Consider the following 230,433-nt stretch of genomic DNA (forward strand, 5'->3'; position numbering starts at 1 on the left):
CATAAAACCATAAAATAACAAAACACAAGGCTGAATTCTCCCCCAGACACTGAGACAAAGACATTAGGGGAGGCCCCCATGAGAATTATCCATTTTGATTCGGGGCCGGGGGGGGCTGCGTGTGTGTCAGTGTCTACGTCAGGAGGGACGGAGGGAAAGTTAACAGTAAGAGAGTCGCACAGTAAAGGGAGCTGAATAGTAAAAAGGGAGTTTAATAGAGGAGGAGGGATATGAGAAAGCAGTAAAGACAGAGGAGGAATGAAGTGAAAGGTAGCAAGAGATCTGGGGATGTTCCCACAGAGTCACATATTTTATTTAACATGTGGAGGGATTTTTAGCCAAATTATGGCCTGTTTGAAAGTTTTCCACTGATTTCATTGTGATGTTGGCCCTGACTGATCAAATACTATCAATATCAACCCCAGTGCGGCACAACAAAGAGGAATTTAAATGAAGGAAGACAGCATTCACAACATTCTAATGTAAAATAGGAATAACAGTGGACTGAGTCAAACCACCCATGGGCTGCAATGGGTCTAATATTATTAGGTGTGGAGGAGAGTGGGAGGGGGGAGAGCCCCTCTCTTAAGGTGGTCCCAGTACTGCCCGACCATGCCTGTGCAGTTGCAGGCCCTGTTAAGGCGCGCAGTTGTGCACTCAAGAGTTACTGTAACACCGGCAGGATGTTGGGACAATGGAGGGTCAAACAATGAAAGTGTGGGATCAGCCACATTGTCAGTGTAGTCTTCTTTACAGCAGTAAGGCCTGCCAGCAGTGTTCTGCATTGTTTTTAAAGTGAGGCATGAAGACGTGTCGTCATTGAGCAGACAACAGCAGGTATTGGGTACTATTGTGGATCCTAGTAACTCTTGACATTGTAATAAAAACTGTGATCTACAATGTGTAAAATTTGCATCACCGATTTCACAGGTTTTGCTCCGATTAGTGGGATGTGCAGCAAGTACCGGAGTTGCACCATTAATGAAGACACAGGCCTGGGTCTGGCATTCACCATCGCCCATGAATCTGGACACAAGTAAGGGTTTCCATCCCCCTCAGGCTCATAATGGCACACAAAAACGGATGTGTGTTCATTAAACATGCAGTAAGATTTTAAGAAGGGACAAAATAATGTGTTTTGTAAAATGTTTTCTATTTGTATGTGCAAACATTTGCAGCCTGATCCTAAATGTCCATCAGTAATGAAAAGTTAGGACTTTTGACAAACACATTCATGTGGTGCAGCCTGTTTTCTCCTGCTTGAGCCAATAATATGACAATGGAGTTTAAGGTTCCTCTATTGGTTTTTAAAGCACTAAATGCCCCAAAATACCTGAGCTAATATTTGAGCTCTTCCGGCTCCTTTCCACTCCCTGATCTCTCAGACCCTTTGATCAGTTACTACTAGTTGTTCCTTGGTCGAGGTTAAGTGGTGAAGGGGATAGTGCGTTTACTGTAGCCGCCCCATGGAACAGCCTACCGTTTACAATGAAGTGCTCCCCTTCTGTCAACATAGTTCTTCTTCTACTTTTGAGTGTCCTTAAGTTGTTAGGGTTAGGGTTACCTAACCCTAACCCTATCCACATCCCAGCATTTATTTTATTGTACGCTTGTCTAGTTCCTTATTTTATTATTTTCTTGTATTCCACATTGACTTGATTCCACATTTTGGTCAACTTTTTAAATGTGCTTTTTAAATAAAGTTGACTTAAATTGAATATGAAGCGTCATCACCATAACTGGACCATATTAAATATTTTTCTTTTCCTTCCTCAGTTTTGGAATGGTCCACGATGGTGAGGGTAACGTTTGTAAGAAGTCGGAGGGCAACATCATGTCCCCCACGTTAGCCGGCCACAACGGCATCTTCTCCTGGTCCGCCTGCAGCCGCCAGTACCTCAGCCGCTTCCTCAAGTAAGCAGCCTCTCTTTTATTTACCATGACCACTGTGCTTTTGTTGTGGTGAACAGCGCAAACAGAGTTGGTTTAAGGAGCATTTGTTGTTAATGCTGACATTTATGGGCAACCCTCCTTTAAAGAGTCTTATTAAGTGTTCAGAAAATAAGGGGCTGCATCACATCCATATGGCCCATTGACGAGGTGGGAGTAAATACTCATGCCAGCGTTTGTTATGTGCTCAGGCAACCAAAACAGAACGTGTTGTATCAGTTTGTAAAAGAGAATTGTTTAAATAAGAGGGTTCCCATTTTCTAACGCATTGTGTTTATTTCATTCAACATGTGTTACTGATAGATGAACATGTCAACAGCAAATACATCAGCTTCAAATGGCTGCGCTGTCCAAAGAGAAAGTGAAAAAACTGCACTCATGTTAAAATGATTACTGTGAAACTTTAATTCGTGAAAGCAAAGGCAAACAGGCAGGCAAGTGTGTGAGGCTGAAATATACAGCTAACATGGCAACAAAGCTGAATGATATGTGGTGCCACTTTTTTTGCCTGTAAGTGTTGTTTTACACAATCTGAGGGAAAGTGTGTGAGTGAGAAAGTTGTGTGTCTGTGTTCATGCAATGCACATTTTTCATGCATGCAGCCTGCTCACCCAAGTGAAAAAACAAGCATCATGGACGTAGCGTCTATGTGTCTGTGTCTGTGTCCGTGCATGTGTGTGTGTGTGTGTGTGTGTACTTGAAACTGGATAGCCCAGAGCCAGTGCCCTCCACTAAATTTACCAGTGTGTTAACTGAACTGTCAGATCTCCCCGCTCAGAGTGCTGGAGACAGACAGTGTATTTCCTCGCTGAGTTATTAGAGCTGGAGTGACCTCACCCTTGTTAGACCTGTCAGCCTTATATTAAACTCCCATCACCCCCCCGAGGCCACGCGGAGGGGGATCTCTGCACCGCTGAACCAACCGAGGGTCCTTCTTCCTGCAGAATCACTGAATGATAAAAAAAAAAATACTGTGTGTTTTTCTAATTGCAATCATCAGAATGTTATCACAGTGGAATATTTTTGGCTTAATGTGTCTCATTGAGTTAACTGAGACTCTAAATGTCCCGATCGTCATCTGCTTTGGATGGAAGAGCTTTGTCAGCCAACAGAGCTCTACATCACCGCTCTCTCTCCTCGATCAGCCATGACTGAGAGCTCTGTGCCAACACTGTACAGTCAGAAGCTTTATCGCAGCTCTTCGTCATGCATAACATGGATGGACAACTTTCACGGCAGGGGAAGCAGAATCTCCTTTAAAAGCCACTTGGAGTTGTTTTTGTTTGGGGAACGCTATTAAAAAGTCAGTGAGACATGAAAGTCACAAGATTTCTCTTGCGGCCACATTTTTTTTCCCCACAGTCTAATATAACACTTAAAGACACAGTTTGATCTAATGATCACTTTGAAGCCAACATCTCAGTTTCTCTTGTAAAACTTTTGTCTTCATGTTGAGTTAAATTTATCAGCTGCTGGCTTCACCTGCATGTTTACTTTGGTTTTGAGAATGTTATAGATCGTTCTGCCTGGCTCTTTTTTCCTAAAATGTTGAGTTAGTCCTTTTAAATTCCATTTTGGCAGTGGCGGATCTTGGATTTTTCTAAATCAGGGGCCATAAAGGGGCCACAATTTACTCAGAGGGGCCAATTATAGTATATGTCCAACATCCATGCACAATTCCTGAATAAGTGAGGCCCGCTGCTCACTAGAGGATAATCTGAACGTTTAAACCCGATTTGCACTTCCCGACAATCGCGGGGTGGTTTCCGATCGGAGCCGACTATCTGCCCAAATAATCCTGAAGTGTGAGGGGTTTACAAAATAATCTTAATGCTACCCACTGAGTCGGAGCCTCCCGATCTCGATCTATATCAGGAAATAAAAATTCTTGTCCTTGGCATTTGTCAGTGAGATTTATGAGACTTTCTCACTTGACCACATCAAATGATTTGACTGTTTTTGTGTTTGACATGTCAACAAACCATTTTATTAAGAAAAGAACTAGTTTTTATTTTATATCAGGAAGAGATGACTCAGCAGAGCTGCAGGGAATCCTAGAAAACAACGGGTACTTCACAGACTCCTTATTTTTATCTGCAGCTGATGATAATCATGGGTTGTTCAGTGCTTCCAGCTCACATCAGTGCCATCGGCGAATAACCAAAAACCTGCTCTAAAGGGAATCTGTCCTGAAATCCTGCAAATGAGCTCCACTGACCTTGTAATTTAATGTGTGACAGAGCCTCACACAGGTGCCTGCTGATGCTGACGTATTTTTCAGATACTTTATTAAGTGAATAACGCAGGACATCAGAATATTGCACTTGCAGAACAGCCATTGTTCTCTGTAGACACATAGGTCCCATAAAGCAATGAAAGATCACATACACATACACACACTCAGACGCACACATTTATTCTGCTAAAGCGATCAGGACCACTCACTAGCACGTTGAACCATTCCAACATATTTTGCCTTTTCATGCTCTTTCCAGCATATTTTTGTATTATATTCCCTGGGCCTGCTGTGTTTAAGCTGTAAAACATCTCTGTATAGTAACCACTGATATCAGTTAACATTGGAAACCCCCCGCTGGTGTTCGGATATGAGTGATATGGGCAAGGATTTTTTTTTTATGTCTGTCATAATTGAGTGTCTGATGCATTAAAGCCATTACTCTCCGGGTTTGAGTTTGGCAACTTGTTATGTCTCCATGGCAACACTTTACGGTACTCTCCAAAGTGAGGAACAATGGAAAATAATGGACTGATGCTCGCTGTTGAGGAATTTCTTGCGTGTGCAGCAGGGAGACTTACATATGAGCTACGTCACGTTAATGAAGCGTGGCACTGACTCACACATCTGACTGTTGCATGCATGTTATATATCACAGAAGTTGTTTTAATATTAATGATTAATGTTACCCCTATTTATTTTTTATTTCCTCTCTCCTTCCCTGACCTTTTTACCTAAACTCCCCTCGTTCTATTGCTTTACTCATTCCCACTTTTGCTCACTCCCTCATCTTTCCTCGCCTTTTGTCCTGTCTTTTCTTTTTCTTTATCGTGTTCTCCTCTCCTCCAGTTCTGCCCAGGCCCTGTGCCTATCAGATGAGCCCAGAGCAGTCAAGGAGTATCCGTACCCCGAGAAGCTGCCTGGCGAGCTGTACGACGCAGACACGCAGTGCAAATGGCAGTTTGGGGAGAAGGCCAAACTCTGCACCCTCGATTTTAAGAAGGTAAAATTGATTTTGGATCAGTCTTTCAAATGTAAATATCCCGTGCCAGGGTTTTCTCACTACCCCCATTGGCAGCTGCTTAATCAGCGCTAAAGAAACATCTGGGGGCAGTTGTTTCCTGGGAAAAAGAGAGAAAGAAATCGAGAAAGGGATGCGGAGAATGAGGTAGAGGAAAAAAAGAAGAATTAGAAGAAGATTAGGGTTAAATACATATTTGATCTCTCACATCCACACCCACACCCACACACACACAACAACAACACAAACTAAACTGTGAGAGTTGCAATGCTGCCCATGGAATACTCACTGGGATGGATAACTATATATACACTGGAGCGTTGCCAATGGGAATCTCTTCTTGTTCCTCTCCCATTGTCTCATTACTGCTGATGTTGTTTGAGATGCTCTGTGTGAGTCCTCACAGGATTTGGATTGCTTCATTGTTTTAAGACATTTAAAAGGGTTTTAAATTACTGATGATGTTGCATTTGGATTAGAAATCGTCTTGGGTCCAAACATGGCAGCCTACCTAAACTTCATCAGAACCAAAGAGGCAACCGTTGAGAAAAGACTCCAAACTAAATTGGCCAACATCTTTGCCTCGAAGCGGATAGAAAGCTGCTCCCGTACATGGACTGATGTCCGGGTATTTCCCTGAAGTTTTCTTGAGGGGGCTGAATGTGAGAACGCAAATGTCCGAGTCCGTTGCTATGGATATTTTCCCGTTCTTTTCTTGCCAGCCCCCTTGTGTCCGGTTCAAAATAGGAGATCAACTTATTGTAATGTGCACAAACTCATAAATTGAAGCAATTACAGTGATCAAATAGAAAGTAGCGTAGCGGTCAACAAAAAATACTGCGGGCCCATTCACCTTCTCCTCCAACCAACCTCAAAAAGGTCAACAGGTGCTCATATAACCCCCACCCATATCCTTTGTGACCCACTTTCTGCCGAATCAATATAATGACAAATAAACATAATTAACAAATAATCTAAATAATACCCCAAAATATAACCAATACACCTTGTATCATTACCAAAAATGTATATTCAACTTAAACTCATTCAAGGCTCCTACATCCGAGTGAACCCATGGGAGAATACAGCAGCAGCATTTCCAGAAACTTCACAGTGAGGAAGTAGGCGTGACGACACCTTCCCAGGCGCCGACCCTCACCTGAATCACCAGAAACGTTCCTGATGTTGTCATCGGGGAACGACAAACTCCGGTCCAATTTGTCGTGTCTGAAAACAACTTAAAACTGTGAGACTATAGCATGTGTGCACTTACTGTAAGACATAAGTTACTAGACACATTTCCATTTTTTAAAGTTGCTATTTAGGTTTTTTTTTTTTCTTTAAACAGCATGATGGAATATGATAACATTGTTGTAAAACATGTCAGCTTATTTTGAGAACAAGGGTTGGAAATGTCACAGAGACTTGCTGGATTTGAATCCATGATATTGACAGATGGTATCCTCCTTTACTCCTCTGAACACTGAAACATCCTTGCATTATTTCAGCCATATGACATCGGAGAATCGCTCCCTCGTGGTTTTGGTTTTGTTCTCACGTCTCATGTCTGTCGATGCACCTGGTAGCAGCAAGGTGCACAGGACCCAAAAATCCCCAAGCAGCCCTCACGATCACTGTCCTTCCAGACACTTGTTACTCATAACAAAAACCCCACTCAAGTATCAGCCTCAGTGGTGCAATTCATCATGTAATGAAATCATATTTCTTGGAGCTTTTTGGCAGGCATTGTCGAGATAAGGTACCAGTGGAGCAGCCAAGCGATTCTCTCCACAGCGTTTGTGGTTTGGTAGAGCTCGGTTACCCTGGCGAAAAGCAAAATAATAACTACGGGTGTTTTTTCCCCCTCTTTCTCATTTCCCTCCTCTCCTCACCTCACCCTTTCTCTCTTTATCTTCCCTCGTTTGCTTTGCAATTTTTCAACTGCTGAAAAAGTTCCTGAGCTACCAAAACAGCTGGACAAATACAGGCCTTGGGATGAATTCCATGGTGGCTCTTGGCAGCGATGAGCTGAGGCCGAGGTGCCTGTCAGCATCCACACTGAGTTGTCACAATCTGATATAGTCATTCAGATGGTAATAGAAGCGATGGTAACATGCAGCGGGCCATGTTTCTCAGGAAATGCATTCAGGGAAACCACCCGGTGTCCCCTGCAGAATCTTTTGGACGACTGCTGAGAAACACAGTCATGACTTTGTGATTTATCTGTGAGGCAGATGGGCCTTGTTATTGAATGGGGCTATCTCCTTCTCTTAATGTCTCTGTCATATATATGTGTTCAAATGAACTGGAAGGTAAAAACAATGCACACAAACATTTCATTGTCTCCATCATTTTGCAACTGAAACAATGGATGTGCATGATTTACTATCACTGATTCATTGCGTTGCCTGTGAAATAATTCCTTGCAACAGTTGGACAACATTTCATGTATTTTCCTCCCTTTTTCCCCCTTAAATGTTGTTATCCTAGCTACCGAAGCATAAATATTTTGGAGATTCAAGGTTCCTGGACACTGATAGCTTGCCAGACAGTCATTATTCAGACAATCGGTGGTCTTCCACTTTGTATCAACATGTCTTCATGGCTCCCAAGAGGCAAAACAACAATGCAGTCATAATTTATTGTTCTTACCAGCGCTAGTTTGTTTACAGTTTATGTTTATGTTGTGAGGAGGATACTGATCATCCCTCTTCTAAAATAATCAGTGTCTCATGCAACTTCACATTTTGTCTTTGTCTCATGTTGTTCCAGGATATCTGCAAGGCTCTGTGGTGTCACCGTGTCGGGAGGAAGTGTGAGACCAAGTTCATGCCAGCTGCCGAAGGTTCTGCCTGCGGCCCCGATATGGTGACTTGACATGTTCTTTTTTTATTGTGTTTAGGTGTGTGAGTCTGTCTGTGTGTGTTTAATCTTAATGAGGCCAATCTTGATTTCTGATGTCCTGGTTAAGGTTAAGATATGAATAGTGGTTAGGTTAGGATCATGGTTAAACATGAATTGGTCATGGTGAAAGTCAGGGAGGTTTTATTTATGCTCTCCACAGAAAAGGCACGGTCCTATTGAGGATAGCTGTGCAAACCTGTGTGTGTGTGTCTATCAACACTTTTATGAACTCGTTGGGTCCTTTCTGAGCCTCTCAGGACCAGTGGTCCAAATGGGGACCAAAGCTAGGTCCTAATGAGGCAAAACAAAGTTTTCAGGCCAAGGTGTGACCTGGTTAGTGAAAGGTTAGTTAAAGGTTAGTTAAAGGTTCGGGATGGATAAGAAATTGTTATGGTAAAGGTACCTCAGCCATTGTTGCCTTTAAAAAGTCAAATCTATTTTAATGCTTGGTCTTATTTTAATTGTTGGTGTTTTTATTTATGATATATTATTAGGTGTTCTTGGGTGGCTAGAGAGTGAAGTAAAATGTGTTATTATAAGTATCATTATTATATGCCTTGTGAGCACTGCTACTGTACAGACTGGACATTACGGTAATGAATGGAAATTGGGCTTGGACTAACCTCAGTGAAAGTAAAAACGTGTCGAAATGGAAGCAAAACAACAGTTGCTCTTGTTGAGCCAGAACTTAGGATTCGGAGACCCGAGAAGCCTGTTACATTAGCAAAGGGGAAAAAAGCTGTTTCTGCTTAATTAATGAGTAAACAGCCTTTAATGCCAATGCAATATAGCAGTAAGAACTCCTATTTCAAGCAGCTCCTTTAAGGTTTGCCAGTGGTTTAGGTTTTGCCGTCCGCAATGATTGGAAGTCAGTGCAATGTTCTAACAAGTATAGCTGCACGAAGTTGTATGTGTTTGTGTGGTTATGGAGGGAAGGGGGTGATAAACATGAAGGCTTTGTCATCGCAACAGTGGAATCAAATGACTGGCGTGAGAAGCTTTATACTTTAATTAGACTTTTATCCATCGCTTATGAGCCAATTCAAGTGGTCATGCCAATAAAGTTTCTAGCAGGGGGATGCAGCTATCAACTTCTAACTGCAGGATGAAATTAAACAGTTTTTAAGTTTACCATCTATTCAGGAGTTTGAGCGACCCTTTAATCATAACATCCCTAAAAACTTGTTCCATTTTTGTTAAAGGAGCCAAAATGATTCTTGGAGTTAATACGCCTTTGAGAAAATCTTTTCTTGGTTTGTCAAATGAGGACAACATGTGTTGTTTTTTCATTTTTTTTCATTTAACTGCTGCCAAAACATTGCTCCATGGCAAGGTCTAAACAAATAAATCCGCAAATAAAAGGGGACCAAACAAGAGTCTCTAACAAAGTTTTCTTTGTCAGTATTGGTGAGAAAATTCCCTCCAACAGCGACACTGCTCAAAACAAGAACATCCAACACGACTGTTTTCCAGTTCCCTATAATAATGAGGCTAATAATATTAATAATGAAAGTTTCACCCTTTTTTTTTTGTCGGCTGTGCCTATCGTCCACTAATTGAAAGGACGGTGGTTTGATCCCCAGTTTGCCCTTGGGCAAGACACTAAGCAGCAAATTTCCCCTGGTGACTGTGCTGTCAGTGTGTGAATGGGACATATGAATGGTTTGTATGTGTGTGTGTGTGTGTGTGTGTGTGGGTGGGTGGCTGTACTTTATAGTGCTTCAAGTGGTCGTTAAGACTAGAAAAGTGCAATCCAGTAACCATCCATTTATAACATAAAAAGTAGGAATTTAATATTTTTATTTTAATATTTTATTATTTATTACTATATAAGAGGGGTTATAGCTTGTCAAGAGATGTCTCACACACAGACACACACATACACACAGACACATACAAGCAATACCTCTAAGGGCTTTACTCTGAGTGAGTAAATGGCGCAAGGCGTGGTGATATTTTATAAGGTTACCAGGCTAAGTGGATGGAGATATTATTATTAAAGTATTATTTATTGAGTCTTTTAGTGCTATAAAGTACTGATACTTCCACTCGGCTCATTTCAAGACAAAAGGCCTCGAACTGTGGGAAGCTGCATGTCTTTTAGTGGCGTCGATTTACACACCAATGTCATTCTCTCCCAGCACAGACCAATAAAAGCATCGTTAAGCTAAGTGAAAAGTTTGACTTTATTACGTTTTAGCTTTGAGTTCATTTAAGTGCGGCATCAATAAATTCCTTCCTCTCGATCGAGGTATCGTGGTCGTCCTCCGTTATTCTATCTCGGGGAGCAGCTGCAACTGGTTTGTTGCTGACATGGCGAAAATATGCCATCGGGGCTGGGGCCAAAAAGCAATCTGTGCTCTTTATTTATTCTTTGTGTTTTTTTCTTCTTTCTCCTCCTTCTTTCAAGATGATTCTCCCCCCAGGCTCGCTCTCTCTCTTACCCTCTCTCCCCTGACAGCCCCTCATCGGCATTTGCTTCTCAATATATTGAACTTGATGGTTTAATCCCGCCCTCTCTCTCCACGGGACAATTAACTCAACACAAACAATGACAGGCTCACTTAGGAATCTGTGGCACTCAGCCGCGAGGGGAAAACTGAGGGGAAATCAGCTGTTCTAGTTCAGTCGAGGAGCGCGAGATGAGCTGGAGGTGTGTGTGTGTGTGTGTGTGTGTGTGTGTGTGTGTGTGTGTGTGTGTGTGTGTGTGTGTGTGTGCGTGCGCGCGCGCGCGTGCGTGCTTGTGAGCAGCTCATGAACACACAGTGAGATCAAGAACAGCTGAACATATGCCCACTATCAATTCTCATTCACGGCTGAGTTGTGTGTGCACTCACTGTGTTTGTTTGTTTGTTTGTTTGACATACACACAGTGTGTGCACACACACTGTGTGTATGTGTGTGTTTTCACTATGTATGTGTGCACGTGTGTGTGTGTGCGTTCTTAGTGTGTATGCTTGTGTGTGGCAAATTCAGTATATTGTGACTGATGTCATCTTGACACGTACAAATCCAGTTCAGTGCTGTGCCAGGAAACAGCTTGTGACATAATGTTGCTTTAAGAGACTTTAGATTCTGCGAAGCCTTCTCCCGTTACATTAACAGATCTGGAGCGAAGCACGGCTCATTTTGCAACACGTGATTGGCTGGTTGGTTAATGACTCTCTTTTTAAATACATACAGTGAATAACTCAGTAGTAAGAGCAGCCCCATCGATTCATGCAGCGCTCTGCAGACAATCCTTTCTCACATAACTTTCCGCACATACTGTAGTTTGATATTCCTCACGCTGCCTTGCCTGGTTACCTCATAGATCACATTTGGCAGCTTTTGTGAGTGGAAAGCCGTTCCGTCTGGGTGGCCCCCCTGCATATTCCCCAAAAAGTCTGCGGCAACCAGATTGGGAGGGAAATTCTCCTTGTCAAATTGGAAGAACACGGGAAAAATATCAGAAAATGCCGTCAAAATCTGCCTGACCTGATACACTTCTTACAGAAAGTACGTAGAAACCACATATAAATACTAATAAACAAGACAGAACGAGGCAGATACCCCACCCTCGTCATTGATTTGCACTGGAAAGAAGAGAAATTATCTCACTCCCTTGGCAGATATTTATTGTTTTGCTTCAGAACTCAAATTGTTTAAAAGGATGTTTTTCAGCAGTGAAGAAACTCTGCTGCGTTGATTTGTGCGTTGCTGGCAACACGTGTTTCGACCTGTTTCATGTTTTTGTAAATGTTTTCACTTGGACTGATTTTAACGAGTTGATAAATGGAGGCATAAGGCCACATGAAATGCAAATTTGACAGCACAAAACAGATCTAGATGTATTATTTTAGGGCGAATATCCTTGACACGTTTTTTTTTCCACATTCGCATTTCAGTTGTGTTTGGCACAAGCTCTGTTAATTCTAGCCGATGACAGCTCAAGGTAGAGACGGTCCAAAAAGCAGCACAACTGGCGTTTCACTGAGGGACTATGAGTATGTAACCAGCACGACTGTGACCTCCCTGACAGCAGTTAAACCTGAACGCTGCGTCTTATAGGCCTCTGCTGGGGTTTGACAAACGGTCATCGTAAAGAAGATAAAGGGCAGGGCCTGCTGAAATATAGTCTGTGTGTTATAGAGACTTTTAAACACTTTGCCTCCTTTCTTCTGCCTCCTTCTCTCCCGCTCATAATTCCTCTCTCTCCCTCTTTCCGCAGTGGTGCCGCAGGGGCCAGTGTGTCAAACAGGGTGACGAGGGCCCGAGGCCTCAGCATGGGCAGTGGTCGGAGTGGTCTTCCTGGTCGGCCTGCTCGCGAAGCTGCGAGAGCGGGGTCACCTATCGAGAGAGGCAGTGCAATAACCCAAGGTAGAGAAATAAAAAAAAACTAAAAATACAGTACCTAGGAGGAATGACGCTCAGAGCGGGGATACCTCCACCAAGGCCCAACAGTCCCCTTAAATTCAATCAGGCTGCACCAAATAACACACACTCATAGATATTAGTCCCTAAAATGTACCGGATTTGTTTCATCAAGATCCATGAATTATTCCCTGGGAAATCAGTGGAAATGTTGAAAAATGCTTGCAGTGTTAAAGAAGGTCATAAAACGTTTCTGGATCCGCCCCCTGATATGGCCTCTGAACCAACATTTAATGACCACTTCCCTGACACATATCACATCCTTCCACCAAGTCACATGGTGATATGTCCAGTAGTTTGTAGGTAATCTTGCATTAAAACAGGCTCAGGTGAAAAAAACAACCAAGTAACAAACAAGTACAGCAGTGCGTGTTAGCAAAGATGAGAACTGCACATGAATGTAGATGCCGCCAACTAATGTGCAGTTTGACATTTTGGGAAACTCTGCTTCCATAAGATGACTCACTCCATTGTTAAAAAATGATCAGTACAGTATGTCCAGGGTTTCAACCACATTCACTTTCAGTGGTGGCCGGCCGCTTCAGGATCCGGGCAGAAGCACCTTGTACCGACCATTTTAAGGCCTAGGCCTAAACTGAATGAATATCAAATCAAATGCAAACTGATAAAACACATATAACTTTATACAAAGAGGGATTGTGGTTTGTGATTGATTGACTCATGGCCAAGAGTGCATTACTACATGTTATTAGAAGATCCATCACACGGGTCTGTCACCTCATCACTTATCAACTCACTTAGTCCCATACTCATCAGTCACTCCGGATTATTTGCGCTGCCAGTGTCAGTCAGGGGTTCTTATATCCCAAATGCCGGGGCCCTCCTCTTCATCATGCCATGCCAAGATCCTGACAAGTGTTGGGCTAAATTAAACAGAGAGAGCAAGAGATGAGGGAGGAAGGATGGTGGTGGAGGGGAGAGGAAGACAAAGGACAAGCAAGGGGAGAGAGGGGCAGGGGAGAGGGGGGGGGGGGGGGGGGATAAAGGGGTAGAAGAGATGACAGAGAAGGGATTAAAAAAGAGGGAGATGAAATGTGGAGATGTAAAGGGGCAGAATCGGAGAGAGGGAGAGATAAGTGACAATGTGATTGGAGGGCTTATAGACGGTGTAATTGTCCCGTTGGAAGGCATTTTATGGAACATAGCCTGGGGTTGTACACCTGTGATTGGATGAGCCTTTAAAGACACACACACACTCACACTCACACACACCCAGCCACATACAGAGGGAAGGATAGTCACACAATGAAATTCAGTGTTATTACCTGCACCAAGGAGGTTTTCATTGGCAGTTGTTTGTTTGTTTGTTCATTTGTTTTTTTTGTTTGTTAGCATGATTAGCCAAAAGCCACAGGACAGATTACCACAAAACTTAGTGGAAGGATTTGATATGGGTCATGGACGAACCCATCAAATTTTGGTGTGAATCTGGATCAGGGGGATGATCCAGGTGACTCTCTTAAACATTGTGAAATAGGTTGTATCTCAACTTTTTTGTCGATTTCTCAGAGAATAATTCATGGATCTCGATTTAAAGAAAAATTACAGGACGGACATCTGTGAGACTGTCTCACAGTCTGAGACTCCAAATGAAAATCCATATCCCAGTGAATTTAATGGTTTCTGGTTTCATAAGGGAATTATTGGGCCTTGGCAGAGGTATTTGCTCTGTATTTTGGATTATAACACAGTTTAATTTGCTGTCTCTGTTGATCACAAACCCATGGCAATAAATAGTTACATTATAAAGAAAAGGATTCAAAGGAAAACCTACATTTTCATGACACATATGTCATGCTTATTCCTCTCCGCAGGCCTGCGTATGGAGGAAAGTTCTGTGAGGGCTCGTCCAGGTCGTACAAACTGTGTAACACTGAGGACTGTCCCCCCAACGCCATTGGCTACAGAGCGCAACAGTGTGCCGAGTACAACAGCAAACAGTTCCGAGGGTGGTACTACACATGGAGACCATACACCAGAGTGGACGGTGAGACAAGCACCAAATTCATTTTCAAAATTAATTAGGGAAAAAAATGAAGTGGAGTTTTTCCAGTTCGTGATGTCACGCCACTAAACATTTTTGCTTGTTCCCTCTGGCCTCCTGTGGTTGTTTTCTTGTCTTCCAGATCAAGATGTGTGCAAGCTCTACTGCTTCGCTGAGGGTTATGATTTCTTCTTTGCCTTGGCCAGTAAAGTTAAGGATGGGACCCTCTGCTCACAGGACAGCACAAACGTCTGTATTGATGGACTGTGTGAGGTAATTCTTCACGAGCAGCCGAGCAGCGAGACAGTGACACGGTTGTGTGGAAGCACGAGAGAGAAAGCACGCAGAGTCCGTGCTGGGTGTTTTTTTTGTGAAGATGATATCATGTGTGAGATCTCTGAAATTGCGCTATAAATTTTTGGGGAGAATGGCTTTAGCAACCGAGGACATCAATAGACACCCTTGTTGTGCAGTTTCTCGACGACTTCAAACGCAGTGAAACACAAAAGCTGACCTTTCATTGCAAGAGGGATAAACGATGTTGGCAATTCGACTGTTGTGATTTATTACACTGTATGATGTTAAGTTGCATTTTAATAAGCAGTGATGTTTTCTTCTCCATCAGAGGGTTGGCTGTGACCGTGTGTTGGGCTCCACAGCTGTGCCTGATGCTTGTGGGGTCTGTAAAGGAGACAACTCCACCTGTAAGATCTATAAAGGACAGTACACCAAGCAGCACTACACTAACCGTAAGTCATGGTACTTAAACTGAGAGGTTCATTGGATTCGTTGATGTGGTTTGAGATATTTTACAAAGTGCTGTGCTCATTTCCTCGCTTTTATGATTTTATAGCAAATACACAAGACTATTTTGCAGAAACCCCCCGATGGGTCACGCCAAGAATATTTTGAGGATTACTTTTGCATTCCCTCACGATATGTTTTGCATTATCTCGCAATACTTTTGCGTTATCCCTCCATTCTTTTGTTCTTCATACCAATCAACCAAGCCCGACCCGAACCCCAGCCCAAGCACGATGTAGCTAATGTCGGCTGTACTAAGTTTGTGTTACTCCATCCCTGACACACATGGTTATTACTTGTATTCCCAGGTTACAGACAAATGCAGTTTAAAAAATCTGCCTAGTCAACGTGAATGACCTGAACGCAAATATAATTTCAAATTTTTCGTCCAAAGCCCGCCTCCTTCCCAACAGGCCCTGTTTGGGTATCCACACTCTTATATGTAGCCCATTTCGTTTCAACCCCGCAGCATTGATCAGCTTACTGAATTTGACTTTGAACATGAAGTATGCTGATATAGTACTACTGATGAACGGAAAACCATTGCTCGATAAGACAAAACATAAAACGAGGGAATGCAAACGTAATCCTCCAAAACATTCTCGCCGTGACCCTTTGTGAGCCCTGTGTTATTTAGTGTAGTTTAGTGTCATCTTTTTTCAGTGTCTGGTGCCAAACTTAATATTTTGTCCTTTGTCAGAGTACTATGGGGTGGTAACCATCCCAGCAGGGGCTCGTAGTATCCGTGTGGTGGAGCTGAATACGTCCAGCTCATACCTGGCTGTCAGGGACACCCAGAGACGCTACTTCCTGAACGGACACTGGACGGTGGACTGGCCGGGCCGACATCCCATTGCTGGAGCTATTTTTGAATACAAGAGACCCTATAACAGACCCGAGAGCCTCTTTTCAACTGGCCCCACCAATGAAACACTGATCATAGAGGTAAGGGGTCAGTCAACGCGTACGTAAATTAATACTTTGACCAATGTTATATTACTTATTTATGTGTTTGTGCCAATTGGTTGTTTTTAATGTACTGTAAGACCTTTCATCCTTGACCCTTGACCCTGTGACTTTCTTATTTCTTTACTTGGTCACTTTTAATATTTGTATCTTTTAATACGAATAATAGTATTCGTTACACTTAAATGAAAAAAAAAATAAAAGTCATACATTTGCAAAACTAAAGTCAAATGAATGTGGAGGATCTTGCTAAATGAAAGCTTAATAATAAAATACATCATAATTTGGCTAATCGGCAACACATTATTATAAGTATCAGGACTTTGAGGAGAGTCTATTAGATCATCATGAATCATGATTTTGACCACAGAGGGGAGTCAGACTCTTTGTAATCATGGGTTCTCCTTGCTGCTTCATAAAAAATAAAAAAAAGTTCATTCTCATCATCTTCTTCTCTGTAGGTATTGTTGCAGGGCTGGAACCCAGGTGTACGCTGGGAATACACTCTGAAGAAAGCTGATGAGAAAAAGAATCACATCAAACACAATTACACATGGGCCATCATACGCTCCCAGTGCTCAGCGACTTGTGCTGGAGGTATGTACAAACATTTCACAGCCTTATCATATTACACTTGTGCTGGAAATGAAATCAAAATGTCTTTTTCTAAACTTCAGTGACAGATGGATTCAAAGTTAAGTTTAGTACTTTTCATCCGGCCTGTCATGTCTGATTTAGTGCAGTGACATGTTACTTTTTATTGCTTTTTTGTGCCTAGATTTTAAAGTGTCTTGCTTTGATGAAAAAATGGCAGATCACCTATTTTCAATCTGGGCCAACCCCCGCAGATTAAGAGGACAGTTTGTAGATCAATGGACCCTCTCATCTATAATAAGGCTTTTTAGCTGCAGGTTAAATGAAGAGAGAAGCATTCCCATCATTAGTGAGGGGACATTAGCAGCTCGTCTTTCGGACTGGTGGGACCTCTTCTACTGGAGACCTGCTATTACATGCACACACACACACACATCCGTTAAAGCAAGCAAGTACACGCATGCATGGCCAGTGTCCTTTGTCCCACCAGAGGCCTAGTATTAAACAAGCACACACACATAGACACACACACACACGTGCAGAGACTGGCATTGTGATTTGAGGGCAGAGGTTAGGAGATGAAGGTGTATATGTGTGCCTGTGTATGTTTTAGAGCGTGTGTGTGTGTGTGTGTGTGTGCGTGCACTTGCTTGGCTTCATGAGTGTGAACAAAGCCCCCAGTGTAAAGTTCCTGTTGATTGACCCTCCAGGTTAAAGTTCCCCACCCTGGTCTACGGCGGTCCACCCTAACCACCTCCACCTCTTTGTGTCCTGATTGTAGGCCTTGATGGGTCGGGGGTCACTTGCTCTATTAAAGAGTGTGACTGACTTAACTGACCTGCATTGGTTGGGATGTGCAGCTTGACTGTGCCTCAGGCCAAAATACCAACCAGGATATCTGTGAACCTGGGATTCAAGTTTCACATGAATCAAAAAACACTGTCAGATCAGAGTTTGTGCCAGAATTCACAAACATACTAGTGGGAGCATAGAATCATCGTTGCTTGCCTCTGAGAAAGTAAATGATAATGTCTTTGATTAAGAAAGTTAAATTAAATCAAATAAGTGTTTTTCACGGCTTAAAGGGACAGACATTTTTGGACATCACATGAACAGTGGGAAGTGTCAGGAGCCGATCTGGGATTTTTTGATAGTAGGGGGCAAGTCAAGTATATATCCATCACGGTAAATTGTCTGTATTCATATAGTATTTATAGAGAATTTATATTCCTCATGTAGTGAGGTCACTCCTTGGTTTTCATTGTTTCTGCAGCTTTGAGCAAAGACGTGTCATTGAATCCATTCTGCAACTTGTTCCTTGTTAAAGCACTACATGAAATTCAAACAAGTTTGGAAAATAATAACTCTTATTTTATTACATTTTCAACTGGCTCACACAGAAGAGATAATACATAAGTCAATTACTGACAAACTGTTTTGTGAAGCTGCTGCTTCCAAGCTCAAGAATAACCCTTCAAACTCAGTATATAACGCAATAATCTATACTGCTCTTGATAACTATTAAAGCCATTGCAGTACATATGGCCCTGTAACCTTGTTTTTATGTTATTTTATAATTGCAGAGTATTAGCCAGGAATAGACTGTAACTCAAAATGAACATTAATTTCTCCTTTTATGACAATGTGCCTTAAATTATTGATGTATAACTTTTACAGGCCAGATGAACACCAGGTCAGCGTGTTACAGAGACCTGAGAGTGCAGGTGAACACGTCCTACTGCAATCCCAGATCAAGACCAGCTACTGGATTGATGCCCTGCAACACCCAACCATGTCCTGCCAGGTCAGACCCCACATCACTGTTGTGCATGCTTGTAATAGCAGTTGTAATGGTTGGTGCTGGGAATGCTCTTGAACTCTGTGTTACTGTAGTCATTTAGTTTGCGAATTACATCATCAGGATATCTGCACTCTGTTTTAACGGACTCTCAATCTGGACATCATTAAAAACTGTTTGAATCGTGCACACTTTTTTCCTCATAATTTCTAATGGATGGAAAAAGACTAAATATTTGGTCCTTCTAGACTTTTAGACTTTGGGGTATGTCAGTTATTCAGTTGATCAATTAACTACTCGGAGGGATAAAGTCTACTGTAAGCTATGTAAGTAGCCAAAAACATTGTTGGCTGTAGTTGCTCACTATTTCGTACGTACATGTTCATGTTGGGAGGAGGCAAATGATCAGGTTTAGGGCCGTCAGCCAAACGAGTTGATGTAGTTACTCAAGCTCATCAATGCCAGTGAAGAACTCGTCTCAACTTTGTCTTCATATCCTTCTCACAGTCTCTTTTCTTACCCTTTCGGGTGTAATTTATTTTTGTCTCCCTGCCTTCTGTCCCTTCCACCTTCCGCTGCTTTCACTCCTTCCTGACTGCCATGTGTTACTGGTCTACACAAACACCTACACGTCTGTGGAGAAGAGCTGTTTATTGGTTGAGTCAACTGTTCCAAGCTTCCCACACTATCTCCTCATTATAAAGTGAATGAAGGGTGTCAGGCAGTGCCGGTTTAACTACGTTCTCCACCCTTTCCCAGCCCCAGTAATGCACCTGTTCTACCATGAGGACATTTTCCTTTTAATGAAAAATACATTTTGGCCAAAACTTGCGTGTGAGACACAGGAAAGACAGGGGAAGTTCCACAGGATAGTCTGTTAATGTCTTCATCCAGTCCAGAGTGATACCTCACTTAACGTCAGGAACCGTTAGCTTCTGTGTTTGTTCAACATAGCAGGCCAGGGCTTGTAAATCTTTTCATATGTAGCATCACTGAGGGACCCAAGCTCATAACAAACTCCACTTCCCTGGCTAAATCAAGACCCACCACGGTCTTTGTAGTTCTAAGTGTATGCGTGTATGTGCATACTCTGCTGTATACAAAATGTACGGCAAGCTTATTTGGTGGGACATGTTGGTTCGTTTCCAAACTCAGGAAATCTCAGATAATATTGTCCCACGATGGTGCGCCAGAAACGAGCTCAAGATTTATTTGCATTTGGTAACAAAAGAAGGAAACATTATCGTAGGCTTGAGGTTCATTCTCAGGTTGCTGTGACCAAGAGGGCTTTTCTCGATGTTGTGTAAGGCCACTCCTGTCACTTTGAGTAGCACTGACACATTTTCTGTGATATATGACGACACCAGACGAAGGAAGAGTGGGAGCAAGACCCGCTAATGAATCTGTGGTTTCAGGGTGGGGTTCTGTGGGATCTTGGCTCAGCTCATTTGGTTCGGTCACTGTCTATACCCCTGACACGCAGGGCCAGGGCAGAGGATCAAAGATCAGTCAACACAGTCCAATGCTGCGGACATCATAGGGAGTGGTGAGCCGCACTGACTGTCAGGCTATGTATGAAGAAACGTACAAAAAAACACACACACACATATACACAGGGGAAATGTCCCTCCCCTGTCTCTGCTGCTCTGGACATTGTCACGAAGGGTAAAATTCTGGCCAGACAACAAATCAGTGAAACTTGATAAGATTTTATGAAAGCCAGATATACATAGAGCACGGAACGATATTTACACAACAGTTCAAAAGACATGAATTGTTGATTAACCATTTTTGGGTGAGTAAGTTTATTACATTGGCCATAGAATGTCTATATACCTGTCAAATCAGTGCAGTGATCAATGGAGACGCTGTGCTTCATTCATACAACAGCTGCTGGATGAAGTTTTACCTCCCCTGAGTGCATTTTCTCTAAGTGCGGTTGGAGCAATCATTTCTAAGAAAGCATGCAAACAGGATCTCTTGGGCCGACATAACTCTTGCAAGAGAAGGAGGTCACCAGTGCAATAACCTCAAGGGTGCATGCCTCTCTCCTGGTCACCAATTCTAATCAGAGAAGCTAAGTTTCATGTTGTGAAATGGCTTCCTGCAATTTGCTGTAGTCCAAAGTTCCTGTGGAATGCATTGATGGGGACAAACTAACCCCGGTCCCCCTTCAGTTACTTTTGCAACACCTGTCCAGCTTTGTGTTCTGGCACAGCCCATATACACAGTTTACAATTATAAATTTGCCAGATTTCTCAGTCAAAAATCGTAATCATTTCTGAACAGGGGAATATTGATTTCAGACAGAAGTAGACGAGAGCGAGCTTCCTGTTTCTAGCAACTGACTGCTACTGGGAGATTTTATCAGATGTAGCTAGCTAGCTACTTGAGCTAATCCTATAGGTTACAAATAAAACTGGTATTACCCCAATGAGTCCTTATGTCTGGCATTGGAGACAACACTTTCTTACGTTCTTGCAACAACGCCATGCTCACAGCTTCATAGTGTAAATCCAAAGCTTGACACGACTGTTGTGCCTAGAAATAGTTGTTAAGCTACGAGTGGACAATCAATGGGTTGGACGTTAGGCAAACAAGTCACTTATTCTACACTTAGTTTGGAATAGTAAAATAAATCACTCCACTGATCATTTTTTATCACATCCTCTCTGCTTTTGTACTTTATTGGCTGCTACTGTCAGCCAAGCAGAGAACAGTGCTGGGCATCCGTACAGCAGTCCTTATTGTTGACATTTTCATAGGGATGATTGACCGCAACTACAAACCAAATGGAGACAATCTTAGTGGCATTGTAACATGTAAAAATGATGATGATGATGACCATGATGTATATCTCTCACAGAAAAACAAGAGAATTCATCTCGAGGCCTTTGACAGCTGCTGTTGAGGCGTCGGTTCCTCTGTGCCTCTACTCACAGTTTTCCCATGAACGCTCTTAGTAATGGTCTGAAATATCAGCCAAATTCTCGCTAATAAAGTGGACATCGCTGACAAGTTGGTTTTTGAGCAGAGAAGAAGTTTGCTGAGACACTGACCTCATCTTGGTCAGTGTTGCATGTGTTGAATGTGACTGTGTCCCCTGTGTGTAAAGCTTTTTTACTATGTTGTGGCCGAGCCAAGCCACTTAAAATGCTTTATGAACTCTTGTTATTTGCTATTAGAAGGGCCACGGCAGACACAGGCACAATACGACCCTTTTGTATCTTCGGGCCGAAAATTGTTGGACACTTTCTACAGAATGAAAATATTTTTAAACACCTGGGTTTTAAAACAATGTGCAGTTATTTTTAATGTGTAGAAATAAAAGATATAGAGCGGAACAGGGGAATAAAACAGACAGACTAATAGAAAGCAAAGAAATGTGATCTGTGGTTTGCTGAGGTATGACAAATATGAGATTTGAGAATATGACTTTTTGTCTGTGCATATATGTATCTGTATATGTAATGTAACGTGCACAGAATACACACAGTCATGATGTATGATGCTTGTGTTGCTGGCATCATGTTGCCAAGTGCAGACACATGCACACACACACACACAAAGACGACAGGGGACGAGGTGGTGTCTTGTTACTCCATAACTCACTCCCACCTAACAAATTGAGTGTCCCTACTGCACCTCACCCTGAGATCAGTGCAGTCAAAACTCCAAAACCGCAACAATCTAATGATGCAGACATTAAAGTCACATTCAAACCTCTCACTCCATCGCTCTTTTTCTCAGTGCTTATGAAGTCATCCCTCTACTAATATTCCATTGCATTCCATTTGTGGTTTCCCAACACCTGCTGCACACAAAAAAACAAAACTTTCTCTGGGATACGGTATCTACAGGGCACCAATATTATGTAATCAGCACTGAAATCATGGAATCCCAGTAACATTACCGTTTATCTCGTGTTTTATAGAAACCAACAGCTGCTCAAGAGGGGATTTTTCCCCGAGAAGTGTCAGTGCATGAATATTTCCCACTTGCTCCATTTGTTTTTGTCTCCATTTTGGAACAGGTATCCTAGGAAAATTCTGCACGGTGACCACAGAGCTGTCTCATATTCACCGACATGAAATGGTGATGGTGTTGACACAAACCATATATATATAAAAAGGTTGCCTGAAAAGGGGGCCGCGTCCTCCAGGGCTTTGTTAGCCCAGACCTTTTGAATAATAATGACATGATTGTGGTTCGTTGTGTCATCCTGTGCAGTCATTTATCATTTATTATGTTGTCATTTCTGCTTTGTTTTCACTGTCACTTTGAGGAGAAGCTGGTACTGTGAGCCCAGCGCTCCGTTGCCAGCATTACAAATGATTTCCACCCATGCTAATAAGTTCTGAGGCTTTTTGGATAAAGGAGTCCACAAGCTACTGCTGCGCTCCACCTACATTATTCACTGTATGGGCTTGTATTAGGGTAATTACTGTTTCTTATGATTTTACACAGACATTTTAGTTGCTTCTTAATGTAGAATTAAAGCAAAGTAAAGAAAGCATTTTAAATAATAGGAAGCTTCATTTCTTACAGGAAATGAAAAAAGGACTTTACAATAATACGATTACCTAAAGTAAACTAGTGCAGTGTCCATTCTAAACCTGCCTGTTTGGAATGGGCTGTTTTCTTGGCCTGTGGTGATGCTGGTTGCAGCTTCCTTTCTGAAACTGTAAAAGTGGCCTACAGTAATTGAGCCACAGCAAGTAAAGACCAGCTGCTAGAATCAGTCCACAGAACCCTGAAGCTGCACCACCGCTGCTGCACAAACAGCTGTTCACCTGTTTATTCAAAGTTAAGTTAAGCTTGACTCAGTACAAAGAACCCCATCCTGGAGAATCAGTTGTTGTTGCCATTGTCGTGAACGTGCCATTTAGGAAGTGCTGTTGTTTTGATCAGCCACTGCTGCTACAGAGCACTGATTGTCTATTTATTCAAAGTTTATTTATATTAAACGTATCACATGTCAGAATCGTACCAAATCTGAAACGGCACTTCCCTGAGCCATTAGCACTTGCTGATAAGATGGTTCTTGAGATATGCGAGCTACCGACAGACAGACAGAGATTTCTGTAATTATTATTTTTAGATATATATTTTGTACTCACTCAGCAGAAACCAATGAGAAGGAAATGTTCTTGATTAGAAAGCAACTTGGCTGTTTTGTGGCCGTTTTCCCCAGTGTTCCCGTTGGATAAATATGTAATCAATCTACTCATCGGGGGGGTCATGACAATTTTTCAGCTTCCAATGGGCTCATGACAGAAACCTCTTGGTTACAGTACATTAAGTGTAATCATTGCGACTCCCTGCAAGAATTTAGTACAGCACTGGTAGAAATTCATATCAAAAACGTCATATAGAGCTATAATAACTCCTTTAACATACACTTAAAATGTCAGATTTGCATCGAAACAAGACTCGTTGAATGGTCTCAACAATGTCTGTCAAGTATTCCTTCAAAGAAATCAGATAACACATGTTCATATGATTGCTATAGAATGTGAACCATAGTGTATTATGTTTCTTTGCCACGCTTACAGTGGAAAATTAAATTATGGTCCTATAAATGTATCCCGGAGAAAGGAATGTATACATTTCAGGAGGCAGGACTGTATATCAAGGTGGAAATCGGGGGAAATTGTTGCTCACAGTGTTTGTCTACTTATGCCAACAAGCCAAACAAGTCAAGCTTTATCTCGACATTTACACTATGTGATCACACTGTCATTATCTGGTAGCCAGAGACAGTGAGTGTTTCATTTACATGGAGTTCAGTCAACACTTAACTGCTTACTCATCTCTCGGGATGCAGCAGATGCTTCAGTGTCAACGCACACACACACTTTGAAACACACCAGCGTTTCTGTCTCCGTCTCACACGCTCAGGCATAGGTGAAGCCTTTGAGGTCAGTTGTGAGACGCCTGTGTCTTTGCACACGCACGCACACACACACACACACACACACACACACACACACACACACACACACACACACACACACACACACACACACACACAAACAGAGCACAGAGAAACAGCATGGCTTTAGGTTGCCAGACCTCCACTACAGTGTCCATTACCATGGCTGGCTTCAGGCTCAGCTGTAAACATAACCCTAATGGCCTTTGATGTGACGTCTTTTTTTTCCTTCCTGTGACCTGTCCAGCCCTGTCCCGCCACACACACACACACACACACACACACACACACACACACACACACACACACACACACACACACACACACACACACACACACACACACACACACTCTTTTACCATCAAGCAGCTAGCCAAGGATAGCTGTCATTCAATCTAAGCTGCTCTCTGGTTGCAGGGCTTCCAATCTCTCAGCAGGGATTTATTAGGCTGTGGCTTTATGACAAACACACACACACTCTCTTGGCTGCGTGTCTGTCTGTCTGTCTGACTGTCTGCATCTTTTAAAAGTCATTTATAAATATGTTCAAATGTTCACAGTCTCCTTCTTTCATGTACACAAACCCTCCTCCCTGCTCTCCCATGGTTATCTTAGATGCCGACTGACTCTCCTCTCTGATATTTCTCCCTGCTTTGCTTTCTCTTCTCTCTGATGTCTTCTCTCTCACACTCCGCCATTACGAAGTTCTACACGTTGCTCTTATCAGCAGTTACTCACTAATGGATTTGTGTGTTTACACTGAGTTGAGGAAGGAGTGATAATAGTGGCTGTAAAGTAATCCCGCTATTGTTTACACTCATCTCCTGGGCCTTCCTCCTTCATTATCTACAGCTGGTGCTGCTTAAGTGTGTCTGTGTGCACGTGCTTGTGTGTGTCTGCGTGTGTGTGTGTATTCTAGGACTCCCCAATGTTGTGGGGACCTAAAACTGTTTGTACAGGTATATTATGGGGACATAGCTCATTCAATTTTAAGGTGAAGATAAGTTTTAAGGTTAAGTAAAGTTAAGGTTAAGTTTAGACTAAAGTTAGGTTAAGGTGAGGCAAGTAGTGGCAGTGGGAAAGGTTAGTGAAAGGTCTCCAGGAAATAAATGCTTTGTCTTTTGTCAATGTTATGTCCTCTGAAGTGATAGTGAGCTCCTCTAAAGACAGTTAGAGGAGCCTTTCATCAACTATCTTCTCTCTGAACGGACTCAAGAGCCATCAACCTTACTAACTGCCTAAATGATCAGACTACAAGTTGAAACACACAGCAGAGTTCTCATGTTGCAGCAGAAAAGTTATATGGTAACAAGCCTAGATAATCTTTTTTCCGATTGGTTACAATCTTAAGCTCAAGGCTGCATTTTCATGCTTAGTCTGATTGCAGTTATTTGCAGGAATGAATCAAATTTCATATTAAAGGTTCATCGCATAACTGTTCTGTTTCTTGATTTAAAACAACCAGAGCTTGTCTCGGTTGCAACTTTGTAAACTGCAGATCCTATTTTGGCTGAGCTAGAGTGAAACATATTGTATTACATGTGCATAGTATACATGTGTTTACTCTTTTCATCAAGCATCCGGCCGGGTTTTTTCAAAGCGCAACGCTTTCTTACAATGTGCATAAACTGTGAGCTGAGACCAAACATGTGCTGCACCGACCAAAACATGCACCGTAGCCTAGACTGTCTGTCTGTGGTCATCAGTGCATCTTCTGCAGGTCAAACTATTCTGAGGCCCTGCAGTTATTTCATTTTGCTGCGTCTGCACCCACCGACTTGGACTGAACTGGCGTTACATCATGGAAAAAGGTTTCCGATGCCCACTCGCATTTGGAGCATGATATCATTCGGTCTCGCTGAGTGGATGCACACCAATATAAGCAGAGAAACACCCTCACACACGTGAAAGTGCAAACACACACGGCCATAAACATCGGTCAGAGGTTATTTAATGCCCCTGGTGAGCCATCCAGACAGTGTCGTTTAGATCCCAGGGGCTCTCTGACCCTCTGTCCACAGGATATCTGATCCCGTGTGCTTCTGTCCAAAGGGTCTGATGCTTACTCATCCACCAACAACACTTTCTGACTGCAGCCAAGGCACTGATCACACGCTGGTCTATACTTTGATGTGGCGTTAATCAGTCTGTTATGCCAATGACCATTTCGGTGAGGTCATTAAAGCGATAAATCCGTGGTACAAGTTAATGCGTTTCAGTATTAATTAAAGCTCTATCGTGTCACCTCTATCGTTTACCATGTTACAAACTTTAGCCCAGTGTAGGTCAGATGACTATATTAGAATTTCGGTGCGAAAACTGATATGTGGTGTAACACGGCCAGAATAACATCTCATAAATGATGCTAGTATGATATCACACTGCAAGTCGGTAAATGTTCTGGCATAATCAACCAATGATATCAGCTAACGAAAATAGGCTTTTATGTAACGATATAGAAATCCCTTTGAATTTAGGTGCTGAAATATTTTGGGGTGAAATACAAATATATAAGGTAAGGCTGGAGATATGGCCCAAAATTATATCAAATGTTTCTACCAGTCTGTAATTTATCTCGAGCCCAAATATAAGAGATATTGATTTGACTCTGGAGATACATTATGCTCATGTGCAGGATCATTATTTTAATTTGAGTTATTATTTGAAAAGGTTTACATGCTTTGATGTTCAGAAAACGCATCACTTTCCTCAAACTGTCAATCGCTGCATCTCCTCTTTTCAGCCTCTGTCTGAAACGCTTTGTTGTAGCTCCTGTCTCTTTAAGGCCCTCCTCCAAATAAAGCCCAGTCTGCTCTGATTGGCCAGCTGGCCCACTCTGTTGTGATTGGTAAACCGCTTCCACGTCTGGCAAATGTCAGCCTTCTTACTTTACCTGGCTTTGATTGGGGACGTGACCGACTAGCAGCTAGGTGTGCTTCTATCTTCTGGATTTCTCAAGAGGAGTTTGAGGAGCTTCAGGAGCAGTGTTTTCTGTGAGGAAGAGGGGTTCTCATTTCCACAGGCTTTGGGCTTTTTAACTTTGCAGAAGTTTTACATCCACAAAAAAACTATATAACACACAAAAAAGCATCATATGTCTCGTTTTAAGCCAACAATATAAGAGTAAGTGTCCATATATGTCTTAGCTAGAAATTGCTTTACTGTATGATACATACAAAGGGATGATGTCTGTGAGGGTTTTGCTCGTGTTTCTGTGCAGAATAAATGTAATGTAAACAAATTAGATAAGTCACATGTTGATTATTAGGTTAAAATTTTAAAGCAAGGAACTCTTTTCATCTCGACATCCCTCTAATCTTCCCTTCGTGATGCGACAGTGTAAATCTTCCTCCTGACAAACCATAAGCCATAGATGAAACCAGATGGAGCTTCTCCATCCATATTTATTTAGATTCAATTGGCTCGTATACAGATATAGTCTTCTTGTCCTCCTTATACAACATTCCAAGCAAGTGATGCACCGCATTACTGCAAATAAAGTTTAGACTGTTCATGTATACAACTTGTGTGCTGACAGCAACGTGTTGGGGACTGGGTGGATACACTGGGGCGGAGTTGAGGGAGAGGATGACAGTGAGCGTGATGAAGGATTGATGTTGGGCTGCCGGCACCTTGAGTTTGGGGTCGCTTGGCAAAGATGCCTTGAAGCTTTGAGAAAGAGAGAAGGGAAAAGAGATTCTGGGATTAAGCGGTTTAAGACATAAAGTCCGCCGGCTGCAGTGTTGAAACAAAATGCACTAAAAATAACGTAAACTCTAACACTTGTTAGGATCAGAGGATTAAGATGCATTAGAAGGAAAGACGCTTAGTATACATCTTGAACCATGTTTTTGTAGTTGCCAACACATTAAAGGGATAGTCCACCGAACAATTTTAATGCACTCATTACCTACACACCACTAGGCCGATGGAGGGGAAGGTGACGTGTTTGAGTCCACAAAACACTTAAGGTTTCTCAGGGGTAAACCAGCAGCCAAATCCAATACAATTGAATTAACTGGTGACTCCTTCTTCAAACAGATTTGACTCAAAACGGCATCATTTGCACCGTGTTTTAGGCCTAAAGGCTGGTTAATAACCTACAAAACATGTTTTGTCTTAATTCTCATAATGTGACTTTTTCTCTGATTAAATTACGACTTATTCTCATAATATTATGACTTTATACTCATTAAATTAAGACTTTGGTATTGTTATACTATGGAAATGGGTTTAAAACTGCGCAGTAGGATTTAGATTATAGTTTGGTGTTCCGGGTCTTGTGACTCCATCTGTCAGCCATGAACAATCGTCTAAAGCCTGCAACACACTGTGTCTGATATATGAAGACTGATGTTTAGAATATTACTTCTAATAAACATAATAAGCTATTGTTAGATAAACTCTATGGTCTGGGATTTATATTATTGAAACATCTGACAGAATTCCCTGCAGAGAATACAGAAGAGCCAACACAGGGAGTCCTCTGCAGCTGTCATCACTATACACTTATCATGTCAATGGTAAATTCCCGCAGGCCTGCCTGAATAAGTGTTTGAGGAGCCGTGCACTTTGACTCAGCAGCCTTGTGTTGTGTCGTCCCAGCTGGTCTGTAGGAGATTGGGGGGTGTGCAGCCGGAGCTGTAGTGGAGGAGAGCAGATTCGGCAGGTCCAGTGCATCCAGAGGACCAGCCAGGCCGAAACAGCCGCCCTGGCTGACTCTGAGTGCGCCCAGCCCTCCCCCGCTAGGAGGCAAGCCTGCAACGCGCATAGCTGTCCGCCAGTTTGGACCACGGGGCCATGGTCACAGGTAAGCATGTGTGAAAGTGATCAGCCACATATCACACTGACGTATGACAGACATACCGCTGTAGTAGCACAAAACGTTTATCCGCAGGATGATTAAAAAAAAAACAGTCCAAAGCTTCAAACTAGCTCTATACAATGTGTTGCTAAGTGAGCCGTCGCCTTAATGGCTTCACCATATTTTACGACGGTGATCTCACTGAAACCTCTCATGTTTTGTTCTCAGCCCAAATTCCTGTGCATTATGTCTAGTGACTCGTTTCGCTGTTAAACTCCCATTTTACCCCAGAAGGTCCCTAACTACCTGCCACAAACGGTGTCCAGTGTGCTTCCTCTGTGGTAATTTGCGGCACAGTGCAGAGCGCAGTGCGTCACAGCCCCCTGTTTCTTGGATGATGTGAAACACGCTCAAGATTTTTGATTTAGGCTGCGCCATTAGATGTGTGCACAGGATCAGAATGGATATTGGGGGACTTGTTGGCCCGTGTCAAAGGAATTACTAAGGAAGTAAGGCACAATAAGTCACTGTGTGGAGAATGTGAGTATATGGGCGAGTGTGCACGGTTGGCTTGTTCACATCATTGGCCTGAGACATGTCTTTCTATGCTTAAGTCATTTAGTAGCCCCATTATGTCAAATCTTGTATTATTTTGACAAATCCTTTCTTGTAGTCGAGTGGAAGTGGAAAGGCTACTTCTGAAAAGATGGCTGCGCTTCAAATATAGTTCAAAATGGATCCCATTTCATCAGTGTTCATTGTCATTATTGTGTTTTTAGTGCTGAATATTAAAACTTTCTCCAGCATGGGGCCAAATCAAGTGACAACCCACCGGTATGAACGGTCGTTTTGAAGCCTTGAGTTTTGGCGCCATCTCGTCCAAAACTAACCATATTTTGATGGGGGGTGCTGACCGAGAGCTCAAGGACACTGCACGCCCACCATTACCAATTGGACGGTATACCAGCTGTCAATCACATGGTATCCATACCCTGATGCATACAATGCTTTATTCTCTATTTTACTCTAAATGGGAACATAATTTAGAAAATGAACATTATGCTGTATTGAAGAAGACTTGAAATCCGTGATTGAGATGAGGTGAGTTGAGAGAATACAGGTTTCAGGCACTTTCTGGACCCGGAGTCTAAATCAATTTTCATTTAGGCCGTTTTCAGACATAAACTCTGGAGAATGTCCACACAATTAGGTCTGGACTTTCCCCGCAGTTTGTCTTTCACATATGAACAGCCTAACTGCAGATTCTCCACTCAGACGCGCTCACAACAACACAGAACTCTCCGGAGCGGTCAAGTGAGGGGTGGCGCAGCAGGCAGAGGCAGGACGTAACGTATTCATTCTGCTGTGGTTCTGCCGTGTTCTCACATCGGCTCCTCCAGACTCTCTGTAGATTTTATTCCAGGGGACTGGCCAGAGAAACTCGAACATTTCCGTTCTCTAATACAGCCTCTACGGAGAATGTCAGGAGATTATCCTGATTTCAGTGCATGTCTGAAAGCAGCTTTGAGCCAAATGTGTGAATGTTATTAAATGGGTCAGTGGAGATTTAATTTGTCTATTGAACTTCCCTTCTGCCTCAGTCAAATTGTTCCTTTTGATTTCTTAATTTTTTGGGAATTAATAATTGTAAATAATATTGTCATGCACAGTCAGGGCAGTAAAGGCTTAAATAATCAGTATCATCTTTACCGTGGTTCTCTTTATTCTGCAGTGTTCTCGTAAGTGTGGCAATGGCCTGAGGAAGAGGACAGTGCTGTGCACGAGCACCAACCCAGGAGTCCAGACACACACACTGCCAGACAGTGTGTGCGCAGGCCTGCCAAAACCTGCCGGTCAAGAATCCTGCTTCATTAAACGCTGCCAGAAACAACGAAAGGTCCAGTGGTTTGTCTCCACATGGCAAGAGGTAATTCCCTACAGCAGTTGTAAAGACGGGTGAAAAAATATGGAATTAAAATGAATAAAGCAGCAGTTATGGAGTATGACATTTTTTGGATATAAGTTCTCTTTCTCAATTCTTTCTTTATTCTCTTTTCAGTGTTCAGTAACGTGTGGTCGTGGCTATCAGACACGCTTCATCAAATGTGCAGAGAAGGTCTGTATCCAAATCTATTAGTTATATTGTAGGTTTTCAGTTTTGCACTTTACTTTTTCTTTTAATACATAAATGCAGTGCTATCATTTTTAATGCAAAGAATGGCTTTCCTGTGGGTGTCATGTTATACATACATATATATATATATATATATATATATATATATATATCTTGATGCTTACGTGAATATTTTTTGTTTCCATGATAAAGGACACTGCAGGAAAATACAGAGAGCTCGCTGCCAAGAAGTGTCACCACGTCCCCAAGCCAACAGTCGAGCTCCAGAAGGCCTGCATCCTGTCTGACTGCCCCGTCCGCACGACACCTCCAGTCCACAGGTGGAACACGCATCATCGCACCCATCCACCTCAACCTCCGCCGCGACCAGACTGGCACTCATCTCCATGGACACAGGTAAGTTACTTTGGAGTGGGATGAGCGGGGGAAAAAACATATCAATTAGAGTTTTGAGCCTGGAACATCGCCGACCAGCTACAAGATAGAAATTAGCCATAAAACATTTGATTCAGAGCAAAATAAATGTTGGAAAATGGGGAAAAAGTTACAATACTGTGCACATTATTATTTTAAGAGTGAAGGAACTACGCATTCCATAAAGCATTGCTAATGATCCCTTTCCAACAACTTCCAGTGCACTTCCTCTTGAATTTAACCTTGTTATTAATATAGTTTTGCAATATACTGCAGTTTGTATCTTGTATGTATGTATAAAGCGTTTCATATCGTGCATAGTGTAGTAACCTAGTGTAATAACGCTCAACGATCCACTCGATACCGATATGATTTTCGCAGTTTTGGTAAACATTTCCATGTATTAATATTATTAATATCCAATATTATGGCTGATAATCAAAATCTCTATTCAGTCCTGGGGTCTCTTGAAAGGCGCTATATAAATTCAAGCTATTATTTTATTATTATTCAGAAAATGAATGATTTTTACATCAGGAGCCAAAGTTGAACTTTATAGAGGAGGCATTTAATGTTTATCATCAAATTCACCTACATGATTTGTGTCTTTGTTTACTGCAGTGCACAGTGACGTGTGGAGGGGGGGTGCAGGCCCGGACAGTCCAGTGCCTGGCTCAGGGGAAGCCCTCCTCTGGCTGTGCACTCCATCTCAAACCCTCCATGTCTCAGGCCTGCAACACCAACTTCTGCCCTCAACCTGAGAAGAAAGGTACTGAAGCTCTTGCATGATGTATTTTTGATGCTCGAAGACAAACTGAAATTGTTCTTCTTGGAATTTATAGCATGAAAACACTTCCACAAGCATTTTTCTCTTTTTTTTTCTCACAGACCTTGCGTGCAGGGATTACTTCAGCTGGTGTTACCTGGTGCCCCAGCATGGAGTCTGCAACCACAAGTTCTATGGCAAGCAGTGCTGCCAGTCCTGTTCAAATTCAAACCTATAATCACATGAACTGAGTCTGTCTGTGTCCGCCACAGATAGGTAGTTAGACAAAAGACTATATTTGATGTCCATGCTTGAAAAGACCGTTTTTTAGTTTTTTCTTTTGCTTTAAGCGTGTGGCGAGCACTGAAAAACAAAATGACATTTCAATGGAAGTGCAAGAGAGTTGCAGTGCCCTCTCCTCTCCCTGCGATGCCGGCCATCTGGATAGAAGAACTTGATGCTGACAGCACTACACAGGAATGTGATCAGGACAGTACAAATAAAGGAGAGAATTATGAGGAGGAACTCGCAAAATGGGAATCTTGATTAAAGTGAATAGGACTGACATGTCCAAAAGAAACTGAAAACCTGACAAATCCCAGCTTTGTTTATATATACCGTATGTAATAGAACAGATCTGTACCCAGGACACCCAACAACTCCCAGGCAACCGAGGTCCAGTGATGGCAGACCAACAGAGAAAAGTGGTGGACGCCGTTTCAAGCGCTGCCACGCGACAACACGTGATACGCCCTGGAGCGCACTGCGATTCTTGACAATTTGGAAATCTAGGATCTGATAATGAAAAGGGATGTTTCAAAGAAACGAGTAAGAAAACATAGTTTTACTGTAAGGCTTGATAAAAAACAGGCTGGGAACAGTCAGAGGGGGCTTCCTTAATAACTGGACAATAGCAGAATGCTCTTTGTTGGCGTATAAAAGAAAAAAAGTAAATGTATGATACATGAGAGAAGTATTCTGCGATGGGTCTTGGTTGTGTGAACTGGCTTTCGTACTCAGTGGTGCTACAACGTTGTCTTTTGTCACCAAATCAATGTGAAATCCTCAAGAAGAACAACTGAGCTGTGTGACCCATGTACAGTGTTGTTTGTTTTATTTATTGGCTTTACGATACAGCGTTGCTGGAAGACTGTATTAATAAGCAGTATAAATACGTCCTTTTATTACTCTACCCTATTACCCTTATATTTTGTATTATGTTTCATAGGATTTCATGCTGACAAACTGCACCTTTTTTTTTACACAAAACATTAATTTTATTTTTTGAAGAAAAACATCTGTGATGTCAAAATCTCAATCATCAACGTCACCATTATTATGATTATTGATCACTAACAATAGCTGGTTATTGGAAATCTTTATCAATAACAAAAAAGTAGCTGTTTGAAAAGGCACGGCTCCTTTTTTTTACATTACACTGTTCAACATTACTCGAAGCAGTCGTGTGTCACATGCATTGACATGGCACAAAAATAATGCATTACAGATTGATTATGGACAAAAGCACTGACAGATGATGGCTAATACTTTTTCAATGTGAGTTTTTACAATGTAAATGGGACAATAAAGAAATGTGTATCATGTCAGCCTCTCAGCTGTAGCATGCAGTCGTCAGTCTGGTTGAATTTCTTGTCTTTTTTTCTGTTCTTTTATTTTCAAATAAAGATGAAAATAAATAAAACAAATACGCGAAACATACAAAATATACAAATAAAAAACATTAAAGGAAACAAAATCCTTACCCACCCCATCCTCTGGATCCAGGCCACTGACCCCTTCACAGCATCACCGCGAAATGTCCTCGAGATTCATTCAAAGTGAATGCCAAGCCTCTAAAGCGGATTCCTTCAGTCCATGGACTCAAGCAGTCGACGGCCCCAAGTGCGCAACGCACAAGACACGAAAAGAGAGGGGAGTCTGGAGGCTTTCAGCACATGGCAACCATTTTTTTCTCTGCTGTAAACCCAACTATTAGAGCACATTTCTTAGCTGTGGCCCAAATTGGATAGGTCAGAACTTTCAGGGTCAGCAGTTATTTTTTATTGAGAAAGGACACGATCACACATACGTGAAGCAAACATCACAGGTCAAAGTTCACCAGAGCTGAAAAATGTTTGAATCGCCTCCTTGAGACTGTAAGTGAACATAAGTATAGAAATATTTGAGTATGTGTGACTTGGCCCTTAAGCTTCTGAGGCTTCAGATATGCTTTGTATAAAAGAATGTAATGCATTTGCTGGTGGTCTGGGTTTTTATACACTAACCATAATTTAACCCAAACTTCGTCCCAATCAAACACTGGTCTCACATCTGGGAAATCTGTCCTCCACAGAGTGTCTAATGCCAGTGGTCTGTGAGAGTGGTTGTGTGGTTGCCTGGTGTATCTGGATGAAGTTGATGAGCATGGCTCATTAAAAACCAAAGTTTCAGACTCAGACAAATTATAGGCTCTCAGGCCAAAGGACAAAAGTGTCTAGTCGAATCATAATGTGCTGAAACTTAAAAGACAAAACTTAAAAGAGGAGGAAGAAAAAATCTGGCTATTGAAACTACTTTCTGGAGCCGAATGCTAAGATCTAATATTCAGTGTGCAAGCACCTAAGCAAGCGCCCTGGCTATAGAAGTAATGCCAATGTGGTATTATCCATTTCAACACCTATGACATACTGTGTCTGGGCTTAGCTCTGAGTCATTTCTCGACAAGGCGAGGAGACACTGATGCCCCAAAACAAAATCACCATTGTCATAATCCCTGGGGCACAGGCCTCAGGCTCTTGGAAGGAGAGGGAGCGAGGGAGGAGAGAGGAGAGAGCAGAGGAAGAAAAGGGAGAAGGCACATGTGTGTTTGGTGCTGTCATAGAAAAATGCTGTGAGAAATACAGCGGGTGAGCCAGAGGGAGAGGTGGGTACAGGGAGAAAAGGGGGTTTTCCTCCATGTCAACGAGCTCTCTGTAGTTGATTCAAAGCTGGTCAGCTGTGAGCACCGCATCACTGGGGGAATGTAGGCCAGGAGAGCAGTGGGTGTTTGTCTGCACCACGTTCAGAGATCTGAAATCCTGTTTTACCACACAATGCCAGTTTGCTGACACACATCCACACACAGACACACACACACGTACTGCATCAGATTACTCTAACCCCGCCACGTTTCTATGGAATGCACAATCAGCCACTTTGCACCCCGGTCAAGTTAAAACTCAATCTAGAGAAGAGAAGAGCACACATAGGAATACACACATTATCAAACAATTCCCAATTTATTCTGCAGAACAGTTATGTTAATGAGGAATGAATAATGTTACTATGCAAAATGATAATAATTATTAACCACTTACACACCTACAAAAGCCACAACACGAATGCACAAGTGACATTACAACATCAAAACCCACAACGTGACAACACAACCACATTGGATCCTGTTGTGGCTTTTGGAGTTGTGTTGTCACTTTTGTGTTTTCAGTTAATACGCGTGTGCGACATCCCGGCCACCGTACACATATGTTACAACATGTCTGGAGTTTGCCTTTCCTCCTACAGTCCGAACGGTTCACACAGCTTTGTGTCGCTGCAGGTGTGACTCTAAATGTGTTTACCCGTCAGTTTTAACCCCGTAACAACCAGAGACCAGTTTGCATATGAGACTCGCTCATCAAAAACAAACATGCACTGCGTCGGCTGCCAATTTATTTCCACCTCACTCCGTATTATTTGTTACGGACACTTCACAAGAGGAAATGGAATAAGAGAGGATGAATGAATTATTGTTTATACAAAGATAAAGATCCGAGATTTGGCTTCCTGCAGATAAGAGAGGTGATCAAGACCAATCCTGCAACATGCAGAGCGGTACCTACCCCATGTCAGGTAACAGAGGAGATTAACTGTCAGGGGGAGACAGGAAGAGAGGAGGGCACGGTCAACACTCCCCTTTCCACTCTATAGAAACTGTGCTATCTCTGACTGCATCTGTTTGGAGAGAGTGGGCTCTTTAGCCTCGAGGCTGCGCTCCGAAGGTTCATCTGAAGTTACAGGGTTATTACCTTTCCATCAAGGATAAACCTGCAGCGTATGTCCCAGCACCTTTTGTTGCTTCCTCTCTGCTATTGGACGACCTGCTGCCACAGTAATTATGCCGACCATTGTGGAGCACGACAAACTGGGACAGCCGCTCCAAACCAGGGAAACAACAACCTCTCACACAGGAACACAATACTGAGGGTTTGCATGGCTCAGTGTAAAATGCTGACAGACAGCGTGGATGTTCAACAGTGGTGGAGATGAGACATTGAACTACACACTGTTGTCTCAAAGTTCATGTGTTTTTTGTAGAAACTCAAATTCTGTTTCTGGACCTTGGCCTCCCAAATGATAAACCAAGCCATTCAGTGGCATAGCAAAGCTTAGTGTGTGTGTGAGTGTGAGCTCATGTCTATCTATATTTATGAGGGCCGATTTTGGTTCAATACCATCATTGTGAGGACTTTTTTAATGTTTTGAGGATATTTTAGCTCGTCCTCGTTAAGATTTAGGGTTAGGGTTAGAATTAGGTTAAGGTTAAGATTAGGGTAAGGGGCTAGGGAATCCATTATGTCAATTAGTGTCCTCCCAACTATGGAGAGATGTGTGTGTGTGTGTGTGTGTGTGTGTGTGTGTGTGTGTGTGTGTGTGTGTGTGTGTGTGTGTGTGTGTGTGAGAGAGTGTGACAGAGAAAGAGAGAAACAGAGAAACAGAGATCTAGAGACTGGATAAGAACACAGTTATCTGAACAACAGCACCCTCTGTTGGATACATATGAAAATGAAAACTCACAAAGTACACACAGACTAAAACAGTACAACCGTGGACTACTTTATAATAATAATAATAATAATAATACCACTAAACCAGGTTACAAAGTTTACAAAATACATGGTAATAAAAATAAGACTAAACTAAAATAAATAGGAAAACGTGAAGAAAATATTAAAAGCAAACCTGTTCAAAAGAGCTGGTCGGTTGAAAGTGGATGAGTTGTTGGTGACATCTTAAAGATTCAAAAGTGAGTTCCCTGACCGGGAATCGAACCCGGGCCGCGGCGGTGAGAGCGCCGAATCCTAACCACTAGACCACCAGGGACTGTTAGTTTTAGTCAGAAGTCAAATCGAGAAAATAAGTGATGATTGTACCGGTTTTAACCCGGTTTGTACAAGTTAACTTGAAGATGCATGGATATGTCCTTTCACCAGAGATTATCCTGAGCTCAACCAGTTCCCTCTGATGGGAAAACACAAAGTTTCGAACTACATTGTCAGCCATTCAGAATACACCCTGTCTAAACCAGAGGGTTACACTGCCCCCTTTCGGCCGGTGAACGCTGGTAACGCCCCCCCCTAAACCAAAATGAATCGCCTGAAGTAAAAGGGAGGAATGACATAAAATATCATCGTTTGGTCAAAAATTAAATTAAAATATACAATTTAACACGTGTTATGCTGACAAACAATCGAGTGCATACTGTAATTTCAACGTGGTTACGATTCAATGGGAAATGTGCAAGTCTTTCTTCACCGGCATTTCACGAAGCCGCCCCTGTGGGGTCCTCGCGCGGGTCCTTCGTCAACGTGGGTGACGCGAAAATGTGAAGTTGTTTTGAAGCTGTGTGGATTTAGCGGTATGGGGCCATGGTCGTTCTATTGAAGACGAAAGAGAAAAGGAACTGAGAATAACAGAGGAACGTGTGTTACCATGATGCCCGGGGACAGTCTGTCTAAAACGGTGGCCATAGCTGCGGACGCGAAGTTGGGAAACTGTCAGAACTGCTCAGTTCTGCATCAGGTCAGATCATCCTTCTATCAAACATGTAGCAGGTCACTGTGTTATCCCCGAGGGCAGAATACAAACAGCTTCCTGTGGGTTGGACGTGATTTATATGTGTGTGTCGGCTGCAGTGAACGTGTCGGTAATGACGAGCGTCCCTGTTTGTTTTTGTTTTGTCCCATCACATGTTACAGAGCCTGACCGAGTATGTGTCCTCCTTCCTGGCACTGAAACAGAAGATAACTGTCTCAGAGTGAGTATCTCTAAAGACACTAAGTTGTATCTTATTTTGATGATAAGTTGGACACCAGGGTTAGTTTGACGTATAAATATATTTTGTTAATATTCAGCGATAAAGGCTATTTGACAGAGTCTGGGTCATGTATTTGTTATCTATGGAAGAGTACCCTACTATTACACTAAAATCTTAGTTAAGTGACTCAACCGGATGACCAGAGCTTTAACTTTAGAACATTGTGATTTCAATTTTGAGTAAAGATTGTGGTTTCAAACTCTTTATGGGCAGAGAATGACAAACACTTGTTAAACAATTAAACAATGTACAGATCCGAGGTAGATCAATAATGTGTCGCACCTTCTCACTGTGCTTACACAATGCTTCAGCATTATATTATACATAAAATGAACCTGTTTTATTGCTATTCATACTTATTCATTTAGTGTTATTGCCCAGCCCTAAGGTATCGACATTTGTTGTGGTTGTCTGTTGACAGATTCAAAAGTCAGAAAGATATGATGAAGTTTCTTCATTTATATGAACTGATCAGTGTTTGTGTTTTCATGGTAAATGATTGAGAGGAAATGTTTAACAAAGTAAATAGAGTTTTTAGAGAAAGAGCCCCCATAGTACTAAGCTATTTATTATCTCAACATCGCCCCTTTATTGGCCTGAGCATCAGTGCAAATTTAAAGTATTACGCTGCAATGTAAAAACCTGGAATCATCCAACAGTATGAGCACACACATAATGTACATGCGATGACATAACTGCATTATGAAGCTGCACACACTATGTTCTATTATGTTGCATTCAACTGGACTAACACGTTCACGTTGTGAACATGTTTTATGCAGTGACTCTATCAGACTCCAACAACAGCTGGAGGAGCTGCAGATCAGATTGGTTACACTGGAGAAAAAGACTGTTGATTATGAATCTATGCAAGCTGAGCTGGAAGAAAAGAAGGTATGTCATTTCTCTGTAAAGATCCCACTAAAGGAATGGCAAGAATATGTCTGCTCTTTATATTAGTACTGCCACACAAATTCTGTCCATCACTGAATAAATAGAATTTCATTTTTTCCCCATCAATCTAATATTCACACTGTTGATTTTTATAGCGTGCTCTTATGGCCTATGGACAGATTTCTGAAGAGATGGGAAAACTGAAGCAGGAAAACAGCAAAACAGTAGCAGAGTAAGAGACGGTGCCAGTCAGTACCATAACAGTGCAGATCATGCTTATGCCTTTCTTGTAAAATGATTACTATTATATTTTGTATCCTTCAGGAACAAGAAGCTTGAAGAGCAGCTAAAGGAAGAGAAAGGTACTTTGCAGTCACATCCTGTCACTTAACTCCAGCAAAGCATTGTTACTGTTTGTAAATTAACTTTTTGTTTTATAATTTCTTTAATATCAAATGTGCTGATTTGTCCTCCAAACTTGTAGAACTGACAGAAGCACAGTCACTTGAGAATGCACAGCTGAAGAGGGGAAAGGCCGAAGTAGAAAATGATCTATTAAAAACACAGGTAAGCATTAATAATTTGACCAGGTCCATTTATATGACTTTAATATAATCTCATTACCGTCCCCGAATACTAGACTGAAATATAATCTCTGCATCTTTTATCTTTTCCCCTCGTCAGACGTCTTTGAAGAAATCTCAGGCGCGAGCAGATCAAGTTGAAAATCTGACAGAGGAGAATATCAAGATAACAAGCATGTGAGAGCTCAGTCTTATAATATATGTGTGGTTTCTTAAATTTGAATGAGATATAAATTATTTTCAGGTCATTCTCTCCTTCACGCTTCTTTTAAATATTAAGTGAAATATTCGTAATTATGAACAGATTATGAAAAATATTTCAGTGTGATTTTTTTCTTTTTTCCATCAACAGAAAGGATAACCTTGAAAATAACGTTAAACTGCTTGAAGGTTGGTATAAAAAAATGATTGTCACACAACTCAAATCATATTGTTTTCATAAGAATGTCTTGAATTGAACTGCAGTGACAAAAAGACAATGCTTGTTTGGTGGTTTGGCTTTTCATATATTTATACATGTATTTGTTCTTATTTCAGACTCAGTTTGCAAACAGAATCATCAAATATCCCAACTCACCAAAAAGAAGATCCTGCTGGAGACAAATATTGATGATCTCCAGGTGCAGTGATGAACAAATTATTGGAAACAATGTTTTTAAGGATATTGAACTGACCATTTCTTTATGTATCTCAATTAAATTGTAGGCGAGACTGTTGAAACTGGAAAGAGAAAGGAGTAAAGGTAAAAAAAATATACTAATACAATTTCCATGTTTCTTTATCATAAAGGAATCAAGGATACATAATCTATTTCATTTGATTAACATCATAATTATTTCTCAACAGACTATAGGAGCACATCAACACAAGCAAATCCCCCAGAGGAGCATAAAGTTGACAAAGGTGTGCTTTTGGCTTTACTTATTATTTATGACATTAGTTGATGAGCTAACCACTTGCAGTGAGCCCGAAGGCAGATTGTCATCATTTTCACTTTTGCGTTGTGTGAATGTTTGTGTGTGTTTTCCAGAAAAAGTCCTGATGCTGCTCGAAAATTTGTGGGCATGTGTGGAACCTCAACAGCAGCACTCACAAAATCAGTTGCACTTAACTGGTGACACATCATTAAGTAAGTGGCTCTGGTGTAGTTTTTAATTGGCAACAGTGACTTCTGAGTTTTTTTCATTTCACCCAAAGAATGCTTTCAATCCTCTATTTTTTTATTGTAATTTCAGAGTCATGCTTCAACTCCATGCAGGTTGGACCCTCGACTCCACAACGCAGGGTGAACTCTCATCCGAGTTTCATGTCTCAGTCCACCTCTGACAACAACGTGGGATCTCACTGTCACACAATGCAGACAAAACCCTCCTACACACAGTTAAAAGCTTCTCCTCAGGCACAGAAAACCATCCAGCACCAAGTGTCTCCTCAGCGCTCGAGTGGCAAGAAGCAAAGAGACTCTCCCAAAAAGAGCAAGCGATTGTCCAAGGGAAACAAAACTGAGGAGTCTTCTTCGGACAAAGGCAGCTCCAGAGTTTCTGTTGAGGAGATCATGGAGATGTTAAAACCGATGCCTAGCTGCCTATCACCAATATTAGACATGGTGAGGATTTGGTTCATATTTCATGCGAATGTTTTGTTGTTGATTCAGTCAATGTTTTGCCTTCCCTGTAAAAATCCATAAATTAATTTGTATCTACACTATTATACATGGCAATGACTCTTTGAATCACAATAACTGAATCAATCATTATAATAAAACGAAAAGTCAGAAGATATAATCCAAACTAAAATAGCACTTAGCAGAGCACATACCTCCACCAAGGCCAACAAATTAATCCGCATCCGCACAAAAATCGATTAAGTTGTTAACAGCAGCGCAATCTTGCTAAACAAACAGGCATGGGTGGAAACATAATCTCCATGGCGGAGGTAAATAACTTTCCAAAATGTCTACTTGTATCAGCTAATGGTTCCAATCACTTTTTTTATTTTTTAAGAATTAACAACTTAAGTGGTTGCACATTATGTCAAACAAGCTGAAATTGAATTATGGTCCATTGAGAGACATAAGCCCATGAAAACCTGCTCAGTTGCTTTCGTGAACAATCCTTTAATTTACAATCCTAAAAAGTACATATTTTAATCATTTTAGTTGAGCACGGGTCTTGTTAACTTTGCCATCCACATGCAATAGTGGACATGAGTCACGAAATTACATCCTTGTCTTGTTTTCTTTCAGGATAAAGAGATGGAGTCTATGGAGACGGATGACGGAGAAAAGGGAAACCATCCCAGACCCTCTGATGACTCTGCCGCTCTACAACAAGAGGCGTCCATACTCACAACATCAGTGTCCAGCCACTGTCCAAACCTTTGTGCACCACCAGAGGAAGAGGCCGTGGACTTGCCAGTTGTCACAGAACCTGAAGTGGAACACATTTCGGATGAAAGTGACTGCAAAGACTTGGGGCAGAATGAGTTGAACAGTGTCACTGAAATGGAGGATAAAAGCAGTGCAGACGGTGAAGAAATGGATCTTCAGAAAGACGAGCAGACTGAGCAGGAAGCAGCCACTGTGCCGACGCAGTCAACGTTGTCACCTTCTTTTTCTGCCACACCAGACGATACAGTACTGGTTGAGGTTGTCTCGTCAGCAAGTGAAAATCAACAACCATCCTGCAGCAGAAATCCCTGTCACAACTTTACCACTGACCTCAGCGAAACTGAAACTGCTCCAGAAAAGGCAAAGGAGGATCAGTCAGAGACTATTACAATAATGGATGTAGATGTAGACCTTAGTGATGGTACCGGAGCCAAAACTGTCGCTGCTGAAGCTGAAGAGTCACCCAGAGGAACAGATAACACTGTAGTTCCCGGAGATTTGCAGCAGGGTGCTTCCTCAACATTTACCGACTTCGTGAAAGACTCCGAGGTTTCAAACACAGAAAATCTCTTAGATGTTGAGAAAAGTCACGAAGACTCTTGTCTTTTGACACAGAGCCGTCAGGAGGCCTCTGGGGTAAAGCCCCAGGAGATCCAATCTTCCCCTGGCAAACACACAAGCGTGCCAGAAGATGATAACATTTGTACGTCAGGCAGCAGTAACAGCTTCAGTAGTGTCTCAAATGAAATAGTTAAAGAGGGGCTTGAAAACAATGGACCCATTAAACATATTGAGGTAGAAAATAATAATGACGAACAAAAAATCGAAAGAGTTGATACAATTCTTCATTCTTCCCCAGAGTCACACGGCAGCACTAGATGTCAATCACCTCAAGTATGTTCACGGTTAAAGATGGAAGATGCAGACGAGGTTCAAACTGGCCAGAATTCTGACCAAGTAAATGTTGAAACTCCAGAAGAGAACCTTGAAATAGAGACATTGAACAAAGAAATAACGTCTGATCATGAATCTTCCCTTTCTGTTTCCCAAGAGACGTTGAGTGTTGACTGTGAGTCTTTAAAAGAAAACACACATTCTCTGTGCAGGCAGTTGAGTCCCACGTGTCTGATACCCACTGTAAAACTGAAGGTTTTGCAAACTCACTCAAACATAGAAAAGTTGACTGTGGATGATGAGCACGTTTCAACAAACAACACAGCTGTTCCTGATCCGGAGGAGAAAGGTGTGATTGAAACTGCTGCCGTCAAAGACGTCTCTCGGGACAGAATCGTCACACGGAGCACCGCCTCATTAATTCAGAGAGCGGCTGCCACGAATAGGCAGAACAATGGTTTGGAGCAACAAAGTGACCCGGCAGCAGCTTCATCTACATCTACAGATCAACCACAGCAAGGCTTGGGTGAAGTTCGCTCTGAGATGGGCCCCCCACTTCCTCCTCTCCTAACCCCTCTGAGCACACCCACAAAAGCAGGTAAATCAATCAGTCCGCGGCAGGCTATTGGGAAACTCTCATTTCCCTCACCCATGGATAGGCTGGCTTCTCCTATCACCCCTGTTCTGAGCCACAGGACACCCAACAGTCGCCATCTAAGGTCTTCAACCTCAAACAGTCCCCTCCCTTCAAATGAAGTCCCCTCATCGCCGCTTCAGTTCGGCTCTGCCACGCCCAAACACGCCGTGCCGGTTCCGGGTCGCCTGCCGATAAAAGCCATGAATTCCTCGCCTTCCTCCTCCAGTCCGTCTCAGGAAAACTCCATTAGATTTCTCGACACCATGTATCTAGAGATGTCGCCCCGCGCCAGAACTCTGAGCATCCTCAGAGGGAACGTTAATCTCAGCATTTGTTCATCGGAGAACGGGACGTTACCCAAGACATCTGAAAATCAGATGTCCGGCTTTAAGACCATCAACTCCACCTCGACGGCCTTCACCAAGGCTGAGATGAGAGGGGAAAAAAGACAGGCCACCAGTTTGCTTGAGCCCAAAAACAGCAAATGGTGCAGGCTTGATAGCCACTCTCCCACCACCAGCCGTATGCAGGTGCCTTCTTGCTCATCAAACAGTGGAGAAGAGAGCGCCTCACCCCAGAGGTTGAAGCTTGAACAGCTCAAAAATCCATCTCAGTCGACGGACAGTGGAGAACCTGCAGAGCAAAATCTGGCTGATGTTTTAAAGAAAATTGAAAAGCAGTGTTTTGATGTATTGCCTGTGATCCAGAGCCATATCCACGTTGGTAACCTCCCCAAAAAACCTGTCTTGAGGGATGAAGAGAAGGAGGTCATCTCTGAGATTTGCCACAGCAGCTTGGTTAGTGTGCTGGTTTATTGAGCTCATGTATGAACTCTGTATACGTAAAGACAAATACGTGCTATCAGCTTTCACAGGTGAGAAGAAGTCAGTCGGCTTTCATGTAAAATAAACGTGCATATGTTTTTCTGCTTTCTTTTCAGCTCAAGGCGGATGATGTGATTTCAGCCATCCTGCACAAACTGAAAACTGAGAAGAAGGACCTCAGCACAAACTACATGCAGGCTCTCTGTAGAGTCTACACAGGCATCTGTAGGCAGAAGAGAGACTGGGAGAAGGCTCACATCCTGGCGTACAGCATTCTCACAGAAGGTTAGCAATCACACTGTTTTTAACACAACTTTTTTTCACCTTACCAGCTGTTTACAAAGTCTTTTCCACCTAAAGGTATAAGATTATGGACTTGGTTGAGTTTTTTTCTTTTTATATCTTCCTCACTGCAGATTTCCCAGATTCTGCCAAGCTGATTTTGTTTATGGTGACGACGTGGCCCAGTCTTCTCTCACACAGCAGCTGTTTGTGCCGGGCCATACACACTGTCACCAAACTGAAAGCACCACAAGAGATTCTCGGCTCACTTTCAGCATTCCTCGGCTGGGAAAAGGTATTTGAAATTTGAGATACTTTGAAGCACTTCCAACCTGTGTGACCATAGTTTGTAGTTAGTGGACCCTCAGACACCTAATCTCCCTGTTTCTCTGCAGAATCCTCCCTGTGAAATCGACCAGCTGATCTCCAGAGTGCTGTCTGATATCCGTTCAGGGTCAGATGTGTCTTTCACCAAACACAGTCGGTACGGGTGGGACCTGGGGACTCAGGCGTGGGAACATGTCTTCACACTGCACCTTCTGTGTACTCACAAGAAGTGGAAGTGGACCTATGGAAATTTATTAGGGTAAGTTTTATTTCTCTGATGTTAAGCTACAGATCTTAATGATATAATCTATGTCAAAATTGTCTTCCATAGCAAATATATAATAATGCAATTTTTCTAAATAAGCAACCCAAGTACCCGAGCTAATCTGTTCATTTTGTTTTGACAGTAAAGAGTTGTGGCCTTTAATGAACACATGGGTGACGCAGCCCAGAGATCAACAAGCACCTGTTTCTGATCTAACTGTCGCCACTGTGCTCCGACTCATAGGTTGGTTATTTTATTTTATTTACTTGGGTATACAGCATTATCTGAATTGATGAGTAATTTGATGATCACTGGTGAATTTAATTGTCTTTTTGAATATTTAAATAGGATGCCTCTGTCAGCTGGGAATGAAAGAGAGGTGTGTGTCCTCTGTGGTAACTGTCGCCAATGTCATCAACACGTTTGGTCGACATGGACAGAACGAAGGTACGGCAAACGAGAAATGTTGGTGACTGTGTTTACTACAAAGAAAACACAGCCTCTGTTGTGTGCTGAGAGTACTTTTAGTTTTTTAAACAGGCCATATTCAGACCTGGCACCATCCTGAGAGATCTGATCACAAGATGATAGTCTTACTTCCTTGCTCTGTATGCAAACACACGTACGTCAAAATGCTGTTGTCTGAACCAGTCTGACAGTACGTGTGTGTGCATGCATGCGTGCGTTAGCTGAAGCAGAGTCAGGAGGGGCTGAGTGAATCAATGTGTGGACACTGAGAAGAGTACAAATTGGCTTGAATCATTCAAACTGTAGTGGGTCAGAGGACGTCAGCTGAGTAGTTTGTCCTTCGTATGTGGCCCAGGACACATTTGTGTTCACACAGCAAAAATGATGTTGTCGCGTGTGTCCCAAACCACCTCAGAATATGGTCTGATTGATCGGATCTCAGGACGCATCAAGGGTGCATTCATACCTGTACTTAAAGCTGACCACTTGTGATGGGATCACTCTGGGTGAATGTTAATAGCAGTTCTGAGTGGAGTCATGATGTTTCTTTTTCACATGTCATCATACAGATACTTGCCTGACTGCCCTCATCCATGTTAAAGTGCACTTGCATGTTGGTATCTCTCAGAATGTATAATGTTTCATTCATCCTGTTGTGAAGAAGCGGCCGACCAGTAGATGAACCATTGCAATCCTATGTCTTCTATCTGCAGGTGTGCCTTGGGAGGTCCAGCTAGCAGCCGTGTACTGCATGTACGAACTGTCGCCCTGCAACCCAAAACAAGCCCTGGACGCTCTCGCAGAGTGGAGAGGAGAGACGACTCAGAACGCCCCCCCTGCTGTCACTAGCTACATTAACCAGTTGGCCTCCATCTGCAGACAGTCAAGAGCTGAGAGAGACACGTGTTAGAGAAAGTAATGTGGACATGCATTCATTTTAAAGACAGGAGAATGAAGACGCCACCATACTTCCATCTATTAATTTTAACTCACTGACTGGCTGCCTCTGATAGAGGTGTTTGGATCGATGAACAGTCACAAATGGGTTTTGTGCCATCTTATATTCAAAGACTTCTTAAACATATTCTGTTTTTGTCTTTTATGTACACTTCTGCACGTGTAGAGTAACTGCTCCAATTTTGTAGTAAATGTTTCCTCCATTTTTAATGACACACATAGAATTTGGTTTTCTATTCTTTTAGCTGTCCACACTCTGTTTCATATGAATTCCTCCCTGTCTATTATACTCAGGTAATGCTCTGAAAATATTGTAAAATGTGTACATTTGTATTCTGACTCAACTGGGTGCTACTGTAAATGTTTCTTCGTTAATTTTTGTGTAAATATAAGGTGCTTTGTACTAATGAAAATATGAAATGTTTTGTACAGTTGAAAGATTCAGAGGTTATTTAAGTTTTTTTTTTCAAATTAAAATTTCCATTTATTGAGACAAAACAATTATTTTTCTGCACTCTCTCTTCACCTGCTTCTGTCGAATCTGCATCTATCAGCTTATCGAGAAATATAGATTTATATAGTTTCACTGCTGGAAATAAAACCAACTGCTGTTAAATTGACTTTTAGACACATAGGAATTTTAAAAGAAATGTGATAAGTGATCCAGCCAAATGACTAATCTCTTCACTGTCAATGAGTCAAACCACCATTTATTGGGCTTCAAAATAAAAGCCAAAACTACTGTGGACTGTAAAGTTTGAAAAATTAAAAAGCATTGACAAAACGTACAAAATTAGGAAATGATCAAATAACCTTATTTAAATTTCCCCTTTGAAACAAATACAACTTGTTTTACAAGTTGAAAATTAAATATTGGGGGCAAACAATTGTAAATAGTTAAAAATGGCAAACGATAAGAAATCATTTGAAGATCACAGCATTAGATAAAAAATACAGAAATAAAATGTATTACAAAATAGTAAAACCAAGATAGAATAACACTGGAAGAAATTAATAAAAATAGATGCTAATATCAGAATTAGGAGAAAGCATACAAAAAAAATGTGTCAAAGGGAGATTTAAAAGAGGATATGGAATAATAACATAATTACTTAAATTTGTTTTATAATACTTCTGCAGATACATAATTATCAGCTGTTTTGTCTTTGGTTAGGGTTTTTTTGGTGATATTTTAGAAAATATAAAGGTGTTCAATGCTTCACTTCCGGTCTGTTCGCCCTGCGCACCTGTGACTTGACGCAGCTCGCGCTCCTGAGGGGTGTGTCCCAGCAGATTTAAATCCCCCGCACATGCGCACTGGCTGATCCGTGCTGCTGCCTGCGCCATATTGGCTGACTTACATGGGGAGTGGAGTTGGACAAGCTGCCCTAAATAAAAAAAAACCTACAACCGGTCTCCGGACATGAAGCACCTCCAGGGTAACAAGTAAAGCAACGCGGCGGTAGGACTCGTCTCGTTTCTCGGGTGCTCAGCGCTTAATTTGCCGAACAGCTCGCATTTCAAACCCCGCGAAGAGGTTCTCCGGCCAACTCGAGTCTGATGGATCCCAGGACCGCTTGGATCCAGCCGGAGCAGAAGGGACCTGCCAACTCCCTGTGGATGCACATTTGGGAAACCTCTCAGGGATTTGGAGGCAACTCCGACCTCGACAACCACCTCCACCACCAGCGGAACTTCGCGGCGCAGAATTCAAACTCCGCGGACTCGAACGGCGAGTATTGCAAAAATGTAGCCCCGCTACCGCCGGTGGTTGTGCTCGGGAAACTGCCGAAGCGAGGCGGCGGCGACGGCAGCAGCAGGGGAAGCGTCCGGAGGAAGGGCTCGCTGTCGCCGTCCTCCTCCTCGCTGGACTCGGAGGCCGAGAGCTCGTCGCCCTCCGGCTCCTCTCTGCGGATCGACAATTTGAACGTGGCGGAGGAGGCCAGCCGGTTCCTGCACTACGGCGAGCACGAGTTGAACGAGAACAATCTCCGGCGGCAGTGTCCCCCTCCGCCTTTTCACACCGCTCAGCAGCAGCAGCAGCACCACTGTCGCAGCATGCAACAGCCGGGCGGCCACACCCCCACCGGCATGAAGAATCAGCATGGGAACAAGCACCACCACCACCAGGCGCATCCATCCGGCCGCAGGAGGCACCTGAACCGGGCCAACACTTTCCACGGCATCAACCCGCTGCTGTGCTACGGACAATATGTGGACTCGTCCTGCAGCCTGTGGAAAACCAGGCGCTACAGCCCGGGCGTTAATGGGTAAGGACATGAGGTTGATTCCTTCCAGTCACGGACAGGTTCACAACGTGAGGTGTCGGGACCTCATTGGTACTTGACAGGATTCCACCGGGTCACCAACCACAATGAGAAGTGGGGAATAAACGCACAGATATGCCTTTTTTTATAAATGTGCACATAAAAAGTTGTGGTCCCTCCAACAAAACTGTGGATTTATTTGACCTAATTTATTCCCTTGGACTTGAAGTTTAGTATTTTATAAAGTACCTCAGGTCAAGTATTTGATGCATAAACAAATTTTGACATGTCCCCCCCCCCCTTCTAGTTTTGTGTAGGCCCCATCCTTGTATTTGCTACCTGAATTCCCAATTGCATCCAACAGATTGACATCCATACTTGCACCGTGCTCACCCCTTTTATCAATCCATGATCCCACATGTCCCGTGTTTCCTCCTTGCAGTCTGCATGAAGAGATCATGGACTTCTTCAACTTCATGTCTCCACGACCAGAGGAGGAGGCCATGAGGAGAGATGTCGTGAACAGGATAGAAAATGTCATCAAGGACTTGTGGCCCACAGCGCGGGTGAGTAACGGGAGGCTTCATCATGTGCCTGTGCAGAGGTTTGGCGAGGGTACCACATGCCCTGTATGGGGGGCTGTACTACTCCACTCTGCCCAACATATGTGTTACACCAAAATTAGCTGGTATATGCAGTAAATTCACTAAAGTACATTTTTCTGCCTTTCTGTTTTTTTTAACCCCCCCAGCGAGTTGGGTTCGACATCAGGAACGTGTTGGAAACTGAGAATCTCAACTTGCTGTCTTGCAAATATTGCATCTTGTACAGTCCCCCAAAAATAGCTGTTGCACGTTGTTCCCAAGATAAAAAAAACAAACAATAGTTACACAAAAGTTCATGGGTATTTATGCGCACTGGAAGGTTAGGCCAGAAGAGGTGCAGCGTCATCGTCTAGACATTAAAATAAAGAAGAAATTGGCCCGTTCACCCAGGTGTCATGTCTCCATTACTGTGGCTCTGAGCCACAGCCAAAATAAACCTGCATTTACTGCAGAGTCATTTGATGCGGGAGTGAATGGCGACTGTATCCATTCCCATTGTAAACAATATAGCCAGATGTTAATGTTAATGCATATTAGTGGGTCTTTTGACCACTGGAAAAGGGGCTATACTCTGTGGAAGACTCTCGGCTGTCCGTCTTTAGATGAAGCGTACCACCATGCTTATTTCTTGAGACCATACCATTCTGCACCTCTTATCCCAGTTCATAACTATTTTAACAACATGTGCCTTATAATCATGCATCAAGTACTGACTTCAAACCCTCCTCTGTCAAATCTGGACATGGCTGAAGTTAATGTTTGTAGCTTCAGATGAACTTGACTTCATAACTTCTTAGTGCAAAAGATTCAGATTTTTTTTTTAAAGCAGATAAAGGTTTGCGAATATGATTATAGAGGAATGATTCAGAAAAGTGTGATTCCAGATTTAGACTCTTAAATTAGCAGTACTGTTTCAGGTCATCTTTGTATGTTATAAGGTCAGAGAGGTGATGATTCAGCTCTGGTGACGTGAGGCCAAGGTAAGTGGTGGTGCTATAATGGACAGCTTTATGTTGCTATATCTATATATCTATTTATCTATCTGTTTAATGATACGTTTGCTCAGATTTATAGACATGTGGCAGACAGAATGTGAATTACCACCTCTCTGACACACCGTCTCAACCATAGACTGTCCATAAATGTCCTCTATTGGATTGTTTCAGTCTAATAACGAATAAAGATGCATAAATTATGAACCCATTTGTCAGTTTTATCAATCTTCTCACAATATTAGAAGTGATTTGAATACAACAATTGTGTATTAAATACATTTTATACAGGTATGAGAAATCCATACTATTGCCCTCCTTATTTTTGGCAAATGTAACATCCCACCTGAGATGACACCAACTCACTCAGTGTATAGGGCCTTAAAGTTGTCTGGAATATCAAACCAAATAATTACAAACAGCTGTTTTCAGGATGCATGGCGACAAGTTAATGCATCATAATTCTCATTCTGATCTCATCCATCTTGTTTGTAAGAGACGTGGGCATGGTGAGGAACTGACTCTGGAGGGTTAGCCTTTGGCCTAGCCTTTAGCCTAGCACGTAGCCTGGCTCGCTTCCCCTGCTTCGGTTTCCTCTCCGTCTGCCTAAAGATTGTCTTTTCCAGCCTGACTGCTGTAAATCGTTGCTCTGACCTCACGGGTAATCTGTCCCAGTGTTTCCCCTACCATTATATCAGGGGGGCGCACCCCCCCGCCCCCCCTGGAAGGTCAAGTTAATTATTATTATTTTTTTTTTTTTAATATAGCGCCAGATCTCAACATAAGTCATTTAAGGTTACCTTTCCTATAAAACAGGTCTATAGCTTGCTCTTTTATTAAACAAACTAAATGGCCTTATGTTATTTATCTTATTTACACGACGGCATGTCATTTGTCTCTACATGGTCGCACGTTTAGATTTCTCCTCTGCTCTCTGTATCGCGCACGGCGGAGTTCCATCCCGATGCGCACACACAGACACGTGCGCGCACACACAGGTGAGCACACTCCCACCAGCGGACAGAGAGCATCCATTGGAAAACATGTCGCATCAACCACCTGAAAAGCAGATAAAAATATCCGCGTTTTTTAAATGCTCCCAGGGTGGGAAGATGGGTTAGGGGACTGCTGTCATTAAAAGAAACGCATGAACATCATGGTTCCTTTAAGTTCCCCCCAAAGCTGTAAACCTAGGGGAAACACTGCGTCCTGACCACAGACATTGAGAATAGTTTATAGAAAAAGAAAAATTTCTCCCTGATTGTCTCATTTGCTGTTGTAGGTCATGAAGAGGTGGCAATATTAAAATAGGACATAACCAGTTAAAAAGTCCTTGTTGGGGCTTTAAAGGGATAGTTCACCCAGAAAAGTAAATGCACTCTTTATCTTCTCACCCCTATGCCAATGGAGGGGTGGGTGAAGTGTTTGAGTCCACAAAACACTTTTGGAGATTCAGGGGTAAACTTTGTTAATGGTGAGTCCTCCTTCAGACCTAATAAAACAACAGAAAAACCCTAATATGCCTCCATACTGCTCGTGTGGTGTCATCCAAGTGTTCTGAGGCCCCAACATTCATATTGGACTTGAAACGATGTCATTTACATCGTGTTTTAAGAGCAAATATCCACTGATGTGTTCTGACGAGGTGCATTCAAGGACTGTTGGAAATGCTAATGTACGCTAGCTTAGCCACTTGTGGTGGACTTTTAGGCTAAAAACGTGGTGGAAATGACTTTGAATCGAGTCCAATTTGAATGACGGGGCTTGCGGATACTTAGATGACTCCACACGAGCAGTATGGAGGCATATTATGGTTTTTCTGTTTTATTACGTCTGAAGATAGGTCACTGTCTTCAACTGTTTACCCCTGAAACTCAAAGTGTTTTGTGGACTCAAGCACTTGTTGTGTTCTGTACTGGTAGCCAAGATGGATACCGTTTGTCTTTTTCCGGAAATAGGTCATTTGATAAGAGCCCGACAAATCGGCAAAGGCTTGACGATCGAAAACATTTTAACCCAGCATGACTCACACATTTTAAATTAAGCTCCTTTTTTATTGGTTTTTTTTCATTTGCTTGCATCATTATGCAACATTGGCCTTCAATACATTGTTTTATTTCTCATATCGACTTTGTTTATTGCTTTTGTTAAATACTTTACAGAGCTGTTATGCGCTCAGTAAATCAATGTTATTATGTCCTGCAGCCAGTGTGTCTGGAGGTTTACTGCACTCGCATATATTGTTTTGGCCACGCCATAGGCAGTCAACAGCACTGCTGTACTCTACACGTCCAAACACAGTTGGCCGGATATGATCATTATTCATGTCACTTGCGTTCCCAAAGTAACATTAGGGAATTATTTTCCATTTTAGGTTGCCAGCAGAATGTTAGTGTACTTTATAATAAATAGCATTTTTTAAACATGTTACCATTATAAACATTTTTGAAATAATTCTGGCGACGGAAGTCCCCCTGGGCCTCAATGTGGATACGATTTATTTTCTTTCCTCTAAAGGCCATTTAGTATCACTCTTCTAAACTGTAGCAGTACAAATACTAGACGTTTTTGCAGTGGGCTCTGATCCCGACCATAACCTAACGATTAACAGGAGAGTGCCCACACGCCATGTTCTGCAGAGAACAGTGTCATATTTTGACCTAATTTTTAACTTTTCAACAACTCATTCACACTTCTCCAAACTGTGATCGACATTGGCAGAGTACATTTTCTGTTAATATTTTCCCCATGTAGTACCTCCTGTAGCCGTCTGCAGCATTTAATCTGTAGTTTATTATTTTTGACAACCATTTATGAAGTTTGTAAAGCCCTTTTAGCCGAACATACTGAAGCTGCTGGCAAGAAAGCTTGACCTGCATTTGACGTGCAGTACATTAATCACAAGTGACTTCTGTTTTTAAACAAATATCAATTTAATGATGTAAATGCACTTTTGTTTATAACAGACTTGGTTAGCACAAGAGCTTCACCCAACCAACTTCAACCACCCTAATTACTGCATATATTCTTCTCCTGACAATACAGTACAACACATTTTAATTAATCCCATGGGTGATTTGGTTTAGGGCAAGTTAATAAAGACAAAAACAAGATACAGTCATGCACAAATATAAAGCAATTACACAAAAACACAAGAGTTGTTGAGTTGTGTTGGGCTATGAGTGTAAGAGTGAAATACTGTTTCTTTTAAAACAGACCTGTTTTACTCAGCGAACCCTCTCACCAGGCAGAAGCTGCAATGACATTTCATCAATTCAGAGCAGTGAATCAAACTGTTAAATGGTTACATAAAATGTGTCACATCTTAAACCAGACATGTGTTGATTTCTCTTGTATCCTGCAGGTGGAGATTTTTGGCAGCTTCAGCACAGGGCTTTATCTTCCCACAAGGTAACAGGGTTGTTTTTTGTTTTTTTCCCCTGCATGGTTTGACCTAACATGGTCTTATTTTAAAATGTCAACATGCTAGTTTTAAGAAAGTGGAAGAGCTATATTTGTTGTGGGTGTTTACTTTAGTCAGAGCTTCAGTAACTATCAGTGATCTGTGAAGCCGCTTTAGAAATAGTCAGTCAAGCAGTAATTACAGTAATTTTAGAGCAGTGGAATGAGAAAGAAAACAGCTGTTTAGCCCATAGGTGGTTTCAGCTTCACACTAGTGTATTCACTTATTACTCACACATTAATTGGAGCCAAGTCCCATGATCACTATGTTAATGTTATGAATTAGGACTGTCTTTAAAACTACTACGAGAAGAACTGCTTTCCCTCCTTTTTTTATATCGATTCATCAAGTGTATTTTTCATAAATGGTTGAGAAGAAGTTATGCTTTAAAAGATGATCTAGAACACTTTGTTCAATTAAAGAGAAAGAAATGCTGCTTCAGTCCAGTTATATTCACCAATCTTCTCTTTTTATCCTGTTGTTCTTCTAAAGTCTTAATCTGTCAAATTGTCACTTTGAGCTTGCACAACCTCTCCATCTCAGTGTAAAAAAATATGCATATTTCAAGAAGTCTACATTTGTTTTTCTTAGATAGAGCAGGGCTTAATGTTGTGTTTTTGGTGACCTGCACATCACCATGCACTTTGAATACTTGGGGAAAATATATTTTATTTTGAGTGTCAAGTACTTTGCGCTTTTGTTCTCAGTGACATTGACCTGGTGGTGTTTGGAAAGTGGGATCATCCTCCGCTGCAGGAACTGGAACAAGCTCTGAAGAAACACAATGTGTCTGGCCCATATCCCATCAAGGTCCTTGACAAAGCTACAGTAAGTCACTATCTCACTTAAAATGCAATGTCATTGTAGTTTTAGTTGGGGCCTGTTTAAAGTTAGCTAAATATTAACTGTGGCTAAACACCTTTGTCAATCATTTCAACCATAGACTGTTTATAAAGATGGACAACATGACTACTCTCCAAACGTGAAGGCAGAGCATCTCAATTGCCACCTGTTGGCTGACTGCAGTATAGGTCATGTTAATGGATGGGACAGAAATCCATTTTTCTTAAAGATGGTGTCTGTCACTTTAGGTCGTTGTTGCACTATTTATCCACGAAATTTAGCCTCATATCTGAATGGTGGGGGCAAGAGGAGACACTTTGTCCATCTTTATCTACAGTCTATGATTTTATCACAAATCATGAGATTTCTGTTGACATATCTACCTGTGAATTGATCACAACCTGACTGTCTGTCCCCAGGTGCCAATCATCAAGCTCACTGACCACGAGACAGAAGTGAAAGTGGACATCAGCTTCAATGTAGAAACTGCTGTGAAAGCAGCACAGTTCATTAAAAGCTACCTGAAGGTAATTATTTTAATGCTCGACCATTTCCACACAAATACTGCCGCTGTCTTTTGGTCTGTATCTCATGTATGTGTCTGCTGTGTTTTGTAGAAGTACACTGTTCTGCCACCGCTGATCTTCGTCTTGAAGCAGTTCCTACTGCAGAGGGATCTGAATGAAGTCTTCACTGGAGGCATCAGCTCGTACAGCCTTATCCTAATGGCCATCAGCTTCCTGCAGGTACATTTGCTCAGTTTGCATGCTTAACATAAGAGTCAGCTTGGTAGTGTGAAAGCACATTAAAATGTAATTATTTTCAGTCTATTCAAAACACTACCAATTGTGTAATCACCCTCGTTCAAGTTCATAGATATTCTTAATTTCCCAAATTCATAATTTCAAAGTGTTATTGTTAGTGCAATTTAACGTAAAACTCAAATTGTGTAAACTATTTTGTAAAGTAATAAACAAAATATTGCTTGATATTAGTTATATATATTTCCTTCTGTGTTGTGCGTCAAGAAACCATTTCAAACTGGTTGGATGTTGTGCGGGTAATGATTTCTCCTTGTCCTGTTGATCAGTTACATCCTAGGATCGACACGCGTCGTGCCAACATCAACCTGGGCATCCTGCTTATCGAGTTCTTTGAGCTGTACGGCCGCGATTTCAACTACATCAAAACCGGCATCAGGGTGAAGACAGGAGGGGCCTACCTGTCCAAGGAAGAAATGCTGAAAGCCATGGGCAACGGAAACCGGCCGTCCATGCTCTGCATAGAAGATCCAATACAGCCAGGTCAGACTGGGGTCTGAAAGGATGAATAAATCCACAGTGATCTGATAAATTCATTGGTTCATATACAGAAGGAGGAGGGGGGAATTACAGATGAAGCTAAAATGGCAAATAGCTCATGGGAAAACAATAAGAAGCAAATGTCTCCCTTAACTTTTAAACAGTTAAGTTGTGGTTTTAAAGTGTAAAGTGAGTTTCCCTTTTTGTCCATTTTTATTTGCGTGTAAAAAAACTGATTGGCAATCCTGAAAATTAAATTAATATAAAAAAAGTTTTACATATGAGACTTGCAATGTTCCCTGGACTCAAGTTGGTCCAAAATTTCCCTCCAAGTAACATTAACAGTTAATGGTTAACAAGTATTTAAACCTAGTTTATAGGTAGGTTAGTGTTGAGTTTTGTTGATTTAGTTTGAATCCTTCTCACAACAGCATTGGAGTTTTATTATTTAATTTTACTACTTTTATATTTTATTCTTCACAGGAAACGACGTTGGCAGGAGTTCCTATGGCGTCCTTCAGGTGAAGCAGGTGTTTGACTTTGCCTACATGGTGCTGAGTCATGGAGTTTCTCCTCTCGCTCGTGCTTACCCCAACAAAGAGTATGACAGGTTGGATTATTTAATTTTTAATTCATAGTTCTTGTTTTTGCACTAGTTGTGTTTATCCTGACTGCATTGAGGACTTTACCTCTCTGTGTTGCAGCACTTTAGGACGCATTATCAAAGTCAGCCCAGAGGTGTTGGTCTACAGGGACTGGACGATCAAGAAGTGGGGAGCTAAGCAGTACGCCAAGTTGGAAAACCATGGTAACCCTGCAACAAACTTGGGTTTACGTCTACTTTCTTTAACATTTGGACGAGACTCAAATAAATATGCATTGTTATGATCTCGTGACAAACGATTCAACCTTTGTCTCACCAGTAGCATTCTATTCGATCCTAGATATAGAGACCTGTGAGCAGGACCTTGCCAGGCTGATGCTAGTTTCTGTGGAGGATCAGAGGGACAGTTCCTCCCCCCTCAGTGCTGACTCCCCCTCACCCTCTCCAGTCTTCCTCCCCAGCCCTCAGCACCATTCGTCTTCATCCTCTGCATGCTCGCTCTCCTCCTCCTCCGGAAGTGACATAGTAAGGCCGAAGGATATTTTGACCATTCAAACATTTACTAAATCAGAGGTTTATGATTAGTGGGGACATAGTCTGGAACCACTACCTTGTGTTTTCCTGCAATTACTAACATCGTCAGAATAACATGATGCAACTATGATTCCCCCAGCCACAACTGGTCTGTTGTTCAACTTGGTTTTTTTTTTTTTGTCTTGTGCAGTTTTGTTCATATGTGACTCTTTCCAGGAATCTGACTCACCTCCATGCAGCAATGCTGCTATCCATCTACACCCTCTCACCCTGCCCTCACTCCATCCAGTAATCCAGATGACCACTGACCTGAGGGCCACACACCCAGCAGGCTTTATCCACGCCACGCCCCAGGTTGGTTTATTATTTATTTATTTATTTATTTCACTGCGCAGGTAGAGCACAACCGAATTATGGGTTTGCCAGTATTATCGAGTGACATTGGTCTCTCAGAATCATATTGGTGAGTATCGGCCAGAACATAATGTCTTTATTGGCATAAAATTTCAGGGACTTTTATTTTGACGTTAAGTGTTGCAAACTCTGCTTGAGTGAAGAAATCACCACCTCACTTATGGATTTATTAGTAAATCAGCACAATGACCAACATTAACCACAATGTTCTTCTGAACAGACATGTTACAAACGCATGCAAAAAAGTTATATTTGTATTTTGAAATGTAAAACACTAAACTTCTCAGCAGTTTCTAATATCGGTATCGGCCTCCAAAAATCAATGTCAGTCTGGATCAACTCACAGGTGAACAAGCAATATGAACAATACTGCTTGGGGTTTCAGCTTAAAATAATCAGTTAGATGATGTGTTTGTGTGTAATGCCGACATGCTAATCTATAATTTCCCTTTTGCTTTTCAATAATAGAAAAGGTTATTCGTAGCTAAATTTACAATACACATTATTACGGTTCTTATTTTTCTCCAGGTCCAGATGTCCCTCCCTGAAAGTCTAACCATCCCTACCCTCTCCGATTGCCAGTTCTACCATGAGAATCTGCCTTCGATCAGCGTTGTGCACCGACACGCGTCACAAGCTGCACAGGTCTCCCAGCACGTCAACTCCACAAGCCCTCTCCCCAGCCCCCTCCACCAGCTCCACCACCCTCAGGTCGGAGGGCAGCAGAGCCATACTTACACCTTGAGATCCAATTCCCAAGGCTCCATCGAGCCGCACAAATTCAGCTTCAAGCACAACCAAGGTGGAAGCCTGCGGAGCCAAAACCACTCTCAAGCCAACTTCAGCCCCCAGCAGCGGTTTGTTCCCCAGGGTCACAACACGACACCGTGCTTCAGGAACCAGCAGCAGTACAACAGAAACACCTGGCGGCGCAGGAAGAGGGAAGATCTCCCTGCTCTCAACCAAAGTAGATGAAAGACTTGGAAGGTGCAGGATGTGACATCGCTCTCATTAGGCCTTTCTCAGCCCATCATGAATCTTTGAGTTGAGAAGCCATGAATGATTCAAGAGGCCTATTTTGATGTTGTCAGTGGCTCTCAAAAATGCACCAACCTCATGCTGGAATTCCCAAGTTAAAGCGAGTTTTACCCATGGTGTTAAACGACCGATCTCTGCTCACACTGAGTGATGCTACAGGGCTCTTTCAGGTGAAGGCTGACTGTAAAACTCTTACCTGTGGTCATTTTGTCACTTTGGTCTGATGGTAGTCAGAGCCCTTCCTCTAAATTTGATGCACACCAGCACAGATGTTTTGAACAAGGAATTACTGTTTCCCCAGACAGTCTCCATGCAACCTGAACATCTCTGAGCATCTCGTGCCATAGTACTGAACTGGTTCGTCAAACCCGATCTCTCTCTGTCTCTCTCTCTCTCTCTGTCTCTGTCTCTGTCTCTGTCTCTCTCTCTCTCTCTCTGTCTCTGTCTCTCTCTGTCTCTCTCTCTCTCTCTCTCTCTCTCTCTCTCTCGAAGATTTTGCTCCTATTCGATGGATGATTCGGGCTCATTTCGTCTCCTGAATGGAACTCCCTATTAGCACGCTCTCGATTCAGAGCTCTTACGGCTTTGACTATCATCTGTGAATTGTACTCTGGACTGAAGTGAAGCACTACCTTTCTACCTATGCAGCGCAACGCTGACTTGATGTTTTTCGGTGTGACGGCACAAAACCGGACCTTGTCTCAAGTGCTTAAACTGTGATGACTTGTTTGAATGTACTAAGTGTTTCTTTTTTGTGTGTGTTGGTCATAATCTTATGTTCTTGTCACAAAGGGATTTTTTTGTTCACGTTGGCACTATGATGTTTTTGTACTGTAAACATTGCCACCTTATTTTAAGTTTATTTGCATTAATATGCAATAATGACTTTTTTATTTAATTTATTTCACATTTTAGTTTTATTTTAGGGGTTCTCCCCCACTATACATTTGCTTATTTTGATTCTAGACTACATCGATCTGTGCAATAGATGGAATTAAGGGCCTTGAAGGAATGTGTGTGTGTGTGTGTGTGTGTGTGTGTGCGCGTGTGTGTGTGTGTGTGTGTGTACAGCTTTCTAGCAGAAGGGGGAGCTGTGGTATAACAACATGAGAAATGTGCCAAAAATCCCATGATGCCAACATTTTATTCATGTTTAATTTACGATTGCATTATTATCACTTGAACTTTAGACAACTGCCTGTCCAAATGTTTTCCCACCACCATTTCTCATTTTAAACATCACTTTTCATTGTGGGTGCATTTCCTCTTGAATAGACTGTAGACTGTGCTGAGGAAATACACCTTCAGCAGTGTTCACTCATGCCATTTTTAAAAAATTTAGTTTTCAAGAACAGTTGGTGCTACTTATTACCAGCAAAATGCTTGTTTTCTGCCTTATATCTCCTTTGATTCTGCCTTCGTAAAAATGACCAAATTTGCCCTTTCCCCCCATGGCTGTAGTCGCAGCTTTCTATCCTCGCCTCTACATGCACTGTCAGGGTTTATTTGGCTTTACTTTTTACATGCAGCTTCTAGGTGTATGCTCCAGGAGCAGACTCTGCAGTCAGTGATTGCTAGCATTAGCATCATGTCACATCTTGTCTTTTTTTAAATTCCAAACCGGTTGTGTATAAGGTCCTTACATGTCGGGGGTTTCTTCTCCGTATTTAAAGTCTATCTCTAAAAACAAGGTTTCAAAGCTACTTAATTTACACAGCAATCCGTACAAGGACTTGAGCTCGGGATGTCACAGCTTCACCGTTAACCGGAGTTTTGGTAGAGCCATTAACAAAAGCCAAACTTTGAAGTCACGTGGTACAAAAGTCTGAATATTAGTATTGTAACACCCTGGGAACCAAACTTATGGATTCGACATGATACTGCAAGCACTATGCCCTTAGTATTTCAGTGTGGCTTTTCAACAAGCCGTCTTAAAGGGTAAATCGATGGGTCGTTTAATCTCTTTTGCCACAAACCAAATCCCCAGCTCATCTGTGTAACTAAGAATCTGTAATTGACTGACATATATAGATGTATACCTTGTTTTTTTTATGTAAGTTTTTCTATTTTTTTAATAAACATTTTAAAACTCCATTTCCAGTTTAGTGTTTGTTTTGTCGAAACATATTTAACGTGTAGGGACATTGTATTACTGTTTCACCATCTGCATCAGGTTTATACAGTGCTACATGTGGTTAAAGACAAATGAACAGTGCTACTGTTAACAAATCTATATGCTTATATTGATTGTGGTTTCCTGTTGGCTGTCTCTCGCCACCTTGTTGACCGCTGACTCACCCTAAAGCCAAACACTGGGTCCTTGAATAGCCGCATGTTGGTGACCTGCATTTTTCTCAGCAGCTCAAAGTCAGTCATGTTCAATATACAGATGCACACTGAGCACGTTCGCTCATCTGGTGTGTTGTGATTCCTCCTGCTTTCTCATGGGGGCAGTGTTGGATCGTTTTTACTTAACTGCATCTAATCCGTTACCTTTCATACTGACAGCAGGGTGCAGGCAAGTGGAACCTGACAGAGGAGAAAACTTAAAGAAAATCTCTCCTCTGAGGGTTTAAGCACTGTCATTTTATTCCCCTATTTAAACCGAAGGAAAAAGGCCGTCCTCCTTGCTGAGACCCCTTTTAGCCTCTCCTGACTCAAACGAGCTGACTAAGGCGAAAGGAAACGATCCTGCCTCCGTGTCCCTTCCACTTCTGGCTCTGATTTCATTGATGATTAAATAGCAGTGATACTTTGGCACAGGGTTTATTTCATAATATTGTTAAAAGCTGGCTGTGTTCCTGAGGGATGTTTTAACCAGATTAGACGAGCTGGGCAGCATTGATCCTGTATTGAAAATGTGCAGACACACACCCTCGTCTCCATGATTTCAGAGGACATTACATTGATTTCCTGGAGAATTATTCTTACCTTAACCTTAGTTACTACCTGCCTAACTCTAACCTTAATCTAAACCCAACCTTAACTTGACCTCAAAACATGTCTTCACCTTAAAATGTTATGATTTACAATATGAGGACTTGCTTTTGGTCCCCATAAGGAAGACAAGTCCCCATAATGTGACTGGAAACTGATTTAGGTCCCCACAACACGAGTTATAATGGCACCACACACGCAATCAAAACACGCTAGGACCCAATTTATATTGTAATGTCTTCCTCCATGTGAATCAATATAATAGAATGTAAATATGTCATATGCAGGCATACACAGGAAGTTATTTGAACAAAATACCTTCCAAATCCTGCTCAAATAAAAAAAAAAAAAATCAAAGGAAGAGGTCAGTAGTTTTACCTTCAGGCTGTTTGAGGGTGTCAGGCACAATGTGAAGGGCATCGATACGTGGATGTAATAAGTGTTTGCAAACAACATTGTTCTAAAGACAGTCAGGGAATATCAGTACAAAGGAGATGTCCGTAGACTTCATTGTTGTATTCAGACTGACAGAAGATTGTAAATAAATGTCATTTCACAGGGTCCCTCCAGGTTTCCAATTTAGACAATGACAAGGGTGAATAAATCCCCCCCCAGTAATTGAATATTCAGGTCTAAATCTTATATATTTTAAAGTATAATATCAATAATATAATATTGAGTACGAACTCCACTCTTGGTGATGATCAGCAAATAGCAGACAGTGAATGTCAGTCTCGTTTATGTGCCCATGATCTACATGCCCACAGACACTTCCTGTACTGTTGGATGAGAGGAAAGCACGGACAGTTTGGCGCCTTATGATCTCTCACAATTCATCCAATTTAAAACTGTTTGATTTACTTTCTTTTTTTGACTCACAGCGCAGAACTTTATGAAATCAGTAAGTGGTGTGCAGTAAAGCTAATGAAGGATATTACCTTTCTATGGCAAAGCCATGAACTTATCAAATAGTATCTTACACTGGAGGAACTTAGTGCTGACATGAGAGAGGGCTCTAACTGGGAAGTAAAATAAAAATAATGATGCATGATATATACGATAGCCCGGCCAGAGCATCTGATGTCTGACTGCTGCTGGAGGGCTGTGCCACAACTAAAGGGCTGTATTGATCATAAGTCATAAAGGATGACGTCATGTCAGGCCTGGTGTCAATAGACGGCAGATAAAGGTCAAATCCAAAGTCTATTTATGTGAATATCTCAAGAGCAGATCTCATTTTATAAGATGATACCATAGATGGATGACGCATCTCCATTTCTTCCCACTCTGTAAAAATGATCGATCCATTAAATTAACTTAAATCTGTGCTTTATCACGACTTATCGTGACAACCTTTTGATATTAAACACAAGTTTTCAAAGTTAAACTGACAGTTATCCATTGTATTGACTAATTTGGTTCAGGTTATCAATGAGTTGAAAAGAAGGAATGAGAGGGGTGGTGGATAGCAAGTTGCCATCAGTTTTGAGTAAGAAGAGCAGTTGTTATAAAACTATATCCACACAGGATTAGTACATAGTATTATAAAGTACTTAAAGCTAAAATACTGACACTGTCGTTAAACAACAGCGGACTATTTCCAGAGGCGGAGGGACGTACCTGATCACAGAAACAGTTTGAGGCAGAGTCAGTGCAAATACACACTGGAGTATGCACTGTCCAGAGATGAAGCCAAATCATCCCGGATGTGAGAGCTGTCATGTTGCACAGTAGCAACTGTGGATTGGAGCCGAGGAATCGAGGTCCCACCATTACACGTGCTCGACCAATCATAAGTCAGTCTCAGCTGTCAATCATGACATTTCACCCTGTTTTTATAGCATATTATAGCTAATTAAAACCAAACCTACTTGACATGAAGCATAATACTCAAGCATCGGGCGTCGAGTCACTTGGCGGCGCCATTACCTCTTTGAAAAACGGTTCGTCACCAAAGCCCAATGAATCCTGGGATAGAATGAGGTGGTAAGGATCCACCCGTTGGAGCCTTAGCTTCTCTGGGACGAGAGGACAAATTTGTTCGCGGCGTTTGAAGAAGCCTTTGTTATGAGACAGTTAAGTCGCGCAGCTGTGACGCAATCGTCTTTTGAAATTGAGACTGTAAGGGACCAAGCAGTGAGGCAATGAAGAAATGCAAAAATGACCTACCCCAACAACCACGGCAACTCAAAGACAAAGAAACAATATTATTAATATAACAAACAATTCCCTGTGTAACCTTACAGTGTTAAAATGTGCGCACTTCATCTAAACAATGTAAGGTTAAAAGCAAATAAACAGATTCCATAGAAACAAACTGCGATGGTTATTGTTTGGGTGTGAAATGAACCTGTGTGTAGCCAACTAAAGAGGTGAGAGAGTGTGAATTTGAAGCATGCTTTTGGCTTCCCTTTTTGGGCGCAGTCATGTCCTCCATCTTTATATACAGTCTATGTATGATGCGGTATCTTTTTATGTCTTTTAAGATTAGGCTGATAATGTTGGCCCTTTAAAACCCTCAGAATCCAAAAAGTAGCTGATGCCTTTTTTTTCAACTTTCACTTTATGGATTTGTCACGAGTGGTCTCTGTTTCCTCTCACTGTCACCATCAAGCCACTCAAGCTGGATTTATTTGGAAAAACTTCCCTGGCAGGCCTTTCCTCTGTGTTTTCTGACAATTACTCATCACGTCCGCCCTCCTCTCCGGCTCTGCCTGCGTGTCTTCCTCAGATACCACGTGAGATCTGATCAAAGCCTCGGCCTGAACTACTGACAACTCCTGTTTGTTGTGCTCTCAGCGTATATGGAAGCCGCATTTTGACAATTATGCTATTTAAAGCACCGAGCCACCTAGAGACAGATGATGAGGGGGTAATGACAGAAGAGAATCTGTGATGTAAGAGAAATGAAAGTAAAATAAAGGAAAGAAATGAAAGTGATTTTAGTCTCTGACACTTTCACACATTGCACAAACATGTTCATTATTTTATAACATCTCCACTTACGTAAGTGAGAAAATCACATCTCTCCACAATTCTCTGATACAGGTATACCAACAGTGGTAACTTCTACCTAATGAATACATCTGCAACCTCCGGCACTCTTTGATGCTTCATACGACCCGTCACACTAATGGTGTATGATAAATGTCACATATCACACACCCCCTTATTTTGTATGATGAAAGAGCTTGTGATGGTAGAGGCAATAATCAAACTGAAATATCAGTCATTACGTCTGATTGATTTCACATCCTATCTATCGATGACACCTACAGGGGGCGACTCTCCAGAGTCACATTAAGAAGAAGCATTCGGCATTTCCTAATAACAAGGTTACATTTTAATCAAGTGTTTTAATGGTGCAATTTGTGACATGTACAGGAATCATTATGTTGATTTTGTTCCACTTTAACACACTTTTACATCTGACTTTCTGTGACACGTTATCCGAGTATTATCAGTGTGGCCTGCACGTTTGACTAATGTTAGTATAGTGCAGACCATTGAAAAATAACTTCTTTAATAAATCATCCATCCTAGTTTCCTTTTTTCATTCATAAACTTATAATTTGTGAGTTACTCCTATTTTTAATTTACCTCTGCACAGCATTCTTATTCATGCATTGTACATTCCAAAGTATCTACAATGGTAGGTATAGTATAAACATTAATAGAAAAATGAACCATTGTATTTTTGACATTCACATTCTGTGGTATGATATATATACCATGGTAAACATGGTGTATTTGTATGGTATATTTCACATACCATGGTATTTTTGTCAATACTAAAGCAGCCATTCGACCACAGGAACATGGTAACCTTTACGAACTCCTTGCATTTCCACTGCAAACACCAGGGTTCTGGGTAAATCGTTTTACCCCCCAAAGGTTCCTGGTCGTGGGGTAGTACTTTATGAAAGTACCACAACCTTTGGGGTGGGGCTTGCAGTGTTAAGATTACCTGATTGGTTGAGTACTCCAACATTTTATTTCAGCCATAACCTTTTGAAAACTTGTCGACATTATGGAGCCACAGACAACAGACGGGCCGATAACTGAGTCCAGGTCCTCCTGAGTATTTTTTTCTTGAAGTGGATATTCGGGGGGAATTAGAAAGGGCATAACGATAAAGTTTATAGAAAGATCCGGCCACTTCTTTGTTGAAAGCCATTGAGGAGGCGACCAACCAGGCGCTAAAAAGTAAATCAATTATGTATTGTAAAATATATTGCATTTAATTTAGTGACCATGAGGCAAAACATAATGTTTTTCACGTGTATGTCAAATGAAGCTGCTGTCGGACACACCGCGACAAAAAAGTTAAGAATCGTGGTGTATTTTGATGCATGCTTGGTTCACTCTAGGTGCCACTGTACCATATACATGTTATACATATTAATGTGTCGTAGAGTGTATCACGGTACTGGCAAAAATACCATGGTACTCATACCATAGTAGTACCATAATACTCCAACCATGGTGAAAGTTCTAACAGGATTTTAGCTAAGACAGGGTTGCTATCAAAATGTGTCTAAAATCACATTAAATACAAACCTACGTTAACTCACGTTTCCTTCAAGTTAACATTATTCTCAAGCTTATCCCCCGTATTTTTTCACTCTGAATTCAAAGTATATCACTCTGTTAGTCAAAGACCACAGCATCTCTTGACCCAGCTTTCTTCACTTACATCGATTTCATGCTCATTCACAGATTGTTCACTTCAGATATCCTGTCCTCTCTGATTCAAAGAGGCCTAATGGACTCTGGCATTGTGTGTTCTGCTACCCTGCTAAAATAGCTCCATTCAGCCCCTCCCCAGGGTAAAGACCACTAATGACCCGTAGACACCAATATTCAGGTGTTTTTTTCCATGAATAATGGGCCCTCGTTTTGTGTGCAGCAGCTTTGACAAACAGACTTAACAGCAGAGTGGAACGGACCCTACTTATATGTGTTTTTAGCTCTTTACTTGCAGTTTTTGATATTTCTGCCAGTCGCTTGGTGGAAGGCATGTCTAGATTTTTTCATGTTTAAGTATCACTGAGACATGGCCAATAAGTGGATGAGGCTGCTCTTTTTAAAGATTTATTTTATTCACAAATTCCAATTCAATGCTTCATTCAAATATAAGATGTAATTTCGCTGGTGCAGATCCGGTAGATCTGGTCGATCTGTATTTGTAAATTAATACAAGAGTGTATCTATATTCCGTCAGCCTGGGAAGGGTAATATCATGGACATTAATTACATGTTCACGCTGGCATGATTGAATCTGCGAGCGTGACAGTCATGACTGTCGCTTGTTGGCCCCATGTAATAAAATGTCATGGTCACGCAGAGGGCAGCGGAACAAGCTATAAGAACTGTATGACTCTTTATTAATGCTGTGGCTGACACGTTAGCCAACACCTGTGTATCCAGACGTCCATTAGACATGGAGCAACATTAGCATGTATTCAGAGTTGTGTGTGAAGCCAATGTCCCGCTATTAGGTTGCTAAATGCTTCCAATGTTCACAGGCTTGTCTCAGAATTTCTGTGGTTTATTGCTGCACAGGTAGCACATATTGGGGTTGATCCAAAATAGTTTCTGGCTGTATGACAAAACTAAACATTCAATTTCTTTATAGGCTGGATGATGGAAAAAATCTGCAAAGCATCACAGGATGTAAACTCGGATTAGTAGATGGGTAGTCATTCATTTTGACGGACTGATATTCAGTGACCCCGACAATGTGTTGTGTCATTTAGCCATTTGTTAGCAACCCCTTTTTTACTTAAAAGCTTAAAAAGTCTAACTATGATAAGTGTAATTTATAATGTATAATAAACCTGTCTTGATTCTGCTCTTGTCTGGAGCTTGTGTTTTGTTGTGGACTTTTGATGGACTCTTGTGCTTTTGGAAATACATCTTTGCGCTTTGTTCATTATTTCCTGTTTTATTTTGACACTTCTTTCCTTGTGCGTCTCTTTCTTCACTTCCTGTTTTTGTCTAGTTTCCCTCCCTTGTTGATTACCTTCATTGGTTTCTCCTGAATTGCGTTGCTGCATTTTCTCCTTTCCTTTCATAAAGGATGGTCCGGTGTTTCCTACGCTTAAGGAGATAAGTTAGGAAGCATTGAAGCTCCTTTCCTTAGCATTTAGAGAATTCAAACAGCTCTTAAAAATGGCAGCCAGTGAAGTACTTCCGGGTCCTTTCACTTAGTTAAAAAGGTTCCTCAGCGAAAAACTGAGTTTCCTAACTGTCACCAGTTCCAAGTGTAACAAAACCATGAAGACGTCTTGAGCTTGTATTGACCACAGACTTGACCTAATCCAAAACCAATTCAAATAACATAAACTTTAAGATAAGACAGCCAGTAGTGCAAATATGTGAACTTATTTCTAGGTTTCAGGCTTTGTTGCAGCAGCACTCTCTTAGGAGCCTATTTCTCACTTCTCCCTTTCTGCTTCCAGCCTGTTCCTGTTTTCAAAATCCTCTTCATTAGAGCTGTTTTCAGACATGCACTTAAATCAGGACATTCTCCAGAGGGGCTGTATTTGTGAAGGAGCTTCTCTGACTAGCCCCCTGGTAAAGATCTGCAGAATCTCAAAATGAGCCGAACACAGCAGGAGATTATTTGCAGGATTGATTGTGAGCGAGAGGTGTTGATGATGTTTCTCACATGCGAATGATGTAAAAATCAATAACCCCAAAATAATTAAAATATCTCTGTATGAAAAAGTGGTGGCACACACGTAGGAGACGCCGGCAAAGATTTCAAGAGAGCCTTTGCTGATAAGGGCTGTTATGGCCACACAAATATCAGTAAACAAACAAAGGCTCAGATGTGGCCATAACATATAAAAAGGACATCACAAACAAATGGTGAAGGCACCTAAATATTAATTTATTTATAGACAAAAACCATAAAGGCAGTAGGTCATTGAAACCAAAAAGAGGTGGAGATCCCGGCCAAAATGAACAAAAGATGAGGAAGACGATGGGCCAGCAACACAGTTGATCGTCATACCCAGCGCTTCCCCCGGATCTATGTCAAATTATGAATCTAATCTAGACCAAAACAAAAAACAGAAAACTGGACTATCGGAGACCTCCGACTCAAACTAAAGTGGCAAACTAAAACAAGAAAGACCCGACAAGTGTATCGGGGGGGAAAAACCTCAGCAAAACAGGGAAGGGGATCCTTCCCAAGCTGCAGGCTGCTGCTGTGACGGTGAGAGAGCAAGAAGAGAGAGAGACTCTGCTCCTCCAGCCTCTTATCTCCTCTCTAATTGTAGATGAGCTTCAGGTTCTGCAGCAACTGAGGAGGAGGAGACAGGAGGAGAAAAAACAGAGAGCCAGAGGGGTAAAAGAGATGGGGGGGGGGCACCAACACACAGCTACACGTAACAGGGCCGACGCCGGGGATGATGTTCTCTCAGCTGCGGAATCAATACATAACTTCCTGCCTCTGCCTGTTGCTCCCCCTCCCCCCACCTGAACACTCCAGGGGTTCCTGTCTTGTTCAAATGTGAAAGGTAAATTCCAGGGAAAGTCCGGACCCAATTCTAAGGACATCCTCCGAGTTTATGTCTGGAAACGGCTTTGGGAAAAAGCAACTGTAACATGTGTAAGTGCTGAAAATTGCAAATTTTAACAAAGAATGGGAGCATGTAATCATACAGTCACCACTTGTTTTTTGTGGTGTTTTCTTTGAGGGGAATTAGACATTTTATTGATTGCTTCCTGTTTGTAGGGGTGCTCCCACTCTTGTATGTATCCATGTGTGTGATTTTGCTTATATTCTTTTGCTCAAAAAAATCTATTTCCGTTTGAATTAAACCTGCGACATAAATAAAGCTTTCACAAGCCAGAAGTGAGAAAAACAGGTCATGCAATCACTAGAACGTGCCTGCAGAAATCATACAAGTATGAGGATTCACGAACCCATGAAACTGAGCAGGCTTTTTTCAAATTAGCGTATGCTAATATTGGCCGGCATCTGTCGAGTGACAGTTTACACTGACCACAAATGGGAGACGCTGTTCCAGAGTGAAGTGAAAACGCTCAGTATTCGTGATTAAAGCAACCGAGCTGTCAGAAGAGCTAAGGACATTTGGCATCAATCAGGTCGTGCAGTGACAAGCTGCCTGGAAGAGGAACTACAGAGAGGTGTCAAGGTTTGTGCAGGAACAAGCTGCTGGTCACGCAAAGCTGATTTACAGTGACACTGCGCATAGTCACTCTGGACAGTCATGCATGAAAGTCAGCAGAATGAACATTTTAGATACAAAAGTGAAGATTAAAAGGTAATAAGAGAATCAGAATGGTATTTATTGCAAAGTAGGTTGTGCTTTTGGTACATGACCGACATATTAGGTAGGAAAATAGGGGGAAGATTAAGCAAATTAAGAACTGCAGTGGAAATTCAGGAAACCTAAAGTACAAGAGGAATAAGTAATAAATAAAAATAAATATATATAAGAACAAAAGTTTAAATAAATATTTAAATAAATGTACTGTATCAAAATATGTGTATTATTTATGCAGAAGGTATGCAAGTGGTAATGGTGCACATTAATAAATACATACATGTTAGCAAGAAAATACATTAAAATCGTACTTTAATTTTATTGTGTCTATGTACTTGCACTATTAAAGCTACTTTTACCATGATATTAACAATGGATCAAATCCCCAGGAACTCTCAACTTCATAGATCATCTCAACTCGACGGTACATTAAAGTATTTAGCATTTCCATTTTTCTTTCCTTTTGATTCCACCACACATTTACAGCAGCATCTGCAAAAAAAACTTGTAAAGTTAGCAACAAGCAATGAACCTAATAGAGCATTTAGCAGCCAAAGAGTCAAACATTCTTATATATATGTAGCTAAAGGGGTGGATTTAAATTTGACAGGTGGCCACAAACGTCAATGTTGTTGAAAGCTTATGTTGGTTCCATCAAATGGCTTAAAAATGAATCAAAGCAGGTTTAAAGCGTGTCACTTCTTAATGGGGTTTGCTTTACCATTGTTGAGCAGAGGAAAGGGGGGAAATATACTGCATATACCGTGTTTACCATTTTAGCAGTATGTATTAAAACTTTAATGGGCCCTCATGGGCCTATAAATCAACGCTGTACACATCAGCAGTAATGTAGACCCAGATTTGTTTATTGCTTACTTATTTATAGCCTGGACCCCATCAAAACACAAGGTCTTTGATGAGATTAAAAGCACCACAGTGTGAAATAGAAGCAGTGGAGAGACGATATCTCAGTTTGATAACTGGGTTGAATATAGCCTGTGGTGTTGGGACAATGGTCATGAGTGGCAGGTAAATTGACTGTTGGATTATTAATTTTCCCTGGCGAAGATCAAGATCGTCCTCCAGTGCCACTGTGTGTGTGTGTGTGTGTGTGTGTGTGTGTGTGTGTGTGTGTGTGTGTGTGTGTGTGTGTGTGTGTGTGTGTGTGTGTGCGTGCGTGTGCGTGTGTGTGTGTGTTCGTGTACGTGTGTATGCGCACAACTTTTATTTGCTTAATAAATTATTAGATACGATAAATATATGGAAATGCCCTTCAGATTTCTGACTGTGGATGATAAGAGGGGACAGCTTTTGATATCAAGAGGATAGAAGAGGGGAAAATCATTGGTGCTTTCCACATCTGTTGTCATAGAGCTTCCCATTTAACCAATATCATGGTACAATATCTGAATGTGTCACGAAGAACAAGGTAACAACAAATTTGTATTAACTATAACTGTTGCAATTTTGCGGCTGTAAACGAGCTAGACACATATTGGTTAACTTGAATGTGCTACAAATTTGCTTGTTTGGTGCTATGAACAGTTTGTCAAAATACTGGATCTTAAATACAAATTACACAGCTCAAACAGAATAAAACAATAGACTAACAAACTTCTCTCGTGGTGTATTCTGGTATTAGTTTGGGAACACATGACTCTAAACTTGTTTCTCCCCCTCGCACCTTGTTTAACGCTGTCTGACTGGAGGTGTTTTCTGAACGCTCCCTCAGATCACAGCCTGACTGTCATGTCTGTCGAAGTAACCCAAGCAGCTGTGACCCTGAAGTGATGACAAGGCTTTAATTATAGGCTCTGTTCATTAGCACATCCTGCTTCTTCATTTGCTAGGGTGTGTGTGTGTGCGTGTGCATGTCACACTCGTTTTTATCGCTGTAAGCAGCTTGGCAAGGGCAAGGGCAAGGGGACCAGTTGCAGTCACTGTTGCTGACACACACAAACAGAAGTAGACGTTTCTCTCCTGCGCTGTCACTGCACTGACACAAAAACATAACTTTTTATACATCTGTCAATTGTGCACAGGAGCATAGCTTTATTGGTTTATTGTAGCACTTGTAAAGAAGTTTGAGTTTGGCAAGAGAGTGAAAATTCACAAAGTCCGGACTCCAAACGAATCCAGGTGAAATTGCAGTTTCCAGAATCCAGAGTTCTGCGTGGCAGGAGCTGATGTCAGGCAGATGATGTTAACAGGCAAAAACACGCCGTGATTAATAATCATACGGACGGGCAACTGAGCAGAACTTCAAACGAGTTGGTCAAAGCATTTCTAACACACAGGAGAGTGATGATCTGGCGGATTATACACTGCAGTAGTGGTGTTAGATAGGTGATAGAGCTCGGTGCGTGCATGAATTGTGCCATAAACCTAACAACCTTTCATGTTGCTCTTCTGACAACCTGTGAAATATTTCTATGTGGAAAAGATAAAAACCTTCGAAATGCTAATGCCATACATGTTGCAAATTGCTATGTCAAAATCCTATGTGATATTACACACATATTTCAGTTTGTTTGCAATAGATGCTACATAATATCTCGCATAGACTTGTGTAATTTTGATTAATTATCTATATCCTGTTCTGGAAATTAACATTGGCCTTCACAACATGCTACTCATTGTCTAATATCTTCACTGAACATCACTTGAAAGTAAAAGACTTCTTCCTGCGTCTGAGCGTGGACCATCAGAGTGATGTTTGCTTTTGTTTAATAGAGCTTGTCTGAGCCGTGTCCTCCTACATGAGGGCGATAACACATGCGAGCCCTGTACAACCGAACTGAGCTGAGTTCACCAGCTAATTTATATCATTGTAGTTTATTCGCTATGTAGAGGACATCTGGACAATGAGGCTCAGAGGCTTAGCAAGCTTCCCGTACCAAGTGGGTGCTCTTTTGTTGGTGTGATTCTGGTTAATACTCGGTTTTGGAGGTCATTCCGTCTGGCTCTGAAATGCAGGGACAGACGCTTCATAAAGACCTCTTTTCAAAGGTGTTTTTCTGCAGCACTCTTATTGATAAACTGAGCCCCAACTGTCCGTCAGCAAGTGAAAACAAAGAGCGGGTTCGCTGCAGGTCACATCTGTCGAACTTAGTTCAAGGTGGAAAAATGCCGTCACAATAGAACAATCTCTTCTATTATTTATTGTCTTTTTCTGTTCATTATGCAGCACAATGCAGCATTCATGTCATTGTCACAATTCTGTGAAATGGGAGAAATATGAATGCATCTGTGTGGCAGGCAATTTATTTCCTTGTCTCAGTCTTGGCATATAGTCCCAGCATGTGGTGGATAAACTAAGATTTTATATTCACATTGTGAAATGTTCGTTTTAATGGTTAAATGTTTGACTTTTTCCTCGAATTAATGTCGTTTTTATTTCTGTTCTGGCCTGCCCATCACCCAGAAGCAGAGCATAGTGACTGTGACTGTAAAAAAAACATTCCAAACATGATGCTGCTTCTTGATACTGATATCAATGATAATAATACAATATCAATCAATCAATCAATATAGGTTGTTCATCAGAGGAGCAACAGGAGCAAAAGGAGGTACTTTATCTGCTGCCAAGCCATAAACTACTTCTCCAATCCTCCATCAAGACATCCGGACAGGCACATAGGATTAGAGGCTCATAGTTGTGGACACTTGTTTGTTTGTTTGATTTTCTGTGTGTGTGTTACTTGCACTATTCCACCAGGAGCCATGTTCTCCTACAGGCCGTGAGGGAGCCTCACTACCGGCACGTTGTTGTACTGGAGACGGGATCACACTCAAAACACGAGACTGGAAACACACTGCATCATCTGAGTCATCTGTCCAGCTGCTGTCACAAGTGAGCTGCAGTGGCACCAGTGGAGACGAGACACAGTCTGCACATATTTATGCCGAAGCCAGCCTCGTATAATCTCTACGCCAATGTTAATAATTGTCATCCCAAACATGACTGAACAAACATGACAGAGCACAAAAAGAAAGCTCCAGAAATCTGTCAGAGTTGATCCGCAGTGTGTCGCAGAATTCCTGCCACAGGAGGACCAAAGCTACAGCTGGCACTGAAACAACTGATTCATCACTAAGCTGCCAAAGAAACCACGTCTTCAAGCCCACATTTACTCAGTGGTCCACGCAGGGAGTAGAATTCATCTGCATTTGTTCATGTTTATTAGAAAAATGCCTCATTATAGGGAGATATGCCTAATTTTACCAATATAAATGGATGTTGATGTGTGTGGGCTACATCATGAACAGATGCGGACAGTAATAGCCTAGTTCATGCACTGACAATTTGTAATTCAATTTAGAAAAGAGCCAATATATATATATATATTGCTTTATATTCATTGTTGTCTTTTTCTATTAGTGATTTCTTTGGTGCGCATTAGTCTCTTAATCTGAATATGTTTTAAACAATTTTTAATACAATTTAACCATCTAATGTTTTGTCAATTACCTGTAAAGCACTTTGAATTGTTTTTGATTAGTTTGAAAGGTTTGATTGATGATTGATTGATAAATACAAGGACTTCGGGTGAATTTAATCCGTGGCCTGTCCATGAAGTATAATTCATCTGCATTTATTACTTTCATTGATTCATTTGAAGTTGAAAAATAAAAAAGACAAATAGACAATATATAGTGAAACACTATATTATACAGGCTCTTTCTGCCTTATAACTCAGTGTTTTTGCCCTAACGACTTTTACTGGCCTTTCTTTAAAATGTGATTTCTATACTGACAGCACTCTTGCGATAGTTTGCTTATTATCCACCATACAGCACATTCTGTTATAGCCCTTCACTTGTGCTCAGTGGTTTTACAGACCTCAAAAAGAAAACGTATAACATTTAGTTTCTTCCCCCTTTTTGATGCACATGTTTCTTGCCTTACTCGACGGTCATGTAACAACAGCATCAATACTATAAATAAACGTTGCCAAGGAAACTGGCATATCAAGGGTTGAGAGGTATATGTACATTGATAAGAAGCTCCGAGACATGCCATTAGAGAAAAGGATCCAGTCTTTTTAACAAACATCAGGGCAGAAAAGGTACTCAAAGAAACCCAGAAAAGAAAGTACACTAATGATAAGTAGTTACTATATGTAATACATACAGTAGGTGACCTCAAAATGTTGTCACTCTTGCTATACTGCCCATGTATGCACACACATATACTGTGCATGCAGAGTACATAAAATGGGAAGTATACCATCATGACTGAGGGATTCTCATGGACACACACACACACACACACAAACATGCTTGTACACACACAATGCCATTTGGTTTGGGGTCATTGCTTTGCCATTGCTGCAGGAATTTTTGGAAGACACACACCCACACACACACACACACCCACACACACAAAAGCTCACACACTGTCCTGAGCCTATGCACCCAAAAGTAGAAACAAGTAAAAGTATGAAATCACTCAGTGGAAATAACATGCTGCAGATGGATGGATGCAAATTAGGACCTTTAACAGTCACCCATTAAAAAAAGGTCATTATAGAAAAGTTGGGAACAAATGCACTGACACTTTCAGTTTTTTTGACATTACCTTAGCCTATCTTCTCACAGCTGGACTACTGCAATGCACTATTTACATGTGTCAGTCATTCCTCAGTGTCATGGCGTCAGCTAGTACAGACACATTTTAACCAACACCAAGCATATAAGGCCATGTCTCTCCTATTCTCACCTCCCTTTATTTGCTGCAAGTTTATTTTAGAGTTGATTTTAAGATTCTTCAAATGTTCTCGTTCTTTCTCTTTTCAAGCTCAGCATGGTCTGGCCCCCAGTTATATCACAGAGTTACTGACTAGCTATGCTCCGACCCGCAATCTTCCAACCAACACATGTTAGTAGTTTCTAAGTTAAACCTGGTAACTAAGGGTGACTAGGCTTTTTCCATCAGGGCCCAGAGGCTGATCCTGCACAGTGCAGAGGTTTACCTGTTTTTAAATAACTGCTTAAAAGGACTTTTAATGCCAGATTTGAACTGGTTTTAATGGATGTTTTCTTTAATGTTATGTTTTTTTATTTCATAATTTCATGTGTTTTGTGAAGCACTTTGTAACCTTGTTTAGATGAGTTCTATAGAAAATGATTTGATGTGTATTTTTGCAGTAACAAACTTATGTTCTCTGTTAAGGAGGGTTGCGCTGTGATCACCTCCATTTATCTCAAATGACCCAGATGATCAATCAATCACTGACTTCAGCGTACTGAGCCCAGTTTCTTATGGTGTTTGATGCTCATGTGTCTGGACACAGGTAGACATACTGTGCATTTCCAGTAGTAAGCACGCTAACTTGATAATATCAGAAAAATGCATTGAAATACTAATGTAGTATATATTAATGAAATTTCTCACGTCCATTAGAAAGTGGCATTAGGGGGGATCATATCTAATGAAACACCACCCCTGGAGTTGCTCCCTCTGCGATTCATTTTCATGCAGCGAAGGTGGATGCACCTGCGTCTCCCAGCAGCCTGTGACCAAAGGCGGGTTACATAAGTGAAAATTAGAAAAGGGAAAAGGACAGGAAGAGTGTTGAAAGTGAGAGGGGGAGTGAAAGAAAGAGGTGAGAGGAGGGACGTCATTTGAAAGAGCACGGGTGCTAGACGTAAAGAACAGTTAGATTCAGTGGGAGGAGGGAGAAGTGTAGCTGGAAAAGTCATATGACTAAAATCCAGCTGTTCTCATTCTGTCAGGACACACACACACACACACACACACACACACACACACACACACACACACACACACACACACACACACACACACACACACACACACACACACACACACACACACACACACACACACACACACACACACACACACACACACACACACACGCAATGAAGCATGTACTTCCGGCTGTCACATCACCCTCTCTAATTCATCGCATGACAAGACAATCAAGCACATACATTCATATTCGCATGCTCTATACTCATGTCTTTTACATTTTTATTTGGTATTTAATTATAAAGGTCAATGCTGAGGTTTGATTTGCCGCAGAGTGTCATAATTTAAGTTCTGGGGTGACTGAAATGGAGGAAAATGGAGCCAATGATTAGTTGTTGGGGATCATTTAGGGAGTAAATGGTGGATCAGGGTCGAGGCAGAATATATCACACTCTCTGAAGTGTGATTGAAGATCCTCGCTCCTCCCAACTCTGATGTCACGGAGAAGATGTGGATATAAATAAAGTCATTTTCCCAGAAGAGGAGTGTGAAAATTATGGCAGCTAGAAAAAAAAAGACGTATTTCTTCTTCCGACTCTGAATATAAATACTTACCGTGGTAAACGAGATATAATTGAGGTTTCGCATGCACATTGGAGGTCTGTTCTCTTCTGTTCTGTTCTCTTCTCTTCTCTTCTCTTCTCTTCTCTTCTCTTCTCTTCTCTTCTCGAAACTTTCACTGACAAGAAGAAACTAGACTGCTAATTGATTTGATTCTGATTTGTCGGTTAAAAAGGCAATGAATCCCATGTAGGTTTATGACTCCGGTGCACGTACAAGTGCAACCGGCACCTACTCTAAATAAACCTCGGGCAGTTTTTCACTCTCCCATCGACCTGAATCCAAAGAACTACTCATTAACCGACACCTTTCTGATTAAACATGGAGAATTTAAATAATTGGAGAAACCCATTGTACCCTCTAACTTTTGTCATCCAGTATTTGCATATCAAGAATATTAGATAACAATACAGGAATCAATTTTACCCAGAGGCAAGATTAAAAAAGCAAGTGCAGCCAGTTCTTTAAAGAACCCACTGACAGGCTAAGACACTTCATTGAGTATGCACAGATAATGAAGGGTTAAAATTGTATACTGTGGTGACTGAAATAATCCAAGTCTATCTTAAGATCTAGGTTATGACCATAGACTGTATATATAGATGGACGTAGGGTCCGTGACGTCACCCGTTGGTTTCTGAAGAGTGAAAATGAGGCTAGTAGTAGGCGTTCACCCGGCGCCATCTTGCCGGTGCTGACTCCTCCTAGTTCCGGGCTAACCAATAAATGGGCAAAGAGGAGGAGCGCAAGTGAAGACTGACAGCTGAGCCACGCCCGCAGAGCTCAACGTTACCTGGTTAGCTCAGGCTAAGGAGCTAGGCTACATGCTATCCGCGGCTGCTAACCGGCTAGCGCTGCGGTGTTGTTGCTTCAGGATGGTCGCGATCTTTACAACGAACTCACTAGAGGTAAGTAACCTTGAAACTACACAACAACAAAACCTATTGCTTTATCTATTATCATAATCATATGCTTACATGCCTCAAGTGGTTTTTAATATGTAATTGTTATAAAAGTTACCGTTTATTTAACACGTGTAATGAACAGATTGAAGCAAATTAACTACACTACTACAGAGTCGTGTGTTTGGTTGTGACTTGATTTTAATTTTAATAAGTTAATAAGTTAATATCAATACGCTACATGTGTAAGTTGCATGTGATAGTAACTATGTTTCACAAATGTTCTGATACATGCTGGTTTAACCACCATTACTATTGCCACCTTGTTTATTTAGCCTGTTATGGAATTTACAGTGAATTAGAAAGTTTAGATAAGATTATAATCTCCACACACCACTGTTGGTTAAAGAAGGAGTCAATGGGAATTGACTCCTTCTTGGAGCCAGCCTCAAGTGGCCACCCAGTGAACTGCAGCTTTTTGCACTTCCGTATTGGCCTCATCGCTCAGCCCGGGATGTTGCCCCATGGGATGAAGACGTAAAAGCCAAGTTATTACGTGATGTACAGCCTCTGTATATTTTGATGCAGAATAATAAGCAGAAAAACTAAGTAAACATACCTTAGTTAAGTAGATACATAGTCTGTCAATGTCTTTCAAAATAATATAATTAAATCTAATAAAAGGATAGTGCTGCGGAGAATGTGTGTTTTCCAGCTAAAATACAAAGGAATAAAATATAAATAGATATTTAGTTTTTTTTAGATATAAATGTTTGATAGATCTGATAAAATGATCATGTCTTTAAAATAATAAAATAAGTTTTCTAAATGGTTCCGATGGGGCAGAGGTCAGCCTGTCAGTGCTTTGTGTTTGGGGACATGCGCCCCCTGTTGGTGGCTTCTGGAGAGACCGTCCACTGACCAGAGGAGGGAGGTGAGCTGTTCTACACATTTACTTCCAGAGCAGAAACACTCAGAGCTCAGGTTTTGCTGCATTCGAAATAAAAGCAGGATCTAACAGGCTTCATTTCACAGCAGACACTTTGACTCTTCTCAGGAGGAAGGACACACCCAGGTGAGTCTGAATCATTTACACCTGAGCTTCTCCTGCTGTCACGTGTGACAAAATGGCCCCTCTGAAAATCCACCACAAAGCTAACGTTAGCTTGTTAGCTTAAACTGCGTCCTCATGTTTGCTGAGTTTGGACTTTATTTGCACAGAAGAAGAAGAAGAAGATGACAGTCTCACACGTGGTCCATCATGGCGTCACTGTTCATGCAGGTAAGATGGTTTACTGTTGATCTCAAAGAAGGAAGTGGTGACTGTGTGTTGTTTGTTGTTATGTCAGAGGAAGGGTACAACGTTACATCTTGTGCAGTGCAGACAACTGTCATGGCTGACAAAGTAAGCTGTCCTCATCATAGCTATTATTAAGTGTTGTCTCCTGTGAATGTTGAAGAAGTATTAACAATAATAATATTTCAACTCAAAGTAGAAAGTTCTGCACAACAAGTAAAAGAAATGGTTAAAATACAAAAAGAAGTACATGAATAAGGATATAATGGAGGTGAAAAAGCACAAGTAACTATGTCCGCTGAAAAAAATAACATATTTATCGGAGATTTAAAAGGGTTTGAGATTCAAATCTTGAGGCTTGGAGAACTTAGGAAAGTGAACAGACAGAAAGAAAGGAATCATTTGCTAAGTAATGAGTTTGGTTCCTTTTTTTTTTTTTTTTATATACCATAATTTAATCCTATAACATCCAACAACATTTTTTTTTATACATGTAGGACCACGTCCAGAAAATGTATTAGCTGAAAGGTGATTACTCCTCTTGGTTTGCACTTAAACTACTTTATATTCAGTCTAAAATATAAGTGCTGAAATCAGTTTTCAGTCAAAAAGCCTGCACTGTCATGAGCTTTAAAAACAAAGAGACCAAATAAGACTGCGAAAAGCTTTTGTAACTTTCATTATAATGTGTCTCAAAATCAACTTTGACGACAACAGCCATGTCTGAGGAATGAGGGGCAGCAGGTAATTATAATTAAAGTAATGTATTACACATGACAATAAGCCCTTTACCATGAAGACACAGATGCTAAACCGTGATGCAGTTGAACCTGATAAGTCATCATGATTGGACCAAAATAGTTGAGACACATGAGATTGGGGAGGTTTTGTGTTCTGTTTTAAAATATCTTTGCACAAGCATAATTATGAGTTTACCATGGAAACAACCAGAATAATTATTTGATGGTGCAAAAGTTCTTTTATTCTAAAGTTTGACTTTGAGCCAGCATCAATACTAAGACCCTGAAAACATGCAGCTAAATTGACGTCAGACGTCATTTCATTGTTCACATGCACCTGAGCCTTTCCCACTGTCGCGTTTCAAAGTGGCTTTTGTGAAAAAAGTGTTTTATTTACATTGTAATTACTGGAGCTCTATGAAAGTTTTAAAGTGATGCCTAATTTTGTTTTGTGGCAAATTTCCTCATGAAATATATTTCGTGTTGGAAGGTGTCTGATTTTAATTTTTGATATTTTTGTTTTATTTTTCATCAGCTGTACTTCAAAAGTTGCCAACAACATTTAAGCTTTTGTAACTTTCATTATAATGTGTCTCAAAATCAACTTTGATTTAAAATGTGATTTCCTTTATACAAATATGAGTCTAATATATGTAAACTCTTAATAGGGAGGACCATTAAACAGTATGGCATTCACACCTGTATGTAGAGCTGTCTAGTTGTGATGAGGTCGCTCAAGACTCATGTTAATATAGTTTAACTCATGTTAAAAAAGTGAGTTAAATTGGACAATTTAACTCACTTTTTTACTCCTCTGACAAAGACAATAATTGTATTGGTTGTTACGATTTTGTATTCAGTTATCTACTTATATGGAATATTTATTTTTCACATTATAGTGCTTTATTCACATCCTTTATGTATTAATTTTTGATATTTATAATTTTCTTGTTATCTCTCATGTATTGTGCTTTGTACTGGTTTGTACAACTTCACAAAGCATCAATCTACAGCCAGGTCCATCACTTTTTTGGGTCCCCTGGAAACATTTCCGTTGTCCTTGTCACAATTTGCAGCACGTGTCTGTATTTACATGTGTTGTGACTTTTTGCAGTTCAAGTGTCATCAAATTGATGAAGTTGTTTTCTTAAATTTTGCACGTGGTTTTTCTATCTACGTGTTTGTACCTGACATAATGTGTACAATTTGTCGGCTAATAATGTTTTGATAAAATGTAAGAAAAAGGCCTGAGATACGTCTAGGGCGATTAATTCAAGTCGGGAACTTTCCAATCATCCTCCCTATCCCTCCTGTCCACAAACAACTGGCCTGGGAGGTTTTCTTGGTAAATGAAATGTCCCTCCGTGGTGCTTGGTAATGAGATAAGAAGTGCATCACGTGTTGTTGCTGAAGGAGTTCGTTGAATGCGAGAGTCCCCTGCAGAGAAAACAGATAAATTATTCTGACAGTGAAGAAAACGACTGCTAAAGACAGAAATGCAGTGTAGGCCAGACCAAAGAGCATTTTAAAGGATGGCGCAAATATGAGGGTTCAAAAACATCTGATGTATATTTTTTTCTAAAGCAAAAATGCATAGTATAACGATTTTGAGGTATTGCTTTGCAGGGTATTATGCAGTTATAAAATCAATTTATTTTCTTACCATAAGGAACCACTATGTATGCTGCTGTATGAGAAATGGTGTCTTCAACACCAGGAACAATACAACTAGAGGGGAGGGGCAAGACGAATTTCTCAGCTTCCATTGTCATTTATTTTCTCAACATGTTTATCATCTCCACCAAGGTTGTTGTGTTTTCTTTGGTGTTTCTCAGCAAGAAGGGTGATTCAGAAACTACTGAACTGATTTGCTTCAAATTTTATTTTGAGGAGGGGTGGTACTTGACCCAAGAAAGAACCCATTTAATTTTGTATGTGGATGTGGATCCAGGATTTGTTCTTTTTTTCACTTTAATTTGGTGAGATGGGGCACTAGTGTTGGTGGAACTTTAAGTGACCTTATGGTTTCAAGTACTCATCAACCAGTCTACTGATCCATCTTGTAATGCAGGTTCTAGCTGTTTAGACGTGTGTGTGTGTGTGTGTGGTCGGACATTATAGTTGGTTAGTGTAACAGCTTTAAAGTTGAAACTGAGAGAATCAGACAAGTTTCCCATGCACATCGTTCGCTTCAACTATATTTCTTGGCTGTGTGACAGATTTTCTCTTGTCATGAATTTGCCTCCCTCATGGCAGCAAAAGACCCCGCACCATGCAGCCCTCAGAAATTCCTGCAGCTTAAACTGAGCCAAACACTTTCAGTGTGGATTAAAAAATAACTCGCTAGCGCATCAACATTAGGGCTACAAGCAACCCATGACGCAAACACGACAACAGCCATGTCTGAGGAATGAGGGGCAGCAGGTAATTATAATTAAAGTAATGTATTACACATGACAATAAGCCCTTTACCATGAAGACACAGATGCTAAACCGTGATGCAGTTGAACCTGATAACTCATCATGATTGGACCAAAATAGTTGAAACACACGAGATTTGGGAGGTTTTGTGTTCTGTTTTAGAATTGTATTATTTATTGTTCTTTATTGGCTGCTATAAGCACCAGTATTGATGTATCAGCTGATTCAATTTGCCTATTGATAAACTAGTAATCTCTGTGTGTGTGTGTGTGTGTGTGTGTGTGTGTGTGTGTGTGTGTGTGTGTGTGTGTGTGTGTGTGTGTGTGTGTGTGTGTGTGTGTGTGTGTGTGTGTGTGTGTGTGTGTGTGTGTGTGTGTGTGTGTGTGTGTGTGTGTGTGTGTGTGTGTGTGAGGTGAACATAACAGACTCCGCATGGGGAGAGGGAGTCGGCTTTGTCTTGACCTCAATTTAACCCTGAATAGGTCAATATCTGTCAGTTCTTTCACTGTCTCTTGTGTGCAAATGTGTGTTGCATTCATCTTGCCTCCTTTTTACGTCACAGTCGATTTTAGATGCTGCTCTTGTCGCCTTAGCACAAAAGTGAACAAACATCATTACATCTTGTTTTTGGTCATAATTGTAAAACCTCACAGAAATGCAAATTGCATTTCATTCTGTGTGCTAATGGGTCCAATCTGTGTGCCGTGACAAATGTATCATATTGGAAAAAATATCTTTGCACAAGCATAATTATGAGTTTACCATGGAAACAACCAGAAGAATTATTTGATGGTGCAAAGGTTCTTTTATTCTAAAGTTTGACTTTGAGCCAGCATCAATACTAAGACCCTGAAAACATGCAGCTAAATTGACGTCAGACGTCATTTCATTGTTCACATGCACCTGAGCCTTTCCCACTGTCGCATTTCAAAGTGGCTTTTGTGAAAAAAGTGTTTTATTTACATTGTAATTACTGGAGCTCTATGAAAGTTTTAAAGTGATGCATAATTTTGTTTTGTGGCAAATTTCCTCATGAAATATATTTCGCGTTGGAAGGTGTCTGATTTAAATTTGATATTTTTGTTTTATTTTTCATCAGCTGTACTTCAAAAGTTGCCAACAACATTTCATTTCAATGTTTTTTTTAATGAGAAATTTTTAATTTCAAATAATAGTTTTGGTACAATCAGAAAAGCTTTATAATTTCACTGTGGGTCTCTGAATTTTACTCATTTCCTGCATGTCCTGTAAGTGTTATTCATTACTCACAGAGAAAAGCATGACTGAGACAACTCTCAACTAAATGTTTGCATTTTTTATATATATATTACTCTCTGTCCTGCACCTACAACACATATCCACATCAAACCCCGTGAACTATATTTAGGCACAGGAGAGAAGATGTGTAAAAGAAGAGGAGGGTGTAGGGTGGTGGAGTAAAGGAGTTGGAAGTAGGTCGAGATGGAGATGGAATGGAATGAGCTCCCCAATAGGGAGGATGAGAGGTGGGGGGAGGATGGGGAAAATTGAAAGGCATGTGGGAAAAGGAACTGGAGTTGGAAATGGTATAAGGATGAGGTAAGAGATACATTAGTTGAGGTTCAGGAAATGGAGGCAGATGCTGAAGGGTGGGGACAGAATAGAGGGTGTGAAGGATCAAGAGAGGGAAATGAGGATTGTAAATCATGAGCAGAGGGAAGATATTGGTGAAAGATCGTGGTGAAATCAGTGAGAAAAAAATAAGACGTGAAGGCAGCAGGGAAAGATTAGAGGAAGGAGGTGAAGGAAAGGGTAATGATGTACATGGAGTGATCACGATGAGAAAAGTGAAAACAACATGGTGCAGGAAAAAGGTAGATACTATTTTAACAGCCCACCAGTGGTTGTTACATTAAAACCATCACCACCACTCCCATTATCTCTGTGCTATTTGAAAAGAATCAATATCTTTTTTGCGTTCATTGCTGTGTTATGTTTTACCTTATACTCTGACTGTAATTTCGTAAAATCGACTAAATGAATTCTAATTAAATCAGATTAGATGAAGCTGTAATGGTCCACGTGGGGAAATTGGGTCTTTTGTTGGAGCAAAGGAAATAGATAAGATGATGCAGACTGTGAAAGATAACAATAATTACAAAAGGATGCACTGAGATTAAAAATGGTTTGATTGAATAAATGTTTGTGTTAAGGATTTTTGTTCCTGATCTGAGGTGAAAATATTTCTCCACTCATATAAAAGGTTTAAGTTTTCCACATTCTGTCAGTGGCGGTAGGGGGTGGGAGTCGTGCCGATGTGGGTTGATTATAGAGATCACGTGTGTAGTATGCTTTCATGCACACTCCCGTGAAGGGTGCACAGAGAGGGCAGGTGCGATGCTGAGGTCTGCTCGCCTGCTGTGAGAGAGCGAGCGAGAGAGAGAGAGATCCACAGCTCTACAGCAAAGCAATAGCACAAATCACCAAGTGAGATCTTTTTTTCTTGGGGGGATATGATTGTCCACACTTTTATAATATGAACCCTCATGGTCAGATCAGCAGTTGACCAATCACAGGTCGGCCAAGAGCTGAAACAGATGTGTGTGTATTTTTTATTTGAACTTATTTTCGTTGACCCCTAAATTAATATTATGAACCTGTAAATTGTACTTGAATTTAATGTTTTCTTAATGAAGAAAATATGTGACAAAAATATGAAATGTATAATTCAAAAAGTTGTGGCATATTCAAGTACACGGGGCAGCCAGGTGGCGTCAAGTAGAGTGTGGCAACGTGCCTGGCAGAGTTCAGACAAACACGTTGAGTTGATATTCGGGTTGGGTCGGTCAATCTAGCTGGGCAGAGTTTTTACACTCCATAAGTCTGTAATCGTAGAAAACAAGCAATAATCATATGTAAATGAACTGCTTCGGGCTCTGGTCGGGTTGAGACTCAAAACAGAATACCTGATCATTACTGATGAATAATTCCCCTTTTTTGTCTGCACCTTCAACCTGTGAGAGCTGTTTGTACAAATCTTAAACCTGTGCAACTTGTGATGGAGTGCGCTATTTCGGTTCTGAGATTGAGCTGTAAATTTAAGGTCCAGCCGCTCAAACTGTTTGTCCTTAACCTGCCAGTCCCAGTTTCTCAGTTTGAATAATTATATGGCATCAATATCACATTATGCATACAGCATAAATGTCACAGTACTAATTTCTCCACTCTTATTTTCTTCTCGCTCGCTGACTTCTCCCTCCTGCTGCACCTTCTTTTTCTTCCTCCCCTCCCCCTTATCCCCCCCCCCCCCCCTCCCCTTTCCCTTCACTTCCCTCCCACTTTTCTCTCTCACTCTAAAGAGCACTCAGTCTCTGCACTTCTCTTCATTTCCCGCTCCAACATGTTGGCAGGAGGAGAAAGAGGAGGATGCTGCACTCTACCCTTGGTGCGTTTTTGCCACCTCTCCGGCCAGTGCACGCTTCCTCTGACTCAGCCTCAGCTCTCAGTTGTCTCCGCCTGAAGGAATTAGGAGAGGAGGTGGAGAAGGAACCGAAGGATACTTCGGACATCAGGAGCTCTTATAGCAGGGTCCCCAACAGGAACAACAGCAGCAGGAGAGCTGAGCAGAGCAACTGCTCCTCACCAGTGTTGGAAACTAGTAATAGCTCAGCAGTGACCACCTCGGCTGGTTTCCCTCCCTCCTCCTCGGCTCCAAGATCCATGTGGCAAGAAGCAATAAGGAGGAAGCGGTATCTCCTGGACCGGGGAGGGCAGTCTGGTGAAGGGGATAGAGGGGGAGGTCAGGAGAAGAGGAACAGGTCCCCCGACTGGCTGTACGAGTCCTACTATTGTATGAGCCAGCAGCATCCCCTGATTGTGTTCCTGCTGCTCATAGTGATGGGAGCCTGCCTGGCTCTGCTGACTGTGTTCTTTGCTTCAGGACTGGTAAGCTGCTCACACACAACATGCACACACAGTCACATTATTCAAATCAAAAAAGTATAAATAAACAGCCAGGACCATACAAACACATGGATGTTGTTATACTGCAACAAGATATACTTATCCCTCTGTGAATAAAATTAATTTCAAATCAAAGCTCTGCAAACAGTGTTGACAGGTACATTTAGGCACGTGGGTGTGCACACACTGGAGACTGACATATTCTATAACCAAGGAAAATATTGTTTGACTGAAAATCTTGGTTCACTCTACCTGGTATCCTTCTAAACCTGAATAAATTATATATAAACACCAAAGCTTCTACTTGAAGTTGAAATTATTTTTACCTACTCATTCGACCAAACACATTGAAATATGCCAAGTCTGATATGTTCACTGCCAAAGCCCCAAGGCTTTAACACAAAGCTGACGCAGCATCCTCTCACAGTCAAGGTAGCTTGCAGGTTTTAAATGTCTCATGCTGGTTGTTGAACTGGAATATGTAAATTGTCGTTTGCAAAGTTTACACAACTTTTCAGTCTTTAATTTTAACAAAATGCAGCCACACCTTCGATCTCATAGATGTGGTGTCAATTAACTTAGAGCTGAATCCCAGTAGTTCAGTAAACGTTAGTAAGTTACACATGTTGCCAAAAATAATGGATTAATCCTGGAAGGCAATTGATTGTTGTGCATTTGTCCTTATGAATAACACCAGTTACTGTTTGGTTGGAAAAGAGCATATGGACCAACGAAATAACCAGTTGACTGGGAGATTACAGCCCTGTCTATAAGCATGAACATACATAGTCAAACTGGCTTACACAGAAATGTGCGTATGTACACACACACACACGTACAGAAACCACTGGCTTGTCATATACAAAAGGTGGGCTCCCCTCTGACTCACACATGCAAACGTGCGTGTGCTATACCTATACACATGCATACTCTCACAGCATGTGGTCCTCATGGCAGCACTAATGTGAAGAGAAGGGTGAGATAAAAGTGAGGGGGGGTGTAAGGGGCTTAGTTATTGTCTGAGCTCATGGTTGACTGAACTAGTATCTGTCTCCCTCTGTCACTATTTTGACAGGATTATCTTTGCTCTAAAAAGCTGAAAAATTCAATGCAGTCAAGTCAAGGCACGCTGTAACATACAAAGACATAAAAAAATGTATAAATAATTTGTAATATGGAAATGGATTTTAACTATTAAGAACCTGCCTGATTATATGTTACTATACAAAGAGTTTTAACAACATTATGTTCTAATATAACCTTCTATAGCTTAATTACATTTTTGCATTAGGAGAGTGCCTCTCCCTGTCTAGGCTGAGTCTGCCATTAAGAAGGGATTAGTCTAAAACACACTGAAAGAGACAGAGAGCACTGACGGACACGCTGCATCTTTCAGAGCCCGTCTTAACCCAAACAATCATTGTGGACACTATAAATTGCAGCTAAAACTGAATTAAAAGAGAATTAAGAGTTATGTTGCACGGTTAAGTTGTTGCTCTACAACATAAAAAAGCCTTTTTAAATGTTCCAGTTCTGAAGAAAATATTTCCCTTTAGACACAAAATATAATTTTGCCCTTTTGACTTCCTCAGACTTCCTATGAACACACATTTCAATAAATGTCTTTTCTTGTTAGCCCACTGCTCATTTTCTCTGTCCTAAATCCTCTTTCGCTCTATCGCTGTGCTGTATAGCCATGACTCTTGCAGTTCCCTTTTTTTTTTTCTCTCCATCATCCTCTTTCTCTCCGTTCTCGTGCATGTGTCATCTCTCACCTCCTCATATCTTTCTCTCTTTTATTTGTATCCTATCATCCCTTCATTCTGCTCGCTGGCTGACCTAAATCCTGTGCTGTTTTGGAGCTCTGCTCTGGGCGAGACAAACTCTCTGTGGCTCTCTGCAGTCACACACATCCTCTCCTGTCCCAGTGCATTGACTGTGTATGAGAGAGAGACAGAGGGGAGGTGAGGGGCTAAAGGAGAGAGAGAGAGGGTGGGGGTGATGCAAAGAGAAGCACTGTGAGAGTCTGGCAGAAAAATGGATTGATGGCGAGGACACTTCTAAAAAAATAAAAAAAACGATGGAATGAATAAAATTATGTTTCAGTGATTAGTACCTGCAATGAATATAGAAACAACAAATTGTTATGATTTCTTAAAAAAAAAATCCCTTCTTTTGGATCATGCTGTGTAATAAACACTAAATATTTGGATTTTTTAAAGATCAAAAATAAATAAGGAGCGCACACATGTAAAATATGGAGACTGTGTCACTGTGCAGTAAGTTTCTATTTAATTAAAAAGACTAAATAACCAATAACAATATTACACAAGACTATTGAGGTTGTTTTTCACATTTTGGTTGGTTGTGTTTTAGAAAGATTTCCTGGCCCTCACAAACAAATGTGGCTGTGAGGATGTGACACATCTGCCTACATGTCCACACGCTTGACCCTTTTTTCATCCCCTTTCACACCACTAGAAATGCGTTGATGGAATGAAGCCTGGCAAAGGCAGGCTGCTGAAACAACTCATTTCACTGGGCTGTCCTCCTACCTTGAAGAAACTCCTGAAATTTTTATCAGAACTTTCAGATCTAAGTGTTCCAGAAAGGCAGCAGCTGCAGCAGCAAATCCATTATGAATGAACTCAACTTTGCTATACTGGTTAACACTGGGGGCTTTTTAGGGTTTTTCCTCTTTCCAGTTCAGTTTAAAGTTTTTTGTTTTTAATAGCTCAGTTGTGTATTGAGTGCTCTGCTGTACATTCAACCCTTATAGACATAATTTTAGCTTTTCATTTAACTGTTTGGAACACTCTAGTTTTACTCATTGTGGTGCACAATCATTGGTTATGGCCTGAGCCTGAGCTAGACTCACGAGGGACATGCAAAAGAGACATATTATGTTAAATGTGCCTCCACAGAGCCATGGAAATTAATATATTAAAATGTAGTACAAAAGAGGATTTTGTGGCATTCCAAAAGTGATGTAGGTCATCTGAGTCTAAGGTATTTATCTATTACATATATCGTTTTTTTTAATTAATTTGAATTTGTGTAAATTTGTATCCTACCTTTTTTAAATGTGAGTCTTTGTCTTATCTCCATCATAATAACTCCATCGGGATGATCAGTGACATTCAGTCATGTAGGAGCTGGGCTGTACTCTTTAGGCTCAGGGAATATTGCACAGAAACAGAGTGGGTGGTATTTTTCCTTTTGATTACATGTAAAGCTATGCACTGCACTGCATACTCATGTTTAAAATGAATATATACTGTATGCTGATATGCTTCAGCAATCAACAACAACTATATGTTACAAGACCGAGGAAAGTCTGTGAGTACCAGAACCTGAAAGATGTTCATGATGGCTTTTACCTTTTCACCCCCTTGATGTAACATTTTACACTCTGAATTTTTAACCAGCCCTTCATTCTGAGTCTCGTCACTGTATCTAGTGTCTCCAACAAGTTAAAGCTACTGGAGGACGCATAGAGATAAGAGACATTTGTTTAATTTCCTCTCAGATAACATCCAGCAAAAGAGGGTTAATTTAGTTGTAGACACCGTGTGTTTTATAATATCAGAGCAGCGACTGTTCTGTATTTACTGCTTCTCTGGATTAATCATGTCTGCCTTGGTTGTTTGTATTGAGAGGGAGCTAGAGATGAGTCTTTTTATTACACAGTGTGGCTGTTTCATGCCCCCCTGAGTGTTACTCTATTCTTTTACTTACATCTCTTAGGAAAACCCTCTAATTATTCCTGTTTTCCCCGATAAATTGTACATTTCCTCTTTCTTATATCCTCCATATATCTCACAGTTTCTCTCTCATTTTATTATCTCTTTTCAGAGCGTTGAGGACCATGTGGCCTTTGTAATCACTGTGCCCACAGCTCTGGCCATCTTCCTGGCTGTGTTTGTTCTTGTCTGCATTGAGTCCATCTTCAAGAAACTTCTACGGATTTTCTCCCTGGTCATTTGGGCCTGCTTGGTTGCCATGGGCTACCTTTTTATGTTTTCTGGTGGGATCATCTGTCCGTGGGATCAGGTAAGATATATGTATTCTGTGGTGAGTTTTCTTTGTTGTAGACGAGCATGTGGTGCATTCTGTGTTTTTTATTTGAAGTTTTATTGGGTTGTTTGATATGAGATGGCACTTTAAGGTGAAGCCATTACAACATATTTGAAATGGCAACTTCAAAAGACAGATTGAAGAAAAAGAAACGTGGGTCAAGTGCAAACTCTCACGAAGGGATGTGATAGCAGTTTATTCACTTTCATTCTTGCTTTATTTTAAAGTCAGCTGAGTTCTCCTGTGGTGAATGGCAACATTTGTCTAATTTTTGTTCGCTTTAAAAGTGCATATTTTGTAAACGTTAACCCGATTGTTGCATCAGTGGATGACCATGATTTATTATCTGTCGTGATTTCTGACCTACATTCTAGAACATGCTGTCTATTAAGATTTGTATTGGTCACGCACATGCTTGAGTGCCACTTGACTTTGTTTTCATGCTTCTGCTCAGTCAGTGTTGATAAATAAGTTATTACAAATCTCTAGAAATTTTGGCAAACTACATTTTTATACGATCAAAACTGGAACTGAAGTCTGTCCATTTATTACAAAAAATCATGCTCTTCAAATTTGTTTTAATATATTACTTATAATAATTCAAATTCATTATAAATATACAGTATATATTCAATTTCATTAGTTTTTATTTTCCTCACTTCACCCGGAATTTTATCAAATGTGTTAATTAAAGCACAATATTTTAAAGATTAACCCGTGGTTGGTCATACAAAAAGATGTTTAATAATTAAATTGTTTAATGTCATGAAAGGATGAGCAAAGATTTAAATGATACCAGGGAAATGAACACCATCCATTGTTGTAGACAATTAAAGACAAAAACACAACAAAGAGAAAATTTGAGATTAGGTTATTTGCAGGATTGAGTTCTTCCAGTGTGTTACTGTTGAACTGCTACAATATTTTTGCATCATTTTGTAAGTAATCCAAACTCCCTCCCAGCGCTGTTTATATGCTTACAGTACCACGGCTGTTTATTTTCTTCACTTTGTCACTATTGTTATTTGTTATGTTGCATACTGCTTTTTATATTGCTTCCTTTTTATACTTCGACAGGAATACAGCAAAAGGTTGACTGAGCAGGGGGAAAACTGTGTAAAAAGCTGTATGTCAGTCAAGAATGTTGTAACGCCAGTGAGCCACCCCAAAACCTGCATATTATTTTGTCATACTTGCTGCTGGAACTGCTGAAATGCAGGCACAAACTTTGACTTGATGGCGGATACATAGATTAAGTGCAAGACTGCGTGTTTGGTTATATAGTCACAAAGAGATCGTACATCATTGTCATATCAAAGACAAAAGGCAGTCAGCTGGTAGATGGCGAGACTGGCAGATGTGTTGTGTAAAGGTGCTGTAAATCAACTTGTGTAAATCAATACATTATTTTTATCCATGCACTTTTCAAGTGCCTTGGGGCATGAGTGCAGGCTTGCTGACAGCTCCACGTGGTCCTCTAAGCACCACGCTTTAGCATATGAGTCAGACATGAGACCATTTTGCACATATAGTTCGTGCAAATTATTTTTGAGTGAGTGATCGGCTTTATTATTAGAGCATGAATAAAACTTTACATTTCGCTGTATATTTTAAGTGATAGATGGTCATGCAGTGTACGTATGCATGTAAATTAGCAACATTACACTTGCAGTTTAATGTGAAGTGATAGACAAACAGCAGTTTCTTCATTGCTACAGTCACATGCATCCTGTCACAGGGCTCATTGCAAATAGCACAGCACATTAAGTCATCATCATATAAAAGCTGTACTCATTCAACAGTACTTTGCAAATGTCTAGTGTGGGCTCATCTATCACAAAGGGATGGCTAAAGATGCAGTGATTCATACATTACTGTGTTTATTCCTTTCCTCTGCTTACGATTATGCCATTATTGCTACCTGCCATATTATAGATAAGGATATAAAATATTACATTTGCGTCACTTCAGGATACAGTATATTTACTTTCATCTCATATACCACTGCTGAGAACAGTGAGTCTACTTCAGGTATGAGTGAAATGAATGTGAGTTACTTCTCTTTGCACATGTAGTATAAAAACCTTTGAATAACCTACAGTATGTGTGGTACTGGCATTCTATTAGCCTGAATATACATATTTAGACCTTTTATTGTTACACAGTAATGACAAATTATCTTTTGTTCGTTCCTGCTCCATAGACCCATCTAACAGAGCTGGCCTCCTGTTGTAACTGAATTATATTTGAACTAAAAAACACAATTCTCAATCTTCTGTTAACAAACTTAAGTCTAAATAGGCTGATCTTTATGTACTAATGATAGTAGGAATAATCTTTAATTGAAGCTTTATGTAAATGCTTACATTTTCTTCATACGATTTAGAGAATTTATAGAGTTAAAGAGTAACAAGTTTATCGTTTGTATATAAGTGCAGGACAAGGTTTTTGATCTATACATATTCATTTATTAATAATAGTGTTTTTTATCTGTAGCCACTCTGGTGTTACTGTGCCGTTGCTATGTGGATGTCTGCTCCAAAAGAGATACAAAGGGAGAAAAGATAAAAAAAATCGGAGTAAATTAAATTCACTCTGAGCCCAGGTTAGGAGGAAACCATGAGAAGACGAGAATGAAACGGTAATATAGAGGGAAAGCACAAAGTCCTCCTACCACCTCACCTGTCATGTATCGCTTGAAGCTCACTAAGGATCATGACTTTGGTCCTGTGTCTTTTCATACATTGTTGCTGAAAAGACAGTGATAGTCAATCTTATACGTCTTTTACAACAGAATTAGTGGGTATATGTAGGTTAAATCCGCCTCAAAAGGCATTTGAGACCTTTCCCATTATAAGTCGCAGAGTTTTCATTTCAACTTTTTCCCTGGTGCGTCATGTTCGATGTCACAAAAGTAAAACTACCGAGGCGCTCTCTCTTACCTCACTGTCTCGCCAAATTAGTGCATTCACCCGTTTTCCATCACTGCCGATTTGAGCCAGAGCCCATTAAAACCAGTGTCTACTGCAAAAGTCATTTGATGCGGGAATGTCGCTGATTCAATCCATTCCCATTGCAGACAAAAGCCAGATGTTACCTGGTTTTGGAACAGTGGAAAAGAGGCTTTGTGAAGAAAGAAATGATTCTGTTTCAAGATGATACACAGTGAATTGTTCATGGGTTTTGTTGTAGTATAAAATGTTTATGAAAAGAGCTACCCATCATTTTTCTGGTCTTCTGTATCATTGTTTTTTTAAGCTATTTGTTCAAAATCTGTACTCACACGCACATGTTCACACTTGACTGGTCAAAGGGAGTTCAAAATGGAGGAAACTTGATATCAAGGTTGTTGTACCATCACATTTCCTTTCGCTCTGCTTCTGTCAGAGAATAAATTGTTCCACAAGAGATGTGACATGGTTTGCTGTTAGTCATGTGACAGAAGAAAACTTTACTACATGTTATTGACGGACAGATCTGGTCCACTAAGGACAAAAAGTAATCAAAAAGCCCTGAGCTGCCCATCAAGGGCTCTTCAAGCGAACCTTTTCTTCCAGACTTCCTGCAGTGGCTGTGAAGGGTTTATGTGTTACACGAAGAGCATATGGGAATATGTGGCAAAAGTGCACAAGAGGAAATGTAATGAGATTCTTAGAACTTGTTGAAAGCCTCATCTTTCATTTATAGCAGCAGTGGATGTTGCAGGATGTGATTATCATTTTTCCTACAGACGAAAATGTAGCTCCTATTTCAGTAGATGAGAAAATGTGCTGTGTTGATTATCACAGCTTTTAACAAAACCTTGACTTCTTGTTCTGCACAAGTAAAGCCAGCAGACAGTCATTAGAAAAGGGCACATCAAATATTTATTGACCTACTCGACATTGTAGACAAGTTTAATAATTTGATCACAGAAGAACAATTTCGCAACCACTGCACAAGTGTGTTTTCCAGCACCATGCATATTTTTCTGTTGACCACCATGTCAGCTCATGGAATTGAACGAGTCAGTGTTGCTTGAAAACCTCGTTCAGTATTTGTGCAGTGATCATTCACGATGTGGTTTGATTCATTTTATTTTCTGATTCACCGTTTTTTATACATCCAAGAGTTTATATTCATAGATTGATTGCATTAGTTTGTCTTTTAATTAGAGCTTTTAATTGTTTGCCAATATGCGCTGATATGAAAACTCTAAATTCTAAATTAGTTATTTTATAGTTATTTAAAACAAAGTTTATGGTTGAGCTGTAAAATATCCTGCCTCAATTACATTTCTTGGCCACAAGGGTTCATGTCATCTTACAAATCATTGTCAATTAAATAGGGGGGCAGCTGTGGCTGAGGGGTAGAGTGGTCGTTCCACATCTGCATGCCAGTGTCCTTGGGCAAGATACTGAACCCCTAAATGGCCCCTCATATATGTTGAATGCACTAATTGTCAGTCGCTTTGGATAAAAGCGTCTGCCAAATGACATGTAATGTAATGTAATGTAATGTAATAATATATGTTCTGTCTGTGCTGTCCTGTCAGCTTTGAGTTTCTGGCATTGCTGTCCCCATATTAAATGAACCATAATAATATCCTCTGACTGTCCTGAAAATAGCACATAGAATGCACTGTAATTAGTATCATGGTTGTCATGTGTTGTTAAAGGGTGAATTCTTAAAGGTCAAATTGACCAATGTTCTTGTCTAAAGCTAAAATCAAAGTGACGGCTCACAGTGATAACTAATCGTTAATGGAAACCTAAAATGACAACAACAACACATGTTGTTTATTAATATTTTATCAGCTGATTTTTATTTGTGTAAGAGCAGCAGACCAAATAATTTGTGGGTTAAAGAGGAAGGTGAGTGAGGTCAGTGATGTGCAGCCTCTGCTTTAATGAGTTCTGCTTTCATCTCACCCTTTCCTCTCTCCTGTAACAACATTACCATGGACCACTCATGACATGCTGTGCATTCTTTATAGCTCTTACTAGGACACCTTTCATGTTGCTCATCACCATTGCATTACTACATAGGGTAAAACAGTGCCTGAAAAGGACAGTGGACAAACCGTGCGACCGCACGACCTACTTAGTCAAACTCAAATCCTCCTGCAGCATAATTTCTCAGTACTGGAAATACTATCTCTCCCCCTCCTTTATTCTTTTCATGTCAGGACATATTAGTTTCCACAAAGCCCTTGCACGCTAACAAGCTAACTGGACTTCTTCACTGCTGGAAAAGACATAACTTTCTGAGCTTTTCCCAACAGCTTCAGTCCAGATGGCACCTCAAATTCATATATTTCAATTACGTTTCTGCTGCGATTCGGATGAAACTAGTTCAATTCCTTATTGTGTTGCATTTCTTTTTATAACTCCAGTGGTGTGAAGCAGCTTCCCCACATAGGAGACAGAGTCAGCTGTCAGAATAACTATATATTGTGTTGACATTTTCAACGAGACGGTGAGAGAACAAGAGCTGGTTACAATACAAACTGCTGTGTCAGTACAGTCAGGTAAAAAGAAAAAGCACAGAGGCTCCAAATGTTTCCCTCAGCGCTGTTGTGCTCAACAGCCCTGCTCCTCAAGTTATTTTGTATACAGTACACTTCCATTTTCAAACCCGGAATCAATTGGATGCTTATCCTCTCCCCACAATGCCCCTCTCTCTTTGCTGACGATGGGGAGAAGGGCTTATCTGTGTGGCCCAGTCTCTTCCCCTCACTGAGAGCTGTCTCATCTCATCCCCTCCCTTCTTTCTGTCTCTCCTGATCACCCACCGTCTCTGTCAAACACACACACACACACACACACACTCCTTTGTGGGTACACTGCCAGCTTCGTTAGCTTTTAAAGCAGAGGTGGGGGAGAAGGCTTCCCTGTCTGAAATGGTAAAGAAGAGGGCAGATGGTAAAAGTAGGTGGGGAACCACTGTCAGGCATAAAAGATGGGTAAAGGAAGTCTGAGGATGGAGAGGGGGAGCAGAGGAGGAATAATTTACTTAAATTGAGTTTTGACACACGGAAGATGGGAAAACGTGGATACATATACATAAAACATTAAAATGTATTGCAGGAGGACTGAAACAAACCAAGCACTTTCTTTGATTATTATTTTATCTTTTGCATTAAGTTCTTTGTCTTTGCCATGAATCAGAAAATCTATCTTCTTACTTAAATTTAAGTAGCTTTAAATGAAAAGAGCTTGTGTTTTTTGTTGTTGTTGTTAAACAGCAGATTGACACATAAATGCTCAGATGGACACGGACACGGACACACACTCTTTACTGTAAATCCAGCCTGTAAACTAATCTCTGCCACAGACTGTGGACTAAAGGTCTGATGTAATCTGACACTCCATCACTCTAATTTGTTTTGTAAACCCTCCTTAGTGTCATTATCAAGGAATTGACTCATGGGCCGAAGCAGAGTTGACGGCACCATGCTGGAGCACAAAAAGCCTTGTCCACTTAATTGTCAGAGAGAGGGTCCTCATGCGCTCGCGTCATCCACAATGAAGACCGACCCTTACTGTTTTATTACTGCATCATGTATCACGCATGCAGCATCACTCAGCAGGTGTCTTTCCCCCAGCAGCCTCTCCATTACAGTTGATATAGTTTCATGATTGAGTTAGCAACATTGGATTTCAGACCATTAATTCAGGAACAAAAGACTCTCTGGATTCTAAGTAAATTATGTTGCCTTGCTCAATGATATTTGGCAGCAATTAGCAGCTCTCTCTTGTAGAAAGAAGGTTAATACTTTCTTTTTCCTCTTTTGATATGGTGAATGCATAAAAATCCACAGAGGAGAAAGATTGTTAATGTTCATGGTGCTTGTACGTTCACAGTCATTGGATTATTTACCAGATTCTCTTAATTAAAGTCGTGAAACTTAACACTTTAGTGTTTTAGAGCCAGGAGCACTAATTGTTATACTGCAGAAACACCAGCCTATGCAGTCATTAAAGGGATAAACCGAATAATAAATAAATTCACTCATTATCTACTCACCACTATGCCCATTGAGGGCTGGGTGAAGTGTTTGAGTCCACAAAATCCTTTAAGTTCTACTTCGATCAAGAATCAGGAATACAAAAAAATACTCATCTCAATTTATTTCTAGACTAGTCACACCAGTTTATTGATCTCATCTCTGCTAGCGACAATACAGATCTTTTACTGTAGTTTTTTTTAGTTCAGTTATTTGCACCAAGCTATAAAAAGATGTCTCTCCACCCGCCCTTTTGCGATTTGTTATATTTTGTGTATAAAATTGCTGCTGTCTATTTTTTCCTATTCCTGCAACCTCTCCTCACTTGACTGCCTCAAAAACACTGCTGTGCCTTATGTTTGCGTTTGGATCCTATCGCTTGCCAGCATTACTGAACCATGACATGGTAAGAAAAATGTAAGACTGGGGCCAATTAAATCTCAGTCAGACAGTGGTACAGAGTTGTGTTATTGCACCTGTCATTCTGAAGAGACCACACAAAGAAGCAAGAGTGCAAATGAAGCAAAACCTTATTACCAAGTCTAAAACCAATAAAATCATCATTTTACAATAATACAAGACAAACCCATCAATCCATTGCGTTTGAGAAGTGAGAAAACAAGAGACAACTAAACTATCAAAATAATTGTAATACATTTTCTTCTAAATGATGGATTAATCAACTAAAAGCACTCTAGTTCTATTCTTCTTTTAAGCTTGTCAACAGTTAGTGGGCTGGTTTTGCTTGTAAATCTAGATATGTAGCTATAAGGAGAGGGTTAGAGTCAAGAAAGCCACCCACTTATAGGATCACTCACTAAACTATTATATATCTCACTTCACAAGGATTTTATATTTTGACCGTTCATGCAGGTAGCTGCAAACGTCTTAAGAGAACAGGGACATTTTTGTGCAGTTCAAACTGCCACACTTGTTTGATTTAGGAAAAATGCTCCCTTTCCTCTTTATACTCAAAATATTAGGGTTAGGGTTAACAGCTTCAATAGAGGGGGAAATGAAAATGTCAGTCTGCAGATTGGGAACAAATTAAACCACTTGAAGCCTCTGTGTCTTAGGGTTATTTATATGCAGCATTTCTCAAAGAAGATTAGTGAAACGTTTGTCATGAGTGTTTCGCTGGCATCAAGTTGTTCATATGTGTAAGTTTGCATGGAAGGAACTTGATTATATAACTTCCCTTCCCACAATGTAATTAGTGTACCTTTCTTTTAAACCCCTGTTTGGTGGTCTGATGCTGACCATGTTGTAACTGTTATTCAGAAGGATTACGCAAAAACTAGACTGATTACCACGGAACTTGGAAGATGTGGTTGGGTCAGGAAAGAACCCATTAAATATTGGAGCGGACCCATTTTTCCCCCCAATTTCTTTAACTTTGCCAGATACAGCGTTTTACAGAGAATACTTCATTGATCTTGATGACAAAAATCTGGCATCTTTTGTGGACTGATATTTATGAGTGTGTACAATTTGGCACGAATAAAAATCCAGGTCCAGTGAATTTAAATGTGGTTTTATAAGGGGACTGTTGGGCCTTGGTGAAGGAATGTGCTCTCTGAGTGCCCTTCCAGGTTTTTTTCTGTGTTGATGTTGCACACATTATTACTTGGCATCTAACACATTTAGCATCAGTCATGGTCTCCACTGTATAAAGGTCTCTGTCTCCCCACTTCCATATTGACTAAGCTCTGTTGTCCCTGAAATATAGCTGTTAGATCACTGATACTTGGAAACCAGAGCGTAACTTTCCTGACTGCTACATAGATATATTTTTATTTTAGGAGGCATGCAGAGAAAGTGTGCACAGTACACCTGGATAATGCTTATTTGTATATCATGCAGTTAAATTTCCAGTCTGTGTAGATATGTTTTAGCAATAATTTGCAGCCTTGCTGGCTTGAATATTAATCAGGATTTGAATAAAAAAAAAAAAAGAAGCCTTCTCACAAGAAATGGCAAAGAAAAAAACAAGGACACCTCCGGGAGTTGCTGCTCGTCTGCTCTCTACAGTATAATTCTCTTTATGTTGCATGAAATTAAATAGAATCATAAATATTTTGTTCCTGCGCAACTGCTTCAAACATGGAGAGCTACAATAAGAAGTTGCTGAATAGATGGTGATTCCCCAAGGTCTTATTTTGACTTTGCCTCCTGCTCTGTAAAGCCTTGTAATAACAGCAGCAATTACTACTACTCACTACTGCTGCTCATCTTGGGATAAAAATTCCTCACATAATTTTCTGCAATTAATAAATGATTGTAAATACCTTTCATCTGTAGTGACAGATGCTGATTGTTGTGATGACATGACAAATATTTTAAAGATTCCGGACACAGTATTACTGAAGTGTCGGCTTTTCAGAAATGTATTTGTGTTACTTTATTTCAGCTCTTTATTTAGGAGGCATTGGAACAAAGACATTTTACTAAATATTTACGACCCACAGCAGATTGAGCCCTATGAACCTTTTAAGGCAGAGTACTTTACTCACCTGAGTGAGTAAATATTGTAATTTAATTTTTTAAGAGTAATATTTTTATTTTCAGATTTGTGTTGTGCAAATTTCAATAGCTTCTGAGTGAAATCCTGTTTATAATGTATATATTCTGTTCATTCTTTTTATAGGTTTATTTTTCAGGGACAGTGCATATTGATGACAAAACTGTATAAATATTCATGAGTTAGCCAAGAGGCTAATTTCCATCTGTATTCCCTGGCTAGGTTTGAAGATAGCAGTCTAAAATCCAATAAGAATGTTTGAAATGGTTATCCTGATGTAGACTAGTAAAAACTAAATCTAGTACAATTTTAAATAATTGCAATTTTTTTTCCTTCTGTATGATGGTGTTTATTTTTTTACATGTTCACTGTTTAGTAATTTGAGAAAATTAGAAGCCTACAACCAATAGATAATCATCCATCAGGCTACTTAGTATTATATTTTCTACTTTTACCTGTATTGAAGCAGCAGGAGGTCTGTCACTGCAGAGGACACAAGACCCATTTGAGTAGAATTTTTATTCAATGAGTAAATCATCATCAGTCATGTCTTCAAGGTAACCAACCGTCCTTTGATATTTTGCTACTCTTTGCATTCACTTGCACAGATGGCTGTTAAGAAAGTAGCTGTGCATCTTAGTGACCTCAGCTTAAACAGAGGATCTACTGTTGCTCCCTGTCTTGCTTTCCTTTCCTCCCCATATTACTGCCCCCCTGCACACAAACTCCCGCTTTTCCACTGGCCGTGCAAAGAAACCGCAAAGGATAACTGGCACCTGGCTGCAGCCTGTGAGAACACTGGCCTCATTCTGCACATGCACAACAGCAGATGAGCTGCTTTAACCCTGCAGCAGAAGGCATATTAAGTGTTTGTGTGTGCTCCTGTACTTACATCTTAGTGAGAACCATAGTAAGCATAGAGATTTTTGGAAACCGAGGACATTTTGGCAGGTCCTCACTTCTTAAAAGGGCTGTTTGGGGGTTAAGACTTGGTTTTAGGTTTAGAATTAGGTTAGGGTTAGGTTTAGGGTTAGGCATTTAGTTTGGATGGTTAGGGCTTGGGAATGCATTGTGCCAATGAGTGTCCTCACTTAGATAGATAGATGTGTGTGTGTGTGTGTGTGTGTGTGTGTGTGTGTGTGTGTGTGTGTGTGTGTGTGTGTGTGTGTGTGTGTGTGTGTGTGTGTGTGTGTGTGTGTGTGTGTGTGTGTGTGTGTGTGTGTGTGTGTGTGGAGCAAAAACGGAAGCACTCCACATGCTGCATCAGAGGTGTCAGGTTTGAAGTGTGAGAGTTGTCCCTATTTCTGCTTCCAGTAATCGAGGGAGCTTGGGTAAACTGAAGATGCTAAGAATGTTGTAATGTGTTGACTGTTTATTGTATTAATATTATGCCTATTGCCACAAATGTATCTCCTTCCCTTATTTGTTCCTCCCGTTACCGAGTCTCTTTACATGAAACTCATTCCCAGAGCAGGCCAGATTTTTTTACCACTTTATTTTTTCATGCCAGCAATGTTGCTCATTTCAAAAAGCAGTGTTTAGACATCTTGGGTAATGCTGCTTCTTTCCTCACAGGTCTGTCAGCACAGATATTTTATTTGCATCTGTATTTTCTCTTTCATTTATATCTCTCCCTTTTTTCTATATCATCCTCTCCACAGGTGTCGTTCTTCCTGTTCATTGTGTTCGTGGTTTACACTATGCTGCCGTTCTCCATGCGGGACGCCATCATCGCCAGTGTCCTGACCTCCGCCTCTCACACCATTGTGTTGAGTGTCTGCCTGTCCACTACAGCTGATCACATGGAACCGGTGGTGTGGCAGGTAAGGTCAAACAGTAGCAGAGAGAACAAACGCCGCATAAGATAAATCCGCAGAACATATGCACACATCTTGAATTATCCATAGTGCAGTGCCCGTTCTAAACCTGCCTGTGTGAATGAGCTTTTTGCTTGGCCTATGTCAATGCCCCGGAGTCTACCTCAGAATTGTTCCTTGTCATTATGTGAGTCCTTCCTAAAGAGGTCTACAACATACTGTCACTTTGTATTGTTTGTGGGCTGGACGTTGTGTGGAGAGCTTTTTATAAACAGCCTATTGTGCAGCGTGAAGTTAGAAAACTTTGCATTCATCCTACCTGGTTTATCTGCAGTGAAGATTTTATAGTCAAGGTTTTTGATAAAATGAAACTTAATTAGCTTCCTTACTGTGCACGTGTGTGGTTTATATATAAGTTTGAGTGTTTAACTTAACTGGTGTTGTAGTTAATACAGTGTGTGTCAGGTATTTCAGAGGTCTGTTACGCAATTGACATCATTTTCAGTCCCAAGTTAACAACTTTTCTAAATAAAAGCTCTCTAATTCAGCTCGATATAACGTATTGCTGCAATAAAACAAATGTGCTTTTACTTTGATGCAAATTTGCTAAAGAGGAAGTGGTTCCATGAATGTTGCCATGATAGACATCAGCAATCTGTGAATGTCTGTCAGTCCAATATGGTAACATAAAAGTAATAAAATTGTCAAAATGATCTGGTTTTGATCCAGTTGCCGACTACTGCTGCAGTTTATCCGAGGACATGTACAAGAAGACATGTTCAACTCGGTCCACAAACTGAAGGCACACTGCCCCTTCCCCCCCACTGACTGCCAAATATTGTAATGTATTGCATGTCCAAATTGTACCAATTTTGAGATTGCAACCTCCATGGGCCATGTGTAGTTAGTGATTTAAGTAGTGAGAATAAAATCTCAGCAAATATTCAAGGACTCAGTTTAAAACCTATCATTCAACGTTTTGGAAATTGCACTTACTTATCTTAAAGAGTTGAAAGAGAAGAGAGAAAATGCTGACTGACCTGGCATCAAGACAAGAAAAGGGTAAAGTTGAGTTTGAAACGGAAAACCGTTTCAAACTCAACTTCCGTATCCTTACCTCAAGTGAAGTTTAACCCCAGTTTTAGTTCAATCTGTTTTAATACCTAGATTTAATCTCATTCGACTTGTTTTACGTTCCATTGTCTCCCAGACATGTATCTATATATTTTCCATCCTGCTTCCATTTTAACCACGCAGTATAGTCTTTTTAGCAAACAAACAAATGTGACCTTTAAACCAAAACTAATTTAGCATAGCAGTTGAGCGATAGATATTCTAATGTGTTTTTCTTTTTAAATATTTTATTAAAAGGTCACCCACTTTCCAGTGGTTTTGCTGTTTCAAGCACAAAATGTCCAGGCAGTTGGCATAAACAGGGAAAGGCAAAGAAAGAACAATATCGGGAAACCAATTATCTGGGTAATGTAGACTTTAATTAATTTGGGCTCATTCATACACCTATACACCCAAGGCTAATTGTGGGCTTATTTTAACTAATGTATGAAGGAAACAAAATTAATTTAACAAGCATGTCACAAAAGCCATGCCTCACTGATAATCCTATTTCAAAGACCAGAATGCAATTTACTATTTCAGAGCCAAAAGGGCATTGCTAGCATAGAAAAAGACATAATAATCATAGTAATGATTATTTTACCAGGTCTTCATCTTGGTGACTTCCTGCCAGGGAATTGCTTTTCCCTACCTATGTCATGCTGTTTGTCAGCTGTTTTCCTCAAATGCTGTCTGACTGGTTTGTGGCTGCACAACGAAAATGTATTTTTTATATATATATCCATCCCAGTTGTTGAAGACTGTGTTTAAAACTTCTCTGAGCATCACAATGACAATAACCCTTAAACTATTATCAAAGGACACTATATTCGTTGAATTAGGATATACTGTTCATTACAAGAAAATATTTCCTTCACATTCTTCATGGTCTTACGAAATATGCGGAATGAAAAATATAATGTATATGCTATGTGCAACTAGAGCTGCGTCTTCGTCCTCATCCCGTGGCTGTATTTTTATCCATTTCTGCAAACATTCTTCATTGCTTCAGTGAACGCTGCTGTGATGGCCTCTTCTTCGCTTTTCCACTTGTTTCTTCCACGTAACTTTTTCTTTCTCCTTTTGTGTAACTGTAGCGTGTTCTTGTTGGCATCTGGGCCGCCTTGGGCTGTGTGCTACATGGTCACTATCTGTCAGCTCCTCTTGTGCATCAGGTCAGTTTGCCTGACAGTACAATTCTAATGGCAAATCTGCCAGAAAGGCGTGTCTTTTAGGAGGATCTCCCCTGTAAATATAGTTTTTTAGTTTTATAGTTTTTTTTTTTTGTAAAACAATTTTTTTGGAATTCCTATGTGAATACTGTAAAAGAAAAGATGTAAAACATTTGTTTTTCACAATTATTTGGGCTCAATATACTGTGTTGCTATAATAGTAAAAGGTGGTCTTCAATTATTTTAGCTTACTTATTGTATATTGATTTATATGTAACCTCGTTTATACTTCAAATAAATGCTTCTGTTATATACATTACTGTGCAAACGTTTTGGGTACTTAAAATTATCACACACAATATAGGAGACATCTGATCAGTCACACATTTATTCTGCAGCATTACAACAACCTTAATTGTCCAGCCAAATTCATAGAGAACAGCATAAGATGTTGTGCAACAGATGTTGTGGTCCCCACCTACCCTGAGCATCATGGAGTCCACATAAGATTGTTTGCCAAGATGTTCAGAATAACCTTCTAGCCAGGAACACTGTGTGCAAGGAGAACTGGTTCTGTTTTTAAAGGTGGTCACACCAAATATAGATTTATTTATTTTTTTAGTTTATTATCTGTATTTAAATTATAGAGGAAAGCAGAGACTAATCAAAATGAACATTGATGACCAGCTGGAAGAGACAAACATGTTTGGGAAATAGGAAGGTATCTTCTATCGATTTATATTGCAAAGGGTCTAAAATATTAACGTGTTTGTCCTTGCTTTCCTATATCCAGTCTTCTAAAATAACACACTGCTTATATTATTTGCATTTGTTAGACCTACACTCTTAAGCATGCTAGATATAAACAGTCCATGTGCTTTCTGTTATTCTGTTTTGTGGCTGTTTTTTTTATTTTTGAGGGATGACAGACGAAAGTATTCCTCATATTTTTTACAAACAGGCCGTGTTGTGTTACAAACGCATTTTGTGGGAAGAGACAGATTGTTGATCACTTAGCAGTCAAGATGGCATGCTGGCACCACATGTGAAATGGACCAAGGAACAAAATGACTACTAGTAAACAAAAACTAAGCCAGGTCTGAGCTCTCTGTTTCATTTGTTATGACAGCAATAGTTGATGTTTTCAAGTGATGACGGTAGACCCTACTTCTATAAAGGATTTCTATAATTATGAAGTGATTTAAGATCTTTTGTCTTTTTATTTTGGTGCCTGTCACTGATGGTGCCGTATAACTCTCATTGTATTCCGAAATCACATGGAAGTACATTTTCTGTGCCATGGAAACAGCACCATTTCCAGTGGCTTCTTCTTCTTTCAGGTCAATATTGATCCTATACCCTGATGCTTACTCACTTCACTCCTCGTAGACGTGGGTTGCTGGTTTAGCGTTTGTCATCAGGAGCTCGGGAGATCAGATACAAAAGTATGCAAAGGTTTTTGGTTCATCTCGGTAGAACTGTCTCTACAGGGCTTGGAATCAGAACTTTTCCAGTCCCCGATGATCAAGTACTTTAAAGTCAGGATCTTTGGTAGCTTTTTCCAGAATTTTCAACCATATTATGCTACAGCCTTCTTCAGCAAATGATTTCTCAGTTGTATTATGTGATCTAAGCACAGTCCTGATAACGTGCTTGATTTCGGGGAGTGAGTCCTGTATTTTACTTTGGAAGCTCAATTTCCTTGATAAGGCCATGGGTTACAATTTAAAGCTCTGGACAAAACTTACTATTCAACCTTGTGTGTGAAAAGCACCTACAATGCATTTGTAAAAACAAACCTAGTAACCTGTCCATGTCGAACTAAAAGCTCTTTTTAACCTTTTCAGTTTTTATTTCACATACTCTTGAGATCTCTACAGTTCAGTAATCCTTGTCTAGTTTAGTGTTGTGGTTTGAAACAATGAAATCATAGATCCAACGTAGATTGAACATTTCTATTAACACGTCTTAATGTATTGGCGTAATAAGGTGGAAAGTAATATACTGTAAGAGCACTTCAGACAAATTCAGTGATATTAACAGTTTCATTCAGCTTATGCCATGTTGTCCTATAAATTCACCCAACATCATATGAATAATGATTAATGTTCAAGATATCCATTGTAGCTTCAACAATTTCACACACACACACACACACACACACACACACACACACACACACACACACACACACACACACACACACACACACACACACACACACACACACACACACACACACACACACACACACACACGTCAACACAAAATAAGTAATGTCTACAGCTCTGAAAGCTTTATCTTTGTCAGGGTCTGAGACATACGACACTGTGATACTATGGTCAATTATCCTGACTCACCACTAATGAACACAATTCACCACTTATCATTTTATGTTGCCAGATTTGATCTTGAATTTCCACTCTGTTATTGACCAGATTAGATCGGAAGCCACTGTGTGTTGACATGAAACTGGAGATAGTGATAATTTACTTGAAAAGAGCAACAAGGCATATCATATCGTGATGTGTTGTTTATCATGTGTGTTATGTGTTGTTACACTTGAACAGTAGCTTCAAGCAATTCACAGTGAAATATAAATTTCTCTGCGGATTTTGTTTTGCTGTTTTTATTAAACTAGAAATACATTTAATATCAGTGTTTTAATTAGATTAATGTGGACAATGTTGCAAAAGAATGTCAAAATTGGATTTTTGTACAATATGATTTTTGCATCATTGTGATAATGTACATTAATTATCAGTTATTCAATTCTCCAAAGTTTTTATCAAGGTATTTCTATTATTAACTGCTTCTCATAATATGTCCCTGTATTACCAAATGACCTGTACTGTCAGACAGTATTTTATCCCCAGTATTTCATAGCCCTGCTGCGTGCGTTTCTGTCTGCCTGTGCCTTTTTGCTCTTTTCTGTGCAAATGTGTGTATCAGATCGAGAAAGGGAAACCAATTCATTTTCCTCCGCCCGTGTTTCACTGGCCAAATGCCAATGTCAGCCCAGTCTTTTGTGTGGGGACAAGCGGAGGCTTAAGCCCTTCTTTTTCGATAAGAGCAGGGAGGTTGGGTGACAGGGAGGCTGAAGTGTCAGAGGGTAACTACTGAACAGCAGCTATAAAAACCTCACCAGCTTTCTTTGTAGAATTTACCAAGGTGACTGTGTAGCACTCAAACATGCTGTTCAATCAGATGGCAAATTGGCTAACACGCTTTTTGACTTAATTACTGTGTCTGACTTCTTTAGCCTTGTTGAATAATTACCTCTGGCTGGACACTGAATAGATACTTTTCCTAATGCTGTAATTTGTTCAGAGTACAAAAGTAAATTGCTTTGACTTGTAGCAATGTCACTTTGAATTAATATGCAAAAGGATATGCAGTCGATTTATAGTATAGATACATCTAAGGAAACTAAGAAAGTGACTGTGGGCCTATATATGCTATCAATATTCTTAGCAGGAAAATAAGTTTCCCAAAATGTCAGACTATTCCTTCACAAGCCCATTGTGCATGCTCACAGGCACTCACACACTCCAACAAATAGTAACATTGTCTATGTATGCACTTACCCAGTACCTAGTGCAAGACATGCAAGACGTATGCACCAAACTGAACAAGAAGGGATGAGGGTGGGAGGGGAAAGAGGATGTGGGTATGGATAAAGAAGATGGATTAAAAGGATGCGGTACAAGGGTGAATGGATAAAGGGAAGGGAAAGGCTGGGTCAAAGAATCTGAGACAAACACAGCTTGATGGTGTAACCGGGTATATGTGGGCTTAACAGGTGATCAGAGGTGTAGCATCTAAGTTAAGTAGGTTAACTTCATTAGTTAAAATATTGTGTACATTTGTCTGACCTTCCTGAGATTTGTGATTTTCAGCCATTAAATGTCCTCACTCCTGGTCCCTCATGTGCATTAACTGTTCAGTGGGTATTAAGTTAGAAAGAATCATGCTGATATCTCCACTTTGTCAAGTCCATTAAACTTGACAGTGCTGTCTCTTTGGAATCTTAATGAACCAACTGATTTATTGAAGAGGTGAAACCCTCCGTTAGGTCCAGATTTATGTGCATATAAAATTAAGAAAATTCTATCTTTTCCTGCATAGAGTTTCAAACAGTGATGCATGGCTGCATAATTATTTTTGCTACTTTGCTAAAACCTTTGCGAAAAGAATATAATTATCTGGCAATTCACTATAATATATATATAGTCTTTTAGTATTTCTACACAGTTCTTCTTTAGAGCATTAAAATACTCTGAAGATCCCTTATTTCGAAGTCAATCACAATTTAATGAATGTGCGTGTAAAAACTTGGAGTTCTTTTCCTGATTTTATCCAAACCGACATTAAACTAAGTGCTGTATTAGTTGCCCACAGTGTTCTTACCTCACAACCTCCCCTCTCAGACTGAAAATAGCCTTAATTGGTGTTCTTTGTTATTAATTGTTGAGTGCCAATTCATCAATAATTCACCATGGCACTAGCTCTCTTATTTCAGCTTTAGCTGATAGTACGTCACATTAACTCTCAGAAGTAGCAGCTGTTGCATATTACATGTATTCCCTTTTTAAGGGGAAGTAGGGCTTAACATTAAAATAGAGCTTGGAGCAATTAGACCTTATGTTATATTGTATCTCACCCAGGATTTGGGTTTCTTAGATTTCCATGTCACGTTTCTCTTGAGGATGGTATAGTTTGTTTTCCCTCTGATTTAGATAAACCAAGGATTCACTCGCACGGCTGAAACCACTTAGGACGCCATCTCACCTGAACCAGCTGTTATCTGCAATTGTGTATCAGTGAGCGATACGGACTGATTCACACAGCTGACCTTTCAGATTGTCTGATAGCTGTCAGTGTCTTGTCAAACAGACGTCAGCTAATGTGGCAGCATACAGGTTTAACTAAATGTTACCTAATACGTGAAGTCAACTATTAACAAGTATTTTGTCTCTGTGCGGCCTGCAGATGATACAAGGTATTATTTCATGACCTACTTTATGAGGGGTTCGTCAGAACATTTTAAAATAGATTTGTTATATTTAGGGTTTTCTTAAAAGTGGCCTAAAATATCGCGTACAATATGAGCTAATGAAAACCCTTTCATAAAGCAGCCAACAAAGGCCCCATCTGGATGTGCTTGCTTTCAGTCATTCAGTACTTGTCTGAACGCGGTGCTTTGACCACTATTCTCTAGCACATAGTGTAGACTTTAGACTTTCTATTAAAAACAAAATGGTCACGAGGCAAAAAAAACACAACCAAAAACACACCCAATCCCAGATTGTCTTTTTTTTATCCTTTGTGTAACCGTCAAATAATCTGTTCCAAGTTCGAGCCACACTCATGCACATGGCTTCTGCCCTCATGTTTGCTTTTCAAAAATAAAAAGTTAATAATACCTTCATATGATATAAATTTGGAACAGAATGTGTATCTGAACCACACTCTATGTAAAGATAGAAGAGAATACAATAGAACTTTGACGTCCACCAAAGTGGAAAATTGTCTTCGGCTCAACAATAAACAAGCAACAACATGAATAAAGACAATCATAAAAACAAGCAACAATGTAAAACAATATAAAAACAACAATCTGCATCAAGTACAACAGGAACATACACAGGGTTATGGACAACATTACAGCCCCCAAAAGTGAAGCCAAATCCTCTTGATTGCCCCCTGGTGGCTCGCCATAGTGTAGGCCATAAACCAAGCCTCTTCCATGTTAGTAGATGGGACATGGAGCAAAGTAGTAAAGTAAAAAAAAAGGGTACATGTTAGAAAGACGTTTTTTGTATTATTAGGTAGTACTCATCACAGTTATGTTTGTTCAAGTGTTGTTTTTTTCCGGTAAGTTTAGTTTTGAGCTATTTAAGGCTATTAAAAACGGCATTAAACATCATGATTGACAGCTTAGACTGACTTACAATTGGTCAGGGGTGTGTTATTGGCAGGACCTTGATACTGTGGCTCCACAACATGATCCCAACTGTGCAGCAAACGGACAACATGTTGACAATGTCACTGTATGGTCGCAAAAACATTTACAACCATATGTGATTATCATCTATGTGCAGCTCTGGCTTGCCATTCTACAATAGATGGACTGAATGGCTTTACAGTGTTGAAAGAAAGAACCACTAATTAAATCAATGTACAATTGCTCTTGTAGTTCTATCAGTCTACTGACAGTTGACTGATTAGAAATGCACAAACCACATACATTTTTTCAGCTAAAATGACATGGACAGTATGATTTAGAGAAAGTGAGCGTATTGGATTTCAGAAATAAAATGATTGCTCTTTGTGCAGAAGGTCACAGGCTGATTACCCCTGTTATAGAAAGTAAATCTTTTGGGCACATTAACGTCAGAAAAGAGTGAGCAATTTGCCCATGATCAGTCTGACAGTGAGGTCACCATTATGCTAAAAGGAAAGACAGGGACTGTAAGTGAAAGGGAAATTGGTGAGAATCAGACACGGCAGGCAAACGAGCGAACGGGAGTATGACTACAAGACGGAGAGGGAGAAAAAATATATAATTATAAAAAAAGCGATGGGAGAGAATCATTAAATTGTCAATTTGCTTTAAATTTCAATAATATTGAGCTCAGTACCATAAGTCCTCCTGGGTCTTAATACATTCACCTGTCTTTACTGGGCAATTCCTCTAATGGACATTCCTGTATATTGATTAATACGTGAAGCGAGAGTGAAAATAAACCACTGTTTTGAATTGAAAATAAACCCAATAGACTGAACTTCTCACAGATTGCAATTTTCACTCTGTGGGTATATTGAAGACGTTTGGTTGCAGTAAACACTTATCCTCAAGCATCGTATTCAACACAGCACTTGTTGTATTCTCTGCTGTTGTTGCAGGATATTGTCTCTGTGTAGCACAATGAGTCAGGAAACGTTCGGCTAATCACTCGTAAAATCACTTGTTATTACGATAAGGATAATCACTTTAGATTTATTGTGGTATTGTTATTGATCTATATCATCAGTGATCCTTGTGTGGGCATCATTAACAGCAGCAGCATCTTATAAGCCGTGCCATGGTCAAATGGAGCCTGTAGTGGGGTGTGGTGCTGGCTGTTATCACACTAATTAGAGAACAGACAGGCCTCCCTTTGTGCAGTGAACCTGAGCTCATTAGAGATGAGGATGTAGACGAGAGGTCTGGGCACATAATTAGCCACTGTGTTTATTTGTTACTTAGTGTTTGTTGCCTTTCTTTTTTTTTGCTCCATCAACAGGGTAGAGGTAAATCTGATCAAGCCGCAGTAAAGCTGGTGCAGGGAATACACAATGCCATTTTTAGGTAATAAACACCTGAGTGGGGGCAGTAGAAGGGTCACACAGATCTAATTCCCTTTACTTACCATTCTACTGTATATCTTTATCAGTCATCAGCGTTTCCTTTGAAATAACTGACTCACAAGACAATTAAATGAAAGCTGTTTTGTTTATGAATTCCACATTGTCCTAAAATACTGTGTGTGATGCAGGGTGTCGAAATCGCTGCAAGATCTCATTTGCCAAGGTCTCGTACCCTTGAGAAAAAGCCGTTCACTCATTTCTCACTTTAGAGGTTTTTTTTAGCTTTGGACTCGAGCCCAAAAAAAATTAAAGCAATAAAGTGATGGAGCATGTTGGTGTAGTATGTATTGTTATTACATCCAAGGCAATGTGTACAAGCTAAGGGGGGAATAATTGGTACATTTTTAAAGCCAAGGAAAAAAATTCAGAGTAGGAAAGATTTTGCACCAAAATATAAGTAATATAAGATAATACAATTTAAAAAAAAAAAAAAAAATTAAGGAAATAATATTTTCTCAGTGTTGCAAAGTGATTGGTCAGCTGGACAAATCTTTTGTTATTTATCAACCGTTTGATATATCAGAAATGTCATGCCCCTTCCCCAGAGACAAATGCAGATTGGGGTTAAGTTATTTGGAGACTCTTAATTGTCGGTGGGTGTGGTCTATGTATGTTGGCCCTTTTTAATACGCTGGCGAACTGTTTAGGCTGTACTCGCCTCTCACCCAATATATGGCTCCAGTCCCCCCCGTGACCCTCAAAGGATAAAGCGGTATAGATAATGAATGACTAGCCGGTAGGGGGTCATGTTACATGCTACTTGGTGATGTAGACGCTTTATGGGGGGAAAGCTAGCAGTGTTTTCTATGGGAGAGAACTTCTTTTGGTCTTCGTGATTTCTTTTTACAGACAATATATATATATATATATATATATGACACTTAAGAAATGGAACAACCCAAAGAGCATAATGGGCTCGTATATGTTAGTGCAATTTGCCTCTGGTGAGATAAAGCCTACAGCTTTGAAATCTTTTGTTATATGTGTGTTGAAGATGGTCTGAATTGCTTTACATATATATTTTTACAATAATTTTTTGACCTTACACTGAACATTACCATTATTACTGTGTGCTTTCATAGGGGAAGTGAATATCAGACTACATTTTTCCTTCAAAATTCTTTCCACGAAACACCCTGATATCTTGCTATTCATTGTCTGTCCTTGATTTTTTGAGTAAGCTTTCAGATTGTTGAGATCATAGTACAGGTGGGAGATAACCCTCTTTAAATGTCTGATTTTAAATGTATTTTAAGAATATTTTGAGAAAGGGTTGACTGGTTTCTGTGGTATTTTTCAAAGTTTTTTGGTTGGGAAAAACACATTATTTCATATATAAGTACAATGCCAAACAAGGATAATATACTTTTGGTGAGATAAGCGGTTTTGCAGGAAAACACTCAGGGCAAAGAGGGAAAGACGGTTTGCAGGATGGAGCCAAAGAAGGCTGACGTGTGAGCGAGGGGAGCAGACTGATGGAGCCAGGGGGTTAAGTGAAGCTTGAGGCCAGTGGAGATGAGCTGGTAATGGAGAGGTGCGTCGCACGGCGAGCGTGGCAAGCAGAGAGTTGAGCAGACAAACAGGCAAACATGAGGTGATCCTGAAGCTGAAGGAAATAAAGGTTACTCAGAGAAAGTTACAAATCTCCATTTGAATTGCCTGTAGATGTAACCAGTGATATCCTTGTGTTGTACTTCCTAATGCACACAAGTTCTGACTTCAATCACAGACAATATTTGAGTGTTTTCTTGTAAATTTACCACCTACATTCAGAGAATATTGATTTTTGTGGAAGTTCATCACTAAAATGTTGCAATATTAGCCCCACTCCCCACAGCTCCCTAATTTATTTTAGTTTGCCAATAATGGCCATAATAGGCTATTGTGCTTTTTCCATGTTTGAACGCAGTATAATCGTTTTCTACTTTGTTGTTGTATATGATTCTTAATATATAATACATCTTATTATCAGGTGCGTGCGTGCGTGTGTGTGAGTGAGAGAGGTGTGATTGTTGACATGGCAAAATTTTTGTTACTGAAGGAGGTGTTTATATGTTTGTCTGTCTGCGATAACATCAAACTGTGTAAGATGCAGACATGAAACTTTACAGCTGTGTAGTTGAGATCAAAATGAAGACTGAGTTTGAAGAGGGAGTACTCATGTAATCATGTAGTAATGACTACTGAGTAGTTATGTGATAATGTAGTAAAGATAGTATTGTGTACTCATGGGTCTGAACATCGTGTTTACTGGTGTCACCTCTGGTTCATGTCGTCGCAAGATGGTCTCTAGAACTGTGTTTGACTCATGTTTATAAAACCTTATACATGATAATAAATAAAAATAAACGGAACTTTTTGTGATGCTGAAGTGTGCGGGATCATCTTTTCTTTTCTATAATGGTTGGATGTGCAAATATGTCTCTAATTTAATTATTTTACAGGTATTTCTGCATGTATGGTTTTATTAAGCAGGTCGGAAAATATAAGACAATAGCTATATGTTTATGACCAGGCCCTTGATCAGTACAGTAGGTGCAGTTTACAAAAATGTACAATACAATAGAAAATACATAAGCACATAGTAATGTTGAATGCCTCTCCCTATTCAGCTTTGATTCTGCTCATTCTTGAAAATGCCAGTTTTACCCCCCATTAATATATTTGTTGTCAGGTATTTATCTAACACTATTTTTGTCTGTCCTGCAGATTTTGGCCAATATCATAATTTTCTTGTGTGGAAACATGGCAGGGGCGTACCACAAGCATCTGATGGAGTTGGCACTAAAACAGACTTATCAGGACACCTGCAACTGCATCAAGTCCCCAATAAAACTGGAGTTTGAGAAGAGACAACAGGTAAAGGGTTGGGGGGTTAGGGTGTGAGATTATGTGTCAGATGTAGGCGGTGATAGTGCTTTGATTACAGGGAGGATTATAGTAATGAGCATGAATGAGGAATGGATCATGTAACAGGGATAATGATGTATGATGTATTAGGTGACAAATTAACATGAAAACTCCTTGGGTCATAACACCATATCAAACTCTGAGCAAAATAACTGATGTTGATCCAAAGTTTTGTTTCTCTTTTTGTGGGGGTATATTTTTCATTACCATTTTAATGCTGCCCTTGAGTGAAACTGCTGACGTCTTTTTATTTATTTATTTTTTTTACCAAATTCATCTTCACTGAAACTTTGCATCTAAAAATGATTTGTGTCATCAGTATGTGTGTCACAGCATTAATGGTGCTAAACATTAATGGTGTTAAACATTCAGTTTCTCAGCTCGTTGTGCCTAAAGGATTTTATCTAAAATCTCTCAGCTCTGCATATAACTGTTGGTGCCTGATTCCTGTGCTTTAAGAAAAGAGTCCCTAGAGAATTGGTGTCGGGAGTTGTGCTTTACAGAACGTGGTAATTGTTAATGAGCTCAGTTAGTGTGCTGATAATGTCAATTCCTGGAGCCCTCTGCATGTCTTTCTGCAGTAATGTGTAGTGTTTAAGTTTGTCCTGTGCAGCATTATAATGTTTATTGGTTATCAAATCAGTTCTATGCATTTACATTGGATTAATCCATAAAAAAGCACCAGGCAGCATTTGTTAAATATATTGGTGGGAACATACATTTTGTCAAATACTGGAGATAAGACTTTGACAAAAACATAAAAGGGACGGGTCTCATTATTACATGACTAGAGGAGGCAAGTTGTATTCTCTTTTCCCTACTATACACACTTGAGGAGTAGAATGTAACATATTATGTAGTTTCTGTTGCACTGAATCTACTTGTTCTTTCACATCGGTTGGATTCCTTTTCATTCTCCATCCATATCCCTACAGTCGACCACCACCAAACATCTCCTCCTCCAAAAAGAAGCAATTTCCTCAAAGTCTGTGTTTCTTTCTTTGGAACAGAGAGTTTCTTGCAAAAGTCCCAATAATGTGGAGCTGATGAGCCTTAATTTGTGAAACCTAAACAGAAGTTTAACTTAAAAAGATGCTTTTAAAATTTCACACCAGGGACAGGCTGATCCTCCTGTCTAAAATGAAATAGTCATGTAAACTTTCAACTTTTTTCTCATTGTATCATGACTTCATCCTTGTGAAATTGCTATTCTCGTAAAAGTGACTGCTGCTGCACCACTAGTCTTGGTAATAGCCTAGGCGTGGAGTGGAGCTGGTTATCCCTATGTTGAATCCAGCTTGTTCTGTTACAGCTGCCGTGAGTGAAGCTGAAAATGCCTTGGGTTTTCCAGTAGCCCCGGAGTGCTGCTATTGTTTTCGACAGATGGCTGGAACAGGGCAGAGCCACATTTCTCCCGAGCGCTCCGTGCACTCATACTGCATGCTGCTTGCTTTTATCCAGAGTGCCCTGCAGTACACTGAGTGCATACATTTTCAGTACTAGCTGTTCTGAGGGACTCTATGCAAATTCATCATAAACCGAAAGTCGAGGCAGAGTTTGTTAGCAGCCACCGTGGACCTCTCCTCCGCGTACGAACGAACCCTCTGATCAATGATGCAGAAAACAAGTCAAGTTGGAGGTGACATTTGCTTAATTAAGTGTATTCTCCAATCTTGAACCTCTCCTTACCCAAAGAGAAGTTTTAATTGCTAATTACTGCGCTGGTTGTCTTCGAGTAAAACCAACAGTAACCACAGAGAAATGGTTAAGCTACCACTTAGTAAAAAAGTAAGGGCTGAGTCTGACTTCTGGTCACAGCAAAAAAATAATGAACAGTCCAAAAAGAAATTTAATTGATCATTAGTTTGAGTAACAGGAAGGAAGCTGACACAATGTGGTGCTTGACTAACTTCACTAAGGAGTGGATGTATTCATGGAGACTGGTGACATAATAGTAACAGCTTTTCATCTGCCCGCTGTCCTCAAAAGTTATACTTCAGAATTTTATTTGGACAAAATTTAATTAAATATCAGTTAGTTAAACTTTTTCAGTTGCCAGTCTTTGATCATTATATGCTGATTACATATCATAAATGTCCAAATGTTGGAACTGAAAGCTTGTTTTGTTAATTAAGTCAAAGATTTGTTCTTGATTTGCATTTTCAGTACTTCTAATCCTATTTAATTCTGGTCATGCCACTGGCAGAGCGTAGAAATTAGTCCCTGAGAAAGTAGAAGCTAAAGCAAATGAGCAGATAACTAACTGTTGGGGATCTGTGGTTGCTAACCAGAAATGACATGTGGTCCTATGTGAATTTTTTTATACATAATAATTGATTGAAATATTCTGAACATCCCTCTTCTGCTACTGCTTTTCCTTTTGTGTCGTTGCCATTAGGAGCGTCTCCTGTTGTCACTGCTGCCAGCTCACATTGCCCGTGTGATGAAAGCTGAGATCATCCAGAGACTGAAGGGACCAAACTTTGGCCAGATGGAGAACACAAACAATTTTCACAACCTTTATGTGCAGAGGCACACAAACGTCAGGCATGTGTTATTTATTTGAATTTATGTGACCAAGCAGTACTGTCATGTTCAGATTTACATATGAGCAGCGCTAATGTCTTACAGTTATGGAAGTATGATATTTCCGTATATTAATCAAAATATATTTTTCCACTTCTAGTATACTCTATGCTGATATAGTTGGTTTCACGCGGCTGGCCAGTGACTGTTCACCTGGAGAGCTGGTGCACATGCTGAATGAGTTGTTTGGCAAATTTGATCAAATTGCAAAGGTAAACATCAGATTATCAAACCCTGTCACTTATCAACACATGCTAATTTTGTCTATTTTACTAAACAATTACTAATATCTTATGTCGTACTTGTTGTTTTATCTGCTTTTGGTGATGTCTCACTGGCATCACTTTTTGTTGCTTCCCGATGGATTTGTGTTATTTCTGTAAGCACCTGGTCAAACATGGATGATTGAACTTTACCCTGAGTCATTTGAAGTGCGGATTATGATATAGTTTGTAGCACGAACATCTTAACAAAAAGAACAAGTGGTGAACATGATTCATCAGGTTTTAATATGAGCCTCTCCAACTCAAGGAGCAACAGCTTGTTGAGTCATACAATATAGACATTTTTTACTCGCAAAAATAGCTATTAGATGATAACACACTATAGCTAAAGTACAAGCCTGTTGAATGTAAATAATCTGAGGAGGGATTTGTCCCTCAAAGGTTTATTTTCTGTGTTTAAATTGAAAATCTGCCTCTGCTGTCTGTCAGCTGGACCTTTATCTGAACCTGTGTTCCACCTTTGTAAATACCAGGAGAATGAATGTATGCGGATCAAAATCCTTGGCGACTGTTACTACTGTGTGTCCGGGCTGCCAGAGTCTTTACCAAACCATGCGAAGAACTGTGTGAAAATGGGTCTGGACATGTGCGAGGCCATCAAGTAAGTGCCACTTACATAAGAGTGCAGCTAAAGCAGGACAGCCGTGTTTTTGAAATGCTTGCTTCTCTGTTACTCAACCACGTGTCGGGGCTAGAATATCCCTCAAGTTTACAGTAGTAATGTTACACCTTTGACACAAATAATGGGGCCTATTCATCATTTTGCAATCACATGAAAACTAAAATTCGCTGCCTCGAATGGGACTAGAAATTCACCTTATGCTGATTGTGTGTCTGTTAACTCAGCTACACTCTAAAGACTCAAGAGTCTCAGGTGTTTTTGACTGCTGGTAATTCAAAGATTGCTCAGATATGCTTTAATACCCAGTCCTCTTTGAGCTGCATGTATTGAAACATCCCTACATGTACTTTCATGATTGCTAATTTAGCTGCATGTGTTGCGTTGGTAAATGGGAGATCCTATCTTTAAGCTTCAGTTAGACACAAATATTGCGGATAGAAAGACTTGAGGCTCAATAATGCTTATGTCTTTACGTATGAAAAGAGTCACATCCATTTCAAACGATGTGTCACTGCCCACATATTTAAATTTGTCCTTTACATTGGTGCAGTTGTTAAGCCGTACATCCACTAGAGGACAGTGTAGAGTTGAGTTTGTGGCAACAAAAATGGCGACACTGGAGGCGGTTGTGATAATGTGCCTTTTAAGAGAGTCCTTGTCCCTGTTCCCAGGTGAAGTAACATCATATCATGTAGTTTCTTACCAACTGGCAAAGCCTCTCCTCAAAATGTTCTGCCATTGTTGAAATCTTTCGCTTAAACTATCAGCTACACTGCCCCCAATGATTTCCGATGGTACTGCTAGAGTTTGTCTGTTTCGTCCCTGTCCGAAAGCTTTCAGAAAACGTGCACAAATACGAACAAAATTAGAAGTAAGGACAGAAGGCTCCATCTGTTCCTGTATATCTAACGTTGAGCATGAATTAGCTATTAGAGTGACTGTTGAAAATGCCACTGCACTTTTAAACTGGCTGACCTGGTTTTTTCCAACTGTTTCAGTTCTTTGCATAAACCATAAAGGTCATAGGGGGAAATTATTTCTTAGTGATTATTTTTATATTACTCCATATTAATAAGTCTATTTTTGGTGTATGACAGGAAAGTGAGAGATGCCACAGGGGTTGACATCAACATGCGTGTTGGTGTGCACTCAGGGAATGTCCTGTGTGGTGTGATTGGACTTCAGAAGTGGCAGTATGATGTTTGGTCACATGATGTCACATTGGCCAATCACATGGAGGCAGGAGGTGTACCAGGGTGAGTAAGCATTATTTTTGGTAAACTGTCCCTCAATTCTGAAGGATATAAAGAGAGCCACATTTAATTGTCCTAAAAAATGATTAGTTGATTGTTCTTTCGGTTTGTTCCAGACGAGTCCACATCACTTCAGTGACACTGGAGCACCTAAATGGTTCCTATAAGGTGGAAGATGGGGATGGACAGGAAAGGGACCCCTACCTAAAGGAACATGGAGTCATCACTTATTTAGTCATAAACCCAAAGGTTCCAAAGCACATTGAACAAAATAAACATTGGACATTGAATAAAATGCAATAAAATAATACATGTTTCCATGTTTGTCCAGGTGGAGCGCCGGAGCCCAGAGCACCATCACCGTCCCAGACACACTGTGTACGGAGCAAAGATGAGGGCCTCAGTCAGGATGACCCGCTACCTGGAGTCGTGGGGAGCAGCCAAGCCCTTTGCCAACATGCACCACAGAGACAGCATGACTAATGAGAACGGGAAGATCAACACTGCTGTGTGTCATTTTTTTTCTACCCACACAGTACATTGATATCTAAGTGATGAAGAAGTTTAGCTGTCGTTTTTAACCGTTCTCTCTTCTTTTGCTCTATGTCTAGGATGTGCCGATGGGGCAGTATCAATTCCAGAGGAGATCAGAAAGGCAAGCTGCTCATTTTACAGCTCCAGCACAATTATCTTAGGCAGGATCATCCTCACTACTTAACAGTGCAGTCTGATGACAAGATGTTTAATGAGAGTAGACTTCTGCAAGAGGCTTTGAAGTGTGTGACTAATATTGCGTGCACTTAAAAGACAATCTGTGTCTTTTTCTTGTCGCCCCTAACAGGACAAAGTCTCAGAAGAAAAGATTTGAGGAGGAATTTAACGAGAGGATGATAAGGACCTTTGATGGGATAAATTCACAAAAGTAAGGGTGTAGTATATTAGAAAGTTTGGGAAATTATTCTCATACTGATTTGATATGCTGTCTACTAAACTTAGAACAGATGAAACATGGCAACATTAAAGCAACAGTGTACACAAAAGTCTGTGCTTTTTAAATTAAACAACGCATCAACATACAACGCCTGCAGACACAAAAAATGAACTAAGTTCACGGTTCCAAAAATTAACTAGTTCACGTTCATTTGTTCCATTTTTCATTGGGATGATTTATGTGACAAACTTACGATCATGTGTTGAATTATTAATCGATGGTGTTGGATCATGTCTTCGTGTTGCTCCGCTCATTTTAAAACTGAGTCCTGACTGTGAGCGTCTCGTGTTGTACTGAGAACAAAATGTTGAGTCATTTTTCATGATGTTTAAATGCAGCCTCATAAACTCTGGAGCGAATCAAACAAACACTAAGTTACTTCATGTACTGATCAGGTCCTGATAACTAGTGATGAGTGTTTATTAGTTCAAGTGAGAGCAGGTCAGAATGGAGGAGGAAACAGAAACTCCAGCTCTGTACAAACCAACTGCAGCTTCTGCTCTGATCACTGAGCAGCTGTGACCAGAGAAACTCTGTGTTTCACTGTTTCCACTGTTGAACGTGAGCTACGTTCATTCTCGCTAGTGTGAACATCACTCACGTTCACGTTAATCATATGAAAACTGATTCCTTCACTTCATCGTTAACAAACGCTTTCATGCACAACACCGTACAGGGAGCCACTGCAGAGGGGCTGAAGAGCTTCATGCGGCTCCAGAGCCGCGGGTTGCCGAATCCTGGCCTAGAGCTATATTTCAAAAGCTTCAGCTTGAATCTTAAACCTGTTCATGGTGGATTTAGAAGTCTGCTTTGGATCTTTTTTTTTTTTGTCAAAACACAACTTGTGGTCTAACAATCTATCACCACACAGGTTTTTACATCTTTAAATCTTCAGATCGAGAATTTCTATACTGAAAGATTGCGCACTGTAACTGTCAAACTTCTAAAGATCAGGAAGCATTTACTGATGGTGCGACCATAAGCTTTATGGGTGAGACCAATTGTGAATTCACCTGAGACGATCACAGTGTTGGTTTGTTGTCTCCTGCAGAATAATCCAGCTCTTAAAACCGAGTTTATATCTTTTTCATTAGTTTGCTCACATGCCCAAAGCTCCAATTTGATAGGATTCTATTGATGAGGTTTCTTCCACTTAAACAAATAAAAACTCCCATCACCTCCTTGTGAAAACTAATGACAGAGCTTTATATTTTGTTATGGCAGGTTACACTGAACATACACTAATTCCCTTTTTCTGTTTTGTGATTAGATTTTTAATGTGGTGCAGAAAATTCATTCAGTGACAAACATTAAACGAATGGCTTAATATAATTTGATGTGTTGTATCATTACAACACAACAAATGTGTTGTAATGCATACATGAAAGCAAACAGAGATACAAATCTGTTTCATTTGTTTTCCTTTAGGCCTTTAAAATGTCCCATAGATTTAAAGCTTATAAGGTTAATGCAGATCTGAGTGTATTACAAGTAGAAGTGTGCAAAACGTAACCTTTGTCCGAGCTACTATTATGGTTTTAATTAAAAATTTTCTTAAGAAATATAATGTAACACTGAATTAATATCATTTGAAATGTCTGTTCTCTCTTGGGGTTGTAATAAATTATTCAATTTAAAGATCTGCACAATATTTAATATTAATATTGAAATGTTGCATAAAACTGTACTTTATCATTATAAAGTTATATGTTTTAATTTATACGTTCTATATGTTTCCAGACAGTGGCTAAAGTCTGAGGACATCCAAAGAATATCGTTATTCTTTCACAACAAAACCTTGGAGAAGGAGGTAAGAGGCAGTTGAACTACATGATTATAATTCTTGTCTTGTTATATACGTATAAATGCGTATTGGTGTAGTGTTTCTAAAAGCGAATTACAGAACATGCTGTTAATGTTTGTTCTTTTTCCTACACTTGTGGTACCTTTAACCTTCTTTTTAATCTTGCAGTACAGAGCAACAACCTTGCCTGCCTTTAAATACTACGTCACCTGCGCCTGCTTGATCTTTTTCTGCATTTTCATTGTGCAGATTCTCGTCCTTCCAAAGTATGTGTGCTTTATTTCAAACTATCGAAGGCAAAACATTGTTGTTGACATAATGTTTTCATTTCTGTTGATAACATTTATTTAAAAACTTTTGAGGACATAAATGTTTGAGTCAACTAAACTCTGTCAACTTTTTTTTTAGAACACCTATCTTGGGAATATCCTTTGGAATGGCTTTTCTTGTCCTTTCCTTAATCATCTTCATTTGTTTCATCGGGCACTTTATGGTGAGTAAATCCATTTTCTACATCACTGCTTTAACTCGTGCCCCTCTATGTTAAAACGTGTTTGATCACATGAGTGGTCCAAGTGCCCCTGTGGTCATCTTAACGGCCCATTAAGTCCCTCTTACTCTAACACAAGTGCCTGGTGTGGTCCTGTGGTAAAAACTAATCTTGACCTTGTGCATTAAAAATCACCACACCAACCCCCCCCAACCCCCTTTGACAGCCTATGTACTCAATTGCTTTGTGATGCATTTATTTAAGACACAATTGTGCATGGTTACGCTCCCTGCGCACTGGATACTTTGCACAGTGCGCCGTGGCCCACGAGGATAGGGCCCGGTGTTTTTATTGATTATTGATTACAAACATTTGGAACACAGTGTGACTGTGTGTGTCAAACTAACCTTTTTTTTCCTAAATGTCACCAGAGGGGCTCCGTAGATTTGAGTCATGTGTCATGTATCTACTTTATGTGGTTCCTTCAGTCAACATGGAGTCCATAGACCTTACTTTATAAAAAAGATGCATTTTTTTCATCTTAAGATCATCTTTGTAACATGTCTATGGCTATTTTATTCAACATGTGAAATATTCACTGTGACTTAAATCAGAATATTTTTCCATAAAGAAAATTAAATGAGGACTACATAACTTGAAAATCAATAATATGGTCCATGGAGGATTTGAACATTAAAGGCTAAAGAGATTAATATTTAAAATCATATATATTATGCAACTCAGTAAGTTCATCTTTATCAGCTGAAGAACACCAGAAGGTTTTTCCTATGCATGCACATAGTTTTTCCATTGTTAGTCACACTATAGGTATTGAGCTACTGAGCATTTCATGCAGAAACATTGTCACCTTATTGGAGGGAGGGTTGGAGAAAGCTGAAACAAGATTTTTTGATTCACTGACTTGAGTATTCTGCTGATTCTGTGAATGAATCTTGACGTCTTGGATCAACCCTGTCAGACTCTTACTCTGTATTTCATCTTTTGTTTTTATTCATACCTTCTATTATTTGAAGTACAGGTCGAGAGGTGAAAAACATTTGCAAATACCTTTTTTTTTTCACAACAACATTGCCTCCCACTAGCTTTTATTTCCAGTAATCCTGCTCATACATACCAGTCCTTCATCCACAGCTCATTGTATTGTATTGTAATGTACATCCCAGGGCAACTCAAATGTCACATCCACTCGGCGTCAGTGATGCTCAGATACTGCTCTGAGATGATCAAGCAAATTATTTGGACTCTCACTGTCGTGTTGTAATGAAACACATTCAGCAAAACGCAGCACAACAAATAGGAGAAGAAAATAACATTAACTATGGATAAAAACTCAGCAATAAACCTTATACAAGCATTTCAAAATGATAATAATATTGTATGTGGCCCTTCAGTTAATATGACAAGATTGATTACACAGTGTTTACTGCTCTTAAAGGTCCAGTGTGTAGGCTTCAGGTAGATCTATTGGTAGAAATATAATGTAGTATTCAGAATGATGTTGTCATTAGTTTATAAAAACCTAAAGTTTGTCTCTACAGTAGCCCAAAGCAGACAAACCAAACACGTTACCTGAAGGCCAATCCTAGGTTCTCCCACAGGCGTGGAAGGGGTGGATGGTGAGGCGAGGGGTTATTTGGTTGTTTATAATTAATTTCACTGTTAGATGCCACTAAATCCGACACACTGAATCTTAGGGTTCGTGATCGTGAGGTTAGGGGGAACGACAGTAAGTAGCCCCTTGAGGTTTTAGGCCTCTGCTCCAGCGATAGCGAGTGGCCGGGGGCATGATGCTTTCGGGTTGTCCGTCCATCCGTCGCATTCCTGTGAACGCAATATCTCATGAATGCCCTGAGGGAATTACCTCATAATTTGGTACAAATATTCACTTGGACTCAATGATTAACTGATTAGATTTTGTTGGTCAAAGGTCAAAAAGATCAAGGTCACATGACCATGTATGTTTTAAACTCAATATATCAGGAACTTCCAAAGGGAATTTCCTTACATGTGTCACTAGCATTCACTTAGACTCAAGGATGACCTGAATAGGATTTCGTGGTCAAAGGTCACTGTGACCACACAAAGCACAACATTTTTTGCCTCGTGAATGCGATATCTCCAGAACGCTTCGATTTGGTATAAACATTCACTTGAGCTTTGGTTTCATTTGATGGTCAAAGGTCAAATGTCAAGGTCCAGTGGCCTCACAAAGCATGTTAAAGATCTTCTTGAAATTTATATCAAACCTTCACTTTGACTCAAATATGAACTGATTAGATTTTGGTGCCTGGAGGTCAAAGGTCAAAGTCACAATGACCTCACGTGCCTGTGAATGTAAAATATTAGGACTGCCCACATCTGGCAAAATTCACTTGGAGTCACTGATTAACTTTCAGTGGTCAAAGGTCACAGTGGCTTTAAAAAACAGTTTTTAGCCTCTTGAGTGTGATATCTGACTGCTTGAGGGAATAACTTCAACTTTCGATCAGTTGTCACTTGTACACAAAGATAAATAGAGTTTGCTTCAGTGGTCAAAGGTCACAGTGACCTTATATGAATCTGGGGGGAAAAAACTGCAGTGGTTGGCGGAGGCATACAACCACAGTGCGGTAATTCTTGGTCTTTGCTGCTATGATTAAGTTATCGTTACAGGAAGGGTTATTTGGTGGCTGTATGTACTGATTGCACTGATCATTATGTACATGGTGGAAACACTTGTACTTGTCATTTGACATTGCTTTCATTGCATGTAGTTTCAAATAGATTGTATTGTGCACCGTCAAGTTGATAGGACCCTCTCTCCATAATTGTATGCCTCTTGAACTCGTCGATGAGCACTTGTGATGCAATGTACTTACTTAACTTAATGCATTTGCTATTATTTAAATTGGCCTTACTGAGCACAGACAATTTGTTGTTTTGTACATGTCTGTTCATACACACACACACACATATATATATATAATTTATTCTGATGAGTCCAAATTAGCTTTTGTGCCTCTCTGCTTCTTCTCTTTGTGTAGAAACATGTTTACAGCCTTCAGTATCTCAGCATCCTCTTGTGTACCTGGACTCATACGTTCTTGTATTGTTGTGTTGTTGTGTTGTTGTGTGTACGTGTCCCTGCAGCACTGCAGTAAAAGTGCCTCTACTTCTTGGACGTGGCTGCTGCGGTCATCAGTCATTATTGCCAACAAGCCATGGCCCCGCATCACTCTCACCATGACAACCACGGCTCTAATACTCATAATGGCAGTCTTCAACATGGTAAGCCTTTATGTGTAGATGCTGCCGTCGGGGAGCGATAACACCAATTAGGCATTCACTAGAAATGAAGTATCACAACCCTTCACAAAACACTCCATTATTTGTTACTGCCGTGTAATCAAAAGGTATTTGAATACAACATGTTGCTGTAGATAGCCAGTAAAAAAACAGATTTTACATAGATTTCTTTTAAATGTTGTATTATTCAAAGATTTGCATTAATATAAAAAATATCTCTATGTCTGTATGTTTTGGATATATAATATGATGTACTGCCACAATAGTAAATATATCTCGCTCACCGTCAAGGGCTGTGGATTAATTTAGTATTTAAATGATATTATACTTTTCATTCCTTCTTCAAACACCCTGGATTTCTAACCACACAATGAACTACAGAAAATGTTTTACCTCTCAATGTTCTGTTTTGTTAAGCTATTTGTTTTTCAAAAAATCTAAAATGAAAATTGTATCCCCGCATAACTATGCCAGACTTTCCTGTGATGATAAGGGGACACTGGACGCTGTTAGGGATAGAGGTTTATTTCTATAGAGAGGCAGAAATAAAAAGGCTTGAATAAGGGTGGGATAGTAGCTTGAGGCTTGTGGGGGCGGTGCACGGTGTCAGGACCCTGGTTTAGACCTTCACACAAATCGATTCCAGAGATTAAAATCGTGTTTTTTCACCTGACGTGGGTCAGTCGCTCCGGGCGGATGGACGAAATTAACTTGGCATTGCTCAGCGCGGCAGCCAATCCTCATCTTATCCTGCAGGTTCACTTTAAAGGACATCATTGAATGGTTGTCACTTACTGGCCTCTTAGCTAACAAGATTCTATCTTCCTCCTGCAAGTAAAGTGTAGACCAGTTTGTCTTTTCACAAGCTGATGTGCAAGGCAAGCGGACAGAGGAATTGCATGTGAATCGCATTTGCATTTCAATGGTTTGATCTTTTTTCCTGTGGTGGATTTAAAAAGACATTTTGAAAATGAATTTTTATCACTGACCCAAAAAAAAAAAAAACCCTGACATTGTGTTTTTGTGTTTTTTGTTCTAGTTCTTTTTGGAAGACAGTGTGTTGGCTGAAGTTCCTGTTTACAATTCATCCAATGAAACGCTGTTTTACCCAAACGGACAATTGACCGACAAAAACAATTTCTACCTTCCTGTAAGTGAAAGTAAATGTTATTATGATAACAACTCTATAAATACATTTTTTCTTCTATAAAGCTTGAACTAATCAACCTGTTTGTGTCTTCTTCGCTTGTGTAGTATTTAATTTACAGCTGCATCCTGGGCCTCATCTCCTGCTCAGTATTCCTGAGGATAAACTATGAGCTGAAGATGATAATTATGCTGACGGCTGTCGTTGTTTACAACATCATCATTCTGCAAACACACGCGTCCCTGCTGGATGAGTATAGCAGATTCCTGTACAGGACTGAGAGTCTGGACAGGTAGGTGCACAGTGACTCACAGATATGGTTCAGCGGTGTGTGAGAGAGGCATGAGGAGTTGACATGGGTGAAGAGTGATGATGTGGCATGAGAAAAGAAAAGGAAGTGATGTTGAGTTGTTGCTTAGTTGTTGTTGATACCGTGGGATGTAATTTGACTTAAGTGATCAATTTCAAAGTCAAAGAGTTGTGTTCCCTGTTTTTCTCATTCATCATTCATCTATTCTTTGAAAGGCAACAAAAAAGAACTGAAAAAGAATAGGGGGTTTTGGGGTCAAAAACAAAATTTGATTCTGTCTTTGCTATTCTTTATTTAACTGTTTTCTGCAAGGATTACAAAGGAACTCTATAGTACGAGCATTTAAAGGCATGTATGATGGAATTTTCATCTTTATTAATAGGACAGTAAGCGTGAAATGGGGACAGAGAATGTTGGAAGACATGCAGCAAAGGGCTGGGTGGGATCTGAACCTTCGGCCACTGCGGGAGGACTCAAGCCTCCGAATGAGAGGCACCTGGGCAACTATGTAAAGGAAAACTTTGTGCAAAATAATATATGCACTGTTTTGTAGTGGCTCTAAAGCCCAGAATAGAAAACGAAGAAAATTCACTAAACTCATTATCAAAGAGCCGTGTACAGAACAGTGTCAGATCAGACTTGGTATTGGGACTGAGACCAAAAAAGACTTGATCATGATTTTCCTTCACACCTGCATTTAGCAACATCTCGCAAATAGAAAATATAAACAGTTTACATGTGAATCATTAAGTCAGTTTTGGTGTAATCCACCCAGAGTGCATGTAGCCTGCATTATTTCAACCTATCCCTAAACATAGCTACACCCATTTAGTATATCAGAAAAAGTATTGCTTATTAGAAGTCGTGCCAACTCATTAAATCAGTATTGATTCTTTCTCACCATCTGAGAAAAAACGAAATAACGCCTAAATAAACTTAAAAGTTAACAGTTGATTAATACTCTGGATGGTTTTGGGAGAAAGCGGAGCATGTCCGGCCTCTCAGAGCAAAACTTCACAGAACTAAATGATCTTGTCTCATCTCCTCACTGTTGTTTGCTCCTCACATACTTTCCCTGTCCGCTCACTTTCACCAACACATTCAATTTGTTGCAATGACAACAAATTGTGACAACATTTAGTAACACCTGATTACACTGATTAAACCAAAGAAGCAAACCATTCGTGATCGGAGCAACACAACTGGTCTGACCTCTCAGCAGTGAGGTCTGATCACATCACATTAACTCGGGTGGGCTCCCTGCAGCTTTGGTGGAAGAGTGGCGAGCGTTTGTGTTATGTAAGGTCAGTGAAAATGTAAATGTCACGTCAGAGTCTGTACTGAGTGATGATGAGGTTTGTGTGGCTGAGACAATTGAGTCAAATGTGAGTAAGTTGCAGTCTGTCAGGTCATATAGTCTCAAGGATCTCTCCACCTTTAAGTGTGGGAGTTACAGCCAAGTTTAGATGTAACATTCTGGCTGTTTGTAGGAATGTCTCTGTCGTCTGAATATGGTGTAGCATTGCAAGTTGTTATTTAGAATGTGGGGGGGCGTCATATTATTGAAAATGTATTAAAAAATATAATGAGGAACATTCATTTTATAAGACAGTTTTTCAGTTATAGGGCAAATGTATTAAACCAAGTGTGTGAATTCAACATCTTGGTCAAACTGTAGGAAACAAACCAATAAAGTCAGAATAACAAACAATCTGCAGCATCAGTCTTAACAGATAAACAACTGAAATACAAATTATGAGGATATTATTATTATTATTATTATTATTAATGGAGCGACACCTGATTAAGTCGGAGCCTAGACGCCAAACACTAACCTGTTCTTCTGTTGCAATAAACATTTGAATGTGAGTTGTCTGACTGGATTAAATATATTTAATTTCACCTTTTATAGACATCGAAAGACATGATACAATATATGATAAATAAACACTTAATTCAATTTAAATTCATTAAAATCAGATTAGGAGACACAAACACTTATCAATAAAACATTTGTGACTCAAAAATAGTTTAACGTCAAACCGAGGCTAAAATCAAGTTAAGAGACAAAGACAACAGTTCGTAATAAGTGAATACTAAAGCGACTAAAAGAAAAACCTATTTCGATTAGTGAGAAATAGTAAAGAAGTCATGTTTAGTATATTCACCAACTGAGTTTTGATTATCACACTATAAAAATACTCCTCACATGCCACAGTCGTTTCCCCTCTTAAGAGCATTCACTTCATTTTATATTCCACACTTGATTCCTGGAGCCTTCTGTGTTGCCATCAGCTCGGGGAATTAGCTGCTTAATAAGGATGAACTGCATAATGAGGTAATTAAACCCATTTTCTTTGAGGCCTTTTAAGGGAGATTTCCTGAACCATGGATGTGTCACAAACACCACGTGGAGACGAGCGAGGCCACATACTGAGCAGAGCTGTAATTGAAATGGGTCTTTGTAGCCAATGTGGTTGTTTTATTCCGTCAGCTGATTTGACAGCAAAACTCAATGAAGAGATATACTTGCTTGTACGTGTACACAAACTTGGAAAGTGCCTGTTCTGATTCAGATACAAAGTTAGTTTACATTAGATAGTGTCCACTTTAATTCATTTTAGCATCAACTAGTGTGATGTATGCTCCTAACCTCCTAAATTATGAAATGCACTGAGATGTGTCTGTATATGACTGAACTCACTGATAGGATCAGTACAACAGATCAGCTGCCTTCAAAAAGAGACCTGAAGAGGCCATTTTTAAAGTGAGCATTATTATACAGTAAATGAATAAAGTAGACTTAACCTTCTTGTCCTCAATCTGAGCAGCCAGGAGAGATGAGTGATGACATCATCTACAGACAAATCCTGGAGCGGCGCCACTGACGGCAAATAATGAAACAAGTCCTTGGACATTATGACAGCGCTTGTTGTGGTTTTACTGAAAAACAAGGACGTTTTCTGATTCATACAGTCGCTGGAAGCTGCTCTCGGAAATAAAAGGTTTTTCGGAGTTAAACACCTGAAAACATGGTGTCCTCAGCATCAGTCGACAATGCTCATCATCAATCATCTGTTCAAGGCTAAACTGTGTGGTTTCCAGCACAGGAGCACAGTTTCCTGTCTTTCTATTGATTGAGTTCCATGTTCAAAGCAGCTGAAATTATTTAATATAAACTCGAAAATTGGAAAATTTAAAAGCTTTGGTTATTTCAGGATTTAAAAATAATATGATAAAATAAGAGCTGTCAGTTTAAAGAGTTTTCATTAGAGAGACAAACAGATTGCGCTTCCTGTCTGTCTCCAATCCCCCCCCCCAGAACCTCGTGTCTGTCTTCAGTGTGACGAGAATTGGTTTGACGATTGACCAGGGAAAGGGTTGAACATGCAGGCTGTTTTCTCTCTGGTCCGCTCAGCTCTGCCCCAGATAAGAGTGAAAGTCCATTAATATGTAAAATGTGCTCGCAGAAAAGAGTCTCATCACATATTCACAACTTGAAGTGTAGATGATTGGACTCCACTGCTTTTAAATATAAAAACTTTTCCTTGTAAATTTAAACGATACAATCTGTGCATTTAAAAAACATTTTAATAATACATTAGGGTTTGGGCTTTGAGTGTGTGCAGCATGTGCGGTATCCAAATCAGTATGTGAATATAATATGACGCTTTTAATGGTCTCTTCCGTGCATGTTCAATACAAACACACAACAGCCGTAACTTGCTCAGCTATAACTCTGCCCTGGATACTGAAATGATGTTGGACAGACGAGAGTTTAGTGAATTTAAAGAGCTGGATCTTTACATATCATGAAGAAATGTTTGTAGTGGAGCTGAAGCAGGGATTCTCGACCGCTGGCGTGTAGCATGTCCACAAGCTCTTGTCACAGCAAAGCAGAAGCGACAGCCAAACAAGTGACAGCCTGGAATCGAATGGTCTGCTGACCAATCACGTGACACGACACAGACTATTGATTGCAATCTGGATTTTTAATTAAATGATCGCATCTCTTACTTTTTCACCCACTTTTATCCTTTTTTTTGTTTCGTCTTCTCTCTCTTTTTCCGCTCACAAACCGCATTACTTCCTCTTTTTTTCTGCCCTTCAAGACCAGGCGTTCTCAAAGACCTGAAGAAGATGGGCTCTATCTCCCTCTTTATCTTCTTCATCACTCTGCTCGTACTTGCCAGACAGGTAAGTCCACACTATAATAGTTTGAATGACATTATCGTCTTGTCTTCTGCCGCACACTCTCACATCACAGCTCAGCCTTGCTCTTAGTTCCAACATCACCTTTGCAGTCTGGTTTCATTGAACACATTCAGTTTTATTACACACTGTACTTTCTTCTTGATTCATCTTTTTTCATGATTACCTCTCAGTTTGCAATGGCTATTTTCCCCTGTGCTATGGCCTGTGTTGTATCTTTGTATTCTTTGCTGTGGCTCACCAGGAGTTTAAAATCTGAGGCCTAGAGGGAAAAACTCTGACGCCACTGACTGACATGTGCATTCTCACAAACAGCATCTCCGGATAATTTCAGGAGAATGTCTGGAGTTCAGTGCATGTCTGAAAGCAGCTTTATTTAACCCATGCATGAAACATTTGAGTTTAATGTTGTGTTTGCCACAGCAGAAGCAAATCAACTGTGGATTACACCCAGGTCAGGTTCCAGGTTGCATTAAATTTAAATGCAGATGTGTGCTTATATATATATATATATATATATATATATATATATGTGTATTCCTCTATTATCTATTTGGTGAAAAATAGAAGCTCCCATTTATCTCGTAGATGAATAACACCTTTGCACAGCTGATAGGACAGTAAATGTTTTTGGCTGCTGTGTCGCACTGGAAGAGAATCATCATGAGGCCAGTTTGTTTGGCTTCCCTTCAGCCTCTCAGGGCCAGATTTACAACAGCAAGGCCACTGTTACTCAGGAGGCCGCTGATATTTACTAGCCAAGAGATGCAGGGACCAGAGACTGGTCATTCTGGAGAGCTGTGTTTTCCTTAGTCCTGCTATTTTCAGATTATGCCTCTCTGCAGGGTACTCACTGTACTTGTTCTCCAGAATTGGGGGGGGGGGGGGAATGTGCTCTGGAGCTAGAGTACGGCCTTGGCCAGCAACTGCATGTTTTTAAAGATGAAAATAATCTACCCCTTGTAAGGAGTTTTACATATTGACTACATAGATACACTATATGGACAAAGGTATTGGGACACCTACATATTACACCTACAGGAGCTTTATGACATCTCATTCTAAAACCATAGGCATTGATATGGAGCTGGTCCCCCCCCCCTTTGAAGCTATAACAGCCTCCACTCTTCTGGGAAGGCTTTCTAAAAGATGTGTGTCTGTGGGAATTTCATCCAGAAGAGCATTTGTGAGGTCAGACACTGATGTTGGATGAGAGGACCTGGCTCGCAATCTCCGTTCTAGTTCATCCCAAAGGTGCTCGATGGGGTTGAGGTCAGGGCTCTGTGCGGGCCAGTCAAGTTCTTCCACACCAGACTCGGCCAACCAGGCCTTTATGGACCCTGCTTTGTGCACTGGGGCAGAGTCATGCTGGAACAGAAAAGGGTCTTAACCAAACTGTTCCCACGAAGTTGGAAGCATAGAATTGTCCAGAATATCTTGGTAAGCTGAAGCATTAAGATTTCCCTTCACTGGAACTAAGGAGCCTAGTCCAACCAATGGGACTGAATGAAACACCTGAATTCAATGATTGTGCGTCCCAATACTTTTGTCCATATAGTGTATATATTCAATGATAACATATAGTCAATAATGCAGATGTAGGCCATGCCATACATGCACTGTATGATTTCATTTGTGTGATTTACAGTAGACCTGAACACAGGATGGTTATTACATCATAGCTCTTCATTAAATGGGCTGCAGCTGATCCCCTGGACTCTGCTGTTGGCTGCATTGCAGCCCGACCGTGTCATGTTTCTCTTTTTCACTGCGGGGACTGAACCGCTTCCACAAAAAGCATGAGCGGACAAACAGGTGTGAGCTGCAGATAAATAATAATAAATGTGCATTTCGCATGTGGTGACATCACAGGGACGCAGAGCATATGCACTCTATGCATTATTTAGTGTGATATAAAAAGGGTTCTTTCCCACTGCTGTTTACGTGCTATAAATTCCCTTCGGCAGCTTCTGTTTCTGCGAATGCTCGCGACCTGCTGCCTCACAAAACCTGGAAAATGTGATTAAAAGCTTCTTGCAACAAATGCTGCTGGATGTTGATTATACAGCCTTAAATCTGGACAGGAATATTAAGCAGATTGAGCTTGAAGGCCTGATAAACGTATTTGCCGAAGACAAATTACTGACATGCCCGGCTCAATGAAAAGATGCCAGGTGCAACTGTCTGTGCGGCGAAAATAATAGATGCCATTTTTCAATTTCTGTTTAGTCTCACATGCGGCTCTGATGTGTTTACACACTTTGTCTCTGTCCCACCTCTGAGTGTAAGAAGTCATTACATTTCTAATATCAAATCCTATCCCCTTCTCTGATCACTTAACTCAGATGATCTTGTAAACATGCATCTTCATTTTCAAATCAGTCCATGTGCAGCTCAGGAACAAGCTTCAATTGTATTTATCATGGAGCAGCGTGACAGCTTCACACAAAGCGAAGAAAATGAAATGTCACATTGCTCATCAAACCATAATAATTTCACGACATAGAGTCTCACCTCTCCTGCAATAATTCTTTCTTTTTTACTGTGTCCTCCCAAAGATGATCATGCTTTTAATAGCTTTATTATATGTGATTTAACGCTGACAACAGAACTCACTTTTTTGATGGAAGTTTATTTTTTCCCCCACATAAAAAATAAATGCTGCCCATCCCTGTCGATGCTTAATTTGCTTTCCTCTCTCTGTCTTTACGTTTCCATACTTGTGGCTGTTTTCTATTTTTCTCTGTGACTTGCTTGAAGCAAGCTGTACAGCTGTGCCTTCAGTCTCTTCACCTCTGTGTCCTCTTGTAACAGAATGAATATTACTGTAGGTTAGACTTTCTGTGGAAGAACAAGTTCAAGAAAGAGTGCGAGGAGATTGAAACCATGGAGAACCTCAACCGGGTTTTGCTGGAAAACGTGCTGCCGGCACACGTGGCAGAGCACTTCCTGGCACGCAACTGGAAGAATGAGGTAGTTATGCATTTCATTTTCTTGATAGACACAATAAGATCATGTAGTTTGTAGCAGCTGATGTGTTGTGGTTTCATAGAGGTCTCTTGGTACCAGTGGCAATATGCCAAGATCCATTAGCTGTGACGAGGCTCTGCAAAAGCAGCTTATCTCAAACATAATCTATATTCCAAGTCAATACAATAGATCTGAAACAGTGTTTGTACATAATTTATGTCTGTGCTGCAAATCATGTCGATTATTAATCCACTTCACCAGGTATAGTCAATATACATGCAGTGTGTGTGTGTAGGTCTAAAATTTAAACTAGAATATCACTCAGTAGAGTGCATACCACCACCACAGATGTTTTTTTCTAATGAAGGTCCATGAATTATTCCCAGAGAAATCAGAGAAATGTCCAAAAACACATCCTGGACCTGCCCCTGATTATGCATCAAAATTAATAATTTTAAAGTTGAATCGTAATCCAATCTGGTTTTTGCGTAATTCTGCTAAATACCAAACAAAGACAGATGAAAACATAACCTCCTTGGTGGAGGTAATAAGTAATGTGAGCGTTAAGAATCCAAAGCCAGAATGAAAAATGAGCTTAAAAGCACAAAGTGTTTTCTGCTGATTGAAAAGTACCATAAATTAATTCAGTGGCGATTTGAGAATTTGTATTGATGAACTTCAGGTATTCATTTCAGTGTTAAAATGTCACACTCTTTATAATGGAGCGATCACATGTGATGTAGTATCAGTGTGATTAATTACCTATAATCTTAGAAGCATAGGGAGACAGTGTTGGGGAATTTGCTGGCTCGGCTGTGAGACCGTCTCATTCATCATTCTGAGTCTTGTTACATCCCCTGAGTGTTTCACAGTTTGAACTGTGAAAAGTAAAGTTTCACATCTCAGTTTAAAAGGCCTGGAGGTCAAGTTGGTTTAAAAAGCTTCTGCTGCAGCATTTCAGGAAATTACTTTACCCCGTCGCTTGAACAGGATCTGGTTTATCGCTTGTGTGTTTTCTGCCTCTGTGGTCCCACTGACGACTGATGTGTTTACTGAAGTGTGCTTCAAATATGTTCTAAACCTAAATACATAGAAAACTCGCACAATCCAAATCTAACGTAAGAATCGTGTCGTCTGTATTTCAAACACGGGGCTTTATCGGTTTCAGTTTAATAACATTTTTATGACGTTTTATTACATTTCTCGTTTCGCCACTGTCCAGTCTCAACTCTGTATTTACCCTCATGCGTTCTGTCACACAGGATCTGTACCACCAGTCCTACGACCTGGTGTGTGTCATGTTCGCCTCCATCCCAGACTTTAAAGAGTTCTACACAGAGTCTGACGTCAACAAAGAAGGATTAGAGTGCCTCCGGCTCCTCAATGAAATCATTGCTGATTTTGACGAGGTAAATATCTAGAATTACCACTGCATGTCGTCTCCAGTGGGATTCAATGCTTTTATAATTGTACTGTACATGTCATGTGGAAGATACATATTTTAAAAGGATCTGAATATTTTGAGACAAATTCATACATTAGTTCTTACAGATGTTCATGTAGCTTTTGAAAACGACAGGATGAGTTTTCACTTCAGCCATAAATGCTCTCATTTGTTTTAGCTGTTGTGTGTATTGTGTGTGTGTCTGTGTTTGTGTGTGTAGCTGCTGTCCAAACCTAAATTCAGCGGTGTGGAAAAGATCAAGACCATCGGCAGCACTTACATGGCTGCTACTGGCCTCAATGCATCACCTGGGCCTGAGTACACGTCACAGGTACGCTCATCACAAACACACACACACGTTTGTTTATATACTCATCAGCTCCAATTGTTCAGTTCTCATTTTTTTGTTTCACTGCCACAAACGAAAACATGTATTAGAAATGAATGTGTCTCTCTCAGGAGCACGACAGGCAGTACATGCACATTGGGACCATGGTAGAGTTTGCATTTGCGTTGGTGGGGAAACTGGACGTTATCAACAGACACTCCTTCAACGACTTCAGACTCAGAGTTGGTGAGTTTCACATGAAATGTTGGAAGTGTTGTGACTACTTAACTTTTTACCCACATCATTCACGTCATTCTGTCAAATCTTCATTTTTTTTTTCTGAAAGTAACCGCACTATGAATTCACAGTCATCCACACACTCGCTTCATTACCACGAAAAATAGTGGAAGAATGCTGTATGTGTCAGGGATGAACTTTTTACATTTTGTTGCTGGTCCGGATCAGGCGATGGATCTGGGAAAAAAAATTCTACATTTGTGTGATATTGTGTTTTCCAAAATTTTGGTTGATTTCTTTGAGAATAATTCATGAATCTTGATTATAAAAAATCAGACATATTTAGGGGAGTGATTTATTAGTGTGTGAAATGTAGTGCAGATCCAATAAACATCTGGATCTAGAACATTTAAATGTGATTTTTAAAAGGTAAGAGTCGGGCCCTGGTGGAGGTTTGTGCTCTACTGAGGGTATTTCTAGTTTTACCTGTAGGTTTGTCAATGTAATGGATCACAAAGTGATGATGGACTTTTTTCCTCTTCTGTCAGACATCAAAATGCAGCAGATAAATATGATGAAATGTCAGAGCTGCAGCGAGGGATCATGATATTGTTCTGTTGAAAATCACGCAGCCTAAGTCTGACTAAATAGCACAGAGTTCACTGTATTATGTCAATCCAGATTATAGTAAGTGCAGTCTTTGTATGCATACAATGATTTTCTTTTTACTTTTAATAGAACAGCAATATGTTGTGGGAGTTATTTCCTTATCTTGACAGACACAGAGGGTGAGAGGTGTCTAAATAACAGGAAAATAAAACTCTCATAAAATGTCAGCAAGACGTAGGTATAGTCATGGCAACGTAACGGCAGAGAGAGGGACTGACTGAAGAGTGGAGGTAGAGGTGAAGCGGAGAACAGCTCCCAGCTCCATGTGTCCAACAAGAGTAGTTACCGTCAAACCTGTCTGCAGGGGTCACACACAGGGACGGCCCATTAACTCAGCAGTGAGCGCGTGTGTGACTGTACATCCCCGCTGATTCCAGACGGACCTAAATCGCTCCATCAGAGAGGAATACAAGTCCCCACCTACTGGGACAGGACAAAACCAGTGACTGTGTGTGTGTGTGTTGCCTTTGCATTTATACAGGCTGCGATTTCCAGATTGCTTGAAATTGACTCAGAAGCCGGAGTGAAAAGGCCGGATGTCATCTCAGTGCTGTGAGAAGCTCCGGTCTCCTGAGCGTGTAGGGGAATAAAGTTCAGCCGCATTTAGCCTCCACTTCATCTCATCTTCTGATGAAATCTTGTGAAAAGCTTTGTTTGTTCTGAAAGCAGCGAGTCTCTGGCTGACGGCCTTTTGGAGCTGCACTCAATAATTTAACAGATATATCAAAAATGGATTTTAATCCTCTAACAACATTGTTCACATGTGACATCAGAAATGGAAACAGAATCATCAATTCTTATATGATCTATCATTTAAAAATGTGTGTGTGTGCAGTAGCAAGGCCATGTTTCATAAATCCTAAGTATGTAAAAAATAACAGTAAATTAAAATTACTTTACACATAAAATCAAGGTTGACAAAGTGTAGTAACTGAGTCAGTGTCTCAGGGGGCTCGAAGGACGTGGTCTACCTGGCCCACAAAGACCGCATCCTTTGTGAGCCACGTAGAACAGAATGAGACGGTCTGGTCTCAGAGGCTTTTATGTGACCGGCATCTCCAGCTCATCCCGCCCTTGTTGCTGTTGCATAGCATTAGAGCTGAAGTTGGACATAACGTGAAAGGTTTAAGACCCATTGTTACTTTTTAACATGTCACGTTAGCTGTTCGGTGGAGTTGAAGCTTGATACTCAACCATTGGACGTCTTGTTGCTTGTCGGTGCCATTACCGCTCTGAAAGACAGTTTGTCACCAGAGCGCATTGAATCCTGGGACGTGTTGGGCCGGGAAGGATCCATCCATTGGAGCCTTCTCAGCAATGAAAGGACGCATTTACATGGACACTTATATTCTGACTATTGACCTTATTCATTATTTATGCTAATAGAATATTCCATCATATTACTGTTTAAATGTTACAGAGCAGAGTGTGACTAGGACTCATCTCAACATTATCTCTCAGCCCTTGAACCCAGGGTATGTGGTGTCAAGTGGTTTGTAACGTCGATGTCACAAAATGCTGTGAAAACTCTGATCGAATGTTACAATGTGACTGAGGTCGGATACTCCACATGTCTTAATGTGATTATTGATTATGTTTACATGACTATTGTCTTCATCAGCTTATTATCAGTTTCCATGTAAATGTGTCTAATATGACACACGCAGACACACAGGAAGCTGATTGTTTTGTGTATTTCTCAGGTATTAACCACGGCCCGGTGATCGCTGGAGTCATTGGAGCCCAGAAACCTCAGTATGATATTTGGGGGAACGCAGTGAATGTAGCCAGCAGAATGGACAGCACGGGGGTCCTGGGGAAAATACAGGTAACTACCACCGTATCCCATGATCCCACTTTTCAGGTACAGCTCAGTGTAGCCAGAGCCTGATGTCTTCTTCCTCTGTTGCACTGGGTGTCTGTGTGTGTCTGTGTGTGTCTAGTACTTTAATATGAGTGAAATCCAGCCGCTGTGAATCCTCACACGCTCACAAAGGGTTAAACAAACCTCAGGTGAAACTTATTCTCAAAATGACTGTCAGAGCAACATTTGCTGAAAATTACAGTTTCCAGCTGTTTTCAGGAATATTTTACAGCAGATGCCTCAAAGCAGGAAAATAAGGCGAAACAAACAAAAGCTCTGTTGCCTGTAAAATTATGAATATTTACATTTTAGGAAATTTCATGAAATTTGTCAACAAATGTAGGATCCCTCCAGCCACGACTCTTCTCTGTGAACAAGGAACCAGTTTGATGCCCAAACATCACACTGTGTTAATTGTGTTTCTTCCAAAGCAGCACGATGGCTCCATTTTCAAATGTAGACATTTCAAATATCCGCACAGATGTTCAAACGATACAACGCTTCTTCTTTTCACGCTGTCAACGGCGGTAAGGACATCAAACCATCTCCGCGTCCTGTGGTCGCTTCGATTGACACACTGCTGATAAGAAAGTGTTTTCACCTGCCTGTCATTCAGGCCGTGGATTGTTGTATTACACTTGACTGCCTGCACACATTTGACAGAGACATCTGCTGAGCGGTGCAGCATCACTGCAGAGCTGTCGCACACACTCCAAGGTTGATGTTCCCAGATAAGCAGAGGCAACAATGAGAAATGAGTCATTTCACCCACAATCCTTTGCTTTAGGCCCACAGGACATTTTATTGTAGTGTTTTGTATTTATCTGCTCTTTATCTCTTCATGTTAAGATTTAGAAAATACAGTTTCAGTACATGTGATTGCAGCTTTATTTTTTCACATGAAGTTGCAATCTGGTTAAAAATCCAGATTGTGTGTGATAAAATACAACACAGAGTCTGGTGCTGCGGAGCATCATGCCAAGAATACAAGTAACTTGGCTAATGCTCAGCAGATTTTTCCTCAGCTCGTGGAATTGTGTTGCTGTGGAGCGCTGAGTGTTTTCGCCCGCAGGTCAAGTTAATCCAGTCGTGTAAAATAAGCGAAATGGACGTAACCCGTCTGCTTCTCCCTGCAGGTGACTGAAGAGACGAGTCGAATCCTCCTGACCCTCGGCTACATGTGCTCTTGTAGAGGCATCATCAACGTCAAGGGCAAAGGGGAGCTCAAGACCTACTTCGTGCACACAGAGATGACCCGCTCACTGTCGCAGGGGAATGTAACGGCATGAGACGGTTAAAGGATATGTGGAATTTACACTGACGCAGAGCACAGAAGTTCAGGTTTGATCTTCTCGATGCTGCTTTGACAGAAACGACGTGTGTGTGAGGTGCAGAGGAATCCGATGGACGCTACAAGGAGGGAAAAGAACTGATTTTAACGTTGTTTTACGAGTTAGCAATGGCACAGCTGTAGTATACATTTGTCACTTATGTAACTGTAAGTGTAGCACGTGCAGCAGGTCGGCATCAACCCCCTGGAAGTATTGTGTCAATTGAATGTTGGATCCAAACAAAGACCAGTCGGGAGTCTGAAATGTATTTTTTTCAGCCTGGTGCATCAAAAACAATCCAGCTTCTGGTCATTTTACAGGACGTGGTACGAAATGATGTAAACTCTGACGAAGAGAAACAAAGTGCATGGCAACAATGTTCACATTAAGGCCTCTCGAAGACGTCCGTGTTCCCCCAAAGTAACCGAAACTTTACCAGGAGATACATGGGAGATCTCCTGTTAAAATCACAGCAAAGGAGAAACAATAGAAGGGAAAAGTGCACCTTCGTCAAAGAGAAAACCAACAGCCATCAATGAGACACTGTGTACATAACTCCATCAACCTTTTCAGAAGCACGAAGTCTTGGATGTATTTTACAGGTGGTCAAGGACCATATAAAAACACACTCTGAAAAAAAAGGATCTATGAATATATTGTGATATTCATGTAGGGCAACTGAAAATAGAAGACGTCTTATTGGCAGAGGTCAGAATCATCAGCGGCTTCTGAAAACCCAACATCTGCAGTTTGTTGCTGTTCAGACGAGTGGATCAGATCTGAGGGTGTAAGATGCAGGTTGGAGTAAAGACACAGTAACAGAGGGATGGAGAAGATTTCAGTGTCTTTCATTTAGTTAAACCCGAGCCGGATCCGTGCACAGGGTAACTCTAAAGTGTGTGAGCGGTGGTTTTTGTAAGAAAAGGAAATATTACAAAAAAAGTGTTTTGGTGTTTTGATGATGCCGTTGTTTTTTTTTTGTAAAAACCCTAATTAAAGTTTCTATGTATTTCAGCTCTATGGAGTGTTGTCATTTCACAGCACATTAACATGACAGGACTCCACCACTGATTGAGGAGGATGGAAATGTCCCCACGTGTTGGGTTAATAATAAACCTGTGAGGCTGCGATCCAGACGGCCTGTTTCGGTCATCTTCCTCATCTAAAAATAAATGATGCAAGTTATACAAATCACAACTCTACTACCAAACTGAAATTAAAGACACAAACTTTAGGAAGGTTCCTACTTTTATTTTTTACTTTTTATTCTCAGTTGGGTTTTAGTATTTATTTCTAGTCAAGAGCAGGACTTATTTCACGTTCAGTTTTCTTGTGCTTGGATTTACGCTGCTTGTGCTCAAACATCTGCAACTAGTCCATCAAATGTCCCCCAAACAATAGACGGCCATGTTGTAGTATTGACAAATGAGATGATCCCGCTCTTGTTGTGTTTCCTTTTGCTGTTCACATAAAATGCAGGTTGAAAAAAGAAACAGGGCGGCGTCTAGTTGCTAGAAACCCAATGTTGGTACGTTAACAACAAACTGTTGGTTTCCTGCTCTGTGAAGGTCTCACTGGTTTTTATTCAAGCAAACCGGTGTAATAACAAACTGTGGCGGGCGGAAGTGAATGAACCTAGTTAAAGTAACTGTTGAGGAATTTTTTACCATCCTCACACATGTATACATAATATATTGTATATGCCACAATATATTATGTATACACCATTATGTATACACCATATACACCATTGAGAGAGTGGGACCTGTCTAATTCCACAGATACTCCCTTCTCTCTCTTTGCAGTACCAAAGGTCAGGTTATTGATAGAGGGCCAACCAACAGTACATTGTAGTGTCTCCACTTAGGGACTTTCATATCTAACTCAGATGCTCCAGACAGAGAGAGCAAATTCAACTCTTTTGCGTATTTCACCAGTGGCAAGACGTAAGGACACAATGGGATTTAGGAATGCATGCTTTAGGCTTAACTATCCAATAGGATGCGAACACGTACATGTAACATAGAGAGTGACAGCAATTCTAGCCATTCATGGATGTGCTGTTGGAATGGGTGACGCAAGAAGAGGGAGATATACTGGGATGCTGTGGGAGACATCTTCAAACTTGGGGAATGACAATTGCTCATGTTACTCTTTCAAATCTGAGAGCAGACGTTTCATGCAGACAGAAGCAGCATGAGGAGAAAAGCTTGAAGCAGGAAATCTGTCCAAGCAACAAAATATCTGAGTGCAAACGCACAGTTTGAGCACAAGCAGGGGCTATGTGAGTGCATGCGCAGGGTCTTGAGTGAAAACATTACAAAATCTTAATGTGAAATCAATAAGTCCTGCTCTCAAACTGAAAGAAAACGCTGCTGCACAGAAAAAGGAAAAACACAGACTTTAAGTTGTCACACCCCAGCTGTTTGTGTCTTTGACCTCAAGCAAAACAAATGACACTGACACGTGTTTGAATTTGCCCATTTGAGTTGGGACCTTTTTATTGAAAATACAAGGTGCTGATATAAAAAAACTTGAACTAAACTCAACTGACATTTGTTGCAGAGGAACATGTTATTCAGGCACTTTATAAACCAGGTTAAAGCAAAAAGGAGGGCTCATATTAACCATGTCCCATTCAACTGACATTTGAACGCCAATCATTCCACAACTGGTGGAAGAAAATAAATAGCGGCGAACTAGTGGGTCAGCGTATTCATTTGATGTCACAGAGCAGTGCCACGCCCCGGAGGACCCAGTGGTCAGGGGAGACCGGAGTCTTCAGATCCACAGCTGCAATGTAGTTTCTATCAGTTCTGACTGGCTTCTTGTAGATCGGACACGAGTACAGGCTGGGGTCCTTCACAGCTGCAACACAGGAGAATAGCAACGTCTTTGTTAAAAAGTGACCAGCAGCTGCCAAAACCATCCGCCATCATCTCATCACTTATTTTATCCATCAGGGTCCACAGCACCTGGACCTTCCAGCTTCCACTCAGTGTTAACACTTAAACTCTTACCACCATAGAAGTTGCTCATGTGATCTTATTTTATTTTCTACTTATTTAAGATGTATAGGTATTGATTTGAAGGTTGTGTTAAAATGAATTACTCCTACGGGGATATCTTTTACCTTAGCTTATTTACAGTAGCGTCACACATTATTCAAGGGCCCGGGGAAGTGCAGTGTCCAATTTGGTGCCATTTGTACAAGTGGTACGTTCAAAATTAATACGCTTTGAATAAACAGGCGACCAGAGCTCTGCGGCGGCGGCGGCGGCTGCGAGTCATCGGTGTAGCATGACAAAAGGAACAACATTTTATTCTCCAGTTCAGGCTGAACCCATCGTGGTGTGGAGCCGCAGAGTTGATACTAACACTCAACCAATGGCCAGTCAGTCTCAGCTGTCAATCATGATATGTTTTTATACCAAACATTTTACAAATTAAAAGCAGACTTACCCCGAAAAACTAGCACTTAAAACAAACATCAGTGTGATAAGAACTACATAAGATGTAGAAAAATCGAGTGCAGTCCCATCAGTTAACAAGGAGGAGGTGGGATCGATGACCTTTACTGCAGACAGCCACCACGGAGCATTTGAAATGTTTTGGCTTCACGTTTCCGGGAGCTATCATGACATCTATCGCTATAAACAGTCTATACAACACCTGGGATCAAATTTGAGGCTTAGATCAGGACGATTGTTATAAAAATCATTTCTGGATCGTTGAGTGCTCCCTCAGCACCACCTGATTGTTCTCATCAGATTGCTGGAGTATTAGCTGTTAGCCTGTCACTCACAACACGCTTTCTCAACATCCCCCCCCCGTCAGGCACAAACACCAACAATCCGACAGCAGCCCTTGTTGTACACCTCTTCAGAGATGATATGCGCAGGGATGAAAATAATCTCTCTGAGAGAAGTCTCAATTACATGGTGGGGTTTTCAAGATTCTCACTCATAACTGCGTCGCTCACACTCGGATGCTCTTGCAACCACTGACACTCACACACACACACAGCAGGCAGCTTTCCTGGGGGAAACACTGGGAGGGGACACGATGTGAGCGGCTTTACACGTATCATTAATTCATTTCCCAGGCAGCTTTGCTTGTAGGTGTCCACGGGGCCCCCGCGCCGACTCTCTGCCGCCTGCCTGAATATATCCCACTCTTATCCAAACACTGTGCCACACACTGCTGGTAATCTATCCCCAGAATAAATAAATGGCTCTCAGTCTGCTTGACATTTAAATGTTGCATCCATCCATCCTGAGTGACTGCGTGGGATGCAAACGTTAAGGAGGAGAGAGGAGAGACTCCAAAGATCGGATATCCCTAAGCTTTAACACGCCCATCATCCGCCCACGCAGGGGATGTCCGATTAGACCACCCCTCAGGACCATGTGGGTGTGGACAGATCAGGTTTTGACTGACAGCTTCAATCTCCTGTTAATATTGTAGCACCCGTTTGGGCGGGATTACTTTATACCAGTCATCATTTTTATCTGAACTTTTTGTGACACCATAAATTTCCACCACAGGTCAGCTACTTTCACCCTGACCAGGTCTGATCTGGCCGAGAGATTAAAAATACCTGTGTGGGTATTACTGACAGAGACAGGATTAAATGTTATATACACAGGATTATAAATATGACTGTAGAAGCAAACAACTACTTTCTAAGTCAAGATATATGGAGTAATGGGTTCCTGAGCGGAGAGTAAAGTCATGTGAATTCCTGTGGCAGTGTTGGCCCTTTTTTAATCCTTAAATTTAGTGGCGCTGCTTCAGGATCATAACAAATCACAATAATTTCTGGGACAAAATATCGTCCAACAAAATTAGTTATTGTGACAGGCATACAGTATTTTTAAGAATGCACCAATGCACCAAACACCAATTTAGAGGTTTCCTTGTTCAGTTTACAGCTTTAGTTCTCTGAGAATTTCTTTCATATCCGGGACCGTTTGGTATTGTACAATGAAATATCCTTAACTGAATCGATATTGAAACAAATCTGAAATCGAATTTGTATCGATTTGGCAAATCAGTGGTGATACCCAGCCCTAGTTAAGAAATGACCAATATATATGGGAACTGTCAAGAAAATGTATAATAGGTGTATTGTTGCGGTGCCAAAAGGAAAAGGAAAAGTTTTGCGTGCACCTAAATTATGTGCTGGTGCAACCAATGTAAAAAGTTAGTCGGGGCTCCAACTTGACTTAGAACCGTCTTCTTCTCACTGCAGATGTATTTTGACGTGTACTTAATATTACACGTCTGTTTTCTTAAGTCACCAGCTTGAGTAACTAGCTAACTAGCTAACTAGTTGTTACCATTATTATGAATTGTTCAGCAAATGTTGCTACAACTAGTTGGCTTCAGAGTCTGTATATTATAAAGATGGACGACATGACTGTTCCTCAAAAGTGAAGCCAAAGAGGCTCAATCTCCCTCTGGTGGAGGGTTGCTGTATAGGTCAAAAACTCTGCCTCCTCCGTATTAGTGGAAGGGACATCAACCAAACTAAAAAGTCAAAACACTCATCAAATAAATTTTAGTGAGAGATTTGTTCAAGTGTCCAGTAGGTTTGATTCTAATTAGATATTTGTTACTGTACAAATGGAGTAATGATTTATAGCCGAGATTGATTTGCGATTGGCTGAGCACGTGTATCTGACCTTCCTGAGTCGTACGGCTGCAACAAGGAACCAGCTTTACTTCTTCTCACTGCGTAAGTAACTAGCGTTCATGATGTTACACGTGTCTTGATAACAGACACATGATAACATTAGCTATCATCATAACTAGCTGTTACATATATTGTAAAATGTTCAGCAAACGTTGCTAGCACTAGTTGGATTACTGCTAGCGCTAACATATTTAGCACTAGCATTTCACAGTAATGCATTAAGCTTGGTTTAATGGTAGTGGCTATATTCTTTATAATGTTGGCGCTCATATACGCAGTCTGTCTGAATGTAAATGTATGCATTACTTATTCTCATTGCATATTTCCCCAGCCGAGGCAGTGGCTGAGCTGTGGCCAACGAGGCTTTAGAGTCTAGTGCAAGTGGATCATTTACATCTTTAAAACTTAAAACATGGTCGTCAGGGTCTTCTATTGCACACACATTTTCCAAATGTTAGGTTCTCTAATAACAACTCTCACCGTTGTTCTCGGCATAAATCCTTATCACAGGCATCATCTCGAAGAGCACTTTGAGTTTGGAGTCGATGAGTTTGCAGTTGCGGCGGTCCCAGCCGGCTCCCTCCAGGTAAAGGCCGTAGACGTACACTCCCTCTACGGGAGGTTGGTTGATGTCGTCTTTCATCGACTTGGTCACCTCGTTGCTCAGCACCATGCGGTCCAGGGCCCAGCCCTTGTGTGCCCGCGTGATTTCCTACGAGAGCGGGGACAAATTGGCCTTGTGAAGACAGTGATGTGGGTGGTATGAGACGACAGTACATGTGACGGACAACGCAAACATTTGGGAAGTGTATTAAGCCACAGATCAATCTGGATAATAGGACTGTAATACAGGTACAATAAAAAAAAAAAAAACACTAGGTAGAGGAGTGCACTCCACCAGGGAGGAGATGCAGCACCAGCAGAAAGAAATAAAACCCATCCAATATAACTCGAAATGAGCAAAGAGCAAGAGCAGAGTGCAAATCAATTAAATGTGAGTTTGTGTCCCTTCCGTCATTTGATCTTCATTTGGAAAGAGAAAAAACAACAAGGACAAAAACCTTCTACTGAACGACTGCTGCGATGTCTGTTTACAGGTTTAGTGAGAGGATATGACGGCTTTATTTGGGAACTAACACAGATGTCCAATAAATCCCAGCTCAGTAAATATATTCTGCATCCACAATATTTTCTCACTCTGGGCCACTGGGATTTTCCTCCTGCGTGGAGTAAATAACAACTGGAGGGTAATCAGATGTGCAAACCTGGCAGCAAAGCTCAACAATTTTCTCTTCATGCTTCTACATGAATTGTAATGTAAGTAGAATTGTTGGACTTAAAAACACTGCATCCACAAATGTTTTAATTACTTTAGTTCATTCGTACTTATTGTACATAATAACAACACTGGATACTTTTTTAAATTGAGCCAATGCGGCTCACAGCACAAAACATTTTCTTTGAAGGCGAGCTGTCACTCAATTTTCCTCAATTTTCAGTTTTTCTCAGGTTGGATTAAGGAACGAGTTGAGTCTGAGTTGCGTTGTACGTCTTCATTCGATTTAAACATCGGTAAGGGGACAATTAGATCACTCCCTTCAACAATCATTTGCATATGTAATAATACCCCCTTAAGTATCATCAACGTGAACAACTGCAGATGAATTATAATGCACGCACCTTTCACATGTTGTAAATGTTATGTATTTATGATATTGAGTAATGAGCCCTACCAACAAGAGCCTGACCTGAGAGGGTCAACATTTAAATTACACCTCACTGTAGAATCCACCCCAACACATTAGAAAACAAAGAAATGTGTGTTCGCTCGCAACTTTGTGTGTTTGTGTGTTCGCTTCCTTTCTGTGTGTGCATGTGTCCGTGTGCTTGTCTCTCCCTCTGCGTGCCATCTGGTCCCCTCAGTGGAGGTTGATAAGTAGCTCGGTACAGCCCGGTGCTGTGTGTGGAGTACCTGTTTCATGGCTGTCAGAAAGCCCTGCGGGTTGAAGAAGCCTGTCATCCAGAAGCAATTGGGCCGCCCTTCAAAGATCCACGACTGGAACTGCCGGTTCCGCTCAAGCAACTCCGTGAACCAGAACCCCAGGGTGCTGGAGGCCCACGACGACTGAAAAAACACAGACAAACAATGAGGCCGACAAAACATCACAATCAAATGTTGAAAACAGTCTTCAGGCCGGATCAGTGGCGAAGACAACAGGGAGAGATAAAAAAAACAACAACATTGTGAATCCCTGTGTGGCAAGAGAAAAAAAAAAACTCAATAGAAAAGATTATTATAATACATCCATCCATCTATTATCTGTATTGCTTATCCCAGGGGCGTATTGGAGCTGGAGCCAATCCCAGCTGACACGGGGTTCACCCTGAACAGGTCAGATTATAATACAACAAAACATTATAATAGAGTTGAGGCAAATGGTAGCAGAACTGTGAGTGGAAGGTCTTTGTATTCCAGCCTGAGAGCCATTTAAGTGTAGATTATTCTTATGATAAAATGTTTGTGGGAGCACGACTTGAATTCCATCAGTTTCTTATACACTTTAAATATATTACTTTGTTGTTTTCTCCTCTGCACAATCTCTTGATATTCCTATTTATATTCAAGCATGTCTGTGGTGATGGACGATAGTCAACTCTTACATATCTTTTATCAGAATTATGCAAGTAAACCTTTAGGACAATGAACATGAATGAATAACATCAGACAACTGATGCCTAAATGGTCATAAAAATGATCTTCTGAGACATTAATTTGCACCTAAAGGCTCCCAAAAATTGCTTTGCAATGGCAATGTTCATTAAGGGCCTAACTGATGACTGTTAGAACACTTTAATTTGCCATATGAATATCAAAATATTCCTTTTCCACCTAAAAATAAAATATAAAAGGCTTTGTCACAACAAGAATTGAGATAACTCTGCAGTTGTAAAAATGTCATCTCATAAATGAACAAAAGACAAAAATTAAAAAGCTTGTTTTTTGTTTGAAGTGTCTCTGCTGTTGTCATTATGGTTGAAATCTACTTATGAAAAGCAGCAGTTTTTAGTTTTGAATTCAGTTTGTCATATTTTTTAATTCCAGACCACCGACCTTATTCCAGCGTTCGGGAATGCGTGCGTCATACATGCAGTCCAGGGCGTCCCGCAGGTTCTCGCTCATGATGATGGTCCCGTCGATGGCCAACTTGAGGTCCGTGAGGGTCGTTCGCACCAGAGCTATGACCGTCTGCATTCGATCGATCTCCTGACGCAGGAAGATGTTCATGGGCTGGAAGGGACCCAACTTCTTCAGACGTTCTTTCACCTGGTTTCATCAAAGTGGACAAGATGATAGAATTAATCACCTGCTTTATATAAAACAGAAAAAACATGAGCCTGGAATATGGACAATCCTCACAGCGTGAGGCTTCAGGTAAACCGAGGTTTCAATGGCTATTATTATGTAATAGGAAGAAAAAAGAGTAATTCTGATTTAGTCTAAAGCCCCTACAAGAAACTTTTTTTTCCCGCTGATTTCGGCGCCTCGGCTGCCAGCATGTGCATTTGTTCTGGAAGGAGGGAAAAAAGACACAGAGCTGTTTGCAGGATGCATGGTGATGAGGTAATGTATATTTTTGTTGCTGTATGATTGATAACTGTGATATGACAATATCAAAATTTTGTTTTAGTACCGTTCATACACTAACCCTTATCCTGCCGTACTTCGTTTTGTCTGACCTCGCCGGTGGTCCGACCCGACCACAGACACTGGGAATCATTTATAGAAAAAGGCCAATTTTCCCCCTGATTGTCTCCTTAAGGTCATAAAGAGGCAGCAATAATAAAATGAGACCATTTCATAACTAGTTAACCTCCTCCTTATTTAAAATCTTTTGAGTTTTGGGGTTCGGCAAGGGCTCACATACTGTAAAAGTCAGACAAGTCAGACAGATAGATGAAACTCAAAGTGGCCGACACAGGGTGTGCACTGTCAAGTTTTCCATGACGAGCATTGCACCTTGCCTGAGAAGTCACATTCTCACCTCGGGATGAAAAAAAAGGAGAGAAAACCCAAAATAAAACGACTCGAGCAAAGATTCAGCTGCATTCACACCCCCCCTCGTCTATTTCCAGTCTTCTCCTCTCTGTCTATCACCGTCGCAAACACACACACAACCTTCCGTCACCTCACTAGCACACATCCACCGACCACTTTGCCCAGCACCCATTGCTTCACCTCAGGCTGTTCATGGCGCTCGCCCACTTACTTCAAAAGGATCATAGTCAGGAGGCAGTTTCTCCAGCATGTCATCAGCCAGCCTGGACACCACGGACTCTCTGGTCTCCCCTCCGCCTGACGAGCTGTCCTTAGGCTGAATACTGAGGATGAGGTCCAGAACGTCCTTAGCCAGTTTACTCTGGTAGGTTATGTCTGCGTTCGGGTGGAGACCGAACACCTCCGGAGTATCATTGGATGGCAGGGCCTGTGAGAGACAGAGCAAATGTTATTGAACCGGGGGTTGGTTGTTGAGATCTCAGGAGCATTTTGTAAAAGTATTTTCGAAAATCACCAGGCAATATCCTCCCGACTCTCACAAAAGCTACAGTGTTAGAGGTCCTGGTGTTCCTGCGGTGCCTTGTATCACCTCAAACTGAGCTGGCAAATTCTCCAAAAACGTGGAATCGATTTTCATGTGTTTTTCTTTTTTTTTTCTCTTCAGTTTCAAAAAGCCATTTCCCTGCACTGCAGAGTGTTTGTGTCCCAGCTAAGCTCAGCGTTGGCCTCGGGGAAGCGCAGACTGTGAAGTGTCTCCTCTGATACACACAGTGTCACCAGCTGCTTCTTTTCACCTTCCAGTGAGGGTGCAGCACATGGGAGATTCATGCCAAAGCTTCAGTCTAAACCAGCCTGTCCCTCTGACCCAGTGGTTAACATACAGTGTTTACACTGTATGTTAGCTTCCCAGCTTTTAACCCATTAACACAGCCAACTATTTTCAATGGGCCCAGCACTGAGCCAAAGGTTCCTCTGCTGCTAAATGAGCTCCTGTATTAAGACAAGTACAGAAGAGTATTTGGGCTGGGCCTCAGAGCTAGTACGAAGTAAGAAAAGTACAATATTTTTAATAATGCAATTGTTATTCCCATTTTGTGAATAAAGTGAACATTTCTGGTCCATCAGATCCAGCTAGACGTGTGACTGGAGGCTATGCAAGCTGCCGAGTGTTACATCCCCGGATTGTCAAAAACAACCTGGGCCCTATTTTTATAAATGTGGGTCTATAAATGAATGGTACTCATAAAAAAAACAACGTATATGATCCATTGAGGGCTGTCCTACAGTATTTGCCCCTCAGGATTATATTGTAGCCTCTGCTGTCATTTTGCGGCTGCTAGGGGAGGAAATCTACTGGACCTATTCCAAAGGTTATGGTAAGTCCCAGTTCAGTTACACACCTACATTTATAAATATAGGGCCCGAGTTGAAAAATACCAGAATTCCCCTCTAAGTTTGCATGCACAATTTCTTCTGTGTACACTTGAATGCACATCATTACTGGCGGCAGTGAACCTCGGTTGCATTGCTCTCTCACAAACAATTTAATATTATGTAAATGTTTTTTTCTCTTTTGAGCTAAGAAGAATTTGACATAATAAACTGGTGCTGTCTGATACATCAAAACATCAGGAGGAGAATTTGTGTCACTTGGGATGGACAATAAAGTTTGTCTATCTGTCTGTAGGAGCTCTGCAGCAGAGACAAGTATTTAATCTGAAGCACATTTAATAACCGATTTATTTGCTCAGAAATGTGCATTGGGGAAGACAAGAGTGATTTAAGTCATCATCAGCAAGTTTATCCCTCCAACATCCATCACGCTGCATCCAGAGAGAGTCAAGAATCAAGAGAGAGTCCCGCTAATACGCAAAAAAAAATGGGAGGTGCTGAAGAGAGAGTTGCAGTGGGTGCTGGACACAGCAGAGTGGGTCCCTCGCTGTGGTCATTTATTTCCTCTGATGGAATTTTAGCGTTTGTTCCTCTCTATCTATTTAATTTCAATTAATATGCACACACGTACACACCAGCACACATACGCTCTGTTGTTGATGTGTATATATTTGTGTCTATGACTGAAAGAGATACTGTAAGTCTATGTGTCTATATCTGTGTGTGTGCGTGTGTGTGCGTGTGCGTCTGTGTTCTCCAAGGCTGTGTTTGTCATTCTCTATTTAAGATGCAGCGCTGAGGAATAAACTGGCTGAGCCTGGCAGCCCTGAGCATCCATCATAATGAAACCAGCTTTAATGAAAGTAGCTCAGGAACTGCCCCCAGACACACACCGACACACACACACATACACACACACTAATAACTCAAAACTAAATCTGTAATAAATTGAGCATGCTAGCATTTGATCTAAAATCAAGAATGGCAGCTACTACCTGGATGTGACAAGAGCACAACGAGGCAGTGTCCTGCAAACCCACATATTTTCAATGTTGCTGTTTTCCTTGTTTGTGAAGTCACTGAGAGCTGACAGTGTAAAACAATAAGCTATAGGCAACACCATGCAACTGGAGCAGAGGTAAACATTATAAAAAGGAGGATGTTAATGTGCAAACACACAGGAAATCCTCAGGACAGCAGCGACAGACGTTGACATTTTGCCGCCACATGCAGAAGCATCAGTTATGCAAATGCCTTTAAAGTCGTTGTATTATTAGTAGAAACCAGATGAAAAAAATGTGCATTGGTCAAACATCATCCATCACCCACCTGAATGTATGTCAGATACTGGTCAACGCTGGTGCACTGCGCGATGCTGTAGCCCTTGTAGAAGATGAAGGTGGGTCCGAACATGTCCTCGCTGAACCACACCTTGGCGAAGGTGTTGAGGAGGCGCTTGTCATAGTCGTCGGTCACACGGCCACCGTACTGAATCTCTCCGATCATGTATCGCACTGTGTTCCATGATACACCCTGAGGACATAAGAAACAATGATTTGTGATAACTAATTTGTGTTGGGACCACCAAGAGAATTGGAGTCTCGATGCTTGCGCTGTTATACTATCTTCAGTAGTTTGGTTCTTATTTCTGCTGCGTGGGTTCTTGTAAGAGTAATTTCATATCAGATGACATAGACTGCACAGACACAACAAGCTGAAAATACTGTGTAAAGTTATGGAATATATTAGTGCATTGTTATGTGAGTACAGTAACTGTTTGATAAACCTAACTCCTTAAGATATTGACATGTTGCCACTGTGCACATGCATATTGCTCATTTCCTGAATCTGATATAGGACGGTTCATTCTATCAGCCCAGATGTGACATCATGATGTCAAACAGCTGTAAAGTTGATGTTTAAAAAGGAGCAAAATGCTGCAGCACATTAAACCATTTCTTGTTTTTTAAGAGTATGACTTTCAACAGGCCTAATTTGTATCTATTTATCTGTCCTGTATATGAAGAGGGACGACATGACGGCTCCCAGGAAGTGAAGCCAGTGTGTCTGGATTGCCCGCCTGGAGGCTAGCAGCACTCTAGGTTACTGGGACATGGGCCAAACTAAAAGGTCAAAGCACACGTGAAATACATTTCTCTCAATGATGATTTCTGGCATTTTCGGTCGTTCTTATCACTGATGTGTGTTCAAATGCTAAATCATCCGTCAAGTTCGGTTTTAATTAGTTATTTGATGCTATAAAAATGGGGTAAAATGTCTTGATTGACAGCTGAACATGACTCGCAATTGGTCAAGTGTTTGCATCGGTGGGAAATCTATGTTGCAGCTCAGAAACACTGGTGTACATTATAGTTAAGTGTCACTTCTCCTACCTTTTTAACGTCCATGTCATCGAGGTGGTTCTGAACAAACTGCACCGTGGCATTGAAGTCAGCCTGGTTGAACTCGTAGGGGATGTTCCATCCCAGAGGTCCATACTTCCTCCTCTCTTGTACTGTGCTGTGGAGAAACGCCAATCCGTAGAGCATCGGCTTCCACTGCACCATGTTACTGACGTCCAACATGTCCTGATTTATACCTGGTGAGGGACAACAAACAGGCGGTGAGAATGAAATCTACACAAAAGGTTTGGTGACCTTTTGAGGTCAATATTTAAAGCCGTGATTCAAAGGCTTCGAGCAGAAAGTTTGTTTCTTCAGCTGCTGCAGACTGGGAGGGCATGAATACATTTGGAACAGATACCAGTGCAGGGTCTCTTTTCAAAGATGGGTTAAAAAAACAAATACTAAAAAAGAGCTTTAGGCTGGTGACTTTTGATCTGAGTGGACACATGTTGTTTCATTAAAACGGTTTAATTATTGTACACTGTAGCAGTTACAAAGATATGACACATATTATTCTGGGAAATCCGACAGGCACTACCTCGAAGGGTTTTTACTGAAGACTAATGAAGTTTAGGGAAATGTGCCGAGGCTCAGGAGCATAACAGGGTGGTGAAATGATTTTATATTCACACTTTAAATCTACATAACCACCACATATTGGATTTCCAAAACGTTCAGTACAGAAAAATATCTAATTTCTCCCTAATCCCGGTGGTTCAGCCATAGCCCGATTTAAATTTAACAGAAAAAGCGTTTTGATGGGATAAAGGAAAAATCTGCAGCAACTTTCAGTTCTAACAAATGTGATTTTTCCTAATCTGATGAAACTAGAATTACCTCACTGAGGTTGTTTGCCTCCGCCAACCAGTGCACTTTCTGCGTACGCATTTCTAGATACTTTGTCCCCAGATTCATATTGGTCATATTTATAAAGTCTGCTTGTGTTTGTCACTGTGACAAACATGAGCATACGTTGTGAGGCCACAGTGACCTTGAACTTTGACCTTTGGCTACTAAAATGAAATCCAAGTTCAGCTGAATGTTTGTGCCAAATGTAAAATAATTCCCTCAAGGCATTCTTGAGAATGATTCAAGAGCTGAAGATAAGCGAATACAAAGATTCTTAGATGCCAATATCCACAGGTATTATTTTTGCATATGAACCAAGACAGACAGCTGGTTTATACATATTGAATATTCTTCTCTTTCTAGTTCTTTGGGCTTTGAATTAAAACACAAACTCTGTGTTGCTTAAAAATTCAAGAACCCTACAGGCTTCTGGCTATTGACTTTCCCCCTGAGCTCATACACATCTCTTTAGTTATGTGACTGATTGCAACTGCCTTGAAATAGAGCAGTTGGCCACTCAAGGTGCTTTGGAATGCGCACACACACACACACACACACACACACACACACACACACACACACACACACACACACACACACACACACACACACACACACACGACACAGCATTTAGAGGGTAGGAGTTCAGTATTTTGCTCAAGGACACATCTACACATAGAACAAATCCTGTTCTGTATCCTCATTGAGTGTGTTGTATGTTGGCCTTGTTTACACACCGTGTTATCTCCTTGTGGTAATAAACGACAGATCAATGTGACATTTTACTTATTTAAGACTTATTGCCTGATCGCATTATATCTGCATCTGTATTCCTCGTACCGGAACAACCTCTGAATCTGTATATTGTGACTGGCTCACCTCCATACGTCCGTTTCAGCCCAGTTTTCAGGCCCTGTGGCGGCTCGCTGGTGAACTTGATGGACATCTGCAGAAGGGCAATGGGGAAGTTTGGGTGGGCCTCTGTGGTGATCCAAAGACGGAAGCCTTCGTGTACGACTTCCGTCTCCGTCACCGTGTCCATGAGCTCGTCCATGAAGTCGAGACCCAAGTGGCAGTTCTGGAGTAAGGACCAGCCGCCCTGGGGACAGATAGTGATGGTAATTGTTAGAGGGCACTGGCCCCAGCTTAAATCAGATTGGCCCCTGAAGTGCCCCTGATGACTGACAGGACATTTTAACACTAGTCATTTACCAACAACAATAACATTAACGATACTAACACTAAACCTGACAATTTGTTAAGATCTTTTTTTAAGTTAACAATTTCCTTTGAAGGAGGAACAATTTTGAAAATATACTCAATGATGTGTGGTTTGGCTCAAAGATATGAGCTAACAGTGAACAAGGACTGACGTAAATAGGAACCTTTCTGAATGTTGGTCATATAATTGTCCCCTCTTTGTAAATTGTGGCCCCTATATGGCCCCTGCACTGTTGGCGCACATATGCAAACATTAATGCTCATAGGATACATCCATCAGCCAATGAATGGTCAGACTAATAATTAATTATCATCCATATCCAGGACAGCAAAGTGATAATGTAGTCAAGAACTCCAGAAAAGATAGACAGCAAAGTGAATACGTTTACCTGTCCGTAAAGAGTTTATACACACATTCTGTTTTAGAGACAGAGAACCTGTCCTGTTCAATGGATTGCATGAAGCAACATTTTCTGCTGCTAAATCAAATGAGGCAAAAAAACATAAGCAACCTCACACCACTGACTCACATTAGACATGGTCTGCTGCAGAAGTTTACGGGAATGGACCTCTTGCCCCTGTCCCATGGAGACGTATCGGGTCTCAATCTTCATCCTCTTCCCCAGTGCGATGATAGAGTCGGTCGGATCAGAGCCCATCGACAGGAAGCAGATGAGAGGTGTTCGCGGCTCGGATTCCTCCCACGTCTTCTCCACGTCGAGAATCACCCCTTCAGTGTACCTCTCCCCCATCGCACTCGATATGTATTTACGGGCCTGGAGGGAAAAGAACCGGGATTCAGTACAGAGTATTTGTTGACTGTTTCATAATGCGATATGCTAAAACACGGGGGGGAAAGACTTGTTCAGCATTCATTCCAGGCCGATTTAAAACTTAACATTGGAATAATAACATTCTGAAAGGCTGGGGAATGAGCGAATAGTTGAAAGGATTTTTTTTTTTTATTGGCTTACACATTTCAGTCAGCAGTAAAGAGTAGGAGGGGGAAGGGGGTCAGTGAAGGACAACTGCTGGACTGTTTGTGAGTGCAACAGAATAAATTCCACTCCAGGCTTGTCTGCAGTGGACCAAAAAATAACCCATCAAAAAAGTGGACGTCCATTAGCCTTTGTTGATATTTAGGCTCAGTAAGCGTCAGAGGGAGAACTACTTTCCCTTCAAGGAAAAGCTTCAGCCCAGGGAGATGCGATTGTACATGAAGAGATTTTAAGACTCACTTTTTATGTATTTTTAAAGTCCTAACTCATTTAAATATGCTACTGTAGGCTATTGTGCTGAATTTGATTTTTACCATGTGTAATGACCATTAATAAAATGAAAACAAATGTTTTGCAAATAAGCTAAATTTGTTTTTAAGGGTCTAGATGTTTTAAAAAGAAAATATCTGCAAACCTAAAACTACCGTTAAGGGATTTATTCTATCACAAGGCCCTTCCTCAGACTTCTGATAATGAAACAGTCTCAATCTTTAATACCCACAATCCACAAACCATGTGATGTATCAGCAATATACAGATATAGGAAATATAAATATAAAATTGACTTCACATCAATAGTTGGTATTCCAAAAAGGGTTACGGCGATATTAGAGACGTCTCTGTTTATGTTCAAATATGGAGAGTCAGAGTAACAGCGTCGATCAATATTCTGGCGGATGTATAGAGAAGTATCTAGATCAAATGTGTTATCAAGAGAGAATATATAAGACTCGTGATAGAGGAAGAAAATCACTGTCAAAGACTTTAAGGGTGTAGTGAATCAGGACATGGTATCTGCCCACAAACGGATGTGTCTTGTCTAACCTGTGCGATGGTCCTGTCAGGACACCAGCAGCGAATGAGGAGCAGGCGTCTAAAAGTGTCGATGGACTCGTCGTAGGAGTTCGGTATCACCTCCTCCTCCGGGGCCTCTTTATCGAACCACAACTTCCACTGCTTCTCATTTCGACTGATCTGAAAGACAGTGTACCAAGGAACACGTAAGTATCAGAACAATATTTCCTGCTTCCATCGGAGGTCAACACATGTAGACGTACACACAGAGATTGTTAAATGTAGCTTCAGAGTTAACATCTAACGGTGGTGAAAAGAAAGAAAAAGGCAAAGATCAAATGTGCCCTGTGTGTCTGCTAAACATTGAAATGTATTCACCGTGCACTCTCCTGGCTTCACACCACAAATTGTCCAAAATTGTCCTAATGTGCTTAAGGACCATGATGAACATGCGGCTTTCTGCAGCTCACTGTACCTGCGCAGCATTTTTGAGTGCTGATTATTACTGTTTTTGTCGCAGAGACTATTAAAAAATTAAAAAAACTAAGACGATTAAATCCAAATGATCAGATATATATTAATTAATCATTTCACAACAGCATCATGTAACCCAGGTGTTTTGGTCCTGAATTGAATTTAGCTCTAATTTCCTAGATTGTAGTTAATCCTGAATCCCTGTAAAACCTGTGTGCTTCCAAGATCTGACGAAATCCACAACAACATAATAATAATAATAATAACTACTCTACTTCAGATCTAGTCATGTAAAGGCTGAGTGACTGTTAAGGCCCTTTTGAAATTGAGTGTGTTTTTTAATAAGTGTTTATTCACTAGAGCAAAGCAACCACCTGCTTTACATTCATAAAGTTAAACATGCTGATAATGGAGAGCTACTTGTCTTTGTCTGTTAGCCACTGAGTAGCTCCACTTAAGAATTTAAGGGGTTGGGTACTTTTGCTGAAGAGCACATTAACACATTCACGTCCCACACCTGATAGACTGAGCCGGTCTGGGGATTGGAGTGAGCCTCTCCAGTCACGAAGCCAGAACGGTTGCTTGAATATGGTGTTTGTTTTTAAAATGAAGTGCAGTTTAAGAGCCTCTTTGTCATGTGTGTAGCTCAAAGTGTTAAAAGAGAGGCTCAGATGGCATTCTCTCTCTCTCTCTCTCTCTCTCTCTCTCTCTCTCTCTCTCTCTCTCAGGGGGGGAATGACGGATACAGTCCTGTGCTCACCTTGTTCTTCTTGGTAGAATGAGTTTCATAAAACAAAGAACTGTTGTTCTAACTCTCCCTCCCTAATCATCCACGCAAACACTATTTGTGCATTATATTATATTATTTTGTGCAATTCTTTTTCTTTTGGGGGGCGGGGGGTAATCCTGTTTGTGTTTGTATACACACACACACACATGTGTGTGTGTGTATGTGTGTCTGCGCCCTCATGCTCAGCCAGAAGTAATTGATTGGAAGTTTCTTCAACTAAGCTCATTTCACAGAACACTGAGCTTTTGCTTTCATGGGAGCCACCAGGCTGTCAGTCACCCATAAGGGTGTGTGTATATGTACCTGGGTGACGTGTGTGTGTGTGTGTGTGTGTGTGTGTGTGTGTGTGTGTGTGTGTGTGTGTGTGTGTGTGTGTGTGTGTGTGTGTGTGTGTGTGTGTGTGTGTGTGTGTGTGTGTGTGTGTGTGTCTTTGTGTGTGCGCGTGCGTGTGTGTACAAAAGACAGATGACACGTGGCTGATATTGACATGCTTTCTAGAGCAAAGGAGAGCAGTGAAAAACATTTAATAAAGCACCAAGAGACCACTGCTCAACCTGTGTGTGTGTCTGTGTTTGTGAAACAGATGACAGATCAGCACTGCTGTCTGCAGTCCGAATAAATAGAAGTAAAAGGTCTTGTAGGTTAAAAAGGTATCATAGACCTGTCAGGACACAAATAGTGTGTGTGTGTGTGTGTGTGTGTGTGTGTGTGTGTGTGTGTGTGTGTGTGTGTGTGTGTGTGTGTGTGTGTGTGTGTGTGTGTGTGTGTGTGTGTTGTACCTGAGACAATATTTCAGTGAACTGCCACATTTTGCTGAGCTCCACGAGGTTGAGCCAGGTCATATCAAGGATCCATTTAGCTGGTTTCTGTGGACAACCCTTCAGGTCCAGAGATGCACCTCCTGCAGGAGAAACACACACACAGATAGATTTGCGTTCATGGAGGTGTACTGAACACATGCCTAACTATAAGGACACTCTCACACATACGTGAATGTAGCAGTGGTGAGCCTCCCGTTCCCTTTCATTCTCTGCCAACGAGGGGCCCAATGACACATCCCTCTACTATGGTGAAGCAAATCCACAGCGTGGCTTTTGCATGTTCAACTTTTGGTAAACTTAAGGTCAACTTTGACATGACTGCCTCAACCGATGACAAAGGTGATACGTAATTCTCCTTGGGAGATGATTACCATTTCCTGCATTTGTGTATAAAAGACCATGCCCTAAACCCTAACCTACACATGACTCTACCACTAACCCCAAAGCCCTTTGGCATTATGAAGACCAGCCAATCAAGATTTGTCCTCACTACCAGACATGAGCATGAACACACCCAAACACAGTCTTGTGTCAATGACATCAGTCTCAGAGGACATTACAAGCACTAACATGTACTGTGTTTAACACTAACCTTAACCTAAACTTCACCTTAAGACATGTCTCTGGTTATATGGACCATAATGAAATAAAGTCACGATAATATCACTGTAAAAACATTTAGGTTGCACCTGATTTAGATTTTTGCGAAACCTAGACTCCACTTAAACAAGGGAAAAGAAATATTAAAATGCAAAATAACCAAAATGTTTCATAGACATGAAAAATATCCACAAGTCCTGTCGTGTGTCAATATTCAGCAGGTTGGAGCTGACAGATGGTGAAGCTGCATGAGAGAAGCAGACTGTCTGTTGTGGCCGTGCCAGTTGTCATTGCTGGCTTTTATCCCTGTGGTGAGGAGCTCTCCATCTCTCTGACTCACTGAACTGCAACACTACCAATATGTTTGAAATATGTGTCAGTGTTGATATGAGCTTTAAGGGAAATCTATATCTGGCTAGTAAATAATGAAAAACTGCAAATAAATAAATAAAAAACGGAAAATAGATTCAGCCTCAGTCCAACTTCATCAAAGAGCCTGGAGGCTGACTCATAGATGTACAACACTTGTAGCTTTGAGGTTTGAATTCAGTCTTTAAAAAAGACCAAGAAGAAATCAATCCATGCTTTCAGCTGCATGAGTAAACAAGACAACAGAGCTTTTTTTTCAAACAAAACCTCTTGACATTTGCCTCTTACCTTTAATGAGCGTGAGGAACTCCTCGTGTTTGACCCTGTTGCTCTGCATGTCGATCTTCAGCGTCAGCAGCAACGTGAAGAGGAACTTGTGCTCTTCGTACAGACCCCGCGCTGCGTACTTAAACACCTCAAAGGTCATGTACTCTATGATGTTGCTGATGCGTTTATTGGTGATGGGGCTTTTGGTGGACCTGTTCAAGTAGGATTTCAAAGCACATGATATATATAGGGTTTCATCCAAATTATATCTAACCATCAGCCACTTTGATAGCCTGGTGTAATGTCACATAGTCTAAACTGTAACAGTAACACCGACAAATCAAATGTAGAGTAAGGATCACATTGTGTTCAGATTGAGAGAGCACTGACTGTGAGGTTCAGGATGTCTGTGGCGCTTGGTCACTGTGAATTATGTGAAAACATGCAGCCAATAAGCATATTGCTATTGTTTTGATATTATTTGTATGGTTCATAGAGTATTTATTTGGGCTATGGCCAGCTGGTCAAAATGCACTGTCACTGCATGTAATGTGTACTTCAGGCACTGCAAACTATTTGCTGCATATAAACAGAGTGTTGTTTTCAAAATCAAAATATCACAGTTAAAGAATCAGTGTTCAACCTGTAGGAACAATGGCAATATTATCTGTGTGTGTGTGTGTGTGTGTGCGCAGATTTGTAAACATGTAAAATTCTGTAATGTAATGACATTTGTAAGTGTATTAAGATTTGTTCATGTGCAGGCAAATCAGCAAAAGCATAGAATTTAGTGATTGAAAAGGTGTTTTGCCCCGAGAGCTATAAATACAGACCAGGTAGGCGTCACTATTGTCGTATAACACTTGATCAAGTACAAGAGACACAATGTCACCATGACAGCTCCAAATTATGAATGTTACACTCACAACTTCACATGTATTTTAAACAACAAAATAAACCTTGTAACAAAGCTTACTACCATGGCCATATCTGTTTGCTATTGTAGTTTCTGTGTAGTACAAAGATAACTGACATTTGTGGGACAGCTTTGTTAGACAAAAGCTGACATGAAGCTGCACAGAATCACTCCCTGTAGAAACTAAAATGTTACGTGTGTTTCAGCAAAGGTGTGTAGATTTAATTCCATATTGGAAAAAGAAATCATTACAGAGAGAGTATTCTCACCTCGCCAGAGAACGGTCAAAGATTCCCAGGAACTGTTTTAGAGATGTCTGGTACATGACATTCACCATGCTCATTTCAGTGATCAAGAAGTACAGGATGCTGCCCCTGGTGGCCACTGAAAAACACAATAGCACAACAATCGCAACGGCAAAGGAAGTGTGTTTGTTGAAGCCACATGTTTGTATTTGAGTTCTTGAAGAGTTCATTCATGAAAAAGATAATTTCTTGACACAAAGTCCCATCACACACTTTCATTAACACGTGAATGATCCAAAAAAACTGATGACGAAGTTTAACAAACTGTTCACTTCAACAACTATAGTACAGTTAGAAAAACCTTATAATAAAGTAAGAGAACCGTGTTGTGGGGACATTTTCTCTCGAACCTATTACTTAAGCTAAATGACTTACTTTAATCTGACTGAACATTGACAGAAACACAGCAGACGTTCTGCGACTGACCAGAGTAAAAATGGTTTTGTTAGCGTATGTGACTTACCAGGTCGGTACTCCTCCCTGGCAGCATTGATCTGAATCTCAGTCTCGGCAGCAATCTGTAATTTCTGATTGACTTCTTCAGCTGTTTGTTTGGTGTTGTTGAGGACAACAATCAGACTTTCGTCATCCACCAGTGAACCCTACACAGAGAGACATTTGCAAATCAGAAAATGTATAAAAATAGAAAAATCACTCATGAAATGGCTGTGGTTATAGACTTAAGAATTATACTTTGCAAGGACAACTATCTCTCTGGGAGCAAATACCCCGGCCAACATTTTAATGCAGATATGTTTTTAGCAAATGTCACCAACAGTCCATTTTTCCTATTGCTCTTCTGTAAAGCAGGAAAACACTAGAAATCAGATAAACCTGTTTTAGGATTAGAAATAGAAATCAAATTTGCTTTTGAGATGTATCACAGTTTGACATATATTTTCTTGCCTGTGTGCTGGTCAGTCGGTAGAGGAGGTTGTCCTCCAGCTCCTTCATCTTTCTCTTGTTAGATGTCACATCCTCCAACAGGTCTGTCCTCTCCTTCTCCAGTTCCTAGTTTCATAAAAACATAAAAATGAAACTGGCCATGGGATAATTTAATTCAAAAATGTTTTACACCGTGAAATTGAGCAGCAGATTCACCGTTAATAAATGTTATCCTGGGATTGGACAAAAGGAAAATAAAGCAAATGTGGGATTTATCTTCTCATTCAGGAGAAATTGTTTATTAGTGGTGAGGCTGATGCGATTATCATTTACATGCTGCTGTATAGAGCACAGTCACATGTTAAACAGATGTGCTTTAAATCAATTATACTGCTGGACTTAACACATATTTTCACAAGCACCACAGTGTCTGACTTTCATGTGGCAGGTTTTCATGAGATGTAGTTCAAATGCTCCTCACATTCCCCCAAATAAAGGAATGAAGTCTTTTGGTGTCTTTCTGTATATATTTGGTATCGGTACATATATGCATTGTATCAGGATGTGTATTTTTTCTTTGCTCTATGTCTAAAGAGCATCATGGTTGCTAGGGCGATAATAACCTATCTACAGATCTACATTTACATGCATGTTTGTCTGTGGTACATTCTGTCCGCGGAAACATACTGTAAACATCCTGGGAACCATGCAAGAGTATGTCACACCTTGATTTAAATAAATTGCTAAAACATTTATATATACACTGGATGTCATTTTGTGTACCTGTTTTTCTGTGAGGATGACTCTGCCTAGGAGCTGGTCCTCCAGCCCTTTCATGGTGACGGTGAAGTCAATAATGGAGGTACGAGCACTGATTTCGGGGGTGTACGCCGGGTTGGGCAGCTTGCTGGTGACATATAACCTGAAATCGCTCATCACGTCCACCTCTTTGTCTCCCACTTTCACCTGCAAACAGAGTGTCATAGATATATATTCATTACCAGCTGGGAAGTTAACTATTGTATACTAACAGCACAGTAACAACATGGAGAGCACAAACAATGTATGGAGGAGTACGAGGGCCGTATATTAGGGAGTATAAGGGAAAAGATCAAATCTTCAGTTGAGCGTTTCAGAATACATCAATATGTCTGCCTCTACAAATTGCCTTGTGTAGATATACTGAAATGGTTCTTCTTCGTTATCTTTTAGCACATGAACATAATGTGGTGATCAGTATTGGGACTTGGTAATTGTGTCAAAAATCTTCTGTTCAGAAGAAGAAACCACACCCGTTTGGGTAGATGGAACAAGATGGCAGCTTGCATAGCTGTCCATCACTCCTCTAACTGGATTTGATGGACCATTATTGACGTTATTCTCAACATTTCAATGTTATTCTCACAATGCAAAAGTCTGTGATTAAGTTGAACTTTATTCTTGCCATTTTGACCATATTCTTGCACTGAAAATATAAATATACGTTTGAAAAGCACATGTACATTAGGAAGAAACTTGTGGAGGGAAGGTATTTTTCAGAACTTTCATTATTCACCCAGACCTTTTCTACACGACTTTACACGTAACCACACATTTGTCATGACAGCCACTTTAAAGTGGATTCCACACATCACTGAAAATGAATGAGTAAGCTCTGCTGAGGAACATGATAAGGTATGCCAGTGTCAGCAATCTGACACCCTGTAGATACAGCTGCGAAAACATTTCCTGAGTGTGTATATGTTTCCTTTTGTCTGCTTGTGTTTGCTCTGATCAGTGGTTAATTACTCATGACAGTATAACGTCTAATTATCCATCAGCCGGTTTCTCCCTGGAGCTGTTGGGCGCAGGCACCTTCACTGCCTCCTCACACCAAGATATTAATAGACATGAAGCATGTTCAGGAGGCAGCGGGGGGGGAGACACAGGGGAGAACGTAGATCAGTCTGGGCCTCTTTTTAAGTAGCCAGAAGACTTGTGGTAATGCAGGCTTACTTCAAGCACCACGGGGTGTGAGTGTTTGCAAGTTTCTCTGCATGTACTTAATGCTCAACGTATGTGTTAGCGTTTGTGCATTTGTGTGTGTTTGTTTGATGTATGTGTGAGACAGAGGGAGGCAGCTGCTGGATAACTAGCATCTGCCAGAGGCACGAGCTGAGAGGTGTGATGAGAGAGACAGAAATGCTTGGAAGCAGGCTTTCACATATTTCTAACAACCTTTTTACGAACTGTAGGATTTAGTTTAGTGCACGTGTGTTTGTGTGGTCCAGGTTTCACTTGGGGACCTATATCTGTTTACTCAGTTGCATTATGGGGACTTGTCTTCCTTATGGGGACAAAAAGCAAGTCCCCACAGTGTCATTAATTACATTTTAAGGTGAAGACATGTTTTAAAGTTAGGTTAAGTTTAGGATAAGGGTTAAGGTTAAGGTTAAGGTTAGGTTTAGAGTGAGGCAAGTAACTATGGTTAGGCTTAGGGTAAATGTCCAGTATGTGAGTCAATGTAATGCCATACATGACTGTCTGTGTGTGTCATCCTTGTTGTGACATCCAGTGCGGTAAATTAAGTTCATGGTTGTCTGGATTAGAACATTTCGACAAAAAGGCATTTCCACTGACCTCTTAACTGAGTTCTGTGGAAATGATTGCTCTAAGCTTTACAAGAAAGCCAGATAAGACAAATTTATGTGTGCAATAAAAAACGCTTTTTGGAAAATTCAAACCAATTTATTGGCAGAGAGACCCATTTGGTGATTCCTTGTCATGCACAATTTTGTATTTCCTGTTAATAACCAGACTCCACATCCTAAAGGCTGCTTCTGGGTTGTCAATTTTGGCTTAATAAAATGCAGAACCATTCAAACCATGCCCTCCAATTTTCCAAATCAAAAATATCTAACTGCAATGGAACATTACAGGATATTAGGATGCTGAGACAGAGAGTGGTCCGTTTACCACCCAAAATGCAAAAGCAAAAGCCATTTACCCGGGAGGACACTCATTATTAAATTTAATTTCCCATCAACAGGAAATGTAGTTTTTTGAGGCTGGTTTGAACCTCTATAGAATACTGTACGTTTCTTTTTTCAATGGGTTACTCTCTCATTATAACTCTTATTAGACTCGCCATGGTGGAAATCAGTTGGAGTGCAATGAGCATATCCTGATCAGTCCCCAGACAGGGTAAAGGTGCTCCAGCTGGCGTGATCGGAGAAGCTAAAGACCCTCTCCACCTACAGCCAGCACCACCCATGTTGTGCTGCGTCTGTTAGCAGGCTCCTTCCCCCACATCTGAACTTATCAACCTGCGTCAGCATAGGTGTGACAGCTGGCATGGCAGGAGGGAGCGGGCCAAGTCCCATCACGCCTCCCACCAGCGCTCAAAACACACCTGCCCCTTTCACACTCATCTCACCACGGTGGAAACCCCCCCCCCCCCCTAAGATCTGGAACATGAGGGTCTGAGAAGGGTTATTTCTGCCACGTTACCTTGTAAGTGGAGCCGGATTTGATGAAGTTTTTCTCAAGGACGTTGTCGAGTGCTGGGTCCAGCTCCTCCCCGACGTCCTCAATCAAAAGAGGGCGCCCAAGAGACAAACTGTCCTCCAGGTGGGTCCTGAAGTACTTGTGGTTCAATGAGGTGATCTGGGGTCAGAGAAGTAAACCACGAATTAAAAGATGAACACAGCAGTTCTCAACATTGATGCAGTGGCCCAGACCCCACCTCTTTGAATATGTCAGTGCAGGGAGGGGGTGTAAGCCAACGGTCACACACAGTCAAATGTAGCAGCAGTAGTAAACCTTCATCTCAAACTCACCTCTATTCTGTGCAAGCTAAGGGCCGAATAAAACATTCACTTCTTGTGGCAAAGCAAATCCGCAATTAGAATTCAAATTGGTGAAGTTTGATCAGCGACACAAAAGCCTCAACCAACAGCATCCATGTTTCTGTTGTTGACCCCACTTGGATGTCATTGGCAGTAGTTTTAATTGAGAGCCAATAGGGAGGACACCCTGATATTGCCTGTGTCGAACCAGCCATTACATGATGTCGGACATGAAATTTGTTTGTTTATTTGAGTAGTGAGACTGGCATTGACCTAAGAGGACTACAGACCACACAACAGATTTCTGTGTGCGTCACATCCTGCACCGCCCACATTCAGCGAGTATACGTTATTGGCCTCTGGAGACAATAATCCTTCGCCCACTTTTACGTATGCGTGACCGTGCAACACTGAGATGAAAATGGTGTTGAGATTGTAATTAAATCACCTCAACACCTCAACTGAGCAGCAATCACATTTGTCCTCATCTATAAAACAGAAACTGGGAGGCGTCTGTTTCTGTTAAATGAAGGACCCACACACTTGACTGCTCCGTCATCCAACTTAAACTTCAATGGTCAGCCTCAGTCTGCATGTTGTGACTATCCAAACTAATAAAACATCACATTCTAAGGTTAAAAAAATACAGATGGTGTGATGGAGGAAATGTAAAGATAAAAAAAATAGATCCCAAACCTGCAACTCATTCCTGGCCTCCTTGTTCTTGATCCAGGTTTTTCCCTGCGTCTGTGGGTCGATGAGGAGCGGGAAACGTGTGGCTTTGGTGACAATGATGCCGTTCTGAATGGAAAGGTCATCACTGGGGAGACCCTGGAAGACGGCACACAAATGAATTGTGAGGTTTAATCGCTTATTTGAGCATTGATTTTCTAGAAGTGAAACAGTTAAATGATGAGTATGTTTATTCAACTCATAAAGAAGCTCAACCATCACTGATGATATATGAACCACAGTCAGGCAACTGCCATATGTGGTGTTGATAGAAAACATACAAAACTTTATCAATAATGATAAACCTTATTCATATAGCCCCTTTTAACAAGTTAAAAATTAAGAACTTAAGGAAACGAAGCGGAAGATCACGCAACTTTAGGGCAGAAATATGAGAATAAAAATGTTATAGATATGTTATAAACATTGTAAACGGATTAAAATAGTAAAGACACTTTGCATTGTAAAAGATTAAACATTTTCTGAGATGTATGTAAACACCATTGTAATTGTAATGGTTTGAGTAAAAGATCCTGCAAATGCTAATTACTAACTCCTATCCTACAGACTAGATCAACACCATACAGCATAAATCACATACTGTATGTACAACATTAGTGCACGCTTCAGTGTACAGTTACCACAACCGATCACTGACCTGCAGGTTCCACTCAGTAACAGTTGGTGCGTCGATGAGCAGCTCAGTCAGATTGAGATTGTCGTCATATGGGATGTGACGCTGCTTCAACTCCTGCTGCCAGTCGTTCAGTAACAGATTACGAAACTCTTGATTGAAGGGGCCGGAGTAAGAGAGGAACGCTGTGGCTAGAAGAACATCGCCTGGGAAAAGGAGTAATAAGTGTTTAGCTTAAATACACAATACGTGTTGTATTAAACTAATGTTAAATACAGAAAAAGAACTCAACACAATCAAGAAACAGCCCATTGTGGAAGAAATGCTGTGTCAGGTTATGATAATACAGTATGTGTTGATATAGGATATTGTATTCTATTAACAGCACATTAGTAATGAAATGTAAAAAAACACTAACAAACTGTTGGTAATTTAAGGTCAATTCATTCAAAAATATTCCATAAATCACAGAAACAAATCAATGCTCTTAATGACAGATTATGAATTATTCAGTTGCAGAGAAAGAGTGACAGTGAAGCGGTTACACCCACCAACAAGGCGTGTGATTTGTGCAGCGAACTCTTTGCTCTGCTCTGTCCATCGCTCTTTCTCGCCGCCAAGGCCACTAATGAGAGTGGACGCCGTCTGCATCTTGCGTCTGCATCGATCAGCGTCCTCCAGCAGTGTCTGATGGGAAGGGACGGCGGTTAAACATGTCAGTGGGTTAATGGATCACTTCCTCAATCCATCCTTCCGTCCATGTAACTCTAACCCGACCATACCACGTATTTTATACCTTTTTATACTTTATACTAATCTCAAGTTTGTGTATATGGACAATGTTCATGATTCTGAATTGAAATAATCTACTTTTGTTTGTGACTTGATTGTTTTTAATCCCAGCCCAATCGGTATAAAGCTGATGACATCATATATTGTCTTTATCACTGTTTGATGTGTTCCTCCTTGTGCCCCATGCAGGTCAATTGGCTCAGGACCCCTCGACCCCTGGTGGATGAATGTATTTGCATTCTCTATCATAACGTGATAGAGAAGGCTTCTGTCAGCCATTAATCACAATTATCTCTTCATCACCTGTTCACAGGCAATAATGAGGTTGTTTTTCCAAGAGCAATAATGTCATCAATAAAGACTGTCTGGTTTGGGGCTTTCTCTTAATTAAGAAAGGCTTTCAATCTTCTCTCTGGCCCCAGGAGATGAACGGTAGTCCTACGTCTTAATCACAAAATTATAAAAAGAGTCAACTTGGGCCGGCCTGATTTCCTAATCAGGGAGTGTTGATGCAAATACTGTTTCATTTATATTCTGTTATTTGTCCCAGAACAGATAGTTCTGATGTTAAAATACACACAGACAGAGTAGACAAACTCACAGGCCTCACTCTGCACTCACAGACAAAAACAGAACATTCTTTTCTGAGGCTTCAGTTTACAGCTCATTTGGTGATATTAGCATAAAACATATTAGCATAAAACAATGTATTGTGAAAATTGCGTAAGTAACACCAGCAGTAACTTCAGGCTAAGTTAAACTTTTCTACCCTATATTTAAAAAAATAAATAGCAAGGCTAAGCTTAGGGTTTTTTTTTACAAATATGTACAGGTCAATGACCCTAATTTCATAAATTAGCTTTGTAAAGTGATCCAACATATTTTTTACGATTTTTCACAACATTTTATTTTACTTAAGGGTAAAATGTTCTTGTATGTTTGTCCATTAAATACACTTTAAGTGAATAAATCATTGCTCCTGTAAAAGAACAGATTCTTCCAGGAAATTATGAGCTGAATCAATGAAGCAGCTGTAAGTGAATTACAAAGGAAATTGGATCACCTGTTTGGATCCAGGCTAAGTAGTGCACTGCCACGCTATTAACACTCAGCTAAGCATAATTTAAATTGTAATTAAACTGTAATTGAAAGTGTTAGTCGGTAGAACAGACTAACACTGGATGTCCAGATGTAGAAGATAATATATATGCAGTTCACAAATTGATTTAAAATGAATAGTTGCAAGAGTGTCACCGGTTGGTGCAGATCTAGCTTAGCAGTGTTTCTGCAGGTTTCACCATGAAACGTTTAAACCTTTTGTAGACCATGATGAATGAAAGATCTATGTCAAGTACGATAGATTTAAAGGAATATCAGCATCCCAGATTAATTTACACTTACCCATAACCAACTTGCCACATCCAAGCAGAGTGTACTGAGATAAATAGTGTTTGTAGGCAAAATGATCAGGTCCATGTTGGTCTTGTTTGAACCAAATAATTTCTCTTAAAATAAAAACTCATTTTAAGGCACCTCGGTAATAGCATTAAATTAAGGTTAGCATAATTAAGACCTACTTAAACATATTTGAGACCTAGTACGTGATATTTAAACGTATTTAGGACTTTTTGAGATCCCACAGAAACCCTGTTAACATGGTGTGTAATTCCAGGTGTAGAAGCAGCAACACACCTTAAATAATTAATTTGCTTTCACATGATCCAACTGTTGTTTCAGATGTTCTTCAACCACATACTGTGCATATTCGTGTGTGTGTGATTTCTAGACACGTTTCTCGGATGTAAAGTAAAAGCTATTGACCTGTTTCTCCGCCATGGCATTTTCATACATTGCCGTCACCAAATCCAGCTCTGCCTGCTTGGCATCCAGCTCAGCCTGAGCCTTCTGCAGGTCCGTATTAGCTGAGATCAGACGACACTCCTGCACTGCCAAGTTTGCCTAGAAGAAAAAGGGAGGGATGGTGGGAGAAAGAGATAATCTGTGATTGCACATAATAGCCTGCAGGGTTAAGGTCAGTCCTCAGAGAGACAGTGGCAGAGAGAGAACCAAAGACAAGAAAGAGCAGATGAGGATGGGGATGATGAGAGAGAAAAGGCGGTAGGAGTCTTGTGTGTTATTGTGAACATGAATTTCAACAGCATCCGTCTACAGGGCAAAAGGAAAAGCATTTTTTGCATGAAATTCACTATAAATAGCTGAAGATTAAATAAATTTGAAAAAACAATAAAATGGAGGTGACAAGGTAAGCAATTGATTTTCTTTTGTAAGATTTTGGCATCGTAAAGACATGTCACAGGTGCAGATGTAGGGACTCGCAGCTTCGAGAGTCAAACTGGAGATGCAAGAACAGAGATTAACAAGAGGCAATGGGGGATAGAGAGGAACTGGAAATATACAGCGAGAGAAGGGTGATGAGAAGGGTGAGGGAGTCTGAGGTCAGCTGTGCAAGACGTTTAGAGACAGAGATTTACAAAAAAGTTGCAAGTTAGCTAAGTGTGTGTGTGTGTGTGTGTGTGTGTGTGTGTGTGTGACTGGGCGGCCTGGGGAAGAAGAGGTCTGGAGCATTTATTTAACAGTAATCCCTGCCCGTCTCTGTGCCCGTCTTTCTGTCCAACTGTATCTATGTCTGGAAGTCTGGCTGGCCAGCTTAGAGGGAAGCCACCACTGAGCTGGAAACCAGAAAATCAATTCTCCAGGCTGTGTTCCACACTAAGGCAAAAGGTCATGATCAAAGAAGAGAAGTGCAGGGTTCTCATGGAGGTTGTACAAAGTAAGAGAAAAACAGAACGTGTGTATGGGTGTGAATCCAGGAGAAAAAGAGAGGACGAGAGGTGAGAGGGCCAGCGAGAGAGATGATGAATGGCAAAATGTGAAAGAGAAAAATGGGCCATGTGAAAAAGAAACTGGAGACAGAATGGTGAAAAGATAATTGAGAAAATGAGACTTGGCAAAGGTCGAAATAAGAAGGAAAATTAGATCCTGAAACAAGGAGGCAGGGACATCAGGTAATAAGAACGCAAAGTACTGACAGGAGGGCAAGCAGAGGTGATCACAGGCCAAATGCAATGCAAAAGTATAACTACAGGACAGCATGTGCCCTGTTATTGAAGACTGATTATTGTGATTGCCCACTGAACTTATACACAGTTTAATCTAATGTGCATCAGAGTGACTGCATGCCTGTCGCAGCCAAAGAAGACAGTTATGCCGACGTCTTCCTGCCTTAGACTCTAAAAACGTTAAGTTTATGGTCCATTGGGCCACAGAAACAACTGGATTCGTCCTGACTGCGACAGGCGGTCATGTGGTTATGAGTGAATCCTCATTTTCCACTGTTTAAACTGCAAAAAATAAATCCCTTGTTAAAAAAAATTATATATATATCTCTGGTATTTGTCTCAGACACATGTCTATTATAAAACAATTTAATCTTGGTTAACGAGCGTCGGTTTTCACTTTGAAAAATCCCCCAAAATGTTCATCCCATTTATTAATTAACCCTTTGGGGACACTTGGTCATCAGCATACTTTTGCTTCCAAAATGGTGAAATATAAATAAATGCTTTCTTATCAGCGACTGTACTGTTTATGTAGCCTGGGGTTTCTCTAGAGGAAAACAACCACTCTCCTTCACCGTAAATCTTCCTTATTTAACAGAGTGGAAGACAGGGAGGCCTAGGGAGTGTGTGTGCATGTGTGTGTGTGTGCACTGCTGTTATATGTGTTTATCAGGGTGATGACAACAGGTTTATAAGGGGACATTTAAATCTGTTTGTTTACATTAGAGTCAGACGATTCAAATTATCAATACGTCTACTCAACCAATGCAAACCTCAGTTTAGGTACTTTTTCATTCTAGTTTTTGAGCTACATAGTGTTTACTACAGAACTGTTTTAGCGTCTGCTGCACCCACGGTCCAATGTGTTAGATCTACAGCACTGCATGTTACCTTCAAGGGTAAGACCTCCTTGTTGATGGAGAAGAAGGAGGCCATGGCTTTTGTCCAGGATGCGAGGCCAGCCACATTGCCGCACACCCTCTTGGCTGTTTCGAGGGTGTAGTCGGGCATGTCGAAATAAGGAAGCAGCAGCTCCACCATCTCCTCATTAATGCTATCTTTGGCAAATTGCTGCAAGGGAGAAAGAGAAAGGTAGAGACAGTGCAAGGGCAAGGGGGGAGAATTTCTTTGAGTTAAAAGAACTGGAACTTTTTTCGGTCAGTGCACAAAGAAGGTAACTCCACAAATAAAGCATGTAATATGATATTAAATAACAGAGAAAAGAAGGAGAGAAATGACGATGAAGTACAGAGCAAGACTGATTGATAGAGATAAAGATGAGTGGGAACAGGTAAGACAGGTGGTTTCAGAGACTGAGATAAAGTGTTAACAAAAAGAGAAGAAAAAATCAATCCAGAGCGAAGTGGAACAGCTCGGATGCAGGAATGAGGGGCAGATGGATATAAGAAGAACACAAAAAGGAATAAAAAAAAGAGGGGTGAAACAGAAAAAGAGAAAAAGGCAAGGCAGCAAAAAGATGAAAAACTAAAGGCTACGTAAGGTAAGATAAAAGATCTGGTGCAGGGGTGTTGGATGACAAGGGAGTTGGGATAGAAGTGACAGGGGGAAAAAAGCAGCAGTGACAGGAAAGAAAAGTGGAACAAGTTGAGGCAAAACTAAGAAAAGCTGTGGACTGTCGGGGGAGTGAAATTCAAGACCAGAAGAGGCCTTCACAGCGACTTTACATATTCGGATGTAATCACCTTAACAAAAATACAGTCACCTTAAAAACATAGCATCACAGCATTGTTAGACTAATAATAAAATAAAAATACCAAGTACTTAGACGTGCTTTGTGATTGTGCCCTACAAGACAAACTGCATTGAGGTCACTCTATATAACAGCATTAGTGAGCATGTGAGCATAATACAGTATACAATTCACTAATTAGTAAGCTGTACAGAGCATGTGGCATCTGAACAAAAAGGATAAACTACTCTAGGATATTGTTGAAGAGAGTAATGTTGATTTTTTTTTCCTGCAATCATTTCATGTTGGTAAATACCCACCAACACGATGTTAGCTTTATGTTTTCTGGTTTGATGTTACAGCATAAGATAATAAGAGAATAAAATACAACACGAGGTCGGCTCCTTCAGTTGTGCCTGTCCAAGGATTTTACCTTTTTTGTGATCAATATAATAATGAAAAATCTTGTGGTTAATGAAATAAGGTTCTGCAGCATCTACACCTTAATTCAATCCCAACTGTGTCAATTAGATATGAGCAAGTGTACCTGCAGATTGCTCACGAAGTTTCCAGCTGTCATAAGTTTCAGTGACTCCTGCCAGGACGGCGTGAGGCAGCCCTTCTCTGGGTCGATCTTCACTGGGTTGATCCGCCGCCGGAAGAGCAGCAGCACGCAGTCCATGATCCGCATGATGAGGTGGGGCGGGCGGCCAAGTGTTCGGACAGTGGCGATGTCTGCTGGTTTGATCGTCTGAGTGGTGGACACAGAGGGAGAAGAATTTACTCTAAGTGCATCTGATTGATTGGTGAGGAAAATAATGACAACATGAGTTCATGTTGGTTGAGCTCTTGCAATTTAATTTAAATTAATGAATTTACTCAAAATAAGATATTTAATTTATTATTTAAAGTTAGCCCTTTAGACTGAGAGCACTCCATGCTGCTCTGTCTTTACACTTTGACGTCTTCAACCAACCACATGATTTGATCAAACCAGCGAGATCGGTGACTCCTGAGGGTTAATTAGTCTTGTTTTCAGTGCACTGTACAGCAAAATCTGAACACCAATGTTATTAATATATATATTACTATAAACCAACTGTCAGGATGAGTTGAGTTGCCACTTATGGCACTTATTTGGCACTAAATAATAGGGAGAAGAGAGGCAATCAACTTGGAAGATAACAAAAAGCGAAAGCAATTTGTTTTTCCTTCTATAACAAAGCGGTTTGACAATATAAAGCAAAGAAAGCATGAAGGAGAAGCTCTATCAGAATGGGGAGAGTTCTGCAAAGAAGGACAGAGTAATGCCTCAAGGGACTGATTAAAATGAGAGGGAGAGCAGCAGAGTAAAGAAAAAGTCCCAGGGAGAGTTGTTTGGCTGCTTATCAGGCCCCCTGCCTGCTCCTCTCATCTCCTGTCCTCTTCGCACTTTCCTTGTTTCTGCCGTCTCTTCCCTGCTCCATTTTCACTCTGTTTGTATCAGCCCAACAGTGGCTTGAATCTCCCACCAGAGAGTCAGCCAGCAGACATCTCGTGAAAATGTCTCAGTAATGTCTACATTTTTCATTTAGCAACACAAACGCAAAAAGAATACAGTGTGTGTTTTATGTCTGGTCCTTAATTCTGGTTTACGATCAGCTAAACGTGTTCAATTGCACGACAGCCACAACTGAAATGTTACACAAGAGCACTGTCACCTTTGACTTTTATATATCGTACACCCCAGCTTATCAGTCACAGTATTTCAAAATAAAATTTGGTCTATATCCAACAAAAATTAATCTTCCTGCTCTTATGTATTAAATGATGATTCCAGCCAGCAATCCATCAAAGTCAAAACTCCAGTAGCTTGTTACACCCTAATTATCACCAGTCATTACTAAACTCTTCTTTCTTTTTCAAAATTACATATTGACTTCTATGAATATGCTGATATGGCCCCACCCCACCCTCACAGCTCAGGTATAGCTGCAGGGCCTTTTCCAGCGACTGAAACCCCGCCCACAAGCTGAAAGGATCGGTTTCTGTGACATCACAAACCCCTGGCTGTCTGAATCTTTATTTATCAGACTGGCATTTGTTTACTGCCATGTTAAGGTGGAAATACTCAACCATGGTGCTGACTGCTTATTTCATTCATGATATATATTTTATCATATAAAAGGAGGACATGTTCACATCTTTAAAAAACGGGAGGGGGAATTTTAAAAATTACTTGTTCCTTTAAACAGTTAAGGCAGGGCTAAGGCTTTATTTTAAAGTATAAATGTTAATGTTAAATGTAATAAAAAAAAGAACTTTAACTCTATGACTAACTATAACAGTGTGTAAATCTTGTGACCTTGTATAACTATATAACTAACTGCACCCCTGAATCTTGAATTGTGCATCGATGTTGGACATATAATTGGCCCCTCTGTGTAACTTGTGGTCCCTTTATCGCTCCTGATAAAAAAGATCCTGGATTCGCAACTGTAACAACCTCTGTGAAAGCTGTATTTAAAATCAAAATGCACGACCATCATCACCCTGCCCAGGGTTTCCGGTTTGGAAAACTGAGGCTTCCATCGTCAGCAACAAGATACAAAATAATCAAGTGCCTGCCACGGAAGATAACACATACCCAGGAGGACAGCGTTAATTACAACACAGATCCAGGCGCAGAGCACCAGGCTAACTTTACGTACTGTATGCACATGCCACAGTGAGAAGGCATTAAGCAAAGCCTGCATGTAGTTACAGATAGCAAGTCGCAGAGGACTCTAAGTGGCAGACCTGAAGCAATGCAGAAGAGAGCAAGAAAAACCTAAAACTAAACCTCTTCAACACAGTTTACTGAGAATTTTGTAACCCTCAGGCTATGTTTTAGGGAAAACCTGTGTTCAGACATCTAGTATACAGCCCGAGCACAGATTATCATGAGGAGTGGCACTGGATGATGCAGCAGGCTTAGGGTTACGGAGACACCTGTGGATCATAAATTCAACCTCCATACCTGCAGTGCAGTCTCAGCCTCCGCAAGAGCCGGCTCGGCAGCTTCAAGTTTCCTCTCAGCGATGGCCTTGTCAGCACAGATGCTGTCAACGATGGCCTGGGCCACGTCCTTCACTTTCTGCACCTCCTTCTTCACTATCTCTGCTGCTTCGGCTTTTACTGTCACCTCCTTCAACACCTGTTTGCATGCACAAAAAGTAAACATGGCCGATGAGTCATTATAATCTCAATTATTATATTTTTGTCAGAATCAAAAAGACAAAAATAACTGGGTTTTTACAAGAAATCTTTTTTTTGTCATCACTTTAAAGACTCTGCCGTATAAAAATGAAGGACCACACTCTTGAGTAAAGATAGTGGGGGGGGGGGGGGGGGGAATGTATTACCATCTGGAAAGTTCAATTCAAATTTTCATATGCGGAATAAGTAATGCTCAGAAATCTGCGTGACATTACCATTGCCAATTAGGGACTCTGTTGCAATGTTAATTCAAAATCTCTACTTTATTTTCAAATGTCACTGAAACTTTTCGCTAACTAAAAAAAGCCAGCTGTTGGAACACAGAGTGTTTGCCTCCAGAGACACTTTGTGAACGGGCGAACCGCACAACACACGGAAGGAAAAGAAACCACTCGACTGCCTGGAACCTACCATGTCAGCCTTGTCATTGGCGACCTGCAGCTCCTTCTCCTTCACCTCCAGCTCCTTGCTGAGTATTGCCACTGACTCTGATGCCTCCAACAGCTTCTGGAGACCAGTATTCATCCTAAAGAGGAGAAATATTGAAAACAGCATGTGACCTGGCAATGACCTGGGGCTGTGCTTGTTGAAAATATCTTTTCGAAAATTGTCTGATAGAGCTACATGACATCCTGACTGAATCTTTGGTCAACTGGGCAACAAGTGCACTTTATTCAACAGGAAAACAAGGGTTCATCCTTGAATGCCTCGCAGCGTCTCGTCAGAATCCTAAATGTCAACTCCTCAACAGCTGCCAATAAGACTTAGCTCAGCCAACAGCTGATGAGCAGAAATGGGTTTAAAATCATTAAAAAAGCAACACAGCAATTCTATGGTGTGAAATTTGGGATGTTATTTCATATTGTATGATGTCGTCATTTATGCAGTGCCTTCAAAATTAGGCTGCAATACTTCTGGACTGACTCCTTTGATCCTAGACTACACTACTGATTCAACAGCTTTATTACACCATTATCATTCATTAAAGACAGCTGTAATAGATGTAGCTTGCAAACTTGAACATTTTAGGGCAAGGTCTAAAAAAGCAAAAACATTGTACAGTACACACTGCACAACATTTTTAGCTTTTGTCGTTGTGGTTATAGGTGTAACACTATTTTTTCAAAATAGTCAATAAAGTGTGTTTACCTGTTGGCAAGGGTCTGGACATCAGTCAACTTCCCCTTATAGATGGTCTTGTAGCCTTGAATGAAGGACAGGTAGGACTTGGGTGTGACATGGGTGGCGCGCCGATATCTAAGATCAAAATGAATAACAATTGGTTATTTTCCTGTCGTATTAAAAAAAGAAGGAGAGTCGTTGACATAGTGGCTTATGCTTAACTTTACCTTACCTTTGGGCGGAATAAAAAAAAAACTAAGACAAATTCCTCTGCGATAATAAAGATATATTCTGTTCTGCCTCAGTGGCAGTGGTTCTGGTGCTGAGTCTGATCATGCATAGCAATAATCCTATTATCATTATCATGCTGCATTTGATTCCCCATGACCCTCTGTCGAACTTTACTGTCGTCTTTGGACTATCAGCTCTTTTAGTAAACTCAGAAATGTAATAAATATACAATGTATGAACACACCTTTGGAAGTATTCCACACATTTCTCTGCTACACCATCCTGGAAGGAGCCCATACACTGGACTACTTCACTTTTGACCTGGGTTGAGCACTTGATGTCATAGCTAGACAGGAAGTGCTCCGAAACTAAAGGACGGATGGAGCAAGAGAGAGAGAAGAATTAATTGGAGAAAACACAAAGAGTGAGAGTGCGTGAAATGAGATAACAGTTTACAGGATGCGGAATTTACAGTATGGTCATAACATTTGACTTATTGACCCAACTATACACAGTGAATAAACAAATGCTAAAAACAGAGGCAGATCATATTCATAGAATTTGTTTTCTGTGAAACGTACCTGCAACAAGAGCATCCTTCGGCCAGCGGCTGAACCAGTCCATGATGCAGCCGGATATCAGTGCTGGAAACTTCAACGCCCGGTTTCGGAACTTTTCTCCAACAGGCGAGAAGCAGAGCACAACATGCAGATTTTGTCTGACCCGGGACATGAAATACTCGTACAGGTTTTCATTGGTCGGCGGTCGCTTGGGAAACTCTCGCTTCATACTAGGGAAGAGCTCGCCGAGGATCTCGTCAATCTCATCTCGGGCAAACAGGTTGGACACCTGAAGACAGAAACACGCGTTCATTTAAGTGCTCGAAATAATGGTTGTACTACATCACTAAACTTTTTTCAAATGTATGCAGATGTTGTGTTTAATATAGGGGGCATATTTAAATATATATATTTGTTCAATATAGCCCTGAAATCTAAATATGGCAAGCCTTTTTGAACTTCTAGGCCTTTTTGTAGTAGTAAGACATCCAACACAACTTCTATTACTACGATACTAATAACATTTTGAAGAACACAACTTCACATGTTTTCTATTCGCAATTACATTTACAAGAGAGCACTGCATGTCTGGGCAGGCAAATGATTCCTGAATTACATTTGGGATTTCTCATCCAAAGCCCATTTAGCCAAGATTTTCAAATCTTATACATGTGTAGTTAAGTCCTGTCGTTAATGAGCTCTGCTGTGAGGGTTATGATTTAGTCTCGGTTTGTCTGTTCATTAGTTAGCAGGATTACAAAAAACTACAGAGCAGATTACCACTAAACTTGATGGAAGGATCCAGGAAGTTTGTTCCACTTTCTTTGACATTGCGAGATAGAGCATTTAGATAATTTCTTGTTGATAGAGTCATGGATCTTGCTGGGAAAAAAAATCACAAACGTTGAGGGGAATTATATTTATGAATGTATGTCATCTAAATAAAAAACTGGATCCTAGTGAATTTAAATGTGGTTTCATCAGTGCACGGCTGGGCGTTGCTGGAAGTAGTTGCTCTTTGAGTGCCCTTCTAGTTCATTATTGATGTAAGAATTGAAAGCCTTGAGTTAGAAGCACCATGTCTTTACCTGCTGAGTTACTCTGACATAAACAACAGCCCAACACCAACAGCTCACACTTTTTGTTTCACAACTGTCACCTCGATCACTGTCTCTCACACACAGGCCTGCAACACAACTTCCTGCTCTCTGCAATATACAATAACCTCTGCATGTTGTATCATATAGTTTAACTTGAAATATATTATATTGCTCATTACTACAATGTTGTGTGATTAGTAATTAGTCCAGTGTAACGTAATCAGTTTTCACCGTTCAGACCATACCCATCTTTGTACTCGTTTTCATCGAAACCACACGACTGTAGAATTCCGTCACTGCATCTTTCACAGCTGTGCCACTGTGGCTGTGACAAATCTGTCCACATGACCACATCATGACGCACGCACACACACACACACACACACACTCACACACAGTCAAAACACGACTATCGTCCCTGCGTCACAGCTGGGAACCATGCATTCACCCATCTGAGTTTTTGTGCCGTTTTCTTTTTTTGTCTCTTTTCTCTGACCTCTCCAGATGACAGGACGTTGTTCATGTACTCCAGGAAGGACTCGTCTTTGATTTCGTTGTCGGTAAAGACGAAGGTGATGCCTTCCCCATTCTGGCCAGCTATTCTGTATAAACCCTTCAAGTCCTCCATCAAGTTGGCTGTGTTGTATGACCTGGCAAAAAAAACAGAAATCATAAAATATACATTCTTTTCCTTTTTCTGCTATTGTTAGACCAAACAAAACTGACCGAGAGAGAAAGGGAGAATTAGAGTGCAGTGTTTGTGCTTGTGAGTGTATACTACGTGAGTGTTTCGACACATTTGAATATGTAAATGATGTTGTTTGAGTTGGGATGTATACATTTTCCAGCACTTCATTACTGTGGTGTGTAACAGGTCAGTGCATTGCCAAATGATGTGTTGCTTCACTTGGGACATCAATGTGACATCAATGTGTATCTATTAAAAAGGGAAATCAGATCTAGACAGATGACACCAATAGGACAATTGGTCCTATGATCCATCATTGGATCATATGGATAAATTGTATGATGTGCTGCACTGGAAACATTCCCAGCCTCGTAATGGCAGAAGTCATTTGGATTGTATTTAATTTCTAGACTTGATAGGTGGTGAAGAAACAAAAACTGCCCTAGTTGCTGTTTTTGTGTTTGTGAACTTCAGTGAGTTATGAGTAAATGAGAGTGGAGATAAAAAAAATTGAGCATGAATGTAAAAGTGGAAGATTAATGGGCAGAGGCGATTGCATAAAATTAGAAGCTAGGATGACAGAATTGGAAAAAGGACAGTTTACAAAAGAGTAACGAGAGAGTTTAAGGTTGAGAAGATGAAAGTCGGATTGAGTGTGCTTGAGTAAAAGGAGACGTTATTGCACTGGATGTGCATGTAAAATGCATTTGTCCGTGGATGTTTGTGTGTTGGAGAAAAGAGATAACAGAGAAAAATAAGAAGGTAGGGAGAACACAGTCGAGGTGCCTGTTGTCTCCAGAGGACTCTGAAGCCAAGAGGAGAAACACGAGCCTCATTCATATTAATGCCAAACATTAAAATCTATTATGAAAAACGGGAAATGTGACGGTGGCTGAGAGAGAAAAACATTTATCAGGTTAGGGGAGTGAGACAGAACAATGTGGCATACTAAGTGAAAATAAAAAACAGTTACTGTGTCTGCAAGATCGCTGGGTCCTGACTCAACACAATAATAATTCAAACAGAAAACAGATGGTATTGAGTATTACAAAGCGCATCTGCTCTATAGAAAGTAAGTGATTCATTGTTCAGCCCATTACGGTTAGTCTTGCAATATATGAGCTTTAAAGTGACTCAGTGTCATACTCATGAACCATAGAAAATGTGTTATAGAAACAATAATGATTCAATAAAGAATGACTCTTATTTACTGCAAAACACATTTCCTGCCTCAAATATAGTTTAGAACTGAATTTGCTGGTCGATCAAGCAGAACTTTTCCAAAGCAGCTAGAATGTTCCTTGAGTCTGTATAAATCAAAACAATGATCGACAGTCCAGTGTGGTGGGTTTGTGTGGGACGTCTTCATGTTGAGAGAAACAGAGCACTTGTCAATCCTTGTTTTCTAAGCCTCCATGAAACTGTACATGACATGTTTCACCAGGTTATAATTAAGATAAGGTTGGGTCATAGGAATAAGTAATAATTACTGTGTTCATGAGTGCATGTGCATGAGCATTCACACGCCATGCTGAGCATTACCGTGACAGTGTGATCTGGAAGATCTTGTATCCAGCGATGAATGAGGCCAGTCTGGTCAGGCTCTGTTTGCCTGAGCCCCCGACGCCCACCAACAAGGCGTTACCTCCAGGAGTCCGAATTATCCGTGACACCTACGCAAAGAAACACAAACATACAATTTGGCCACTTGTGTAAGAGAAAAGGGTAAAAAAAACAATCAAGGGTGACAGAGAGGAAAATTATAAGTGAGCACAAGCGAGGCTGTTTTAGCAGGAAGGAACCTTGAGCATCTATCTACTAATTCTAGAAATCTCTGTCTGTCTGTATTTGGAACGTATATCTCTAGAACCATTCATCTTATCAGCTTTACACTTGGCATGTGTATTGTTAAGGACAAGAGGAAGGGCAGTGTCAAATTTGGTGAAGTTTGGACATGTGATATGTTTAATATATATAAACTTTGAATAAACAGGCGACCAGCGCTCTGAAGTAGTGGAAACTGGGACTCATCAACGGAAGTGAAGTTGTCTATTTGGACAACAGCACATTCACTACAATGGCGACATCGGGAACGAAAACAAATTCTCCAGTTCTGGGTTTTGCGTACTGAGTCGAGCTTTCCCAAACTGAATAAAAAGGTGAACAGCTCTTTGTGCAGGGGAAAAAAATCACATATGTTGAGTACCTTGACCAGATGTATCATAGCATCCTGAAAGAAGACCATGTCCATGCCAGTGCCCCTGACGCTCTCATTGTAAAGGCCCAGGAACATGTTCAGACGCTCCTTTAAACTCTCATATGATTCAATAGGCTCATACAACTTTGGCATATCAAAGTCTGTACCCTCTGGCTCCTCCCCTGGGCGGAAAAAGCATTTAAAATTAAAACGATTAGGACACAACAAAATAGTTGTGATTTACACAAGAGAACAACAGCGCCACTGTCGTCAGTACCTGTAGGTTCGGGTGCATCTTGGAGGAAGTCGACAAAGTAACTGTCTACTTCATAGTCCACCATTTTCTTGTGCTCCTCGCCAAGCTCCTCCTCCACCAGCTTTGCCAGAGACTGGTCGAACCACACCACGTCCTCCGGCAAGGTAAATCTGTCAGAGACCACTCGTTTGCACTCGTGCTTCCACAGCTCCATCAACACCTGGAAACAAGATTTTCTGTATTAGCCTTCTCCCTAGCCTTTAGCCTGGCTCGCTGCCCCCCCCGGACATTGATTCGATATATTGATTGTAGGATAGAGCACACACAGCAATGCCCCCGTGAACAGAAGGCTGGGAAAGTTACAGCATGTTATTTCTTTGTATATTGTATACCCCCTCTTTCCTATTGGAGTAGTTTAGTTTAGTGTAATGTGAGCCTATTTGGCAGCCTCAGCAGGTATGTTGAGCCTGTTTTGACTCTGGGCAGCCTGAGGTGGAAGATATATTTCATTGTAGTTAATTATTCAGTGAGGCCACAAAACAACAAGGTGTTGGCCACCTCAGCATATATTGAGCTTACAATACCAGCATTTCAGATGTTAGTTGTTGTTTTTTTATTCTTCCTAACGACAAAAAAAAACAATTCTCCCCCCAATGTTGTAAATATTATACATAATGTAGACAACGGTGCCTTTACTACATAAGTACGGGTTTTGATCATTCTGTCAGGCTCTCAATGCGACTCTTAAACAGTACTCTATTCCCCACTGTGCTATGCCGCTGTGCTAAGTTTGATGTGCATCTCTCTTTGCTTTGTTTACATGCACACAATCTAGGCTATCGTCCAATGACAAATTAGGCTTTGGGGGCAACGGCCAATATTTTGGGGCTTAATGTATTTACTGTTCACTGGTTACAGTCCTACTAGTGTCTTTAATTACACAAGTTGCATATTTTTGCCACACAAAACTTAAACAGCAAAGCTTTTTGTAGGTGTTTTAGGTCTAGACGATATTTGGGCTAATCTCTATTGACAGCAATTAAAAAGACGATAACGGAGGCTGGCGTATCTTAATTGAACTATTATGTAACGACTAAGGGAAGACCTATTTAGAATAACATCATTTTCAGCTGAACTTTCAATTGACTTTAGATACAAGGAAGTACTACGATACTTTTTTCTGTAAATACCTTTTTAACCTCAAGAAATAAAAACCTGTCTTCCCTAATAGAAATGTAGCCAGGTAAACCATGTTTTACTATTACATGTCATTTTAGAGGTCAGGCTATCAAAAAAAAACCTCGTTCATGTGATTAAGTGAGTGTAAACGCTGCTTCAGTCTTCTCACCGAGACAGTGTTGACCACTTCGGAGGTGGTGTTGAGCATGCCTTGCCAGACCCTGGACAGGTCCCTCAGGTTGAAGATGTAGTGGAACTTAGCAGGTGTCGGGAGCATCTTGATCTTGGTCAACTGCCAGAGCTGGCGGGTCAGAGACACAAGGTAGGGCACGGTGCTCTGTACCACCTCGGTGAAACCACGTTGAGCGCAGAAGTGGCCCTCGCCAATCACACCTATATATGAGAATTGTGAGCCAACATTTATTATCACCATAGTGTTAGTAGTATTTTTAAAGAAATACATCTATCCGTATGTATCTACCGCACTGTTACACTGTTTTTACCCACCAAATATCTTGTCTATGGACGAATTGGAGGGCAGAGTACAGTTAAAGACTGAGAACTGCCTCTTCAGTCTCTGTGGGATGTCATTCCGGCCTCCACCTGGATGGATCATAGCTGCCAGGAACTGAATATCTACAATATTGGTGAACTCTCCCGGTTTCTCCAGATTGTAGAATCCATTCTGCTCCATCAGTTGCCGGACAATCTCATTCGTCACCTATTGATGAAGAGTAAAAACAAAAGAACTGTTTTGTGACTAAAATGTTTTATTTTTATTTAAATGATGCTTTAGTATTCCAGACTGTAAAGCTAAAGTTAGAACCCTATCATGTATTCAAGTACATTCAAATATATATATATATATATTATTGTGTTTTCATTTTCTGTTGTTAATGATTACTAAAATGATCCCAAACCTGATCTCCCCACTCGTTGATGACAGGCATGTTGATATCATCTATGCAAACGGTCATTTTCCTCCCAGCTGGGGGTCCATAAGTGGTCCCCATCCTTTTGTCCACATAGCTCTCGACTGTCCTCTGAAAAAAAATGAGTCGGGGAGCAAAGAGTCACATATGGTGACAAAGATGATGACAAAAAAGCCAAGAAAAGAGAAAGAGAGGACAGATCTATTATGTTCCACTCTGACATAATCCATTGCAATAGCTTGAGAAATGCACAGCTTAGCCTTGTACAGACAAAAGACCATGTTCCTTGCTCCAGCCTGCACATTATTCATCGGACATCGATCAATATTAGTTCACGAGTTCACAATAATCCATGACACGTTATCGTCAGATAAAGCTGCCGTAGCACAAAGAGCTGTTCAATCTATATTAATTAACAGGATTGTAAATACATGGTTTTGTACTACCTGGAACATGAGCGGTGTCGTAGCAGAAGAGAAGTTGAGGCTCTTGCCCATGTGGCACTCAGGATCATATTTCGACATGTAGCCCTTGATCATAACTGTCTTGGCTGTTCCTTGCTCTCCAATCAGCAAAACGGCCTGGAAACAGTGATAGATGTTTATCAGGCAAAAGTCTCATTTCAGGTAAAGAGGATAAGACACAGAGAAACAGAAAGAAAGAGACGATTTAAGTTGTCAGTTTTGTATCGTCTGTTTGAAAAGGATGCAATTGTTTTTTTTCAGACAGCCTAAGATACTAGTGTACATCACTGCCTGAACTTACTGATCTGTGATCATTACTGTTGATTATTCATGTTAACTACCACAAACCTTCTTACATATAACAAGTCTATATGTTCAGACAGTGCTGATGAAACAGGCTTGTGTTCAGATACAAGCTAAATTCTCAGTTAAGACAATAATTGGGGGCTGACAAATGAAATAGTATTTCCTTTTATGTGTAGAGGTTCAAACTGTAAATGCACAGCTATTGTTAATACATCTTTTGTGCTCGACTTGAGTTTGATGGAGTCACTCTTATAGTGAATCCTAATAACCTATAGAAAGCTCATTCGCTGACAAGCTACTTCTTGAAACCACCAGCATACAGATGCTCGTCACTTTCCTCTACTGGCATTATGAATATAATTGACCACACACATGCACATACACACAAATACACACACACACACACACACACACACACACACACATGCACTATGGTAAATGTGATGTGGTGCAGCATTTTATGGGCCACTTTAATACTCAATACTGTAATAAGTAGAGTATTGACCATCATATTTAATGGAGCCATGCTGCGTCCACCCACGCTGCTATGTTGTCCATCTGAAGAGTGTGCATGTATGTGTGTGTGCCCACCCATCCATGGCAAGGAATACATAAAGCATTATGCACTGAATAGAGATTAGTTGTAGAGTTTTAGAAAGGGCTCTTTCCTGTCTAAAGTTGTATCATAAAGCTTAAATAATCTATAGAAAGGGACTTGTGTGTATATTATGTTATTGTTCACAGTTCATTTTAGGTTATGTGTCACTTGAATCCTGATTCAACGCTTCAGTTGATAAAACACAACATGCAAAGACATCATGGATACACACATGACACATGGCATTTTGAACAATTTTAAAGGAATTTTGACACTTTTTGAATGCAACCCTTAAATTCTGAGTGTGTGTACAGTATATATTATTTCCGAGGCAGTACACGGATGGACACTACTTTGTTGATGACCTCACCTTGCCCTGCATGGCGATGGTCTGAATCAGGAAGTCTGTTCTGACATTGTCCACATTGGGGACCAAGATGGAGCTGTACTCTGGTGTCATGTCAGATGGGTAAATGTATTCCTCCACTTTGCTGCTCCAGTGGGTCCACTCACCTGAGGGTAGGAAAAATGAGATTAGCACAAAACGCGACCCTTCCAAACTGTCGTCCAATTTGAGAAATATTTTCACATTTCACAGTTTGATTTGATAAACGTGCACCTGCTGCCAAAATAAAGTACAACACTAGGCATCATGAGTCTACCTGTCAACAGCTTAGATATTTACTGACAGCTATTCTGCAGGTGAGAACATCTGTTCACCAGTGCATGCATACCATCTGATTGGACGTGGTAGTCGAACATGATGTTCTCGCTGTCATCAGGAATGTCTGGCAAATTTAGATGGATTCTCTTGTTACTTCTGATCCAGATCTCCATCTTCTTCCTGTCTTCCAGTTCGAGCAGGGCTCCAGTGCTCCAGATCAGGGCGAACACATACAGCCGCTCCAGGTGCTCAGTGGATAAGTCACCAGTATGCTCCTGTAGAGGAACAATCATCTCGTTTCAAGGACTATCGAAATAACCAAATGGAATAGATGACGGGAGTATATCAAGAGTAAGAATGATATAAATAGTCCCCTTGAATTCAATCAACAACACAAAATAAATATCAGTCCCCTTAAATGTCAGATTCTTTTTCATCTAGTTACATATTTCCTGAGTTCTCACTCATTTATCAATTAGCTTGGACATAAAATAAATAAAATTGGGGTTTCTGACCTATACAGCAAGAGAAAAACTATTTTCTTAACTAAAATCTAATTATAGTATATAAGTATTATAAGTATATACAATAAGTATTACTTATCAACGTTACTTCAGTTGTAAAACATATATTTTTAAAGAATCCATTAATCCAATCTGTATTGTATTTATTTTATTTTTTTATTTCATTCTTCAGTGATGATGCGAGTGATTTCAGATACATCTCTATAAACAACCGCCTTTTTACTGCACCAGTCACTTTTTACTGGTGCAGTATGACCTCTTAACCATAAAGATATACAGTGAGTGATCTATAAGTGCATTCTGTCCCATGATGGGAATTCAGAAAGGGTTGTAAACCCTACCTTAGATGGTATGAGTCCCTGCAGCATGTTGATGCACTGCATGATGACAAAGGCCTCCAGCATGTCCATCTTGGACTCCAGCGACTGCACGGTGTAGGAGTAGAGCGCCGAGAAAGAGTTAGAGAAGAGCTCCCTCAGCACCTCTGCCTCCTGGTAGGAGCGTTTCATCAACCAGCCCTGAGAGCATCAAGCACATTGCTGTAGTTAAGATTCCATGAATAACATTAGTTTCAAACATCACGGCACAGCGGGAAACAGCTTCTGTTGCCCTTTTACATGTTGTTTATGTATAGTAATCGGATGTAGAAAACTGTTGGTCTTGCAGCAATTACTGTTTGAATGATTTGGGGACTTTTTTGACTATTTCAGGCACATTAAACAGAGAGATAGCCAAAGAATTGTAACCTAGAAACCATACAACATACTAAACTAGATCATAAGCAGCTCCTATTTTCCATAATGGTGTAAACAGAAAGGTTTAATTAGATGGTTCACCTCCAGTATAGGGCTCCAGTTGAGCACAGAGGAGCTCATGAACACCATGCCGTTACGAGAGACAGTAGCTGGAGACGCGTTGTCGATATTATGTGGCTCGAAAACCACTTTGCAGTTGGGAGCCATGGGTATACGATCTCCATTCGCCAGTGTGAGAGTTTTGTTGTCATCCAACACTGAGTTCAGGTTCTCGATCCAGATGGCATCGACCGGCCCATCCAGGACAATCCAGATGTGCTCGGCTGAGAGAGAGAAAAACATTGCATTTGTTTTCTCCATGAATGTGATATGACCTACTGCTTTGACCTATAATTTGCTATTCAGCCGAATGAAAAGGCCTCTGAATGTGTATTTAGTGCATGGAAAAGGTTACACCACAGCTCTTGTTAAAATAGAGGGCAGGTGAACTGCTGGGTCTGCATAGAGGGGAGTCCAAAATCCAGCCGTGTTTATATGGACTAACTCAACAATAAACAAAATACTCACAGTTTGGACAGAGACTCACAATAACTTGTTACCAATACGTCTGCTCACATGTACACGAGCGATCAGCCACATTTACTACACGTCACTAAAATAGATCGCTGCAGATCTGTTTCATATTGCAACTGCAGGCTAGTTTCATTGAGCTGCTTTTTTCCCCTGTAGGATATTTCACTCAGGAGCTGCAGCCCTGTCACAACCCGCATCATGTCACATCATCTAGCTTCACTTTACCGAATTCCCATCGGCTCAAAGAAACAAGCTGCACAAAGACAATTTATACAAACATATGGAGTGCAACCTGTTCAAAAAGATATGCAAAACAACATGCGGGCAGATCGTGAATACATCAGATGCATATTTTGACACATAAAAGCAAACACACACATAATGCATATTCATACCGATGCACAGATGCATTTTTGATGAAGCATGTAGGCACAGGACCGAGTGGAAGATAAAACAGCTGTTGGTGCAACTTTGAACTATGAATGTCCCAAGATAATTAAACTTCTCTGCAACGTAAGAGCAAACGGGTTTTCCCAAAGTTTTCACAGAAAAATGCGATAAAATATCTAAATTACCAGGCGCACTAATGAATCGTTTGGGGAACTTGACTCTCTCTCAATTTCTCTCTCTCTCAACTTAGCAGGGAGGATGCAAATGGGTTATTCACATTCAATATTTGTAAAGATTGAGTATTCACTATGTACAGCTGCTAGCACGCTTCCAAAAAAAAATATTTATAATCACAGGTCATCTCATCCCAGCGTTAAGGAAATAAGTATTGGAAGTAAAGCCATTTTCAGACAATGGGGTCAGGGCTTTTTCCACATTTTGCCTTCACAACAAAACATAAATCTCCAGAGCGTTTGGACGAGGGGTGGCGCAGCATGCAGGAGACAGGTGACATAATAATTCCACTGCGGGGATCACATGTTTTTGTTTAAAATTCATTGACTCCAGCATCAGTTCTTATCACCAAAAGCTCCTGACAACGTGTTAGAAACATCACTAAGGCGTCCACTCGTTCATGGTGAATCCACCGGATAAACTCCTCCTGTACTCTCACATGGGTTCATTCGGACATTATCCAGTTTTTTACTAGGGGGGCTGGAAGAATAAACTGCAGCAACTAACTTGGGACATTTTCATTCCCACAGATTATCGGTTCAGTGCCTGTCTGAAAGCAGTTTAAGAAACCTTTCTGACCTTTCTTTCCTTTCAGGGTTTTCCTCCAAAGTGTGGAGAAGATGCCGTCAGTCCAGTCATTTGTGGCCACATCCAGTCGACCAAACATCTGGGGGGCTGTGATGGCTTTGGGGTTCATGCGCATCTCTTTGTGAGCCTGACCACATTCTGGTGGATGAAACACATTTAGAAACATGAACACATTGTAACATAGCCATCACATTTATTAAAACAAAAACAACAAAGTGTACATAAAAACAGCTTGTACAATGATTTGTGAGGCAGCACTTTTAAGGGTAGGGCAGAGAGGATGATTCTTCTTCTCTGGGTGTCTTTGCCTCTCTTGCCCACAGACACAAGAGTTTCAACCAACAGCCAATTTATCACTAGATTGTGTCTCTTTTACTTGAACATATAGTTCTGTTAAAAAAAGGGCTTCAGGCACTAAATAAAGTGAGGATGCTTTCAAAAAGAGCGCCATGAAAAGCTTTTTATTCATCAGCTGAATTCAAATTTAGTGTGACTACCCCTTGTCTTTGAAAAAAAATGGATTTGTGACTGGATTAGGATTCCTTACTGTCTTCTCTAATGTTATATATTAAAGTAATCTAAGACTGACTCCATGAGGGCCACACAGACTCCCTGTTCTTCTTGTCTTGAAAGAAATGTTGTTATTACTCTGGCTAAAAGTTTAGGGTCAATATCTCGTGCAGAAATTGCAGAATTTATCCTGGGACAGATCAGATGCCTCCCTGATTGTGTTGTATGATAGATAGGAATACACGCATCTACCTGACTCAGTGCTGTTCATCCCAAAACATGCACACAATCCCACCTGTCAAAGCTCTCATCAACGTGTGTATGCAAGTGGTCTTTCCAGCCCCACTGGGCCCCAGGGCCATCATGCCGTGTCGGACCGTCTGAGTCTCATACAGCTGGATTATCTTCAGCTTCCAGGGAGGGTGACTGATCAGACCTGCTTCCTCAACCTGATGAAGCAAAAATAACAGTTCAAACACCTGCAGTTCTGAGTGCGTCTACAAAGACCAGTGACACGGTCTGAATCTATATCGTTACGGCAGAATCAAATATTCAGAGGAGAATTACAGTATGTTGTCTTTCCTGTGCACTGTGGGTGCCACAGTCACTTAGTTTAGATCCCTCACAAATGGTAAATGACACCATTCTTATCCCTTTGGGTGCTATATCTTGAGGCGTTTAAGAGTGACATGAAAGATACAGTCTCTCAGTCCATTAGTCTTTTCCACCGATTTCACAGCCTCTTTATTTCTCTCTCCTTACGTGTTCCTGCCCTTTACTCTCTCCCCTCCATCTCTCTATCCCACTGTGTTTATCTGCTATTCCACTCTCCCTCACAAATGTAGACAATCGAATCCATTACTACCCTCATACCAGTCTGTCGATGATGGTCTCTAGTTCGGGGTAGCCTGCTTTATCAAGTTGGATGCTTGGGAAGAGGTCGTCAATCAAGCTCAGGAAGAGCGGCTCGTCCTCATCGATCTAACAAACGCACAAATGCATACACATTGACCCATGTTAGCAAAAAGTCACAAATGAAAGTTGGGAATAATCCATCTGATGATATTAATATTCTGGTCTGATCTGTTGTGCTTATTTTATGGGTAATCAATACAATCTTTTACTCCTTTTTGCTATTATCAAAATGTCTGCTCATGAAAATGTTTAAAAAGAAACTGGCTTGATTGTTCTGTGTTGTTTTTTTCTGATATCAAGATCATCTATTGAAAGCTCTATTGCATTATATTCTAAACTGACCAGTTTGGAGAGATTCATGTCCCTGAGGACCCTCATGACGATGGTGGACTCCGTGTCAGTGGGATTGGCTCGCTTGGATGCTCCCAGTGTTCTCAGCACCGACAAGATGTTCCGTAGGCCAAAGTCATAGTGAACCTGAATAGTGAGAGAACAATTAGGATTTTTCCTTAATATAGCTTGATTCTTATGAGTTTGAAAACCAGCCTTTTCTCTTTTCTCCTTTTTGCTACAAGCCTAAGGAGATACTCATTAAAGCACATAATATTTCAATACTACTCACAGCGCAATAAATAACAACGTAGGTTATAAAACATACATGAGTCACAGACTAGTAGAATGTGATTCAATCCACTTAAGGCACTGATGGTGAATTAAAAACCTTTGCATTTGTTTAAAATGATATACAAAATAAGCACAATATCAATGAGACATGAGTCAATAACAGCTCAATCATTCATGTCAAATTATCACACTTTAAAGTTGGACGGTCACCGATTTGGTCATTTAAGGAACCCATGGAACCGAAATTATGCATGTGTCTCTGATTGTTGAAGTGAGCTTTGGGCTGATGAACTTATAATTTTTTGGAGGAACTCTGATCGGCCATATCTTCTTTAAGATAGGTCACAAAAAATGGTTCTCAAATCATTTTAAAGCTCTTTTTTCCAGCTCCACATTGAACTCAAAAACTAAAGACCAAACTTTCCAGAGGTTTGGATGACATTATAGGCTAACTTTGATGAAAATATCATACATTTAAAAAAAGAAAAGTGTTTTCAATTTAACTTTACCTGTTATAATCACTCAGAATGCAATTATTTTTCATTTTTCAAGGATGCTTTAAATAGTGCGCTGAAACAAGGAAAGGAAGACCTCCACCATCTTTGTACCTGTTTGGAGAGTTGCTCCTCACACAGCTTGTAAAGGGTGAAGAACTTGCGGGCCAGCTCCATGTTGTCTTTAAACCCACAACTGGCCAGTTTTACCCTGATAATGATCTGACGGTCAGGAACCATCATGGCCACGGTGCGGAAGTTGATCTTCAGGTTCTCAGGCAGCTCCTGGCGACCTGCGTAACCCGGGTTCTAAATACAGGAAAAGAAAAAATGAGAATAAATAAAAGGGGAGATAAGAAAAAAAATGCATTTGTAATCACAAGGAAGTGTAATATTACATCTTATATTTCATAGAACCTTTAAATCTCAAATTATAACATTTCAAATAATACATCAAAATAAATAAAAATAAAAAAATGTATGCAATTTGTACAAATATATATAGACGTGCACTGCCTCCTGGGTCTCTTTGTATTTACTCATTAAATAACACTACAAACTACATGGAAGCTTAAGTTAATATTGGAAGATAATTAAACTTCATTCGGCGCACCATCCTTCAGCTAGTTAAAGCTCTATGGACACAGCTCAGGCCTTCCTCTCCACAAAGGCTGCCTTTGATTACCGTCTCTATGCACATATGTGTGTGTGTGTGTGTGTGTGTGTGTGTGTGTGTGTGTGTGTGTGTGTGTGTGTTAGTTTCTCTCTCTCTCTCTCTCCCCCTCTCTCTCTCACACACACACACACACACACCTGATCTCTGACCCGTCTCCCCACACAGGAGAATTATTCCACTGTTCTGTTTAATGACTTGCCTTGGGATGGCAACTGTGCCAGGGAGATAAAGAGATATGACTATTATTGTATAAAGATAGATAGAGGTAATGAACACTGGGTAACTTTATTAAGGAGGCCGACCCCTGTGTTTAATATTGTATGAACTGGCTTGATAAGTAAGACAGGTTGACTGTATTTAGCCACATAAATAAAATCCTATTGCATTATTTGTTTTTGCTTGGAATAAAATCAGTATCATCATATTTTTACATCCAGTTAATAAAACTAGAGGTTCTTGTGTAGCTTTAGGGACCCATATGCATGTACTCATCTTATTCAATCTGACCAGGGACTTTCTTATACAAACACAACACAGCATTACATCATGGCACTGATGCCACTCACCATGGTAAGGAAGAGGCCAAACTCGGGGTTCATCTTCACATTATCTCCGTCCGTGAAGTCAAAGTTATTGCGGCGTTCTTTCTTGCAGGAGAGGACGACCGCGATCTGCTGGGCGGCCACCGACAGAACTGGGAGGTCGATGCGGTTAAACTCATCAAAACAGCCCCAAGAACCAGACTGAGCCAGACCTGGAAATCAGACATGTATTTTATCAATTTGTATAGTCAAATATACGGCTCCAAAAATAGCTGTTTTATTCTAACCTTTTCTGGTGCTGCTTTATTTAAAATAATATAAACTATTTGCATAATATAATTGCATCAATTTGCTTTGTGACTTTTACCTTTGAATATCCTTCCCAATCCTCTGAAGTCCATCTGGTCGGAACAGTTGAAGACAACGACGTACTTTCCCAGACAGCGGCCCATATCTTTTACCGTCTCAGTCTTGCCTAATGAAGAAAAGGCATTTTTCTTACATCCTGAGACAAAGTGCCTAATTTTTAAGTGCTGAAAGAAAAACTAATTAATCTGATCTGAAATCCTGTGGTATCGACTTATCAATCCTCTTCGCAGAATTCCACCAAAAAAATGGATTCTGCCCTTTAACTTCTGATTGTTAGTTGGAAAATTATCTTATCATCTGATTAGAGTAAAAACTATCAATCGCAAACAATTGTGTCATGTGTCGAAATAGATTTTAAAGTCCTACCTGTTCCTGCTGGACCAGCAGGGGCTCCACCCATACTCATACCGAGAGCCTGGGCTATGGTGATGTAGCACCTGAGCAAAGAGACACACACACACTTCAGTTTCATTGGCATAAGGAAGGTGAATAGTTTAGCTTTCTCACAAAGCTGTTTCCATTCCCCTCACATTCAATCTATCTCACAATAAAACTAATGTGATATGGTTCTCTACAGGGAGGATGGAGGTCAAGGCACAGCAGGAGAATGCCGCCTCTGAAGCTGGTCTTGTTCCAAGACCCTTCAGCAGAGATGATGTCGGTCTCTGGGGCCTGACCCTGGCCTTCTGGCTAAAGACTGTGTTCTCTTTTCACTGCAGAGCCAGCACCGTGTCAAAAATCATTCTAATTATTTCCCCTGCTCCTAATGTTCAGTCATTAGTCTGGTGTAGAAACTATGACCACTGAATTTGTACCATTGTTAGAGTGGCCATTATTATTATAGGATTATGCAAAAACTACTGAACAGATTTTTAGAAAAGCTTGAAGGATGAGACACAGGCCAAGAAAGAACCCATTGAATTTTTAGTCAGATCCAGACAAAAGGGCAGATACAGAATTTGTCTTTTTTTTTTCTTTCTCTGAGATAGGGTGATTTTTTCTCAGGGAATAATTCATGGATCTTGAAAAAAAGTGTGAGAAATTTGGTGCGGCTTGATCGAATTAAAGCAGCCTGTAGGGCCTTGGTGGTGGTATGCGTAGTTGTGATTGTTGATTTTCTCACAAATGTAAAAATACATTTTTATGAGACTGCAATTATTCCCAGGTTGTGTTGTCCTTCAAACTGTGCAGTTGTTTGTACTCATGTGTAATCATTCCAATGTATCTTATGTGATTTAGCATATCTGTGGCTGTATTGTATCTGAATGTTGCACTGTATCGTTAGATTTATTATTTGAATCATGGTTTTTTTTATTTCATTGGCTTGTTTTACAGTTAGTTTGGTTGGTATTTATAACACACAGAAATTATCTATAGATATTTGTAATTATATAAGATAGGTCATCTGTGTGTGTGTGTGTGTGTGTGTGTGTGTGTGCATGTCTGTTTATCATTTGATATTGCCTGCTGGTCGGTACAACACTTCTTACTATTTTATCTCTGCCTTCATGAGAGTGTGTATGAGTGTGTACCCTCGTGTAAGAGGCCTCTACCTGTCAGTCAGCGGCGTAATGACAAGCCTGTCAGTGCAGCCCAAGAATTCATTCTGGTAGATGAAGACCACATCTGTGATGTTGATGACCATCTTGTCGGAGTCCTCATTGAAGTAGAAACGGCACTGCTTCAGCCACTCGAAGTCGCTGGGGGTTTTGATATGAAGTCGGCACTGGGGGAGGAGAGTAATGGGTGAGAGCGACATAGGAGAGGAGAGGGAAAGAGGTGGGGGAAGCAGATCCAGAGAAAAGATGATAAAGATAAAAGGTTGAAAACAAGGGGAGAGAGAGGATGGCAAGTGAAGAATAGGAAATTGAAGGGCACCGTTCAGGAGATGATGTGCGGTGAGAGATAAAAGCAGGACGAAAGAGGGATGAATTGATGGAGGGGCAGGAGGTGTGGGGGGGGGGGGGGGGGGGGGACAGGAAGGTTACAGGTAGAAAGAAGTTCAGAGGCAAGTAAAGAGGGAATGAAAGAAGAAGGGGTGAAAGGCCATTAGGCAGGACAGAGGCAAATCAAGGAAATCGATTGAATGAATACATGAAGCATGAAGAAATCAGGTGACAGAATAAGGAAAAAGGATGTTGAATAGAGAGATAAAATAAAACAGATTAAAATGAGCACAGAGAGAAAGGAGGATGGGACAGAAGAGGAGTGTCATTACAGGGGAGGGAAGGGAAGTAAAAAGGACGACAAAAAGATTTCGAAAAAATCTTGCCAAACGAAAAGATCTTCTGACATTCCCTCTTTTAAAACCTTTGACAGAACATGTTAAGAACTACTAAATGATCAATAGCATACTCACCAGGTCATCAAATATGTCCCTCTGGTGGACGTGAATGGTGATGAGGGTCTCGTACTTGATCCTCTCTACTGCCTCCAGGTCTTTTGTGGTCGTCTCAATCAGCGTGTTGAGCAGGTCCAGGAAGAACTGGTTGGTTTTGGACATGACGCGGCGATCCGCTCTGGCGTTGGTCAGAGCCTCTTCAGCGTCTCTTGTCCATAGCATCTGAATGCCTAGCAGGCCCACCTGGATCAAGAACAAGAAACTCATTGCATGATGAACAAACGTGTTGGGCTCGGGCAAGTTCGGACACGCGATTTCCGATATGTTTTCTTCTCAGTACACAGCAGTAGGTCAACAACCAAAGAATATGCCCTGTGTGTGTTAGGTGTTAGTTTGAATCCAACTATGACCTACCTGAGCGGGGTAGGAGTTTAGGAATTCGATGAGCTGGAAGCCGGAATCTTGGATGTTTTGGGAAGCCTGTCGGATCACCAAGTTCAAAGACTTCTGGGATTCACTCAGCAAAGCGCTGAGCCAAGCCTCCACGTTCCCCTCTGCTATGACAGGACGATCTAGTTCCACAGTCTCCTCCTCCCGTGATGATATAGCCAGGATACGGTCGTATACCTGGGAAAGATGACATGTTTGATTGATTAGACTAACTCATGATTCTATATCACTTTTGAAGGGAAGTAATATGATGAAATAAACTTTTCCACACTATTCTGATTAGTCAATTCAAAGGTATGGGCTTGTTTTGAATTCTGCCTGATGCAATCACTTTGCTTTTTCGGATGTTTCAGCTCTCTTGTCAGAGGGTTTGAAAGACGCCATTGTTCTGTGACACTGACAAATTAAAATACATAATGAATAATAGGAACAATGAATCACTGTAAGCAGCTCAATGAAAAAAAATTCACCTTCTCATGGAATTGGACAGATTTGATGTTGTCGAAGACGTTGAGAAGGTGGGCCTGGATAGTGTGGGAGTCGGAGGCCTGGCCCAGGATCTCGAGCAGAGCAGGGTCGGAGACAAAGAAGAAACGAGGGAACTGTAGACGCTTCTTCTCCAAATATCTGTTTGACAGCATGAAAAGAAAATGTTAGAATAGTTTTTTTCTGAAAGCAGCTTGTGTTTGAAAAACTGCTGGCAGCACATCAGTAAAAAATATTTTTTTTCTTATGCAAATTTTTTAAAAGTACACCACTTTGAGTTAAGTTTGAACTATTCATACTTCACATTGTCACATGTGATCTAGATGACAATGGTTTTACACTTTAGTACTTCATACGTACCCTGTAAGGGACTTCTGGCAAATCTCCAGCTGTTCAAAGAGGTGAGGAAGCAGCTGTCCCATGGTCTCATCTCCCACACATGACTGCACGACAATGGGCATCTCGTGGGCTCGCATCATAATCTTCACCCAGGATTTGTCGATGTTGGAGAAACGCTTTGCTTCCTAAAGTAGAGTTGAGTAATATTTGATCATTCTCTAAGTCCAGTTGCATTATGAAAAAATCCACAACACTACAACAAATTATCAGATAGTTACTTTGTACATTAGGGCATGATAATTAAATTTAGTAAAGTAAAGCTGCAAGGACATTATTAACAGTAATTATACAAAAAATGATATGTAGCTGTATTTATAATATGTTCTCTCTACTCCTAACCACAAACATGACTAAATATTAGATTTAAATAGTGATGAAATGATGAATATGTCATTCCGATCACCCCTCTGAAATTAAGAGAGGAATAATTCACTGCGATGTACTGTACCTTTGGCATCTGCTTGGCGATGTCTCCCCCCACAAACACAGCCTCCAGGTAAATCCAAAGGTTCTGAACGGTCACCCAGTTTTCAATGATGTCATTGGTGTTGGAGAGATTCTGAACCCACTTCTGGATCTGGGGTTTAAACGGGGTGTTGTACCTGGGAAATGAGACACAAGTAAATAAATTAAATAAATAAACTTTACATTATACCACACGTAGCTTGTGGGGTCACCGTCACATCTACATGACGATCAAAGAGCTATGATGTGCTCTCATCAAAACACACACTACTGATTAGGAGTTTTAATAGGGACATACCTGTTGCTCATTAGAGACCCCAGGACCATCAGGCTGTCCTCCATGCTGGCAATGATCTCTGCTGTGCTGTCTCCTCTCAGCAGCAGTTCTCCTCGGGTCTTAAAGTTGGCAAACGTCAAAGTCTTGTTGTCCCACTCAGCAATCACCTGTTTCAGTTTCTGCTCGATATCCCGCTCCTTCACTGCACTGATGCAGATATCCTGTGTGAGAAATGGACAGATTTGATGAAACATTAGCAATACCAGTGATAGTGGTCTTTAACACTCTAGTATAAATAATACAGGAAGTAAGGAATGTTAAATATCAATGGTGACCACAAGAAAGTAGAAAGGGAATTAATATATTACATGAGTGTAAAACCTGTGATTAATTATCAATATCCATATTATCAATATACATATTACATTAATGTTCATTAATGTGATTTAACAGCCTGTATAAAAATAATGATTGATTTAAACACATCTATTTGTTACCAGGATTAATGCTCACTGCATTTTGGAGATAATATTAAGGCTCATTGTAACTCTGTTACTTCATGCTGTATGTACAATTCATCAAACAGAAAATTAAAGCAATGTTTATAAAATACTGTAATGTAATGAATCAACGCTGAATGGTATACATGTGTACTTTTACGATGTTCATTAATGACATTTATCATCCGTTACGAAAATAAAGGTTCTTTTCACAACTGTTGTGGCCTAAAATAAGAAGCCTACTGTTCACTCTTACCTCAATCTCCTCTTTATACTTGAGCAGAGGAGCCTCCATAATGTTACGAAGCTTGAATGTATCGGATTCCACCTCAAAGATATGTCCAGTGACCTGCTCACAAAACCAGATAAACCAAATGTCAACACAACACCAATTAGTATTATCTCAATAATGACTATTAAATCTGAATAACTGGAAAATGCAGTGGTATGTCAATGGCCTCAGGATGTAGGTGGCCTTGTTTCTCTGACCTCCGCAAGTCTCTTCCAGTGGCGTGCCACCATTGCCTTGTTGGTCATGAGTTCCATCAGGGGGCAGCACTCACTGAAGTCATCGATTGTTTTCTTCAGGTCCAAAAAGGCCTTCCAATCCTTCAGAGCGCGAGGCAGCTTACGACATCTGGAAGTTACACAGTCAACAAAAGCAATTAATGTTGCATTCTTCTGAGGCACGCGCACACACACTGCACAGTTACACAGCGTAACCAGTGCAAAAGTAAAACTTCTAAACCGATGGAAAGCATGTCTGCCGGAGCACGGAGCTGCCCTGTCTTCTTCCAGCTTTGACACCAGCACATATTCCCCTTGTGATTGCTATTTGCTTTAAAACATTCAGCTACTTTCATACTGTCACGAGAACAGAAACGTGGAGACATATATTTTTCTATTTGACGGAAAGCTTTAACTTGGGCAAATTCTCTCTGACATCTGCAGATAGAATAAATGTTTGTAGTGGTCAGAGTGCAAAGATAAACATGAATGGAGATGGTGAAATTGAACTCTTTTGGAGCATTCATGCAATGCTTCATGAAAGCCCACCAGAGAGCGAACATTTTGTTCTTTTTTTTTAATTAGGCCAGAAAAGGGGTGACGGCTCAGAGGGAGTTTCATCAGTTCATTTGATTTTCTTTGTGTTTCATTTTCCTGTGATCTGCTCTTTATATGGTCTTCAAAGGTGATGGTCGCCCACTTCCCATGGCAACACGATGAAAGTGTTGGAAAGGACACTTTTTTCAGTTTAATCAACGAAACACATCAGTGGAGTTCTGTTTGATCTTCAGCAGAATTTAAGTTAGAGTTTAGATCAAGTCAGCACGACAGTGGTATCAGTTTGATTTACATTAAAATGAATGTCACAGGAAATGAACTAACCTCGCCTGAAAGTCCAGCAGCTCATTGTTGATCTTTTCAATGTGGATGTCAGCCCAGAGGATATCATAGTAACTGTTGACTGTCTCGATGACACTGTTGTAAAGGCCATACAGCTTATGAAGCAGAGCCAGCTGCTTCTTGATCTCCAGCAGCTGAGGATGCTGGGTGACAGGAAGCCCAAACAACTCCTCTCCACTCGTGAAAGTGATGTACTTCCTGTGCAGGTTGTCAAATTGATTCTATAGAAAAGAATGGTCACAAAATACCAAGTTCAATAGCGTTAAATATTACGATCACAAACTGATGCATACACAATATTACCAAATCCGATCGTCAATAACAAACCTGGAACATGATGAGTCTGTCACTGGCATCCTGGGGAGCGAGTCCCAGCACCATGGGACCGTCCTGTAGCAGAGAGGATAAGTTATCTTTGTCAGCTGTTACTTAAATGATTCTGAATCAAGCCACAATAATTATGTGCTATAAATAAAATAAATAGCTTAATGGGTAATTGGTCCAATATTTGTAGGTGGCTGCAAATCCTGTCTGAGTGTTAAGTATGTAAAGACATGAGCACTTATATCTTGCATTTTTTCGCTCCTTTTTTCCTTTACCGTCTCATAATCGTGGTAAAATTGTTGACAGTCTGCCAGGAAGGTTTCTACGTTGCTGCCGAGCTCGCCTCTGAAGGTTGGCTGCAGGGACACCAGCTCGTTCTGTATGTCTGTGCCCAGGGACAGCAGCTTCTCCCAGGCGTACCGCATCGTGTCCACCTTCTCCGACTCTTCCTTTGGCACTGACAGCCCATATTTTTGAAGCATGGCGTAAGACTCCTGTGAAGAAAGAAGAAAGATGCTGCTACAACCTGGCAGCCACAAATGTAAAATCATCCATGGAGTGCGTCATATTTCGGCATTAAATCAAATAACAGAGTTTCACCTCCTGCGCTTCTTCTGTACTTCCACTAAGATTCTGATACAGGGCTCAACCCGAACGCTCAACAACTACCATAAGTCGTTTTCAGACATGAACTCCGGAAAATGTCCAGACAATTGAGTCAGAAAACAGGAAAATCTCCATATATATATATATGATGATATAATATAAAGTCCCTCTAGATAATTTCAGGATATTGTGTGAAGTTCTTAGCATGTGTGAAAGCAGCTATGTTGTATTAAAGACATAATGCTGTGCTTTATACCTCAATAGGTCCAACTTGGAAATCAATAGATATTTGGTGCTCCCTGATCTCCTTGAGTGATGCCATGGCGATGCGAAAATCATCCAGGTCTTTGATCTTTCGATGCAGTTTCTTTCCTGCTTCATCTACGAAGGCAAAGATATGCTCCATCTCTGAGCGATACTTCCTGTTACAGTACACTCCATAATCCACCATCCAGTGCTTGGTTTCAGCAGTGAGGGACATCTTCAGGTCCGCTAGTACAAAAAAACAGATGTGAGCAGTTGTAAGCATCAAGTTTACATTTCATGTTTGAGTTTCTATAGACACCTTTACTGTAAAGAAGGAATTGAGCGTGGTGTGTTGTCAAGCAAGGGAGTGATGTTGTAGGTACCAAAGAGAGCTAGTAACACTGAATCAATCTAACCTGTTAATATGGCCACAGCTCTGAAGGTAATGATTTCTGGTTCCGAGTTAATCTCCAGCTCCAGGTCTCGATAGAAAATAATCTGGCTCTCAAACTCTGACAGCAAGGGGTTGCCCTGGACAAATCTGAAATAAAAGCATTGTTGTGATGGTTTGTTGTTTTCAATGGGAGTAACTTCATGCATTAAAAAAGAGTTCTCAGTGACAACAATTCAGTTTATCATACTTCTGCATGGCGTCTTCACGATCCTCTTTCCAGATGTGATGGTAATGGCTAAAACCGTCCAGAGCAGTCATCACTTCCTGCACATTCACATAAGCAGGAGTTGTGTAGGAAATAAGAGACATTCATATCTAAACATTTTGAAATTGAACTAGAATGAAAGAGCATGTACCTGTTTGGTGGAGATGATGGAGGTACTGAGATGCGCCATCAGTTTGACTATGTCCTTGTTCTCAGACACACACTTGTAGTAGTTTCTGGCCTGGAAGGGGATGGCCTGAATCACCGATGCTGAAATGTCTGAGGTGCTGCCGTCTGGAAAGAGTTCGGAGAACAGAATCTTAAATCGTTCCTGTATAACCACCCATCACTGAAGGATTGTTCAGAGAGAATATTGGAACCTTGTAAAAAGTCTCTTTTGCTTGTTGTGTAACCCTGTTCATTATGTTTCTTTTATCAGTGGATGATTTATAAATCTTATTCTACTAAAAAACATTTTGATTATAACTCTTTTAAGGAAAAGTTTTTAGATAAACAATTTTTGATTCTAAACTGTATCTTTAGAACAGATTTCCTTTCAGCAAATCAATCATGCGTCAACTTTCTCAACTATTTCACTCCATTAGCTCCATGTTAGTTTAGTTGAATGTGACCGAAAGAGCTGCTCTGTGCGGGTGATTTAAAAAAAGCTCTCTTGTTTAAATGTCTTCCTTCCAAAGCCACTGACACATTCATGTCCCTTCCATCAGTATGACTGTCTGCTCCCAGTCAGATGGGGCTTTGCTCTGCTGAGCTGTGAAATAAGGAGATCTGATTATGAAGTGAGTGTGGTGCAGTGACTAATGATCTGTGTTCTGATCTGCATGTTAGAAACAATATGGATGAATCACTCTTAAAGTCCAAATAGACACGCAGATGAGGTATTAAAGTGCTGGAGTCGTGTTGACGCAGGTCTCTTATATCCTCTCATACCAGCCAGGCTCCGGTGTGTTGTCGCTCCGTCCTCTGATTCACTCTCAGAACTGTCTTGTTTCAGGGCCGCCATCCGTCTTTCATTCATCTTTCTCTGCAAAAGGGAAAACAGAGTTCAGTGAACATCTAAAGCGTTTGTTTATCAGACTGCAGGATCATTAAGTTATCAGTTCAGGAATGTAAAATGATCATTAGTTGGTTTTAGTTAAGGTCAAGGGGAGGATTAAGCTATAACCCAACTGGCATTGGGCTAACGGTGGGGTTCTTCGTGGACAGGTTCCCAGCTTATTGGAGAGCTGACGTTTAGAGACAAACAACCATTCACACCTACATCGTCACCAATTAACCTAATCTGCATGTCTCTGGACTGTTGGAGGAAGCCGGAGCACCTGGAGAACACTCTCAAAGACATCGGGAGAAAATGCAAACTCTACACAGAAACGTTTGAACCTGAATTTTAACCTAAAACCATCATACCGTGAGCTGACAGTACTAACCATTGCACCCCTATGCCACACTAAATCTAACCCTCATTAAAATCAAACCAACCTTGGAGATCCTCTCTTTGCTCCACTGGCAGACTCCTTTGCTGACGCTGACCACGCTCTCCACACACCGGTTTAAAGCCTGCTGAACCTCATCCAGAGATGGAACTATTTTAATGTTGGGGATGGAGAGGGTCGCATTGACTTTGATGATTGCCGGCTCGCTGCTGCTTTTGCCATGACTGGGTGATTCATCCTCAGCTACAGGGGAGTAAAGAAGAGAAGCTCTGATACAATATCATTTGATTCAAAGATGGACATTTTAGCTAAGCAGACATAAAAAGGCTAATATCAACCACAGTAATTAGAATTTACAAGGTTTTTTACGAAGTAAGTGGTCACAGCCATCTTTAGAGTTAGAAATACACGGTGGTGGTGTTGGTGCAGAGATGATGCTGCTGGCCATCCATTCAAGATTATTTATTATCTGCTACTTTTGTGTCTTTCCAAAGCAAGTTTACAGCCCAAGTCCAGGGTTATGATTAAATTCAAATCAATCTTAGCAGTATTTTTCTTAAGTTTACTGTTTAGGCAAAGTGCTGACCCACCGTTGAAATGCTGGTGTGAGGAGCATTGGACGTGCTTGCGTAGCACCTCCAGGGTGTGACGTGTCAGTCTAAGCAAGGCATCCATGTTGAGGTGGTTGAAGTGGGTGAGGAGCTCCTGGGCTTCTTCCTCCATCACTTCCATCAGGTCCCTCTTCTTCTTCTTCCTCACCAAAGGAGAGGAGGGTGTAGTGCTGGCAGGAGGGAGTGAAGTGCTTCGAGAGAAGAGCTGGCCCTCATCGTCACCTAGGATGAAGGAGGTGACACATTTCAAGTTGAACATGAATGCATTGGATTAAAGATCTCCTTGACTAATGAGGCTTTTCAAATGTGAAGTAACCAAAAGCCTACTAGTTATGACTTTTCTATTTCATCCAATGCGTCTGTAGTGACATGCTGTTTGACATTAACCTTCTCATTTTCTCTCTCATGTGTTCCATTGCATCATATACTATTCTGTCTGATCTCAAAAGGACGCTGGATCTCAAAAGGATGTTAGAATACCTTCACTGTCCATGTTCTCCACGGACTTGCCCTCGGTGCTGCTCTCCTCCTCAACTTTTTCCACCATCCCACTCTGATTGTGGTCGAACTCCATCAGCATGTTGATCAGTTCATTAGTAGCCTCCTCCACCATTGAGCTCTTAGTGTTGAGACTGTGGGCTTGTCTTATGCAGAGGTCCTGCACACATATGCACATAAGACATATACATTAAATATCCCATGTAAGGCCAGTGCACTGCAGCATAGCATTAGCTGGAGGGTTTGTCCAGGGCGAACTCAACAGCAATAAAAGTATTTTTTTTCAAGACAAAACAAACTGAATTCATTTCAAGAAAGGTGGGGAGAAAATACGAAATCTTATAATTTCTCTTGAGTTAACTTTAATTCAAGTCTAAAAATAGACCTATGCTCAAGTAAACTGGGCAAAAAAAATCAAATTGTGTCATGTTCAATTAGTGTCAGTGATGTCTACACAGTAGTGGATATCCCATGGCATGGTGGTGGGGATTCTCATAAGTCGATATGTAATTCCGAAAAAGTATTTATTTATTTACCCTGGTGGTCTGCACAAACTCCTCACAGGTGAATGGTTCCTTTTCTGGCAGCTCACACAGCGTGGAGCTACTCATCTCGTGCAGCACTGCATCTATCCTAAACTCCACCAGGTCGTTCACCCTGTCCATTAACAGCTCCAGGTCGACTAGGGACACAGGGAAAACAAGAATAAGATAGGGACATGGTGGGAGACAGAAGTGTAGGGTCTGACTACAGATGGCAAACACTGGAGGGTGGGAAGGAGAGGGAGGTGGAAGAGGGAGCAAATTTGCAAAGGGAGAAATTCGGATAGAGAGAGATCAGCATCAAAAAGTGTGGAGTGTAGAGAGGGGCAGGATGTATGTGGGAGAGCTACTTGTGAAAACACGAAAACAGCAGGTACATGATGAAGACATTACTGTAAATGTAATAATATGCTTGCAGTGGCAGGATGTCTCATTCGTTATCATGTGGCACAATGTGATCTCTGCATTTTTTTGTCTTACCCAAAGTCTTGTCGATGCGGCTGAGGTACTTGTCTATGTTCAGAGATCTCCAGCTGAGGGAGGTCAGTCCTGGTTGTATAGCCTCATCCACCTAAAAGGTCAAAGATGTACAGTGATGCTCTTTGGACAGTCAGTCTCATTTTGTCATAGATTTGTATGTCACATAATAATGTTGGACAAAAAGGGACATCCATTAGCAGAACCAAAGCAAGCATCACAGCGAATGTATTCACTACCGTCCGTTTAATTGTTCCTTTGTTTGTTTGTTTGTAAAGAAGATTACACAAAAACAACTAAACATATTTCCACGAAACTAGCATGTAGTATTGTTTGTGGTGTGGATCTGGATCTCGGGGGTGGAACCAGCCATTCTTTTACTTTTTCTTTAAATATACAAATACAAATATCGTCTAAAACAATATTTAGTTCATAAATAACTTAAATTTCATCAAGATCCTCTCTTGATTCTCTGAGAAAATGCTGAAAAACATTAAAATGCTAACAGTTGAAAAAAAATCACAGCTGTGTTCTAAATGTTCTTGTGTTTTGTCTATTTTTTGTTATAGTATTTAAGTCCACCATTACATCTCTATATATCTATAAATCATATATCTAATTATATATGGGACAATTAATGTTCCATATTCAAATAAATGTATTAATTAAGAGCAGATTATACAAATGAAACAATGTACTGTGAAGTTAAAATGAAATTTAGAAATTACAACTTAAATTATGTACAGTGAACCGTTGATGTTTTATGACATTAATCATACAATTATCAATATCAGTATCCGAAAAACTAAATATTAGGTAACTTGCAGGATATTAGCTTTAATTCAAAATAGTCAGGAATTATACCATAACCGCTCCTTACCTTAGCTACATGTGGAATGGCCAGCTGTTCAAAAGCACTGTGGATCTTAGCCCGCACTCTGGTGTTCTCAGTCAACATTAACTGCAGGGGAAAGACACTATTAGAGTTTGTGTATTCACTCACATCATTGTTGGAATGATGAATACTGATGGTACAATATAAATATAAACCTTCTTGACAATAGTTATGTCCTTCTCTACTGCTCCCTACGCTTAGTCATTTCTAAATTGTGTGGATTTCTAACGTAAATATGACAAAAGATACTTTTCTACATAAATGCACAAGTTGCTCCTTTACATTGTGTCTATTTGCACATGTGACTAACAGTGTGCTATGTCCACCTGTAGTTTGTCATAGTTCTTTTTGAGGGTGTCCTGCTTCTGCTGTAGCAGAGCAGCGAAGGGCGGCCTGTCCAGGTTCATCCTCGTCATGAAGTTCGCCTCTCTGATCTGGGTCCGAATCTCTGGGTCAAAGTTGACGAACAGCATCCCTGTGTCTGTAGATCTGACCAGCAGAGAGGCCTGCAGGCCCGCACAGTTGCGCTCCATCTGGTGAGGGTTGTGAGAAAGATGAGGAAGGAGAGCGTGAGGAAGAGGTAGAAGAGATGAAATATCTAAACAAGAAGTGTGTCGATGTCATTTTGTCATATTAATAATTATTACTTGTCCAGCGCCCATTCTGAACATGCCTGAATGTAATGGGCTGTTTGCTTAGTCTGTGGTAATGCTGGTTGCAAGTTTTTTCTGAAACTGTAAAAGTGACCTGCTGTAGTTGAGCTGCAGCAAAGTAAAGACCAACTGTTGCACTTAGTCTGCAGACCCATAAAGCCTCTGCTGCACAAAGAGCTGTTCATCTGTTTATTCAAAGTTCAGTGAAATCTGTATGCGGAGCCTAAAACCGGAAAATCAGTTGCTGCCATTGTCCTAAATGTGCCAGTTGTCAGGAATACACTGGTCGCTCAACTATGTCACCTAAGTTGATGAATCCTAGCTGCCGCTGCTATATGGCACCAATCGCATGCTGATTCTGCTTATTAATATTAATTGTATCATGTGTCCAAATCACACCAAATTAAACACTGCACTTCCTTATGCCCTTAACAATGGACAGTGTGAAGACGATAAAATGAATGGTTGTCAGGATATGCCACACACAGAAAGACAGACGCATGTTTGCTTTGCCCAGTTCACACAATGGTTTCTCTCTTACCTCTTGCATCCAAACATCATGGTGGAAAATCTCAAACCTCACAAGGTCCCTTGCTACCCTGTTAAAGTTCTTGATGATCCGTTTGGCCTCTGGTGTGTAAAGAACTGCATGATGCTGCACAAGAATACAATGGTATTGTTTAACATTAAAGAAAAAAAAAAAAATCCACTCATAGGGACACTGTAAACAAACATTAACAACACTATGGCCCTACCAAATCTTGTTGTAAAGCGGCAGAAATTCAATATCACCTGTTTAAAAATGTCCATGGGACCCTGGATTCTGCCGTAGAGCTGCCGCACCCACATGATCCTGCCTCCCACAGGGGGCAAGTCCCGGCCAAGGGGGGGGTGCAGTTTCTGCTGCTCAAAGATACTGGAGACCATTTCAATGTCATGGCCGAAATTCTGCAGAATGTGCAGGTACTTCTCGTCGACGCCAAGTGCTGGGATGCCCAGTCTGTATTTGTTTCGAAAATGCGAAATAGTTGCATTTCATCAGAATTCAAGAACGGACAACCAGTAATGGAACAATGAAATAAACTAGGGAGGAATAGAGTCAACTGTAATAATAATCCAGTGATAACAGTCTTTTTAGGGCAATGTCTATTACAGTAACTTCTGGCATGACTTTCTTCACTGCAGGCATAACTAATGACATCATCTCTGGCAGTATTCCATATAGATGTAAATGAGCCTGCTGACACAGTACAGGGCAGTAGAACTGGCAAAACCTATGGAATTCATTATCGTTGTTAGTTACAGATGTATTTAATCAGGCAAATTGTCCACAGCGAGAAAGCGTTATCCAGAAGTTCTGCTAGTTTTCTTTTCAAAGTCGGCCATTTGATTGGGGATTAATTAGAGGCTGCGTTACTGAATGAACGCACTCGTCTGTTACTGATTAGCAGGTTCGACAGAGGATAAGCACTTTTCTGTGCTGTGGATCAGACATGGTGCTAAATAGTGTAAAGAGTTGGTTACCTTTCAAATTTCTTCAGCACATTTATAGCTCTTTCTGTGTTATGAATTGTTTCAAAGGTGCGATCCATAAAACTCGTGATCTGATCCTGGAAACACAAAAACAACAAGAGATCAAGAGAGTGACTGATGAGTCAGAGCATTAGAAATGTCCGCTGCACACTGAGTGTAGACGAGTCAAAAGTTTAGTAAGATTTGTTATGGCAGAGCACTGTACACCTGTATGATTCCCACTGGTATATGGACTTTTGTGGACACCATGTTAAACAGTATATGTATAATCTGCCACGACAACATAAAACATGTGGTGTGATCCATTTCCACTCACCGTACAATATAGACAAAACAAACTAATTAGTTTTGTCTGTAATATTTCTAATATACTCACTTATAATACAAAGAGTACTTACATGGAGCTCAGATGTACTTTTGCAGAACTCTTGGTGGTCAACATCGAAGTCAGTTCTTCTCTGGTCAAGGAAACTGTAATTTTTCTTCTTTATGTTGTGCACAATGGCCTATCATAACAAAAACACAAGCATAAAAACAGTCAAATGTGTGCATGCCCAACAAATGCATGTCTGCTGCAGTCAGTCCTGAGCTTGGGAATTCCACTATATTTGATCTTTAATCCTTTTTTAGTTTTTTCAGCAAATGGCTTTAGGATGACATCACACTGATGTTAACAACAAACTATTATCTCAGTCAGAAGGGTTAGTCAAGGTTTTACAATAGGACAAGCTTAATGCATTTTAATGATAGTGGAAATGTAACAGAATGTTAAACCTTAATGTAGTTCTGTCGAGGTACTTGGGCTATGAAAGGAATGCTTGCTGGGAAAAACGATGGAACAACACAAACCAATGGAGCAACTAATATGAACAAAACATGTTTAAGTTGCTCCTGTGGTCATGATCCATGCAGTTAGTATTATATGTTACTAAGTGAGATATATATGGTAAAATTCCACCATGTCTCAGAATTTTACCACTGCATGCAGTCAACTCTGAAAGTGGACCATGCATTGCTAAAAGTTGTAGACTACGTTGAGACGTTACCTCCCATTTCCCCTGCATTTCTGCAGTCTGCACATTCGAGGAGGGAAAAACAAACACATATCTCACATCAATATACTCTTAAGGGGGAAAACATCTGAACACCAATTAGAAAAGGTGACGCAATTCATGAATTCAAGTGTTATTTCCTGTAACCCGAGACAGCGCAGTATGATTTTGTAAACATAATTGTGTTTACCACAAGCCAAGGAAAAAGACAGTAATCTGGGAAGGGCACGCTGATGTACAACCTGAAACCTTTTGTTTAACTAAATCAAACTCACTTTGGTAGTCTCCTGAGCTGCAATGCAATTTAAAAAAAAAGATGTTTCGAATTTCTCAGCGTATAAAAGTGTAATCTATATCGGTCCATAAATTACACGTAGTCAAGCAATTCAGGTAAATAATTAATGAAACTAAATCTGATATCATAAGCAGGAGAAATACAAACTCAGCTGGATAACAGTGATGTATGAACAACAACTTGATCAAACGATGTACCCACTTCAAACCTGGTGGCCATGGTCTCCAGTGCTTCGATCTTGGAGTCCTGCAGAGAAGAGTAGTTGGAAAACGTCTCGAACATTTCCAGGATCTTGTTGAGTCGTCGCTGGAATGTGTCAAACTTCCCAAAAATGTACATCTCGCTGAAGTCAAACTGTTTCTCCGAGGGAGTCTTCTCCAACTCCTTCTTTGTTTTATGGAACCACCACTGGTATTCCTGCATGACGCAGTTTGTCACAGAACAAAGTTACACTTTCATTCAACCAATCAATCAGGATGGCAGCAATTGTCAGTTGATCTCCCATCCTCACATTTATTACATTATGACTGTACCCTTATTAACTTTTTTGGGACAACTTGCATGCGTCTGACAGTAAGCAAAACGTCTAATAATAACTCATTCTAACAAGTGTAACGTGTAGAAAACAAAATATGTTACAAACACAAATGTGAAAATGAACACATTATATAAGAAACCCCATTTGATAAAAAAAATGGAAAACTATGTAAAGGAAGTAAATAATTAAGTAAATAAAAATGACATCTATCAATAAATCCTATCCAGTACCTGGTTCAGGAAGATGGCAGCTTTGATTTTGTCAGCAACATCTTGCTGAGGTTGGTCCCATATTGAATCGGAGTCGTTGTTAGTAATGTAGGCCTTGCAGGCTGTGATCATCTGGTTTGTCACCTGGAGGTGTTGATGTGTACAATGAAATGAAGAAATGCATTTGAACTCTTTCTGAACCCAAACAACTTGAGGCCATGCATGAGCATACAAAAGGTCAAAGGGGAGATTTGTGTTGTCAAACGGTCAGTGAAACGTTATGATGCTTCTATTCCGTCCACATCTTTTCAATTGAAATCAACCCAGTAATTTTTACACCAGAACAGAAATTGAAATGTTACTAATTCTTTTGTGCAAAATTCTTTTTTTCACTCTGGGTTAATGTAACAATGAGTTTAGGGGACAAACTTTAACGTTTGAATGGTTCAATTTATTCATCAATAAAAAAAATTACAGATCACAGTGTTCAAATGAAGCCAAATCCCAGTACGGTATGAAAATGATTTGCTGAATCCCATTGTCGGTTAGAATATAATGTTCTTCATCATTGTCGTATTGTGTGGAGTAGTGACCACTCCTACCTTGACAAAAAGTGAGGAAACCTTCTCTGATGTGTTGTAGTAGTGAGAAATGCTATGAAGCATCCTGATGGCATTGATCAGACCTGGGATTGCAACCACCATCGATACCTGGGGGGGAAACAAAAATTTAAGTTTACACATGTGATGCACTTGCACAACTCCATTTCAAAAATGGAGCTCTTTCGGTTTGTTTTTAATTCAGCAGACGCTTTATCTTTAGAACGATTGAAGTATTTTTCTTACAGGGTCACTGTTGTAAAGAGGGTCACAAAACTTCTCCAAGCTGTAAAGGTATTTCACATTGTCTTTGGCCTCATTGGCTGCATCAGTGATTCTGGTGTCCAACTCCCGCCATGGCTGGATAGAACAATAACAATGAACATAGATGGACAGAGGGAATTTTTGGTGAGAACCACGTATCCTATGGAGCAGCAGAACAAAGAAATGTATGCATATGTAGTAATTATAGTCAGTAAACCTCTATAAGCTTGGATTTGGAGATCAGGAGGACACCCTTGGCAGCTCTGATGTCAGCGCTCTTCAGTTGGGCCACAAGGCAGTTGAAGCGGGACGTTCGTTTCTTCCATTGGTTGAGCTCAGCCCGAGGGCCAAGGTCATCAGCCTCCTTTCTCAGCTGCTCACTCTTAGCCAGAACCTGTCAAGCATAGATACCTTATAGTTGAAGACTTCACAACATTTAGGTCAAAAGCTCCTTCACAAACGATTTGGGAGCTGGGAACTCATCTGACCCAAGGGACTTGCTATTTCACTTTTGGAAATCCGGGCTGTTTAATAATCCCCTTCTACCAGAGTTAAATCCGCAAAATTAAGAAATTCAAGGAAAGAAAAGACACACTTAAAGCCTCACCTGGCGCATCATATTGGTTTTTATACAATGTGCAAAATGCCCTGGTCACTTCTGGATTAGACCTTGGTCTTATTTTAGGTAGTATACAAATTCACTGTACTTTTCTTAATTAAAAGGCAAATAGATGACCCGATTCCTCATCTTTGACTTGTGTATGTGAGAGCTCCCTCTGATTCATGTGTAAGTGATTCATCCATCATCATTCATCTTAGGTCCTGGAGTTATTTCAGTCATCATCCGTGGTCATTTTTTTTAAATTTAACAGCTCTTTAAATAAATTCACGCCTCAGCATCGCGGGAGACACCGATCCATTATCTTTTATTACAAAGTAGTCTTCTATATTTGTTCTGTTGATAAGAAATTGGGTCTCTCCTCATTGAAATGTTTAATCACCAATGTACGACCCATGTATGTTTGATAGAAAAGTTAAGTGCTATGTGGTTAGGTTTATAGATTTTAAGCTCTTTGATCTCAATAGTTCATAAAATAATTGAAGACTTTTTAAACAATTTTTATATTGGCCCATTAAAAATATCAGTATAAATTAGAGGATACCGAATGCAAGGTTCTCAACTTAAAATGTTGTATGCACCCTTTAAGAGAGTCAGTTGACTTTGAAAAAACAAATATTTAATCAATACATTTTGTATATTTTGATAACTGTGTTACTCTTGAGTAAAATGATATTTCAAGAAAATTTGGATCAGATAATAGATTTCCTTTCAAAATCTGGCTAAAGGCTACTCCAGTCCACACAACATTCAAAATTAGAAAAAGGTTCATGAGTTTGAAGATAAAATGTAATTGTTTGAGGTTTGAGGAGAACCTCTTACCAGCGAGCTAACATGTCTCACCGTTTCTATCTGTTTGATCCAGACTGTCATGCAGGCCTCTATCTTGTCTGTGATCTCTGTGCTCTTCGCTGCTGCTAGGTAGTCTGCTGGGGTCTTCAGCACCCGCAGGTCAACGGTGTCGCAATCTTTCAAGGTAACCTGGAGACGAGACATGACATTGTTTATTTTTTCTGCAGTGCAATGTATGTTGTTTGTGGAAGTACCTGCTTGTGCTCACAGGTTTGTGGGGAAAGGTATTTAAAAGAATAGACTGTCACAAGTTATTTTAGAGTTGAAAGACTGCTTTAATGAAACTACTGTTATGAAAAAAGGTTCAGATGTTCAGCTGACCCTTTTGTCTCCATATTATTCCTAATCATAATGTATATTCCATTATTAGGATAAGCCAAAATAGACTAGCATACACTGGTTAGTTCACAAAGATTTACATGACCTTCAGTACTGCTGCTAAGTCAAGGGTGATTCTTCATTTGGTATTTTATAGTTGTTAAATCAAAAAAGACCAGACTCATTCTTGAACAGTGTCTGGGTCCTACCTTTTCCTGCAGACTCTCCTGTGCCCCAGCCAAAACCGACACGAAGTTTTCCAGTGATCCTATGAACTCCTGTTTGACTCCCTGGCCCTGGGTGCTGGCCAGTTCCCCCCAGCCATGGCTCATATTCTTCAGGGTGGGAACGATGATGTTGGAGAGCAACTGCTCCACACTTTTCAACGGGCCCCCTTCTTTTGAGTCCAACATACTGAAATTGATATCCTGGGAAGAGGGGAGTGGACACACACACACACATCCAAAAATCAATGCAACATTTCACTGGATCTAACAATTGACACTCAAGAGGGTCCCCAAAAAGCTGAAGTTAACTTCATGAATTTTGGCACAACAGTTGGTTCCAGACAGAATGGTTTAGACATTACTTTGCATACCAGACGAGCATTATAAGTGGCAATATGGCCAAATAACTATTGTCTCAGTATTTCAAAAGGACTGAGAAGATGGCATTGGCAAACATCTTCGGGATTAACAAGAATGGCATTCAAAGTGCATATTTCTGCCAACATCCTATTGAAGTTGAACCCACGTCAGACATTCCTGCTTAAGTCATCAAGCAGTAACATTTTGAAATGAAATGTTGTTCTAACATATGAACACACGTAATTTATCGCTTAGAGTTTCTCTCCTGTTTTTGAAATTAAGGTGTAATCGCTTCCCCATCTTTTATTATAATTCACACACACACACACACACACACAAACACACACACACACACACACACACACACACACACACACACACACACACACACACACACACACACACACACACACACACACACACACAAACTCATGCACGCACAAGCTCATGCACGCACATGCACACGCATGCACACCAAAGTTGCCCCTCTTTCCTCTCCTGCGATGAGTCTCCTGGAGCAAACATGCCCTATTCTCAATAGTGGTGATTAGCTGAGCTGCCACTTGTATCAGAGTGTTGATGTTAAACAGCCTTTAGTCTCAATAGGTCTGAATGAGATGAACCTGTCTTAGTTACCGACACAGTTTATCACACACATGGGCACAAAGAGAAATCTCACTGCCAAAGAACAAGGAATCAAATATTCTAGTGTTTGTCTTCCTTTCACTCAGAGAATAGGTGAAATTATTTTCTCCATTTAGTCCATTAAATACCACTAAAAAGTAGAATTGATTTTTGCCTTCTTTTATATACAAATACCATAACTATACAGCATCTGTGTAAATGTTTGTACCCTACAAGTTTTCTATAAACATTTATTAATTTTTTTTAAAACCCTTTGATACAAAACATGGGTCAAAAGTGACCTGGCTCAGTTTTTATTTTTTATATCTTTGCACTGAAATAATTTCATCATTGAGTTTTTCAGGTATTCCCCAATTAACAAATTGTTTTTGATCATCACACATCCTTGTTGTTATTCTTTCTTTGTTACTTTTTGAATAAAAATCCTTTTTGTATCACTACCTTTCTAATGCACAACATGGGTCAAAAACTACCCGTATTAACTTCCTGTGTTAATTCATGCATGACTGACTTTTTCTTTGCTATATTTTTTTCATAAATGTATTTTATCTTTTAATATTCTAAGTATTCATTAAATATCCTGTTTTTGATTACCACAAATCATTATTTACCTTTTTCCTTTCTTACTTTATAAACAAACCAAAATTTTGTATTTCTACATCACTTTTACACACATGGGTCAAAAACGACCCGTATACATGTATTCACTACGGAGCACCTGCCATTCATTTCACAAGGCTGCTTTTGCACATCTGATGCGTGTAAGTCTTATTTTATAATCCATTACTAGTGAGAAAGAGAAATATGTGCAATACCAACTAGCTGTTAGCTAGCTAGCTTATTTTCTGGTTAGCTAACCATAGCTAGATCAACAAAATGTTAGTATTGCAGTATCATTTCAGACTTACGGAAGACATGGTTAAACAGATGCTGCGAGAAGAACAAGATGAGGAAAATTAGGTGGCAATTCTTGGACTTGTTTCTGGGTCTGTAATATCTGATGCTGAGGACCTAGACTGTGTTCCATATGATCATGGAGTTGTGGTTGGGTCTTGGAGTCCAGTTCATTTGATGACATGAAAGGCTCATCTTCTATGTCATCAAAGGAGCCTCGTTTGATGACACAGAAGTTGAGCCTTTCATGTCATCAAATGACAGAAGGCTCCTTTGGATGACATATAAGACTCCAGTTAAAGAGGGGACTCTGTCTGTGTGGGTTATGTCTCACTCCAGCTTCTTCCCCCAGTCCAAAGATATACAAGACTCTAAATTGGCCGTAGGTGTGAATGTGAGTGTGAATGGTTGTTTGCCTTGGTGTGTTGGCCCTGTCATGGAATGGCGACCTGTCCAGGGTGCATTCCCCCATGACCCTCAAAGGATAAGCAGTATAGATAATGCATGGATGGATGATCTTATTCCCACATGTACAAAAATGCAAAAAGGTGCAATCATGGTGAAATGAGTAATATAATTCCACAGTTGTGCTCCGTTCCAAATCCCTGATCAACCTTCACCTGTACTGTAAGAACTGAGTGACTTCATGCAACAGTATAACGTGACTCACTCTGTATATGTTCTCAGAGGTGATTGCCTTAGAAGTGTTGTCTCTGGTGAAGAAGACACACAACCCCGTCAGCGCCACATCCCTCCCGTCCGTCACAAACACTTTACATTTCTTGCTGCTACCAGGCTGCTGGGCAACAAGCTGGGGGGGTGCAGGAGCTGCTGCTGTTGCTACAAAAAAAGAGAGAATTGTTTTTCTTCACATCCACCTTTGACTTTGACTGTAAACATAATACTATGGCATTGCTTTAGAATTAAATTGTAACAATGCAGTGACTGCCCACTTTTAAAACGACTCTGGTTCCAGAAGTAAATTTCTGATTCATTTTATACATTTCAGAAAATCCTTAGAAAAAGAGTTTTTAAGCCCGGAACCAAGCCGACCAGGTACGAAATGAATCGTTACCATAAAACATTTAATTCAGAGCAAAAAATTGGAAAGGGCATACAGAGATACAAAACTGTGTACATAATTATTTTAAGAGTGTTGGAACTATGTATAGAATGCATAAATGCAGGTGATATCATACAGACCAGTGGCTTCTACAGGAGCATATAAAATCGTTTCACAATCTAGTAGCTTGTGGTAAAACTACCTTAGATCGTTACTTTGACAGTTATTATGGCTCATTAAAATCTCTTAGCAGAAAATGAAAGTTTATTTTTACTTACGGATCCACGCTGTTGAACTCTATTGACTTTTGTCATTAAACCAATAACATTATTGAAAGCAAAAATGGTATTGGTTTAATGACGAAAGATGATGAATGATTGCCATCACTGATAAAGGGTAAATGCATACAGGACAGAAACTGAACTTTATGTGTCGCAGTCAATCACATAGATTCTAGTCATATCAATGATATTTGATACAAGCACATTACCTGCTTCGACTGGCGGGGCGTCCTGATAGTAGAACATGAGGTGTGGAAGACCATCAACCACAAAGAATTGCTGCATGCGCTCAATCTGAGATGAAAAGAAAAATCTCAGTGTGATCACTCCCCATCCCAAACTTAGAGATGCTGTGTAGTTATTGTAGAACCTCGCACTCAGTGCAAACATGACCGAACTTCAAACTAAAACAATTACTCTCAGTCCAAATCTTAACCCCTCAAACCACAGTCATTTTGTAAAATTACTAAATTAGTTATTCAAATGCTACCAAAGCTATATATTCTTAGTTTATAGGCTGGTGCAATTTTCAAACGGTTAAAATGTACCTGATTCCCCTCCAGTATGGAATCTTCCACATCAGCTTTTTCCAGTCCCAGACATGAAGCCACAATACTGAGGATGTAGTCATGCCTTCCATCCAGCTGGGCACGCTTAGCTTCACGCTCCTCCTTCAACTTTTGCTAAACAAAATGTACAGACAGTGATAATTATTATGAAGATGAGGTGTCCATGCTAACGAAATAAAGCAAGTGTCATAACAAGTGTCTATTCGCTTTTGAATATTTTAGTTATTATGTGTGTGTGTGTGTGTGTGTGTGTGTGTGTGTGTGTGTGTGTGTGTGTGTGTGTGTGTGTGTGTGTGTGTGTGTGTGTGTGTGTGTGTGTGTGTGTGTGTGTGTGTGTGTGTGATATTACGCTCCCATGAGTCCAAAGAGAAAAAAGAAACAAAAAAAGCCATCAAACCATATTTCACATACTTGGTATGTTGTGATGAGGCTTTTGGTAATGACAGATGTTTGAGGCTCTCCTGTGGTCATGTACTCAGACATTGTTTAAGTAAGAGTCCATTCGAAGAATCACAGTTATGTTCAGTTTTCAATGAACAACTCACAGAATATGTCACAAAAAGGATCATGAAAAATCACCAGTACATTGTCCAGGCACAGCACCAAAATGTCAAAAAACATCCACGTCAAAACGTCAATATTCCTTCAAGAATTCCAAATGTACATCCTCAGTTTCATCCACAAGTGCCTCTATGTCTCTGCAGTGACTCAAATACAGGTGACCAACACCACAGCCGGTTTACAACAGGCCCTGGCCAGCGTCCAGGTTGGAGGGACAGTAAAATGAACAACAATGGGTTGCCAGGTTCTGTTAGTAACACATCAACAAGGTCAGCCAATAAATTAACCTGGCGTTTCACTGTGTACCAGCTGCATGTTTAATTTGAATTCTCCTCCCTCTTTCTCTGACTGGGATTCAAACCAGGGGAATGACAAGAACAGTTTCTTTCTGGTTTGAAATACTGTTTAGATTGACGTCACTGTGGTTAAACCGTCTTTTTAAAAGGCTCTCTTCTACAACAAAGCAGGAAACATCCTCTTGTGACTGGCCATGCCGAAAATAGACACTTGAGAGCGAGCTCTTTAATATACCAGACTGTTTAGAGAATAATTGCTGGATTTAACTTCAATAATGACACTGATATATCCATGTTGTTTGGCTTCATAGAAGAAGGATTCTTAGTGTTATGTGGCTTTATCCTTAAATATCTTCTTTTTCTTGTCAGCTGAATCTGCTCAATAAAGTTTGCAACACCGGACGTTCACTGTACATCCAAGCACACTGGATTGTGCTGAGAATCAGACTGGAGAGAATGGATGTGACTTGTTTTGTGGGATGGATCAGATAAAAAAATGTCAAAAATGCTAAAAGGAAAATAAAGCAGACAAAATAAATCCAAAAGATAGAAAGGATGATTAGACAGACATGGCATAATGGAGGAAGAGGTGGAGGAAGAAAGAAATGACAGCATGAAACAGATGTAGAGAAAAGAGGGAGAGAAGGCTGAGGACAAATGATGAAACTGACTGAATCCCAAACAGGATGGAGAAATAAGGATAGACATATAGGATTGGTAGCTGTGTGCAGGGAAGACAAGAAAACAGGAAATAAGGCAAAAGGGAAAGAGGCATGAGGCATGGACTTGGACAAAGAGAGAAAGCACAATTCTATATATAGTGCAGGTTTGGGTGGTTAAGACTCAAGGTATTGATTCGTGTTAGTTAGAGCCTGGGGGATGGGTGGGTGGTCATGTGAAGGGAAGGGAGAGTGAGGAGGAGCAACAACCGCCTCAACAACAACAACCTCACAAGCCGTAGGTTTCGACTCCGTAAGCAGGCACATGCAGCAGGACATTCATCTGTCAGAAAGAAACCTGCCATGATGATATTTACCAACAGGCGCGTTTCAAGGGAGCAGATGCCAGTTTCTAAGCACAACAAAATTAAAGTCCTGTTCTCACTGCACACAGTTTCAGTCACTTCACACATGAACATGTTGACCTGTACTTTTCATGTGCTCTTCTACATTTCAAAGCATTTCTTAAGCGAGCCAAACATGAGAACAGAGACACCTTTTGTGGTTAGAGCACAAGAGAGATAAACAAGAGCTCACATCTGGATGACCTACTGTATGTGACTCTAATTGTGAAAAGCTTACTTTTTTTTTTTCTTTCTGATTTCTAGAAATTTCTCCCGATCTTGCATTACAAAACATTACAACCATATATCTCAAATACGTTTAAATAAACCCTTCAGAACTCTGACAGTAAATCACACCAACCTGTCTCTGGAGATATGCACACACACACTATATAGACTCGCAACATTCGCTTCACACGTCAACCATAAAAAAAAGGACACCAAGCCAACAGTTGCTGGGCGACCAGCCATTTCAGACCTTCTCCCTGCCTTTATTCCAAATTGCATGAACAGCCAACTCAGTCGTCAGCCCGGAGACAAACAGTACACACGCAATGCAGAGCAGCACACAAGCAGTCTCAGTCACCACTGAATATAAGACATGAACATATCCAACAATAACAGGCTTAAACAATGACACACACACACAAACACACACACACTAACACATCCGTATTTAGTTATTCTAATAACACAGACAAAAGCCAGCAGTGACAGAGTCATGTAACAGCAGCTTCAACATTAATAGCTTTCAAAAGCAAACAAAGCCCCATCCTGAGATAAGCCAAGTCGAGATGAGTTAAAGAGAATACAGCTGTGACAATACAAATGTGAAGCAGGACCGTTTGGCACAAATATGGTCTGGTTATTTGTATAATATTTAAAAAAAAGATTTTCAGAATGTTTCCAGTTCCCTGTCAAACATCAGATAAACAGATCATGATGAGTCCATTTTAATTTACTTCCTCTGGGGAATAGAACTAACACACGCTGTCAAAATCAGAATAGTAGTTGGGGATAAAGTATTGGAGCTAATTTTGTCCATTTAAATTCAAATCACTCTAATGTAGAGGAAAGATCCTGTCGGCGCCAGGAAATGGGAGATATGACACAACAACAACAACCATGCTGCAGGATTAATCTTACCTGAATGACCTTGGAAACTGTTTGTCTCCAGAGCTGCTTTCTAAACACCTGCGACATGACAGTTCAACTCCTCTCTCGCTCGAATCCTTCTATATCTTCTCTGTCACCTGCTATCACTCTCTCATCTACATGTACAGAGGTGAGCCGTATACTCTCGCCCTTAGAGGGATTAGCCCTATCAAGTTGTCAGCGGTGACCATCTGAGCTGAGGCTATGCCTGTTTTAACTTTAATGGCCTTTCCTGTCAGCAGCGTATGAGTTTTCACTGCCGGGCTGTGGTCGACTATTCGAAAACAAATGGAAAAACACATGTGGATCATGCGCTGGTGCATATTTGTGAATGCGCAGGTAAAAACACATTAAGACACAGATGATTAGAGGAAGCCTGACAGCTCCTACACCCACAAACTAACACAAAAAGGAAGCAAGACCGAAACATCCTGATTTCACCAACTATTGCAAGGAAGTGTTCAAAGGTGGATTCTGTGTTGAAGCCATGGCCTATTTATAAGGATGGACAACATGCCAGCTCCTCAAAAGTGAGGCCTAATCCTCTTGATCACCCCCTGTTGGATGGCTGCAGTATACGCCATAAACCCCACCTCCTCCATGTTAGTTGATGGAACATGGGCTAAACTAAAAAGTCAGAGTACAGGCCAAACAAATCTCAAAATGTTTTTCGCCATTTTCTGTTGTCATTATTATTTTGGTAAGATTGGTTTTAATTAGGTATTTGATGCTATAAACAGCGAGAGATTGACAGCTGCATCAGCGAGACCTCAATACAGCTGCTCCATGCCCAGATTGCTACCAAGCAGAGTCTGGCTCCAAATGTGTCATACCCAAGATATTTCTGCTTCATTTCTATTATCCATCTTTATATACAGATATTTTGATATAGTTATGGAGGGAACTTTGCAAATAATAGTCAAAAATGCAGGGATATTTCACATAGCGCCTTTTACATGTACCTTATCTACAAAACCAAGTTACAGAAGAACTATGTAACCTCAAGGCCAAAACAATCATGCAACAGGCCAATATTTTTAAATTTCAATCTGGACTATAGCTGCAGGCGGAAAGTTAAAACCTTCTGTGTTGTCTGACATAATGCCAGAAAAGCAGATTGAAAAATGATTGAACCTCTCAATGTTACATTATTAAATGCACTTGCTCATTTATTTTTGTGTAATAATCCTGTTTAGATGGTAACAGGTTTCTTAATAAATACATTTAAGTCAGCAGTAACGTGACTTATTAAACTATATGTTGTGTAAAAAGAGCTGCAGCAACAGCTTAATACAGAAACAGCTCTAATTTTGATAATGACTATATCTGTTGTCAGATGAAATATGTCATTACTGCTGCTTGTGTGGGCTCTGCATAACCTGTGGTGCAATAGGCTTTCACACATAAATAAAAAGTAGATTTTTCTAAAGATTTTTTCCCTGCTTTTTCCTTCTTGAGCTCTCCTACCATCTGCTTAGATACAAACACATCAGCTGTTTCCTGAATCCTGACACATTAAAGATAAATTACATTTGGCCCATGTAGCGCGTTAACAAGCCAAGCTGTGTGTAACTCCAGAACTCGTGGGTCACCTTACCTTGTTTAGATAGTCTGGTTGAAAAGGAAGCATCGTCGACAATGGCCTTGCACACTGACACTTCTTTTCAAGTCATTCCACCTTCGTAATTGGCTTTGCATTGCATGACATTGGAGAATTACAGCGTCCACACAAAGACAATAAGACAGAGAACGAGTGGCTCTGCTCCAGCCTGTGTGTGAGCAATCAGCCTTCTTATTTGCCCTGTGACAAAGGTAACTGCTCTGAAATTATGAGCGTGTTGCAGCTAAAAGGGGGCTGCTGACTAGATAATGTGGTGTTGGATGACCTGCAAGGTAATAATAAAGGTCCTGCTCTCACCTTACAAGTCTATTACAACAATTGGATGAAGAGAATGGGGGCGACTGTGGGGGTGGAAAGCTTGTTAAAACACATTCAGTGGGCGACATTTACACACATAGCTTATTGAGAAATATACACAATAATTTGAAAATGAACCTCAACAAGCATTCGTCACCCTCTTTAATGACAACAGGGTTCTCGTTGTAAACACCTCCTTGATTGTACATTAGCATGTATTGCCATTGTATGCTAACTGACTGACACAATGCTCATGTAGAGACAGTAGCAACAGCTTTAAAATACAGCTGAAGAGTAAGAATGTAAAGCTGGGGGTGACTCATATACCATATTGATATTTACAGTGCATCCTGCCGAAACCATGTCCTGCTTCTCTGTCCCTGCTCCTTCACTTTGTCTTTTCTAAATACAGGAAAAAATGCCCCACAATTGACAGACATTATCATCTCACATAACATATAAGTAAAATATAACCTGTCATAACGGCACTGCTTGTTTGTTTGGCTCTCTGGTTTATCACTTTGTAGTTAAACATAATAAAAATGTATATTAACAATAAGTGTAAGCAAGAAAGTAAGGTTAAGTAAGATTGATCCTTGTTGCAAAAACAGTTAGAAGTGCAATTGTGACATGGGTCAAGGACTATACGTTGCATTTGCACAGACTTAGTGTTTGACCTGATTGCATTGTGGGAAGTAGAGGTGAAAAGATTGCTAGCCACTCATTAATCAGCAACTAGAATGGCACTCAAGAAGCGCATACTTCTGCCAAGGCCAAACAATCCCCTTATGAAACCACATTTAAATGAACTAGATCCAGATTTTAACTTGGATCTGAATCAACTTGCACATACAAATATCTGTCCCCTTAACATTCCAGATACTTTTTGCATCAAACTCCGTTAATTATTATCAGAGAAATCAATGAAAACTTTTCAAAAACGCCCTATTTTTTCAACGTTAAAGAAAGTTGAAATAAACTTGGATTCGCCTCCTGATCCAGATCTCCGCCATAATATACTGGGTTCTTTTCTGACCCATACCATATAATTTCACCAAGCTTCGTGGTAATCTGTTCATTTGTTTTTCTGCATAATCCTGCTAACAAACAAACATGATGATGAAACTAGTTTTATCATCGCTGAATTACAAAACATTTGTTGAATGCCATTTGGTTTTGAACAAAACCAGCAATATGACAATGTGCTCTCTTTTTGACATTTTATAAAGTAAATGAATTATCGGAGGGAAATAATTGAACTGTAATGAAAATGATTATTAGTTGCAGCCTAATCATTTACCCAGCGAACACACACACACACACACAAACACAGACCTCCCACAAATTAATAATAAATTCCATTAGCTTGCATCCAGCAGATGAAAAGCACAGCTCTCTATCCGCGTGGATCTGACTGATGATTTGATATTGAAGAAATGATTCCGAAGCTTTGCATTTTAAAAGCAGCACGGTCATCAATTTTTCACCACCCCATGACTGATTTTCTATGTTCAACTGTCTGGTTGCGAGCTGCCATGAAACAGGAGAGTGACTGTAAATTATAAATGAGGGGGTTGGTGAGATCTAAAAGAGAAAGACATAGACAGAGAAAGGTCCACAGTTCTCCCCGAGGATGCTCACACTGACACAGACATGGAGGCGCTTAAACACATCTGTTTCCAAACTACACCAGCACAGCTCTGAGGAGTCTGCATTTTGTATTTTGACCTGCACTCTGTCTCTCTGTTTATTGATTTTGTTGCCTGTCTGGTTCTAATCATTTAATTTGACTTCATCTCAATCTGTCTATTAATCCACACTATGCTGGATTGGCTGTGATAATCTGGGTCCATTCCATGCAGCAGGTAGTCACCACCATATCTTATTTCTGTCTGCCAATGTTCATTTTCTCTTTTATTTTGATCAGCATTGCATGAAAACGAGTCCAACTAAATCAATTTGAAGAAATGAAATTCTATTAGTGCACATACTGTGTGCAATCAACTGAGCAGATCCACAGAGTTAGATTGCTGTGGTGTCTGGCTACTGCAGAGTTTTTGATGGTTTTTGCATACTAATTGGACATGCATTTCATAGTGAGCTATATAGTACAATTTTTATCTTCGAGCCATGATTTACTCTAGAGTTGTAATGGAGAAATAATCCCAAAATTATTATGAGCTGTAAATAGATATTGCCAAATCCAAAATCCATGGAGAGATTACACCCTTCCCCAGGACCCAAATGACTGCATCCAGACCTTTGTGAAGCGAGTGAGTGAATTAGACACCTACAAGTAAAAAAGAGTTCTTGGTTTTAAATAAACTAAATTAATTTGCTATTCACACAAAGAGGCTCTTACTGATATGAATAACTAGAATTATAAAGTTCAATCGTTTGTCTTTGCAGAGCATCATTTCAGCTGACATCACAGTCAGTATAATAGGAGCACACTGCCATCTAGTGGACTATGGCTGATAATACAGTACCACCAAGAAGTACAACAGGTTGTGCCTCCAGCTTTTTTTGAATATGTCTGATAGGCCAGTGATTCTGTGTGGTTCTCAGAGCAGCTATCAAAAGTGATGAGGTTGTGAAGTGTGAATTCTGTTTGTTCGATTTTTCATATAAGAGTGAAGGGAATTCTGAGGTAAGGTTTCACTCTCCCAGTTCATATGATCTAACTTAGAGTACATCAGTCTGTGCCGATAAATGCCAATGGTAATTAATATGAGGTTGATTCATTTATTGAAAAAAATTAAATATGAAGAACCTTTCATTCCACTGATTGACAGAATACTGAATTGCACCTTGATCTATTTAAAACAAAGCCCACCTTCTATTTAAGTTATGTAAATCTAGCAGTCCCACGCTCTTAGGAAATATAGTATTATTCATTATTAAATATTTGACACACCTTATTTTTGAATAGGTTATGTGGGAGAACAACACAAAAATAATGTCTTGATTGAATATTTACAAAAATAGTTTCACCACATCAACACAAACCCATACATCATAAATCTAATGGATGAATCTGGAAACTTTTCACTGACCCCCCAGTCAGACAGACAAGAACTCGACAAGAACTAGACAAGAACAGAGGGCATTGTCGTTCCATTCAAACAACATTCAAACAAGTGGCAGGATATAATACATATGTATGACTTAAATAATAATAGTAATTATTATAATAATATTCTTTATACAACAAACTGTAAAGCACTGGGCCACAGCAACTTTGCCAAGTGGGATAGTCTGCATGTGTGTGTAGAAGGAAGAAAAAGGAAAAGTAGTGGATCACAGGCTTATTTTTGTTGGCCTAAAACAGCAGCTAACTACACTCTTACGATACTACATTCAAACAAGTATGAGGTCATCATAGTTATAATGGTGCTGATCATTAGAGGTGAGGGTTATTTTGGTCAAACCTGCATCTCACTGAGTGACTCCACCTGGACAGAAGGCTGGGTGGCTCTGATCCTGTAGCTGACTTTAGCGAGTCGAGAGCTAAAGGACATAGCTCCAACATTCCGTCACTGAAAAAAAAAAACTCTTGGCTGTAATTTTTCCGTCGTCACCCGCGTAGAAAATGTTTTTTCTCCGCTGTTCGCTCAAACTGCGGATTAGTTAAAGTGGTGAGAGGGTCCTGGTACTGATCCCCCTCAAATAACGTGTTGTCAGTGGCTAGCCTAACTTGTTAGTGGTCTCCAAGGTAACGAGGCGCAGTTTGCTAAAGGGCCATAACGGGACAGCTGACATGGAGCCACTCACTCTACTCTGGGTTTGGTTGTGTTCAAGTGGGATAAGTGAAAGTTTAACTGGTAATAAAACCACATGACAATATGAGGATTCATTACACAGACAGTCATATTATTTAACCAAGTAAAAACTGTGTGGGGGTAGATAATGATTAATTAAAAAAAAAAAAAAAACTGCACCTTAGCACCGCACGTGCCTATTGTTTTTTCTGTATATATTGTTGTTTTATGTCCGATTTGTTGTTATGTCCAAAGGCACCAACCACACCAAGGCAATTTCCTGTATATGTAAATATACTTGGCAATAAAAAGAATTCTGATTCTGATTCTGATTCTGATTAGCTAATGTCTGGACTAACCTAAAATCAGGCTAAATGTTACACTCTCACTACTTCCTCAACAAGCCTCTAAAAGGTTATAACAATTTTTGGTTTAATGAATGTTTAGGGTCAAACCTGCATCTCACTGGGTGGATCTGCTCCTGTAGTTTGTCTTAATCCTCCTGGGGAAAAAAAACGTATCTCGTTCCGTTGTAATGGTTTCCATGGTAACGAGGCACACCCAGGAAAAGGGTCACCTGTGTGGATGAAGAACTTTGGACTAACTTATTCTGTGGCCTCGGATGGAAGAATGAACTGAAGATATTTGCTAAATTTCTTAAATGCAACCCATGAACTTGTATTATTCACTGGTGTATTTATTTACTTTATCTATTTTGTTCTTGCTCTAATCTTGTTCTTATGTTGTCCTTAATATTGTGTCAACATCAGCATACTCTTTGAAATGTTGCAACATGCCTCAAAGGTTTGTACTTGTTGTCACTGTTTACAATAAAGTTTTAAAAACTGGGTTAGGGTTAGATTGGGATTGACTGGGATAAATCGAGGACCCTTCCTGAAGGATCGCCTACTGCAGCACACGGAAAGTGAACTCATGTGACCTTATGTTAGTGCCAATCGGATTGATTTACTTATTGATTAACAATAAGGCAAGACAAGTTGTTTTTTAAGCACAGCAACGTAATTCAAAGTGCTTTACATTATATGTTCAAGGCATCATGGGAAAAATGTAAAATGATTAAAATAATGCAAAAAAATCATTAAATTGAAAAGTGTTGGTTTGAAAAATGAATTAGCAAACAAAAAGTATAAGAAACACAAGGGTAAAGATTAAATAGCAACATTAAATGACAAGAATACCATAGGAATCAATATAAGCAGCAGAAAACACAGGACGAGCCGTCAACAATGTTCCCACATTTGTTATGAAAGCAACCACCCTCTTGAAAACCAGTTGGTGCAACTCAAGGGGTTTATCCCATTTGAATAAATACATTTAATAAACAACCAGCACAGAAACCAGCACATTATCAACATTTAATAATATGTGTGATGCACCACTAGCCACAGATAATAATCAAAATATAAACAAGGAATAATAATATGTGTAATGCATTGCCTAGTGGTGTGGGAAAACATGACACACGCACAGATTTTCCTGAAACCACTGCCACAGATTTCTCTCCTGACACCTGCAGCTGTTTCCAGTTGTTTGTCAGATTGAAGTCCATCCAGAAAGATGAGCAGTTTGATTCTATTACCTCTTGTCATTCCATCGTAGTGATTGAAGCTCCACTTATCCATTTGTTTCAAAAGGGTTGCACCAAATCTTTGTATCATTAGTAAAAAACTTAAAATTGACATTGTTAGAATCGATTCTTCATTTTTGCCATGGACTTTTGTGTGAAGCACTTTGTAACCTTGTATAGATAAGTGCGATACAAATAAAGTTATTTTTATTATAATTGTTACAAAAGATGCTGTGAAATCTTCAAGATTTTCAAAACAGATGGTTGCCTAATGTCGTGTTCTTACATTTATCATCAGCAAACAGTTAAAATAAATATGCAAACTAACTGATGACGAGGTCATTTATTATTATTATTATTGTATTATTGTCATAATTAATATATAAATAAAACCAATTGTAAAAAATGTAAGAAACATTGTTTGTCTTGTGTTGCTGTGTTGTGTTGTCACTGTGTTAATTGATCAGAGCCATGAATCCTGTATCTATATTCAGAAAGACATACACAGGTAGATGTTAGCTTACTTGTTATATTTATTTACAAAATTAAACATATTTACAATATTTACATCATTATAATATTTTGGACAAACTTTTATCTACACATCCCTCTCTTCTTTGTACAATGATTGTCTGCTGGTTCAGGAGTTTGTCTTTGTTCTAGACCTTCACTGTCCCCAGCTGCTGCTCCTCTCTCCTCCACATCCTCTCAACAAACTTCAGCTCGTTCTCTCTCTCACTGAGCTTTTTAAAGATCGAGTCTGCTGCAGCTTCACCTCCAGCCTCCTCTGTCCGACCTTCAGCAGGTTGACCTGCTCCTTCAGAGCTTGGTTCTCCTTGTCCACCTCCTTCTCTCTACTCCAGCTCGTCTCTGCCTCCACCTCTCTGCAGCTCAGTCTCTCAGATCGAGTCTGCTGCAGCTTCACCTCGAGCGTCTCTGCCCGACTCTTCTTCAGCTCC

General features: G+C 40.5%; 5 protein-coding genes and 1 non-coding gene across 12 annotated transcripts in view; 4 read left to right on the forward strand and 2 right to left on the reverse strand.

The window, feature by feature from the left end:
* The window catches only part of LOC117777303 (A disintegrin and metalloproteinase with thrombospondin motifs 16), a 60,423-nt gene extending 25,235 nt beyond the window's left edge, over nt 1–35,188 (forward strand). The window contains exons 8-24 of the mRNA XM_034611984.1: nt 931–1,036; nt 1,777–1,914; nt 5,036–5,189; nt 7,980–8,075; nt 12,322–12,470; nt 14,360–14,532; nt 14,672–14,802; nt 15,155–15,278; nt 16,034–16,278; nt 16,761–16,896; nt 18,571–18,697; nt 29,232–29,436; nt 31,163–31,357; nt 31,490–31,546; nt 31,757–31,960; nt 32,600–32,747; nt 32,867–35,188. Of these exons, the coding sequence (XP_034467875.1) occupies nt 931–1,036; nt 1,777–1,914; nt 5,036–5,189; nt 7,980–8,075; nt 12,322–12,470; nt 14,360–14,532; nt 14,672–14,802; nt 15,155–15,278; nt 16,034–16,278; nt 16,761–16,896; nt 18,571–18,697; nt 29,232–29,436; nt 31,163–31,357; nt 31,490–31,546; nt 31,757–31,960; nt 32,600–32,747; nt 32,867–32,982 (2,504 nt within the window). The 3' untranslated portion in view covers nt 32,983–35,188. The remainder of the gene's footprint in view (nt 1–930; nt 1,037–1,776; nt 1,915–5,035; nt 5,190–7,979; nt 8,076–12,321; nt 12,471–14,359; nt 14,533–14,671; nt 14,803–15,154; nt 15,279–16,033; nt 16,279–16,760; nt 16,897–18,570; nt 18,698–29,231; nt 29,437–31,162; nt 31,358–31,489; nt 31,547–31,756; nt 31,961–32,599; nt 32,748–32,866) is intronic.
* A 2,623-nt stretch (nt 35,189–37,811) lies between these two features.
* trnae-cuc lies at nt 37,812–37,883 on the reverse strand. Its single transcript has one exon. It is a non-coding gene; the product is annotated as a tRNA-Glu (tRNA).
* Nucleotides 37,884–38,349: 466 nt separating this feature from the next.
* On the forward strand, nt 38,350–47,892 carry ice1 (KIAA0947-like (H. sapiens)). 3 transcript variants are annotated; one of them, XM_034611780.1, is made up of 20 exons: nt 38,350–38,582; nt 38,759–38,817; nt 39,660–39,771; nt 39,927–40,003; nt 40,096–40,133; nt 40,256–40,338; nt 40,456–40,532; nt 40,708–40,745; nt 40,893–40,975; nt 41,061–41,097; nt 41,202–41,258; nt 41,386–41,484; nt 41,591–41,961; nt 42,601–45,072; nt 45,216–45,384; nt 45,516–45,676; nt 45,777–45,967; nt 46,116–46,216; nt 46,322–46,420; nt 47,155–47,892. In XM_034611780.1, the coding sequence occupies exons 1-20, from the start codon at nt 38,493–38,495 to the stop codon at nt 47,349–47,351; spliced, it is 4,611 nt and encodes a 1,536-aa protein (XP_034467671.1). In that variant the 5' UTR covers nt 38,350–38,492; the 3' UTR covers nt 47,352–47,892. The 3 variants fall into 3 exon arrangements, 2 of the variants coding, with proteins under 2 accessions (XP_034467671.1, XP_034467672.1); XM_034611781.1 differs by having other exon boundaries at nt 38,368–38,582; nt 45,222–45,384; XR_004616565.1 differs by lacking the exon at nt 47,155–47,892 and having other exon boundaries at nt 38,368–38,582; nt 45,777–45,840.
* An 806-nt stretch (nt 47,893–48,698) lies between these two features.
* Nucleotides 48,699–59,839, forward strand: LOC117777148 (terminal nucleotidyltransferase 4A-like). Of its 2 annotated transcripts, none has more exons than XM_034611724.1 (12): nt 48,699–49,668; nt 50,108–50,231; nt 54,627–54,673; nt 55,433–55,553; nt 55,988–56,095; nt 56,186–56,314; nt 56,659–56,872; nt 57,353–57,479; nt 57,574–57,677; nt 57,814–57,998; nt 58,224–58,361; nt 58,933–59,112. In XM_034611724.1, exons 1-12 carry the CDS (start codon nt 48,959–48,961, stop codon nt 58,975–58,977), a joined length of 2,052 nt encoding a protein of 683 aa, XP_034467615.1. In that variant the 5' UTR covers nt 48,699–48,958; the 3' UTR covers nt 58,978–59,112. The 2 variants fall into 2 exon arrangements, with proteins under 2 accessions (XP_034467615.1, XP_034467614.1); XM_034611723.1 differs by having other exon boundaries at nt 48,701–49,668; nt 58,950–59,839.
* A 26,964-nt stretch (nt 59,840–86,803) lies between these two features.
* Nucleotides 86,804–141,499, forward strand: adcy2a (adenylate cyclase 2a). The gene is made up of 25 exons (XM_034611677.1): nt 86,804–87,322; nt 91,196–91,393; nt 102,588–102,749; nt 115,151–115,300; nt 117,750–117,898; nt 118,038–118,149; nt 118,695–118,822; nt 119,941–120,099; nt 120,213–120,345; nt 120,428–120,604; nt 120,708–120,751; nt 120,938–121,018; nt 122,828–122,897; nt 123,060–123,157; nt 123,300–123,384; nt 126,532–126,669; nt 127,727–127,837; nt 127,942–128,126; nt 132,257–132,341; nt 135,171–135,329; nt 136,589–136,735; nt 136,991–137,101; nt 137,230–137,344; nt 139,708–139,832; nt 141,005–141,499. The coding sequence occupies exons 1-25, from the start codon at nt 86,804–86,806 to the stop codon at nt 141,155–141,157; spliced, it is 3,594 nt and encodes a 1,197-aa protein (XP_034467568.1). The 3' UTR covers nt 141,158–141,499.
* A 2,175-nt stretch (nt 141,500–143,674) lies between these two features.
* dnah5 (dynein, axonemal, heavy chain 5) lies at nt 143,675–227,688 on the reverse strand. 4 transcript variants are annotated; one of them, XM_034611782.1, is made up of 88 exons: nt 227,557–227,688; nt 219,112–219,246; nt 218,773–218,857; nt 217,890–218,059; nt 215,303–215,521; nt 214,767–214,904; nt 213,522–213,698; nt 213,287–213,400; nt 213,044–213,151; nt 212,463–212,585; nt 211,896–212,111; nt 211,394–211,420; nt 210,746–210,853; nt 210,339–210,424; nt 209,607–209,814; nt 209,356–209,469; nt 208,488–208,694; nt 208,147–208,227; nt 207,270–207,360; nt 206,784–206,929; nt 206,230–206,407; nt 205,729–205,971; nt 205,185–205,381; nt 204,636–204,729; nt 203,836–203,978; nt 203,667–203,743; nt 203,442–203,566; nt 203,036–203,271; nt 202,449–202,667; nt 202,177–202,239; nt 201,832–202,070; nt 200,932–201,079; nt 200,699–200,791; nt 199,964–200,163; nt 199,649–199,802; nt 199,162–199,325; nt 198,786–198,942; nt 198,280–198,492; nt 197,884–198,108; nt 197,078–197,250; nt 195,891–195,961; nt 195,523–195,630; nt 195,180–195,367; nt 194,052–194,246; nt 193,162–193,296; nt 192,778–192,885; nt 192,200–192,353; nt 191,386–191,532; nt 189,691–189,932; nt 189,196–189,372; nt 188,401–188,605; nt 188,037–188,179; nt 186,745–186,879; nt 186,287–186,409; nt 185,874–186,087; nt 185,536–185,759; nt 184,209–184,407; nt 183,941–184,113; nt 183,277–183,407; nt 181,543–181,696; nt 179,968–180,235; nt 179,631–179,754; nt 179,183–179,290; nt 178,445–178,559; nt 177,795–177,971; nt 175,344–175,547; nt 173,998–174,177; nt 171,848–171,985; nt 169,786–169,921; nt 169,259–169,440; nt 168,565–168,699; nt 167,531–167,686; nt 164,825–165,007; nt 164,063–164,167; nt 163,620–163,758; nt 163,121–163,235; nt 161,957–162,147; nt 160,658–160,779; nt 158,645–158,794; nt 157,352–157,597; nt 156,480–156,699; nt 154,740–154,945; nt 153,676–153,879; nt 151,166–151,381; nt 150,010–150,222; nt 148,870–149,022; nt 147,378–147,609; nt 143,675–144,067 (listed from the first exon to the last, which is right to left on the reverse strand). In XM_034611782.1, exons 1-88 carry the CDS (start codon nt 227,644–227,646, stop codon nt 143,916–143,918), a joined length of 13,980 nt encoding a protein of 4,659 aa, XP_034467673.1. In that variant the 5' UTR covers nt 227,647–227,688; the 3' UTR covers nt 143,675–143,915. The 4 variants fall into 4 exon arrangements, with proteins under 4 accessions (XP_034467673.1, XP_034467674.1, XP_034467676.1 ...); XM_034611783.1 differs by having other exon boundaries at nt 143,916–144,067; nt 206,236–206,407; XM_034611785.1 differs by lacking the exon at nt 211,394–211,420 and having other exon boundaries at nt 143,916–144,067; nt 206,236–206,407.
* Nucleotides 227,689–230,433: the final 2,745 nt, after the last annotated feature.

Source organism: Hippoglossus hippoglossus, chromosome 16 (assembly GCF_009819705.1).
Source record: "Hippoglossus hippoglossus isolate fHipHip1 chromosome 16, fHipHip1.pri, whole genome shotgun sequence".
Taxonomy (NCBI): Eukaryota; Metazoa; Chordata; class Actinopteri; order Pleuronectiformes; family Pleuronectidae; genus Hippoglossus; species Hippoglossus hippoglossus.

Coding starts and splice junctions, on each gene's coding strand:
- ice1 (XM_034611780.1), top strand. CDS start 38,493: ATGATGCCCGGGGACAGTCTGTCTAAAACGGTGGCCATAGCTGCGGAC. Junction 40,004..40,095: donor AACAGCAAAACAGTAGCAGA/GTAAGAGACGGT, acceptor TGTATCCTTCAG/GAACAAGAAGCTTGAAGAGC. Junction 45,968..46,115: donor ACCTATGGAAATTTATTAGG/GTAAGTTTTATT, acceptor TTGTTTTGACAG/TAAAGAGTTGTGGCCTTTAA.
- LOC117777148 (XM_034611723.1), top strand. CDS start 48,959: ATGGATCCCAGGACCGCTTGGATCCAGCCGGAGCAGAAGGGACCTGCC. Junction 55,554..55,987: donor AGGTCCTTGACAAAGCTACA/GTAAGTCACTAT, acceptor GTCTGTCCCCAG/GTGCCAATCATCAAGCTCAC. Junction 57,678..57,813: donor CGCCAAGTTGGAAAACCATG/GTAACCCTGCAA, acceptor ATTCGATCCTAG/ATATAGAGACCTGTGAGCAG.
- adcy2a (XM_034611677.1), top strand. CDS start 86,804: ATGCTGCACTCTACCCTTGGTGCGTTTTTGCCACCTCTCCGGCCAGTG. Junction 91,394..102,587: donor TCATCTGTCCGTGGGATCAG/GTAAGATATATG, acceptor TCCTCTCCACAG/GTGTCGTTCTTCCTGTTCAT. Junction 126,670..127,726: donor TAATGGCAGTCTTCAACATG/GTAAGCCTTTAT, acceptor TTTTTGTTCTAG/TTCTTTTTGGAAGACAGTGT.
- dnah5 (XM_034611782.1), bottom strand. CDS start 227,646: ATGTCCTTTAGCTCTCGACTCGCTAAAGTCAGCTACAGGATCAGAGCC. Junction 206,408..206,783: donor AGTTTGTGCAGACCACCAGG/GTAAATAAATAA, acceptor ATATGTGTGCAG/GACCTCTGCATAAGACAAGC. Junction 175,548..177,794: donor AGGCTGAGACTGCACTGCAG/GTATGGAGGTTG, acceptor TCCACCACTCAG/ACGATCAAACCAGCAGACAT.